The sequence below is a fragment of the Prunus mume genome, linkage group LG1 (assembly GCF_029339155.1).
Source record: "Prunus mume cultivar Tortuosa linkage group LG1, ASM2933915v1, whole genome shotgun sequence".
NCBI classification, from domain to species: Eukaryota; Viridiplantae; Streptophyta; class Magnoliopsida; order Rosales; family Rosaceae; genus Prunus; species Prunus mume.
Genome location: NC_142698.1, coordinates 11,894,017 through 12,123,906, shown reverse-complemented (window position 1 = coordinate 12,123,906; position 229,890 = coordinate 11,894,017). Strand labels below are relative to the sequence as shown.

The window sequence follows — 229,890 nt, the reverse complement described above, 5'->3', positions numbered from 1 at the left end:
AATTCATCCAAACCAACCCAGTCAATCCGTTGGTAACTTCATCGGATTTGACCGGATCTCCAAACATACCTAGATTTGTTGATAAATATTTCTGTAAAATCTAATTAAATCTAATTTCATGAAGTGAATATCGATCAGCGGTCGCGGTCTTGATTTAAAGTTTCAACCAATGGTCAAATACGTTGAGAATCAAATGAATGAACGATGGTGATTTAAAATAGCAGCAAAGAGCAAAGACCAGATGTCCTTTTTTCTTCAAAATTCCACCATACGAAAGTTTCCACGTTTTGAAACGTCCAAGTTCGGACTGAGGAGGGTACGTGTGTGTATATATATATAGATATATGTCTCATTCATTCTCATGCAATGCAAGATGGTCAACAAGACAGCACACGAATATGTTGGTGCCCACCACTTATTCAAATATGGGGGCTTTTTTTATTTTTTATTCAGAATTAACACTGACTAGTCTCGCACTTCAATGGTCAGAATTTCTCCCACTCTCTTTTACTTACATAATTTTTGCTTTAATTTCCAGATATCTTCCAAGTCTTCTCTGGAAGATACCTGGTCTTAGTTTCTGGCCCTTTTTTTTGGGTCTTGCTGTTAATATACTCGTAATTTCATTTCTAAACTGTTAATATTCGTGTGTTTGGATTGTTATTGACTTATTCTTTGTATGTTTGGATTGCTATTTTGGAAGTGAAATATTCTAGTCTTTGTTGTTAGTCCTTTTTTAAGGTCAAATGTGTCTTTTAGAAAGATTTGTAAGCTGATTTGTGGTGAAATAACCAAAAGGGGTTTATGATCAACCATGTTATAACTTCAAGCATTCGACTTGTAAATTTCTCAAGTGTTGGATATATAAGAAAGAAAAATAAAAGCAGAGCTAAACTTCAAACATTTGGCCCAAAACCCTAGCCCACAATAAGGGCTCACTTAAAAGCCCAATATATTTATGGGTATAAAAAGTGAACAATCTTCGTCTTGGCGGAATTTTGAAATATCGATATCCTTTCTGAATAACCCTTTTTAATTAAGTGTATCAAATAACACCTTTGATGAATATGAATAAAAGAATGTCATGGACTGAGAATTGTAACTATAACGGTCCAAATTCAAAAGAAAAAAAATTATCAGAGGTTCAAACCTGACTTTGAAGTTTGAAAGTAATTAAATTTATCAAGTCTCCTGATCCTGAATCCCAACAGGGTATATTAATTTATCAAGTCTATATATAATAACATTCAACAATGTACTTTTCTTGCGCTTCATACTTCTAAAGTCCTAGAAATTTAGCCAGCTGACTAGGTCGCTAGATAGTTCCAATCCAATATATAATATAACTAAGTTTGAACTCTCGTATTTCACACTTTAAATGTGGACAAACTGTGAGTTGTTGTGAGCTTGATATTAAAGCCTTGCAGGTATGAAGATGAAAATATGGAGTGAGGATGTGTCACAATGCTTAATTGTGTTCATTTGACATAAGACTTTTATGAGATAGTCATAGGCTCGGATAATTGGAAACTAAGTTAAGAGGCATAAAGTGACATGATCGGAATTCATGTTACATCTTAAGTGACAGAGACCGTCTCATCACGTGGCATGTCCGACCAACCTCACAAATAAGGGAGTTTAAAACCGTGTATTTTGGTCTCATCCAACTCCACGCTAATCCCACTTCATGTGTGAAATAGATGATTGATGCAGCAATTCTACCTAAGAATCCCTCTTAAGTGGATTACAAAAGCATCCCCACATTGACTGCGTGGGCTTAAACTGCAATCTTTCTAGAAAGCAGCTAAATTCTTGGATGATCAAAAACATTGATCGTGATTCGTGTGTGGAAGATGAATTGTGGGCTTTAATTCCCTTAGAGGCCTTGGGCAGGAAAGCCCAATTATTTAATGAAGATGAAGAAAGGAGAGAGATGGAGAGAGATTTTTCTGACTTTTAACTAAACTACTGGTGCAAGCAACAGCTGCTACACTGTAAACTTTTGGCTGTGGCGTCTGTTTATAACCAATTAATGAAGATCAGTAAAAGGGTATCTTCTTCCTAGTTACTATTTATTTTTCGGGCTAAATTGTAGTAATGATCCCTGAATTGTATCCCAAGTTACATTTTCGCCTCTAAACCCCAAAAATAGTTGATGTCGTCCTCGAATTAGGTTACACGTTGCACTCGTGGTCCTCGAATTACCCCTAGTTACATTGTCTTGGCTCTTTATTTACTATTTGACGCTCATATCTAATATATTATCAATCGAGCCACGCGAGACAAGAAGATGAGAAAAGCAGGCTGGATATTGTACAGCATGCGGAAAAATGCATCAACTTGATTCTATTCTCTTTTCTTTTTTCTCTCTTTTTTTGTTTTTCTTTTTGGGCAAACATATGCAAGTTTTATCACTTTGGTTGATAGCAACAGTACCTTTCTCGTGCAACACAAAGTAAGAGCCAGAGATTAAGCAGTATATAATATATATATATATATATATGGAATCTGATCTCTCTGATTTTTTTCTTTCACTGACGTTCATGAAGTTGAAAACTTAAAAGAAACCATTCATGGCCTGCTGCTGAGGCCCTGCGCAAAAAGAGAAGGAAAACAAAACCTTTCTAAAGCTGGGTACGTGGTTAAGCTGTTGTGCTGCTACAAAATCAAAACCTTTCACCGAAAAAAAAAGTGTGCAGAAGAAAATATTGAGGCTGGGAATTTGGGATTTGCTTTATTTCCAAAGCCATGTTTATTTGTGTTACGTCTGTAAATACCAGTGAGAAAGCAGTAACAAAGCTTAGCTGCATCAGTAAAAGCTGGTTTGTGTGTTATTAATTGTTGCAATAGTTTATAACTAAATAAAAGCCAATGTAAAATACATAGGGTGTACGGCGTGCGTTTCAGAGAGACAATACGGCAACAATTATTTATGATGTTGTTTCAGAGAGAGAGAGAGAGAGAGAGGAGAGAGATGAAACGAAAAAAGAAAAGCACATTGACAACTCTGCCGAGTCAAGGAAACTGTGTATCTGTCTCTCTCAACTCTCCATTGACAAGTTCCCTCTCTTATTTGGCATGAGCTTATTCAGCTGTTCCTTTCCTTCCTTTTCAACCAACACCCTATCAATGTTTAATAAAAGGAAAATGCTATGCATTCGCGGACCCATGATTGATTGATGCCGTATTCAACCCTAAATTTTTTAGCGAATGTACAATTTTGAAAAGCTAAAAAGTCTTTGTGAATTGAACATCTAAGGCTTTTCACATAGATTGATTGACGTTAGGTCCTTTTATGCATTCATATCATACATGAAAAATTGTTTTATGTAAAAATATTGACTAAATATGAAAAATAATTTTTTGAAATAATCATTTTCTCAAGATAATTTTTGGCGCCTTTTATTTCTTACACATCAAATAAGAAAACTTGATTTTATAGGATTTTAGTATGAAGTATATATTAACTTAATGAGCCATCATTTTTAGCATAAATCGTATTTTGCACTAAAATTTATTTTTCATAAAGTTAGACAACGGGTTTTTCAGCAAGCCTTACAAGGAGCTCTAGGAACTCTGAATAGTTATTTGAACAATGAGTTACATTGACGTACCATAAATACTAATATTGGTATGTTTGGAACGGTAAAAGAAATAACGGATTAGTCCTTCTAATGCAGGCTTTTAATTTGGTGGGAATTTGATTTTCTAGTATTTTTATTTGAATCCAAATGAGGGGTACTTAAGTTCAGGCTAGTACAAACAAAGATTGTTTATGTGTTAATTGTTCTTATTAATTCATATTTTTAGTTAACAATGGTTAATCAATGACTTTTACCTTTCATTGAATTTATGAGTACTAATAAGCATTAAAGTTTTTGTTTCAAGCTTGTAAGGTAGAAGGTAATTGAAAGGAAATTGCATTGATTCATTGATTTACTATATGAGATTATTCCCAAAACTATCAATGGGAAATTTGATACGATTTTGGTTATGCCATTCATTTTTTATCTACAAAATCAGTGGGAGCCAAGTTTATTCCACTTAATTTCATTATTTTCTTGGAGAAAATTTAGTTATTTTGTTTGCTACTGTTTGGTTCAGTTCTTTTAACAAATTATGTGACTTCAGTTTTATGTTTATTATTCTTGACAAATGAATCCAGTTGCATGTCATCATGCAGTATAGCTAGCTACAGTCACTGTATAAGACATGAATTCATGCCAGATTCATTAAGGAGAGACCTTAGTAATCTCTTGAGGGAGGGTGTATGAATGAAATTGACCTTTGTAAACATAAATTAAGTTTGGTTATGATCAATCTGCATTCTAGTCTTGACGGAAGTCTCATCTGATCTTGAGAGCTTGTATGCATAATTATAAAGACCTTGAAATATTGAAATGTTCAATAAATCTTGATAGTTCCATGCTTGTTCTTTTGATTTACAGTGACTTGATTAGGAATTATAGTAAAGTTGAATTCTATAGGCCTTACAGTAATTGATATCGAGTTCTTGATGATCATTAGACCAAGTGGGAGACTATTAGACATATAGATGTCTATCTCATTAAAGTGTGGTCTTATAATCATCAAAGGATTCTAAGACTTGATATCAATTAGAAGTTCAAATACAACTAAACCTACAGCTCTATTAAAGTTAGTGTACCTTATTTACATTGTAAATTTAAGTAAATGGACTAATATAAAAATAATTGAAAGTACATGCTTAAAATGGAAATAAGGTAATCTGTACACCTACAGTGCACCACCACCAACTGAGCAAATGAGAAATTTGAAGCACCTACAATGATTTTTCCGGCAAATGGAGGTGTAGTTGCACCTCCTTGCGCCTTAATAGGTCCGCTACTGCTATGCATATATACCACATTATGTACTACCTCGCTAATAGAGGTAAAGGTGATATATAAATGTGATAAGCCGAGCATTACCCTTAATTAAAACAATCCTATTTTCTCTACCAAATTAGGAGGTGACCATTTTAAACAGTACTTGTTGCATTAAATGTTAGGGTTAATCACTGAATTCATATGTCAACTACCTATATCACGTGGTTAACAACTCTACTCCACTCTACTCATCTCATTTTTCTTCATACTTTATGCGAAACACAACTTAATGTATGCACATGCGCGTCAAACTGTGAATATATAGTATGTAAGTAAAAATGACAACTTCCAAGAGAAAGAGCCAAACCGTCAGTTAATATGGTCTAAGCAGTATCGCTCTTTCCTCCCAACCCTCATAATAACAAAAATTAAGTTATTCAATTCAACCAAAAATAGACGGTGAATCAACATTTAGTATAGTAACATTCAATCTCCACTTGCTCGTATGACCAAAAGAAAAGAAGAAGAAAAAGGACAGTTTATATCTCATGTAGGGCTCTTGAATAATTGAAATTTTTGTGGGTTCCATTTTGTACCTAATCTAATGTTTCGTTTGTCCAATTTTTGATTTCCTTCTTGGGAGTGGAGCCTTCTTTTATTTGATGGATTATCAAATTCTTAATGAAGGCCAACAACTCTTTGCGCTCCTTCCAAAAGGACCAAAAGTGTTATTGGGCCTCACCCACTAATCTTTTCTGTAGGAAGATAGGAACCAGGAAATTTCTCTTCGGATGCACAGGCACCGGATCTTCTTAAATTCTTACTTTAATCCCTATCTACCATCGCTACATCGCTAAACAAACAAATTCCACTTTCCATGCGCTAGGAAATTTCTCCTTTCTTTTGCAATTTCCATACTAGGACTTATTAATTGCTTTAATTCAAAAATAATATCTTATCTACATTTTTTTAACTTTCCCTATTAAAAAAAATTAATGTTATTTGTATTACATTTATTTATAACATTACTGACCACCTTTCTAATTGCGATGAACCCGATAGTCGGCAATGTAATCAATAAATATGATACAAATAGCAACATCCATCAAAAAATAATTCGTTGAATCGACTTGAATTATATAGTGAAATGACTATTTGTTAAATTGGATTTTTATATTAACTGTTTAAATTTTTAATATTTTTATTAGAATAGTGACTTCTCTTGGAAAGCGTAAATAACCCAAAAAGCTGCTTAACTCGGTAGAAAAGTAAAGGGCGCTGTGAAAAGGTAAATAATAACATTCCTCTGTTTGAATTATGGGAGAGTAAAAGAAAGAAACCAAACGAGCAAAGCAAAATACCAGGTTGAGCATCTCTGTGAATCCAAAAACCGACTGTCGGTAATTCCAACAATCCCACTGTTTGTGTCATCGGGTTGACCAACTATGCCTTTGTATTGGTACACGTGTCACTCCGTCAGAAAACACAACAATCACAGCTGGGATAACTTTATCAACCACTTCATGTTCCTCGTGGTCAACGCTTTATCTTCAGTATTGAGTATTTTTCCCGCGTGATAGTCACGTTTCCATCTCAATCATCGAAGTCTCCAATCCTACGATCCCCAAATTCCCAACGTAGAGACTGTGTTTCACGCGCTCATAAGGAAAACCAGTCGCTTTCTTATAAACACTAAACTGAAATTATTAGCCCCCCAAAAAAATAATAATAATAATTTTACTCAAAAATCTCTACATAATAATTTATTTTGAGCATAATTCCACACAACAACTTAGAAGTGTAACGTGTTGAATTGTCTTATAGTCGAACATCATCCACTAACACATATACATTAATTTGTATTTTAAGATTAAGGAATTAGTGTTATTATTTTTAAATTCACACTTAGAATTTATCTTACACACCAATGAGAGTTGGTTGAGTTAGTAAGGATCGTCTTTTTCGCTATCAATGCCTAAGTTTGAGTTTTGCTGCCGACAATCCCTCTTAGGGCCAGTTTGGCATTGCTTGTCTGTGAAAATAATTGTTGTCAAATTTGTTGTGAGAGAAATCAGCTGTGAGATAAAGTTGTTTAGTGTTTAGTAAATTTTTTGTTAAAAGTGTTGTTGGTATTGATTTTACTCATAATCAGAAAATGATTGCCGATTAATCATTAAACCCAGCTCCTCTTCGAAACTGATTCCTGCATAATCATAAAATGAAAGCACCTTATTAGTTGTTTTCCCTTATAGCTTTCTCTCACAGTAATTTTTAACAATAAGTGATTTTCTCACAGTTTACCAAACGGGTTGGGCTTCCCAAATTTTTTTAAAAATCACTTATCACCCCAAATAAGCAATGTCAAACTAGCACTTAGTAGATAATATGTAAAAACCGAAAAAAGGACTAAGGCCCCTCTTTAAGTCCTCAAATAAATGCTGTCCCCCTAAACTTTTGAGAAACCCTAGAATTTATCTTACAAAAAAAAACAAAGTATACACATATAGTCCAAAGGAACCAATTGATAAAACTTCACTTTGCAAAACCAACTTAAAAGGAAGGTGAGATGACGCTATCAATTGTTACACATTAAGTTTTTATCTCTGTATATCTCGCTTGAAATCTATTTTTACATGAATTGTGAGTCGAGAGTGCTAAATCTTAGAGTCTTTTAGAGCTTAATACATATTGATATATTTCTATGAAAATCATTCCTTATTTTAGTGATTTGTGGTTGAGATTTCCAAATTTGAGAGTAAAAGTTCAAGTATGAAAATCATTCTCTCAAATAAATTAGTTGAGAGTTCTTTCGACCAAAAAACAAAAAAATAGTTGAGAGTTTAGTTCATTTAATATTTTAGTCTTTTTTTTGTTTTGTTTTTGGATCATTAATGTTTTAGTCAATTTTATTTTGTATTTAAATTGTTCTGATTCCATCTAATATATAAAAGGCTTAATTATGTACATGCCCCATGTGCTTTCCAACTTATCTCAGATTATCACCTGTGGTGAAAACGTCTCAAAGTACCCCAACGTGCAAAAAGCATCTCACGTTACCCTTTCCGTTTTTTGAAGTTCGATTCAATGTTCTTGTTCATCTCCCCAAAATTCGAGCAGTAGCCCCTCCCCTTTATTACTGTTCATCGCTTATTTACCCTCCAAAACTAAGAAATTTCTCCTAACCAACACAACTAGCAGCAAGAACAACTCGAGAGGTTGAAAAATCATACCTGGATCGAAGAAAATGGTGCTCGGAATCGCCCGAACGAGCAATGGAGATTTTGGGTAAAAACCGGCCAATTTCTTGCTTTTTTCGGTGATCAGACGCGGTTGGCAGCGGATGAGATGTGAGGTGGTAGAGGACAACGTCTTTGGTTCTTTTGATATCCATGTCGTCGCTTGGGGTGGCGGAGGAGGCGATGGCGGCCAAAAACTAGTGCGATGAGCGATAACAAATGGGAGGAGGCTGCATTGCGGAATTTTGGGGAGATGAGCGATGCGTTCAGAACGGAACTTCAAAAAACTGACGGAAAGGGTAACGTGAGACTTTTTGCACGTTGAACTTTGAGACGCTTTTCACCACAGTGAATCTGAGATAAGTGAAAGCAGCATGTATCATAATTAAGCCTATATAAAAATACGGGGCAAAAAGAAAAAGGAAAAATATAGGACAGGCGTGAAGGGCTTCTCAGATAAAACCCTTCGTCTGCTTACTGCAATTGGCGCTCTCTCTCTTAAAAGTCCAGAGAGAGAAACACATTCAGAGATGGATATGGGCATGAGCTTAAGTTTTTCTCTTTTCCTTGTGCTTATTGTATAATGAGCAAAGCTTTTATTTTCTTCTTCTCAGAAGAAGATGGCTCTGCAAGAAGAACCCCAAGAGCTACAGAACTCTCCAATGGCTTTTGACGCTTTGTTTTGTGAAGAAGGTCTTGAGGAAGATTTGGGAGACAATGGTATTGAGGAAGAGAGTGAGGGTTGTGTTGGGAATATGGAAAAGCAGTCAACTTTCCCTCTGGTTTTGCTAGAAAATGACTTTTTTTGGGAAGATGATGAACTTGCCTCTCTAATCTCCAAAGAGGAACAAACCCATGTGTGTTTCAGTGGTTCAATCTCAGATGGGCCTTTAATGGCGGCTAGGAAAGAGGCAGTGGAGTGGATTTTGAGTGTTAAGGCACACTATGGGTTCTCTTCTTTGACCACTGTTTTAGCTGTGAACTACTTTGATAGGTTCATTGCCAGCCTACGGTTTCAGAGGGACAAGCCTTGGATGAGTCAGCTCGCTGCCGTCGCTTGTGTGTCTTTGGCTGCCAAAGTGGAAGAGATCCATGTGCCCCTTCTCTTAGATTTGCAAGTATGTGTAATGCCCGTTGCAGTTTTGGTGTTTGTTAAATTGCTAGACTATTGTGTTTCTTGGTCCAGTTCTTCTGTAATCAATCAATGTGGTTTTTTCTTCTTCTTCCTATTGTGTTTAGGTGGAGTCGTCAAAGTATGTATTTGAAGCAAAGACCATTCAAAGAATGGAGCTTTTGGTGCTATCAACTCTTGGGTGGAGGATGAATCCAGTAACTCCAAATTCTTTCTTTGATCATATTATCAGGAGGTTTGGTTTGAAGATCCACTTACATTGGGAGTTTCTGTGGAGATGTGAGCGCCTCCTTCTATCTGTCATTGCTGGTGAGCAAACAACAGACCTCTCTATTTCATTTATACTCAATGGGTTTATTAGCATCAAACTTATATCAAATGGACCAAAATGTATGCACAATGACACCAGTTGGCACTAAATCTCATCTTCAATATCGAATTTTAATCGCAGATTCCAGATTTATGTGCTTCATGCCTTCCATATTAGCTACTGCAACAATGCTTCATGTTATTGATGAAATTGAGGCATTTAATCCTGTGGAATACCAGAGTCAGCTTATGAATGTACTTAAAGTCAGTAAGGTTTGTACTTAAAGACATGGATTTCTCAGTTGTGTAATTTATTCTCTCCTGCTTCTGAAAATATAATGTAATCTAAACTTGATGTCCTAAATGGTTGAGTATTATGATGTTTTTTTACAGGACAGAGTCAATGAGTGCTACAAGCTCATCCTGGAACTATCAGGCAGCTATGGCAACATCCACAACCAGAGCCACAAACGAAAGCATTTATCAGTACCCGGCAGCCCTAATGGAGTTATTGATGCATATTTCAGCTGTGATACATCAAATGATTCGTGGGCTGCAGCATCACCGGTCTCATCCTCACCAGATCCTCGATTTAAAAGGAGCAAACTGCAGGACCAGCAGATGCGGTTGCCTTCTCTAAATCGTGTGTCTGTGGATGTGCTTAGCAGTCCTCATTAATCTCTTCTTGTCTATTGTCTACTATTAAACATGGTAGAATATACAATCCCTCTTTTGCATATTATATTATTGGCGTTATCTATCTTAAGGTGCAATTAGTATGTTCTATGCTATATGATTCCTTTTGTGGCCAAACCTGTGAAAATGAATCGATATATATATATATATATCTCTTTCTCTCTCTCCCTCTCTCTCTGAAGAGATGGTTTGGACGGGGCAGGACAGGACAGGACAGGACAGGAGGGGGAGGTGTGTGTGTTTAAGGATGAATGGAAGAAATCGTGTCTGATCTGCCATATTAGGGGGTTGATATACCTATTTAATGTATATACACAGGAGTATATATTATCACTTATTCCTTTTGTTCTTATATGTAGTGGTTATCTAGAAAAATAACTGCAAGACATCCTCTTGATCTCAGCCTAATGCTGTTTTAGCAACCTATTAATCTTATGTTAGGTCAAGTGGTATGGGGTTGGAGATGGGTGACGCTAGTCATTTATTGTACCAAACAATAAAGGGGTAAATGATGGGCAGCAAAAGTCTTTGGTTCCTCTGTCTGATTGAACAAACCAATGACTTTGGAGTTTAGGGTTTAGGTGAATAATGAGCAGTGTGTTTGTTAGCAGGTTTATTAAACTAGATTAGAGAGGGAGAGAGAGAGAGAGAGAGAGAGAGAGAGAGAGCTGAAGTTCAAAATATCTAAAGCTCTAAGGTTAGGTAATTTGGGTGGGGTGCTCTTACCAACAGACCAAACTCACCATTAGACTCCCTTGTACACAACCAATATTTTCTTGCCAACAATTTGTTCCTGCTTTAGAGGCTTTTGCATTTTGTGTTTGTGCTATATGCATAAAACCAGTATTCATGAAGTATTCTCACATTTCTATTATGTTAAATGAAGTGATATACATTATCGTAAATGGAGAATACTCGCCGTAATGCGTTTGTCTACTCTGCTTCACTCTGAGTAACTAGACTCAATGATGAAGCTTGATAGTAGTACATATAAACTATGCATAGTCCTAAATAAGCTTCTAGTGTGTGAACAGTTCTTTTCTAATCAATTGGACTCTAAAGTCTAAGGTCTAAATAGTTTATTGTGACCTTATTTAGTCACACTGACTTCTTACTTTTTGGGTCTCTTTGAAGTGCCCTATCAACACCTCACTCTCTTCTTCTTTTTCTTCTTTTGATCCAACACCTAATTTTAAATATGCCTTGTGTGTAGTATAAAATCCTATATTTGCAAATAACCAGTTGTTTAGAGAATGAGCAATGCGACTCTGTTGCGATTACAAGTCAGATGATGTCAGTCAATTGCAAGAAGGCAATTAGCAATTAAAATATGTCAATCTTTTTATTAATGTTATCGTCTTCGTATGTTCGTGCAACAGTCTACGAGTTAAAGAACCTCGTTTGTAGTTTTTACATTTGTGTGTGTGGTTGTGTTCAGAAGTTAGATTTTGTCATTGCAAACCAAAAAAAGAAAAAGAAAAAGAAAGAAGCAATTATCCAAATGAAAAATGTTAATGTGGTTTGTAATGCCGTCTTATGGTTGAGTCTGCAAGTTATTAAGCACCTGATTTTGAACCTTTTTGCAGTTGTGTGCCTGTATGTTGTACTAAATGCAGTTTCCTTCCCAGTATGATATGCCATTTCCTGTCAACTGTTTCTCATGTCCAGGGGAACTCAGGCACTATCAAATCCCTTATTGTTTGAAATGAATATACCTCATAATACTATGTGAAAGTTGTCTGAATTCATTGGAACTTCCACTAAGGACTTAATAGCTGACAGTTTCTTCCTGCAACTTGTTCATGTGGACGAATGAAAATCCCAGTAAATGCATAAGATGAATTGTGGTTGGGGATGCACTTGTAGAAGATTAGCAAATCTCTAGATTCTGTAAAATAGCTTTGCATCGAATTTAAACAGAGAAGGATAATAGGCCATTGATGCATTTAGAAACCAGTCTGAAATAAGTAAAAGAGAAGCAGGATGGAGAAGACATTTAGCTTTGAAATTAGGTTTGCAGATATGGGAATTTGTGTGGATATCTTTGTTCTTGTTGTCGGTGGTCCTGCCCTGCCTTTTGCCTTTAAGTTGGTTAAAAGTTTGGCTACATCTCTTTCTTATCATAAGTCGCATGCAAAGAGATCATGAAAAATAAAGGTTCTTCAAAAGTTTTGAGCCAACGAATCAGAGCCTGTTTGCATATTTTCTTCAACCCCCTTTTGCCTTTTGTCTTTAACATTTACGCGTGCCAATTCATACTGAGAGAGAAGTGAGAAACTTGGAAGAGTCAAGGTCAAAAATTTTAACTTCAAATCATATGACCAAGAGCTACTTATGTTTGTTTCTCAAGCCACATGGCAATCACCGCATTGTCAAAATGACAACTCCATGTATGATCCATCTATCTCACCAAACATTATGATGTCTTTGATGCCAAAGAGCGCAGACCAGTCCAAAGCTCATAGCCAGGTACAGAATCTTGTTGGTTGTAATTGATGTGGGTTTTAAATGCCAAAATCAATGTTAACAATGCATGGTTGTAGTTTTAATGCATGAAAAGAATGTATTGTGAAAAATTTGAGTAATCGGCACAGCAAAGCCAGAGCCAGAGCCATGAAATTTTCAACATCTAAATGCCTCACTAGGACTAGGAACAGGAGAGTAGGGTCCTCTCCAATTGAGCAAAAAAAGTGGCTTCACATGTTTGCAATTATCATACATAAATGATTGTGTATCCACCAAAATTAATTCACAAATTGGATGAGGTTGGCTATTTGGTTATTTCCATTGATGAGCTTCTGATCAAAATAAATTCTAGACTAGCTTCATTTGTTGCAGCTCACCTCCACATATTCGTTGTGATTGGATAGACACCTTGGAAGAAGTAAGCATCCACTTGCATGAAACGGGGATAACGTTGTTTTGTTATCTCCGGCCAATAAAACTATCACATGTCTGATAACTTTTCCACATAACATAGGCCGGAAATAGCAACTAAGTTTTTCTCCTCTAATATTATCAATCAAGTTTTTCTCCTCTAATGGGCTAGAGAGACTCATCGTTTGCATCAGTTGATTAGCCAAATGATACAAGCAAAAGGGTAAATCAAAAGGTAAAATTCAAATTCAGGCATGGTAACTGTAAAACAGAACATAGGTGAGGTTGAGGTTGAGGTGATGATATATAGAGCAAATAGTAGACAAGACAACGCACGTGAGAGAACAGAAGTGGAGTTGTTGAGTTGAGAACAGCTAGAAAGCTTGTTTCCATATCTTTTTGGAGAAATTGTCAAAAGCCTAGTACTCTCTTGTTTGTTTCAAGGTGCTGAACCTGAAATGGGAAAAGCCCTGTGAGTTTAAATCAGTATTTGGCCATCAGACCAAGAAAGTTAAATCAGTAGGAAATTTCAGAGACCCTTTCTTCTTCCTTTTCCTTTTGTTATTTTCGTTATTTTTTTCCTTTTAAAAAAAAAACTATAATCTGTTAACCAGTTATTTTCTTTTCTTTTCGGTACGTCCAAGACGCAGTTGGAGTGCATGTTGGTTAGTGCTCTAAAGGCCCTTGTTTTGTTCTTGCTTTACCTTATTCTATTCTGTTTTGAAAGACTGGTCAAATTATCTTCTACAAAGATCAAAGACATTAAACTTCCCAAAGTTAATGAAACACTAGTATCATGTCCGTCGAGAGCAGTGGCAAAGTCAGGATTGTATGTGTGGAGGGGCCGAACCGTAATACAAGTATAGAAAAAACAATTCAATCTTACATCAATAATATATATATATATATAAGAAAAAATTACATTTTTTAGAACTTTGTACTTAATTTCATGTATCAAAACGGAAAAGTCTACTGATAAAATCTCATTTCCCTTTAAACTATTTATTTTCTATTCCCCCCCTTTTTTTGGTCACACTATTTTCTATTCCCTTGGCTCATCGGTTTGATTATTAGAGCATTAATACTTCCTTTTTTATGTCAGTTGTGTAATGGGCCTACAAACAATTTACATATAATTATAAATGAAGTTATTTATGGATTACAATTGGGGGGGCGATTAGAATTGTTATATGGTCTGCATTGTTAAATATATGAATTAAAACCCAAGGTTGACCGCGTTGAGAACAAATTGTGGAGGGGCCAGGGCCACCTCAGGCCCTAGTGTACCTCTGCCCCTGGTCGAGAGAGAAGAGCTTCTATGCAACGAGAATGTTACTGTAGCGGTATCTCAAGTCAATTGCATATTGCTATATTAAAAACATTAAAACACATGACATTATATGATTGGTTCCCAAAAAAAACGAAGGTAGAGTTGGGTGTATCTTTGCATGATGTTGAAAAGAAGCTTACATACCATTGGTCTCTTTTTTCGCTTATATATTCTTGATCTACCCAAAAAAAGAAAAAGAATAAAGAGAAGGTTAGTGCATCTGAACTACAGGGCCTTGAACTTGTCCACATCCTACCAAAAGTCCAGGATAAGAAATGAAATGACATTACATGCAACCAGGTAGCATAGTGAACTCCAATGCCTTATACATAAAATACACACACAAAGTTGAAGATGCCAGCATTTTACTTTCATCCATTTGGCAATGCTCACTGCTAGCCAAAAATGATAAACAAACAATATAGAGCAGGTAGAAAGAAACTGCATAATTGGAGATTTTACACCATTGTGTTTGACAACAGTTACCAAAACTGCAGCTGTATTTTGAGTTTGGCTTTCCCAAAGAGCTGAGTGGATGGGATGGTGCTTCCATGCATCATGCCTCTGCTTTTCTGATAAGTTTGTGCATTATTTTGGCCATGATCTATGCATTGATGTGGTCAACTTGCAATCTGGAAATCCATTTCCTGTGGTCAAAGTTCAATCAATACCATACTTATCAAGTCACTTGATAAAGCTTTTCTCTTTTCATTTCTACCACCTGCTAGAATCAATCCCAGTTTTCTCAAACCTACAAGCTTTTCCTCTTTAACGTTAAATGCTTGACATCTCTGCATGCTACAGGGCCTTGAATACAAATATAAAAATGAAGCCAGGGTTCCAAGGCACATGAGCTGCCAACTTTCAAAAGTTTGAAATACATCTAAAGCTTTAACTTGAAGTACATACTACCTACAATGTCTGCTTCTCTTCGCCAGAAAATTGATCATGAATGGCCAGCATTTTCTGCTACCACTCCACTGTTTCTCAAGATGATCCTAGACGACACTTCTAGAGACACAAACTTGTAAGTCCACCTCTTTCTTTTCAAGTATATACCTGTTTTCTGCATAATGAAAAATCTAGATTGCTTTATGGAAGTACCTACTTGACACAGTTTTTTTATATAAAAAAAAACTTGCGAAGAGAATACCGAAGAGTTTCGTGAAGGAGTATGAAAAACATCTATCAAATCCAGTACATTTGAAGCTTCCAAGTGGTTCAGAATGGGAAGTAGAAGTGACAACATGTGATGGTGAGGTTTTGCTTGACAAGGGTTGGCCAGAGTTCTCTTAAGTTTTACTCTCTAGAGTAGGATGGCTCCCTAGTTTTCAAATATGATGGGAACTCAAAATTCCAAGTTTGCATATTGGATGCAAGTGGCACAGAGATCGACTATCCCCTAGCGTTGCCCGTGATGGAAGAAACCAATGAGGATGATGAAAATAACTCTGTTGAAATCTTGGAGGATTATGATGATGAAAATGATAATTCTGCTGAAATTTTTGGGGATTATCAACCCTGCCCAAAAATAAGGCAGAAGTCTGGTCCATTGTCATGTCCTCTGACTCGCAAGAAAACCAGATTAAGTACTCATTCTTCACCCGAAATATCATCATCTTCATCTAAGAGGGTTGTTGAAGCTGCCAACAAGTTCATCTCAAACCATTCCTTCAGAGTCACCGTGGGCTCATCCCTTATGCCGGTAAGGCTCATTGACAACATTTACACAACTACATTTTTTTTCAAATGGTAAATTTATGAACAGTTCTTTCAATATCTTGCTCTAAATCATCTCCGTTATATTATTCATCCATGTATATTTTAAAGTGACTAATATTGCTACACATGTATTTTATGCAGCATGTACCAGTTAGTTTCTCCAAGGATTTCATTAAATTGGAGAAACAAACCGACAAGCTTCTGGTCAGAAAGAAACGTGGTGTGTGAGTTTGATTGCTCATTCTGTTAACACATTTCCATTTTCTGTTGGCTGGGCCGCTTTTGCAAGGGAAAATTGTTTGAGAGCAGGAGATGTTTGCATCTTTGAGCTTGTCGACAAAAACGACATTTCACTGAAAGTTCACATGTTCAGATGCTGATTATTGGGGTGTTGTTTGTTGTAGTGATGGGTTTGTTTTGTTGGGGTTAAATTTGCAGGTCTTTGTTAGAACTGTTTGTCTGATACTTCTTTGTAAGTCTTTCTAGGCCTGGTTAAGTGCATCTGACATACCAAAAGTCCAGAAACAAACCAATATTATAAACTGGCAATGCTTTCTGATGGCCAAATATTATACACAAACCAATATAGCAGGTAGCACAATTGCATCTTAGAAATTTTATTACAGCAGTAACCAAAAATCGCAAAGTAAATTAATCTTAGTTACAAGGTTTGTCCTTTAGGAGGACTAGAAAGTCTTCTTGGCAACCTGACTGGATTATGTCTGCATAGAAAGACAATCTATATAAGTACTTTCCAGTACTAGATATACAATCAAACATTTGCTAAAATAAGAAATAAGAGGCTGAAGGAGCCTGGCTTATCGTGCCTTGCTTGAGATGTTGCTGGATAGCCAATCAAGCCCCTCATAAAGTCCTTGGCCAGAGGTGGCACAAGCAGCCTGAATGTACCTGCACATATTAAAATCCAGAAGCCATAAGAACAATATTTTAACCCAGCAGGAATTATAAAATCGAGAACCGTTTAAGAGTAATTTGCTCTTTTTCAGACTGTAAATCAAGACCGTTGATTAGGTGGATCACATTTGAACGTTCAATCCTCAATCTTGTTCTAAGTCTAACCACATAACATGTCCCACTATCTAACAAGACAACATTCCTTATCATGTAGTTCTCATAAACAATTGATTGAGGATTATTAGAATAGTATGTATGTGGCATGGTTTGGTTTTTACCAGCGGCGTTGGCGGAGTGAATGCAGGCCAAGCTTATCAGTGATCTCAGAAACACTCATGGAATTTGGAAGATCTTGCTTGTTGGCAAACACAAGCAGTGTCGCTTCACGGAGTTCATCCTGTAGCAACAAAGAAGAACATTTGTATAATGCAAAATTGTTCTGATGATAATTTGTAGAAGAAACTGTACGGAACTGACCTCACTAAGCATTCGGTGGAGCTCATCTCTGGCTTCTGAAACCCTGTCTCTATCATTGCTATCCACCACAAAGATAAGACCCTGAGTGTTCTGAAAATAGTGTCTCCATAGTGGCCGAATCTACACATAGCACATGATAATCAAGATCAAGTTCCCATTAAGCTTAAGTAACCCCCACAAACTTTGTTAAGTTTTCAGTGTTTAATTAAAAAGAAACTAAGATAGAACTAGTTTAGAGAATCAAAGTTAGTACCTTGTCTTGTCCTCCTACATCCCAGACAGTGAAGCTTACATTTTTGTATTCAACAGTTTCCACATTGAACCCTGGTCACAGAAGAAAAATCAATCAAAAGTTCAAAGCAGAATTGCTTAATTCCAATTTGAATAGGTACATATCAAGTTCAAGAAAAAAGATGAAGCAAAAATTCGGGGTAATCGATTCGAAGTGGATACCAATTGTGGGAATGGTTGTGACAACCTCTCCAAGTTTGAGCTTGTAGAGGATGGTGGTTTTTCCAGCAGCATCAAGACCCACCATTAGTATTCTCATTTCTTTCCTTGCAAAGAGCATCTTCACCATCCTAGATATTGCCATACCCATTGCTGCTAACTGGTTCAATCAAAAGGGCAGTTGAACAATAGAGGATCAATAAAAGAAAAAGAAAAACCCTTTAATCAATACACGAGGAAGAAATTGGAGGGTTGAATTACCAGAGCAGAAAATCAGAGGAGAAAGAAAAGGTGTGGTGATTCAAGAGCTGATAAGCAGAGGGAAGCAAAAGGAAATATATTTTGCTTGTGTTATATAACAAATAATGAAATGTATGGCAAGTGGCAGAAAAGGAAAGAAAGGGGCAAGAGAATTGGATTCTGATGAAGATTAGAGAAGAATAAGGAACAATTGCTTTAACTTGTTTGACAAGAATTTCATGCCACAGCCCACAGCTGTGTTGGGATGGGAATGGCTGTGATATCTACAGGTTGCAAGTTGGCGGGAAAAAAAGGATGTTAATAGGATAGAACCTGCTCATCAAACATCCACCGTTTAGGATTATACCTAGAGGAATAATCCGAGGATGGAAGATTGCTTTGCCTCCTTATATAGCAGTAAAATAATATATATATATATATATATATATTTGCTGCAACAAGAGTAATTATATAGAGGTGAACAAGAAAGAACAACTTAAGTGGGGAACACATGGCGTGTTTTAACTGGAGGATACTTGTCATTCAACCTATCACCTGACTTGACCTGTGCACCGGGGGAGAAAAACTAGAGAAGACTTGATAGGTTCTAGGTTTTAATTGGATGATATATATCACTCAACCTGGCACGTGACTTGACTTATTTGTCGTGAAAGACAAACTTAAGTAGATAACACATGACATATTTTAATTGGACAATACATGTCACTCAACCTGTTACGTGACAAGAAAGTCCTCGCTAATGATTTTCTATGTCATTATTCACCTTGCATATGACACCCAAGAATCTCTCCATGGTGATAGGTAATGGGGTATTGGGATGGTGTGCTAGAGTTCATGTACTCCACAAATCTCAACGCATTTTCACGTTTTAAATAATTACCATAAACGCTAATGCATCAATATTGAACAATTACATAACAGTTATTGGAAGATTGTATTTGATCCAAAATTTATAACATAAAAGTATTAATACGTGTTTTCTATGCAATGCATAAGCTTCCAAGCAGAGTAGCAAGTTTCTACCAGCCTAAAACTAAGGCAATGTGGGAAAATGAAAACCATATAATCCAGCCACAGAAAAGCCTATCCAAACAAGAACATCATACATGCATGTATATCATAACATGCCTATCCAAATGAAATATTTTGCATTTCTTTCTGCAAATGGCAAATAAAAACTTAACAAAACAAACTACAGTTACATTTTTTTTCCAATAAATGCTCGTAGGCAATGCTCATGACAAGGTCCGAAAAGTAATGTTGCTATTCGTGTTTGGAGATAGCATCCTTGGCGGACTGAAGGGTAGTTGCCACAGCAGCGGCAGCACCGGTCAAGACACCGCCGCTGGTATTTGTTTTCGCAGAGGGATGTGGCTGGTGAACCACTTGCACATTTCTCTGTTCATGGCCTTGCTGCCCCGCCGATGACCGGACGTCTACTGTGTTCACCTTTGTCTCTTTGGGGCTTTCTGCATTTGTGTCCTTCATTTCCTGTATGAATTTCACAAAGTTTGATATACAAAACGAAGGAATACGATGAAGAAGAAAAAAAAACGTGAAACTAGAGATGGAGATTGGGGAAGATACCTTGATGGCTTGTGCATTCATTTTGGAGGTGATCAAATAACTCAAAAAACTTCTTTCGGGGAGATGAATTATTTAAAATTTATCTCTCGTAGTTTTTGGTGTTGTTTTACATAGTCTTTCAAAGGAGATTATTTAGCCGAAGGAGCAGGACCCTTGGCATCCACAAGTTAACCATTTTTAGATCTTAGAACCATTTTGTTCCTTCTTTTACTAGATAAATCGAAGGGCTCTTATGTACCCAAAAAAAAATGTTTTTCTTTCAGCACCAAAAAAACAACGGGTAAACATTGCATTAGAACGACGGCTAAAACAACTAGCACAAAATCCCTGCAGCTGAAATGAAAATATTTCATTCATATACCTTCTAGCTTACAACACAAAAAGCATGAGACTGCTTTCAGTCCAACAAGGCATGAATAATATCCCATGTCCCTACCATTAATTGTTGAACTACATTTTGACATATATATAAAAAAAAAATAGGATAAGAAATATATCGGTAAGAAGTTCAATGGTAGACTCTTTTAAGAAAGATGGAACTGAGAGAATGTATCAGTAAGTCATAAGGGGTGACCCACTACAATGGACATCAGAAGCATCAGAAATCCTTTGCTTGGGAGATAATGTTGTGATGGCAGCAGCATCAACATCAAGATTGAGATAAGTTTTCCTCTTTTGAGTCTCTGAGCTAACCTTCTCCTCGGAAAGCTCTGCAATCGGACTCAACAGGTCTGCTTCCTTTGAGGGGCGGGATAACATGGCTTGAGCATCTGCTACCACCGATGCATCATCTTCAGTAGCATAAAGAATCTTCTGTATAGCAGCAACAACCTGCATAAAGAATTGAAACGGTAAATTGTCATTTGTTCTTTTTGTAGTCGTCATTTTGAAAACAAAGAGTGAAAATACAGTACATTTAAGTGCTCAATCTCAGGATTCTGGCAAAGTATCTCAATATCCCGGAGCTTTGCAAAGTAGAAATCCCTCTCCTTTTCAAGGCTATCCACTGAAAGTTTCAACTCCGTGATCTGCATTGAAACAAGTATTAGACTACTCTAAATTCATTAACAGAATTCTCACTCCTGCACCACTGACTAAAAGTACCTGTTCGTCATATACAGGGGGAGCAGGGCCTCCACTAGAAGCAGGTCTCGAGGTCTTCCCGGATTGACTTGTAGAGTTCACAGAAGGTGGTACATCATTTCTTCGAGCAGTGTGGGAGGAGTGAGATCTTTGGGAAGCTGCTGCACCCTTGGCTGATGTTTGTGATTGGGCACCTCTTTTGTGTGCTTCTTTCCCACCTTTGCAAGCATCTCTCCTTTCTAGAGCATTGTAACTGACGATGATAATAAAGTATATATATCAGAGAATACAAATTAACATTTATTTTTCAGCTGAAAGGCCATACAACCTATCCAAAGAATGAATAATTTTTTGTTAAAGTAGGCAGCAAAAAAGGAACACTGCTTATAATTGACAAGTGCACACTTGAGCCTAATTATTTCACCCATTCTATTTTGAACATCATCTACATAGAAGCTCATATTGCACAAAACTCATAAGATTTATTACAAAAAGATCCGACTTTAACCCATCAATGGTGACCGGACAACATCATGTTGTGCACAATGGAGTAAATAAAACTCCATGGCACTACCAAACAACAGCAATGTGCTGGCAAACACAAGTCAAACGAGTGAGCATAACTATAAAAGACTTGTGAATTTTGATTCCAACAGAGGCAGCGAATTGGATCAAAAGGGAAGTTCGACAAGTATTTGCATTGTGCATCTCAGCATGGAAGAACCCAAATCGATTTAAAAATTATTCAGCAAGCCTAAAGATAACTACAAAGAGTTGGTAATTCAAATCATACCAAAATGTCATTTTAAGTCCACATATAATAGGAAAAGGAAAACATGAGAAATTCAGTTAGTAAATGAAGGATTTACAAAAACAGAATTAGGGGTAGAACTTACGTGTTCATGCTGCCTCCATTGACGGAATCACAGTATCGCTTCATCCATTGCATGAACTCCAAATTATCCAGCGGCCTTCCTTTCACAAGCTTGCTCACCTCAATGTGCTAAAAACCCCAAACACAAACACACAGAGCAAGACCCAAAAAAATGTAAAGAGACAGAAATTATTTAATTAAGTTTTATAACAGAAGTTAGAGAAAACTTGCAGATCCACATAACATCCGATTAAATTTAAAAAGGAAATGCAATTAATCACAGTTAGAGATAGACCTTGGTGATTTTGAGTTTGTTAAAGACGTCCTGAAGGACCTTGTAGTTCTGAATCATCTCATACTCGCTCTTGGCATCAAAGTTCACCTTGTGCATGGGCACCATACCGTTATGAACCGCATCCATGAGCTGGCATTGAACCGCACCGGAACACGCCTGAGAAGCACAGATCGGAAAAAATCGAATAAGAAAACAGTAATTCGAAAAGTAAAGGTTAGGGTTAGGGTTCGGAGGAAAAAACCTCTTCGACTTTGTTGAGATTGAGATGCAGAGTGGAGTTGATCCAGGCCAAGATCTCAGATCTGCCTACGAAGTAAGCCCCATCCATCATTCCGATATTCGTTGCCATTTTCGGATTATCTGCGTGCGTCTGAGATTTCGGCGATTTCTCTGTCTTAAGCCCTCTGCGTCTCTGAAGAGGAAGAGACGAAGACTTCAATGTCTGAATGTGAGGCAGAGAGAGAGAGAGAGAGGGTGGAATTTAAAAATGGGAGGGATTTTGAGGGGAGCGGGATATTTTTAAATTCAAAAGTTATTGTCGGACCAAACCGCTTTTTCTGGATACTGGATATTTGGGCTTTTCTACAATGGAAGTCCAGCCCAATATTCAGGATATCCTACCAATTAAGGCTCGTTTGATTCACGAAATGAAATTATCATGTTTAGTCCTATAAAATATAAATGAAATATTTTAATTCCCTTTTTTGGGAACGTTTGGAAAAATGCATAATGAGATACTATTTTTTCCCATTCATATTAAAAAAATTTACAATTCCCTTACATTTTTATTTTAAATTATTAAAATTAGAATGGCCAAAAGTGGTATTTGAAATTTAGAACATGGGTACCAAAAAAGTGCACTGAAATTCTCTCTCATACTTAGAGCATTTACAATAAGCTCTCTAAATCACCTCCTTAGACAAATTTTAGGGAGAAATTGTAAAAATGCAACTCCAACTATACTTTTTATACACCTCCTAAAATAGGGAGTCTTCTAGGAGCTCCTAAATATGAGGAGAGAGAAAGGATTCCTAGTGGCTCCCTATCATTTAATGAGTATTTCAAACCTTTATTTAATGCTGACTATTTTGTATTTTATTTTTTAATAGAGATTGACTAATAAAAAAAAAAAGTTATAGTATTTATGACTCCAAATTATGGAGTATGGTTGGAGTCGAAATTTTTTAGAGATCTCTTAAAATAGTTTTCTTATATTGTAAGCTAAATTTTAACTAAAAAATAGAGAGCACCATTGTGAATGCCCTTACCAAACATGAGAATATAATCTCATACTCACTCTCAAGTTTCTAAAAATAGAGAGCACACAAGTCCTAATCATTCTACGTCGTTATGAGATAAAATCAACCATCAATGAAAATGAAGCACGAAGACATACATCTGTGTAATATGGTTGTCGCTGATAGCTCATACGCAAGCCACCATCAATTAAGGAAGTATTTCATCAACATCAACACACCTAATCAATTGACCCAACAAACTTAATGTGCAGTCTCTGTTGACTATGGAACATTATTATTAGCCAATCAACATTTGAACCAGCTACAAGGACCAGTCTCCAAAGAAAAAAAAAACAGATGGATTCATGCTGAAAAAAGAAAAAAAAATTGGGAAGGATGAACCTACTATCAGTCAATCATACATAGATACAGCTCTCTCTACAAATTAAAAGGGTACAAAACATGTTATTAGTGGCCATAATAATATGATGATGATGATGATGATGATGAAGATGGGAATTTCTCAAGGACTTGCAGGGCTTCTTTCATTGCTGGTCTCTTTTGTGGGACAGGTGAGGCACAATTGTACCCTAACTTGAAGCAGGCCAACAAGGCCTCCTCTTTGCCCTCCAACTCAGCCCTAATTGCCATATCTGCCATTCTGAAAGCCCTGCTTGTGTCATCAACTGCAAGCCCAAGGCCCTGCCCTGTCTCATCCACAATCACAACTTTCCCTGTTAGTAGCTCAAGCAATATCACCCCAAATGAGTACGCATCCCACTTTGGGTTGGGCTTTAGGCTCCGAAGCGACTCCGGTGCATGGTAAGGCGATGTGCCCATGGAACTAGGGCTCGGACTTGGGCCCGGACTAGGCCCAAGCCCAAAATCTTGAAAGCTATCGCGCGAGGTGGTTGATCTCTTGCTTCCGAAATTTCGGATTGAGCTTCCAATTTTGTAGCTAGTGTCGCCCGACAAAAGTCTCTCGAGTCCAAAATCGCCAATTTTGGGCTCCATGTCATTGTCCAAGAGAATGTTGGTGGGCTTGAGGTTTCCGTGGACGTGCTTCTTCTCGTGGAGGTACGCAAGCCCACGGGCTACGCCTTTCGCTATCCTGAGCCTAGCTTCCCATGGTAGATGACAAGGCGACGAGCCGACTTTCCCTGAAAATTTCACATCCTAAAATGAGTCTCAAAATTCTAATTTTGGTAAAGGAATGACATCAGACTTTTCAATCATAGCTCAAGTTGAAAATCTAAGTCACACACACTCACTCACTCACTCACTGTCGCATATTGGACAAAGACAAAACCACAGAAAGTGACCCAAGCAACAAAAACATTTGGCACATTATGTGTCCTAAATCATTGATTTGGTCATCGCTATCAGAAGACCTATGGGGTAAGAAATGGCAAAACTCCACCGCTGATGGTTGACTTCTCTTGCATTAAAAAACAAAGCTTTAGGTGCACCCACTCCACCGTCAAGGTCTACCCTGGCGCACTTTAGTAAAGACCAATACTGTTCCACTAACATGCGCATACACACACAGACAGAGAGCAACATAGAGAGAGAAACAGGGAGAGAGACAGAGAACTCACTGTAACGGGCGTTTGCGAGACTGCCATTTGGAACGAAGTCATAGATGATGAGCTTCTCTTCCACCCCCCAATAGAACCCACGAATTCGAACCAGATTTGGGTGGACTAACTTGGCCACCAGCTTCACTTGGTTCTCAAAATCCTTGAACCGGTCCACACTGTGCTCACCGATTCTGCGAACCGCTAGGGAACTGCCATCTTCAAGAACCGCCTTGTACATTATGCTTGAACCAGTGGCTCCAAGGATGTAAGCTGAGGCTTTGAGCAGTGTCTCGAGCTCAAGCGCCTTTTCACCGTCAACAGTCACCAAGGTCCCGCCTTTGCTCTGTTCCTGCTCTTGTTGGCGTTTGATATCTGGACCCTTTTGAGCATTTTGGTCCGTTTGATGAACTTCAGTGTCAGAGGCGGTGGTATCTGAGCTCTCTTCTTCTTCGGTTCTCTTTCTCAAGCAAGACCATCTTGTGAACCCTTTTGATTCTGATGAGGAAGAAGACCAATCATTGACTGGTGGTGTAGAATTGGAATTAGCTTCTTTCTTGAGCGTTGTGGTAATCTCAGCCTTGTTGCTCTTCTTCTTTCTCTTCAATCTGTATATGTACAAGAAAATCAAAGCAAGAAGTGCAATCCCTGCTATATCACCAGCTATGATCCCAACAATGGCTGCTGGTCTAAGCCCGCTTTGGCTATCTCGTGAACGCCCCTTCTCTGATCTTGGTGAATTGGCTTCTGGGTTCGATGAATTCAAAGTCCTGGGAATTGCAGCAAATGCTGGAGGAGAATTTGGTGAAGAAACATTGGGTGAAGAAGAGGGTGAAGATGGAATAGGACATGGGTTCTTGGTTGGTTGGCCACACAGATCAGGGTTTCCAAGAAAAGACTCTGTTTCTTGGTTCAAGAAAACCTGAGATTCCGGAACTTCGCCACTGAGATTGTTGAATGAGAGGTCGGTTTTGGCATTACTTGGAATTATCTCGGAAAACAGCGGTGGGATTTTCCCGGAAAGTCCGTTGTGGGAGACGTTAAAGTAACTCAGACTGTTGCCGCCGAAATCAGAAGGCAGAGAGCCGTTGATCAGATTGGAAGACAGATCTAAAACCTGTACGGACTCGAACCCGCTTGGAAGACCACCAGAGAAGTAATTGTTCTTCAAAGAAACGACCGTTAGGCTGCGGAGAGAAGTGAGATTGGTGGGTAAGTTTCCCGCCAAGGCATTGTCGGAGAGGTTGAGGAGCCGGAGGTTGGTGAGCTGGGATATGGTGTCTGGCAGCTCACCGGAGATGAGATTGTACGACAAATCAAGAACTCGAAGCTCCGTGGCGTTGAATATGGAGATTGGCAGAGACCCATTGAGAGAATTGTTGGAAAGATTGAGACTTTGAAGGTGCTGGATCATGCCAAGATTGGATGGGATTGAACCCAGAAGCTGAGAGTTGGGCAGAGCCAAGCCTATGACTCTTCGGTACGTATCAGACGACACGCCACCGCAAACGACACCTCTCCATGAACATGGCGTGTCGTCGTGCGAATTCCAGGTCTCAAGAACACGTTGAGGGTCTTGAAGAATGGAAAATTTGAAGGAAAGTAGAAGAAGGCCATCTGTGTCAAGCCCAAAAGATTGCACTGAAAGAAGAAGAAGAAGAAGACATGTCCACAAATGGAGACTGGCGCAGTATCTTTGGGTGCTCATAATTTTTCTGCACAGTGATCCCACATCTCTGTTTCTCTCTCTCCTTCTCTCTATATTGAAAAACACAAACAGGTAGAGAGAGAAAGACAAGTGAGATTTATGATTATGATGGTTTGGGAGAAAAAACTGAGGCCATGTGATGCGGGATTTGTTAAAAGGAAAATATGATGGGAAAAGTTGTGTTGGGATAAACAGCTCACAGGACCAAACCTTGGCACCAATATGCTCACACAGCTGATCTGCAGCTGCAGCAGATATAAAAATTAAGGCTTTCTGAAATGATTAAATGCACTCACCGTCGTTCGCCTCTCTTTCTCTCTCTCTCTCTCTGCCTTTGCCCACATTTAAGAAACAAGAAGAAAAAAAAGTAGGACGCGAATAGCATCTTTGCTACATGACATGTAGGTGGGGTTAGGGAGTTTCAGAAACTCTTTCTGATTATTTAGATTGACTTCACAAAAACCATCTGCTTTATTTTATTTTAATCTGAGTTTCCCATTATTATATTACTGCCACTGCCAGTTTAACGCTCGAGTAAAATAGGCTAATGGCCTAAATCTCCTGCAAGCCAGATGGCATATGCTACATAAATGTGTAACATCTCAATCCCATTTCTATCTTCAACCTAGAGATTCTTGCGTTGGCCCGATACATTGAGCCGGACTCTGAAATATAACGTACGAGATTCACCATAGACAATTGTTCTCTATGAAAATTCGTCGGCATGTTACGTTTGCTCGTACTGATCAATAATTTTTTCAATATTCAGTGTAGTGATAATAATGTCGTCCCACCACAAGTCCAGAATATCATTATTGGATTTGAAAAGTTTTGGGGTCACCTGTAGTGCCCTACTGTTCAACTTTTAATGGCAGGATCCTCTGTGTTAACTTCAGTATTGGTCTCATCTAAGATGCCTACTGTTCAGTTTTGGATGCAGGCACCGACTATCAAGATGCAAGAAGAACATTATCGAAGGTAATAATAAACCAAACGACCCACATTTATTCACAAGCTACAATTAATTTTTAGGTTATCAAGGGATATTATTGATCAGAGCAAAATACCCATCAAGGCGTTTGGGGACCAAAGCTTTGAAATCAGCAATTGATCACAGTGGAAAAGATCAATCTGCTATCATTTCTGGTAGCTCCCCTTGGTCCAAATTTTTATGGCGGACAGGCTCTCTAGCCGGACCACCATATCTCTTTTTTGGAACTTTTAAGAAATGCCAAAGCAAGATGCACATTTTACATTAAATTTCTGTTGTCGCCAAGTCTTGCTTAGCTCTCTGGGTTTGGTCCTCCACTGCACCAGTGCATGCAGCTCCTTGAGTCAAGAATTGATCTAAAAGCTAAAAGCTAAAAGCTTTAAGACCATGGGGATGCATGCTTTATCTCATGATCATCCATCGCCATCTAATCTTTTTCTCCTTTCTTACTTTCTTTAATTATGCGAGGACAGCTTCATTTACTGACCACTTTGGCTCTTTATAGAAAAAATTAACCAATAACAAAAGAGTAGGTGATCCGTATCATATAAATTAATCCAAGGTTGAAAAGTCTAGTGCTTGTGTTCAGATTAGGGTATAATTTTCCTGTCTACTGTCAAGAAAAGCTGCTTTTACTCCTAAACTTTAAGACCCATGTTTTCTAAAGAATAAAATGGGCTTGAAAAGCTCCAGAGCATTTATCTTTTTTTTTTCTTTCTTTATGTTAAAAAGCAGGAAACAGATGACAGAGGGTGAGAGAGGAGAGATGTTTTTGACTGTTGAAGGTGGAGGTAGGGCCATGGTTGTTTTTGGAAGATGACCAAAGGAAATAACTTTTCAAAAGGTCAATCTGGATCAACCAAAGCTAATACAATGGCATAGACAACGAATGCTAAAACTCACCAGGGTTAAGAATCTTCTCGAGCCTTTTGGAAAAACATCTCTATTATATATGTCAAATATTGCTACTTCAATAACTAAGCAAAATAGATTTCAAAGACCTTCCAATGGTGATCGCATGTATGTCTAGTTGATTGAGTTCTAGTCATACGCATGGTTATGTTATAGTACAATACATACACATGGGCATGTTATAGTACAATACAATAATTTATTCCATCGAGTAAGTTTAGGAAATTTTTCTTTCTCTTATACATGATTTGCTCACTTTCTAAATAAAAAGTAATTGGAGCATAACAAACAGAAAAAAAAAAAAAAAGAGTAATTGGGACACTATCATGTGTCACATGTAGACGTTAGGTTTCAAGAGTAATATTGCCACGTGCACTGCATTTATTAACCATAGGGTTGATTATATCTCTCTTTCTCAAGCAAGATTCGTTCTTTCAAGTTTATTTTATGTAATCAGAATGAGACTCGCTTCTCATTGTTTTAAGTTGAACACTAGTATATAAGTTGTTGCTTTATGATATGTCATGACTCAAAAATATTAAATGTATTGATGGAACTCATGATGACCTCTTATAAAAACACAAATAAGAGCTTGTGACCACTGAAGTATGAATTTGTAAATGCAATAACAACCTAAAATTTGCAAAATATCTTTCAACTTAAGGGAAAAAAAAAAATAAAGAGATGTTAATTTGTCAGTAAATTCCTAATTATAACTAGCATCCTCCTCTTTATCTGACTCACAAGAGTAATCATCACATTGTTGTTGTTGAGCCAATTCAATCATTTCATGCTTTGGCATATGGAGGGGTCTATTTATACGAAAAGGGGTTAGAGAACAAGACTTCTTTCAAAGTATCAACATAATTTTTCATAGTTCTTGCCATCTTGAAGTCGGGTTGGGGCAAACATTACCCATCATGTATATATGAAAGCAATTAATTTCTCACCTCTAAGGTAGAAAGTAAGTGACACCTTGGACTGTCCATATAGGAAGATAAGACAGGACCATAGCTGAACTTACTTGAAGTGAACGAAGCAAGCACTCTACTTTGGTTTCTTCCCCCCAATGAACGGATCGTGTTCCTCACTTCTACTTCTCTGCATGTCACGCGATTGTGACATCTCTTAAGGTTTTCATTTTCTACTTTACCCAAAACAAACAAAAAAATATTTTGTGGATTAAGTTGGTTGGTGAGGGCAGTGCACCATGCACTCAAGTTCTGATTTTCCTCTCTGTAAATCAGACTAAGTTAAAGTAATTTATCGCTTATATTATATTTGAAAAAAACAAAAAAAGTCTGAACTATTTCTAGGTGGTTGAGTTCTTGATCATCGAGCACAACAACCAGGAGAGGAAAACCCATAAATTCCATCAGTACAGTAGAAGCTGAATTCAGACCCGAGTTACTGCTATGGATTTGAAGGTTGAATATATGTAATAAAGTAATAGAATATTTGTTCCAATAGTCTTAGAGGTTAAGAAAGAAGTATCCTATGAACAACATTTTCTTAATTATAGGTGATGATGAGGGTAATTTTATATATTTGCATGGGTTCTAAAATGTCAATTCCCCCATGTCAGCTATAAATTTGTTTAATTGGTCAAACTTTGGGGGAATAAAGAGGTTAATTATGTTTCAATTAGCCCCTTCCAATAGAGAAAGAATTATAGACCCCTCTCTACGTCACGTCACCAAAAAAAATGATATGCAAATCATCAAAAGAGTCAAAAATTTACTTTACCAAGTTTGGTGAAAAAGAAAAAAAACAGTTGATTTTTTTTAATGTACTGTGCAACTGATTGAGGGACAGATAAATAACAAACACAGTTCGTGAGAGAGAGGGGACAATTATAAAGTAGAAATATCCAAGACTTTCTAGTAAACATGGGCACATTTGGGCCATAACCATAAGTATGGCGCTGGGATTCTCAAGTGATTGGTAGGGCAGTCAGCAGTGGATTTTGGCTTTGTCCCTGTGGCTTCTTTGCTTAATGAGCATCTCTAAAGGAAGGGCCAAAAGGATAGGCAAACCCCATTTGCCTTGTCATATCAGTATTTACTCTTATCATTATTACTTCAAAGTGAATAGGCCAATAAGAGTTGGTTCAATTGGTAAAGATTGTTTTCTTCGTGCTGTACATGTCTAGGTTCGAGTCTCACTGCCGACAATCTCTCTTTATGAGTAATTTGTTAAAACTAAAAAATGGCTAAGACCCTTTGTGTAAGCCCTCAAAGAGGGATGGCTGTTACTCATTACTTAAGTAAATTTGACCAAACATCACTTTATCCTATTCAGAATGATGCTTAGCGCAGCATTAAACCCTAAAATAAAAATAAAAATAAAACTAAGCACATACATAGCTCCAAATATAATTAATAGCCCACTTGGGATCCCATTGAAAAGCTAATCTAAGCTGTAAGAGCACGTGCTATATCACTTGCTATTGACGCCATTTAATTTAATTTAAGTATATATAATTTGTAAATGAGATCAGAATCAGAAGAGAATGAACACATTGAATTGAATTAATATGAAATTAGTTGGTCAAGCTTCGGTAAATGAAGTCGACCCCGTGAGCATAAAGCCACAGAGTTAACAACTCAACCCATCAACTTAGATTACTACGCTAATCAAATACAAATTGGGTTTAAAATTTTCTAATGTAACTTGTGAGCAACAACATGGTTTTTGCTTGCTTTATCTCCTGTCATTTTTGTCTTAATTTATGTCCACACATTGGGGATCAGCAAACATTTGGCACAGATTTATTGGGAAAAATCTTCATCACAATTGATGCACCTAATAATAATAATAATATTTTATTTTATTATTGGGGAACAAAATTCCTATCCGTAAGGAATAAAGTCATGATGAGAATGATATGATGCGAGCTAGCATTAGTTTTTCAAATAACTAAAATTCTATTATTCTCATTAGTGTAACGGTTTATAGTAATTGCTTTTTTAGATAAGGTTTTAAGTTCAAGTCCTAACATACATATAATGTATGTGAATTTAATATATTATCGTCCGTCTCAATAGAATAGATTATAAAAACATATGTGTAGATATATTATTCATAAGCAATATAAATGTTTTGGAGTCAGAGAGATTGTACTATAAAGTATTAAATTGAGGCAGTGTTATTAAGCTAAGCTGTTAAACAACGGCTTCTTTCTTTACTGCTTTTTATTAATTCCCTTGGCATGTGGGTTCCCTCAAATTATTTACTCTCACAACACAAAGGACGCCCAGCTCATGTGTATCACTTACACATTTGCTCACCAAATTTGGTGTCTAGTGGTACGGAATGACACAACTTTAGCTGTTAGCGAGGAGGACTCTTTATAGTAGGAAGTTGGAACAATGAACAATCCCTCTCTTGGTCTTGTAAGTTTGATGTATATTGTTTGGTTTTTTTAAGATTGATGATTGTCTAACATGATACCAGACTCTTCTTTGCACGTGGCTGTATTGCATGGTACATAATAGGGTTGCAGCTGCATGTCTGTCTTTCTCCTCCTATCCGTCGACCTCTTCACATGCAAGATTAGCATGCATATGAAAGAGTGTAAACTTTTTTTGTTTTTTTGTTTTTGGAGCCAAACGAGAGAGAGTGCCAACTCGATATGCATAATGCATTCATTTCCAACAGTTATAGCATTCGTTTCTCATTTAAAAAAAAGTATAACTTCAAAATGGGACTAATAGAAACAAAGGTAATGCTAGACTTATCGTATTTATATACCAAACTGTGTATCACCTATTACAGAAATGATGCACAATGCAATACGAAAATATGATAAACTTAACATTTTCCGACAACATATTATCATTCAGTAGAGTGTGTCTGGCAACAATAAGCGACTCAATGGTTTGGGGTTTAAAGCTTTGCATACTTCCACGTGCGCAAGTACTAGCCTCTCAACGTGTATGCATGGATTCTTAACAATAAGAAAAATGGGCTTACAATTTTGACCCAAACACGAGGCCTTAAAGGCCGATGCTTGATTTTTGCATTCTCAGTAACAGGATAAGGCAGGGCTACAAGAACTTTCATGTAATAAAAATGCTATATAATAGGGGATGCTACATGGTATTTCAAGCCAATCATGTACTGTAATATATAAAAAATTAAAACACAACGATAATGTCTGATTATTTGCAATGACGGATCCAATATTTTAGAATGGATTAAGTTGGATTTACCTTACAAAGAAACTCAACGGCATGAGCAATTTTTATTGATAATAAAAAATAATACATCTAGGTAGGGAGGACATAATGAGTCATACCCCTCAAAAGACATCTAATACATAAGATAGAAGCTAATAAATAAATAAATAAATAAATAAAACATGCAATGTAAATACAAAATAAAACAATTTGAGTTATTTTTTTAATTATTATTTTGGTTGTGTGTAGTATTATGGGCGATAGCCCATATAGCTCCCAACATAGATTCACCGCCCCTGATTGTTCGGGATGCCGGCAGTGTAGCATATGAAAGTTAGAATACATACCGCCACAATGACATCTCCGGTGCATATGCGTTTTATTCTCAGAATAGCCCTGGTTCCATAACCGAAACTTACATTAGTGTGCAAATTTTCCAGAGCAACAAGTGTCCAGCTCCAGACCTATAAAACATAAAAAGACAAGGGTCCAGCTGGATGGCAAGAAGATTGATGCCTACTAATTTGTAATCTTCCATTTCATGAATATCAGTCATTTTTACTATGGCTTGTGTACTTATACAACCGCATTCCTTTGCGTTGCATCTCACACACGGCAGGGAACAAACAATTACAGCTAATTACACAAACTCCTGACAGTCTTAACTATCTTCCAACTACCATACTCAGCTGCTAGCTACATGCTTTCTTGCTTTGCTTGCTGGCAACTGCAACAGCTTATTTCTTTTGACCGCCGCTGCTTGATTCCTGACTGATAGCTACCTATGATCAAATACAGCCTGCCTAAATAAAAAGAATCAGCAACCCCAACGCCCATATGCAGATTCTTTCTTACCTTCAACTGAAAAAAGGAAAAAAAACACTACACGCAGTGGTTTAAAAAGATATCATCAGTTGACACTGATATAAGTAAAAGTTCTTTAACATTTTGCTTTTGTCGACAGATATACAGCATGTAAGTGTGGGGATGTTTTCAAAGTTTTCAGATAAAAAAGAAAATGAACCTGTATTTAATTTACCTCCAGATACAACATGACTTCACTCCACTTCCTCAATGCTCTAAATCTGTCTACACCAGATTCATGTCTTAACCCTTCTTAAGCCCAACAAATCTTGCCGGACTAAACCGACTGAGATCTACAATGCTAGCTTTCCCATCCAGCACAAGCTCAGACACAGCAGCTCCAGTGGCAGGACCATTCAGAATCCCCCAACAATTATGCCCAGTAGCCACATAACACCCCTTAACCCCTGGCACCTCCCCAATCAGAGGGACACCATCATCAGTACAGGGCAGGAAACATGCTTGCTCTGCTTTCACCTGTGCCTCTCCTTCTCTCAAATGGCTTGACACACTGCTTGCCACCCTTTTCAGCACCTCTATCGACTCCGGATTGCCCACTATTTGCTCCGGATCATCCGGTATCTCTGCCTCTGCGGACATCCCACACACATACACCTCACCTGCAATCCACAAATCCAATCAACCATTCAGTCACTAAACTTGAAAAAGGTTTTGCTAATAGATCATGCCAGATTAGCCCTTTTGAAGTTGAAGCATTGTTATGAAACGCCAGGCATTGTCTTGTTGGAAATTTTCAACCAGTTTTAGTTTGCAAGCATACTAGGTTTAAGATACCCAGATGTGAGTACTGAACAAAATGTATACTTCTTCAGATTACTTTAACATGTTAATCAAATGATTTGAAATATGGATACCCAGATAAGAAAAAATGATCAGAATGTGTTAATTTTTTCCGAATCAAATAAGTTGAAATAGTTTGATCATTGTAAAATGTCAATCGAAGGTTGGAACTTTGGTACCTGTGGGGCGAGGGTACACTTCTGGGTCCAAGGGCTTTCCTCCTTGAGACGGATAGTAACTCAGGAAAAGCGCATGAGGGGTTATAGCCTCAGGTTCTTTAGGCTCCAACACAATGCTATGAGCCTTTATACCGTACACTCTGAACAACGACGACAACAGCTCAAATTTCCCACACCATGGCCCCAGCGCCAAAACGACAGCGTCCGAGTCAATCACTCGTCCTCCCTCCAAAACCACCGAGTTCACTCGCCCATTGTCCACTCCCAAGTGCTCCAATTTCCCAATCACCACGTCGACGCCATAATCCTCCGCCGCCTTCGAAATCAAGGTCCGGGTAAAGAGCTGAGGATGGACCTGGGCCGTGGTCTCCGTGGTTCCGATGGTTCTCGGACTCCGACCCGGCCCATCAACCCAAGACGGCAAAGCGGACTTTCCGGATGGTTTCGAGCTCTGAGACTCAGTGACGGTGAGGCTGAGAGTGGTGAGGGATCGGTAGCCGTAAGAATTGGGGCCGTCGAGTTCTTGAGCAAGCGAACGGTGGAGGTTGAAGCTGGCGCGGGCGAGGGAACTGAGGGGCCCGCCGTCGCACCAATCGAGGGCGAGGAAGCCGCCGGCTTTTCCGGAGGCAGCGCAAGCCACTGAGGATTTCTCGACGAGGGTTACGGCGGCGCCGCTTTTGGCTAAGAAGTAGGCGGTGCATACGCCGATGACGCCGCCGCCGCATACGACGACTCGTTTCGGGTGGTGAAGGTCCATTGGCGATGATGCTGATGAGGACGACCGGATAAAGTTTCTTTTGTAGCTTCGGGTATGTCGGAGAAATGGAGATACTGTTGGTGGTGAGGTTAAAAGCGGTGATGCCACCGCCATATGGCGCATACTGTGTGTGTCAGTGGCTCACTGGTTTGTTTGTTATGAGCCGAAATGTGGGCTTAGTTGAGCCAAAGAGAGACACAAACAAAAAGAGGCCCAATTTTAATGGCTCAGTCTTAGCCCAATTGCATTTATTTTCTAGTGGCAAAGGAGGTCCAGTTTGAGTTTCTGAAAATACAAATTCTAAGGCGGTCTGGACAACACTAGATTGGGCTTTCTATGTTGGATAGAGCTTGTTGACGTAAAACTCGGATTTGAGTCATGTCCTATTGAGACCTACGTCCATTCCAAAATCTTTATTGGTTGCACCAAATATAGGCGACGATTCTAATCCAGTTTGATTGGAATAATTATGTCTAGATCGATCCACCAAACGAGGTCTTTAGGTCATGTTTGTTGATTAAGATTGGGTTGAATTAAGAGGTAGAATTGGATTGCATTCAACTATATCGGACACTAGTCCAATAATGTGTGTGGTACTACACATGATTATGGGGTTGGATTAATTGAAATGTGCTATGACCTGGCTTAGTAGGATTAGACATACTTAGTCTGACTTAATCCCAAAATTTTGGTAGGATTAATTGAAATGTGCTACTACATTTGGCTTTAATATGATTAGACATAGTCCAATTCATGGTATTTTTAGGCCACCAGACATTTGACTATGATTATGAATCCTATACAATTATATAATCCAACTCACTAAACAGTTTTTTAATGTTATAAATGGACTAGCTTTGAAGATAAATCAAGCATTAATACGAGACTAGAATAGTAAAATTCGTCGATTCACAAGTCGTAACTCACAAATGGCATGAGATAGTAGATTGAAGGTTTTGTGGTCTCATTGAATTTTAAATTCAAATGTGCTTTAGGATGCTCTGCGGGAGCGTCTTTTTTATCGCTTTAATAATAACTTCACACCTATTTGTCTGATTATGGGCATATTATAGCATATTATATAATGCAATTATTTTGCAGACAACAGTTATCTTGGAACAAGATTTATTGAACAAACATAATTAGTAGATACTGAGAAAATAATTGTTCTTAAAAAAAAAAATTAAAGAGAAATTATAGAATATTACAGTAGTATGGTCACGTGATAGTATTAATATCCACTAATATCATAACACGTGTAAAAGATGTACAACGTAACCGTACTACTGTAGTATTCTATAATCTCTCTTTTTAAGTGAGTATGTCAAGTCCAAAATTATTGTGCATTTTCTTTTCTGCCATTATTTTGCAGGTTGAATTCAAACAATTTAGAGTGAGTGAGCTCTAGTGGTCTACCAATAGATGAAGAGCTTTCGGCCAATGGGGTTGGCCGCGATCAAAATTTCTTACTCTTTACCTTTTGTTTGATTTTAATAAATAATCAAACATAATTACATGTACCTTCAGATCTATTATTATCTTTTTAAACCTACAGAAAAAAAGAAAAAAAAAAGAAAAAAAAGAAGCAAAGTCAAGCAGGAATAATGTAGGGTGGCCATGCCTCAACTACATACTTTCAAATCAATAGGAAAAAAATGGAAGTAAGCAGTTAGAAGTCGCAATCAAGAAACACAGAAACAGAGAGAGAAGGAAAAAAAAAAAGAAAGTCCAATAATTATAAAGCCCAGCAGCGGCCACAAACGAACAAGAAATTAAGAACCATCCTAACTGAAGAGATAGCAAGCACATCATAGACCCTACATTCCCAAACAACACAAAGAATCGCAGACGACCCTACAAGGACCAAACCCACCGTCCAATAACAGACCTCAAAAAAATCATCATTACCAAGTTTTGGTGATGTTAGGCGGCTTTCTTGACTTGTTAACAGTGTTTACCACTAATTGGTCTCCAACTAAGTTTTTTCCATTACCACTCGAAAGAAGAAAGCGAACGAGTTCAACAACTTTGCTATATGCGATTCAGATTAATAACGTAATAACATAATATGTCAGACGGAAATGATAACTTTTTTGACAATTTAACTATACGTGATTCGGATTGATAACATGATAACATAACATGTCAGACTAATAATAACTTCTTCGACATGATAACATGATATGGAAATTGCAATGTGAACGGTTTGGGCCGTGAAACATTTTGTTTGCCTATTTTGACTTAAAACTGAAAGCTTGGTTCTGAGTTGTGGATATGATCGTTTTCAAAAGAAAGGCCATATTTGTTATTAACTCTCATAATTACACTGGATATATGGACATTTTTGGATTTTTTTTATTATTTGGGCAACCGGCCATGAGCGTGCAGCTTATAAATACACTGACCTCCGACCTAACCCAAGGCCCCAACACAAGGGTTCAGAGGGCTCCATGCGTTTGACAAATACCCAAATCATCGGGGCGGTTAGGGCCCTCTAATATTCTGGTGCAGCTCCTTCTTTAACATATATTTTTTTAAAGGTATATTTGTCTTTTTCTATAATATTCTCAATTCCCTTTAAATTAATTAGGATATTCTACTGCTTTTTTAATTAGAGAAAAAAGAAAGCAAAGAATTGAGTTAATTAGTCATTCATACGTGATAGCATATTACACATATTTATATGCATTAACGGTTGACAATCACATGTGCAGGTATTCGTTTGTCCTCAGCATCCCTTCGGCCACTCATAATTTAAGGATGCGATAAAATGAAAATGGCATCCCCGCTGACCTCATGCTATGAAAAGGGCATCCCCTACAAGAGGAAAGTGCGAATACTGCAACCATTAAATGTATGATGTATCTAAAACATTATTTGGAGACAGCCTTATGGAAGGTACAGTACTTGATAAAAAAGGAAGGATAAATCCAATGCCATAAATTAAGGGGCATCAAATGTTGCTTAGATTCCATCAATGTGTGCTTGGTTGTAGTAGGAAGGGAAGGCCACCAAGTTTTAAGTTGGGAATAAAGGAGAAAAAGGAAGATGGATTATATTAGCAAAAGTAATCCGCATAAATGCTTAATCAATCATAAGCTTGAACTTAGCCTTGCAAGGTGTGCTTCAATAATCATATATTTATCCTTATAATTATTGTAATCTTCAGCTAGTAATTTAGTATGAGAAAGAGAGAGACTTAATGACAACCCCACTCACAAGACTTGTTAATCTCATATTAAATTATGGATTATATCATTATTCCCTCAATGTCATACATAATGCCATACAACTGTAAAATTTAACCTTAAAGTATGGGCGTGATGATCATAGGTAGGCTCAATCATGGTAGAATTAGCTTCTAAACAAGTCCAATCATAGTTTTAAGCTAGGGTCATTCTACAATGTTTAGAGCATCTTCAAATTGACGTTTGTTGACTTACGTGGCAATTTGAAAATCCGAAGTAACTTATCAATTCTAAAGAGAGAGAAAGATATTCCAGCTTTGATGATTGAGTTTGACAAGATTATTAGAGAGAGTTTTGATGATATGACTCACCTATTTTAGTATTCTAAAGCTGTTGAAGATGCTCTAAAAAAATAATTCCTCGAGATATTTGAAACTGTTAGGTAATTTTCAGAATATGGTTAGGCCAAGCTCAAAATATAATAAAATGGTTTGGGCAACGTTTGATTGAAAAAGGTTTATGACTACTTTATGAATGAGAAGATGAAGATGAAGATGAAGATGAAAGGGGAGTGGAGGTAATTTTCAACGGGGAACAGGATCCAATCAATTATATATTTTGCCATCTGTTTGCATGATCAGATGAATATATTATATATATTTAACTTTACACTTCAATGGGTTTGACCATCCCTATCATATCTACACGTCAATTAAGTATAGTTTTGATAAGCAGTCGTTACTCATTAGATGAAAAACAGTATGATTAATCTCCCAAATTGGATTACACCTGTTCTTTGAAAGCACGATGTGTAAAAATCTCAATTTTGTTAGAGTCTAATTAAAATTACTTTTGTAAGCAAGCATTTCTGCTCATAGGCTTTATGGTAGTTGCTTCTACAGAAAAATCTTTTATGACTCATAAATACTTTTAAGTTCATTTTTTCTTCTGCCAAATAGTATTAAAAAAACGCTTCAGTTGTCAAAAAACGCTTTTTAGCCGAACCAAAATCTGAGGCAAATAAACTCATATAATTCATGTATTGGCTTATTTTAGATGGGTTGGATCGTTGAAAAAAAATCAAGGGTGCTCCTCAAATAATTTTTATTGAAGGAATTCCTCAATAAAAAAGGACTATATAAAGATTTTTTAGCCCTTAATTTTATTTTTTTGCTAGTTAAATATAAAACCATTCAAATTTTTGATTGCCGTTGAGTTGAATGTAGAAAAACAACAAAAACAAATTCCACAATGAGAACAATGGGGTTTTTCCCCATGGCCTACCATGATAATTAATGAACCAGAATTATTAGAAGCAATTGTCAAGTATGTATATAAATACAGAAGAAAAGTATGAAAAAGTAGGACCTATAATACATGCACATTTCTATGTCAAACAAACCAAGCAAATGCAACCAAAAGCAACAAAAGTGATAAAGATAGAGTAATTGGGTGAGCCATCAATTATGTATCTCTCAGGGTCCCCTCCTCCCAGCAGCAACCAGTGCCATTAAAACAGTCTCAAGAGATGTCCTTTTTTTTCTTTCTTTTTTTGTGCTAGACTACTAGTCAATTGGTTTGGGAGATGGCAATTTCAAATTTTTGTCTTTATTTTAAAGAAATAAGAAAAAAAAAATATGGTTTTTATAATCGCACTACATCTTTGTAAAATGATAAACTATAAATTGAAAGTTCTCGGTTCTAGTCGTAGTATGTGATGAGTTTAGTATGTTATCTCTATTCTCAATTAAAAAAAATCCTTTAAAAAAAATTATAAACCAAAAGCAAATTGAACCACACAACTTTTTAGTTTATACAGTTATGCAGATAAAGTATAGAACCCATCACATCACATCCTACCTAACATATTCAACACACCTTTGCCCCAAAAAAATAAAAAAAATCAACACACCAATTATATATCAATTTTCAGCGTTAAAAAATCGAATAATAAAATTAATAATACTAAAAAACAACGAAGTCTTAAAATTCTAAATTTCAATTAATTACATGTGTTTCTATGGGAATTTACCTGGGAAATAAATTTTTATGAACTGCTTGCAAGCAATGGCTAAAACGGTGTCGTTGCGAGCGCAAGGACATGCATGTACGACATAACAAGAGATGTGGTACGATGGAGGATAGCGGGAATCATGGGCATGAAATCATCTCCACTTGACACAAATCCCGAAGCAACCAAAACCCAAAGACCCAAAACCCGAAACCAAAAAGAGATGCTGTCTTTTTCGAGAAACCCGCCAAAAGTTACTATAAACACCCAAAAAATTAAAATACAAAACCCCCCCAACAAATGCGTTTTAGCTGGCAACCCCCCTCTTGACGTGGCCTCCCTTCTATTCTTATCTCAACTGACGCTTCCAAAGCAGACGGCAACCTCAAAAAAAAGCAAGAAGAAGAATTTTCTTTAATTTACGAATTGGATAAAAATGTTTGGGTTATGTTGGTGCCACGTCACGGGACAAAGGACGGAGGAGTGGTGGGGCCGGGTTCAACAACCTGATGATGTGGTGGAAAGAAGTGGGGGGAACTTGGGCTCAGGGGCTACGATGCTTAGGACGGGGGACTTGTCTCTGTGTCGGAGCTTGACTCGAACAATCAATTCGGGTGCACACGTGGCACCGGTTAAAGATCAACGTGTGTGTCGTCTATGTTTTCGTAACAACTGTCATGTTTGTCCGTTTTTCATACGGTGCCTACTTTGCCTAGAACGCTCGTTTTCCACGTGATCCGAGTGCTGATCTGATTAATAATTCAGGAGAGAGAGGTTTTGTTATATGCGGCCGGCTACGGATTTCTTGCTTTTGAAATTTTATATTTTCGTTTGGTTACAACAAGTTATACGTTACGCCAGCGGATTTTAATTCGGTGGAAAAATGCTTTGATTTATCCTTTGTTTGAATGAGAGAAAATAATTTGGAATTTAGCTACAAGTTGGGGATTTAAGTTGAGAAATTGACAATTTTGTTTTAGAACTTAAGCGCGAATTTATTAAACGACGCATTAAAAATAGTAAAATTGAGATATCAAATTTCCGAGTTTAATTTCCACCAAAATAAGCGTCATTTCACAATTTCCATAATGTGGGAATTCATATTTTCCAGTGTGCTAAAACTTACATAACAAAAAGAAAAGGCCAAACTTTTCATTTAAAAAAAAAAAAAGCCCCAAACTTATTATTAAAAATAAAAGGCCAAAAGCCTATGATAAAACCCTGGAAAAACATAGATTGCGAGCCTTGTCGCTTAAAGCCATCATAAAAAAGTTGCGAGTCAGAGAAGTAAGAAGAAGGAGTTACACGTCTCTTTGGATCAAATCTGAAGGTTAGTCTTCAAGCCTCTCTCCTTCAATTTATGTTTTTTCTATTTTAGGGTTACCATATTTTTTGAATGCCTATCAAAATTCGGTGTTTCTGGCTAAATTTATGAATATGTTATCAATGGGTTTTGTGATCTTTGTGGCACTATGGCTGGATTTTGGAAAGTTTTAACAAAATACTCTATGCCCCTGAATATTGGTGTGTGATTTGTGTTTATGATGCAGCTATGTATTTGTTTTCTAGCCTTATCGCTTTGTGTGATGCTTTTGTCTTCTCCGCTTTCTATATGCATTGTTTTATAATTTTATTGGATTGTTACAACTGTTAGTCTGTTGTGTTTGGCTTTTCATGTCATGTAGTGAGTTATAACTAAATCAGAAAGTAAAATTAATTCACACATATAAATTGTGCATCAAATTCTTCTAATATTCTTCCGACGAAGAAAAGAGGTGTTGTCAAAGATGTTATTGCTTATTCGATTGCTAGAATGGCTTTATCATTTAAAGATTTTATCCATGCTGATACTAATAACCTTGATCCATCAGAGGTATATGCTGAAGTACAAGCAGTACAAGGTTTTAGTGAAAATGAACATCATCCTTAATGACAAACAATTTCAGATGCTAAAGACACTCCCAATTAAGAAAAAAGAAGAAGAGAGTATGTAGCTGATGTTTATTGCACGTGGGGAGTGATTTGGTTTGCTAATATGTCTGTTTGTTTAAGTTGAGTTATTTGGTTCATCAAACGATATGTTATTTTATACTTCGAGGAATACCTTCTATGTCGATTATCAGTTTTTTTTTCTTTTGAAATATTTAATTTTTGTCATTTACAATTTACATGAGCTATCAAAACATTGAAAATTTTAATTTCTGTCATTTAAAAAATGCGACATTTATAAATCCAAATACTGAAATATTCAATTGCCAGAAATTGAAATGACGGAAATCTAAATTATGTAATTTTAGAATTTTATGTGATTTGCAATTCCTTCATCCAAATGAATAGAGATCAGAGATTTCATCTTTGGTTCGAATTCTCATGACATCAATTGTGTGTATGAGAGAAATCTATTTCCCTCTAGTTTAGACTATCGTTTGTACTAAGGAAAAAGTAAATTACAAGGTACATGAAGTCATATATATTTTCTTTTTCAAAACTTTTTCCTCCATAAAAATTTATACGACTACTATACTAAATCTAGACTTAAACGTTCCATAGTTTTAACAAGGTTAATGTGGACACAATGGGTTTGAAGTTGTAACTCTAACTTCTTTTATGATATCAAAGTCCAGTTATCTTGTTTAAACTACAACACAAATTTGAGCTTAGTGAAGGAGATGTCCTTTACAAATAAGGGCATTACACTTATGAGATAAGTTCAGTAGGTATATCAAATTAGGCAAGTTGTACGAGAGATATTTCCTTACAAATAGAGGCAGAAAATTCCTTGGGGAGGTTGGAATATGCCCCTATATTGCTTACAAATAAGGACATTATTGTTTAATTTATCTTTGAAGGAGATGTCCTTACAAATAAGGACATTGTTGTTCAGTTTCTCTATGAAGGAGATGCCCTTACAAATAAGAACATTTTATTTTTGAAAAGTAATTCAATAATTGAAATTGTTCATTTTTTAGGATATCATCCAAGGATTATCAATACAAAAGATCATTTAAGTCGAAAATTATTTAACCATTTGATTATCGACATTTGGTTTCATTTGAACAATAAGCAAATATTATGTTTATTATCACAAGGTGTGGTGCGGTTGACAAACTGTCATATTTAGCTGGCGAGTTACATAGTACCTCAATGGTAAGGATTCAAAATCAATTGAAAGCACTTTGTGACCACAAATACTATTATTTTGACCCTTTAAGATCCCCATCTCGTTTATATAAACATACACCATTAAGGATAAACAACCAACTTCCCGATTCTCAATCCAGATGTACTTAGATTTGAGATGGGGAAAACACACTATTATTGCAAGATAATGGACCGACCATGTCAATTTTTAATTACAGTATAAGTTTATAACTTGCAAAAACAAATAAAAATAAAAATTAGTAAGAGTATTTATATATACGTAAAGCTGTGCCTAGGTAACGTGAGGATGATTGTACGATTTGTACCATTTATTTAGCGACACATTTAAACTTGGTATTTGTTTAAATCTGAGGATTATTTTTAGGCACCCTAGAAACATGTGTCTAATAATTATAAGCAGGGTGGCGGGGTTCTATTTCTTAATCCGGTAACGCAAGATTTCCTTGTTGCTTCTGAGGATGCAAGCCGCACGTGTGTTCCCTATACCCGATGCGCCAACACGTGATAAAGTCACAGTTGCACATGCCCTCCATGACGGTTTAAGATAAAACTAGGATTTTTCTTTTTTCCTTCTTGTTTTTCAGTTTTTTCTACACTAAATAAAAAAACAAAAAAACAAAAAATATACTAAAAATGAAGCGGGTGCCATTATGATTGGTGACCAAATCTAAGAGAGAGGGAAATATTTTATTGGACATGATTGAGCTTGACTCTTCCATGATCTAACTTGAAAACTAATTCACGATTTCGGAGACACAGGTTCTATCCGGCAAAGGTTTGATCGATAAAAATGACGGTATACGTTATTGAATTTCATTACTACATATCTATTTGTTATGACGTTTTTTTTAACCTACTTGGACCAAAAACAAGACTTATTTTTGCGACTAACACATGATAAATTTTTTAAATTTTTGACTTCACATACGTATGAAATGAAAAACTATCTTAACTTCACATTATAAAAAGTGGAATGCCAGCTATTTTGTGAATACTATTACTAATACATGTGAAATTATTTTGACTTTGCATACGTATAGAATGAAAAACTATCTTAGCTTCACATTACAGAAAGCTGAATGCCAACTATTTTTATTCTGAACGTAAGTTTAAAATTCTACAAAAAGAGAAATGTCAACTACTTCGCATACGTTATGTGTATTTCACTCGCACATAAATTTAAGCATTGTATGTAAGATATTAATATTTTACTTGTAAAGAGAATAATAATTTTTTTTTCTTCTCTAAACACGTTAAAAATTGGCTTCCATTTAAGAAAAATACTTACATAGAAACGAACTTCTACATTTCTACTAATAATAGTTTGACATATGTGTAACTTTTTACGCATTTGTCAAATCATGATTACAAAAAGAATAGTATTGAAAGAGGCAAGCACTCTCCTCTGGTTAAACTTGGATGGAGCTGAGTGGTGGAAATTTGTTTGAAAGCAATACCAGCTGCATGGCACTATATATGTAAGGTCATTCAAAGCTTTAATATTCAACTATAATTTTTATATAAAAAACATAATTGAACTGATAATTATTTATTAAAAAACCCATCCTGTCCTCGACAACCACCATACAGATAGAAACAGAGCATTAGGTAGTAGGTACTACGTACGAGTAACAGAAACAGATACGGGGGGAGATCTCTCTTCATCCCTTCCATTTCTTTCATTTCCTTAATTACTCATTAATTAATTTAATCCTCTTATCAGTCCACAATCAATGTTCAATCTGTGTGTGCATCCCCGTGTGATCGATGATTTGATTCAGCAGAAGCTTCAACTTTAAAATTAATGACACTCTAATTGAAGTTAGAGTAGTTAATTATGTTTAATTAGCTCTACTTAATTAATTAAAGCGGAGGAGAGAGGAGGAAGAGGAAGGTGAAAAGAAAGTGCGTGCTGCTTCTTAGGAGTTCGCTCGAAGCCTCATCATCATCGTGATTAGCGAGTGTTCCGTACATTTCTATGAGTAATATATACTTATAGAGAGAGAAAGAGAGAGGGGGGGCTTGGGTTGGGGGTTATGTCGGTGGGTGAGGGGGAGGCCGTTAAGGAGGAGAGAGAGAGAGATGAGATGAATCAGACGATGATGGTGGTGGCAGGTTCACAGCCTGGCCTGATGGGATGGCGCGTAATCATTGGCGCTCCCATTCGGCCTTTTCTTGTCGTCTTCTGCCACCTCAACCTCCCTTTCTTTTAAATTTTGTTTTAAAATTTTATGTTTGAAAAGGAAAAATAAAAATATCCCACACACGAAATGCTCTACAGCCTGGCTTTCCCCAGTCAAACTCACACCCAACCCAACCCAACCGTTATCAACTTATCATTCATCGTTATCCCTCAACAATTATTATTTTATTTATCCTTATTTTTTTTATTTATATAGTAAAGTTCAAAACCTGACGTAATTTATGGCTCGAAAGTGTTTGGCTTTTGCCACAAAAAACTTCCACAATAGTAAAAGCATGCGTGCAAAACCAGAACGCTCCCAATCCCATCGCAAAGAGTCGTAACCAACTTGATGCCTCAATTTAAATCCCAACAAAAAAGTTTGTAACCCAAGTCGTTAAAAGTAATTATTTTGCCCCCGATTTGAGTGCAGTGGTCAAATTATTCCTTTTTAAATCTTCCATATATAAAGCAAAAGATAGAAAATGGTGAAGCATTCAAAATATCAGAAAATATAATTGGTTAATTTAAATATTATTAATTAAAATTATTAATTAAATAATAATATGATAAATTCATATTTTTTATATTAAAAAAATAAAAATAAAAGAAAAAAATAGATTATAAATTATATTTTTATGAAATACAACTACCCATTATATTTTTTAATTCTAAAATAAATTTAATTTTTTTAAAAATAACCTCTCGTAGGCGCGAAAGTATGTGCAAAGATGTTAGTATGAATTAAAAAAAAAAAAAAATCCAAATGTGCGCTAATTAAATTAACTATTAGCCTGATTTTTATTTTTATTTTTAAAATTTTAAAAGAGAGAGACACTCAACTCAATTGTGAGTAAAGCAGACGCTCCATTCTGCATTGTCATTAAAGAAGTAAATAAAGCAAGAAAGAAAGAAAAAAGAAAAGCAAAGCCTAGGAAGAAGAGAGTGATGTTATGCAAATCAGTGCAGTTTGGATTTGACGCGTGTCCCTTCGCCAGCTGTATTCCAAACCCTCCCAACCTCCTCCATTTAACCGATTGCCTCCAACAAGCGGTGCCGCTTACTCCTACAAACCTCCAAACATCCAAACCACTAACAACCCCTTCACCTGCTCAACCGGTCACCCCCACCTCCCACTCTCTGTTATAAAATCCCCCTCACCCCTCTCTCCTTCCTGTTTTTTCCTCCTCCTTCAGCCCAAAACCAAAAGATCTCTCTATTTTCGTAACTTCAAATTCAAAATTGGAGAGAAATAAATTGAGAGAGGGAGAGAGAGAGAGAGATAAGAGATTGACTTGCACTTCTGATGGCAGTGAGCAGAAAAGATATGGATCGGATAAAGGGTCCATGGAGCCCCGAAGAGGACGACGCTCTGCAGAGGCTGGTACAGAAGCACGGTCCTCGTAACTGGTCCCTGATCAGCAAGTCGATACCCGGTCGGTCCGGCAAGTCGTGCCGGCTCCGGTGGTGCAACCAGCTCTCCCCTCAGGTGGAGCACCGTGCCTTCACGCCAGAGGAAGACGACACCATAATTCGGGCCCACGCCCGCTTTGGCAACAAGTGGGCCACCATCGCCCGCCTCCTCAACGGCCGAACCGACAACGCCATCAAGAACCACTGGAACTCCACGCTCAAGCGTAAGTGCTCCGATATCGGCGTCGTTTTTCCCGGAGGAGGTGTAGGCGGAAGCGGAGGCTACGATGGTCATTTCCTTCATGACCACGAGCAGCCGCCGCTTAAGCGATCGGTGAGTGCCGGGTCGGGCATGCCCGTTTCCACCGGGCTTTACATGAGCCCGGGTAGCCCGTCCGGTTCAGATATGAGCGACTCCAGCGTAGTACCGGTTATGTCTCTGTCCGAGTGCCACGTGTACAGACCCGTGGCGCGATCTGGAGGGGTTCTGCCGCTAGCGGAAACGACGTCGTCTTCTAACGACAACAATAGTAACAACGTAAAACAGAAGGAGAACGATCCTACGACTTCACTGTCTCTGTCGCTGCCCGGGGTTGACTCGGGCGAGGTGTCGAACCGGGTGGCGGCAATCGAGTTGACTCAGGCGCCGGTTCCGGTTCCGGTTCCGGTTCCGATTCCGATTCAGAATCCGGTTCCAGATCCGGCTCCGGCTCGGGCTCCGTTTCAGAATATACCGGTGGAGTTGTTGGCGGTGATGCAGGGGATGATAAGGAAGGAGGTGAGGAGCTACATGGCGGGGTTGGAGCAGAGTGGGATTTGTATGCAGCAGGCTGCTAGTAACGATGGGTTTAGGAATGTTGCTGTAAAGCGAATTGGGGTTAGCAGGATCGAGTGAGAAAATTGACGAGAAGTTGGGGAGTTTTTGGGAAATTCAAATTCAGTGAAGGAATGAATGAATGAAGCTCAATGCAAAAGCTAAGGGCTTTTTGGACGGAGTAGTTGACTAGTTAGTGAAAAAATGATGATGAAAAGATATGGTGGAAGTTGAAGCTGGGAAGTGAAAAATAACTGGGCTTGTGTTGTTTTTTTTTTCCTTTTGCTTTCTTTGGGTTTAATTATTAGGGGAAATAATAATTATGGTCAATGTACAGAGAGAGAGAGAGACGAGGGAGGGAGAGTAATGAGAGAGACTGAGATGCGGAAGAAGAGATGGTGTTGGAGAAGAGAGAGGTCTGAAAGTGGGCATCCAATCCAAGAGGGAAGGGAACTTTTGGGCCTTGTTCATCGAAAAACAACATGCAACTTAATTAAAAAAAAAAGAAAGAGAAAGAAAAATGAATCCTCCAAATTTCAATCTTTTTTCTCGTCGTCTTTAATATATTGGGTTTATTTTTTCCTGCTTATGTTATATAATCTGAAATAAGTAAAAAGGAAAAAAGGGTTCTGACTGAGTTCTGAGCCACCTGTTTAAAGATCCAAACTAAAAAGCAATAAGACCCAAAAACCACCAAACCGAAACAGTCTGCCACACAAAAGAAGTTCTATCCGGTAAGTCCGTACAAAATGTAGAGGCCATTTCAGTAATCCTGAACCACGATTCTTCAGACTGAAAAAATAGAGGGGGGTCTTTGTGTGACAGCTAATGGCCTAGTACCTACCCTATAATACAACAGAAGAGGTGCGCGACCAGTCTAAGCAAAACAAGAGAAAAAAAGTTTAGTCTTTTTATCGTTTTTCAGTTTTGGTGGGGAGAACGATTCACTACGCGTTTGCTTCTTGGGTAAGGAAAAATCTCTCTTTTCAAATTAATGTCTCGGGTGGTACAAAAATTTGTGGCTTGTATTTTTATTTTTCAATTCCCCCAGGGTCTCGGGTGTAGGATTAAATTCTCTTTTAACCACTTGAGATATATAATTCCCTTATAAAATTTGTGGTTTTGAAACGTTTATGTTTTGTTGGAAAGTTGGTAGGTAAAGAAGCACTTGCAGTTAAAAACGAGAAATTAACATGCAAGTTTCGTTATCCTGTTATGTTGTTGAACCATGTCAGCAAAAGGCGACAGCTCCATGCACTGAGTTGTAAGTTTGGATTAGGTAACCATAAACAAGGTTGTTTGGAGAGCAATACATGGGAACATGTCAAACATGACTATCTATCTCAGCCGTCGCCAAGTCTTCTACGCAACTTACTATAACCTGTAAAATTCTCTACAAACTTTAAGATGATCTATCTTCATATTTTGGTCAATGAATTTCTCTCCAAGTCTCTTCTTTTTTCCTTTTCTCTGAATGACTGTTTTATTGCTTTCTGGGGTTTAAATTAAACATACAAATTGAATGTCCGAAGCTTTACAGACGAAATTGTAATGATCTGTCGACAAATTAGGCAATTCGAAAGGAAACCAAGACTAATTACAGGTTAAATATCGGACTCTTGACAAGATAATATTTACTTACAAGAGATTATGATTGTTCTCCTGTTAATACATAAAATGTATTTGGATTAGCTTGCCCTTGCCCTTGTCCGTTGCTATATACCAACTTGCTAAAAGAATTATAAGGGGTGACAGTGGTGAAGTTGCTCAACTGCAGGTTGGACAGTGTTTGAGCTGGTATTGAGTTTCTTCGGTAATACGAGTCTAGATTTCAGTTCGCAAACCAAATGCCACAAATCCTGTCTCCAGGACCATGTTGGGTGGTTTAGAGCACGGATAGAATTGAGGCAAACAACAAGGGTACCGCCTTCATGTAACAGAACCTACATGTCACCAAAGAAGAGCAATCATGAAACTGGAAGCTAAAGTTAGAGAGCAGCCAAGAGTTCAGATAGGAAAAAGTCTACAACTTTCAATCACATGCTAATGCACAGACATGTCTTATAATATGCCACTGCTTGCAATGCTGTACATGGAAAAAAAAGTGGCAATAAGGTATCAGAGAATGAACTATTAAATCGATTTATACCGTTAACCAGAGGGGAAGAAATCCTAAAACAGATGGAAGAGAGGCCAAAACTATACAAGATAAAGCAAGCCCTACACTCTGCTTCACCTGCATGTACATAAAGGAAATAACGTCAGGAACAGAAAATAACCAACACATGATGGGATAAATGTTATAGCATGTACCAGGGAAGTTGTTTGGCGAGACTTGGCGATACAGAATGGTACAACCGATATATTGTCCCGCAGCAACAATACATCTGCAACAGCTGTGGCAGTTGCACTAGCACGTTGGGCAAGGACTATCCCCACAGTGGCTGCTGCAAGTGCTGGAGCATCATTAATACCTTCACCCACCATTATCAGACCTCCACCTGTAGTAAAACCCCTGAATCTTTTGAGCTACAAAACTTCCGATAAAGATGTGAAGAAAAGAACTTAGTTTCCATCTTCACCTTTTTTTTCCTTACCAAACATTCTTATGACTTTATTTTTGCATAGTTGAAATGAAAATGGGAAAAGGTTCATGGCTGGAGAAACAAGAAGAAAAGACATTCTCTGTGAAAATACATCATGCAAATGTGATTTTTCTTATTGATTCCGAGAGTAATAATAGTTAAAAAGCATGCAGGACATGCATATATTGATGACTGCATACAAATGTCAGAACTTGCATAATGGCTAGTGTATGCATGAAAAATGTCAAATCCTTGTTTTAACAAATGACGATCTGTTAGGAATTTATTAGAAACAAAGCAATAGAAATCATGGAAGATAATTTTTCAACTAGACTATGTACTAGGAATGAATTGAAACAAAGTGGAAGGGATAAACAAATTCCTCTGCATTTTCGTTCTGCTAACTCAAATGATAAAGATTGTAAAAATCTAGTCATTAACTACGCTATTGCTAAACCTCCGAGAGACTTAAAAGAATGGCAAGGATTGTGTAAATCATTTCAATTGGCATGTATAAGGATTGACAATTGCAAAACTCACCCATATCCCTTGAGACATCCTTAACATGACTCAGCTTATCCTCAGGCTTCAGGCTAGAATAAACTTCATTGATACCTACAGCATTTGCAACTCTCCATGCACTTGACTCATGGTCACCAGTCAACATCATTACACGGAGCTTGGCTTCATCTCGCAACTCTTTTATGACATCCAAGACCCCAGGTCGAGGCCTGTCCTCAAGGTGAATCAGCGTTACCTGCATAGACTCGTGATAATTTAGTGATCCATCAGCTTGCATCCCTAGAAAAGGCTAAAAAAAAACCCTAACATAGGAATATGGGTGCTCAATTGATAAACAAACAAAATTTCATAAAGTGTCTATCCTGTTTAGCTTGTCAACATATGCTCCTATTATGTATAGTTATCAATTTTGAACACCAGTGCACAAGTAAAACCTTTTTGATGAAACCTCACCTTTTCGTTGACTGAAAGAGCAGCACGAACAAATTCAGTTCCATAAGAAGACGCATTCACAGCTTCCTTGATCTTTTTTGATGCATCCTCTGATCTACAAAGTGAGGTGATGAAATCTACTGAACCAAGAGATGCTTTCAACAGTTTATCCCCTCCAGTTCCTAACTATAACAAGATACAAATCAATGTGCATCAAATTACCTGTTACTGACCAAAAGCACTCAAAAAAGGTAGGTTGGAAGACAACTAATGCCTGTAAGATCTTATTCATTACAATGGATGAACTTCCAAAAGAATTTAGCTAATGTAAGCATAAATTAGTGGTGATATGCAATCAGAGGAATAAATAACCATGCACTGTGTAGTATGTCTAACAGAGTACTGCTGGGACATGGTACGTGCCAGATAGAAATCTTTATAGATTAAAAAATGGCTAAGACATGACAAAATCGCAGCAAATATAGCCTACAGAACAGAAGGGGTCATATTGGAGCAGAAAAATAGTAAAGCATTGCATTATTAAAGCTGAAATGTATATAACAAAAGATATATGCTAGTTAGAACACAATTTACCTCTATGCCATTGAGAGTAGCAATTAGACCTCTGCCTGGAAAGTACTCGAAACTCTCAACAGAAACAGAAGGAAGGTCTTTCCCTTCACTATGGTCTACCACAGCTCTGACACAAGAAAAGAAAGATATATAAGTACTGATAACATCAAGTTGAACATGTTTCATACGTTAAATAGTGTATATGATTCAAATAAACCCCATTAATAGACTAGAGGAAATTAAAACAAATATTTTTCTGCAAGGGGTAGAATTGTACAATACTCTTTTTGAGCAGGAAACAAAGTAGATGAATCCATGTTGAATCAGAAAGGATATTTACAGTTTACAATCACAGGGTAGAGTAAGTTGAAGATTCAACAGACAAAATAACGGGGTTCTGTCAGAGAACACTACCTTCCAATAGGGTGAGTGGTGCCCTTCTCCATTGCAGCAGCAACAGCAAGGGCCTCCTTTTCACAGCTGGGGACACAACAGGAAGAAAAATCTGATATATTGGTTCTCATCCGGTGCCCGTAAATTGGTTCAATTGCTTTGAACGCTAGCCCCCCAGTTGTCAAGGTCCCAGTTTTATCAAATGCAATTGTGTGACAAGAAGCTAGAGCATCTAGCACATGGCCACCTTTCAGCAATATCCCCTGTATGGAAAATGGAAGGTAATGTGTCAATCCCCAATCGCATTAACAGAACTTTCTGCTAATACCCAATGGAATTTTACTGCAGAGTTTACCACTGCAAAACATAAATGCATGTAAAACAAGCAAATATCATGACGTCTACCTTCTTTGCGCAGGAGCTAATTGCAGTAGCATATGCCAACGGAGCTACAGCCAAAGCACATGGTGATGCTGCCACCATGAGGCCCAATGCTCTATAAACTGACCCTCTGCAGGCTAAAGTATTAAGCAGACATCAACCAAATGGATGACAAGCATGTCCCCAAAAAAACACAAAGGATAAATAATAGGGGAAAAAAGCTGTAGACCACCCAACACCTGGAGTTAGGTAAAGTTTTTAACACAATAGTTTTGAACAGTTCTTTCAACCTATTATGAATGCATCTAGTGCAAAGCAGCTCTTCAGCTAGTTCTTTTAGTGGCAGACAAAAAGTAGTTCTTTTAGATTTTGATATTCCAAACCGGTAGTGGAAAAAAGGAAAAATCGTTAGTGGCAAGAGTGCTTCAGAGTGAAAGTGCTTAGTGCAGATTACCTGATGTACCAATAAATGGCCACTTGAATAGGAATGGACCAAGAAGAGCAATAGCAGCTGACAAAACTACAACCACCTTGCTGTATTGCTCGCCAAACTGATCCAGCCACCTCTGAAGCTTTGGTTTCTTCAGTTGTGCTTCTTCAGTCAATTGCACAATCCTGCTCAGGGTTGACTCTTTCCAAGTTTTTGTTGCCTGCATTAACAATTGGATTTAGCACCCAATCACCATCATCATCAACAAGATTTACTAGCACGAGAACTCTAATAGCTAAGGCAACTGTCACCTTCACTATTATCCTGCCATCCAAGTTCCTTGCACCACCAGGTACCCTGTCTCCAACTGTTGTCTCCAATGGTTTAACTTCTCCTGTTAAGTGCTCAATGGTAATGGTGGCATTACCTTGGAAAACTTCACAATCTACAGGCACAGACTAATCACAATACAAGCCCCCATTACTATGCTTCCACATTCTAACGTGTCATTTAATGAGATATAAACGATATGTCATTAGAGTGAGGACAAAACCTACTCGATTCATAAAAGAACAATGAGAGAGCACTAAACTACATGATTAAGGAAATTCAATGGGCAGATTTGTTGCCGAAAACAGTTTCAAGATGCTGGAAAATCACTGCACTACTGATACTTGTAAACATCATCCACAAAGTGGGTGTTGATCAGTGACGACACGACACGTATCTCACAGGCAGGCATTTAGGGTCATAGCTTGACTATAAACTACTAACCATATCGAAAAAAAATAAAAAAAGATGGTAAATTTGTTCCCATACCTCGCCAGCTCCGACCAAGATAAACGAACCCACTTGTAGGTCGTGCACAGGAACTTGCTTGTACGCCAAATTAGATGTATTGGGAAGTTCTTCATCATTGATGTCAAGCACAAGGGCGAAATCCGGATAATTTTCTTTCAACTCTTTCACATCGATCATGGAACGACTGGTGAAATACTCCTCAGCTGAAATCAACGCACAACCATTGATCAATACACATTGCCACAAAATTGCCAAAAAAAAAGTATCGAACTTGAAATTGAAATGCTTACCGATATGAGCAAGATTGAACATTGCCAACAGTAACCCTCCTTCCAGTGCATTCCCCATGAACACGGAAGCAAAGGCCGCTAAAGCCATTAATACATGAATGTTCACCTTCCCGCCACTAATATCTGTCAGCGCGTCAAGTGCAGCAGAGACCTACGATTAAATTGAATTCAAACTCAATAAATAACTGCACAGTGCAGACCATATTCTAGGGTTTATTAGTCAACTGCACACAAAAAATGTCAGGTCTTGGTTCTCACCCCTACTAGAGGAAAAGCGATGAGTATGAAAGCGTTCTGCATAGGCTTCACGGCGAGCTTGGGGATCAAATAAGGGCAGGCACCGGCTGCGAGAAAGAGAGCGGTGGAGCAGATGCACAACTGCAAGTGCTCCCTGAGGAAATCGGCGAGGTCGGTCCAACGTACTGCCTTGGCGAATCGGACGAACTGTTTCCGAGGTCCCGTGAGCTCATCAGAGCCATCATGATGATGATGATGGTGGTGGTGGTGATGGTGGTGATGGTCGTGGTGGTGGTGATCGTGATCGCATGCGTCGGCGGTGCATCGGAGAGTGGTGGAATTGCGGAGAGGAGTAAGGGGTTTGAAGCGAAAAAGGGGAGCGCGGATGATGGGTATTGGGAAGGAGGGCGAGTTGAGTCGAGTGGTGGTGGGGTGATGACTCAGAAGAAGAGAGTGGTTGCTGGCTCTGATTGGAATTGGAAAATGTAGGAGGCTTTCCATTTGGGTTTTTGAGAAAGGAGGGAAAAGAGAGGAGAGAGGGTCTCTCTCTCAGAGCTTGGCGTGAGTTGAAGGTGAGAAGTTGGAAGCTGGAAGCATCGTCTCTTTCGTTTGCAGCGGTGGGTCAGTGGTTCTGAGACTCAGACTGGGGGTTAATTGTAGGAGTTGATGACATGGTCTCCACACCATGTGCTCATTTCGGAGGTGGAAGGAACAAATGGGATTTGGGCCGTTGAATTTGTTTGCAAAAAAGTCATAATCTTCAATGGCCTACGGTCCAGTCCTTTTCTCTTTCTTTTTTATTTTTCCTCTTGTTGGATGTAAATTTGCTAATTTGATTCGATTTGGATTTGATTACTAAATTATTTATTATGATTTGTTAAATTTGATTTTACGTTTTCTCGTTGATTGATTAATGGGCGTTTGATAATCTTATTCTTAAGTTCATTTGTGCTTATTCATGCTTTTAAAATTTATGGAAATTAGTGACAGAAAAAAAATAAAATTATGGAAATTAGTGCGATTGATTTGTTTTAAAATAAAAGAAAATGGTTGCAGTAAGTAACTGTTAAGTCCACAGCAATTTAAAACCAAAACTTTTACAGGGTCTTATTTATCATTCAATTCTGCACAAGGAAAGTTTGATGCTTTGAAGTGAGCTTGAATATATGGATGGATAGGGTTGAGCAGCTGATGAGAAGAATTTTGTATTATTCTTATCTTATATTAACTGTTTGTGTGTGTGTTTTTTTTTGTGATTTAAAGGTGATGGGAATGCAAATTGGTCTGGCAACAATCAAACCCAAGAATAAAATGGCTATAACATATAAAAAACATAAAACTTGTGTTGTCACATTCAAATGGTCATCCGATATGGGCAGCCAATTCTTTGGTCAAAAATTCCTAAAACTAATAACTGTTCTATTTGTCAGACATGGCTTCTCCTTCTGCTAAAAAAGTTGCAATACCCTTTGCATGCATGCATTCTGCAAGCAGAGGCCGGATGGAAAGTATATAGACTGCCAAAGTATGAGGGACTGAACAACTTTCTCTCAGTGAGTCCTTGTAAAGGTGTAGATACATGACGTGTGTGATGAGGCTGGGCAATCAACATGAGCACCCACAGAGAGATAATATAGTCAAAAGCATTGATTTTGGTCATTAATTCATTAAAAAACTAAGGCTGAGGGTCAGTTGGTCATGGAGCTTGAGATGAGTATAAAACCCCCAAAGAGCAATACACCAGCTTCACCATTCTATTATTTCTTAATTATTACTCTCTTGTTGCCTTGCTCATTTTGTTCATTGCTTACCAATTGATATCTGTAACAGATGGAGGGAAGAAAGGCATTTGGTTGGGCAGCCAGAGACACTTCTGGAATTCTTTCGCCCTATTCATTCAATCTAAGGTCTCTCTCTCTCTCTCTCTCTCTCTCTCTCTCTCTAGGTGGTGGTGGTAGGTAGGTAATGAACTAGTTTCTAAATGTCCCCATGAACATGCAGGAAAACAGGTTCAGAAGATGTAGTGTTGAAGGTTTTGTACTGTGGAGTGGACCACACAGATCTTCATCAGATGAGGAATGAGATTCACAATACCAATTACCCTTTGGTTCCTGGGTGAGCATATTTTGGCATCATATATAAAGCACACAAATCAGGCTGCTACAATTCATGCATGCAGCATATGACCAAAAGAAGCTTATGTTTAGGGTTTCCTTGTAGATCAATGGTGCTGTTAAACCTGCTATGGCTACTACTTTTACTATCTAACCCTTTGTAGTGCTTGAATTTGAAGGCATGAAGTGGTGGGAGAAGTGGTGGAGTTGGGTTCAGAGGTAAAGAAATTTAGAGTTGGGGACTTGGTGGGAGTTGGGTGTATAGTTGGGTCCTGTGGAGAATGCCTGTCTTGCCAATCCAACATGGAGCAATATTGCCACAACAAAATCTTCACTTTCAATGATACCAACAAAGATGGAAGCCCCACAAGGGGGGGCTTCTCCTCTGCCATGGTTGTTAATCAAAGGTAACCGAAAAAACAATTAAATAAATCTATCCATGTTGCCTTCGTTTTCAGTTACCCTGAAAAAATTAGAGTGAGTGTAGGTTTGTGGTTCGAATACCCAAAAAGCTAGCTCCGGATCAGGCAGCTCCATTGTTGTGCGCTGGGGTGACAGCTTACAGTCCTCTGAAGCAATTCATGGGTTCTAATAAGGTTCTCAACGCAGGGATATTGGGTTTAGGAGGAGTTGGTCATCTGGGTGTGTTAATTGCGAAGGCAATGGGTCACCATGTGACTGTGATAAGCTCTTCTGATAAGAAGAGGGAAGAGGCCTTGGAAATTTTAGGTGCAGATGCTTTTCTGGTGAGCTCCAATGCAGCTGAGATGGAGGGAGCTGCTAATAGCCTTGACTATATTCTTGACACCGTGCCAGCTTTGCACCCGCTGCGATCATACCTTTCGCTGCTCAAGGTTGATGGGAAACTCATAATAGTTGCTGCTGTACCTAAGCCTCTGCAGTTTGATGCAGTTGACATAATTCTAGGTACATCCTCTGCTACCATTTCTGTTACATTTTTCCATTGAACTGAGTGAGGTTAGAAAATAGAAATGAGAATTGAGGTTGATATAGTAATTTAAATTTTGTGTTGTTATACAGGGAAGAGGACCATTACCGGGAGCTTCATCGGCAGCATGGAAGAAACTCGGGAAATATTGGAGTTTTGGGCAGACAAGGGTTTGAAGTCTTTCATAGAGACTGTAACGATGGATTATGTTAACGAGGCATTTGAGAGAATGGAAAGGAATGATGTGAGGTTTAGGTTTGTCCTGGATGTAGCTGGCAGTAACCTGGAATGATCAAAGACAATTCTGTCTACGATAACTCTGTCAATTCAAGAATAAACTTGTGCTTTGATTCTTATTGCCATGGCTGATCGATTGGCCACGGGTAGTGCAATTTTTGCAGTTTGCAGTCGGCGTTGCAGCCGTCTGCCATTCTACAGTTCTATATGCGTTTGTATCTATCCTACCCTTGATTTTTATCAAGACTGGTTGAAGAAGATTAAGTTTTCATGATTGACCAAACAGAGGTTTTTCTATAGATATGATAAGGGTCATAATAAATGTCAATTTTGTGGATGCCTACATTAAATTTCCAACCACAATTTTTGTTTCTTTAACCAGAGTTTTTACAAATGCACATCATAAACACAACTATTGCTTGCCAAGGTTACAAGAATGACTTGTGGTATTCAAGCAAGAAATTCTCTTCACAGAGCAACAAGTCCCAAAAAAAAGAAAAAAGGACAAAAAAAGAATGAATTAATGCTAATGTTACAACAACAAACTGGATGTTCCATGTTTGTGGATTGTCTTGGTGGATGAATCCATAACACGCCAACTAGGTCATGAATCTCTGCACTGCCTTTGCCATCCATCCAAAGATGGCAAGTATGAGAGAGCAGAAGTTAGAGCAGTTTCTGTGGCAATTCAGTCATGTTTCCCCTTGCCTTTCCCTTCAACACTTTTTGAGCCATCATAAGCAGAAAGGAAGAATGTACTCTGATTTTTCTGCAGAAACCTGCATGACCATGAAATATTACTTCTTGTGAAAAAGTGCACCCAGCACAAGTTTACAGTATGCTGCATTGAATTGGAAGAACACAGAAATAAATAAATGACGAAGTGCAAATGTAAATTCTAGTACATCATAACTACTCAAAAGGTAAAACAAGTGTTCCCATCCCAAAAGTAGAGAGAGAGAGAGAGAGAGAGAGAGAGAGAGAGAGAGAGAGAGAGAGAGAGAGAGAGAGAGAGAGAGAGAGAGAGAGAGCAGGGTTGTGTTGTGTGTGTGTAGCAGATTGCCTTTTCAAGGCTAAAAATGTAGAAAACAAATTATTAATTTGGCATGCAAATCTCATCTAAATACTTAATTGATCCCCTTCAATGTTTCCCATAAAGCACACAGTAACTGCTTTTAAAAGATTTTGATCCTCTAGTAGAATTCACCGTATAAATATACAATCACATATAAAAAATGATTTGCAAATGCACAACTAATTTTTCAGTTCAAAGGAATAGTCAAGAAGAAGCTAAATGTGACGACGGCGATGATGCATAAGTTTTCATCTAACCTTACTGAAACCAAAATTGAGAAAACAGAAATATCTCCAAATAAAGTAAAAGGTTTGAATGCGTACTTGAGAAAATCAAGTAATTTCTGCTGTAAGCGGGTCTGTGTTTCCTCCTCAATGTTGACATAAGCCAATAGCTCTGGTAACTTTACTGCAAACACCAGAAAGTTATCATGATTGCATTCAAATTCTAAAATATGACAACTTTCATTACAAAACATATTTTACTTTGAAAGAAATGATTTGCACAAATCATCTCATGATACGGTAATCAAATCAGAAGAGACTTCATATTCAAACCACGAGATTCAGTGAGTTCTAAATGCAGAGGGGACACATTAAAATCAACAGCTTGGACTAAATTTCTCCCAAAAGTTGTCACCACCACAGAAAATGACTAAATTATGGATGAGAAATTTATTCATTCTACACAGATCGAATAAATACTAGGAGCAGCGTCCTTAAGCATTGCAAGAAGCGATTCCCTTGAAAAACAAAATTCACTTCATATGTAAAACAACTTTCAAGTTAAGGTCCTCTCTTGAGGATAATTGTGTTGGATTTTCAAAGAAAGCAATTATAGAAGTTGCAAGGACTATAAATGCCTAGCTATAGGTATCTTCCCCTTCTTCCTCAAACCTCAACCTTTGCAAGCCCAAGCTTGTCCTGTCCCACCAAAGCAAAGGGGCCTAGGAGACCTAACAGGATAGTAATGCTTCTGAGCCAGCAATGATTAAATTCAATGCAAGAGACATCAAAAGCACACATTTACAAGAATCAACTGGCCAGCCTCAGTTCTTATCAAACATAGCACGTCAAAAATATTACAATGACAACCAGACAAGACAAACAACCATGAGTCCATAACATTTCTAATAACTGACACTTATTGATGATCATACCAAAGAGTCGTAGTAAATGTTCGGCACCATATATTGTTGATGGAGAGACATCACCTACAACTGTTTCTTGATACTGTTTGCGTTCCTTTTTGTATAAGAGCATCACTGGCAATGCTTTGTCAAAGTAACATCGTATTCCTTTCAGGACTTCACCTACTGGATCAGTCACCCTGTATTCAAGAGAGCATAGTCCATGCCAATCATCACCATGTACATTAAAACTCCAAAATTACATCTTACATTATACACACAAGCTGCAAGATTACAGTACCTAAAAAAGAAAAAAATTGAATGGGGCCTACTTATATAGAGTTAATTAAATCATCGGACATCGTATGTCAAAATACATTAATGAATCCATAGGGCAGCATACTTATATATGTCAGAACTAAATAATAGAAACAGCAATTCAAATAACAAGCACAGGAAAGAAAAAGAACAAAAGCTAATACAAGGATAGAAAATCAACTTCTGTGCAATAGGCTTAGCTAAACTTACTTGCCATCCTTCTTTGTCCTGTAGTCAAGGTACTTCTGCAAAATGTCATCTACAGTTGGAGAACGAGGAAGTTTAACAAGCTGCAGAAACAGAATTCTTCAGCAATCAATATAATAATGAAACATTTAAAAGTATCATTGAAAGGCTGGAAGAACCAAATACATTTCTGAAAGTCATTTAACTACGAAACCATCATCCTACATAATTGCCAGACAAAGTTGCTTCTAACAGTTCATGTCTACCTTATCCTGCTGAAAAATGAATTCCCAATCATCAACAAGTTGCTTCCTTAGTGTTGGAGGAATTTGAATCTTGACAAGCTTTTCCAGGGACAGAGTGTCCTTCTAACAATTATAGAACCCACAATTACTCCACCATCAAAGAAAGGTTAATAAGAAAACTTCAAAAGATCTAAAGAGTTCTGGAAGGAAGCATCTATCATTTGTGAGTATTACACATGCAGCTTGGCATATCAAAATTTAGCAGTGATAGCTGCATTTCTGTGTTTCTTCTCTTCATTTTCTTTTTTATTAGAAAGGCTCAAAGGACCAGCACTATAAGCATCTTAAAGCTTCAGAAAAGAAACACTGAGTATCAATTTTATGCGCACAAGCCTATCACACACAGAAAAATGGAAGGAAGGAGTAAAGATGGCAAGTGAGAACAACACATCTGACAGCTATCTAGAAATGGGGAAAAAAAAAGCGAAGTAGTATATTTAATCCTAATAAATGCCACACCTCAGCGCCTAAGTCATTCTTCCGCTTCTTCCCCTTTGTCACTGCAATAAATATAATATTAACTCTTTAAAAGATGCAGGTAATTTCTTTTACAACATATGTTTTTGAAGAAAAAAATATTAAAGATAAAATATCAGAAAGTAAATTGTACCATTGTTCTTGTGGTCTTCTTTCTCTGCTTTTGCATCTACAAAAATTCAACACACAGTAATTAGTATCAACAGAAAACACAACAAAAACAAAAATCATTGATAACAAATAAGGATGTACAAAGGATGATAGGCAGTGAGAAAACTGCTATTGGAGCCTTTGCTGCACTAAAACTAAAGAAAAAAAATGAGCAACACTAACCAGAAGAACTTTTTGGCTTTGTTTGAGCTGAGCGTCCTGATTTTGTATTCTTGTCCACACCTTGTTTTTTGTCAAGAGCTTGCTGCTTCATGATATTATCTTCAGTATTTTTCAACAGGCGATCCCCACCTACCCATTCGTCCCAACTGTTGGCAAGATGTCCAAGCCATAGTAATGATTTCTGTATCCCTTTTTGAAAAGGGCATAATTATTAACGAAAGAAAACATTTCGAGTAAAGATTATACAACTCTAAGGCAGTCTTTTCAGCCAACACAAATGAGATGTGCATTATTTTGAGGGATTATTTTGTAAATTAAAACAGGGTGATGCATGCATGATCTTATGGCTTAGAAAGCTTTAATAAAACATCAGTTTTCAAAAGACACCAGAAAATCGGTTTCATATATCTATTTTCACCACTTATTATCAAATGATTAAAAAAGAAAAAGAAAAAAAAAAGATAACACCCTTCCTACTTTTATTATTATTCTCTTTATTCCGTTCATTGGAATCCCATGCTACACCATAAGAGTTAGTTTTCTTTTATCCATAAACACCCTCAACCTGGTAAAGGAATCCTAGAATTTACGTACAACAATAAAAAGACTTTACTAACTGAACCAGTTAGAACCTTCTATTTCTATTGTTATTTCCATGATCTATAATTGTAGCTCGCTTAGCTTTGGAAGTCACAACTTCATATTTGTGGAGATAAGGGAAGCATTGCGGAGGAATGTTTTAAATATAAGTTTTATTTTTCTTGAATGAAACTAGATCCAAAATACAGCACAGTACCACTAGAACTTGGGAAACATTGGAGGTAGCTCTGAGTTGCATTCTTTACCTGATTCGCTTCACATTCTATGGAAAATTTAATAATGTAGATAGAAATAGAATAGAAGTTATAGAAGGCATACTCACTTTTTATTCCAACCCTGCAAAACACCAAACCGTACAAAAGTTAATATCATAACCAGAAACTACTTTGCTTACCTACATGTTGTCACCTTAATATGCGTTATTATTCAAGAATGTGTATGGGGAGAGGTGTTATTCAACTTACGAGGTAGTGCACAAAGTATCTCCATTCATTTTTCCTCAGCTCTGCCTTTTGAACCTGAAATGTGAAAAGTTAAAGTTGTTTAGATTATAACTACAGAAACACAAAAAGAGTAAAGAATTCAAGGAATATAGCTGAATTTGGAGCAGGTTTAGTATTGGTAATTCACTTTTGCGAAAGGTTAAAGCTGGTTCCCTGTATATATACATACTACACAGATGGCCCACTGCATCTTTCAGAACGAAATCACCAACTATGCTGGTTATGCCATAGTGCTAGAGAGAGCTGGACTAATAAAAGGTTAAAATTATCTAAAAGGATATGTGAATTATGCCCTTCTGGTGAAAAGGTAAAATCATAATTACTACCTGAGCTAGATTGGAGTTATATATAGTTTTTTAATTTTATAGTTTTTGAGGAAGTAGACTGAAGCGTGCAATATGTGCAAGAGTAGTAAATTGGTCCAAATGAATAATTCAACATGAAGAGAACCTGCAATTGATGCAAATAAAGGAAAACTCCTGCATCAATTTCTTTAGAACAAGATTTAAACCATTTCTTTGTGAACTATTTCTTAATTGCAGGTTGGAATTCCAAATCCATATTGAACAAACTAATCAAAATCAACAACTGCCTTGGAAAATAAATAGCTATCTAGACCTTTATTTCTTTTCTTTTCTTTTCTTTTTCTTTCCTTTTTTGGGTAGAAAAGAAATACCTACAAGGAGCCAATTGCACACAAAGACTAAGGATTACAACCCCAAAACCCTAGACACAAATTCAAAACCATTCCATCGAAGCTTAACAAAATTCAAGAAGTAAAACAAAACAAGAAATAGAGAATTCGGAAAACTAGGGCATAGAGATTAAAGAAATGGAGGTCAGGGAAAGAGAAACGAAAGGAGGGTTCGTTGGACTTGCCTTGGCTTCGTAGATGCGAGGGCCATGGTAGGCAAGGATCTTCTCACCCTCCGAGTAGAGGCTGGAATTGGAGGGAGGAGCGTCGCCGCTAGAGGTGTCGCCGTCGGTGGGCGAGTCATCCCTGGACGAGTTCGCCATTTTCGCGGAGTAACAGCTCCAGCAGCTCCTTCAGTTTGAGAACTCGAGAGGAGAGCACAGAAAGCGCGGTCACTCTGTTGAGCTTGAGAGTGACCCGTCGCGCAGAGTGGGTGTTTAAATTAAAGTACAAGATGGGATGGGATCTGATTTGTCACTCTAATAAAAATCCCCCCTCCTCCATTTTTTTTGGTTTATTTTTTTAAATGTTATTATTGTTTTTTTTTTTGCGCCAAACAAGGTTATTATTGTTTCAGTACACTACAATAAATAAGTTTTTTTTTTTCAAAAAATATAAACCAGCTTTTTCATAATAAAAAAAATTAAAAAATTAAAAAATTAAAAAATTAAAAATTAAAAATTAAAAAATTAATAATGTCATTCTCAATACACTACACAAATGTTAAGACTCGAACCCATGACATTTTCTGGAAGAGCAATTGTTCCAAACCACTACAATAGTGGATCCTTTACAAGTTCTTTTTATATTTTTAATCAATAGATGAGAGGAAATTCAACTTAGGACCTCGTGGTTAGTGAGTTACAATTTGTTGCATGAGTGTACATCTCATGGAATGACAATTTGCCTATGAGGATCTAGTACAACATATTAAGACATAAAATCTTTAAAACGAGGAGGAAAACAAAACCAATTAAGAAAAATAAAAGAAAATTAATAGATCTTACAGATTTTTAACTACAAAGAGTCTGTTTTTGTGGAAAGATAATTGCGTGTTACTATCATACTATCACGTGGTGTTATTAATCCATGTGTTATATGGATAAACAACGTGAATGATATGCCATGAATACAAGGTATAACATTACTAAATAAATACACATGTTATAATATGAGTGTATTAGTAATACGAGGGTGTGACCATAAGAATAAGAAAATGAAAAACATGGCAGATGACTCGACCCTAGGATCCCCCAATACCGAGAAAACTGACTAACCTCGAACTTACGATGAAATTTGTTGACTTTAAAAGAAATTCACCAAACTTTTGCTAATGACGTAAACATTGTATTGCTGGTGCATATATCAGCAACATCCGTCAGAAAATACATCCATAATCAGTGCAAGATGAGTTAAAAATCACTCAGCAAATTTACTTGTTCAAATACAATTCCACAATATACAATTCATTTCTTAGATGATTCATCAATGAGTTGCTTAACAAATTCCAATTTCTCTTCATTATCTAAGGTAAGGAAGAGTTCAGCATAAAAAGGATTAGCCACAAGCAGTCTTAATGCTTTAACTCGATCCGTAACAGAAAGCCCCATAGGTTTAACCTCACGGTACAGCTGACCTGCTTCGTTACCTTTGGGTTGCAGTGATTCACGTAGGACTCGCGTTTGCTCATTTGAAGCTTTTATCATTTCCACGAATGATGCAGGAACTTCGTCTAACGCAACACTTAAACCTCCACGTTGTCTTCGATTTCGTGGCGAGGAATAAGACTGATCTGTTTGTTTGTTTGTTGAGATTTGGTCAACAGGCCTTGAATAAGCGTCTTCCTCTGTTCCAACGTCAGTTGATTCCTCATCACAGTTAATCTCCCCTTCACAGTTAATATCGTCATCACAGTTAATCTCCTCATCATAGTTCATCACCTCAACTCTTTCAACCGGAGTTTGGTATGGTTTTACAGTAGCATGGCCAACTCCAAATATATCAACAAGTCTATCATAAAGTGGAAAATATTTGTCCCTCCATCCATCTGCCTCTTTGTGATCCTGCAGGTTCAGTAAACAAACGTTAGTATAATTTATGCTACAAATATGAGATTACAAGTAACACATATGTATAAGTTGACACTTCATTGAACAACAAAAAATCAAAAGTAACATATATTAGGCTTATTAGCCTAGGATAGAGTTAATACTATCATACCTGCACATAAGATTTCCATGATTCTTCACTGTCAACCTCCAAACATTTCTTCAAATCATTCCACCCAAACCCACTTCTGTTGATCATGTCATATATTAGACGGTATTGCTTCTTCAATTTTTTCATTTTTGACTCAACGTGTGGGTTAGCTTTCAGTTCTGATGCTGGACATAAATTGCATAAAGCTTTTTCTATTAGAGTCAATGTACCAGATTTGAAAGTACCATTTTCACGATAACCCTTTGCAACTAGATCCTCTAGGATCCCTAAAAGTGCATCCTCCTCCTCTTTGGTCCATACACGTCTGCTGCCTTTTCTATTTGTCTCATGGATTTCACTACTACCTCCAGAATCATCTTGCCTTCTCCTCTTTCCTTGTGAGGAATGCAATTGATCCGTTTGCTTGGTGGTTGAGTTTTGGTCAACTGATCTTGGACAAGTGTCTTCCTCTATCCCAAATTCAGTTGCATTAACCTCATCAAAGTTGATCACTTCAATTTTCTCAGCTGGAGTTTGGGATGTTTTTACATTTGCGTGGTCCACCTTAAATATTATACCAAGTCTATCATAGAGTGGAAAATGTTTGCCCCTCCACCCATATGCTTCCTTGTGATGCTACAAGTTCAATCAACAAACGTTAGTGCTTATGGTACAAATATAATATCACAGGTAAAACATACGTTATAAACTGACACTTCATTTATCAACAATTCAAAAAGGATCATACTATGGAGTCAATATTATCATACCTGAAGATATGCTTTCCATGTCTCTTCACTGTCAACCTTCACACATTTCCTCACATCATTCCACCCAAACCCGGTTTTGTTGACCATGTCATATACTATACTGAATTGCTTCTTCAACTTTTTAATTTTTGACTCGATGTGTGGGTTAGCTTTCAGTCCTGATCCTGGACACAAAACTCGCAAGGAATTTTCTATTACAATCAATGTACCAGCTCTGAAAGTACGATTAGCACGATGGCCGCTTGCAACCAGCTCCTCTAGGATGTCTAAAAGTGCATCCTCCTCCTCTTTGGTCCATACACGTCTACTCCCTTTTCTATTACTCTCATTGACTTGACTACTACTTCCAGTATCCATTCCTAAAAGGTCCTGGTGAAAAATATCCAACCATTTAAACCAAAACGATCACTAATAATAATACAAAACTGTATCATTTCATATTCATTTAGAATTTGAATGCTGCATTCTTTAGTTTAAGCACAAGGCCTCAAACATTATTCTTATTTCTTGGTCTAACTGCTAAAGAATGCTAGCAAAATTTGAGAAAGGAATAGGCAGAGAAAGTGAAATAATTAGGTCCTTTTTAATTTTTTTTCCAATTTGATGACATAGAATCCTAATCCATTAGTTTCCTTTGTATTTTATTTTGTATATGTCCCAGGTAGAGGTTCCATATAAAGAAAAAGAAAAAGATTATTGACGTGCACCAAAGTCAACTGAGAAAACATACATAAATATGGTAAAATGCCAAAACACAATTAAATTTTCAAATACACATATTTTTATTTAACTACCCCTATTTGCCATCCAACTCAAAAAGCATTTGGGCTACTCCTCAAAGGAGTCAATTGATCAGAGGATTCAACAATCAGTATTGTATTGAAACACTACAATGTATCTCTGAAAGGTTGGAGGTACTTCGATCACGGGATACATGTGAAGAACCAAATAGATTCTTGAAAGACATATTTAAGTTAACCGTGAAACCATCATTCTTTATAATTGTTAAATGACAACCAAGAGAAGTTGCTTCTAACAGTTCATATGTACCTTATCCTGCTGACAAACAAATTGCGGATCATCAACAGCTTGCTTCCTTAGTATTGAGGGAATTTGACTCATGACAAGATTTTCCAAGGAGACAGTGTCCTAACAATTATAGAACCCAGAAAAAGCCCATCAAAGAAATGGCAGTAAGAGAAAACATAAATAAGACCTGAGGGGAATATTAAACAGTTCTCAAAGGAAGCATTTTTCATCTGTGAGTAGAAGAAACATATGCAGTTTTGCATAGACAGAGAATAATTGAATGTAGAAAATAACATGATCATGTGTATAAATCCAGATATTGGAAATAGAAAAAAAGAGTTGTGAAAGGTTATAGTTGTTTTACATGAAAATTATAGCAGAAAAAAGAGAGAGTATAGTCAGCTACTTGAGACGAAGCATAATTTAATCTCAACATACAGAAAAACAGGAATTGATGCAAAGAAAAAACATTCGTATCAAATTTCCAGCATAAGGTTTAAAGCATTTCTAGATGAACAAAATTTCATGATTGCAATAGGCATTGGACAAACTAATCGATCAATCTTGATAATACTACAGCTCTAGCAAACTTTAATAAAATTGCAGAGCTAAATAAATAAATAAGAATTCGGAAAAGTGGGGCAGTTAGATTAAAGAAGATGGAGGTTGGGGAAGAGAAAGGAAAGTGGCTTGCCTTGGCGTCGTACGCAAGGATCATCTCTCCCTCCGAGTAGACGCTGGAATTTAACGGCGGCACGTCGCCAGTGGTGGCGGAGTCGTCCGTCGACGAGTTCCCCATTTTTGCAGACGCAACAGTCAACCGCGGGAGAATAAAAATGCTGATCCGACTATATTTTTTTAACTTTTCCGGTTTTAGGAGACGATTTTCACGTCAATATTTTATCCATTTGTTATTTTTCCTCTTACCTCGTGCTTTTACAATTGAAATAACAAAAGAAAAATTAAATTATAAAACACAGAGAGTGCGCACGTGTGAGTTAGGTCAGCTGGAGATAGTGTGTATATCTCTTTCCACATCAGTTTGAATTTGATTCTCTTGTTACATAAAGTAGAATACTTTACATTATTTTTTGTATAAAAAATATAAAGAAGATTACTAAAAATTCAAATGAAAGTTTGTTTATCACTACCTCTTTTGGTTGGTCTCAATAGATGTCTTAATAATTCAATTTGCATGATTTTTTGTAAAGATGATTTCTGAATGAAGATGTAAAAAATAGATAGTTTGGATCGTGGAAAAAAGTTTCGTAGAGGATCCTAATGGGTGTCCCTCAAATAAAATTATTTAAAGAATCCATCAATAAAAGGAGATTATATATATACTAAAAAAATAATATTATATTTGAATAAAGGCTCTATTAAATACAATCCATTCATTAGGGTTGCCATTCATAACTTGGGTCTCTCCATTTAGTATAAAAAGTAGAAACGGGACGGGTACATGAGCTTCGTTGTATAAGAGTTGGAAACATGTATGGAACCTTACTTACATGATAAAGACAAATTTGGGAGAAAAATATAAAATGAAATGACATGAACATAAATTATATTATCTCGAAGATACATGGAGTATAAATATAAATCAAATCAACAAAAAATGTAAATGAGAAAATACATAACGAATATTTCTAGTTTCTATTGAGATGATCACAAATATCTATTGATGGGTGTTATCTGTAAATTTGTGTCCTGTACCAGGGCTTGGGCCTGAGTCTTTAATCCCTCCAAGAGTTTCAACATTTGTGAATTTGTTTCCTGTACCAGGGCTTGGACCCGAGTCCTTAATCCCTCCAAGAGTCTCAACATTTATGAATTTATTTCCTGTACCAGGGCTTGGACCCGAGTCCTTAATCCCTCCGAGGATCTCAACATTTGTTACTTTGTTTCCTGTATGAAGGCTTGGGCCCGAGTTTTTAATTCCTCCGAGAGTTTCGACATTTGTGAATTTGTTTCTGTACCAGAGCTTGGGCCGGAATCCTTAATTCCTCCGAGAGTCTCAACATTTGTGAATTTGTTTCCTGTACCAGGACTTGGGCCGGAATCCTTAATCCCTCCGAGAGTCTCAACATTTGTGAATTTGTTTCTGTACCAGGACTTGGGCCGGAATCCTTAATCCCTCCGAGAGTCTCAACATTTGTGAATTTGTGTCCAGTACCAGGACTTGGGCCGGAATCCTTAATCCCTCCGAGAGTCTCAACATTTGTGAATTTGTGTCCAGTACCAGGACTTGGACCAGAATCCTTAATGCCTCCAAGAATCTCAACATTTGTGAATTTATTTCCTGTGCCAGAACTTGAGCCTGAGCTTTTAATCCCTCCGAGGGTTTGTTGGTTGGTAAACTGGTGCCCCACACCTGGGCTAGGGCCCGATTCTTTGATGGCTTCAAGAGATAACCCATCAAAGAAACCTCCAATTGCACTACGACCAGAGTTTCTGTGCTTCATGATATTGAAAGGTCGAGCACTTACTGCAATGAATGTGGAGCTCAGCAAAAGAAGCAGCAAACTGAAAAACTTGGTTGTCATGTTGGTATTGGACAATTGAAAAACGAATAGAGAGAGAGAGAGAGAGAGAGAGAGAGAGAGAGAGAGAGAGTGTGTTGTTGGTTTGTGTTTTGTGTGATCTGCATGATGAAGTATTTGGTCTGGCCTATTTATAACCTCAGTATTTGGTAAGAAAGTTAGACTCTGAGACGAGGCTTGTTTGACTAAGATACTTCACATGCAGCATATATCATACGAATTTCAAACAAACATGACATTTCCAATCTTTCATGGCATGCCATTTGTTCATGTGCTGCAATTAGGAAGCAACATCGATGGTTCTCTCGCTAACATGTAGAAATAAGAATTGGAAAGATTGGTTGCGAGTCCAAGTTAGAAAATGAGGAAGAAAATAATATATATATGATGGAAACAGTATTGAATATTAAGCCCTCTACTAGCTAGCCGGCTGCTATAAAGCCATCAGAAAGTTCTCGCAGTTTTGGGGAATCAAAGAAAAAAAGAGGTCAAATTAGAATATGCATTGTTTGATTTGAATTCCATGGCTGCAGTGTAACGTGACTTGAACGATTTATTGGAATTTTCAGGACCAGTCAATTTTCCTAGTTGTAATATATCAATTGGGAAAAGGGGCCAATCGGGCTACCTACATTTTTATTTTTGTCAAAATAGCCACCATAGCAATTCCAAGATAAGAAACACCTTCATATTTAAAAACCTATACTTATACACGTACATTGATTTAGACATCATTTATTCATATTTTATAATTAAGAAAATTAAGAAAACTCTTTGTTTTTCAGTTGCCATGGATATAAGTAAACTAAATCTGTCTTTTAGTTTTAATACATTACATTTTTTTTAATCGATTGGCGTATCGTATGAGCATACTGAGGTATATACTATATAGTATAGTGTGTTAAAATTGTTTTTCTCCCTAATGGTATTGGAATTTATTTAGAGGAGATAAAGAACCGCACACATTTTTATAGCCCACCATTATTGACAAACCAAAAGAGGAAGGTCTGTTTGGGCTTTCCTTGTAACTCCTTTCAAGACCTGCTCATGTCTTGCATGGCAAGGTCGTGCACTAATTTAGCAAAAGACGGAATCAGAAATTTTTCAACGAGTTGACTAGCTAAAGTTATTAGTTTAAAATCTAATGAATATTTTTTTTTTGGTACTTATAATTTCTATAGTCTTTTATATATATATATATATATATATATATAAAGTAAACATTAAATCATATACGGACTACCTACTTTTTTATTTTTATTTTTATTTGTGACAAAATTGCCATCATAGCAGCTCCATGATAAGATACAAATTCATATTTAAATACCTATACTTATACACGTACATTGATTTAGACACCATTTATTCATATTTTATAATTAAGAAAAATAAGAAAACTTTGTTTGTCAGTTGCCATGCATGTAAGTAAACTAAATCTGTCTTTTAGTTTTTATACATGACATTTTTTTAATCGATTGACGTATCGTATGAGCATACTGAGGTATATACTATATAGTATACTGCGTTAAAAATGTTTATCTTCGTAATGGTATTGGTGGAATTTATTTAGAGGAGTTTAAGGACTTCACACATTTTTATAGCCTACCATTATTGACAAACCAAAAAAGGCAGGTCTGTTTGTGGTTCCTTGTAACTCCATCCAAGACTTGAAACACATTTCTTGCATGGCAAGATGCACTAGTTTAGTCTCATGTATTATCTCATTGTATACGTAAATCTTATGTGGAATGAACCACTCATTTCATAAACCCCCATGACTAAGTGCGCCCCTGATTCCATGATAATTTGATTTACGGATTTGTCGGAGGAAATTTTGAATTCAAATCTTATTTACGATAGTTGTTGAATGCAATATGACAAGCAAATGCAAGACTTTTTTGGCAAACCTCTATGGTGTTATTTTATTTTGTACTGCTTGATTGAATTTGAGTTGTCTTAATGCCCGTTTGACATTACTTACTTAGGGTCAAAATCACTTTCTTCAAAATCTTGGACTACACAACCCGTTTGATAAGGATAGAATTTGGTACAGAAATTCTATTTAACTCCTACATATATTTCCATTTGCAAAACAGACTGCCCACAACAAATTGAATATTATTCGAAGGATGAGAAAAGCAAATGGGTGTTTTGTTTTCTTTGTGAAAGAAAGAGATTCTTAAAAGTTATGACGATAGGTGGGACTCAACTAGTTTTGGCAAACTCAGACAAAGAAAAAAGTTATGTACAGGAGAGGAACGTGGAAGAGGAATGAACAAAGCAATCACGAAGCAAATAAATACAATAAGGCCCAAAGGCCGGGCAATACAAAGGTTAGCCCAAAATGGCATTACCCCTAGCCCTACCACTCCCAAAAATAAAGACAATCGGGCCCAACCACAAAAACAACCCGACCTCAAAAGGCTTTTAAATTTAAGGAGAGAAAAAGTAATTATTTATGTAATTTATTATAATTGAGGAAAACACTTCATTTATCGTTTTGTTGAGATTAAAAATATAAGAAAGGTCACGATTATTTTCCATAATGTGTATAGACGAAGTACTAATTAAAGTTACAAAATAAAGAAGATGATTAGAGATGTCCTAAAAAAATTAAATAAACATTCCATGCGTATAGCATGCAAGATTATTGTGCTAGGGAGGTAGAGGATCTGCATCAAAGTCTTTTTTTTTTTTTGGGACTCAATCAGTTATTGAGAGAGAGAGAGAGAGAGAGAGAGAGAGAGAGAGAGAGGTTCATGTGGCCAACGATGAAGGAAGGAAGCATCCAGATCCAAAATGAGAGCGCAGATAGCCAACAAATGAGTGATACTCTGCCCTTCAAAATAAAGGAGGATTTAATTAAGCAACTGGGTAATATAATATGATATGGCATCTAGTCATTGCCTGAGCAGTGTCCCTTCACTGCCTTTGACCTTATGTTGTTTTAGTTATATGATTATATCGATCTAGCCATGCGTTTTGCTACTGTCTTTTCTTTCCTCTCACTCTAGCTATGTCAGTACACAAAATCACTCTCACACACAGCTTAGCTTTGATGTTGAAATTCGTACAGTTTTCAATATTGAGAAGAAAATTATAATTAGATAATACATTAGTTGGTAACTTGGTATTACTTTATCATTAAGGGCAAGTTTTTTGGGGTTAAAAGTAAGGAGTGGGCACAGTTCGATCCAACTTAATTCACTTCTAAAACTAAAAATTGAACAAAATCGCATTTAATGCGGTTGTCTTACTCCCTTTATGTCTGATATGAAATGATGGAAATATAAATTATATCATTTTAGAATTCTATGTAATTTTTAATTATTTCATCCAAATAGAGGGTGAATTAAATCAACCTCCCAGTATTTTACCCACAGATATACAAGGCATCAAAATCTATATTCTTCTTTTGTCTTCAAAACATTTATTAAGAAATAAAGGGCAAAAAAAATAGGCTGACAACACGATGGAGGAGGCATCCGGATACAAAAAGGGAACAAATATAAACGATACTCTGCCCTACCAAACAAGAACAAGGTTTTAAGTTATTTAACTAGACACTTAGCATAAAAACAGACCACATGTTGATCTTGTCATTGCCTAAATCCCTCACTACCCCGTGTTTTCTTCAAGCTGAAGTAGCTAAGTAGCTAGCCATTATTTTGCTACTCTCTCTCTCTCTCTCTCTCTCTCTTTTTCTCTCTCTCACAAAAAAAAAACAAAGGCATGGCGGCTGATAAAGAAGAAATATGTGTTCTCTTGGTTGTGGCACTACAAGCTCATATGAATCCTATGCTCAAGTTCGCCAGATGTCTTGCATCCAAGGGTGTCTTTGTCACTCTTGCCATGACTGAAACTGCAAGAGACACCCTTTTAAACTCCAACACTTTCACAACCCAAAACCCCAAAATCAACCTTGAGTTCTTCTCAGATGGGCTCACGGCCGAATTCAACCGTGAGAAGGGTGGAGAGGCCTTGACCACCCTTCAAATCTCAGGTTCCAAAAACCTCTCAAACCTCATCAAAAACCTCACTTTCGTCAAGAAACTAACAATTTCCTGCATAATTTTCAACCCCTTTGTTCCATGGGTTGCTGATGTAGCAGCTGAACTTGGCATCCCTTGTGCCTTGCTTTGGAACCAATCTTGTGCAACCTTTTCAATTCTTTACAGATACTCTAAAAAAATCAACCCATTTGATCCAAACTTTGAAATGAACCCAAGTGAGATTTTGGGTTGTCCTGGAATTCCAAATTTAGAAGTCAAAGATCTTCCTAGCACTATCCTCCCTCCAACTCCTTTCCATTTTAAGAAGCTGATATCAGATTCAGTTCAGAGCTCAGAGAAGGCAAGTTGGGTTTTGGGCAATTCGTTTTATGAGCTCGAGAAGGACATCATAGACTCAATGGATTCACTCATTCCAATTCGCCCAATTGGCCCGTTGGTCTCATCATTTATACTGGGCAGAGCAGAAGAAGATGATAACAATACCCTTCACATTGACATGTGGGAGGCTGAAGAGTCCTGCATAGAATGGCTCAACACGCAGCCAATCTCCTCTGTTATTTATGCCTCATTTGGCAGAGTGACTGTTTTGTCACAAATTCAGATAGACAACATTGCCATGGCATTGAAAACCAGCAAAAGACCATTTCTTTGGGTGCTAAAGGCCCCAACGGAAGGCTCCAAGATGAAGTTAGGTGAATTGCCATCTGGGTTTTTAGAAGAGACCAGAGAGAGGGGCATGGTGGTCAATTGGTGCTCTCAGGAGAAGGTGCTTATGCACAAGGCAGTGGCTTGCTTCATGACCCATGGTGGGTGGAGCTCTACACTTGAGACTGTTGCCTCTGGTGTGCCTGTTGTAGTTTATCCAGAGTGGACTGATCAGCCCACAAATGCCAAGCTTTTGGCTGATGTGTTTAGGGTTGGTGTGAGAATTAGGGTTGGGGAAGATGGGATTGCTGGCTCAGAAGAAATGGGAAGATGCATTGAGGAGGTTGTGGATGGGCCAAGGGCTAAAGAAATGAAGAAGAGAGCTTTGGAGTTGAAGGAAGCAGCAAAGAAAGCAGTGGAAGATGGTGGTTCTTCTGACCTGAATATTAATCAATTTATCAGGGAAATTTCTGGGAAATCTTTCTAGGAACTGTTATAATTTGACTCATCATTCATCTAGGTTAGCTCTGTTTTTCTGTTTTTCTGTTTTTATTTTTTTTTTTATTTTTATTTTTTTATTTTGGTTTGTCTAGGAGGGGTTTCAATTTCAAATGTTTTGTTTTTTTCACGTAATAATTGTAAACACGACATTATCTACTATGAAAACAAAGTGGGATCAAACATTAAAGTACTTGGGGAAGTAGTGAAGTACTAAAAGCCAATAAGGTAATGAAGTGATAAGGTTGAGTTGAGGTGATAAAATTCAGAAAGTTCATGATTGTCTATTGTCGACTTGTACTTCATGCACCAATTATTGAGTATTTAATTTTTATTATATAATTTGAGTTTTACGAAGTTGGTTTTTAAATGTATTTTTTAATGTTTGAAAAGATAAGAAAGACTTTACAAAGTTGCATGTTCTTGAGTGTCGGCAACAGAAAAAGAAAAAGATTAAATAGAAGAAATTTTAAAAAAGAAAAGTTATATTCACCAATAATGTCACGTGTAAGTGTTATCACGTCTGTGATAACGTTATTGATAGGAAATAATAATAAATAGTGATATCTTTATTTCATAGAAGTCTTTCTCATTGGGCAGGTTGGGGACATAGCTGACCTTGATATTTTGGGATCCCAGATTCTTCAACTCTTGCACTTTTTTTTTTTTTTTGGTCAACAACTCTTGCACATTAATATAAATGAAATTCGCTAACTACTCGGCAAAATTTTGTTTCTATATCATGAGAGAGAAGAATAGTAGGGAAAATTAAGGTCACTCAGGGCTATGGTTGTTGAACCATTCTTGAGGGAGGAAAAGAAACAAAACTGAACTAGAAATATAACATGTCAAACATGCTAGACTTTTTGTAGGTTTATGAAGGACATTCTAGCAACTCATTACATTTTCCGTAGCTTATATAATATATACATATATACATATAGATTATATATTTTGGTATTTTTTAAAAATTCTTTATTGGAATTATCAAAATGTTAACATGCTAAGATGTAATTTCTCCCTAATTATTTCAATATGAGAAAAATACCTGATGACTTTTATCAACTCCCAAAAAAGAATATCAATTGTATTTTTAATGAAATGGGTTATGGGGTGGTGGTTATCGGGTTATAAATCTGAGTTGGGCATTCAAAACACTTTGAGTTAAATTTGAGTAGGAGGAGTTCATGAGATTTAGAAACTCATAGAGATCTTCCTATTTTATAAGGTGAATAGGGAGTATGATTGAAGTTTTGCGTGTGTGTGTGTGTGTGTGTTTTTTTTTTTTTTTTTTTTCAATTTCTGAATTCCTCCTTAAATTTTATTTAAGGAGGTGAGTGGTGGAGCCATGATTTCATGTGTGGAAGGGCCTCTCACAAAATATAAACAATAAATTTTTTTGAACACACAATACATACCAAAACATCATATGTATCACATATATAAAAAGTCATATTGCATATTCATTACAATTATAATTGAAGCAGTCATCTATACTATTTCTCAATATATGCAACCAAACAATCGTTCATCCACTAACTCAAGCTTTGATTTTCTTTTAAAAATCTTTTGATAACTGAAAAAAATATATGGACTGAATTTAAATTAAAACAATGAACATCTCCTTAACTTATAAATCGAAACAAAATGGGCAATCAATTCAAAGTAATCAGAGAATCATATATATGGAATAGACTAAAATTAAACTTTGACCAATACACGTTCACAATTGCAAAAAATGGATAGACAAATACATGCTAAGCAAAAAAAATTGCAAGGGATAGACAAATACATACTATATTGTTATAGAACCTAACAACATAATACTTGTTTTTTTTTAAAAAAATAAAATAAAATTGAGTGGCATATTGTACTAATCAATAATGAGTATTGGAATGATTCCAATTACTGCTTTTCTTGTGTTTACTAACACACGGGTATTGGAATAATTCCAATTCATCATTTCCCTTGTGTTTACTAACACATTAGGAATAAAAAATGGAAAATGCTAGGCTTACCACATTTTCATACCACATGGTGTACCACCTCTCTAATAGAGGTGAGCCCCATTGTTTTGGTGGGCTCCACCTTTATTAGAGAGGTGGTACACAATTTGGTATAAAAAATGTGGTAAGTCTGGCACTACCCATAAAAAATTATGTAGGTTTCACGTTAAAATCCTTAATTAAATACCTTCAAAATCATGAAAAATATCAACTAGGGATGAGTAGTTGATTCGATTCAATTTTGTTGTTGTTGAAAGAAAGGATAGAATTTTATTGATGAGAGGAAGGGAACAAGTACAAAAAACCAAGCTATGTCCTGGAGGATTCGATTGTCGGTCTAGCCAAGTAGCCTACCATCTCAACGGCAAGCATGAGAAGGGAACCTTGTCCCTGATAAAGCATTCCTATGTCCCCTAGGATCATACTCATAAAAGCCTACTTTTTTAATCTTTAAAAGTCTCAAAGAATTACTGGTTCCAATTCATTTATTACCCTATCTAAGTTGCCCAATCCATGAATTTCTTCATTCATAGTAAGTAAATATGTGTTCTGGTCCACAATAATATTTGTAAAATTAGTTGAGACATGTCCGTTTATAAAACTAGTTATCTTTGCAAAGTCAAAACTAAACAAACCACCTAAGAATTGATTCTACCCATCAAAACAAAAGGAAGAAAAAAAGGGATTGATTCTAATAATATCATCAATGCTTTATTATATTTTTCATCCACAAGGAGAATATAACTAGTTGGTCAAATTCTATGGTTACCATGTAAATTTCATATTATCAAACTTGGGCTTTTTTTGAATTTCGTTTAAAAGGCTGTGCAATTTATTTATAAATGAATCCCTTGGTCACAATTTATTGGATGTAGGCAATTAATTAATTATTTTTTCTTCTGCCTTTGTTCAACAGTTCATTATCTTCACTCCCCTGCCCTCAAAAATCTTTTTTTTCCTTTTTACTTCGACTCGAGCAACAATCATCCAATAAATTTATCTTTAATACCAAAAGCGTTGATACCAAGTGTAGGCTTTATATGGCTATGATACCAGATATAGGAATAACTACTTTGACTGCTAAGCCTACAAAATTAATATAATTATAAATTATTTAAAAAGTTAAAAGAAATTTAATTTAATTCCTCCACCACTCCCATCTAATTCCTTTTACTAATGACAACAGTACTAAAAACAAATACCCAACTGGTTCTTTTTCCTAAAAAAATATAAATTAATATCCACCAATTGAGATTCCCATGAAATTGACATATGTGGATCCAGTTTTCATGGTATCATTGCTTTGCTTTGCTTTGCTTTGTTGCTGGCTGGTTTTGAGAGAAGAAGGAATGTGAAAAATAAAAGGTGAACATTAATTTAGTGTAATTGAACCATTTAGACCATTGTTTGAAATGTGGGTCTTGTGACATTGACATTTGAGAACCCCAAACAACTTGGGGGCCTTTTTTCGCAGCACACATTTCAAATTTGATTTGGTATATCATGCACCTACTTATAACCCAAGAAGTGTGCAATGTGCACCAACCGACCCTGTGACATTACTCAAACGAGTAAACCCATGTTCTTTTTTGTTTGGTCGGAGGCCGGTAACCCATGTAACCATGTTGGCAAGTCACAAAATTGGGTCATAAATTAATCCAAATGTGAAGGAGAAGGACAGTTGTTCAAGTCAACAATTCTTCATCGGGCTCTCAATAATCGTCCATCTAAGCACATCTTAACAACTAAAAATCACCTACACAATGCATTAACAGCTGAGAGTCGCCTTCGTCTCGAGGAGAAGTCAAGCGTGGACTGTGCCAAGTAGAGCTCAATCTCAATGTGAAATTGAAGCTTACTCCCACCGTCTGCGCCTGAACTCATGAGTCATGACCAATAGGAAAATGAAAAGTTCGGGTCAAAGTCAAAAACACTTCTTTTAATGGATCCCACAACCAAAAAGCTCTACACCGTCCTTTGCCACCCAATCCCTCCCACCCCTTATAACAAAGGACGTTAAATAGCTTATGAAATGAAGATGCCAAAGAACCACAAAGCCAATCTTTTTCTGCTCCATTCTTTTTGCCTAGGAGGAGAATATAGTTGAAAGAATCATCCTATATAGTTGGGGGGAAGAAAGAGGTTCATTAAACAAGTTATAGTTCTTGAAGCATCAAGAATGAGACACTTTCGCTTATGTCTATTAGTTTTGATGGCGCTAGTGTTCTTCTCACAGTCCAACGTTGTTGTTGTTCAAGTTGAATGTAGAGCTCTTCGTTCCAAAGTTTCTGGTAATGGGCATAGATTGATCGGATCAAAACCTTCATTTTCAAGCTCTGCAACTGCAAGGAAGAAGAGGGACAAGGTTTTTGTAAGGTATCAAATGTCTACGTTGGCTTCTGGACCAAGTAGGAAGGGCTCTGGCCACTAGCTTAATTGCATACTTTTAAAACTTTTTTAATGGCTTCCTTCAATCATCATGTAATTCTTCTTTATGTATATCATCAGATGTGGATGTTTGTAGCCTAAACATATGTATATTTGCAACGGATTATTATGAAATTCAAGAAACGAAACACACTTCTTAGAAGTTATAGCTTATTGTTATTGGCTTAATTTTTTCAAATAGTTCGTATACCGACTTGTTGCTGCAAACTCTAGAGCAACTCTCTAGCTTTCTGCTAGCAAAATCAGAAGCCAATTAGCTAACTGTGACTCTGAATGATCTGCTCTGCTGCAATTTGTAGTTAAAAAAGAAAATAAAATCCCACGCCGGAAATTTGAAGCCTTACTTAACAGTATGTTTATGTTATATTTTGGTCCTCCTGATGATCTCATGCTCAAATTGTATCGTGATAGTAGAGCATGCACTTCATTCATTCGTTGGTTCAATTTGATCACATGCGCTCTAGAATTTAATTGATTCACATATTTACCACAATCTGGCTGCTTACAAGGGATCGTGTTAGAAACTATAAAAGTATTCCAGTAGAAATTTGAAGCTTTTCATTGCAGTGCATAATATATTGGGTCTTTCGATCGTTACCAATTAATTTTGAGTTGAATGCTTTTAAGTCAAAAAAAAAAACCACCTTTTTAAAGTAGCAGAGCCAAGAGTGTCAAAAAGCATACAAATTGTATGATACAAGTAAAAAATTCAAAAGACAGATTTATTTTCTTAGATTGAAACCTCAACCGTTGGAAGAATTCTTTTCCTGATAAATATGCTTTTGTTCCCTAACCCATTTGTGATCTGAGATTCTAAGAGATATTTTAGTTCCAGAGCATTTTAACATGTTCAGTATCAGTATCAATCACGAGTTTTGAGTCCCCTTCAATTTGAATGTTTTTCTGCATTTGATCCTACAGCCCAAGCTAGCCAATTTTGCAAGGCTTGGGTCAGAGGCCACGCCGCGACGCAAGCACAAGGAGAAAAATTTCCATGTCTCGGCGGCACTGCCCCTTGTCTCTATCTCTCCTCACGTAACAAGAGTCAAGTGGGTTCAATCAAAGATGAGAAACAACACTACTATGTTGAATCTTAAAGATGAGATATCAGAGCTAATAGTACAATAATCAAAGACAATACCAAAATCAACACAGCTACACCAAAGTTAGCTTTACTGGCAAGAAACTAAAAACGAGGGTAATATTAGTACTTCACAGAACACACAAGCTTATCCTTATCTGGCATCGCCAAACTTCAACTGGGAGAAAACTTGGCTTGGTGTTGTGTCCACCGATCCGTCCGCGGAGACAGCTGTATCGTCTGCGTTAACTGTGGAACTAAGTGAAGGAAGACGCTGAACATATATGAATGCTGATGAAGCAATGGCTGTGCTGTCCTCAGAACTAAGTTCTCTAAGATTTAGTGCTACATGGAGCTTTAATGCATACTCCAAGTCAGACAGCACATTAACCATTGTAGGCCGATCATTAGCGTCTTTTTGCAGACATTTCTCAGCCGTGTCACTAAATACTCGCAGTGAGTTAGCATCAATCTGACCCTCAAGTGAAGAGTCTACAACCTGTTCAAGCAACCCTTTCGTCTTGCAATGTAGCACCCACTCAGCTAAATTTATTTCATCTCTTGGGAGATCTCTATCAATAGGAGGTCTTCCACATAACACCTCAAGAAGAACTACCCCGAACGAGTACACATCAGATTTTTCAGACAACTGTTCGGACATCGCATAGTCCGGATCAAGGTAACCAAGGGTGCCTTTCACTTTGGTGACAACATGAGTTTCATCAACAGAACCATGTTTTGAAAGGCCAAAGTCAGCAACTTTAGCAACATTGTTTTCATCAAGCAATATGTTGTTGGACTTAACATCACGGTGGATGATGCCCCCAGCTGCAACTGTGTGGAGGTAATCCAGACCCCTTGCTGCACCAATGCAAATTTCAAGTCTCTGCTTCCAGGGCATACGAGGAAAGTCCGAAGCGTATAAATGATCACTCAAGGTCCCATTTTCCATGAACTCATAGACAATTATCATCTCTGACTTTTCATCACAGTATCCAATTAAGGAAACAAGATGGCGATGGTGAATCTTGGACAAAATCTTGATCTCTGTATGGAATTCTCCAAGGCCTTGGCGTGAACCTTTCTTAGCTCGCTTGACAGCTACTTTTCTTCCATCGAGGAGAGTTCCTCTGTAAACATTCCCAAAGCCACCTTCACCAAGCAGCTTTTCGTCGTCAAAGTTGTTCGTTGCACGCTGAACTTCAGCAAATGATATCTTCACCCCACGAATCGCAGTCAACCTTCTTATGTGTTTCAAACCAAACAAGATTCCAAAAGCCAAAATGCAGATGAAAGACAGGCTTCCAACAACCGAACCAACCACAAGACCCACATTTTTCTTCAGAGACTCTTTCACATCAGAAACTGAAACTGAGCTCTCCATTATCTCCAACATTTCCAGACCATTCAGAAAGGCAGTTTTGTTTGTAGAGTTTCTCCGAGCACCTACGCTGATGCTAATGAGTTGAGATTCATTAGAACTCACCACAAAATCATAGTAGAAAGGAGTAGCTGACTCTGTTGAGAAAAAGGACTGATATCCACCAACCTTCTTACTGAAGTTGCCATTCGAGTACAAATTAAATACAATATTACCAGGTTGACCAATAATGTCACAGAAGTGAACCCGCACAAGGTGCCTAGCGTTCCTTCTCGCATTAAAAGACCAGGTTATGTTGAAGGAATTGAATGGCCTGCTAGGAGTAATATTCATCTCTTTGGCAGTTCGGTAAACAGAATCCGGGGCAATAAAATCATTAGCAGCAATGAAATGAGTGGCTGGATCATTAAGCTCTCCATTGTAATAACTAGGCTTATTTGGGTAGCGGATTTCCTTGGCAGAGTTCGAATCAGACAGATAACTATCATCTTGTTCCCAGTTTCTCCATATTCTGTCAATATCTGGTGTGACTTCCTGGCCTCCAACATTCACCCTGTAAATTGTATGCAGAACTAAAGGAAGACTACTGTTGTCATTCTCAGGGCTGAAACTTGTAGGGGCAAGGAAGACTTCAATGGCATTTACAAATGCAAAAGATGATGCTTGAGGAATAAAATATATTTTAAATATGCCAGGATCAATCCCAAGGAAGAACTCCTTTATCAAAGGAGAGTTGCTACTATTCTTAGCAGTGAAATTGCTCAACAGTTTGAACCCAGAATTTGAAACATTAGGAGAAGCCAGAACATCAAAAAGAGCTGTGGAGAGATTAACTGAGGAGGAGAAAGCCAAGAAATGCAGGCGTACAAGATAAGTACCGTTTTCACTGACCTCGAACTTATAGTAGGATTGCTGGCTGAAAATTCTTGCTGTTTGGTAGAGAGTTGATATATTATCTGGAAGCTGGTTGCTGGCTTTGACAGCCTTGCTGTTCTGTGAGGAGAAGTAATCATCTGCAATGAACGTCCTGCCATCTAAGTTTATAGCAGCATCTGATCCACAATTGATGAAATTCTCATCTGGGAGCTCATAAGCTAGAGACAGAGAGTGAAAGGATGATAAGTGGAGGAGAAGAGCAAGCAGAGAAAACATGGGGACAAGGGTTCTACAGTTATGAAGATTTTCCATGGCAGACAATGGAGTCACTGGATTTTGCTAATTCTTAACCGAAGCAATGCTCATCAGGGAATGGAATTTGGAGCTGAATGATTGTGGAAATTATGCAAGACAAAGACTTGGAATAGGAAAAGTTGCGGACTTTCAAAGTTGATAAATGTTTGTTGAGAGAATCCCACGTCAGGAAATTAAAGGCAATTGATTTTAAGATGGATGCTTTAATTCTACTGATATCAACCATGCACATTGGAAAATAGAAAATTGCAAGCCAAATTAGGGTGGAATTTCTGTAAATATCCCTTATATTTGATGGACTAAGCAAATACAACAAAGGACATTTTAGGTATCTTAGTTTTCTCTAGTTAAAGTGAACCATATAATTGACTAAAGTTTCTTCCACTAAGAAAAAGTTTGATGGCGCTCGTCTTCATGTGTTTTGCATTGGATGAGACACTGGTCCACCTGACAATCATTTTTTCTTTTTGTGCTTTAATAAATGATAATTTGTGATAATTTAGAAGTGCCATTTGAATCACAAAATATAACCCATCAAAGAGCCTTCATCACACATTGCTTTACAGCCACTTTGATACTTTGAAGAGTTTCTTATAGACTTTCAACATGTTTTTCTTATAAAGAATTAATTTATATTGATTAAAAATATTTATATTGTAGAATATGTATAAAATCTTGAAAGAAGTTAAAGATTAGTCTTTTTTTAATAAAAAGCAAATGTGTATTAAAACAGAAATTAGGAATCCTAAAACTAGTTCTTAGTTTAGTAATATTTTTCTCCGTTTTCCTTGACACCTCCTCAAAATCTAATGGAACTTTTTTCCATTTTTTAAAGAAGAGATTATCTAGTTTTCAAATATCTAAAAGGAACAAAAGGATACAAAAGAGTCAAAAGGATAAAAGGATAACACCACAGCTCAACCAAGAAAAAGCAATGGTTGAAAAACTATGCAAGTGTATCATTTGGTCTACCTCAAGCCTCATACAAAATTTATCACTCCAAGGAATATTATTGTGGGATTGAATGATTCAACCTCACACATAAAAATGTTCATAAGCCTAAATACTAAAGGTTAACAATAAAAATGCGTCCATAATAATTAAAGGAAGTATACCTTTGAAGTGTAACTTTTCCAGGGAAAAGATGCAGGATTTGCCTACTAGTTTCCAATGGGAAAGTAAAGCATTACTGAAGCTATTCTAGCTCTAGGGACGATATGAGGTCAACAACATGGACAACTACATCAACATGATACGATGCTAAAGAAGATTGTTTGCAAGAAGAACTGTTCGTCTTGTGGCTGCTTGTCAAGTGTTGGCCAAAAAAAGCTACTTTTTACTAGCAAACCCAGAAGCTAACCTTAATTTTGGAAGATCTCCTGCGATTTGGAGTTAAACTTACGCATTCTTTGACATCTTAATTTTGCTACCTATTCCTACGTTCTATTTGCATTTACAGAACCTTTTTCACCTAAGTGTCCCTTGTCATTTTTTTGGGTCAAAAAGCTTGCTATTAACGACTTCAAAGCCAGACGACTGTACTGTGAACCATCAACCTGATGGCCTAAACTAGCTAAAGCATCTGTGCAAGAATTTTTCCCCGATAAATAAATGATTGAGTTCCAGAATTCATATGAGACATGAGGTTTTTGAGATATACCTATCCATAATATTTTCCAGGGCATTTAAACATATTTCATAACACTATCAATCACGAGTTTGTGTCTCCTTCAATTTGAATTGTTTTGTATCATGATCCTACTGCCCAGGGTTTAGGCTAAGAGCATGGCTGGATAGTCTCAGGGAAAAGTACAGAATAAAGCAGGGAGTAATGTATGAACCTAAGTAAGACACTCCTCTGGGGTAACGCGGTGAAACTCCAAATCAACAGAAGTTTAACGATCATAGAATTTGTTAGCTGCTTCTGTTTATTATCACATCTTAAAGATGGGAAAGCAGTTGTAGTACAATAATCAAAGATGGGACTAAAATTAACAAGGCATACCAAACTTAGCTTTTACAGCCTAAAGAAACTTAAACAAGGTTAACTAATATACCTTACAAACTGAACAAATCTATCTGGCATCACCAACTCTCAATAGGGAGAAAACTTCAACTTCTGTCGTATCTAATTCATCGTCTCCGGGAAGAGCCAGATCATCTATGTTAATCGTGGAGCTAACTGAAGGAAAACGCTGAACATTTGGCAATACAAACGCTGATGAAGCATTGGCTGTGCTGTCTTCATGGGGTTCTCTATGCTTTGCTGTTTGCTGGAGCTGGAATGCATACTCCAAGTCCCATAGCACATCACCCATTGTAGGCCTATCATTAGCATCTTCTTGCAAGCATTTCTCTGCTGTCTCACTAAAATTTCTGAATGAGCTAGGATCAATCTGATTCTTGATTGAAGAGTCAACAATTTGTTCAAGCAACCCTTTCTTCTTGCAAAGCATTCCCCATTCAGCTAAATTCATTTGGTCTCTTGGGAGCGTTGTATCAATAGCAGGTCTTGCACATAACACCTCAAGGAGAACCACGCCAAATGAGAAAACATCAGATTTTTCTGTCAACTGTTGGGACATTATGTATTCAGGATCAAGGTAACCAAAAGTGCCTTTAACATTTGTGCTGACATGTGTTTCATCAAGAGGACCAGATCTTGAAAGGCCAAAGTCAGCAACTTTGGCAACATGGTTTTCATCCAACAAGATGTTGGTGGACTTAACATCACGGTGAATGATTCCCCCAGCTGCACCTGTGTGGAGGTAATGAAGACCCCTTGCTGCACCAATGCAAATTTCAAGCCTTTGCTTCCATGACAAGCAAGGCAAGTTTGAATCATATAAATGATCTCTCAAGCTCCCTTTTTCCATGAACTCGTAGACCAGTATCATCTCAGACCTTTCATCACAGTACCCAATTAAGGAAACAAGATGACGGTGGCGAATCTTGGACAAAACCATGATCTCTGTTTGAAATTCTGGAAGGCCTTGGCCTGACCCTTGCTCATCTCGTTTACCTCGCTTGACAGCGACATTTCTGCCATTCAACAGAGTTCCTCTGTAGACATTCCCAAAGCCACCCTCACCTATCAACAATTTTGTGTCAAAGTTGTTTGTTGCTTGCTGAAGTTCAGCAAAAGATATCTTCAACCCAAGATTTAGATAATTCATAGGGGAACCAGTAATAGTTCCATCAGTCAACCTGCTGCGGGTACTCCCTCCTCCAAATGCAGGCATTGGTGACCATTCCGAAGTTTCAACACGCTTTGCCGTTCTGTATTTCAAACCGAACAAGATTCCGACAATCAGAATGCAGATAAGTGACAGGCCTCCAATAACTGAACCAACCACAAGACCCATCTTTATCTTCTTGCGCCCTTTCATATTACAAACAGAAGCTGGAGGGTTACTTAAAGCTGGTCCCTCTATTATCTCCAACATTTCCAGTCCATTTAGAAAGGAATTGTTTGTTGTTGTCGTGTGTATGCTAGGGCCTATGCTGATGTTAATGAATTCAGATCTATTAGAACTCAATACAAAATCATAGTAGAAAGGCGAGTACAGTCTACTAAAACTGAAATCGGGTCCACCAACCGTCTTAATAAAAATTCCATTTGAATACAAGTTAAATACAAAATTACCAGCCGGACCGATAATGCCACAGAAATGAACCCGGACGAGGTGTCTAGCATCCGCACTCACATTAAAAGACCAGGTTATGTTGAAGGGATTGGATCCCTCAGCTCTAGTGGTCATCAATTTGGCAGTCTGGTAAACTGAATATGGAGCAATACAATCACTAGCAGCACCAACGAAACCATCTGATTCAAATGACTGCCAATTAAGCGACTGTGAGGAGGGTTGGCTATCCACTGCAGCGTTTGAATTAGACAGATAAATAGAATCAGTATCCCACTTTCTCCATATTGCGTCATTATCTGGTTCGATTTTCTGGCCTCCAACATTCACCCTGTAAGTTGTACGCAGAACTAAAGGGAAACTACTGCTGTAATTCTCAGGCTTGAAACTTGCAGGGGCAAGGAAGACTTCAATGGCATTTACAAATGCAAAAGATGATGCTTGAGGAACAAAATATATTTTAAATGTGCCAGGATCAATCCCAAGGAAGAACTCCTCTATCAAAGGAGAGTTGCTACTATTCTTAGCAGTGAAATTGCTTAACAGTTTGAATCCAGAATTTGAAACATTAGGAAAAGCCAGAACATCAAAAAGAGCTGTGGAGAGATTAACTTCGGAGGAGAAAGCCAAGAAATGCAGGCGTACAAGATAAGTACCGGTTTCATTGATCCCGAACTGATAGTAGGATTGCTGGCTGAAAATTCTTGCTGTTTGGTACGGACTTGGCGACTGGTTGGTTCTTTCAATGGCCCTGCTTTTCTCTGTGCACAAAAAACCAGAACTCGAGTCTGCAGTGAACACCCGGCCACTGAGGTTTGCATCAGCTTTAGACCCACAATTAACGAAATACTTATGAGGTGGCTCACATGCTAAAGAGAGAAAGTGAAGGGATGAGAAGTGGAGGAGAAAAAAAAACAGAGAAAATAGAGGGATATGGATTTTATGGTTATGAAGGCTCTCCATGAGAATTAATGGAGTTGCTGGATTTTGCTAATTGGTAGCCGAAGGAAAGCTCATCTGAGCTGAGTGACAATGGAAATTATGGCAAACAAAGACTTGGAATAGGAAAGTCGTGGACTTCGAAGTTGAAACACCAACCATGCAAGTCTGCAGTTAGAAAATTCCAAGCAAAAGTATGGTAGATTTATTTAATTCTCCCTTATATTTCGTAAACTATGCAAATACAAAAGAGGACATTTTGGGTGTTTCAGTTATTTCTTGTCACAAGTTTGATGACTCGTCTTTACTGTCTTTCTGTGTTTGGACGAGAACAGCAGCAGAGGTGGCCCATGGGGTGTGTGAGGTGTGAGGTGTGCAACCGTATAGGGCCCCCAAAATTTTGGGGTCTCCAAATTTTTCTAAGTCAACCCATTAAATTAATTAAAACATGAAAATAAAAATGAAATATTAAATATCACCTCACAACACCACATGCAAGGCACCAAAACCAAAATCAAAATTGAATTGAATATTAATTATCAACAAATTCTACGACTTAGAGAGTAGAGGCCCTAATTTAATTCATTTTCCTCTTCCCAACTCTCACTGCAACTCTTCTTTTTATTTATTTATTATGATTTGAAACCTGTGTTTTCCTCTTCTCGACTCTCAAGCTGCAAAACCATTCTAATATTTTTTTCTCTTTCAACAAGTCTTTCTCACTCTCCTCCATCAAAATAAAGCCATTTCTCTTCATTATCATTATACCACCATCTTCTATCAAATTTTGGATTGTAAAAACCCAAGCTTTAGCCCTTTCCCCAAAATCACAGTTCTTTTCTCCCTCCTTTATTCACATGAGAATTCACCAAGCGTTTAAATTGGAAAATCAATTTATCAGCTCTGTGATTTGGAAGGGTGACTAAAGAAATTTTTCTGGGAAGCTCTTTCCGAATATGTTCTTCCCATGTCAAAATTTTTTGTTTCTATATGAATTTTTTTTTTCCCTACTTGTATATATAGGGTCTCGACATTCATATTTGCATAGGGCCTCCAAAATCAATGGACCGGCTCAGCAGAACCATCAATGGTCCACAATGATACAAAGAACACTGCGTATGTATTAAAACGACTGGTAAGCAGCGAGTCAAGAAACTGACCTGTTTTAGGCGGATGGCCTCTCCATTATCGTTGTAGCTTTTGTAGCCTATTAGTAGTCCACCTGAGTTTTCCAAATATACCGTGAGGAAAGAGGAGAGCTGTTTCCTTGTTCTTTTGATTTTTAATTTTTAATTTTAATATGATTAAAAATAAATAATTTTTATTACTTGTTTGTCCACGTGGAATAAGCCTTTTACGCCTTTTATTATTATTATTTTATCTTTTTAGAATTCTTCTGTCTCTCGTCTCACCCTCACACGGTCACACCTCACTGCACCATCTTTTCTACCTCCCACCATCTCCCTCTCCTTCTTTACCACCTCTCTTCATATTTCTTCATTCATTGATTTTTTTTTTCCTCGGTTTTTACTGGTTTGTAAAAGTAACTTGATTGCTCCCAAATTTCTTTTTTTTTCCTGGGTTTTTACGAGATTATAGATGATCTCTCAAAAGTCTAGTATGATCGCATTCTGTTAAGATTTTAGAGGGACGAACATTTGGCCCACCACTAGTAACATTGATATTGTCTTCAACTTAACCACCTGTTTAGCAGGTGTGAGGTTTTATACAAAAGATCTCGATGTTATTAGGAGTGGATCCATTCATTATATGAGACTTTCTATTTTGTTAAGTTTCTGATGTGAAATTGTGTGTATTCTTCAACACCTTCATCACAATGAGTGCTGCTATTTCCACCTACTGTCCTATTTCCCCACCCACTATTTTGAAAAAAATAAAATCTTATTTTTCCACCCACCATTATTCCTAAAACACCCTTAAATTATTAAAGTAAACTAATAATAAAATAACATTTTAAAAAAATAAAAGCCAAAAACAAAATGGAGTTTCACTAAAACACCCAAAATGGGGTCTGAAATTATAAAAAAACCCAACACCTAAAACACTTTATAAACACACCCAAAACCCATCATTACACACACTCAAAACCCATTTATAAACACACCCAAAAAATATACAATTGTTGATTTTGGGTGTGTTTCTATGTTTAAATAGTGTTTGAGTTTTTTTTATAAATACATGTCTAGAATTGGATTTATTTATAAATTTGTAAAAACAAAAACCATCTCTTCTCCCTTTACGACGCAGCCCCACCCCCTCATCAACACTACACTAGCCACCAGCCCCTCTGATAGGACCCGCCCGAATTCTTCAAAACCCGAGACGAATCTGTGAAATTCACGACATCACACTGATGTCGGGCCCACTCACTAAAACTATAACCTCTTTTTTAAAAAAGAAATAAAGGCACGAGACTTTCTGCGAAATTTAGTGAGTCTCCTTGTAATTTGAACATTTCCCAGAATTTCAACCTGCATAAAACATATTTAATATCCCTAACCAGCAACATGCACAAGATAATTTCATGCAATTCACAAAGTCGGCCTTCGACATTCAAATAATCTGTAACCAAACTACCAACAAGGTCCTTAAACCAAATAGTACCTTAAACAAGGCAAATATAAATTCAAACACACTTATGAATGCCAAATGCAATTTCCATAATCTAACTTCCCAAATATCCAACATACGAAGTTTTAACCTCCTAACACAATCACGAGTAGTTTAAGGCCTCAGCATAAATCGTATAACAATCCAAACGGGTCTTGCCCCTAATTCGACCACAACATACTAACACCACCCTCCCGTAGCCAAGCGGGAGTATGAACAATTATCTAATCACTCCTCCGTTTCAAACAAGTTTCAGGACCAACGCCAAGGTCAGAACCAAACTCGATAAAACAACATGAGTAAATTTTAGTCAGCGTCTGCACTGGTGGGACCCTAGGCTACCTACGTACCCTTATTGAGGGATCAAGCTACACATAGTTCTTCCTACAAACATCCTAGTCCCAATAACATACAATAAATTTCAGTAATATGAAATGATAGACTTTAGAAATTTTCCCTTTCCCTTTTCTTTAAATCCCAACTTGCCAAACACAATTTTTTTCAAACATCTTTCTTTCCCAACTTAGTATAACAATCCTTAATTCATCTCCCTAATAATCACATAATCTCCCCATACGCCAGAAAATCCAATGCCACGTATGGGGTCTGTCTCACACGCCGGAAGAATCCCACGCTACATGTGAGACATAATAATCACATAATCTCCCCGTACGCCAAAAAATCCAACGCCACGTACGAGGTCTGTCAACACGCCGGAAAATTCAACGCCACGTGTGACCTAACCATCACCTAATCTCCCCATACGCTGGAAAATCCCTGATCAATAAATGATTGAGTTCCAGGATTCATATGAGACATGAGGTTTTTGAGATATACCTATCCATAATATTTTCCAGGGCATTTAAACATATTTCATAACACTCTTAATCAGGGGCGGAGGCACGTAGGGACCAGTGCAGTCACTGGCCCCACTCAACTTTTTTTTTCTTCTTTTAAAATGTAATATGTATTGCTGTTAATGAATAATCTATATTAATTAATATGTTTATTTTATCACGTGGGCCAGCAGCCAAATCATGTTTTCCTTTCCACCAAGCGTAAGCCATTTTCCTTTCCTTTTTCCAAAGGTTTATGGCTCTTATTATTATATATTTACCCTTCTAAAAAAATTGATAAAATCGTAACCCATTTTTCTCCTTTCTTGGAGATACACAAGCAACAAAGTAGACTTTCTCAATGCACTACCTGTGAGTTTTTCTCTCAAACTCCATATTAAACTATCAAGTTTTAATTAGGTTAATTTATTCAATTAAAGTTTTTTTAGTAGTTCTCTTTTTTATTTTTTTCTTTCTTTATTTATTTTTAGTTCATAAAATTTTGATTTTTTTTCTTTTTATTGATTTTAATAGATCTTCAATTTATGTATAAATGATTGCTTCATTGCATATATTGAGAGAGACATTTTCAATAGTATAGATGACGAGGTTGTTATGCAACGATTTCAAAATATGAAAACTCGTCAAGAACAATGATGATTGTCATGAATACATAATATGATTTTTGATGTTTTGGTATGTCTTGTGAGTTCAAATTTTTTATTGTTTATATTTTGTGAGAGGCCCCCACACACATGAAATTCTGGCTTCGCCACTGCTCTTAATCACGAGTTTGTGTCTCTTTCAATTTGAATTGTTTTGTATCATGATCCTACTGCCCAGGGTTTAGGCTAAGAGCATGGTTGGATAGTGACGCAGCACAAGCAAATAAGGTTTCAAACGAAAACCTTGAGTAACAAGGAAACTGGAATCCACCAGAAATTAAGAGAAACTCTCTTTGATTAATTTGATTAAAATATGAACTTCCAAAAAACGTTAGACGAACCCGTCTAAATACACAACTCTCAACCCTTGTAACTGCTAGGGGAGTTATTACAAATAAAACTGAACAACAGAATTAATTCGGAGACTTAACTACGTAACTCAAACTGAAAAAAACAGAATTTATTTTGGGAATTAACTATGTAACTCGAAACGGAAAAAAGAACTTTTTGGAATTAACTTCGAACTTTGAATGCAGTTTTGAAAGGCCAAACGACTCCAGAATGCCAAAATCCATCGTACATCACAACAAAGTAGTGAGTTTGACTCGTGGCATCGTTCCCTTTTCGAAATGGTATTTTGCTCCCTAATCGGAGCTCGGACGACAATTCTGCAAATTCCCACCACGTCCCTTTTCTTGCTCAACCGTGATAAAATCGCCATCTGTTCTACATCAGTCCTTCCACCTCAAGAACTCGACCCCGAGTTATGATCTGGATAAAGAACCTCATCTTCACGGAACTCATATAAATCTGCAACATTAAAAATATTGGAAATTCCCATGGAATCCGGTAACTCAATAACATATGCATTATCATTGATCCGTTTGAGCACTTTGTAAGGACCATATTTCTTCGGTTTAAGCTTGCTGTAAGTGCCAACTGGAAACCTCTCCTTCCTCAGAAATATCATCACAAAATCGCCTTCTTGAAACACTTTAACACGTCGATGCCTATCCGCAGCAGCTTTGTACTTAGCATTTGTTTGCTCAAGTTTCTGCTTGACCTCATCTCGAACGGCTACCACTTCCTCAGCCAAATTTTTCGCTGCCATACTGGTTTGCTGGCCTCTAGGCAGTTTCACCAAATCTACAACATGGTTAGGTATAGCAGTATAAACAATGGAAAATGGAGACTTCCCAGTAGCGCTATGGACTGCACTGTTGTATGCAAACTCCACCTGCGGTAATGCATAATCCCATTGTTTCGGCTTTCTCCACAGACGCCGCACCATATTGCCCAATGTCCGGTTTGTAACCTCACCGCCATCAGTTTGGGGATGGGCAGTGCTGCTACGATTCAAAGTAGTCCCAAACAGTCTCCACAAAGTGATCCAAAAATGACTCAAGAACTTGGTGTCACGATCAGATGTAATGGATGTAGGAACCCCATGCAAGCGAACAACCTCCCTGAAAAACAGTTTGGCTATATTTGATGCATCGGCAGTCTTTTTGCAGGCTATGAAATGCGCCATTTTTGAGAACCGATCAACCACCACAAATACAGAGTCCACTCCCCTTTGTGTTCGGGGCAATCCGAGGACAAAATCCATAGCAAGATCCTGCCAAATATCGTTAGGAACTGGTAATGGCATATATAATCCAGTGTTTTGTACCTGCCCCTTCGAAGTTTGACAAATGTAGCACTTGCGCACAATAGTTCCAACATCACGTTTGAGCTGTGGCCAGTAAAATCTCTCCTCCAACAATGCAATTGTTTTGTCACGGCCTAGGTGGCCACTCAACCCTCCACCATGCAAGTCCCGAATGAGCTTCTCCCTCAAAGAAGAAACTGGAATACACAGCTGGTTGCCTTTGAACAAATAACCTTCATTGAGAAAGTAATCTGCCATTGGCTCTTGATTAGTGCACTTAATCCAAATTTCCCGGAAATCATCGTCACCTGCATATAATTCCTTCGGACATTCAAACCCCACAACTTCTTGAGTCAGCGTGACTAATAATGAAGCTCTCCTACTCAGCATCTGCACACGATTGGTCTTGCCGGAAGTATGCTTGATAACGAACGAAAATTTCTGCAAAAAAGTCATCCATCTAGCATGCATTTTATCAATATTTTTCTGGCTGTTAATATACTTCAACGCTTGATGATCTGTAAACAAAACAAATTCCTTCTGGATAAGATAGTGCTCCCATTGCTTCAAAGCTCGAACAACCGCATAGAACTCTTGGTCATAAGTACTCCACTTTTGACGTGCATCGCTCAACTTTTCAGAAAAGAACGCAATTGGCCGCTTGTCTTGTGAGAGCACAGCTCGACTCCCACACCGCTGGCATCACATTCAACTTCGAAAACTTTCTCAAAGTTTGGAAGAGCTAGAACCGTGCGGTGCAAAGCTTTTCTTTATTTCTGCAAAGCTTCTCTCTTGCTCCTCTCCCCATTGAACGGCCCTTCTTCAAACATTCTGTGATAGGTGCAGCAACGGTGCTAAAATGCTTCACAAATCTTGTAAAGGTGGCCAAGCCATGGAAGCTTCAATTTGAACTGTCTTTGGAGCTGGCTATCAAGGATTGCCTTGATCTTTTCGTCATCTACCTGGATACCATTCTCACCAACAACAAAACCCAAGAACAGTAGCTTATTTGTGCAGAAAGTACATTTTTTAAGGTTCACATACAACTTATTTTCTCTCAACACATCTAAAACTTGTCTCAAATGCACAAGATGTTCTTCTTTTGTGGTACTGTAAATTAAAATGTCATCAAAATAAACAACGACAAAAGAACCAATAAATGGTCGAAGAACCTGATTCATGAGTCGCATGAAAGTGCTAGGTGCATTTGACAATCCGAATGGCATCACCAACCATTCAAATAATCCGTCCTTGCTCTTGAACGCTGTTTTCCATTCGTCTCCAGGTTGTATGTGAATCTGGTGGTATCGCTTCGCAAATCTATCTTGAAAACACCCTTGAGCCGCCAAGAACATCCAGCATATCTTCTAACCGTGGAATGGGAAACTCAGTACTTGATGTTATCTTGTTGATTGCCCGTCTATCAACACACATTCGCCAAGTTTTGTCTTTTTGGAACCAGCAAAACAGGAACTGCGAGGACTCAAACTCTCCGGATAAATCCTTTCCAGATAATTCTTCAATCTGTTCTCTCAGGATGTCATTCTCCTTGGGGCTCATTCGATAATGGGGCAGATTCAAGGCTAGCTCTAGGCACCAAGTCAATTTGGTCTTTGATGTCCCGCATAGGAGGCTCGTTTGGCAGATTTTCAGAAAGTAGTTCCTGAAATTGATTCAAAATCTGCTGCACATCTTGTGGAATGTCACCTTCTCCTCCGCCAATTTTCAACAACCCCTTCAACACCAAGGGACAAAAACACTCCGCTTATTTGACAGCCTCGTTCAACTCCCCGCTGTGAATTAGGGTTAGAAAACTAGAACTCCTCGTCTTGGGCTCAACAGATTGCTTTGCGGGCTGTGTGGTTGCCATTGCAATTTTCCGGTTGTTCCAAGAGAACAGAATTACATTATCTCGTCCCTTGAAAGTTGCATCCACATCAAATTGCCAAGGTCGCCCTAACAAAATATGACATGCATCCATGTCAATAACATCACATAATATTTCATCTCTGTAATGCTTACCAATTGACAGTGGCACTCGGCAAGTCTCAGCTACACGAACCGAAGGGCCTTTTTTAACCCAACCTAGTGAGTAAGGGCTGACATGAGGCTCCGTAGATAACTGCAAATACTCCACCAATTTCTTTGACACGAAATTCTCGCAACTTCCATTGTCGACGATCACATCACATACCTTGTTTTTGATTGAGCAGAGGGAACGAAAAATACTATGACGCTGCCCTTCCTCCTTTGGTGCCAAAAGAACTCTCTGCAAAACCAAGGTAATCTTCTCCATTCCTTCCTCAACTGCAAATTCAGCCCCTACATAATCATCTTTTCCGACTTCATTGTTTTCCTCATCTTCATCGGCTTCTTCGATAAAGTTGGCCTGCTTCCGCTCTGGACAAACATTAGAACGATGCCTTGGTTTTTGGCAACGGTAACATATGTCCGTCATGGGCTTAGCATACGGATTCTGGGACTGGTTTCGGGTTGCCCTCGTTGTAATTCCGCCGCTACCTTCGTTGAAATTTTTGTTTTGGCCAATGTCTTTGGTTTTGTCGATCCTCCAAGATTCTCTGCTGTGCTTTCCCTTATCTCCGAGCCACTAGAAGCACCAGCAGATATTCAGAGGTTTCGTCGTGTTCCTGCGGAAGTTGGGTTGGCGTTTCTCCTTCTCCAACAATTCAGCTTTCAATGCCATGTTAATCGCCTCCTGCAAAGTCCATATATTCTGCATACCAATTTTGTCCTGGATGGAAATCTTCAGCCCATTGTTGTACCTCGCGACCTTTTGGTTGTCAGTCTCGGTCAAATGGTTTCGCTCGCCAAACGCATGAATTCTTGGTATATTCGTGAATCGAACGGTGCCTTGCGCAGCCTAGGTACATACGGTAGAGAATCTGCTCATAATCTGTGGGCAAGAATCGTTCCATCATGTTTACTTCATCTTCCGCCATGTTCGAACCCCTGCTTTCCTTGCCTCTGCCGTAAATTTTGCAATTGATCCCACCAAACAGCCGCTGTAGCTTTAAGACGGAAAGCTACCATCTTCACCATCTTATGCTCAGGAACCTCCGTAATATCGAAAAACCTGTCCACTTCTACAAGCCAATCCAAGAAGTCTTCAATCTTCAGATTTCCCCAAAAGTTAGGAATTTCTGCTTTAATCCGATAGTCGCCAAAATTCTCGTAATTACGATTACGATTACGAGGATTATTAGCCGGTGGTGGTGGTTCTTCAAGTTCTTCTTCTGACTCTGACTCACTATCCGGAATAAGTTGCCTCCTATTATCTCTTCTCTCGCCATCTCTACCTTCTCCTCGATTATTATCCCTACCTTCTCTTCTTTCGTCATCCCTGCCTCCTCGCCTATGGTTGCCACCAAGAGCTTGCAACAACAATTCTCGCATCTCCCCAAATTGGGTGGTTAGGTTGTCGATCCGTTGGTTTTGAGCGTCCAGATCCGCTCGAGTAATTGGGGCTGGGACATCAGCTTCACGATCACCCATGATAAGACAAGAATACCAAGACGGGAGAGACCCGCTCTGATACCACTTGACGCAGCACAAGCAAATAAGGTTTCAAACGAAAACCTTGAGTAACAAGGAAACTGGAATCCACCAGAAATTAAGAGAAACTCTCTTTGATTAATTTGATTAAAATCTGAACTTGCCAAAAAACGTTAGACGAACCCGTCTAAATACACAACTCTCAACCCTTGTAACTGCTAGGGGAGTTATTACAAATAAAACTGAACAACAGAATTTATTTGGAATTAACTTCGAACTTTGAATGCAGTTTTGAAAGGCCAAACGACTCCAGAATGCCAAAATCCATCGTACATCACAACAAAGTAGTGAGTTTGACTCGTGGCATCGTTCCCTTTCCGAAATGGTATTTTGCTCCCTAATCGGAGCTCGGACGACAATTCTGCAAATTCCCACCACGTCCCTTTTCTTGCTCAACCGTGATAAAATCTGCCATCTGTTCTACATCAGATAGTCTCAGGGAAAAGCATAGAATTTAGCAGGGAGTGTATGAACCTAAGTAAGACACTCCTCTGGGGTAACAAGGTGAGACTCCCAATCAACAGCAGTTTAACCGTCATAGAATTTGTTAGCTGCTTCTGTTTATGAACAGTTAATACTATTATCACATCTTAAATATGGGAAAGCAGTTGTAGTACAATAATCACCGATAGGACTAAAATTAACAAGACATACCTAACTTAGCTTTTACAGCCTAAAGAAACTTAAACAAGGTTAACTACTATACCTTACAAACTGAACAAATTTATCTGGCATCACCAACTCTCAATTGGGAGAAAACTTCAACTTCTGTTGTATCTAATTCATCGTCTCCCGGAAGAGCCAGATCATCTATGTTAATCGTGGAGCTAACTGAAGGAAAACGCTGAATATTTGGCAAAACAAATGCTGATGAAGCATTGGCTGTGCTGTCTTCATGAGGTTCTCTATGCTTTGCTGTTTGCTGGAGCTGGAATGCATACTCCAAGTCCCACAGCACATCACCCATTGTAGGCCTATCATTAGCATCTTCTTGCAAGCATTTCTCTGCTGTCTCACTAAATTTTCTTAATGAGCTAGGATCAATCTGATTCTTGATTGAAGAGTCAACAATCTGTTCAAGCAACCCTTTCTTCTTGCAAAGCATTCCCCATTCAGCTAAATTCATTTGGTCTCTTGGGAGCATTGTATCAATAGCAGGTCTTGCACATAACACCTCAAGGAGAACCACACCGAATGAGTAAACATCGGATTTTTCTGTCAACTGTTGGGACATTATGTATTCAGGATCAAGGTAACCAAAAGTGCCTTTAACATTTGTGCTGACATGTGTTTCATCAAGAGGACCAGATCTTGAGAGGCCAAAGTCAGCAACTTTGGCAACATGGTTTTCATCCAACAAGATGTTGGTGGACTTAACATCACGGTGAATGATTCCCCCAGCTGCACCTTTGTGGAGGTAATGAAGACCCCTTGCTGCACCAATGCAAATTTGAAGCCTTTGCTTCCATGACAAGCGAGGCAAGTTTGAATCATATAAATGATCTCTCAAGCTCCCTTTTTCCATGAACTCGTAGACCAGTATCATCTCAGACCTTTCATCACAGTACCCAATTAAGGAAACAAGATGGCGGTGGCGAATCTTGGACAAAACCATGATCTCTGTTTGAAATTCTGGAAAGCCTTGGCCTGACCCTTTCTCATCTCGTTTACCTCGCTTAACAGCTACATTTCTGCCATTCAACAGAGTTCCTCTGTAGACATTCCCAAAGCCACCCTCACCTATCAACAATTTTGTGTCAAAGTTATTTGTTGCTTGCTGAAGTTCAGCAAAAGATATCTTCAACCCAAGATTTAGATAATTCATAGGGGAACCAGTAATAGTTCCATCAGTCAACCTGCTGTGGGTACTCCCTCCTCCAACTGCAAGCATTGGTGACCATTCCGAAGTTTCAACATGCTTTGCCTTTCTGTATTTCAAACCGAACAAGATTCCGACAATCAGAATGCAGATAAGTGACAGGCCTCCAATAACTGAACCAACCACAAGACCCACCTTTATCTTCTTGCGCCCTTTCATATTACAAACTGAAGCTGGAGGGTTACTTAAAGCTTGTCCCTCTATTATCTCCAACATTTCCAGTCCATTTAGAAAGGAATTGTTATATGTTGTGTCTTTGCTAGGGCCTATGCTGATGTTAATGAATTCAGATCTATTAGAACTCAATACAAAATCATGGTAGAAAGGCCAGTACAGGCCGAAAGCGGGTCCACCAACCTTCTTAATGAAGTTTCCATTTGAATACAAGTTAAATACTATACTACCAGGCGAACCGAAAATGAAACAGAAATGAACCCGGACGAGGTGTCTAGCATCCGCCCTCACACTAAAAGACCAGGTTATGTTGAAGGGACTGGATAGCCCCTTAGGAATATCGGTCATCAATGTGGCAGTCTGGTAAACTAAATCTGGAGCAATAGAATCATTATCAGCACCAACGAATCCATAAGTGGCTAGGTTATTATGCTCTCCCCCCTCATAATCAGGCTCCTTCGAGGAGCGGAATTCCTTGGCAGGGTTTAGATCAGACAGGTAACTATCATCTTGTTCCCACTTTCTCCATATTTTGTCATCATCTGGTGTGATTTCCTGGTCTCCAACATTCACCCTGTAAGTTTTACGTAGAACTAAAGGGAAACTACTGCTGTAATTCTGAGGGCTGAATTCCAAAGGTGCAAGGAAGACTTCAATGGCATTTACAAATGCAAAAGATGATCCTTGAGGTGTAAAATATAATTTCAATGAGCCAGGACCAATGGCAAGAAAGAACTCCTCTATCAAAGCAGAGTTGCTACTGTTCTTGGCGGTGAAATTGTTCAACAGTTTGAACTCAAAATTTGAAACAGTATGAAAAGCCGAAACATCAAAAAGAGCTGATGAGAGATTAACTGAGAAGGAGGAGAAAGCCAAGAAATGCAGACGGACAATATAAGTACCGTTTTCAGCGATCGTGAACTCATAGTGGGATTGGTTGCAGAAAATTCTTGCTGTTTGGTACAGATTTCGCGCCTGGTTGGTGCTTTCAATGGCCCTGCTTTTCTCCGAGTCTGATCTGAGCACAAAAAACCAGAACTCGAGTCTGCAGTGAACACCCGGTCATTGAGGTTTACATCAGCTTTAGACCCACAATTGACGAAATACTTATCAGGTTGCGCATAGGCTAAAGAAAGAAAGTGAAGGGATGAGAAGTGGAGGAGCAAGAAAAACAGAGAAAATAGAGGGATATGGATTTTATGGTTATGAAGGCTTTCCATGAGAATTAATGGAGTTGCTGGATTTTGCTAATTGGTAGCCGAAGGAAAGCTCATCTGAGCTGAGTGACGATGGAAATTATGGAAAACAAAGACTTGGAATAGGAAAGTGGTGGACTTTGAAGTTTCAAGTTGAAACACCAACCGTGGTGCAAGTCTTCAGTTAGAAAATTCCGAGCAAAAGTATGGTAGATTTATTTAATTCTCCCTTATATTTTATAGACTATGCAAGCAAATACAATACAAAAGAGGACATTTTGGGTGTTTCAGTTCTTTCTTGTCAAAGAGAGCCGTATGATGGACTGAAATATCTTCCACCACCAGCAACAAGTTTGATGATTAGTCTTTACTGTCTTTTTGTGTTTGGATGACAGCAGAAACATCAATGTCCACAAAAACACTTGACTACATTATTAGGTGCCTACATGAATAAATTTAGAATTTTTCTATTTAAATCCTACATTTTTCTTTGTTCGTTCTAATACTTAAATCATTAAGCTTTTAAGTTTAATTATTGTTTTAAAAGACAAAAAAGGTCATCTAACTTAATACTTAACCCCTCGACCCCACCAATCTTCATATTAAGTTTTAGAAAAACACAAACTCCTTTACACCTTATTGTCAGATTACTCTTCTTTTTCAATCCAAAAAATCTACTACGCTCTCATCTTCTCTTCACAAATCCTAAATACGGTATGCAAATAGTGGCTTGTGAGTCATCAATTGAGGTATGTAACATGAGATTATTTCTTGATTTGAGACTCCTCTCAGAATTATTGAGGATGTTGTGATCAAAGACTTCTTATAATTCTGTTTGTTATCAATACAACTATTTTTAATTTAGTTCACAAGTTATTTGGTCATAAATGACCAAAACAAATGAAAAAAATATCATCAATATACAGTGAAATATTTTCTAGGTTGGGTTGGGAGTGTATTGACTTGCATATGTATTAAAACGACTGGTAAGCAGCGAGTCAAGAAACTGACCTGTTTTAGGTGGATGGCCTCTCCATTATCCTTGTAGCTTTTGTAACCTATTAGTAGTCCACCCGAGTTTTCCAAAGTGATCTGAGCAGACAAATATACCGAGCTGCTCTCTGCATCCCAAAGTTGGCCTTGTTTCACACCGCAACCAGAAAAATTTGCAATGCCTTAGCTATCTTTAAAACATAAATAGCTATTGTTTTTTATCAACTGATGATAAGCAAAGTAATAAACATCTGTAACCATTAAAAAAAAAAAGTATAGATGCACAATTTCATATCACACAGTTTAAATCAATCCATTATAGCAAAAAGAAAATAAATCCAATTAATATCACACTGTTTAAATCAAATAGGATCCCATTTGTTTGTACCCAATTTTGGTAAGCGGGCCAAAAATGGTGTCAAGGTTTTTAAAAAGAGTTTTTTAAGAAAAAAAATGTAAAACCAGGCCACCAGCATTTGTCCTTTCTTAAGATTGTCCATCTCTCAATTGGGCCTCTCATAATAAAAGGAGAGAAAGGCCCAAGTCAAGAGAATCAGACCTTTATCTCGCGCTACAAGTTCAAGAGATTGGCAGGCGTGTTTTCTAAACCCACGTGGGAGGTCGAAGGGGATTATCACATTTAATTCGACTTGACCTTCTTCACTTCCAGCAAGAACAAGCTGTACTGAAGCCTCCGAAATCAGAAGAGATCAAAGTTGCCGGCTAGGTTTTCAAGTACATAGGAGTCAAATCAAGAAACCTCCACAACGGAAACTGACGGTTCTTGCCAGAAATCCTCCATCATTCCCTCTACGAACTGGTTAAGAGCAACGAACTAGCAGCGGACCTTAAACCACAAGCCAAAGGTCTTGTCGCAGTTTCCATCATTACGAGTTCTTCCACCCCTATAAATAATAAGGGTCTATTTTAGAAGAAGGGGACTCTCTCTCCAAAACCAAACGCAACGTCTCAAAACACTCAAAACTCTCAAGACAACAAGCTGCCTACTTCTTCTTTAGATAACTAGTTGACAACTCCTGCCCTAATCTCCCGTAGCTCTGCCATCTCCGTGGTATGATTTTTCTTTTAAGACATCTTTCTATTTCAATATATGTAATCGTTTGAGCTGGATCGAGAAATCTCCAGTTTTATTTCCTTTACTTTGTAACCCGGATTCAAGGATAATTGATGGATTAGTTTAAGAATCTTTTGTCAAATTTAACGTAATTTGCAGAAGAATCTATATTGATAAAATTCACTTGGTTGTCTAAAGAACGAATCACAGACTGTTTTAATATATAAAATTGAATTCCCGCCCTTTTATCCCTCGAACAGTCTAGAAAAACTAGCATTCGGGCCCGAAAGGGGATAGGGACCCTAATGGAATAATAAAAGAAAAGAATAAGGAATTAAGTTGGGCCCGAAATTGCACTAATGGGCCCGAATTGACTATTGATATGGCTGAAAGAGAGCAAATATTGAAGCAGGTTAATAAAACCCGGACAAGGGTTTTTACTAACCACAAACTTGGTCCTGTTCTATTGCCTGTTCAGGTCTGCTCATACTTGTTAGGGCAACATTCACGAAGGAGAGAATATTGAAGTCCTCTTAACTGAAGCACATAAAAGAATCTATCTAGGCCAGTACCCCCCTAGAGCACAATGGCTTGGTAAGAGGTCCAAGTAGGAGGCGCGAACTCCATCAACATCAGTCATTCACATCCACACCAGATCTATTAGGCTGGTTATATACCAAATAGTAGCACGCCTGCGCAACGACAAGAGTCAGTATTAAAAGAAGTTGATTGACAAGGCCTTGATCGGGCCCGTCCACTTTGGCAACTGATTCAACTTTCAATTTTGTTTGAGTCAAGAGACACCATCCGATCGGGGCATTGGTGTTGATTCACCAACTTCCCCTTCGTTTCCTCAGAGTAGAGCGGACCCCCGTGGTCGACGAAAAGGAACGAAAGGCGGAAAAAAGGACCAACACCATTAACAAACTATATAAAAGCAAGAACCTTAAATCAAAGCAGGCCTAGAACTTGTTTTATTGATACTTTTTTTGGGTTTTATTGGTTAATTTGCGTTGGCTCTTTAAGTCAAAAACATGTATACATTTGAGTTGATTTTGTGCATCACGCAGTAGCTCAACCTTCTTCTCTGTTATTGCATACTGTGAACAACAATCAAGCCAATATAAATGTTCTACAGCTAACTAAACCCGAAAAAAAAAAAACAATAGGGAGCAAGTGCAGAGAATATATCGGAAATGCATAAAATTGCAAACTTGCAACAGATAAAAGGGCAATGAGAGGCATTCACATATATACTTATTACCTAATTAGAGTATTACACATGTAAAATATAATTAAAATAAATAAATATACATATAAACGATTCGATTTAGTTTAGACTGGTTTACAAAAGCTCAAAACCAAATCAAACCATATACGGTTCAGTTCGACTTTTAAACCATTTAACTTTTTCTTAATCAAAATCAAACCAAACCGATTTCATCGGTTCGACCAGATCAATGCCCACCCCTAATATAGGGTCAAAATCAAGAGACACACAAAAAACCACAAATTTATACACACATTTTAAACCCTTACATGATTCAGCATCCAATGTTTTTTTTTTCAAACAAAAATAAAAAATCTTTCATTATTAGTTTTCTTTAAAAAATAAATCAACCAAATAATTAATTGGATAAACTACAAAAGACCCCCCAAACTATAAGGTCATTGTCAAATTCATACTCACTTTTGGGAACATTTACAAGTACATACTCTAACTCGAGGAAAGCCTACAAATTACCCCTTCCATTACTAAACCGTTAATTAATTTGTTAAATGTTGGTGTGTCAAAAGTGAAACTCATTTTTAATGTCGTGTACAAAAAAGTAATAACAAATTCTTTCTTTTTTCAAATATTAAACCATAAACAATTAAAAAGAATTAAAATAAATAATTATTTAATCAAAAGTCAAATTAAAAAGAAAGAAGATGTTTAGTGTTTTTCTGGAATGAATTTTCCTCCATTAGAGGTTTTCAAGACAAGGTTTTAACGAGGTCATCCTAGCTGCATCTCTTCTCTCTAGTTTTTCTGATTTTGTTGAATACTCGCCTCCAAGAGAACCACCCAACCACCAATTGGAGGGGAAAATTTGCAGGCCCATTTCAACCGCCTCCTCCTCCCTCCCTTCACCATGAATACCCATAAACCAAAAACGCAAAATGGTGTAGGAGGAGTGCAGCAATTGAGGGAGCCAACTCTATAAACCGCTTATCCCATTTTGCCATCATTAATTCATAATGGTAATGTAAGAACTTGGGGCTTAATTTAGCTTATTTAGAGCATCCACAATGATGCTCTCTATTTCTTAGCTAAAATTTGGCTAAGAATATAAGAAAGCTATTTTAGGAGCTCTCTAAAAAATTTCAACTCCAACCACACTCCCTAATTTGGAGAGTCATAAATGTTATAACTCTTTTTTGATTGGTCCATCTCTATTAAAAAATAAAATAAAAAATAGTTAGCATTAAATAAAGGTTTGAAATACTCATTAAATAAAGCAGCATTAAATTATGGGAGTTTCACTAAAACACCCAAAATGGGGGTTGAAATTAAAAAAAAAACTCAAGCACTATTTAAACATATAAACACAGCTAAAACTCATCATTACACACACTCAAAACCCATTTATAAACACACCCAAAAAGTTGACTTTGGGGTTGATTTTGGGTGTGTTTTTATGTTTAAATAGTGCTTGGATTTTTTTTATAAATACATGTCTAGGATTGGGTTTATTTATAAATTTGTATTAAATTATAGGGAGCCACTAGGAGTTATTTCTCTTTCCTCAGATTTAGGAGCTCCTAGAGGACTCCCTATTTTAGGAGGTGGATAGAGAGCGTGGTTGGAGTTGTATTTTTATGATTCCTCCTTAAAATTTGTCTAAGGAGGTGGTTTATAGAGCTCATTGTGGATGCTCTTATAAAGGGCAATCATTAATTCATTCACAGAACCCACAAAAACATGAACCCTTAAAAACAAATTTGAGGTTGATAAAGAGAAGAGATGGGAATTGAAGCAAAGAAAATCTTAAGAGCTTGGTGGCATCAGAAGAAATGGTATAGTTGATGGTCCAGAGCCTCAAGGCCTCGATGCTTATTAGGGCATCTAGCGAAAAAAAAATTTATAGAGGGAGAGGAGAAAGGAGAGGAGATGTTGCAGAGTTCGGGGAGCCATAACACATGGAAGCTTTGTAATTGGGGGGGAGCTATTAAAAGATGGACTTCATGGACAGATTCGAATCCTGGGAGAAAATTGAGGCCTGTGAGAATAATCAGGTATGTCACTCTGTCTAGAATTTTGTATTTTTTGGTCCATGGATTTTAGATCTAACCCTGGATATGGAAAATTCTTCAGAAAAACAGAGGCAAAGCTCATCATTGGGAGTGAGTGGACAAAGAGATATGCCCATTAGGAAAGGAAGTTCTGCCTGGGTTGCTAAGAAGAATAAGAGGTATGGAGCAGAAACTGAATCAAATAGAAGAAGTTAATGAAGGACTGAAAGATAAGCTCAAAGAAATTGAGCAAGAAAACAAGGAATTGAAAGCAACAGTTGGAAGACTGGGAAGGCAGAAAATGAAGAGGGATGAGAAAATTATGGTGTATCGACATAGAGGGAAACTAATGTGGGTGGGTCTATTTGTGGCATGGGTTCTTGGTGTCATGGTTGCAATGATGATGATTAAGATCCTAAATTTGTCTGAAAAAATTCCAAAGAATTTGATGATCAAATAGTGAAATGTGTAATGAGTTTGGTACATTTGTGTCATTGCATAACTTGAATCCAAAGTTGGGTACATTTGTGCCATTTGCATAACTTGAATCCAAAGTTTGGTACATCTGTGCCATTGTAATGTGTAAGTGTATAATAACATCACTTAAGAGATAATTTGACAATTGCATAACTTGAATCCAAAGTTTACATGAGTTCCAATTGCATACTCCAAATAAATAACCAAATTTCAATAAGAGTTCATGCTCAAAATATGCCCTCAAAATACAAATTTCCAACCAATATCCAATGTCTAGCCTTGGATAGTAAAAGATGGTTCCAAAACCTAACCTAAACATCAAACCTAAACAGCAAAACACAAAATTGTTCAAAACATTACTTTCAAATTCTCACCTAACCAAAAACTCAAGCAATTACACATCAAAAACTCCAACCTAACCAAAAACTCGAGCAATTACGCATCATGATGTTTGGCTAAATTTTGTTTGCATTTAGGAACATAATCATGGTCTCCAAGGTCTAGCCCTCTTTGTAGGAGATTTAAATCTGATACAGTGGCTTGAAACTGGCTGAGGTGAAGATTGGCCAGTTTTTAGTGGTCTAATCCTTTTTGTAGGAGATTTAAATCTTCTACGTTGGATTGAAATTGGTTGAGACGATGATTGCACAATGTTTAGTGGTGTTGAAAAGGATGAATCTCCATTGTTTGGAGGCTGTGAAGCAACTGGTGTTTTCCCTTTGTCATTCTTATCTCCTACCTTCAACAACATATAGCAAAAGTTTAGGAACATAATTTGAAAACATGAACTTATAAAATAGTCAATAAGATGTCACACTTATTGATGAAGAGCTAGGTTGTTTGCTCTTTCCTCTACCATCACCCCTTATTGCACCTCTATGTACACCCCTTCCATAATGCATAGTAACCCTAATACATAAAGCTACCTCAACTACCTCAATTACCCCTTGGTTGCTAGAATTGGTAGCACCTCCTTGTTTAAAGTGTCTTTTTTTATTGTGTCATTCTTGGCCACAAATAGAACACCCGATCTTGATAAAAACCCTTCTCAATTTCGCAAGGGTGGAATGTAATTAGGTGTCTAGGATTTGGAAGGACTGGAGCATGTACTTCAACCTCAGAAGCCTCTTTATTTCTTGATTTCTTGGGTCTTCCAAGATGGGTATTGTAAGAAAGAGGTCTAATTAGAGACAAATTTGTCATCTTCCATTGATCCATGTATGGCATAAGGTGGACCATTGGATCATATAAGGAGAGGTAAGTAGTTTGGCTATAACACTCATGTGCATAGTCATACACATTTTCTTGTCTGCGAAAAATGCAAGAAATTTCATATGAGCATGGGATCACACACAAATCCAATCTTCTGCAAGAGCAAATATTTGGTCTTAGATCCACAACAAACTCACCCCCATACATATGAGACACTTGGTATTTCTTCTTAGCTGCTAGCCTGGGAATACATTGATATGCTCCCTTCTTGTTATTCCCAATGATCTTCACTATCCTAGGCCCAATAGGATGTATCCAAACCCTACCAACAGTTCTTCTTTAACACATCCTCAACATCACATAAGTTCTAATTCTTTCAAGGCATGTTAAGATGGCCTTATCTCTTGTGTCTAGTATGCAAAAGTTGAATGTCTCACGGAGATTGTTCAATAAGATGTCACACCTGCAGTGTTCATTGAAATGAGATATGCTCTAATTCTTTGGTGGCCATTTTAAGAGCCACTCGTAAGCTTCATTATCTTGCACCTTCATCTTCTCTATCTCTGCTTCATACCATGGAATCGTGGTGGCCGTTGATGTTGCCCACAATATATTCTTTAAAAGGAGCCCAGAATGTTGCCCTCTGAAGTTGCTATAAAGGTGTCTAACACACATTCTATGCTCAGCTGTAGGCACAATTGTTTCAATGGCTGAAAGTAGACCCTTTTTCTTGTCACTTATGACCACCCAAGCAGCCCCATTCTCTATTTTTAAATCTGATATCAACAACTCAAGAAATCACATTCAAGAACTCTTATTTTCAGCTTCAACTATAACATAGGCAATGAGGAGCATTCCATTGTTCCCATCAACCCCAACAACTGTTAATATTTGTCATGTGTATGGTCCTTTCAAATGGCACCCATCTGCCCCAATCACAGGCCTACATCCATCCAAAAACCATTTCTTACAACCTGGCAAGCACACATAAATTCTCTGAAAAACAGGTTCCTCCCCAACCATGTCATTCTTAATTACAACTGTGCTACCCTTGTTAGAAGCTTTCAACTGTTCTGCATAATCCCATAACCTTGCATATTGCTCTATGCTACCTTCAATGACCACTCTTGACAACCTCTTGGCTCTCCATATTTGATGTTTGCTTACATTCATAGCATATTGTTCTTGCACTTCTCCCCGCATTGCTGCTACATCCCAGTTGGGATTTTTCCTAATTTTGTATGCAAATATAATGGATAACCATCTTGCATTGCAATAACCCAACCTATCAACTCTAGTGCACTCATGTTCTAAAGAAAGAGTCTTAATTGCAAAAGTGGGTTGATTCCTAACTATCTTTGAAGCCAACACAACAAAGGGGCAATACTTGTGCCCAACACACTTGGCTCTGACCCTAAAATTATAATTCTTCACAAACTTTATAGGTTTGCCTTCGACAATTGCATACTCCTTAATAGTTTCCTTCACTTCTTCTCTGTTGGCAAACTGCATTCCTAACATAAACTGAGGATTTCTGAGGTCAGTCTCTCTTCTAAATTGTTTAAAGTTTGGTAATTTTCTCTTCTTTCTCTTCTTTGACTTTTTTCCACTTCCTTGTTCATCCTCAGAAGTTTCACCTTCAGAAAGGAGTGCAGTAGTGTCTTCACCATCATATGAGATAGCCCATGTACCTTTATTAGGAGGCCCCATTTCAGGATCAATGTTTGGTTCCTCTTCACCCACATTTGCTCCCATTTTTGCTATCATTCCAGGATCAATGTTTGGCATCTCATCATCAGTGTATTCATAATCACTATCCTTTAACTCTTCATCCTTCTATTTTTCTTCATTTTCAGCTTCACTACCATCAGATTCAACTTCCACATGTTCCTCTTCATTACCATTTATATGCCTTGCATATTCTTGAGCTACATTTGCATACTCCTTAGAATCCAACGATGGCCATACCTCTTCAGCTACATTTGCATACTCTTCAGCTACATTTGCATACCTCTTTTGGTCAGTTGGATCATGAAAATACAGCACAACAACTCTATTTGATGGAATGGTACCAACTAAATTTGCAATGCACATATCATCTAAGACCTCCTTAACAACATCTTCTGCATGCACCTTATAGATCAATTTTAGGCTCGTCACCTTCTGGGTTATATCTACTTTATACCCAAGCTTTGCCCAAATTTTCTTCAAATCCAATAGTGACAAATAGTCATCCACTCAATTGTCTATTAACAACAAGATTAAAGAGAATTTCCACACAACAGCAGACTAAGTTTTCCCACTATCTTGATTTTTTTGTTCTGTATTTGCTGGTTAGTTTTTTCATAATGTCAAAGAACTAAGATATTGGGAAAACTTCAATTTTTTTCACAAACATTTGGGCGTTTTAACTTTTTTTATTTCTACCATTGATTTTCCTTCTCTTTTATATACAAACGTTTTTTTTTTTGTTGGTGTGGTGATAAATTAATACTGGTTAGTTGATAACTCGATGGTGTGTTGAATCAAAGGTAGATAAGAATAGGAAAAGCTAGGATTTTAAATCTGGGTTCCTCAATCATTCAAATTTAGGATTTCAAATAAAAAAATTGAAGCAAAGATGGGGAAGAAGAACAAAAACACTCATAACACCCAAATTGGCTCTTCTTTCTTTGACAATTAATCCACAATGGCTGAAAAAACTAACCAACAAAAACATAGCAAAAGAATCAGAAGAATCTGCGACCCCAGTATCGGAAAAGCTAAACAGAAGGACCAGAAAGAGGCATCAAAGATGATATTAATACTTCACAGAACACACAAGCTTATCCTTATCAGGAATCGCCAAACTTCAATTGGGAGAAAACTTGACTTGGTGTTGTGCCCACCAATCCGTCCACAGAGACAACTGTATCGTCTGCATTAACCATGGAGCTAAGTGAAGGAAGACGCTCAACATATACAAATGCTGATGAAGCATTGGCTATGCTGTCCTCAGAACTAAGTTCTCTAAGATTTAGTGCTAGATGGAGCTTTAATGCACACTCCAAGTCGGACAACACATTTGCTAAAATATGAAAACAATGAGAGAATATTTGTTTGTGGGAATTTTCTGTGTATTCTTTTTCTTGTAGGAGGTCATATTTATAATATAACGAAACCTGAATGGGCAAGTAAATAATAAATTCCTAAATCTATTAGCAGTAGGAAATCATGAATTAAAGTAAATCAATTACAATTATAATAGGAATTCTTGGTGTGTAAGGAAAGTAAGTCAATATTCACAAGTCACGCCAACACTCCCCCTCACGTTGGTGCATAGATGTCGCTAATGCCCAACTGATCCGGTGAATTGTGGAATGTTTTACTGGAAATTGCCTTTATCAAAATATTCGCCAATTGATCCCCGGATTTCACAAAAGGAAATTGAAACACTTTAGCCTCAAGCTTCTGTTTGATGAAGTGTTGATCCACCTCAACATGTTTAGTATGATCATGCTGAATTGGATTCTGTGCAATGACTATAGCAGTCTTGTTGTCACAAAAGAGATTCATTGTGGATGTAGGTTTATACCCAAGTTCAGTAAGCAATTTTCTTAACCAAAGAAGTTCACAAATCCTTTTAGTCATGCCTCTGAACTCGACTTCTGCACTGGATAAAGCTACTACATTCTATTTCTTGCTCCTCCATGTCACCAAATGACCTCCCACGAATGTGAAGTAACCCGATGTGGATTTTCTATTTGTTACATTACCTGCCCAATCTGCATCTGAATAACCATCAATATTTAGATGACCATGTTTTGAGAACATAAGTCCTTTTTCAGGGGTAGACTTCAAATATCTAAGTATCCGAAAAATTGCATTCATGTGGTCTTCACTTGGAAAGTGCATAAATTGACTGACAACGCTCACAACATAAGCAATGTCTGGTCAAGTATGTGACAAAGAGATCAATCTTCCCACTAACCTTTGGTATCTTTCTTTATTAGTTGGAACTTGATCTGGATATTCTCCAAGATGATGATTTTGAATAATAGGAGTCTCTGCAGGTTTGCAATCTAGAATTCCTGTGTCTGTCAACAAGTCCAAGACATATTTCCTTTGAGAGAGAAATATGCTTTGTTGTGATTGAGTCACCTCAATTCCCAAGAAATACTTGAGTCCACCTGGATCCTTCATCTCAAACTCAGTAGCCAAATAGTCTTGTAGTTGTGATATTTCCTGTTTATCATTCTCAGTAATAATCATATCATCAACATAGATTATTAATGTTGTTACCTTCCTTTTCCGATGTTTCAAGAATAGAGTATGATCTGAGTTGCACTGTTTGAAACCATTGTTCTTCATTGCCATGGTGAACCGTCCAAACCATGCACGTGGTGACTGTTTCAATCCATACAATGCTTTTCGTAACTTGCAAACTGTTCTAGTCTGAGTAGTATTATATCCTGGAGGAATGTCCATGTACACCTCCTCCATGAGTTCGTCATTTAGAAAAGCATTCTTTACATCAAACTGGTGTAGTGACCAATCCAAATTAGCTGCAAGGGATAATAAGACTCTGACGGTGTTTAACTTTGCAACTGGAGCAAAGGTTTCTTCATAGTCTATACCATAGGTCTGTGTGTACCAAGTCTTGCCTTGTATCGCTCGATAGATTCATCTGCATTGTGTTTTATAGTAAACACCCATCTACATCCGATAGTCTTTTTTCTTTGTGGTATAGTCTCCAATGTCCAAGTCTGATTTTTCTCAAGAGCTTTCATCTCCTCTTTTATAGCTTGAACCCACTTAGGATCTTTCAATGCTTCAAAGACCTAGGTTGGAATATGGATAGCAGACAACTGATGCACAAAAGCCTTGAGTGGTTCAAATAGCTTCTCAGTGGATACATGATTTGCAATTGGATACTTGGATGTCTTGCCAATATCAGGTGAATAACGGTTTGGTGGCTTCCCACGATTTTGCCAAAAAGGTAATTGATATCCAATAGTTTTATCCTCTAAATGCACAAGTCTAGTAGGAGTAGTTACCTCAAGGATATTTTCAGGAGATTGGTCTATTGGTACTGTTGAGTTAGAGGGGGTCTTCATCTTGTTGTTCTGTATTGTCTTTAGGTGTGAAACTCGGATAAAAAATATCTTCGCATGGATCAGGTAGGTCAGTCAATTGATGACTATGAATGGGCGATTGATTGCTTGTCGATCATTTCTGTACAGAGGAGAATTTCTTCGTTTTCTAAGTTGCTCCAATTCTGCTCGTCACTCGTATCTCCCCTTGAAGCGTAGAATTAGATGATGGGTCATGGAAGAACAACTCAGATTCTAGAAAGGTCACATCCAAAGTGACATATGTACGTCGGGTAGGAGGGTGATAATAGCAGTAGCCTTTCGATGAGTGGCATAACCCACAAAAACACAACGAAGCGCACAGGGATCAAGTTTGCTACGTTGATTTTTGTGGAGATGAACGAAAGCCATACATCCAAAGATTCGGGGTGTGAGTACCAAAACAGAGGGCAGAGGTTTGTGTTGCGCAAGCACTTGTAAGGGAGTTTTAAAGGTCAATACATCAGAAGACATGCGGTTGATCAGGTGAACTGCGGTGACAATAGCATCATACTAGTGATGGCGAGGAACATGAGAGCCAATCAGAAGTGTTCGTGCGGTTTCAGGAAGATGTCGATTCTTTCGTTCAGCAACACCATTTTGTTGCGGTGTCTGAGGATAAGTCGTCTCATGGATAATTTCATATTGTTGAAAGTAAGTCTGAAAGTCATGATTGACAAATTCTCCACCATTGTCTGAGAGAAGAATCTGGATTTGAGCATTAAACTGAGTCTTCATCTGTTTGTGGAATGACTGAAAATGGGAAAACACTTCATTTTTATTCTTCAGCAAATAAAGCCATGTCATCCGTGTACAATCATCTATGAATGTGACAAACCATTGAACACTAGAAGGAGCAGTGATAGGTGAAGGTCCCCAGACATCAGAGTGAATTAACGTAAATGGAGAAGTACTCTTGTTCGTACTCAACGGGTGGGGCACACGGTGACTCTTGGCCAAAATACAAGTATCATATGTGAAGTCGGAGTCCTTGAAACCTGAGAATAAATCTGGTATAAGATGCTTCATATAACTAAAAGACGGATGTCCCAATCGACGGTGCCACAACCAGATTTGTTGTTGTTTGCTATCAAAAGGATGCGTCACATTGTTAGCTACATCGGGACTGAAGTCATCTACATAATATAGCCCCCCCTATCTTAATACCACGACCAAGAATCTCATTAGTGTGAATATCCTGAAGCAAACAAAAACTCGGGGTAAATGAGTACACAATAATTCAATTGTTCAGTAAGTTGACTAACTGACAACAATTTATTGGATAAAGATGGAACAAGTAAAGTATTAGACAGTGAGAGAGAGGATGAGAGTTCAACAGTGCCAGCCCCTGTCACAGGATAAGTAACTCCATTGGCATTGCAATACAAGTTCGTCGAGGTTGTGTAGTATTAAGAAAATCATAAGGATTGAACGTCATATGATCAGTTGCACCGGAATCAATTATCCAGCCCCTGGAATCAATCTTAGCGGAAGTATGGAATCCATAACCAATACCATTACTGGTCGTATTGCGTTGTCCTCGATCTTTAAGAGTAGTCCACCAATTGGGATAGCCATGCAATTTAAAACAAGTCTCATGAGTGTGTCTTGGATCACCACAATATTCTCAATCTGGTCCATGTGTCAGGGTCGTTAGTCAAGAAGTCATAATCTATGCAGTGGAAGATGTATAGGATACTGAGTTTAGTAGGAATTGATTGGGATCGAGCCCGAGTCGGGGCCTGGAGTAGGAGTCAAAGTCGGGATCGGGTCGAATCAAAGACAAATTTTGGGTCGGGGTCCGAGTCATCATCGAAGTAGGGGTTGAGGTCGTTGTTGGAGTCGGAGTTGGAGTCGGGGTTGTCGTCGTCGTCATAGTCGGGGTTGGGGTCGGGGTCGTCAAAGGGGATCCTAATTCAGGATCAAATTCGGGGCCAAAGTCTGCATCTGTAAGAGCTGAGCTATCTGGGCACTCAACTAGGCTATGGTTGGTTGAGAAGGAGAGAAGGAGTCGGTGGTACTACATCCATGAGGGATGAAAAAATCATCAACCCCCATAGCGATGGCGGGGGTGTGAAACTAGAGTCAGCAATTCCAAGATCGCCGCTCTGATACCATGCTAAAATATGAAAACTATGAGAGAATATTTGTTTGTGAAAATTTTCTGTGTATTCTTCTCCTTGTAGGAGGTCATATTTATAATACAACGAAACCTGAATGAGCAAGTAAATAATAAATTCTTAAATCTATTTACAGTAGGAAATCAGGAATTAAAGTAAATCAATTACAATTATAATAGGAATTCTTGGTGTGTAAAAAAAGTAAGTAAATATCCACAAGTCCCGCCAACAACATTACCCATTGTAGGCCGATCATTAGCGTCTTTTCGCAGACATTTCTCAGCCGTGTTCTGACCCTCAAGTGAAGAGTCTACGACCTGTTCAAGCAACCCTTTTGTCTTGCAATGTAGCACCCATTCAACTAAGTTCATTTCATCTCTTGGGAGATTTCCATCAATAGGAGGTCTTCCGCATAACACCTCAAGAAGAACTATCCCGAACGAGTACACATCAGATTTTGCAGACAACTGTTCGGACATCATGTAGTCCGGATCAAGGTAACCACGGGTGCCTTTCACTTTGGTGACGACATGAGTTTCATCAGCAGAACCGTGTTTTGAAAGGCCAAAATCGGCAACTTTAGCAACATTGTTTTCATCAAGCAATATGTTGTTGGACTTAACATCACGGTGAATGATGCCCCTAGCTGCAACTGTGTGGAGGTAATCCAGACCCCTTGCTGCACCAATGCAAATTTCAAGTCTCTGCTTCCAGGGCATACGAGGAAAGTCCGAAGCGTATAAATGATCACTCAAGGTCCCATTTTCCATGAACTCATAGACAATTATCATCTCAGACTTTTCATCACAGTACCCAATTAAAGAAACAAGATGTCGATGTTGAATCTTGGACAAAATCTTGATCTCTGTATGGAATTCTTGAAGGCCTTGGCCTGAACCTTGCTTAGCTCTCTTGACAGCCACTTTTCTTCCATCGAGGAGAGTTCCTCTGTAAACATTCCCAAAGCCACCTTCACCAAGCAGCTTCTCATCGTCAAAGTTGTTTGTTGCACGCTGAACTTCAGCAAATGATATCTTCACCCCACGAATTGCAGTCAACCTTCTTATGTGTTTCAAACCAAAAAAGATTCCGAAAGCCAAAATGCAGATGAAAGACAGGCTTCCAACAACCGAACCAACCACAAGACCCACATTTTTCTTCAGAGACTCTTTCACATCAGAAACTGAAACTGAGCCCTCCATTATCTCCAACATTTCCAGACCATTCAGAAAGGCAGTTTTGTTTGTAGAGTTTATCCAAGCACCTACGCTGCTGCTAATGAGTTGAGATTCATTAGAACTCACCACAAAATCATAGTAGAAGGGAGTAGCTGACTCTGTTGAGAAAAAGGACTGATATCCACCAACCTTCTTACTGAAGTTGCCATTCGAGTACAAATTATATATATACTAAAGTGCAATGCAACTAAACACTGTTTCTAAGAACAGTATAATGACGGAAATGCCCCTCATTTTACTGTTGTTTTTTGTTTTGTTTTCTCTTCGTAACAGTAAATTGAACGAAACTGCCCTCAACTAAACATCTTCTTCTCTTCCCTTTTTACCCCTTCCCCTCCGATGCGAACATTTCGTTCGCTCAGAGAAGCGTCCATTTTCAGTCCACTTCGAACCAGCTGGTTGGGGGGCAGCCATGGAAGATCTGCATTCATTGTTAGACATGCGTGGGGGGGCGTCGATTTTCGTTTGGGAGGTGCGCTGCAAATCCAGCCGAACTTTTAGTCTTCGTCTCACAGATTTGTGGTTGGGAGATTTCTCATCGTTTCTACAGCCTTCGACTCAGACGTCTTCCATCTTTCTTGCTTGCGAGTTTTTGCATCTTTGTCTTCTGGGAGATTTTTCGTCCTTTGTAGAGCGTGGGTGTGAGCCATGTTCTATCTTTAGGGTATTTTTGATTTATTTTTTACGAATTTGGGTTCATTTATTTGGTTAATTTGATTTCAGGTTCTTGGGTAATCCCTAATGCTATATAAGAGGAGCTGAGGTATTTATATTTCACAACATATTGGGTTCTATTAGGAAGGGGATTGAATCTCACAGATTAGCTCAGGTATTTCCATCGTTCTTATTATTAATTTTTTTAATCAATTGTCGATTCAATGACTTTGTGCTCTTGGAGAAATCTTAGAAATGGAAATCATTCACAATTTCTGTTTTGGTTGCCGATAAAACACTGGAAAGCAAAGACCAAGCGTGCTTTAAAACAAAAAAACAAAAAAAAATCATTTTTTTATCTGCTTTTGGTTGCTGTATCCTAAATATGGAGAAAAAAATTAATGATAAAACACAAGGAAAAAAGAAGTGAAGATTACAAATCTAACTACACAATTTATACTTCTCTATTATCAAATTCTCAGAACTTTAAATTAAATGCCATTTAACTCTTGGCTTTCGAATTCTACATGGATATTTGTAATCTTAAATGTACAATGATTCTTGACAATTGATGTCAATCTTAAACCTTCCACCAGTTGGAGACCCAATCCCTAACATAACAAACTGAAAAAACTAAGGCCATGGTAATGAATTTTAAGTACCTATGATGAAAAGAAGAAAGGTAATGCCTTATCACAACAAATCTGGAAACATCTAATTCCTCCATGTTCATTAAAATGTTACAAACCAGTAACTGAGGCTGCTAATTATATGTCGCACATCACGAAATTTACAATTCTATCTACCCTGTACCTACATGATTCTTGCTGCAAGAACTGCACTGCAGATGTAAAGCATCCAAGAGAATAACAGAAGGCAAATATTTCCCTCGTAAGAACAAGGGTGACAAAAATGTAACTAATTACATATCATAGGGAAAAAGAAACATTTAAGATAAAAATCCTATCTTCAAACACGCAGACATTAAAGCAAAGAAAGGTTATCAGTCACATCCATCTTAATTTTGCTACCTAATCCTACGTTCTATTTGCATTTACAGAGCCTTTTTCACCTTTGTAAGAAAAAACAAAGAGAACAATTTCACATAAGTGTCCCTTGTCATTTCTTTTGGTCAAAAAGCTTGCTATTAACAACTTCAAAGCCAGACGACTAGACTGTGCACCTGATGGCCTAAACTAGCTAAAGCATCTGTGCAAGAATTTTTTCCCTGATAAATAAATGATTGAGTTCCAAGATTCACATGAGACATGAGGTTTTTGAGACACACCTATCCATAATATTTTCCAGGGCATTTAAACATATTTCATAACACTATCAATCACGAGTTTGGGCCTCCTTCAATTCGAATTGTTTTGTATCATGATCCTACTGCCCAGGGTTTAGGCTAAGAGCATGGCTGGATAGTCTCAGGAAAAGTATAGAATATAGCAGGGAGTAATGCATGAACCTAAGTAAGACACTCCTCTGGGGTAACACGGTGAAACTCCAAATCAACAGCAGTTTAACTATCCTAGAATTTGTTAGCTGCTTCTGTTTATTATCACATCTTAAAGATGGGAAAGCAGTTGTAGTACAATAATCAAAGATAGGACTAAAATTAACAAGGCATACCTAACTTAGCTTTTACAGCCTAAAGAAACTTAAACAAGGTTAACTAATATACCTTACAAACTGAACAAATTTATCTGGCATCACCAACTCTCAACTGGGAGAAAACTTCAACTTCTGTTGTATCTAATTCATCGTATCCGGGAAGAGCCTGATCATCTATGTTAATCGTGGAGCTAACTGAAGGAAAACGCTGAACATCTGGCAATACAAATGCTGATGAAGCATTGGCTGTGCTGTCTTCATGGGGTTCTCTATGCTTTGCTGTTTGCTGGAGCTGGAATGCATACTCCAAGTCCCACAGCACATCACCCATTGTAGGCCTATCATTAGCATCTTCTTGCAAGCATTTCTCTGCTGTCTCACTAAATTTTCTTAATGAGCTAGGATCAATCTGATTCTTGATTGAAGAGTCAACAATCTGTTCAAGCAACCCTTTCTTCTTGCAAAGCATTCCCCATTCAGCTAAATTCATTTCGTCTCTTGGGAGCATTGTATCAATAGCAGGTCTTGCACATAACACCTCAAGGAGAACCACGCCAAATGAGTAAACATCAGATTTTTCTGTCAACTGTTGGGACATTATGTATTCAGGATCAAGGTAACCAAAAGTGCCTTTAACATTTGTGCTGACATGTGTTTCATCAAGAGGACCAGATCTTGAAAGGCCAAAGTCAGCAACTTTGGCAACATGGTTTTCATCCAACAAGATGTTGGTGGACTTAACATCACGGTGAATGATTCCCCCAGCTGCACCTGTGTGGAGGTAATGAAGACCCCTTGCTGCACCAATGCAAATTTCAAGCCTTTGCTTCCATGACAAACGAGGCAAGTTTGAATCATATAAATGATCTCTCAAGCTCCCTTTTTCCATAAATTCGTAGACCAGTATCATCTCAGACCTTTCATCACAGTACCCAATTAAGGAAACAAGATGGCGGTGGCGAATCTTGGACAAAACCATGATCTCTGTTTGAAATTCTGGAAGGCCTTGGCCTGACCTTTTCTCATCTCGTTTTCCTCGCTTAACAGCTACATTTCTGCCATTCAACAGAGTTCCTCTGTAGACATTCCCAAAGCCACCCTCACCTATCAACAATTTTGTGTCAAAGTTGTTTGTTGCTTGCTGAAGTTCAGCAAAAGATATCTTCAACCCAAGATTTAGATAATTCATAGGGGAACCAGTAATGGTTCCATCAGTCAACCTGCTGTGGTTACTCCCTCCTCCAACTGCAGGCATTGGTGACCATTCCGAAGTTTCAACACGCTTTGCGTTTCTGTATTTCAAACCGAACAAGATTCCAACAATCAGAATGCAGATAAGTGACAGGCCTCCAATAACTGAACCAACCACAAGACCCACCTTTATCTTCTTGCTTCCTTTCTTATTACAAACTGAAGCTGGAGGGTTCCTTAAAGCTGGTCCCTCTATTATCTCCAACATTTCCAGTCCATTTAGAAAGGCATTGTTAATTGTTGTTGTGTCTATGCTAGGGCCTATGCTGATGTTAATGAATTCAGATCCATTAGAACTCAATACAAAATCATAGTAGAAAGGCGAGTACAGGCTATTAAAACGGAAATCGGGTCCACCAACCTTCGTAATGAAGTTTCCATTTGAATACAAGTTAAATACTACATTACCAGGCGGACCGATAATGTCACAGAAGTGAACCCGGACGAGGTGTCTAGCATCCGCACTCACATTAAAAGACCAGGTTATGTTGAAGGGATTGGGTAGCCCCTTAGTACTATCGGTCATCACTTTGGCAGTCAGGTAAACTAAATCTGGAGCAATAAAATCATTATCAGCACCAACGAAACCATCAGATTCTACCGACTGTCTAATAAGCGTCTGTGAGGAGGGTCGGCTATCCTTTGCAGAGTTTGAATTAGACAGAAATCTATCATCTTGTTCCCAGTTTCTCCATATTGTGTCATTATCTGGTGTGAATTTCTGGCCTCCAACATTCACCCTGTAAATTGAATGCAGAACTAAAGGAAGACTACTGTTGTAATTCTCAGGGCTGAAACTTGCAGGAGCAAGGAAGACTTCAATGGCATTCACAAATGCAAAAGATGATGCTTGAGGAACAAAATATATTTTAAATGTGCCAGGATCAATCCCAAGGAAGAACTCCTTTATCAAAGGAGAGTTGCTACTGTTCTTAGCAGTGAAATTGCTTAACAGTTTGAACCCAGAATTTGAAACATTAGGAAAAGCCAGAACATCAAAAAGGGCTGTGGAGAGATTAACTGCGGAGGAGAAAGCCAAGAAATGCAGACGGACAATAAAAGTACCGTTTTCAGCGATGGTGAACTCATAGTAGGATTGGTTGTAGAAAATTCTTGCTGTTTGGTACGGACTTGGCGACTGGTTGGTACTTTCAATAGCCCTGCTTTTCTCTGAGCACAAAAAACCAGAACTCGAGTCTGCAGTGAACACCCGGCCATTGAGGTTTGCATCAGCTTTAGACCCACAATTAACGAAATACTTATGAGGTTGCTCATAGGCTAAGGAGAGAAAGTGAAGGGATGAGAAGTGGAAGAGAAAAAAAAGCAGAGAAAATAGAGGGATATGGATTTTATGGTTATGAAAGCTTTCCATGAGAATTAATGGAGTTGCTGGATTTTGCTAATTGGTAGCAGAAGGAAAGCTCATCTGAGCCGAGTGACAACGGAAATTATGGCAAACGAAGACTTGGAATAGGAAAGTCGTGGACTTTGAAGTAGAAACACCAACCGTGCAAGTCTGCAGTAAGAAAAAGTACGGTAGATTTATTTAATTCTCCCTTATATTTCATAGACTATGCAAATACAACAGAGGACATTTTGGGTGTTTCAGTTCTTTCTTGTCAAAGAGAGCCATATAATTGACTGAAATATCATCCACCACCAATAACAAGTTTGATGTCTCGTCTTTACTGTCTTCTTGTGTTTGGACGAGAACAGCAGAAACATCAATGGTCCACAATGATACAAAGAACACAGCATATGAATTAAAACGATTGGTAAGCAGCAAAACCCGTATCTAGTTTTGAAAGTTCCTGATAATTTTGATAAACAATTATACAAAAAAAAAAATTAAAAAAAAAAAAACTATTGTGTTCAGAAGAATATCCATGTCATGTTTATGCAATCATAGTTGAATCATTGATTTTAAATTTGATTATGAACACTCATAATTTGCCAAATACTATTTAAGAGCCCAATTTTTTTAAAAAGTCAACTTATTTGTGTTTGAGAGATCCAATTTTTTCTAAGAGAGCAGATTCTAATTCTTTTAAGACTATCATATAACATAATTTGAAAAGAGAATCTGAAAAAAGACACATTTTGACCAAAGTTGTAACATATCTTCATTAGTAAAATTTCTTGGGGTGATCACCAAAGAGGACGTAGGCATTGCTGAATCTCTATAAATTCTCTCGTTCTTTGTGTTTGGTTATTTTCGAGTCTGTGAATGTTTGATACATCCACAGTGTGTTTGTCTAAAGTCTATCAACAACAAGATCAAAGGGAAATTCCGCACAACATCAGACTCTTTAAGTTTTCCCACTATCTTGATTTTTTCGTTCTATTTTTGCCAGTTAGTTTTTTCATAATGTCAAAGAACTAAGATATTGGGAAAACTTCAATTTTTTTACAAACATTTGGGCTTTTTAACTTCTTCTTTTTTTATAAAAAAATTTCTACCATTAATTTTCCTTCTCTTTTCTGGTTAATAAGAGAGAATCTTTACATACAAACTTTTTTTTTCTTTTTTTTTTCGGTGGTGAGAAGTTAATACTGGTTGGTTGATAACTCGATGATGTGTTGAATCAAAGGTGGATAAGAATAAGAAAAGCTAGGATTTTAAATATGGGTTCCTCAATCATTCAAATTTAGGATTTCAAATAAAAAAAAATTGAAGCAAAGATGGTGAAGAAGAACAAAAACATTCATAACACCCAAATTGGCTCTTCTTTCTTTGACAATTAATCCACAAAGGCTGAAAAAACTAACCAACAAAAACATAGCAAAAGAATCAGAAGAATCTCCGACCCTACCCCAGAATCGGAAAAGCTAAAGAGAAGGACCAGAAAGAGGCATCAAAGGTGATCATTAATACTTCACAGAACACACAAGCTTATCCTTATCTGGCATCGCCAAACTTCAATTGGGAGAAAACTTGGCTTGGTGTTGTGTCCACTGATCCGTTCACAGAGACAGCTGTATCGTCTACATTAACTGTGGAACTAAGTGAAGGAAGACGCTCAACATATATGAATGCTGATGAAGCATTGGATGTGCTGTACTTAGGTGGGTGTATTCAATTTAGGTTTTAAATGATTTTAAAAGAGTTACAAAGTTGATGGAGTTTAATTGAGTTTGACTGAATTCTAAAAACTCCACATAGAATTTGATTGAATTCATGTATAGATTTTAACTGAGTTTGTTAGAGTTTTATTATTGATTTTAATGGAGTTTATATCACTCAAAAAACAAAGGGTTTAGGGGTGATGACTGTGGTGGTGATGGCGATCGTGGTTTGTGGGTGATGGTGGGGGATGTTGGGGTGATAGTGGTGGTGGCGGTGTGAGTGAGGTGATGGAGGTGGTAGAGGAGGTGGTGGTGATGGCAGTGGGGGTGGCTGTGGCGTTGATGACAGTGATGGTGATGATGATGATGCTGGTGATGGTTGTGGTGATGGTGATAGTGGGGGTGATGGTGCAGGTGATAATGGTGGTGGCGGTGGAGATAATGGTGGTGGCAGTGGTGGAGGTAGTGGTGGTGGCAATGATAGTGATGGTGGTGATGGTGGGCCGGTAGTGGGGGTGGTGGTGGTGCTGGGGGTGGCGGTGACGATGATGACTATGGTGGTGGTGGTGGTGATGATAGCCATGATACGATGGTGGTACGTAGTAGTAATGGTGAAATCATATATTGAGAATAAAAATAATATATCTATCAAAATCTCTAAGAGAAACAAAGATTTGTCATGGCCTAAAATTAGTCTATAATCAAACGAAATCCACCACTTTTTGTATTTCCTTTAAAATCAATGAGTTTTTTTAATACACTCAAACTTTTATTTAGTCTTTTAAAGTCATGATTGAATACATCCAAATTTGAATGGAGTTTAAAGAATTTGAATTGAATACACCCAGAATTGTATATACTTCTATGAAATAGTGATTGAATACACTTGAAATTCTAAACTTCTTTAAAATATTTTAGGGTAAATAACTCAAATGGTCTTCAAATTTGTACCCGATTTACATTTTGGTCCCTAAACTAAATTATTCGTTCAAATGGTCCACCAACTCTTTATTAATACTTTGGTCCTACCGTTACATTTTCTGTTAAATTTAGTCATGTGAGCAACACATACTACATTTGTGGGGGTAAATAAGACTTTTGACCTATGTATCACCCCTTTATCACCACTTTATCACCTATGCATCACAACTTTATCACATATTTGGGGAACATAGGACGGTTATTGACGATTTTACCCTTACATTTGACGGCAACATTAACATAATGTAACGTTAGGATCAATAGAGCGATTAATATAGAGTTGATGGATCATTTGAACGAATAATTCAATTGAGGGACCAAAATGTAAATCGGGTATAAGTTTGAGGACCATTTGAGTAATTTACCCAATCTTTTAAAATTTAAAATAAATACACCCCCCTAAGTTCTATAAGATTTAGTCCTCGGAACTTTCTAGCTTCTTACTAGCAAACCCAGAAGCTAACCCTAATTTTGTACGATCTCTTGCAATTTGGGGTTAAAAGTACACATTCTTTGACATCTTGCACTAGCTACCTAATCTTACGTTCTATTTGCATTTACAGAACCTTTTTCACCTTTATACAAAAAAACAAAGAGAAGAATTTCCCCTAAATGTCCCTTGTCATTTCTTTTGGGTAAAGATGAAAACAAAATTAAACAAAACCACTCCAAAATTAGCCGAACCAACAATGTCAAAAAGCTTGCTATTAGACTGTGAAACCTCAACCTGATGACCTAAACTAACTAAAGCATCTGTGCAAGAATTATTTTCCTGATAAATATATGATTGAGTTCCACGATTCATATGAGACATGAGGTTTTTGAGATATGTCTATCCATAATATTTTCCAGGGCATTTAAACATATTTCATAACACTATCAATCACGAGTTTGTGTCTCCTTCAATTTGAATTGTTTTGTATTATCCTACTGCCCAGGGTTTAGGCTAAGAGCATGGCTAGATAGTCTCAGGGAAAAGTATAGAATTTAGCAGGGAGTAATGTATGAACCTAACTAAGACACTCCTCTGGGGTAACAAGGTGAAACTCCCAATCAACAGCAGTTTAACTATCATATAATTTGCTAGCTGCTTCTGTTTATGAACACTTAATACTATTATCACATCTTAAAGATGGGAAAGCAGTTGTAGTACAATAATCAAAGATAGGACTAAAATTAACAAGGCATACCAAACTTAGCTTTTACAGCCTAAAGAAACCTACACAAGGTTAACTAATGTACCTTACAAACTGAACAAATTTATCTGGCATCACCAACTCTCAATAGGGAGAAAACTTCAACTTCTGTTGTATCTAATTCGTCGCCTCCAGGAAGAGCCAGATCATCTATGTTAATCGTGGAGCTAACTGAAGGAAAACGCTGAACATTTGGCAATACAAATGCTGATGAAGCATTGGCTGTGCTGTCTTCATGGGGTTCTCTATGCTTTGCTGTTTGCTGGAGCTGGAATGCATACTCCAAGTCCCACAGCACATCACCCATTGTAGGCCTATCATTAGCATCTTCTTGCAAGCATTTCTCTGCTGTCTCACTAAAATTTCTGAATGAGCTAGGATCAATCTGATTCTTGATTGAAGAGTCAACAATCTGTTCAAGAAACCCTTTCTTCTTGCAAAGCATTCCCCATTCAGCTAAATTCATTTCGTCTCTTGGGAGCATTGTATCAATAGCAGGTCTTGCACATAACACCTCAAGGAGAACCACGCCAAATGCGTAAACATCAGATTTTTCTGTCAACTGTTGGGACATTATGTATTCAGGATCAAGGTAACCAAAAGTGCCTTTAACATTTGTGCTGACATGCGTTTCATCAAGAGGACCAGATCTTGAAAGGCCAAAGTCAGCAACTTTGGCAACATGGTTTTCATCCAACAAGATGTTGGTGGACTTAACATCTCGGTGAATGATTCCCCCAGCTGCACCTCTGTGGAGGTAATGAAGACCCCTTGCTGCACCAATGCAAATTTCAAGCCTTTGCTTCCATGACAAGGGAGGCAAGTTTGAATTATATAAATGATCTCTCAAGCTCCCTTTTTCCATGAACTCGTAGACCAGTATCATCTCAGACCTTTCATCACAGTATCCAATTAAGGAAACAAGATGGCGGTGGCGAATCTGGGACAAAACCATGATCTCTGTTTGAAATTCTGGAAGGCCTTGGCCTGACCCTTGCTCATCTCGTTTACCTCGCTTGACAGCTACATTTCTGCCATTCAACAGAGTTCCCCTGTAGACATTCCCAAAGCCACCCTCACCTATCAACAATTTTGTGTCAAAGTTGTTTGTTGCTTGCTGAAGTTCAGCAAAAGATATCTTCAACCCAAGATTTAGATAATTCATAGGGGAACCAATAATAGTTCCATCAGTCCACCTGCTGTGGGTACTCCCTCCTCCAAATGCAGGCATTGGTGACCATTCCGAAGTTTCAACACGCTTTGCCTTTCTGTATTTCAAACTGAACAAGATTCCGACAATCAGAATGCAGATAAGTGACAGGCCTCCAATAACTGAACCAACCACAAGACCCACCTTTATTTTATTGGGCCCTTTCACATTACAAACTGAAGCTGGAGGGTTACTTAAAGCTGGTCCCTCTATTATCTCCAACATTTCCAGTCCATTTAGAAAGGAATTGTTAGTTGTTGTGTCTATGCTAGGGCCTATGCTGATGTTAATGAATTCAGATCCATTAGAACGTAAAAAATCATAGTAGAAAGGCGAGTACAGGCTACTAAAATCGAAATCGGGTCCACCAACCTTCTTAATGAAGTTTCCATTTGAATACAAGTTGAAGACTAAATTACCAGGCGGACCAATAATGTCACAGAAGTGAACCCGGACAAGGTGTCTAGCATCCGCACTCACATTAAAAGACCAGGTTATGTTGAAGGGTTTGGATAGCCCGTTAGTTCTATCGGTCATCACTTTGGCAGTCAGGTAAACTAAATCTGGAGCAATAAAATCATTATCAGCACCAACGAAACCATCAGATTCTACCGACTGTCTAATAAGCGTCTGTGAGGAGGGTCGGCTATCCTCTGAAGAGTTTGAATTAGACAAATATATATCATCTTGTTCCCATTTTCTCCATAATCTGTCATTATCTGGTGTGATGTTCTGGCCTCCAACATTCACCCTGTAAGTTGTACGTAGAACTAAAGGAAAACTACTGCTGTAATTCTGAGGGCTGAATTTCAAAGGTGCACGGAAGACTTCAATGGCATTTACAAATGCAAAAGATGATCCTTTAGGTGTAAAATATAATTTCAATGAGCCAGGACCAATAGCAAGAAAGAACTCCTCTATCAAAGCAGAGTTGCTACTGTTCTTGGCAGTGAAATTGTTCAACAGTTTGAACCCAAAATTTGAAACAGTAGGAAAAGCCAAAACGTCAAAAAGAGCTGATGAAAGATTAACTGAGGAGGAGAAAGTCAAGAAATGCAGACGGACAATATAAGTACCGTTTTCAGCGATCGTGAACTCATAGTGGGATTGGTTGTAGAAAATTCTTGCTGTTTGGTACAGATTTCGCGATTGGTTGGTGCTTTCAATGGCCCTGCTTTTCTCCGAGTCTGAGCACAAAAAACCAGAACTCGAGTCTGCAGTGAACACCCGGTCATTGAGGTTTACATCAGCTTTAGACCCACAATTGACGAAGTACTTATCAGGTTGCGCATAGGCTAAAGAAAGAAAGTGAAGGGATGAGAAGTGGAGGAGCAAGAAAAACAGAGAAAATAGAGGGATATGGATTTTATGGTTATGAAGGCTTTCCATGAGAATTAATGGAGTTGCTGGATTTTGCTAATTGGTAGCCGAAGGAAAGCTCATCTGAACTGAGTGACAATGGAAATTATGGCAAACAAAGACTTGGTGGAATAGAAAAGTCGCGGACTTTGAAGTTGAAACACCAACCATGCAAATCTGCAGTTAGAAAATTCCAAGCAAAAGTATGGTGGATTTATTTAATTCTCCCTTGTATTTCGTAAACTATGCAAATACAACAGAGGACATTTTGGGTGTTTCAGTTCTTTCTTGTCAAAGAGAGCCACATAATTGACTGAAATATCTTCCACCACCAATAACAAGTTTGATGACTGTCTTTACTGTCTTTTGTGTTTGGATGAGAACAGCAGAAACATCAACGGTCCACAAAAACACTTGACTACATTATTAGGTGTGAAAATACATGTAGGATGACTAAAAATGCCTAGAGGAGGGTGAATAGGTCAATTTAAGATTTTTTATACCATATCTGACCAAATAACTAGAAGCAAATCTAAGCAATGCAAAGAGTCCCACATTGGAATATTACAAGATGTGTAGACTCCCTCTCATCTATAAAAGGAGACCATTCTCAACTTAGGAAGGGATCACTGGGCTGGGCTTCTCACATTACCTTTATATTTGGGTTCAACCTCATGTACAAATGTAAATACACGTTAGTATAATAATGAGAATATCTTCTAAGTAGACGTAGCACGTGGCCCATTCATTAAGAGTTAACCACGTATATCTTGTCTTTTATATATTTATCGCTTGCCCAAATTCTCACACACTTGATGAATATCATGAATGCTAAGGCAATAACATGCAGAAGATGAAGCCTTGCAATGTGGCAGAGGAAAAATATGAAGGACCCAGCTCTTCTACAAACCCTTACCTTTCGGCACCTGGCAACCCAAGGCTGCCAAACAGCAACATATTGCCCAACAATAAGATAAGCATAGTCTTTCTCCTTATTAATATAATGGCAAATAGGCTATCCAATTAAAATAAGCAAAAGCCGTTTTTGTTGCCTACATGCTTTTCAGCAAGTATTACATTTTTATTAAAATTCAACACTTGCCGTTCGGCAATTCAATAAAATATCTATGCAAAGAGGTCTCATGCTTTTCAGTGTACGATAAAAGTTTGCTATCTCAAGATATCTCATATTTGAAGACTCCAGAAGGCATCTGTACCCACAACCAATGACAAGTCTAGGACTTTCCAGCTTGCTAAATTCTCCGTCCCACCATGAATGACACTACTGATTCAGAAGGATTCCAATGTACTGAACGATACACTCATCCAAAGATTGCTCAAGGCACCCAAGAGCCTTGAGAGACCACCACCTCCATGTTGTTCGGTAGCCTTTCCCCCACCGACCCACTGGGGGGACTTGGCCTTTTTATTTGTCGTTTGGAAGCTTCTGACTACTACCATATCTTTTTCATCCTACACTTGTTGCTTGAGAATGCTACTGTCATACATCTCAAAATTTGGGAAATCTTTCAAAGGGAACCAAAACGGCACCCAAGGACCCAAGTCAAGGACGAAATCATCATTAGCAAATCCAACTGCCGTTCGGCACCGCCCGTGCTCAAACAACCACGAAGCTCCGCTGCACTACCATGTTGGTCAGAAGCCCTTTAGGGAACGGTCCATCCAAATGGCAAAACATGGAGATTAGATGAAGAGCATGTTACCGACTCCTCCATGCTGTACGGCACCCCAAATGGTTGAAGCTCCAATATGTCTCACAGAACCATGTTCACTTCAAATGGATAAGCATGTACCATTTTGCACTTCTTTGAAGGAGAAAAAATATGGACAACATGGGTAGCAACAACTACATCCCAATGGCACCTATGTGCTAAAGCCAATTGCCAAACGGCAATTAAACAAAAAAGAAAGATACAAGGTGCCCTAGACTTTCTGCGAATTATCGTTCGGCACCTTCCTTGGAAAGCATTACTGGAGGGATTCCATGTTGCATACTTTACTAAAAAGATAAGTGATATCTTCCACATCCCTTTATATCATATGTTATACTATATAAAGCTTCAGACTTTTATCAATATAACTGTCTAATCATATCAAAATGATAACCACCAAAAGGCACTCAGCCATGCAGCTACATAAAAAGCTAAGAGATTCCTACTGTATGGCACCATGCCAAACGATTGATCAAGACATCTAAGCCGAGCTAGTCTCCTCATCGGCAACGCTCGAATCTGATGTCGGCTCGAAAGGTGTTAACGGCAACTTGCCGTCGGCAAAACATCCATGTCCACCTTCTTAGGGAAGGGTCAAAGTAGCCCCGCCGAACGGTACTACAAGCCAAAAAGTCTAGGATAATGGGATCCAATCAGAAAACTGGGTGCGTAATCGGCAACCCAAGATGTGAAAGCATGGCACAATAAGACATGCTGTCCGGTATCTATTCTATGCCATAAGCTCCATCATGCCATCATAATGGCTATCTACCAATCGACAACACAGCACCCCCATGGAGTTTTCTCATCCAAGCCACCACAGAATGCCTCGACGTCAAAATGCTCGGCAATATAGTGCTTGCAGCTTTGGACTTCCGCGATTTCCCATCAATGCCCAAGAGAGGATGAGAACTCATTATTCACGGCTGGAAAATCAATATTGCCAAACGGCACTCGGCAGTCCTTGTGTGACCTCTTCTCCATCTCTCCATTACTGTTCGGTAGGTTCAGACAATTGGGCCAAGAGGCACGGACAGACCACTACCACACGATAACCCTTCTTACAAAAGTATCACCCTGTTGGAATTATAAGAAGAGCCTATTACATGGATGACTCTATAAATATCTGCAAGTCTCATTATGCCGAACGACACCCCAACATTCTCAAAAATTGAAGGGCCCTATCGGTAGTCAAAATCATCTACCCACGACCGAATTATATGGGCTTCATTGCTCAGAGCCATATTGAGTTAATAGTGGCCCCAGCCACCTCTCAAAATCAAAAAAGGGCACATGCATGGGTTCATCCAAAATAAGCACTAAATGCCTTATTAAAGTCTTCGGTAGTAACCACTAATCTAGTGGAGGCCCACCTGTGGCACTTGGCGTTCATGCCAACACAACAAAAAAAACCCAAGATTATTAGCCATCGGCAATAGTCATTGGTAAAGATTATCGGCATATACGCTAAAAGCAAAAAACTCAAGACTATTAGCCATCGGCAATGGCCTTCAGCACCCGCCATTATTCGACAAGAGTGATGTCTTCGCACCCCGTCATTATTAGGCGCGAGTGATGCCTTCGGCACCCCGCCATCATTCGGCTCGAGTGGTGCCTACGGCACTATCATCATTCGGCGCCTACGGCACCCTGTCATCATTCGGCACGAGGATGCCTTTGGCACCTTGTCATTATTAGGCGCGAGCGATGCCTTTGGCACCCCGTCATTATTCGACGCAAGCGATACCTTCGGCACCCGCCATCATTCAGCGCAAGTGATGCCCACGGCACCCGCCATCATTCGACGAGAGCGATGCCTTCAGCACCCGCCATTATTCGACGAGAGCGATGTCTTTGTGCCCGTCATTATTAGGTGCGAGCGATGCCTTCGGCACCCGCCATAATTCAGCGCAAGTGGTGCCTACGGCACCCCATCATCATTCGACGAGAGCGATGCCTTCAATACCCTATCATTATTCGATGCGAGCGATGCCTTAGGCACCCCGTCATTATTAGGCTCGAGCAATACCTTCGGCACCCCGTCATCCAACAGGCTATCATGTCATCCTGCATCCAACTTTGCATGACTTCCAAATATTCGTAAAGGCATGTGTCACCTTGCATGGTGTTATTGCATATCACATGCATATGTAATGTCGGAAGAAAGAAGCAAATGAAGGCCACTTTGCATGAGGATTATTGCATATGCAGGTAACCCATAAGCCACTGGGTTACCAAACGGCAATTTCAAGAAATTCAGAAATCTAGGATGGAAAAGTCAAAGTGTCGTTCGGCACCCCATCCACCAAGCACCACTTGTTCAAACCAAAAGACAACTACGCTTGCTTCCAATTCTAAACTCAGAAATCAAAGAACCATGCTTGCATGCTGCTTATTCATGGGATATCGAACGGTAATTTAAGTGCGGCCCTTTAATGGCCACATAAAATTACCAAACGGCAACATCAGAAAAGTCTACTCACAGCTCCAAGAGCTATAACAAACGGCAACATCCACACCACACTACTTGGAAGAAGACTAAGACATTGCTTAGTCAATGCATTGAAAATTACAAGTCCTCAACCAAGAAATACCTCCTTACTTGAGAACTTAGAGGACTTCTGTTTATACCATATTTGACTAAGCAACTAGAAGCAAATCTAAACAAGGCAAAGAGTCCCACATTAGAATATTACAAGATGTGTAGACTCCCTCTCATCTATAAAAGGAGACCACTCTCCACTTAGGAAGGGATCACTGGGCTGGGCTTCTTACTTGTTACCTTTATATTTGGGTCCAACCCCACGTACAAATGTAAATACACATTAGTATAATAATGAGAATATACTTCTTTGTGGATGTAGCCCATTCATTAAGGGTGAACCACGTATATCTTGTCTTCTGTATATTTATCGCTTGTCCAAATCCTCACACACTTGGTGAAGGTCCTCACCTTCCCCCATCATCCATCATACTTTATCACTAAGTTGGGCTCAAAAGTGCCGAACCATTTTTGAGCGTCAACAAAGATTATAATCAAATAAATAAAATAAACTTTGGTAGCAGGATTGATATGGCTTATCAATCCTGAGAGGTGCTGAACATAAAATAAAGAAACACGCAGAGAATTATTTTACGTGGTGAAACCCCACCTCTGGGGAAAATCCACGGGACTCCTCAGTCTAACACAAATCCATTATAGAACAATGATTACAAGAAGTACTCACAGGCTTATCCTAGACACATTCTAGATAATGTTTACCGACTTCTTCGTAACTCAACTTCTGTCACGGGATGATCTTCGACACTCCTTATGTTGAATGCAATACTGGTCGCTTGCTGGAGGAAAACCGCCACCATGGTCTTGGTGCCCTCAACCGTATGAGTCACCAATCAATGCAAATGAATGCAATACGAATGATTAAAGTGTTTGATACATCACCAAGTAAATATGGAACACTTGATGATTTATCTCAAATATATGCACATCAGCTTTCTTAGGAATTTTAGATGCTCAAACAAACTATAGGAAAACTGTGCCACACAAAGAAGCACAACATCTTCTTATACAAACCACAATCTCCTTTTTGCAAGAGAATAGCACCAAGCCACGTGCTCAATCACTTGCCATTAATCATATTTGATTCACTTAAAATCCTACATCAATTCGTCAGCCCATGCAAAACTTCCTATCATGAATATAAGATTTAGATGCCTTGTGAATCACAGACCCAAACTTCCTATATGGTTCTAAGTAATGACGCCAAACAGGAGACCACAAATTCTATTCAATCATGAATATCATATTTGATCCAATATGGACTCTAAGTGATTGACACCAAAATAGCCACTCTTTTATGGAGAACCAATATCTCATCAAACAAATTAATTAGACCAAACAAAGATAATATTTTAACTTAAATCAAAATAGAGTTCAAATAGGAAAGTAATCTCAAGAGATAAAATCTAATCCTATTAAAAATAAGATTAACATAAAAATACTTGAGTGAAAAAACTCCAACTAGGAATCCTATAATGAATGCATGATTATGTCATTATTTATCTGAAATCAAGTTTCTCATATCGGTCAAATTATGTCTCGAATGTATGGGGTTGAATGAGTTGTGCCAACACGTCCAGTAACAGTTCTTCACACACTAATTTTCAACCTATGCTAGAGTCTAAGAAATGACAACACTATTTTCATACTAACAAGGTGCCTACATGAATAAAAGTCAATGAATCTATACTAACGTCAAACCAACATAACACAACAGAACAGAACAGTAAGCCTTTTAACTTAAGCCAGTTTTACATTATCCGGAATGGAAATTATTAGGAAAGTCTCCTTTCCTAGAAGTAGGAACTTCGAATTTCCTGTCAGTCAAAGTTTGCTATGTGTATAGAGATTTTACTTCTTGTGTTTTTGATGGTTTATGCGTCAAGCTGTGATTGCAGTAGCAGTGTCCATCTAGAATTAATTAGTACCAAAGCTTGATTTTGAGAATACTTATCTGGAAAATGTGATTGAATCACCATCAGCCCTTAGGGGCACATCATCTTCCGCAGGAGAGAAGCTACTACAATAAGAGGCAAACGCTGAGAACTGGGTAATTCCAACTCCAGCAAAGCAATTGTTGCACTTTTTCCTCGTATGGCTCTCTGTTTAGTCAATTTGCTGAAGGCTCAAATGCATATTCTAGGTCCCAAAACACTATCTCACATAGTAGGCCTCTGAGGAGCATTTGTCTCATTGCCTGTAAACATATCTGGGCTGCTTCACCCAATATTCTCAATGAACTTTGGTTAATTGTTAATCTTACCAACAAGCATAGGATGATGACGTTTTCAAGCTACCCTTTTCTTTGCCAGAGCCTTTTCCATTCAGCCAAGTTTACCCTCCTTCCTCTGACTCTGAGATGAGTTAATAAAGGCTGGCCAAGCCCAAAGACAGCACCTTTAGCCAGATAATGATCATCAAGTAAGATGTTTCTTAACTTTACATGAAAGAATCAGCGAAGGTGCTGTCTCTGGGCTGAACCAGTATACAAATCAAGTCTTTTTGCTCCCTAAAATATCTGGAAGGTGTTTCAGAATTGAATCATAGAGATGACCTCTCAAAATCCCATACATTCTTAAAAATTTCAAACCTTTTATCACAAACAATCCATACCCCACTTAAAGAAACAACAAGAAGAAGAAGATTACAGATTTCAGAGATGGAAGAAACCGAAATGAAAAAACAGAGATAGAGCAGAAACGACATATTGACATGTCGTTTATGTTGGCAAACCAAGAAGACTCGGGCCTCAGATTTCAGAGAAGACAGAAAGTGGGCCCATATGAGATAAAGATACCAGGTGAGAATTTCAGGCCCACTCAGATTCAGAGCACACGCCATTCATCCATCCACAGAAACTGGTCGATCTCTCTCAGCAAAGCGGTTTCAGACTCAGTTATTGGCCCATAGTTTCAGCTTCTTCCGACTTCACCTGCCATTCTTCACTTCATTGCTTTTGTACTATATAAACACACGAGAGAGCAGAGCACCATCATCAAACAATTTCAAACAAACTAAAAGAAGAAAAAGATAAAAACTTTAATCATGGTGGGGCACAGGACGGCAACAAAGCCAAGCCGGAGCGACGAGGTGTTGGAAGCTGATGAGCAGCTCAAGATCGCCAACCAGATCAGAGCTCAGTTCGACTCTGCAGCCCCAAAGCGACCCATCAAGCCAAATAGAAGCGAGCCCGATTCTTCATCATCATCATCAACACCAAACCCAGTTGACTATTCCATCGTTGACCAACCCAACATTCCAGAGCTCGACAAGTTCCGTTCTCTCCAATCTCGATCCCCTGTTATACTCTCATCAGCAGAGGGAGCTACCACAGTACAAGATGAGTTTGTGGACACAGAGTACTACAAGGAACTCAATTCCATTGACAAGCAACATCACATGGTTCTAAATTCTCTGATCTCTCTCTTTTCTTTTCTTTTTCAAAGTTTTGAGTTATAAAAAAAAAAAAATTAATGTGTGCTCTGTTTTTGAACGATTTAATTGGGTCTGGTTTTGATTTAAATTGAACTGAAATGGACAGACTGGAAGTGGGTTTATAAAGGTCGTAAGAGAAGGGGGAAGCGACTTTGATGGGTTGGATCTTCAGCTGGCTCAGAGCCATGATGATGTCATAGTGGGATTGATGAAGATCAGAAGCAACCCTGCAACAAATGACTGGGTTCCCCGGACTGATGAAGATGAGGCATGGATTTAGATCGTTAATTACTTAATTACCATTGTTATTGTGTCATTAATTAAAGAGAAGATCACCATATTAATTTACGTGTAATCAAGAAGTACCCTGTTTTCTGCTCTGTGATCAGGTCCTTGTTAACTCCTCAAAGCCAAATCGGAGTGAGAGCTCTTATTAGATCTCTGCATTGATAAGGAGAAGGCTTGGAACTCTCACATTCATGAATAAATTTCCTTTGAAATTCAATTCAAGCACCGACTTTGGGACTGGTTTTTCTTGTTCTTCTTTGTTTAAAGGAGTTGTAGGTTGTTCTTATCCATTTCCATAGTTAATGTTATTATATTCAGTTGATGTGTCATTATGAGAACGATGGATAAGTTGAAAACTTGTAGACGACAGGAAAAAGAACAGAAAGAGTATTATATTTAGGCCACCTAACCTGTAATCAATTATTTTTTAGGCGCGAGATGAGATTGCTTTCTTCTTTTTCTTAATGCGCAACGCAACCAACGTAAAAGGTGGCAAAGAAAATTTATTCTTTTCGGAAAAATAATTGGTGAGTTTGAGTGGTACTAAATCAATATAATACTTGAATATATATTTTAGAGAGAGAGCATGATTGTAAATGTAGATTAAAAAAAAAAAAAAAAAAAACATAGAGAGCATGATTGTAGATGTTCTCATAAATTAAACTTTAACGAATTGAGTTATCAATCTTAATTAAAGTTTGACCAAAAACACAACCTTAAATAAGGTGGTTTTCTTTTATTAAATCCCGGAATTAGATTAAATTTTAATTATGGTCCTCACAACATGTGCTCATCAATTAGCCTTTGGCCCAACTTCACCACCCTGTTCTCATAAGCATCACTTCACTCCCAATCCCAACTCAATAAATGGAGAAGAAGTCAGCTGCGTTCGCCCCCACAATATGAGCAAAAGGTGTCCTTCAATTCATACATCTAGTATCAACCATGTCAACCACTACTTCGTGACTCTCTCCCAGTCAAAGCATTGGATCAACGGCCCCAAAGTCAAGCTCACCACACGTTGCGCCATGCCCGTTCCAGGGCAAGCCCTCCTTCCAAATCCAAACGGAATGAATTTGTGCGACAAATCCTCACCGTTTTCAAATCTCTCCGGATTGAAGCTTTCCGGATTATCCCACAACTTATGGTCTCTTTGCATGGCCCATGCATTTACCAACACCGTCGTGCCAAGTGACACTTCGAATCCTCCAATTGTGCAATCGCCGGATGAAAAATGTGGTACTAATAGTGGGACCGGTGGATACAACCGGAGAGTCTCGTTGATGATACTTTATAAGTAAGGTAGTTTGGAGATGTCTTGTTCATTCACTAAGCATTCTTGGCCAACTTGGGCATCTAATTCAACTCTGGCCTTTTTTGTTGAGGAGCGTAAAATCCCAACTAAATCAACGTGATTGATTCTGAATATTAATCATTGATCTGTACAGATATTTAGTTTATTTTCTTCTTTTTATGTAGACGTGTATATTAAGGAATGATTCATTTATGCTAGTTTTCAGCACCCTAATTGGCTATTGTATTTGTATAAAGATTCTGTACCTCATTCTATTTTTATCATCAATACATACGAATTATCAATTCTTTCATGGTATCAGCAGTCTAAGGTTACCTACACAAACCCAAACCCTAGCCTGTCCTCTCGCTAACCTCCATAGCGATCAACGACAGCAAATCATCTCAAGCCTCAGCCAAGCCTGAGCAACCCAAAATTGATTCTCAAGCCTCAGCCAAGCCTGAGCAACCCAAATATGATGATCCTAATGATTCTCTCTACCTCCATCACTCTGATCAACCAGGGGTTGTTCTTGTCACACAACTCCTGAATGACGAAAATTATCCAACCTGGAGTCGCTCCATGCTCATGGCGCTCAACACCAAAAACAAAGAAGGTTTCGTCGATGACACCCTCAAGAAGCCTCTACATGGTTCTTCCACAACTCTCCAACAGTGGACACTTTGTAACAATCTCGTCAAGAGCTGGCTCCTCAATTCCATCTCCCCGGATATTGGTGCTAGCATCATTTATAACGATGTTGCGTCCGACATATGGAATGATATGAAGGAATGATTCTCTCACGCTAATAGTGTGCACCTTTTTCATATTGAGCAAGAAATTCATGACTGCGTTCAAGGAAGCATGACCATCGGTGCCTATTACACCAAGTTGAAGGGCTTATGGGATGCGAGAGATGCACTTTGCTCTCTTCCATCTTGCAACTGCGGAGCAGCCAAAAAGATGTTCCAATTCCACCAACACCAAAAGACCATGAAATTCCTTATAGGATTAAATGACGTATACACTGGAGTTCGAGGACAAATCCTATTGATGGACCCATTTCCTGTAGTCAACAAAGCTTTTTCCCTTATTACTCAGGATGAAAAGCAACGAGCAGTTTCTACTTGTTAAATAACTCGCCTTCTAGATCTTGTTCTTTGATGTAACCAACGGCAATAGACTAAACTAGCAAATATTAAAACACTTAGAAACATGCAAGAATTATACTGGTTCGGCAGAACTTTTGCCTATGTCCAGTTGTGATTTCTCTAGGTAGAGAAATCACCGCTCCTTTGATTAATAATAGAGATTACAAAACTTTTGCAACCCTAGAACTAATCTCAAAACTCTTGGCTGTCTCTGGCTGTTTTTCCTCTTTTTAAAATAAGCCTTGCCACACCCTATTTATAGATATAGAGTTGGCTTACATGTCCCAAGGCTGATTGGATTCCTATTCCTAAGTAGATTAGGAAATTACACTTATCCAAATCCTAATAGACTTCTAGAAATCCAAACCTGAATTGAATAAGGAAAACTGAAATTCTTCCTAATCCCTCTAGGACAAGAATTGGTATACCTCTAATTTTCCTAAAACAATCCTAAACCAACTAGGACATATTTGACGAGCCAAAATCCTAACAATTTCCACCTTGGTGAGTCAAACCAAGTCTTGATCGTTGCACCCCAGAGTATCTTTGAACCTCTTTGAAGCAGCTCTGGAAATCTTCAAGAGTCTTCACCTTGGCAATCTTCTTCTTGCCTCATTGCACCTCAAGTGAGGAGGTGCTCCACTTTAATCAATCAACGAGATTGATCAAGTTCAAGCAATGCTTGAACTTCTTGGCCGGCACTATCTTTGTAAGGAAATCTGCAGCATTGTCATCTGTATGAATCTTTTCAATCCAAATCTCCTTAGACTTCACCCAATTTCTAATTCTGTGATATCTTGCTTCAATGTGCTTTGATCTTCCATAAAAAACTTGATTCTCTGCCAAGTGAATGACACTTTGACTATCACACTTCAGCTTCACACAATCTTGGGTGATTCCCATTTGACTTACCAAGCCATTAAGCCAAATTGCTTCCTTTCCAGCTTCGGCCAATGCAATATACTCTGCCTCTGTGGTCGATAATGCTGTAATTGGTTGCGTAGTGCTCTCCAACTGATCGGTCCTCCTGCGCATGTAAACACATAACCAGAAGTTGACATTCTCTTGTCCAAGTCCCCTGCATAATCAGCATCCACATATCCCAACACCCTTGCATTTTCTTTTTGCTTCTCAAACATAATCCTTTGTCGCCAAGAACCCTTCAAATAACGCAAAATCCACTTGACTGCATCCCAATGTTGCTTTCCTGGATTTCCCATGTATCTGGAAACGACACTGATTGCTTGAGCTATGTCTGGACGTGTGCATACCATTGCATACATAAGGCAGCCCACGACATTAGCATAAGGAACCTTCTCCATTACTTGCTGCTCTTCCTCGGACTTAGGACACTGTTGCCCACTTAACTTAAAGTGAGCTGCCAAAGGAGTCGAAACTACCTTTGCTTCTTGCATGTTGAACTTTTCAAGAACCTTCTGAATACACTTGACTTGTGATATCCAAATCCTTCTAGCGGTCCTATCTCTCTGAATTTCCATGCCAAGGATCTTCTGTGATGCACCTAGATCCTTCATGTCAAACTCCTTGCTCAACATCTTTTTCAAGTCTTGAATTCTAGATTTGTCTTGACAAGCGATTAGCATGTCATTCACATATAGCAATAGCAATATGATCATCCCATCTTGGAACACATGATAGTACACATCCAGTTGTGATTTCTCTAGGTAGAGAAATCACCGCTCTTTTGATTAATAATAGAGATTACAGAACTTTTGCAACCTTAGAACTAATCTCAAAACTCTTGGCTGTCTCTGGCTGTTTTTCCTCTCTTTAAAATAAGCCTTGCCACACCCTATTTATAGATATAGAGTTGGCTTACATGTCCCAAGGCTGATTGGATTCCTATTCCTAAGTAGATTAGGAAATTACACTTATCCAAATCCTAATAGACTTCTAGAAATCCAAACCTGAATTGAATAAGGAAAACTGAAATTATTTCCTAATCCCTCTAGGACAAGAATTGGTATATCTCTAATTTTCCTAAAACAATCCTAAACCAACTAGGACATATTTGACGAGCCAAAATCCTAACACTACTCATGCCCTCGGAAAAACACCAGCCACTGACGTCGCAGCCTTCATGGTCCTCAAAATTCTGGTAGAAATTTCTCACCTAAAAACCCTCATCTTAAGTGTGAACGTTGTGATGCCACAGGACACAACTATGATACATGTCGAGAACATCTTAAATGTGATTATTGTGGCTGGCGTCGGCACACCATTGACCAATGCCGCAAATTGAAGAAGGCTCAATCCACTGGCGGCAACAGTAATTCTCAAGGTCGTCGGGGGTCATTTTCTTCTTTGGTCCATCATGTTGATGCCACTCCTGTGGCCACTGCAGCTCCTCCATCATACAACTTTACCGCAGCACAATACCAGAGTTTCCTTGCTCTCCTCAATCAAAACAAACCCACAATTTTGGCTAATCATGTTAACACTGCTTCTAGCACCAGTGATCTCTCAGGTAACACCTTATGTGCCTCTGCTTTCGTTAGTGGACTCAACTGGATTTTTGATACTGGTGCCACCGATCACATGGTTTGTTCGCCTAAGTTGTTGACTACATACACTCCAGTCTCTAATCGTCAAGTGTACCTTCCTGATCATGCCCTTGTCAATGTCACCCACATCGGCACTATCCGTTTCTCGGATGATTTTATTCTTCATAATGTGCTTTGTGTTCCCTCATTTAGATTAAATTTAATCTCTGTGAGCAAGCTCACCAAAAGCTCCTATTGTCTTGCAATGTTCACTAATGAATCTTATATTGTTCAGGATCGACGTTCGGGGAAGATGATTGGGACGGGAACTGAGAGGGAAGGTCTCTACTTTCTTGATACTGCGAAGACAGCTGGGTGCAATTTCGTTTTAGCCCTTGTTCCTTCTTCTTCTCAACTTTGGCATCAACGCCTTGGTCATCTTTCAAATAAAAGCCTACGTGCTCTTTCCCTTTCTGTTAAAAACATGAAATTTTGTGACATTGATGATTGTTTGGTTTGTCCTTTAGCTAAACAAACTTGCCGTCCTTTTCCTTTGAGTTATATTAATTCATTTGCACCATTTGAATTAATTCATGTTGATATTTGGGGTGGTTATCATGTCCCTTCCATCACTAAGGCACAATACTTCTTAACCATTGTAGATGATTACTCCAGATGTACATGAGTTTATTTAATGCACCACAAATCAGATGCACGCCAAAAGCTCACTACCTTTGTCAATCTTGTTGAAACACAATTCTCTTCCCATGTTAAAATTGTTCGCAGTGATAATGGACTTGAGTTTCTAATGACACAATTTTTTTATGATAAAGGAATTTTACGTCACACTAGTTGTGTCTCCACTCCACAGCAAAATGGAGTAGCTGAAAGAAAACACCGACATCTTCTCAATGTTGCCCGAGCTTTACTCTTCCAAGCCAAACTTCCTAAGAAATTTTGGGGGGATGCCATACTCACTGCCACATATCTTATCAACCGCACTCCTATACAAGTTCTTAAAGGAAAAACTCCCTACGAAATCCTTTTTCGAAAACCCCCAGTCTATGACCACTTAAGGGTTTTTGGTTGTTTGTGCTTTGCCTCTACTCATCATCTACGTCCAACCAAATTTGATGCTAGGGCCACACGTTGCATTTTTCTTGGTTACCCATATGGCACAAAGGGCTATCGGGTTTATGATCTCAATACGGGTAAAATTTTTCTTTCTTGGGATGTCATCTTTCATAAAACTACTTTCCATTTTCCATCTTCCGCTACCGACTCTTCTCTCGTCTTCCCAACTTCTCATCCCACCCATTTTGATGATGCCCCAACTCCTGGACTTAATTCTCCTAGTTCCACTTCAGCGCTGACCTTGTCTTGGAAGTGTCCAAGCGCTGACCTTGCGCTGAAACACTTCACCGCCCCTAAGCTTCCAATACGACCTTGCGCTTCCGACAAAGATCGACTTTACCATTCCAAAGCACCTAATCTTGCACTTCCAAAGACTGATCTCGTGCTTCCAAAGCACCTCCATCTCCTTTTGCACGGTGTCTCTACCACGGCGTACCACGAGCCCGATTATCTTGGCAGTATCATGTCAACATAAAATTACTTGCCTGGTCTCTCCCATCATCTAACTCGGCGTCAATTAAACCCCAAGGCACCAAACATCCTCTCTCTCATGTCCTTACATATGATTGCTTGTCCCCACACCATCGTGTTTTTAGTGCTTCTCTTTCAGCGGTCAAAAAACCCACCTCTTATGTTCAAGCAGCTCATGACCCTCAATGGCGTCATGCCATGACCCAAGAATTGGTTGCCCTCGAAGCTAATGGTCAATCTTTGCCCCCCGGCAAGAAACCATTGGTTGTAAATGGGTTTACAAGGTCAAACTCCATCCTGATGGTTCTCTTGATCGGTATAAAGCACATTTGGTGGCAAAAGGCTATAGTCAGGTTGAGGGTTTGGACTACCGGGAAACTTTTGCCCCTGTTGCAAAGCTTGTCACCTTCCACCTCCTTCTCGTCGTTGTTTCCACGCGTCGTTGGCATCTTCATCAGCTTGATTTCAATAATGCTTTCCTCAATGGTGATCTTGATGAAGATGTTTATATGCATCTCCCTCTTGGATTCGGACAAAAAGGGGAGACTCGTGTATGCAAGCTTCATAAATCCTTGTATGGACTCAAGCAAGCTTCACGTCAATGGTTTATTAAACTTTCCACATCCCTTAAGCAAGCGGTCTATCATCAATCGAAGGCAGATTATTCATTATTCGTCTGAACCCGAGGTAACACATTCACTGCCTTACTCATCTATGTGGATGATATCATTTTAACAGGGAATAGTTTACAAGACATTGAAGCAACCAAGTCATATACAAGACATTGAAGCAACCAAGTCATACTTGCTGCAACAATTCAAATTGAAAGACCTTGGTCAACTGAAATATTTTCTTGGCATCGAGATTGCTCATTCTAGCAAAGGCATAGCCCTTTCACAACGCAAGTATGCCCTTGAAATACTAGAGGATGCAGGACAGCTTGGTGCAAAACCAGCCGATTCACCCATGGAGCAGAACTTGTCCCTTAGCAAACATAATGGCGACTACATTGATGATCCATCTTCGTATCGAAGGCTTGTGGGGAGGCTGATCTATTTTACAATTACCCGGCCTGACTTGGTGTATGCTGTTCACACTCTAAGCCAGTTCATGGATAAACCACGAACACCACACCTAGAGGCAGCTTATCGGGTTTTGCGCTATGTCAAACGTGCACCAGGGCAAGGTATTTTTCTTTCTGTCAACAGTCCAATTCAATTAAATGCTTTTTGTGATGCGGATTGGGCTCGATGTCGTGATACTCGACGTTCTACTACCGGGTATTGTGTATTTCTTGGCAAGTCTTTGGTTTCTTGGAAGACCAAGAAGCAAACCACAATATCCCGATCTAGTGCGGAAGCTGAATATCGTTCCATGGCTGCCGCTTGTTGTGAAATTACTTGGTTACGATATATTTTGCATGATTTAGGCATTAAGCATTCACATGCAGTCAAGTTATATTGTGACAACCAAGCAGCGCTCCACATTGCTTCTAATCCAGTATTCATGAACGGACTAAACACATTGAAATTGATTGTCATCTGGTGAGAGAAAAGGTTCAAAGTGGAATGATCAAAACGGCTCATATTTCCACCTTACAACAACCAGCAGACATATTCACAAAGGCCGTAAGTCTTCCACAATTTGCGATTTTACTTAGCAAGTTAGGAATCATCAACATGCATTCCAACTTGAAGGGGAGTGTCGAGGAGCGTAAAATCCCAACTAAATCAACGTGATTGATTCTGAATATTGATCATTGATCTGTACAGATATTTAGTTTATTTCCTTCCTTTTATGTAGACGTGTATATTAAGGAATGATTCATTTAGGCTAGTTTTCAGCACCCTAATTGGCTATTGTATTTGTATAAAGGTTCTGTGCCTCATTCTATTTTTATCATCAATACATACGAATTATCAATTCTTTCATTTTTTTTAACACATGCGGATGGTTAAGGAGATTGGACATAGCCCATTCCAATGTGACCGCCGCTAATAACAATATCAATAACACATATGTCTTCTCCGCCGACTTCACCACCTTCTACTCATACCCTCCGCAGAAAATATTAATCCAATGAAAAACATCTCCTTGCTTCGGTAACGTAGTATACGCAACGGCCTATTCCATGATCTCTATGAACCAGTGGCGGATCTGTGTGAAGGGCAGGGTGGGTGCCCGCCCATCCAAAGATTTTTTTATTATTTAAAAACCTATATATGTTATATGGGTAGCCCAAGTTTAAAAGCGTAAAAGCTAACCCAATATACACACACGCCCATCCAACTTCAAAGTGGTCCCAGCTTTTGTCTATTTTCCTTTGGTACACCAACTTTTCTCCTTTTTCTCTCTTCTATTCTACAGACCCACCGAGGATAACAACATCATCCTTTTTCCTTCTTTATTTTCTGCATCTTTCTATTATACTGGCTGGGCAGTGGGCAATTTACTGGCTTGTCCTCTCCTTTCTATAACAACAAGAAGTAATTTCTAATTCTCTCATTTTCTATATATCTTTAATTATAGTTTTAATTTAAAACTTAATATTTTAAAGTTTTATTAATGTATAGATGTATTTGAGGGTAAGGCTTATTACGTTCCCCTAACTAGGTGTATCTTTTTCTGATTATTAATGAAATTCACTCATACCGTCAAGTTTAATATGTAAATTCGGCCCAATTGGCTTTCTTCGCCACTGCTATGAACCGCCTGGCCTCCTCTTTGTCTGCCACGTCATCGTCCCCGTAGTACATCTTCCTTGCCACCATTGTCATTGTGATATTATACGCAGGCCGGACATAAGAGACTTAAGCCCCACGCGTTTTGTGAGAGCTGCACGTAAACCTGGCCCTTGGTCATTTCAGTCTTTGGCGAATGCGTTGAAGCGGGCGGAGGAGAAGATCTCGATGGCGCGATGCTGGCAGAGGTTGCGATGGTCTCCATATGGGGCAGTGATAACGGTGGTGTGGTTGTAGTTTAAAGGGCTTGTCCAATATAGGCCCTTATATTTTCTATTTCCTAGACATATACCCATCATTCTATAAATCTATATTTAAAACCCAATTTCAAATTTAAATGACCAGTAGGATATAAGAGGTCATAGTATTCCTACGTTTTTACATCATTGCCACTAAACTTCATATTTTATTTATAATTTATTTCAAGCATTTTATTAACTACCATAATTGTAATTAATACTCCCTATTAATAGCATATCAATCACCCCATTTCTTTTGGTTACTATTCTCTCTAACATATCGCCCATTGCAAACCAAATATATATATATATGTAAATTACATATCCAATAATGTACCTATGAAAAATATAAATATAAATATATACGTATAAAAATATAGGTATATTATTTACCAAAAAAAATTTACAGAAAAATAAGTACATGAAAATTTATAGAAAATATAGATACACAATAATTTATTGAAAATAATAGGTAGATTATTACAGAAAAATAGGTACATAATAATTTATAGAAAACATAGATACACAATAATTTGTAATAAAAAAATAATAAGTAGATTATTATCCATGAAAAAACTAAATTATAGAAAAATAGGTGCACAATAATTTATATATAAAAAAATAGGTAGATTATTACAGAAAAATAGGTACACAATAATTTATAATAAAAAAATAGGTAGATTATTATCCATGAAAAAAGTAGGTACAATAAATGAAATCCAAGTTCAAAAATAGGTAATTATTATTCGGGAAAGATGAAACAAAATTTCAAAAAGGCAATAAGGAAAACAGACTTTTTTGGCGAACAAATTGTTGACTATATCAATGAATTTTAATAATAAAACGGATAATTAATTGCAAACAAAAATTTTAGAGGGAATCACCACAATAAATTGGGGAACCAAAAATTAAAACATCACCCCATTACACATTGAAAAATAAATAGGGGTATTTTGGTAATCAAAAAATTATAATAAATCAGATATTGAGTTTAATAAGATAACTTAATGAGTTGGATCCTAGTCATGAGTTTTTACTTATAAAAATTGGGTATTATTTATAGGAACAAAAAGTGAAGGGTTACAGGTAAGGTAAGTTAAATTTAAAGGGTGTAAGCCACATTTACTATAGTTTAAATGCTCGCCGATGATCGTGTGGTTGGCCAAGACAGGAGGACGCCGTTTTTAATGAAGCATTCTTGTACAGCGGAGGGTGAGGAGACAATAGTGCCATGTTTTCGGGAGAGACGGTGAAAGGTTTGGTGGAGTGGGGTTTTTAGGAGATGGGAGGTGGCAGAGGATTGGAGACAAGATGGGCTTGGTGGGAGGTTTTTCACATTTAGACGTTGTCGTTTAATTTGGAGGAAGAAGTTGAAAATAAGGGACATGTCGCATGTGTCGAACATAAACAACATGTTTTCGATTTTTGGTTGACTGGGCAATTCGTGTGGGCAGATATTTATAATGGTTGTTCCCGTACGTTTTGGCCAAATCACGTGTCAATGAAGTGATCAAGACTCATGACAGATCATCTTTACATGTGAGATATTCGTTTGCAAGGTTTTCTCCAATTTTGGACAATCACTCATCTTCGCATACGTTTTGGCCAAATCACGTGTCCTAATAAAAGCAATGCAGTGATCTAGAATGAATAAAAGGGAATATATATTTTTTTTTATAGGTTTGTGACATGTCGCTCTAGAATTTCAGCCTTTACAAAGAACAATAATATTATTTGCACCAATCACTTGCCACTCCTCCTAACTGCTCAAGCGTCCATTGAGTAATTTTTTCCACAGGGTGTATTGGTTGCTGCTTATATATATGCCCAATTTTTTTAGCCCGTATGGTCTGGGGTACCAAATTCCCACGAGAGAGAACATAATCGACAAATGCCAAAGCTGCTGACATCGTGTCAACATATGTGTCCCTCGATCCTATATATATATATAAGATTGAATTTTGAGTTATATATAAGGTATATATTAAGGAGGTCGGTTACCCTTTTTTGACGCTCAAGTGTTCTAGAAGTTCAGATTGGGCGAAGTTGCGAGTATATTAAGACAAGAAAAGAGAGAAATGGTTGAACCCAAAACGGATCATTATTTCAAGAATACCAAATACATGCCACCTTGGAAGACATAAAATATCTGTTCCAATTATTTTGATAACACAACAATTATAACTATTATTATATTCATACATTAAGATAGAACCTTCCTCGCAATCAAGCGCGATTTACACATGGCCTCTAATGGAACAGCTTTAGGCATGGTGAGTCCTTTATCTTCAGTCATGTCAATTTCCTTCTCACTCACCCTCTCCCACTCGAAGCACTGAATCAATGACCCCAAAGTCAAGCCCACTACACGTTGCGCTAAGCCTACCCCAGGGCAAGACCTTCTTCCAAGTCCAAACGGCAGGAGTTTGTGGGAAAAATTATCACCACTTTCAAACCTCTCAGGCATGAAGCTTTCTGGATCATCCCACAGTCCAGGATCTCTATGCAGAGCCCATGCATTGATCAATACCATTGTGTCACGTGGCACATCGAATCCTCCAATAATACAATCCTCGGACGAAAGATGTGGGACAAGCAACGGAGCTGCCGGACATAAACGGAGGGTCTCTGAGATGATACTTTGTAGGTAGGGTAGTTTGGAGAGATCTGGTTCATCCACTAGGTTTTCTTGGCCAAGTTGAACATCGAGCTCAGCTTTAGCCTTTTTTAACACGTGCGGATTGTTAAGTAGATTAGACAATGCCCATTCCAGTGTCATTGCTGATGTATCAGTGCCCGCCAATAGCAACACCTGATTTATTAAGGAAAAAAAAAACTATCAAATCCACAATGAAATACTTTTATTATAAACCATGAAAATGCATATTGTAGAATATGCAGGATAAAAAATTACAGTGTAGTGAAAAAACTAGATCAAGATCCGTAAAATTTATCGAGCTTTATATTAAGATAAAGGACCAATTCCGGTGCAAAATGATTTCGATTTGTTTTGGTTGCAACCTACAAATCTTATCCTCATGAATCATGATAGAAAATTTCTCTGGTGCCTATAGATATGACAAATTAATGCCCTAAACCACAGCTGTAATTGGAAATCAATCTGATCGTCCAGAGCTACATCCAGAGCCAGATATGTGGACACAAAAGAGTGAATATGTAAACATGTGGGACACTAGCTATATGCCATGACTTTTGCAATTATATTGTCTTTCCTTTTGGTTTTTACCTTTTTATCTTGTTCCCAATTATGGAAATTTTACTCTTGTGATTTTTATGAGTTACTTTTATAAATTATAATGGGTTAAAGGCTTAATTGTAGTAATGGTCTCTGAACTAGTTACATTTTGGTTACTTAACTTCAAAAATAGTTTCATAGGTCCCCTAATTATGTATCATGTTGCACTACTAGTCCCTTTCGTTAAGTCTGTCTATTTTCCTTTAAATTTATAAGTAAACTTGAAAATTCATTCCAAATATTTATAAAAACGAAATAATAAAAAATAATTAATTTAAACTAAAATAAAATAAAGAAAAAGGAAAGCAAAATTAAGGGAAAGACCAGTCAAATGCTTCTCCTTCCCTGTAACCATAAAAATCCATAAATGTAAAATCATAGTAATTACCCATATAAAAGAAAGAAAAGAGAGAAAGAGGATATGGATGTTTTTGTCTCTATTTTGAGGAAATTGGACCCCTATTGTTTCATTTAGCAACCTCCACTTGAAGGTGTGGGGAACTGAATATGGAAGTGGAAAGAGGAGGAAGGTGTATGGGTTGTGGCAGAATCCCATATCCCTTGTTTTACTATGCCCTTTGTCTTGATTTTGTTTTGTTCAAGTTCAAGGACATTGATGGTTGAAACTTAGAGGAGGAGGAACGTGTGGCTTGTGGCCAAGGAGGAAGGGGAGGGTTGTGGAGGAGAAGGAGGGTTGTGGATGAATTGCTGAATTTATCCTTATTTTTTACAATAAAAGTCACAAACTTGAAGATAAAGATTAACGGTGCAACACGATACATAATTGGGAGACATTTGCAATTATTTTTTAAGTTGAGTGACCAAAATGTAACTACATATATAATTTAGAGACCATTACTACAAGTAAGCCGTATGTGAAACAATAACAATTGTTTTAAGGGAAGCAAGCAATGTCCCACTATAATAAACGCACCGATTTTGGACATGAAACATGAGCATAAAAAATAAAAAAAATTAAATGCATGAGAAGAGAGAGAATAACTTTTGACTAACCAGAATAAGGCCCTTGATGATTTGGTCGTTGTAATATTCAGGCTGCGACTCTTGCAGGGAAAGAAGATGGTCAATCATTGTAGTACCATTTTTACCCTTCCTTCTGTGCTCATCAATCAGACCCTGCAAGAATGCATCTGTCCTCTTACCCAACGTCTTCACCTTCTTCTCATAACCACCTCTCCCAACCCAATTCAAAATAGGCAAAAAATCAGCTGGGTTCGCTGCGCTCCCATAAAGGAACGCATCGCTCATAATCTGCCTGAACTGCTTGGCCTCTTCTTTGTCGACCGACACGTCGTCGCCGTAGTACCTCTTCCCCGCCACCATCGTCATTATGATGTTAAAGGTGAGCTCATTGAACATGGACTTGAGCTCCACCTTCGCAAAACCGTCACGTGCGTTTTGTGAGAGTTTAAGTAGTAAGTGTTTGACTTCGTCCTTTCTGATCCCGGAGAATGTCTGGAGTCGGGCGGTGGAGAATATCTCGGTGACGCCGATGCGGCGGAGGTTACGCCAGTGGTCACCATATGGAGACCCTGCCATGGTGGTGTTGTTGTAGAGTACGTGCTTGCCCATGAGCAAGCGAGGACGGTTGGCTAAAACGATGTCCTTTTTGGTGAAGCATTCTTCGACTGCGGACGGGGAGGAGACTATGACCACGCGGCGTGAGCCGAACCAGAGTGAGAAAACGGGGCCGTATTTTTGGGAGAGGCGGTGGAAGGTTCGGTGGACTGGGGGTCTTAGGAGGTGGAGATGGCCAAGGATTGGAAGTGAAGGTGGGCTTGGTGGAAGCTTTTTGTAACGACGTCGATTTGGTTGGACCAAGAACTTGAAGGTAAATAGGATGAAGATAAGGGTGAGGGATGTGCAGAACAAGATGTCTTCCATAGTTGGTTTTCCTTGATTGGTTGATATTTTGTGTTTTCATTTGGACTTGAAGATGCAGTTATATATAAGAGCACATCCACCAAAGGGCCGGGGGGGGGGGAAGCCCAAAACAGGTTTCCAGCAACAACAAGCTGCCAGGGCAAACAGTGGGGCCCATAAACCTGGGCAAGCCCGAGGAGGCTGGCCGAGCTCCAGCGTGGTGGGATAGCGTCGTATTCTTTGTTTAAATTTTTTAAAGTGGCGTATGCAATACACGCGGTTTAAAAAAATTTGACGCCTTCTGATACCCTCCCAACGGCAATATTACACGTGTCACATCTTTGGGCCATCCGATCGCTTTTAAACTTATCCAACGGCAACCATTTTTTCGCGAATAAAAAATTGAAAAAGTAACCTCCAACGGCTCTATGCCACGTGGAAGCTCCTGGGCTCTCCGATTGGTTTTTTCCAGCAATCCAACGGTAGGTAATTTTGCCCAAAAAAATAGAAAAAATCGGAAAAATTTAAAAAATACGAAAAAATTACTGAATTTTTTTTTCTATAAATACCAACCAATACTCTTCACTTTTAACACCAACTCTTCATACATTTTCTTCTCATTCTACTATTTTTCACTTTCTAGTCAAATTTTTTTCACTTTCAAGTTGTTTTTTTCTCTCTTTCAAGTTGTTTTTTTCTCTATCATATTATGGGTTCTTCTAGTGAAACCGGTGGAGGAGCATGGAGCATGACGGAAGATATTAGCTTGTGTGAGGCTTGGCTCCAAGTTAGTCATTGTCCCGTAACTGCAATGAGATCAAATTCTGTCATATGTGGAAAAAAATTCATCAGGAATTTTGTGAAAGGGTAATTGGTTCGACCCGTACGGATCAAGCATTATCTAGTAGGTGGAAAATTCTTAATAAAGAGTTGGGAAAGTGGAGAGATGCCTTGACAAAAGCGATGAACAACCATAGAAGCGGGCAAAACCTTAGCAGTGAGGTAAATTATTTGTAATTTTTTCTTTATTAATTTCTATGTCATATTAATTTTTATTTAAATGTTTCTTGCAATTTATATATTATGTTAATATTTCTTGTATTTCCAATATTAATATGAATGTTTCTTGCAATATTTATATTTTGTTTTGCATTTCTAATAAATGGTTAAAGTTTCTTGCGTTTCCATTAATTTTTTTAATACTTGTTGCATTGCTAATATTTTTTTTAGTTTCTTGTATTTCCTTTTTTTATTTTTATTTTTATACTTGTTGCATTGCCAATATTTTTTAAAGTTTCTTGTGTTTCCATTATTTTTTTGTTATACTTGTTGCATTGCCAATATTTTTTAAAGTTTCTTGCCTTACATTTTTTTTTATTATATAGATTATGCAAGTACAAATGTTTTTTGGTGCTACTGGGCAAGGAAAAAAAAGTTTCAACCATACCCTATGTTGGGATGTGGTGAAGAATTGTAAGAGATTCCAAATTATTCTAACGGGTCCAACGATAGTGTTGAACGAGATGCCACTCCATGAGACACCGACATCGGATTCACCTATGGATTCCCCGATGAGTCAAGACTCACCTATCGAAAAAGAGTCGAGGCCTATTGGGAGGAAGGCGGTGAAGGCAAAGAGAGGGAGTAATTCTACCAAGAATACATCTAAATATTTGGAGGAGCTTTCAAAGATGCAAGCCATGAGAATTGAAATGGATATGAAACAATAAGAGCACGATAGGGCAATGGAAGTAGAATATGCAAAAGAAAGGGAGTATGTACGCCAAGGAAAGATTGAAAAAAATGATCGGAAAACCATGGCTATGGATACAACCCATATGTCCCCCGAAACAAAACAATATTGGAAGTTAGAACGAAGGGATGTTATGAGACGAAAACTTTTTCGTGACGATGGACCTAGCAACACGGATTGGTTAAATGATCAAAACCATTAAGTTAGTTTGTTTGCCTTTCATTTCATTGTACCATTAAGTTAGTTTGCTTGCCTTTCATTTCATTGTATTTTTTGTTTTGTTTAAAAAAGTAGTTGTAATTCATGTATTTTATTTTATGAGTTGTATTCATTTTCTTTTAGTGAATGAAGAAAATATTCAACAACATTCCTCTTTATTCAAAACATTCCATACATAAAAAGCAACCCACAACCAAAGCATAAAAAATAAACAAACCACAATCAAAGCATAAAAAATAAACAAACCACAACTAAAGCATAAAAAAACAACAAAGCATAACTAAAAATACAACATAAACAGAATACATTAAAAACACGTCTTCACTTTACTTTATTGTCCTTCATTGCCTTTCACCGCCCACAAATGCTCCATCAAGTCCATTTGACGGTGTTCATGAATATATGACGATTGCATCTCCGTGTAGCGCTCAATCATCCGATGCATGAAACTATCGTCTCTAACTAACGGATCATGCTGCACTGGTTCTCCATTTGGCTTCATAGGTTTTTCATAAATTCGTGTTAAGGCGGTGTTCATTGGATCTGGTTCATACTCATCTTCAGCAGCATCGTAAACATACTCATCTTCCACAATCATATTGTGGAGGATGATACAAGTCATCATTATACTCCTAAGCACCTCCTCATCAAATAGACGTGTCGCTCCCCTGATAATTGCCCACCGGGCTTGAAGGATACCAAAGCACCTCTCCACATCTTTTCTGTAACCCTCTTGATAGGCAACAAAAAAAATTTCTTGTGGGATTGGGGATGTGGAATTGATTTCACAAATGTTGTCCACCTCGGGTAGATACCATCAGCTAGATAATACCCGTTCTGGTAGACGGTATTATTAATTTGATATGTGATAGTTGGGCCTTTACCTCTCAAAACATCATTGAACACTAGGGATTGACCCAGGACGTTCAAATCATTTTGAGAGCCGACAACTCCAAAGAAGGCGTGCCAAACCCATGTATCAAAACCAGAATCTGCCGAGGATGATGCTTTTCTGCCCTTTCCGATTCCCATAATCCCCTTGCCAAGCAGATGGACAATTTTTCCATTGCCAATGCATGCAGTCAATGCTACCAATCATTCCAGGAAATCCACGAGACACAGCTTTTTGTAGAAGTCATTGCAGTCCACAGGCGTAGGTCTGCGGAGGTAGTCCTTGGTGTACTGATTTTCCACTGCATCACAAAATCGCACCAAGCTCTCCAAAATAGTGGACTTCCCCATCCGGGCAATCTCATCCACCTGATCAGCAGATGACCCATACGCCAACATTCGTATCACATTTGTGAACTTTTGCTCGGGAAGCAGCCCCAAATCTCCAGCACAATTTTTCTTTTGAACAAAGTAGTCATCATAATTGCAAATATCATGCATGACTTTATTGAACAGATGGGGTTGCATTCTATATCTTGCTCGAAAATGAACATCAGAGTACAGAGATTGTGGGATAAAATAATCTTCCATAAGATTCTTACCCCGAGAATGTCTATGTCTGTCTACATTCGGTGCCCGGCCTTCTCGTGAACCACGGCGGCTCTGGTTTTCTTCCTCCAGCAAAGCAACGGCCACACCAAGTTGCTCATCTAGTTCTCTCTGCGCCCTTTTGCTTGCAGCTCTTCTACGCATTCTTACTCTCCTTTCTCGCTCTTGCCTCTCCAAAACCTCTTCCATGTCGTCTGACATTGAGAATAGAGAATGAAATCTAAAATCTGAGAAATGAAATCTAAAATATGAGAAATGAAGATGTAGAGAAGATATGGTGTGGGAGGTATGAGCTAAGCCTCTGCATTTATAGAAAAATTTAGGCAGATATAGATGACACGTGGTGCAATTTTAGAGGGTGAAAATCTTATCTGAAATTTGAAATTCACATGAAATTTAAAATTTGAAATTTATCTGGAATTTGAATTTTGAAATCTATCTGAAATTTGACATTTTGAATTTATCTGAAATTTGAATTTTGAAATGTATCTGAAATTTGAAATTTATCTGAAATTTGAAACCGAAAATCTGATCCGATATGAATAGTATTGACACATAGGAACCCAAAAATATTATCCGAAAATATTATCCAAATTAATTGTTTAAGTAAACAAAGTTGTGAAAAAAACAAAAAAATGAATAGTATTTGTCATGGCAAGCCTTGCATTGCTGGAAACACAATTTTTTTTTGCCCTGCACTATTCACGGGAATAGTATCCGCCTAGGGCTCCCTACATGTGAGGGCTAATGGAAGTGCTCTAAGAGCACTTCCACTGCTTTCGGGCTTGGGGAGAGCCCAAATGCCATTCCAACAAGTCTTGCGGGTAGTGTGGGGTCCACTTGCCTGGCCCGGCGGTGCCGACCCAAAGCGTGCTTACGTCGTGGCGTCGTGAGCGCAATTTTGTTTTTCTTTCCGCTGCTAGCGCGATCTAGTCCTTTCGATTTTCGAATTTTCATCCAATCCAACGGCCAAGAATTTTTCAAGGCAAAAAATTATGAAAAAAAATCGTAAAATTTTTTTAAAAACCCCAAAAAATACTAATTTTTTTTCTATAAATACCAATCCATACTCTTCACTTTTAACAACAAATTCACTTTCTACTCAATAATTTTTTCACTTTCAACTCTAAATTTTTTTCACTTTCAAGTTTAATTATTCACTTTCTACTCAATAATTTTTTCACTTTCAACTCTAAATTTTTTTCACTTTCAAGTTTAATTTTTCTCTATCAAAGAAACTATTAAATAAAATTCCTTTTTATTCAAAACATTCCATACATAAAAAAACTAACCACAACCAAAGCATTAAATATATAAAAACAAACAAACCACAACCAAAGCATAAAAAAACCAAACATAACTAAACATAAAACATAAACATTAAAATCTTAAAAATGTTCTTCATTTCACTTCATTCACCGTCATTGCCTTTCACCGCCCATAAATGCTCCATTAAGTCAACTTGACGGCGTTCATGAATATATGAAGATTGCAACTCCGTATATCGATCAATCTCGGATGAAATTTATCTGAAATTGAAATTCAGATGAAATTTATCTGAAATTGAAATTCAAATGAAAAGTTGAAATTCAAATGAAATTTATCTGAAATTTGAAATTCAGATGAAATTTATATGAAATTTGAAAAAAAAAAATTATCTGAAATTTGAAACCGGAAATCTTATCTGAAAATCTTATCCAAAAATATTGTCCAAATTAATTGTTTAGGTAAACAAATTTGTGAAAAAAACAAAAAAATTGAATAGTATCCCCCCTTGCCATGGCAACTGCTGGAAGTACAATTTACTTTTTGCAGGGCGACACTATTCTCGTGAATAGTGTCTGCCCTAGTCCCCCTTGCCATGGCAAGAATCCAACTGCTGGAAGTGCTCTAAGGGAGTTATGTGGGAGTAGTAATATAAAGAAAAATATTATGAAGAAATTGACTTACAGCATCGGGGTTGTATAATGAAGTGTATGTTAAATATACATTATTTGTGATTGCGATTACTTGTAATTGGGAAGTATAAACGATTGTAAATTTGCATCACAACTGTGAGATACAAATTTAGATGCACATGTGCATCCTTTTTTACATCCATTGCAGGTGGGGCCTATATGAGAAAATGTGAGAAAAGGTGGACAAAAGTGAGAAAAATCAATTATACATAGATTTACATCTTCCTCATTAGAGCAAAAACCACATTTACAACTCCGGATGTGTAAAGGGGATGTAAAAATGAGTTTACACCCCCGAAAATATACCCTCAAACTGTGGATGCTCTTATTGTTAGAAAAGGGAAATGATAAGTTATTGGTGTTCTTTTTAAATGGGTTGTGTGTAAATGGCAGCGTGAAGACAATCAAATGACAACCCAATTTCAAAAACTGCTGCTGCAAAACTTAAATGTAGTTTTGACTAGCAAACAACGTTATTTAGCCAAAAAAAAAACAAAAACTCAAACATCATGGGAGAGCGGTGAGTTTGAATTGTCTCACCGTTATCTTCGAACCGGCATGTGCCCAAATCGGAACTCAAAACCCAAACCTGCAACAACAACCAGGTTTTACAGTCTTTTCGATCTCCTCCACAAGTCGTTCTACATCAAAAGCATAGGTGGCCCTGGCCCCTCCAATATTTTCTAAGTTTTCACCTATCAAGGCAATGTATTGTGAAATATTAAAAGGATTTTGCATGTCTGAAGTTAATGGCCACCCTAATAAATTCATTTTGAGTAATAATGTGAAGTCATATTCGTGGGCGGTTCCAGCATGTGGCAGGCTGGGCTCATGCCCGGCCCAAATTTATGTTAAATAAATATTACCCACACTTTTCTCTCTTCTCTCTTTTCTTTTGCTCGACCCTAATTTTTGTTAAAAAAATATTACATACACTCTCATCTCTCTCCTCTCCTTTTTTTTAGTGATTTCCCACTCTAATTTTATCCACTTACACTCCTTTTTTAGTTATAAAATTGAGTGTAGATAAAATTGGAATCACCATTCTTTTTTTATTCTTTTCCTCACACTCTCCTCTCTCCTCTCTCCTTTTTTTATTCTTTTCCTTACACGCTCCTCTCTCCTCTCAATCTCTCTTTTTTTCCGTTGTTTTCCTTCTCTTTTCTCTCCCTCCTTTTTTTTTTTTCTTTCTTCTCCTTCTCTCATCCCTCCTCTCTTTTTTTTTTCTGTTCTTTTTCTTCTATCTTATCTCCTCTCTCTCTCTCTTCCTCCCTCCCTTTCTTATTTCTTCCTTTTCCTTCTCTCTTTTTGTTAGAAAAATATTACCTACATTACTTATGATTATTAAAAAAAAATTTGTCTTGCACAAAGATAACTATTTCAGAAATTGCGAAACATGATTGATAGGGCTATGGAGCTTGAGGTGGAAACCTAAAAACGGATGTCATAATAAACGTTTATAAAAGGAAACAAGGAGAGAAATGAGGTCACAAATCGTTTATTAAAAAAAAAAAAAAAAACATAGCTCCGCCAATTTTCTTCATTCCCATTTGTCTCGAAATAAATCTTGTTTTTTTTAAATTAATGTAGTCCTCTATATTATCTTTCTTTTGAATGTGAAATAATTTTTTTTTTCTATTTTTTTCTTTTGGTTTTTATTTTAGTTTGTAGATATAAATGCATTTGAGGATAGGACTTATTACGTCTCCTCTCACTATGTAATTTTTTTTATGTTTATTAATGAAATTCACTCTTTTCGTCAAGTTTGTTATATAAGTTTTTCGAACTTTGAATCCTGGAACCGCCACTGGTTATATTGGCTTTTCTTTACTGATTTTTATATCTTTCTCTTTTGGGTTTTAGTAGATACTGATTTCTTTAGTATAAAAATTAAAAATAAATAGCTATACTTGGATAGATTTAGTTGGAAAATCTTAATTCTTGTCATAACTAACCAAGTAGGTTAAAAAAATTGATTAAAAAAAAATAATCAAAATGGCTACAGAGCTTAACGTATTTCAAAATAAGTTTAATACATGTGAATTTTCCTTCTGCAATCTATATTTTTTTTCTTCTTGCTCTACATGTTTGGTACATGTTAATTTTTTGGGCCCCCGAAACTTTGAATCTGGCTCCGTCCCTGATCATCAGGACCACAACTTTAACCTTTTCATAGGAAGAGAGCAAAGCTTGGCTCCAATTTTGCGTTTACAATGCTTCCCATGTGCTCAAGAGTAAAAGTACGGTAAATGAGATTTTTTGTCTTTTCTTTTTCGGACGGTGGAAAATGAGAGTTTAATGCATGTGCTTTCGGTTTGGTTTGTACGAAATTGACCGAAATTGTATAAGCATGGGTTTCACGGAAGCTTCGCGGTTTTGCATGTAACTGAATGGCTTTGAAATTTAAGCAGGGACTTCTAGATTTTTATTTTTTAAATTTGGCTGAGAGACTATGTATTCTTCTGTTCATGCATTGCATTATTGCTGCTATGATTATGACAGAGGGGAGACTAATAAATACCTATATTTGAAGACTCATAATTTGAGTCCACAACTTTATTAAATTGTTTAAAAATAATTAACTCATAATTTTTTTTGTCATTAATTTTTCTTGACATTATTTTTGTTTCAACATTCATGATTTAATTTTATAAACATTTTAACCTAAAAAATTAAAATTTCAAAGCATAATAGAATTTCACTTAAAAATAAAAACAAGTACAACCCAACTCTTGCAAAAAAGGAAAAAGAAAAAGAACCACCCAACTTTTTTCAGCCGTTGGATTCCAACATCTTTCTCTCCTGAAGCTGCCATGTGTTGCTCAAAAGGGCTGCTAGCCAGACAGCTTTGCTGTCACGCTGGCCCACCTCTTTTTCTTCTTCACATGGGCTGCAAAACAGAGCTTTGAGCTCTACACAAATTACCAGTCCATGCAAAACTTAGACTAGAATTCCATCCCAAATTTTCACCCCCCAAAATATGAGTTGGAGAAGAATTTTGGGCTCAAAACTAAAAATTTGGGTTTCCACCCCAATGGTTGGAGATGGTCTTATTATTGGGTTGGAGGAGAACCATATTTTGTAACCCCAAAAGGCCTTTTTGGTGAGTAAAGCATTTAGTCACCCCAGCAAATGTCACCAAATAATAGTGACTGTTGCCATTTTTTTTTTTTTTTTTGTAGTGTTTACAAAATTCTAAACAAACTACGATAGACGATGTAAATAAACCTTGCATACATTCGAGGAGAGAAATGATTGAAGCCCCAAAAGGAATCAATCCTTTCAACAATACCTTATCCATGCTACCTAGCAAAATGATTTTATTGGAGGAGGTAAAATATTTGTTCTAAATTACAATGCTCGACTATGCATGTCTTGCATCTAATTATGTATTTCGTTCAAACATTTACTATAGGGATTTCCACAAATAAGCCCATTCTAACATATTATATCCATAGATCAAGATAGAAACTTGTTCATAATAGGGCACGCTTTACACATAGCTTCCAAGGGAATAACTTTAGGCATGTTTGATTCCTTTACCTTCAGCCATGTCAATCGTCTTCTCACTCACTCTTTCCCACTCAAAGCATTGAATTAATGACCCCAAAGTCAAGCCCACCACACGTTGTGCCATGCTTGCTGACGTGCGAGCCCTTTTTCCAAGCCCAAACGGCATGAGTTTGTGGGACAAAGCTTCTTTTGATTACACAAAATATTTGATTGCCAATGAATGCTTTGGGAGTGTATGGGCTTTTTTCGTTCCAGCATCTATTGATGGGCCTGGGCTGCTTTAAAGAGTCAAATGTATAAAAATTGCCCCTGAGTCTGAGTTCAAGGATCATACCTCAAAAGTGCTTCGAAAGAGTAACTGAACCTTAGGAAACACCTTGGTCTCCTTCACCAATGAAACCAACAATTGCTTATAGATAAATTCTTAGCTTGGCATGAGAACCTTGTGACATGGAAGCAAAGCAGTCATGAGTTTAGCATTAAAGAGAGAGAGGGTTGTGAGTTCCTATGAGAAACAGGGGTTTTAAATTAGATAGGAAGGAAATATTAAGAGAGTTCATTGAAGAGAGAGAGGTGGGGGAAGAACAATAGGTGTGTTGAGTAGTTTCGACAGACCCGTAAATTCCTCGAAACACGGGACGGACCAGCCTAATTACCGACATCATCCGATCTGGGCCCACTTACTAAAGATGAGACTTTCTACCAAAAATTTGTGAGTCTCCTTGTAAATTGAACATTTCCCAATTTCAACTGTTCAAAATTTCTGATTAAATACAATCAATGGCGGCATGCTTTACAAGCAATGAAATAATTTACAAACAAGGCCTACAGGCCTCACAAAATTTAAACCCTCAGTGGGTGATACAGAGCATATCTACGGAATTCAAAATACAACCAAGTATCGTTTAAGCTGAAAGGAAAAGGTACCAAGAGTCTCTACGAAGACTCGAATTCCAAGATGCACCCGTCCGGCTCAACTGCAAAGCTCGTCGCTCTTGGCCGAGGGCGCAAAAAGAAAGTTGTGAGTGGACAAAAATCAAGTTCAGTTCAAGTGAAAACAAAATAGTGTAACCCCCACCTTTATTAAAACATGCAAGGAAACCATAAGCATAACAAAACATCATAAACAGTATATGAACACATACTAACACATTTATACCGGATCTCAAATCTATAATCCGTGAATAATACTTCACGAAGCCCACCACTCAACTTAAGAGTTCCGAGAGGTTAGACTCTCATAAACGTTCTCAAAGGTACGATGGCGAGGAAGTATCCTTACCGGTAAATAAAACAAAAGAACATTCATATATATATAATTATATACATACTAATCATATGATGTAACAGAATAATAATAATAATACTCATAATAATAGTATATAGATATAACCAATATTTGATTGTACCGGGAAAACAACCCAACCGGGGGACTGTTTGACTAGTCCACATGGCGAGCCATTCCTCAATTCACCATGTGTCTAGGGAACGAGCCGTCCAACTGGGACTAACTCTCGGCCGGCACGTACAGCCGACACGATCAAAGCTTGCGCTGAAATACGGTCCTACGCGCGCAGACTACCCCAAATCCAGGGTCCACAGCAACATCCCCTCAAGGATGTTCTGAGTTCTCATAATTTCAAAAGTATTCAATATCCGTAACCAAAATCAGATCAGGGGAGGTATATGAATTAGTGCTTAACGCACTCCAACTAACATATCAAATATTACCTTTCCATAGCTCATATCAACCATCACGTACCCCATGCATAGACGCATGTAAATATAGCTTCTCAAAAGTCAAATATCATAATAAGTTTTATAAAAACCTCGAACTTTCATTCGAGCATATATAAATTCTTGATAAACATAATAAAACTATATGCCACATTTCCATGAATGAAATCATACTGAGTTTCAAAAGAAAAGTCCACTCACAAGTAGTCCCACACAGCTTGACCCTTAGAGGGTCCCTGCTGCATATCTTTGGGTTGGAGCACGATTGAAATCGAAAATCGATGAGCGTCAAGCGCTTCAAAACAGAACTTTAAAATAAAACCCTAGCTTCCCGGGAGTTCCTATAGGTTTTTCGAGGTCTAGGATACACGTCCTGTACGTTTGGTCCGAAACGGACGGTTAGATCGCTCACGATCGCACCATTGGACTATTACTGAAACCCTCACCCTAGGGTTGGCATTTTCGGAGTATCCGGGACTTCGTTTTACGATCCGTCGAATCCTACACGATCCTAAAGGTATCTAAAGGAACATACTTCAGTTTGAAAATGATCCAACGGTCGGAACATATCGAACCCGAATAACGCACAATATGCGATAATTCGTTCGATTGTCAAACGACCTCGGAATCGAGATCCGCGAAATCCTACGCGCTCGTGACAACCTAAGGATCACACTGGAATGATTTATAGCTCCACCACATTTGCCCACGCGCCGCCACACGCGCCGGCAGCAAGCGGGTGTGCAGAGAAATTCTAGCGACGGAAAATCTCCAAATCACAAGTCACCCTCCCGGCTACAGGTCCTACTCAACTAAAGGAGCACTTCATTCAACTACGGCCAAACCCAAAACCATCGGGAACTGGCCGGAATTTCGAATTGAAAATCGGCCAAAAACCCAATTCTAAAATAACTTCCAAAACCTCAAAATCGTTTCAATCCTACACAACAGGCAGCTAGAACAAATAAAAAGAAGGAGAAACCCCACCAATTTTACGAAATGGACGGCGGAGGCGGCGCAACGACCGGAAAAGTCCGCTCGAACCAGCTTGAAAGCGGCTATTTTCAAGTTTTCCGGCATTTAAAGCTATTGGGTCTTGACGAGCGTTAAGGCGTTAAGACGGCCAACGGAAGGGTGGGGTGGCGGATGTGGTGGTGGCGTGGATGTTTCGCTCGGGTGAAGCAGTGATGAGAGAGAGAGAGAGTTCGCATGGAGAGAGAGAACGCACGGGAGAGAGAGAAAGAAGGAATAAACTGAAAATGGAAAATCTAATTTTTTTTCAAATACCATTTCTGAATTATTTACAATTTTGCCACCGAAAGAAATTTCATCGCCAAAACCTCGTTATAACTCCGATTCAAGCCTACCGCCCGTCCACGAATTCATCTCAGAACCACCTACGCAACTAAACCACTTGTGGTCCCAAAATCCTTCCGGACAAGAAAATGACCGAAATACCCTACCCCAAGGGTATTTTCGTAATTTCACATTTAATTTAGTTTTACCCTTTGCATTGGAAATTAAATAGAGTCGGGGTGTTACACCAACAGCCTGACGAAAGCTCTGTCAAGCTCTGGAATGACTTCTCATTAGAGAAAATGGGAGAAGATTGAGGAATATGGCTCGAAATTGCAGGGTTTCAAGGATGATAGATGATGCTTGCTCTCAGGATCTGGTTGTCGTTGAGATAATGGGTAGAGGATACCTCCTTTTATAGCCACTGAAAGCTCCTCCTTCCCAAGAAACCTTAATGGGTTCTCTCCAATTTTACAAAGTCTCATCTTTCATTTCTCTTCTCTCCATTCGATCCATCCTTGTTTTGTGAAATCCTCCTCTACCCAATACACAGAGACCATATTTTGGGGGTTCAGAAGTCTTCCCACAGCGGCTCCAGTGATAATCTCCTATTTTTGGTTATCACCTCTTTTTCTTTCTTCCCTTATTTCATGGCAAAATCTGGTGAAGGAAGGAGATAGGTAACAACATTGGTCTGAAAGATACCTTTTCTCCTCCCAAGAAACCCTAATGTGTTCTCTCCAATTTTACAAAGTCTCATTTTTCATTTCTCTTCTCTCTATTTGATCCATCCTTGTTTTGTGAAATCCTCCTCTGCCCAATACACAGAGACCATATTTTGGGGGTTCAGAAGTCTTCTCTCAGCCGCTCCAGTGATAATCTCCTATCTTTGGTTATCACCTCTTTTTCTTTCTTCCCTTATTTCATGGCAAAATCTAGTGAATGAAGGAGATAGGTAACAGCATTGGTCGAAGGATACCTTTTCTCTTGCGTACGCTAATATCCTCTGGTTTTTTGAATGTTCTGCCTTGATGTTTACTTTACCCACGTGCTGAAGTCTCCCAGCAGCTCACATATATGGGCAACTTTGGCTTTTGTCTTAGTCTTTGTCTCCAGCATGTGCTGGAGACCTGCATATATTTTTCTTGGTTGTTTGGGCCTTCCTAAGGTGATGGGTTAGCCTACTAAGGGAATGGGCTAACTCCCTGAAGTGATGGACTATTTTTATTAAGGTGATGGACTAATTTTCTAAAGTATTGAGCTACCTATTTCTCTCTTTATGCTTACCCACATATTTGGACTCAAGAAATGGGCTAGAGTTTTAGGGCTCTCAAGCAGTCCAAAACTTTCATTTCTTGGCTCATCAATGGATCTCCTGAATGCTCGTTGCCATCCATACCATAACCAACTCAGTAAGCCCCGAGCATTTACGTGGCTTGGGCTCACTTAAGCTTGTAGCGTGGCTATGTGTAATAATAATGATTTCTCGCTTGGCGTGCTTGAATTTTGTCGTCTTTGAAAATGGATATGATGTTTGACGGGATAATTAGCATGGGCTTGTAAAGCCGGTGCCTTTTATAGGCCCATTTCAATTCTTAGTGTGCCGGATGGCATATTTATTTGGGCATGGCATGTGGTCGTGGCCCGTGCAAGCGTGCATGACGAATTTCGAGTGCTCGAACCGGGTATCTTCTTAATAAGGTGTCACACTGGGCTGGAAATTCATTTAAGCTGAACCGTGGATTTTTTGGGTCTCAATAGGGAGCTAAGTGGCACGAACCCCAAAATTAATAGACTCCCAAATATATTGAAGTGACTGAATATACTGGGAGACTAAATTTGTAAATGAAACGACATCATTTTATTTATTTTTATGTCCTGCAAAATAAGGAGCTTCTAAAAGCATCTACAATCATGCTCCTTATTCTTTTTAGTTAACATTTAGCTAAAAACACACAAAAATAATTTTAGGAACTCTCTATAAAATTTGAACTTCAATCATACTCTCTAGTTTATGAAGTTTTTTCTCTCTCCTCTGATTTGAGAGTTCCTAGAGGTCTCCCTATTTTAGGTGGTGGATAGGGAGCATGGTTGAAGTTGTATTTTTCTAATTCCTCCCTAAAATTTGTCTAAAGAGGTGATTTAAGGAGCTCATTGTGGATGCTTTAATACCCAAGCCATTATGAATTTATTTATGTTGCCTTCCCACCAAGTACAAGAGCCTTTTCAGTCTCAATTTACTTTCTTTTTTTCCCAGTTGTTCACAGACTTTACCATGTATGTTTTCTTGTTAGTGTCATGTAGGATTATGCTTAGGGTTTTCGAACTCACAGCTTTTTCTGGGTTTAGTTTGGTTTGTGAGAATAAGGTAAATTTATTATTATTATATTTTACTTGGCTTTTGGATTTGGTGTGTTTTTTGTGTTTGCCAAAGTTAGGAGAAATTTTTGCATGTTCCGAGTAAACCATGTATAGGGTATCATCCAATATACATAGGACATGTGGAAATATTTTATTTTTATTTTCTATGCATATTGGACAAAATACCCACATGTTTCAAGCGTATTTGATGGTACACCACCCACAAAGTATACCCGGAATATGCAAAAATAACTCCAAAAGTTAGGAAAAGAGAGAGGGTTTCTCACACAAACACTGTCAAGGTGTCATAGAGGTTCGAACATGAGACCACTAGTATGCAAATTAATGTTATTTTCCATTAGTCTAGACCTGTTGACTTTGAATTTGATAATTTAGTTTCTTAAAAATGTGATACTTTGGTCCCAAAAAATTTGGATGCCAAATATAGTCAGCCGCAAATTAACTTTGCCGTTTTTTGTTTCGTTCCTTTGTTTTTTTAACATAGTCCTTTTTCAAAGATTAACATTTTCTGAATACATCCACCTGCATACATTGAAAGAGATAAATGAATGAAGCCCCAAAAGGACTAGTCAAATGAATATTTATTGGAAGACATAAAATATTTGTTCAAAATTACAATGCTCGAGTATACATGTCTTGTAGCTAATTACCTATTTTGTTACGACATTAATTATAAGTTATATATATATATATATATATATATCCATAGATCAAGATAGCACCTTGGTCATAACTGAGCGTGCTCTGCACATAGCCTCCAATGGAACAACTTTAGGCATGGTGAGTCCTTTACCTTCAGCCATGTCAATCTCCTCCTTACCGATTCTCTCCCACTCAAAGCATTGAATTAGTGACCCTAACGTCAAGCCCACCACACGTTGGGCCAGACCTATTCCAGGGCAAGCCCTTCTTCCAAGCCCAAACGGAATGAGTTTGTGGGACAAATCGCCACCACTTTCAAACCTCTCAGGCATGAAACTTTCAGGATCATCCCACAGTTGAGGATCTCTATGCAGAGCCCATGCATTGATCAATATCATTGTGTCACGTGGCACATCGAATCCTCCAATAGTACAGTCATCGGACGACAAATGAGGTACTAGCAATGGAGCTGCTGGGCATAAACGGAGGGTCTCTGAGATGATACTTTGGAGGTAGGGTAGTTTAGAGAGGTCTGGTTCATCCACTAAGTTTTCTTGGCCTAGTTGAGCATCTAGCTCAACTCTAGCCTTTTCTAACACGTGCGGATTGTTAAGTAGATTGGACATGGCCCATTCCAGTGTCACTGCCGATGTATCAGTACCCGCTAATAACATTACCTGAAGATGCATATTGTAAATTAATCTCAAAAGAAACAAAAATGAAAAGATTAGATTTTCAGGGGTAAATTAACAATTTATCTTTATCCTCATGTAGCTTATATTAATGATTTTGATTTGTTTTGGTATAATGATTATGAAAAATACTTCCCTCTTTATTATGTAAGTAAGAGCTCCTAACCTGCTGCCAATAACAATATGACATGTGTGCAAACGTTTTTCTTTTTTTATTTTTAATAAATTCTTTTTGCATATATATTAAATTGTGATTCACAAAAAAAGGCCAGCAATATCCATTAACGTGGTTACTGCAAAGTTGCGTAAGTGCCTATAGGAATGTGATAACATATTCAGGGTAAACAATAAGTGCCCAAAACACAGCCGGACTTTGAAACCAATATATGCCCAAAATTAGTTCACAGCCTCCAGAGCTAGATCTCGTCGTGACAATTCTGATATCTGTGTATACAGCATAGCCACGCCACGTGGCACATTAATGATGCGATGAATTGTGCAATTATATTGTCTTTTTCTTTTTCTCCTTACCTTGTTCCTACTATTATTGACTAGTACTTAGTTTTGTACTATAAGGAAAACATTATCATAAAAATCTAATGCGTTCTCGCGTGTGTGTGTGTGTGAGAGAGAGAGAGAGAGGGGAATTATTGACTAACCAGAATAAGGCCCTTGATGATTTGGTTGGTGTAATATTCAGGCTGCGACTCTTGCAGGGAAAGAAGATGGTCAATCATTGTAGTACCATTTTTACCCTTACTCTTGTGCTCATCAATCAGAGCCTGCAAGAACTCATCTGTCCTCTTAGCCAAGGTCTTCACCTTCTTCTCATATCCACCGCTCCCAACCCAATTCAAAATCGGCAAAAAGTCAGCTGGGTTCGCTGCGCCGCCATAAGAGAACGCATCGCTCATAATCTGCCTGAACTGCTTGGCCTCTTCTTTGTCGACCGACACGTCTTCGCCGTAGTACCTCTTACCCGCCACCATTGTCATTATGATGTTAAACGTGAGCTCATTGAACATGGACTTGAGCTCCACCTTTGCAAAACCGTCACTTGCGTTTTGTGAGAGTTTAAGTAATAAGTGTTTGACTTCATTCTTTCTGATTTCGGAGAACGTCTGGAGTCGGGCGGTGGAGAAGATCTCTGTGGCGCCAATGCGGCGGAGGTTGCGCCAGTGGTCTCCGTAAGGGGCGGCGGCGACTGTGGTGTGGTTGTAGGCTAAGTGCTTGCCCAAGAGCAAGCGAGGGCGGTTGGCTAAAACGATGTCGTTTTTGGTGAAGCATTCTTCGACCGCGGACGGGGAGGAGACTATGACCACGCGGCATGAGCCGAACCAGAGCGAGAAAACGGGACCGTATTTTTGGGAGAGGCGGTGGAAGGTTCGGTGGACTGGGGGTTTTAGGAGGTGGAGATGGCCAAGGATTGGAAGTGAAGGTGGGGTTGGTGGAAGGTTTTTGTAACGACGTCGGTTTGGTTGGACCAAGAACTTGAAGGTAAATAGGATGAAGATAAGAGTGAGGGATGTGTAAAACAAGATGTCTTCCATAGTTGGTTTTGCTTTATATAATTGGTTGAAGAACTCTGGTATTTATATATCAAGGGAGAGGCTTCTCGAAGAAATAGTTTCTCAATGTGATGAGTGATATTTGGGATGCCACAATTGTTGTATTGACAAATAAAAGTAGTCACTTATTTGGTCGAAAGTGATTTGATTTGGGTATTAGAAGATGTGGATTCAATTTCTCACAAAGTGATAAGGTGTTTGAACTTCGAATCAACAACATTTATTGTATTTCTACTATTCAAGCGTCCCTCTCTATTTGGGTAACACACGCGTAAGGTAGTGCGTAGAATATAAAATGCATGCGTCAACCAATACGTGATCCACACAAGACTTTTGCAGTTTGCTTGCATTTCATGGCATGCGGCATTGACTGGCCGATGTCGGAACCAAACTATTGAGTCAAGTAAACCACGTTTGCTTGAAATTTACGCAAGGACTTCTAGATTTTTTTTAATTTTTTTTAAATATTCTAATTTTATTTTAAAGAAGTTTGGCTATAATAGTTATTTTGTTCTTGTCTATTTTCATTTGAAGATTTAAGGAAGTTTCACTATTATACCAAATAAAAGGGCCCAAATTATTTTAAAACAAACCCTACATAAAATGAACTTTAAAACATACCCAAAGCTCATTTACAACATAACAATGAAACTTCAAACTTCCTATAAATTACAAAACTCCTATCGATTTCTTAAAACAAATCCAACCTCAAAACCTCATTAAAAAAAACCCAAAACATTCAACCGGACATCAAAGTAATTTAATAATCAAAATTAAATAGAGCCAACTGTCTTGTTTTGGGTTTTTCTTGGGTTTGTTTATAGAAATTAAATAGTTTAGGATTTATCTATATCATTAATGCTAAGAATTGATATATAACTAAATATCTCAAAATTTAACATGTAAAAAATGAGGTTTGAAATTCAAACAAGGACATGTTTGTTTTTTATTTAAAAAAAATTAAAATTTTGCTGAAGGTCCATTTTCATCGTTGGAAGTTGGTCAGTTTAAGTAGATATATTCAATAATAACTGAGAGGCAATGGATAAGTTTATTGAAAACATATATATATATATATATATATATATTTCTCCTCATGACACCCAGCCTACCAGAAGAGGATATATATCATGATCGTGGCGTGTCATGCACTATCCTTCTATATTTGTGAAAATGTTGGATAGAAGGTAAAGCCAAATGCTCCAGTGTCATATCGAGGATCATATTTGATCTTCAATTAATGTGACAGGATGTGAAAGAGTATAGTGACAAATATGTGGATGACGATGTATATGAGAGAGAAGTAGTGGAGATTCAACCCAACAAGCCAATAATTCATTTTGAGTATTGCTAGTTTCACACATCTCTATTTTTCCACCTGTTCGATTTTTAAAATTTAAAATGAATTTATTTTATTTACATTCAGCTGATTTTTACAATTTTAAAGATAAATTTACCTTTTTATAAAATGACTTCTAAAAACTTAAAGAAAAAAAGAAATTACCCTGCTAATGGTAAATGTACATATTTGTTTTTAAAGGGGTAAAAAAAAAAGAGGCTAAAAACATTAACAATAGCCAACGTGAGCCCCCCACCCTGCCGACAGCAACATCAACCCCCTATCCCCCTCACTACCATCCAAGCCTTCTCTATCTCTCATTCTCTCTTGTGGTAATATATGGTGGTTGTTACAATTATAATTTAAAATATCGATAATAACGATGAAATATGGAGGATATTATCTTTTTTTTGGATCACAGATATTTCGGAACGTATCCATACACATATCGTATAAATATCGATAATATCGATGATAATATTGGAAAATATCAATGTCGATAATTTCGCTCACACTTCTGCAATATTTTGTCAAAAAATCACTATAATATCGAAAATATAGAAAATATCGATGTAATGGAAAAGAAAAAAAAAACACAAACCACACACGCAAAGGGAATTCAAATCCCTGTCATTTCACTTCTCCAACACCTTAACCACCATGTTGCTTATATTTTTGTGATAGTACGCATAGGGGAACTCTATGTAGGGATGATAACGGGTCGGGAAGGAGCCGGGTATGACAATACCATTCCCGCCCCCGTCCCTGAATCCATCCTCATTTAATAGGTTTCGGGAATTCTGTCCCGTTCCGTCGGGGACTATTCTTCATACCTGCCCCTAATCCCCGATTTATTTTACATAAAAAATATTTATCATACATATTAACATTAAGTTTCATCTTAAATTATCATTCAACATATCCAAATTAACTATAAAGTTCAACTCACCTATTCAAAAACACGTCAATATGAAATTCCAGAGAGGATTAGAAAGAATTAGAAGAGGGAGATTAACTTAGGGTTAAACATAAATATTATAATTATATATTTATTTATTTAAATATAAACATATTGTAGGAGTCTTTTTATTCCAGCAGCCTGACAAATGGGCTTGGGCTGCCGAAAAAGAGAAACATGTGAAGCTGTCTCTCTGTATGAGTTCAAGGATCAGGCCCCAATAGTGTTTTGAAAGGGTAGTTGAGCCTTAGGAAACACTTTGGTCTTCTTCACCAATGAAACCAACAGTCGCTTACAGATAAATTTTTGGTTTGACATGAGAAACTTGTGGCATGGAAGCTGAACATTCATGAGTTTAGCATGAGAGAGAGAAAAAGCTATAATTTCCAAAAGAGAAGATGAGAGGAGATGAAGGAATATGACTCAAAATTGTAGGAGTTTCAGGGATGAAAGATGATGATTGCTCTCTGGATGTGTGTTTATAGAAAGAGAGGAAGAAGATGGAAGCCTGGGTGGCTTTAGCATATTTCCAGCATCTTGATTTAAAGCTTCGTCAAGCTCTTAGGCGATTTGACAGAAGAGAAAATGGGAAGCAATGGAAGAACAAGGCTTGAAATCGAAGGGTTCCAGAGATAAAAGATGATACTTGCTCTCTCTGGACGTAGGTTTTGAGAGAGAGAAATAAGGAAGATGGAAGAACAAAGAATGAAATTGAAGGGTTCCAGAGGGGATGCTTGCCTTCGATGAATTCTCATGGTTGCTGGGAGGCTTGCAGCAACTAAGGTGAGTTGTCTTTGCTGGGTAGAAAGTGGCTCCTTTTATAGGCACTGAAAACCTTAATTTTATCAAACCACCCTATCCCCTTTTCCTTCACTTTCTTCTATTCCATCTTATTTGGTGAAACTTCCCTAGCCTGAGCATGTAGGCATGAAGCTTTTTGGAGTTCCAAGGTCCTTAGGTAGCTGGACTTCTCCATATAGGTGAGGAGCCACCCACTTTTGCTTCTTGTTTTCTCACCAAAGCTTGAAGAGGAAAGAATGGGTATGGGTGCTAGTCAAAAGGTGATCAGCACATGGGTTTGCTTAGCTTTTATGGTTTTGATAGATATGCTGGATATTTTCCACGATGTTGGACTGGGCTATTGGTATCTTGTTTCCAATGGCTGTTGAGTTTGTTCAAGCTGTCGGAAACAGCCTATTTGATCAAGGTGCTGGATATTTTGGTTGATGTGGGATTTTTTCAAGTGTTTGCAAGCTATTGGATATTTTCCTAAGCTATTGGGTCACTCATTCTCTCTCATGCTTACCCATATGTTTGGGCTCAAGAAATGGGCTCGAGTTTTGGTGCTTCCAAGCAGCCCAAAACTTTCACTTCTTGGCCCATTAATGGGCCTCGTGAATGCTCGTAACCATTCATACTACAACCTGCTCAGTAAGCCTCAGACATTCGAGTGACTTGAGCCCACTTAAGCTTGTAGCATAGCATGTTGCTTAAATAAAGATTTTCCGCTTGGTGTTGTACTGGGCCGAAAATATATTTGGGTCCAGCCTTAGATTTTTTGGGCCTCAACATATATATATATATATATATATATATATTTGAGTCAGGTTCGAGGATGGGGACGCCAATACCATTCCATCTCCATATCCGTCGGGGATTTTTCAAGTTCGAATATCTCCATACCCAATACCCATTTGGCCCCCGTAGGGATTTTTGTCATCCTTAACTCTATGTGGTACTAAGTCACTTATGTATCTTACCGTACAATGTATAAAGTGTAAAATATTGTAGTAAATTGTTATATATAAATGATTATGGTGTGTTTAATCTTCTTTCATTAATTACTATATATTTTCTACACTCATAATGTTTGTCAGTTCACTATATAATCAACTTAAATTTGTTAAACCCATCATGCAATGCATTTCCTTCCAACTTTTGTGATAAACTAATAGATAATTGACTAAATAAACATCCTTCAAAGTTTCAACAACAAAAAAAATAATCAAGTTTTTCTTACAATTTCTATGGTTTTTATTCAATTTTTATCGATATCAATAATATTCCGATATTTCTATCAAAATTTCAGTATTTTTGGACTACCGATATTTCCGATATCATCAATATTTTAGACCTTGGTTACAATTTAGTCTTGGAGAGCTAATTTTGGGGCAATTTTATGAAAACAACAACCCTATGATTTATTTTTATTTTTTTTGGGTTGGATTCGAGTGTTTTGAGCACTCCCGCATCTGGGTATAAACCAAAACTCATAATTTCATTTTAAGCAACTCTGAATTGATAGGAAGACTGTCCAATAGAATTATGATTTGTGAATCTGATTCGTTTTCCAAAAAGGACCTACGTTTCCTCTTCCTTTGGAAGTTGTGTCAAATGAGGCCTTACTCCATATATGATCAATATATATATATATATATATACACAGTCCCTTTCAGTTGAGGGATCCCTCAAATAGTGTTATTTGAGGGATGGGGCGCTCAGCCATTAGATCCCTTTTAATGAGCTTGTGTGGCTGTGATTCTTTTAAATGTTTTAACCCGTTTTAACACTCCAGACCCGAAAAAATAAAACACCCGATCGAAACAATAAAACACGCGATGGCTGAAGAATAAGGCACGCACGAAGAAGACGAAGAGCCCACCCTTCCAAGACGAAGGAAGAGCTGCCATCTCAAGTTGAGCGTGCCAGAATTCTATGTCAATCAGGTAGGTGTATCCATAGCAGTGTTTATGTTTCGTTCTAAATCTGGGTTGTGAATTTCGAATTGGGGTTCTGCGATGGGCTTTTGATTTTGACAATTTATGGGCAAGGTTGAGAGACCAATTTCTGCAATGGGTTTTACACCTGATTTCTTGTGGGTTTGTTGATTTCGAGTGAATGACAATGGGTTATTCCTAGGTGGGGTTGTTTCAAAATTTGAGCCATGGGTTATTGATTTGGGAGTTCTGTGATAAGTTTTGATTTGAGTTCTAATGGGTAATTCTTTATTTCGGTTTTAATGATGAAGTCTGGATATAGGTTCTAATGGTAGTTCTTGATTTGGGTTCCATTGATGAATTCTTGATATAAGTTCCAATGGGCAATTTTTAATTTGTGTTGTAATGGTAAATTCTTGATTTGGGTTCTAATTATGAATTCTTGATATAAGTTCTAATGGGCAATTCTTGATTTGATCAAAATCTGATCCTACACTTTTCTGCACTCCACAGAGTTTGTTTATTCAATTTCTCTAACAAGCTGTGCACATATAAAGATACTATACACTCATTTAATCAATAGAAGCATATAAAATAATCCTATAATTATAATGTTCTTAGAAGCATAGACGAATCAAATTCTGGTTTTTTTCCTTCTTGAAATCAATTAGGAGCAAGGATTTTGAACACATACATCAACAACAAAAAAGAAAAGCAATTGCTGTTATTGGTAGAAAAAGAAAAATCTAGCTAATGAGCTATTCATTTGGTTTCTCAATTGTTCTTGTGGTTGTAGTGAAACCATACTAGAATTGTACTCTCATTTTTTCTGTTTCGTTTTTTTTTCCTTGAATTGCAGGTTTTTAATGGAGTAATCTTGTTCGTTTATGTCAGTCTCGAAGTTGGACCATCTGCTGTACTTTGGATTTAACATCTTTGGTGGTGTTTGTTTTGCTGTCATGGAACTTCTCATTCAAGTGATCATGTTTGTATTACTTTTTGGGTTGGATATAAACTTTTATGTTTAGATGATAGTTCTTGGGGCCAACTTGTGCAATTTATTGAAGTTAATAATCAATTTATGGAACACCTGCTCTCAAGCAATTCTATGTGAAAAGGCTATTTGAATACAAGGCCAACCTCTTTATCTCAAAGCTTCTTCCATTTGATATATGATGGTTTATACCGTTCAGTTTTATTTTTCATTAATGTTCTCCAAAATGATAATACCATTCACATTGCAGAATTTCTCATTGATAAAGAGTTATAGGTACTGCTTTCCATTCTATATGTTTTTTTCTCTATTGAATTGAATATTCCTTTTGGCCGTTGTGCTTTGCTTGTGGCAAGGAGGTGTGGCCGTGAAAGGAAGTTAACAATCTTATAATATACACATTGTGAAACTTAACTTGCTTCCAATTTTAGTGAGCAGGTTGCAGCAACCTGTAATGCCTCCAATTTTTTATTTTTTCAAGTTTGTGCTAAGTCTAATATTCTTCTGCGGGTTCTCATGAAACTAACCCATTGACAATTGGAAAAACTCAACCTCACATTTGAATACATAATTACGAACAATTTACTGACACTTGAAAATTGAGTTTCGTTTTACATGTACATGATATTACAGGAAATACCGATTCGATTTATTCATGACCCAAAGTCTTCCATGATTGTATATACTAACAATGATACAACTGGGACACAATTCATGCATTTACTTGCCAAATAAAATACTCGCTGTGACCTAAAACATACAACTGAAATAATTCCCAAAATGATAATGCTTCGCAATGCTGGATATTATTATTAGTTCTACATCAAACTATCAGAACCTTGTTGATAATCGGGCGTGCTTTACACATGACCTCTAATGGCATAACTTTAGGCATTGTGAAGCCTTTACCTTCTGTCATATCAATTTCCTTCTCACTAATTCTCGCCCAGTCAAAGCATTGTATCAATGATCCCAACGTCAAGCCCACCGTACGTTGGGCAAGGCCCGATCCTGGACAAGACCTTCTTCCCAATCCAAATGGCATGGGTTGGCTTGACAAATCATCACCACTCCCAAACCTCTCGGGTATGAAGCTTTCAGGATTATCCCACAACCTTGGATCTCTATGTATAGCCCATGCATTGACCAATACCATGGTACCGCGTGGTACGTTGTATCCCCCAATAGTGCAATCATCTGATGAGAAATGTGGTAGTAGTATCGGTGCCGCTGGGTACAATCGAAGAGTCTCTGATATGATACTTTGAAGATAGGGCAGTTTAGAGATATCATGTTCGTCCACCAAGTGTTCTTGGCCTAATTGAACCTCGAGTTCAGCTCTTGCTCTTTTTAGCACATCCGGATGGTTAAACAAATTGGACATGGCCCATTCTAGTGTCACTGATGATGTGTCAGTACCCGCCAGCACCATGTCCTGAAAATATTTATTCTTTGAGTGTTATAAATAAAACTTCATGTGGCTAGAGAAAGTCATTTTTGAACATCACTATGTCAAAATATGGGTCTTTAAAATTGAGGAGCTTCTCAAAATAAATGAGATTTTGACAGTTATCAAATTTCTTTAACTTTTTTTTTTACTTTTGAATTCCTTTAATTTTTCCTTTTTTGGAATTTGACAAATGTCTAGATTTCATTTGTTCTAAGGAGAGCTCCTCATTAACTTTAAGGAACCAAACCATGCTCTAAAATAAATTCTTGAAATATAAAGACTTTTGGACTAACCAGAATAAGCCCCTTGATAATTCGGTCACTGTAATACTCAGGTTGTGAGTCCTGCAGAGAAAGCAAATGGTCAATCATTGTGCTACCATTTTTATCCTTGCTCCTGTGTTCATCAATGAGACCTTGCATGAACGCATCCGTCTTCCTAGCCAGCTTCATCACCTTCTTCTCATACCCACGTTCACTCCCAACCCAATTCAAAACGGGCAAGAAGTCAACCGGGTTCGCTACCCCAGTATAAGCAAAAACCTCCTTCATGATCTCTCTGAACTGCCTGGCCTCCTCTTTGTCCACCGATGCATCCTCGCCGTAGTACCTCTTCCCGGCCACCATTCTCATTATGATGTTGAATGTCAGCTCATAAAACATAGACTTGAGCTCCACCTTCTCAAAATCATCACGTACATTTTCTGAAAGTTTAAGCAGCAAGTGTTTGACTTCGTCCTTTCTGACATTCAAGAATGCGTTTAACCGAGAGGTTGAGAAGATCTCGGTGGACCCAATGCGGCGGAGGTTGCGCCAGTGGTCACCGTATTGGGACGTGGCGGTGGTGGTGTTGTTGTAGGCTAGGTGCTTGCCTATAAGCATGCTAGGACGGTTGGCTAAGACGATGTCATTTTTGGTGAAGCATTCTTGGGCTGCGGACGAGGATGATACTATGACCACACGCTGTGAGCCAAACCAGAGAGAGATTACGGGGCCGTGATTTTGTGAGAGGCGTTGGAGGGTTCGATGGATGGGGATCTTTAGGAGATGGAGATGGCCGAGGATTGGGAGAGAGAGTGGGCTTGGTGGGAGGTTTTTGCAACGTTGTCGTTTTCCTTGGAGCAAGAACTTGAAAGTGAAGAGGATTGAGATAAGGGAGAGAAATGTGTAGAACAACATCTGTTGTTGTTCCATGGCTGCTAGCTATTATTAAGTATAATGAGTTTGAGTGAGGAAGATGTGGTATTTATAAAGAGTAGGCCAAGTAATGACAAGAATCGTACTTTCTTTATTCTTCAAATGGTGGGTAGCTACTTCTTGTGAGTTTTGAACTATAAAGTTATGGAAAATGCACTATATACATCTTATTATCGTTCCATTTGTATAGCAAACGAGGAAAAAAGAAACTAATCAATTATTACATGCGAAAGTTTGGATTTGATTGTTTAATTACACTAAATCCTATTCAAGAGAATTTTATTTCTTCGATATAAATGATATTGGAGGAGGGAAATCAAATTGAGACTTTGATTGAGTGAGCCAAATCTGGCCCCCTTCAATTCAAAACCAAATACCCAACTTATCTTGTGGTTGTCATGTATTGTCTTTCTTTTTCAACAATTACTTCATGGTGGGGTTTAGGCAGAAATATATGACTCATTTATATGGTGGAAATTGTGTTGACCAATGGCACTCTTAATTCTAGTCTTAGACCACTAATCTCAAGGTCTCTTCTTCCATATAGAAATCTAATACAATTATACAAGGGAGATCAGTACTCTTCGATTCTAGCTAGTCAGAGAAGATGCAGATTCAATTATTGTGAAAATTGCAACAATTTTTTATTTCCTTTCGTTAGGTCAGTTGATAGTTTTCATCACGTATTATTCTATAATTTCTTCACGAATAGCTAGCTACATCAGCGAATGCGTGTTGGATTTGCGCACGGCAGTGAGTTGTCCATCTGGTGGATATATATATTGAACAAAAGTCAAGACAATGAGAGGTACTTCCCTTAAAAGCCCGAAAATGTAAATGATGTACGTCCCTCCAATTCAGTCCACCCTCACATAGCAGCATTGGAGGACATTCACATTATCATTTATATACAAGTTAGATTAACGTGAAGGGGTGACAGAAGCCGAAAGATTCCTTGTAGTTCATATTTAAGCCAAAAAATTTAGACCTCAAATATGAAAAAAACTTCTTGAATGTAATCGTAGAATGTTACTAATTTATCCACAACGTAGATGGATAGAATATTTATGTTTTTTAGGGTATTGTTAATTAACATGAATTCATATTTCAATGAATTTTTCTGTCTCTCCCAGCTGAATTTCGTGAAAATGGATAGAGTGGAATCGCTTGGGCCACTACAGTATTATCGAAAGTGTCAACATATGGAGGAAGTTTATGAGGATTGGATCAAAGATCTCAAAATTCTTTGGCTTCATTGTGCCATTGTATAATCCATCAACGACAAGATCTTGGAGTGTTTCCGCACAACATGTGGCATGTCAAATCCCCCGGTAGTGCATTCATCATGTGAAAAATGTGGTTCAAGCATCGGGGCCACTAGGCACATGCAAAATGTGGTTGTTTAGAGATATTTAGTTCATCCAATAAGTGTTCTTAGTCAAGTTCAGCATCCAATTCAGTTATGGCCTTCCTTTTGTACGTGCGGATGGTCAAGTAGATGACACATGGCCCATTCCAATGTCACTGACAATGTATTAGTCCCCGCCAATAACATAACATGACCTAAAAACTACTTTTTTTTATTAGTAAGTTAGAAAGAAAAAGACAATGAAATACGTACGTACTTTTTCTTGGAACAATATAAAATAAAGAAAATTAGTATCCCCTAAATACACATATATCACTGCCACTGGTGAAAAAAAACACTAAAAATTTATTCATGACCCAAATTATTCCATGAATATACTGGCAATGATACAACAGACACACAATTGATTCATTTATTACTTGCCAAAGAAAATACTCGCTATATGACATACAACGTACAAATTGAAATAACTTCCCGCAATGATAATGCTTCGCAATTCTGGATATTAGTTCTATCAAACCTTGTTGATAATCCGGCGTGCTTTACACATGACCTCTAATGGTACAAGTTTAGGCATTGTTAGGCCTTTACCTTCTGCCATATCAATTTCCTTCTCACTAACTCTCACCCAATCAAAGCATTGTATCAATGATCCCAAAGTCAAGCCCACCGTACGTTGGGCAAGGCCTGATCCTGGACAAGACCTTCTTCCCAGTCCAAATGGCATCAGTTGGTGTGACAAATCCTCACCACTCCGAAACCTCTCAGGTATGAAGCTTTCAGGATCATCCCACAACTTTGGATCTCTATGTATGGCCCATGCATTGATCAATACCATTGTACCACGTGGCACGTCGAATCCCCCAATAGTGCAATCATCTGATGAAAAATGTGGTAGTAGCATTGGGGCAGCTGGGTACAATCGAAAAGTCTCGGAGATGATACTTTGAAGATAGGGCAGTTTAGAGATATCATGTTCCTCCACCAAGCGTTCTTGGCCTACTTGAGCATCGAGTTCAGCTCTTGCCCTTTGTAGCACATCCGGACGGTTAAGCAAATTGGACATGGCCCATTCTAGTGTCACTGCTGATGTGTCAGTACCCGCCAACAACATGATCTGTAAATATTTACTCTTTGAGTGTTAATAAATAAAGAAGAGGAGACCATGAAAAACATGAACCAAATTTAAATGTGCGACCATATGAGATATGGTTCTGGACTTACCAGAATAAGCCCCTTGATAATTTGGTCACTGTAATTCTCAGGTTGTGACTCCTGCAGAGAAAGCAAATGGTCAATCATTGTACATCCATTTCTACCCTTGCTCCTGTGCTCATCAATGAGACCTTGCAAGAACGCATCCATCTTCCTAGCCAGCTTCATCACCTTCTTTTCAAACCCATGTACACTCCCGACCCAATTCAAAATGGGCAAGAAGTCCGCCGGGTTCCCTGCCCCAGCATTAGCAAAAATCTCCTCCATGATCTCTCTGAACTGCCTGGCCTCCTCTTTGTCCACCGATCCGTCCTCGCCGTAGTACCTCTTCCCGGCCACCATTCTCATTATGACGTTAAAAGTGAGATCCAGAAACATGGACTTGAGCTCCACCTTCGCAAAATCGTCAAGTGCGTTTTGTGAAAGTTTGAGTTGCAAGTGTTTGACTTCGTCCTTTCTGATGTTCAAGAATGCGTTGAGTCGAGAGGTTGAGAAGATCTCGATGGCCCCAATGCGGCGGAGGTTGCGCCAGTGGTCGCCGTATTGGGCCGTGCCAATGGTGGTGTAGTTGTAGCCTAAGTGCTTGCTTACAAGCAAGCGAGGACGATTGGCCAAAACGATGTCATTTTTGGTGAAGCATTCTTGTGCGGCTGACGAGGATGAGACGATGACCACACGCTGTGAGCCGAACCAGAGAGAGAAAATATGGCCGTGTTTTTGTGAGAGGCGTTGGAGGGTTCGATGGATGGGGATTTTGAGGAGATGGAGATGGCCAAGGATTGGGAGGGAAAGTGGGCTTGGTGGGAGGTTTTTGTAACGCCGACGTTTTGTTTGGAGCAAGAAAAGGATGGAGATAAAGGAGAGGAACGTGTAGAACAGGATGTCTTGTTGTTCCATGATTGCTTTGCTTGGCTGTTGGTAAGATTTTGAGTGGTGAAGATGTGGTATTTATAAAGAGCAGGGAGATGTGGTATTTATGGAGAGAGTGATCGAACTTGAGCCTAAAGGACGGACTCAAACAAAAAGAAATACAATTTGATATTCTCTAGAATTTTGAATGAGATTGTTTAATTACATTAAATTCTCAATATAAATATATTTGTTTCAATTTGAGTGGTAGAACAAAAATTCATTGACACTTGGATCAAAAACTTTTTATTTCCTCCTTTTCATTAGGTCTTTTGAGCTAGGTCAGGATTGCGTGTTGGATTTGCTTACTTCAGTGAATATGTAAAGCACACTGTACACCTGGTGGAAACAAAAGCAAGCCACAAGGCAAACGCAGTGGGGCCTACTTCCCTTAAAAGTCCTGAGAATTTTCCAAAAACGCAAAGGTGTACGTCCTTCCAAATTCCAATTCATTCAGTCCATCTCTCACGTAGTGGCATACGTATTCTTTCTCACGTAGTGGCATACGTATTATTGTCTACCAATTTATTTTAAGCAAAAAAAAAAAAAAAAAAAGAAGAGACATTGCTAATTCATCTATATCATAATAAGTGAACAGTACTTTTGTTTTTAAGAGTATATGACTGCTACATCGCTTCATATTTTCAATGATTTCTTCCATTCTAATCGCAGGCATAAGAGCTTTGCTAAGATTCCCAAAATCCTTTGCCATGACCTGATCAGAGCTTGTTTGACAAAGTCAAGCCCTTCTTCCCTTCTTCACAAGAAAACAAGTGGAAGAAAAGCCTTATTTCTCTTCTAAACCTTAAGCAAAGATACAATGATTGGCAACGCAAAAGCTTACATGAACACTGGCAATAATACAACACATACTAGTTAAGATGAATTTATTGGAAGACTAATTCTTGCATAGGATCAAGGTAGAAGCTTGTTCACAACAGAGCGGGTTTTACACATGGCCTCCAAAGGTACAAATTTTGGCATGGTGAGTCCTCTACCTTCAGTCATGTCAATCTCCTCCTCACCAACTCTCTTCCACTCAAAGCATTGGATCAATGTCCCCAAGGTCAAGCCCACCACGCGTTGCGCCAAGCCTGCTCCAGGGCAAGCTCTCCTCCCCATTCCAAATGGCATGAGCTTGTGTGACAGATCCTCACCACTTTTGAACCTCTCAGGCTTGAACATTTCAGGATCATCCCACAGCTGTAGATCTCTATGTATGGCCCATGCATTCACCAATACCATTGTGCCACGTGGAAGGTCAAATCCCCCAATAGTGCAGTCATCGGCTGCAAAATGTGGTAATAGCATCGGGGTGGCTGGGGACAACCGCAACGTCTCTGATATAATGCTTTGAAGGTAGGGTAGTTTAGAGATATTTTGTTCATCAACTAAGTGTTCTTGGTCAAGTTGAGCATCCAATTCAGCTCTAGCCTTTCTTAGCACATGTGGATTGTTAAGCAGATGAGACAGGGCCCATTCCAGTGTTACTGATGTTGTATCAGTGCCAGCCAATAATATCACCTAAAAATTACTCTTTTATTACCAGTAAGTTCAGAAGAAAAAGAGCATGAAATGCATACTTTTTCTCTGAAGAATATGAAATAAAGCCCTAAATACACATCTTTTCTTATGGCATAAGTGATACACAAGAGAAAGTTAGCCAATGAAATGCAGAACAAATTTTTTATTTATTAAGAGAACAAATTTTTCTTATCACTGTTGTTGTTCTTACATATATAATTAACTAAGTGCCTAGGTGCAAGAAAACTATCCCAGTGAAGTCCAAGATGATCCAGTCTAAAAAGCTACATAAGTCAATAAAAGTCTCCATCAGACTCTGTATGTACTCAGACTCTATATTGACCGAAATCACCAGCTTTAGTTGATTAAAAAAACAACATAAGTGTCAACTTTAAATAAATAAATAAACACTTTATTAATTATAATATAATGCATGAGATAGAATTCTCAACTAACCAGTATAAAGCCCTTGATGAGTTGGTCAGTATAATAGTCGGGCTGTGAGTCCTGCAGAGAAAGCAAATGGTCGATCATAGTTCCATTTTTACCCTTACTAGTCCTTTGCTCAACAATCAGACCTTGCATAAACGAATCAGTCTTCTTAGCCAACTTCATCACCCTCTTCTCATAAGCATTGCTCCCAATCCAATTCAAAATGGGCAAGAAATCTGCTGGGTTCACTGCCCCACTATGAGCAAAAACCTCCTTCATAATCTGCCTGAACTGCTTGGCCTCTTCCTTGTCCACCGACACGTCATCCCCATAGTACCTCTTCCCCGCCACCATTGTCATTATGATGTTAAAGGTTAGCTCAGTGAACATAGACTTCAACTCCACCTTCGCAAACTCATGCACAGAGTTTTGTGCAAGTTTGCATATGAGGCGCTTGACTTCGTCTTTTCGTGTGTTTGCGAATGTGTTGAGTCGAGCGGAGGAGAAGATCTCGATGGCACCTATGCGCCGGAGGTTGCGCCAGTGGTCGCCGTATGGAGAGGTTGAGATTGTCGTGCTGTTGTAGCCTATGTGCTTGAATAGGAGCAGTGAAGGACGGTTTGCCAAAGCTATGTCGTTTCTTGTGAAACACTCTTGGACAGCGGACGGGGATGAGACTATGACCACGCGCTGCGAACCGAACCAGAGAGAGAAAATAGGGCCGTGTTTTTGGGAGAGGAGGTGGAAGGTTCGGTGGACCGGGGCTTTGAGGAGATGGAGATGGCCTAGGATGGGGAGAGAAAAAGGGTTTGGTGGGAGGTTTGTGTAATGTCGTCGTTTTGTTTTAAGAAAGAACTGGAAAGTGAAGATTATGAGGAAGGTAAGAGAGAGGGACGTTGTGTAGAAGAAGATGCCTTGTTCCATGGTTTGTTTTGGCCTAAGTTTGATTTTGAATGGTGGATGTGGTATTTATTTATAAAGAAGAGGGTGTGAAGGATATGCATGCCTACATCTTGTGTATGAGCGAGAGAGTCGAGAACCCATCCTACTGCTCTTCAATTCAAGCCAAATGCAATTGACTGCGATTGTCGTGTTTTCTTCATGGTAGGTATGCATAGTGTAGCACTCTTAATTCTACTCTTTATCATGTTCACGGAGTCTAGTTATGTGAAAAAGAATATTGATTTATAAATTAAAATTTTATATTTAAATTTTCATGATACATTGATAATATGTGTGAAAAACTTTATCCTCTTATAATTTAAACTAATATTTGTTTGCAATATATTTTTACAATTAATGGAAATGGGAGTGGACGCCACTTCGGCAGTCCCGATCTCTTGGACTATAAGGGTTCAAGAGATTTGTGGTCACCTACCGTTGGATGTAAATTCAACGGTTCACTCACTTTTACACTATTTTTAAGAAACTTTTTTAAACCGTTGAATGTTAATACAACGGTAAATAATCACAAATCTCTTGAATCCCTGTAGTTCAAGAGATCGGGACTGCCCCACTTCGGTTTGCCTTAATGCCATCCATCGTAGCTAGTGTTGACGGCGTTCATCACAGGGAGCTAATGCGTACGTCGGCCAATATGTAAGCACACTCGGCTTCGCACAATTGAATATTGAATTCCACGGATCTAAGCATGCGTCAGCCAATATGTAAGCATACGCAGGCATGCCCATGTTATTCTTCATCATAAATTTTTTTAAGGATTAGATATTGACAAAAACTTTTGAAAAAGGACTCACATATAGGATAGGAATACATAATCAATTGTAATACTTAATCAATCAAGTTGTATTAAACAATATTTTCTTATTTGATTTTGCTAAATATACTACCATATTGAAAATCATTCATTGTTTATGCTAGTTTTACATATAGTACCGAATGCCTTTTCAATCTTCATGTTTTCTGAAATTGTTTTTCAATTAAACTACCATATACATTTTTAGGTCTTGAAAATAAAAAATTATTTTCTCGTTTTCATTTTTTTAATAACATTGTACATAAAATTTTTAGAAAACGTTACTAAACAATCCTTCAAAAAAAAGGGTGGGGGTGAAATGACGGGTTCAACAACCTGAACAAAAAATAAAAAATTACAGGCAAATTTTGGTTTAAAATCCCTAAATTTTTACTGAAACCTTTTGAGTTAGAAAAATTATTTTGATTGGAGGACATGCATGTTATAATTTATATACAAATTAGATTATCATGAAGGTGGGAGACTAGTGGGTTTAGATTACCGTTATCATTTAGCCGAAATATTCTTTATAGTTTAGATTTACCACCGGGTTTAAGCCAAAAAAATTTAGATCCCGAATCTGAAAAAATTCTTGGATGTCACTAGTTCATCTGTAATGTAGTAGATGGATAGCATATTTATGTTTTTTAGGATAAAGTATTGTTAATTAACATGGATTCTTATTTTAACGAATTTTTCTGTCTCCTCCAGCATAATTTTAATGTAGGGTAGTTTAGAGATATTTAGTTCATCCACTAAGTCTAAGGTCCCATTTGGTTTACGGACCGGATTTGAGGGGAAATCACTTCTCATGTCATTTCCTAAGGGATAGGAAATAGAAGATTCATTTGCCACGTTTGGTAATGCAGGGAAAGTAACTGGGAAATTTCACTTTCTTTCATTTTCCATGTTTGTTTTGAGTAGGAATGGAAAACAAAGTTTGCATAATTTTTCAATTATACCCATATTAAATCAAATAAAAAAAGAGTGCATTTAATTATATATATTGTAATTCCAAATTGTTAACAGGGAAAAAATGGTCATGAAAAATATGCATTGAATGTTGACTCATTTTCCTCAACTTTCCCATGAGGAGGGAAAACAAAACCCAAGTTGAGAGGAGGGCTACACTTTCCCACCTATTTTTTCATGTGTCATGCAACCATTTCTCATGCTGGACTTACCAAATATGGGAAAACAATTGATTTTCCATCCCCAGCCTCCTTTCCCATGAACAAAACGGGACCTAAGTGTTGTTGGACTAGTAGATGAGCATCCAATTCAACTCTAGCCTTTCTCAGCACTTATGGATTATTGAGTGGATGCACATGGCCCATTCCAATGTCACTGATGATGTATCGATACCAGCCAATAAAATGACCTGATAATTGCTTTTGTATTAGCAAAAAAAAAAGTCATCAACTTTATAAAATTGTAATGTAATGCAGTAGATATAATCTTAAACTAACCAGTATAAGGCCCTTGATGAGTTGGTCAGTATAATAATCAGGTTGTGTCTCCTGCAGGGGAAAGCAAATGATCGATCATGTTAGTTCCATTTTTACCCTTTGTCATTTGCTCATCAATCAGACCTTATAAAGCCTTCTTCGTAATCTGCTGGGTTCGCTGCTCGACTATGAGCAAAAACCTCCTTCATAATCTGGCTGAACTGCCCGGCCTCTTCCTTGTTTACCGACAGCCATTACCGTAGTATCTCTTCCTCACAACCATTGTCATTATGATGTTAAAGGTCAGCTTAGAGAACATAAACTTTAACTCCACCTTTGCAAAACCATGAATCGAGTTTTGTGAAAGTTTGAGTATTAAGTGTTTGACTTGGTCTTTTCGCATGTTCGCGAATGCGTTGAGTCGAGCTGAGAGGAAGATCTTGATGGCGCCGATGCGCTGAAGGTTGCGCCAGTGATCGCCGTGTGGGCAAGTTGTGACGGTGGTGTTGTTGTAGCCTAAGTGCTTGCCTAGGAGCAGTGGAGGACGGTTTGCCGAAACAATGTCATTTTTGGTGAAACACTCTTGGATAGCACAGCAGACGAGGATGAAAACTATGACCACGCATTGGGAGCAGAACTAGAGAGAGAAAATCGGGCCGTGTTTTTGGGAGAAGCGTTGGAAGGTTTGGTAGACTGGGTTTTACCTGATGGAGATAGCCGAGGACTGTAAGAGAAAGCGGGCTTGGCGGGAGGTTGGTGTAACATAGTCGTTTTGTTTGAAGGAAAAACTTGAAAGTAAAGATGACGACGAAGATAAGAAAGAGGGACGTTGTGTAGAAGAAAATGCCTCTTGTTCCATGGTTTGTTTTGGTTATTGGTTGCTATTTGTTGATATTTAAGTTTGATTTTGAGTGGTGGATTTTTGGTATTTATAAAGGAGAGGGACATGAGGGAGAGTTGCCTAGCTACACTTGTTTTAAGTACTAGATCAAATTTGTATGGCTACGAGGGAGATGTGAATAATGGTATCGGAAGGATGTTTTTGTATTCACTCCATGAATAATACAATGTGCAGTACACCACATATATATAGAGTTGATGATGCTAACTAAAGTAAGTAGATATGTGGTTAAATACAAAATCAATTAGAGTTAATATACAAAGTCAACATAAAGATAAATGAGGAAGGGAAGTCTTTGATTGATTCTGAAGAGTTGACGATGGAGCTACTGGAATAGCCTTATTTGGCAGCAGTAAGATTGCTGGAGATAAGGCATTGATTTGCATTAACTGCAGTGGTTCCCTTATACACCCCTGTAAGATGGTGGAGCCATCAACAACACCAATCTTGGACCGGAGAAGTTGAAAACGGTGGCGAGATAGAGGCTTTGTGAGGGCATCAATGAGTTGATCAGTAGTGGAAACATGAGATACCTGAAGCAGCCCAAGAGTTACCAAATCACGAACAAATTGAAAGTCAATGTCAATGTATTTCATGCGAGAGTGGAGAACAGGATTGACATAGTAGAAGGTGGCACCAATATTATCACAAGAAATGGCAGGCATGGAGGAGGGCATAACACTAAGTTCGCAAAGCAGGGATTTGATCCAAGCAAGTTTAACGGCGATGCAAGCAACGACACAGTACTCAACTTTGGTGGATGAGAGAGCAATGGCTTGTTGTTTGCAGGAGCTCCAGGAAATGAGATTACCGCCAAGATAGACAACATAGGCTATGGTGGATGTTCGATCATCACAGTTGTCGACCCAATCTGCGTCAGAAAAATCAGACAAGGTAGTGGTACGAGAGCGTTTGAGAAGAAGACCATGGTAAATTGTGCCTTTAAGGTAGCGAAGAAGACACTTCAAAGCTAGCCAATGAATGTCAGATGGTTGATGCATGAATTGAGATAACTTGTTGACAGCAAATGAGATGTCAGGGCGAGTGAGACTGAGATATTGAAGACCACAACGACGAAACATGGCTTTGGCTTACCTAGGCTACATCCCAGGTAGCTTTTAAAATCCTAACCCAAAAAAATAAAAATAAAATTATAGCCCAGCCATCGAATTGAATATTTTACCCTCCCAAGGAATCCTTTGCTTGCACTGCATTGCAAGTGGAGAATAAAAGGGAGAATAGGAAAGTTGCAGCCTACAGCCCAAGGAATCCTTTACTTGAGCGCTTAGTGGAAACAAGATTAACACAAAAATACTACTTGATTGATAGATTGATTCGTTTGGTGCTAACTCTTCCTGTTTCTACAGCAACAACAAAACGAACATTTTCTCATATGAGACTTATAAAAAATCGGCTTCGAAACAAGATAGGTGATGAATTTCTTGCTGATTGTATGTTACTTCACATTGAAAGAGAATTTGCTAATAATATAGATAATTAATCAATAATTAATGATTTTAATTCTATGAAGACTCGAAGGATGCAACTTATATAATGTTATTTGAGAGGTAAGGCTCATTATGTCCCCCCCCCCTTGAGTAGTTGTATTATTAATTTTTGTTATCAATGAAATTACAATGTACTATCGAGTTTTCTATCTACTTAGTATGTTTATATGTAAGGAAAATTTAGCCCCATTCAAGTTTGAAATCATGGGTTCTTCCTTGGAAGACCACCAACTAGTTGGCGATACTTAGTGGCGTTAGTGGGAGGAGAACCGTCATGAAGCACGAGCGAATCGGATGTGGTCATGGGTGTACTGACTTCCTTTGCATCATCCATGTGGGCCTTGCTAAAAAGATCACAGATATACTTGTGTTAAGACAAAAAGAGACCAGTGGTAGTAGGCACAACTTCAACACCGAGAAAATAATTAAGGGATCCTGGATCCTTGACAGAGAACCTCCTAGCAAGAGCATGAACAAACTGAGAAACAAGTGAGGCATTATTTCCTGTGACAACAAGGTCGTCAACATACACAAGAAAGTAAATAACGCCGCCTTCACGTCGGTAAATGAAAAGGGAAGAATAAGAGAGAGCATTGAGGATTTCCAAAATCGCTTCATATTTCAATGATTTTAGGGTATATGATTGCTACATCGCTTCATATTTCAATGATTTTTTCCATTCTCATCGCAGGCACCAGAACTTTGCTAAGATTCCCAAAATCCTTTGCCATGACCTGATCAGAGTTTGTTTGACAAAGTCTTCTTCCCTTCTTCACAAGAAAACACAGTGGAAGAAAAGCCTTATTTCTCTTCCAAACCTTACGTACAAAGATACAAATGATTGGCAACGCAAAAGCTCATGACCACTCATTTGAAAAGAAAAGGTAACATGAACACTTGCAATAATACAACACATACTAGTTAAGATGAATTTATTGGAAGACTAGCTAATTCATGCATAGGATCAAGGTAGAAGCTTGTTCACAATAGAGCGGGTTTTACACAGAGCCTCCAAAGGTACAGCTTTTGGCATGGTGAGTCCTTTACCTTCAGTCATGTCAATCTCCTCCTCGTCAACTCTCTTCCACTCAAAGCATTGGATCAATGTCCCCAAGGTCAAGCCCACCACACGTTGCGCCAAGCCTGATCCAGGGCAAGCTCGCCTCCCCATTCCAAATGGCATGAGCTTGTGTGACAGATCCTCACCACTTTTGAACCTCTCAGGCGTGAACATTTCAGGATCATCCCACAACTGTGGATCTCTATGTATGGCCCATGCATTCACCAATACCATTGTGCCACCTGGAACGTCGAATCCCCCAATAGTGCAGTGATCAGATGCAAAATGTGGTACTAGCATCGGGGCGGCTGGGCACAACCGCAGCGTCTCTGATATAATGCTTTGAAGGTAGGGTAGCTTAGAGATATTTTGTTCATCAACTAAGTGTTCTTGGTCAAGTTGAGCATCCAATTCAGCTCTAGCCTTTCTTAGCACATGTGGATTGTTAAGTAGATGAGACAGGGCCCATTCCAGTGTGACTGATGATGTATCAGTGCCAGCCAATAACAGCACCTAAAAATTACTTTTTTATTATTAGTAAGTTCAGAAGAAAAGAGCATGAAATACGTACTTTTATTATCTTCCTAAAAATGCTCTGCCAGCTTTTTTTGTTGTTGCTTTAGAAATGTTTATTTTGTAATTCTTGTGAAAATTACAGAGAAAGTTAGCCAAGATGATCCAGTCTAAAAAGCTATATAAGTCAATAAAAGTCACCATCCTGCGACTTGGTCCAGTTTTGACTCTCAGACTCTGTACGTCCTTCAACGGATATACATGAACACTATAAATACATATAGTGGATAGGCATATGCTCACGTGGCATATCTTAATTGGGTGCTGTTATTTCTACTACATTTACATTGGATGCTGCTATTTGTACCCTACCCACTAGACCTCCTCTCTATATTATAAGTGAATCCCACATTATATATACTTGCGGGTCTCATCTCTATTAGAGATATAATCAGCAGAATAGTCAATAAATATGATACAAATAACGTTATTGATATTAATTTAGTATCGATTAATCAATTCAATGAATCCAACCACCAACTCCCTATCTACTCTATATTAATTATAAATAAATGAAAACTTTATTAATGATAATGTAATGCATGAGATAGAATTCTCAACTAACCAGTATGAAGCCCTTGATGAGTTGGTCAGTATAATAGTCAGGCTGTGAGTCCTGCAGAGAAAGCAAATGGTCGATCATATTTCCATTTTTACCCTTACTCCTTTGCTCATCAATCAGACCTTGCAAAAACGAATCAGTCCTCTTAGCCAACTTCATCACCCTCTTCTCATAAGCATTGCTACCAATCCAATTCAAAATGGGCAAGAAATCTGCTGGGTTCGCTGCCCCACTATGAGCAAAAATCTCCTTCATAATCTGCCTGAACTGCTTGGCCTCTTCCTTGTCCACCGACACGTCATCCCCATAGTACCTCTTCCCCGCCACCATTGTCATTATGATGTTAAAGGTTAGCTCAGTGAACATAGACTTCAACTCCACCTTCGCAAACTCATGCACCGAGTTTTGTGCAAGTTTGCATATGAGGTGTTTGACTTCGTCTTTTCGTGTGTTTGCGAATGTGTTGAGTCGAACGGAGGAGAAAATCTCGATGGCGCCAATGCGCCGGAGGTTGCGCCAGTGGTCGCCGTATGGAGAGGTTGAGATGGTCGTGCTGTTGTAGCCTATGTGCTTGAATAGGAGCAGTGAAGGACGGTTTGCCAAAACGATGTCGTTTCTTGTGAAACACTCTTGGACAGCGGACGGGGATGAGACTATGACCACGCGCTGCGAACCGAACCAGAGAGAGAAAATAGGGCCGTGTTTCTGGGAGAGGCGGTGGAAGGTTCGGTGGACCGGGGCTTTGAGGAGATGGAGATGGCCTAGGATGGGGAGAGAAAAAGGGTTTGGTGGGAGGTTTGTGTAACGTCGTCGTTTTGTTTTAAGAAAGAACTGGAAAATGAAGATTATGGTGAAGATAAGAGAGAGGAGCGTTGTGAAGAAGAAGATGCCTTGTTCCATGGTTTGTTTTGGCTTTTGTTGGTTTATAAGTTTGATTTTGAATGGTGGATGTGGTATATATTTATAAAGAAGAGGGCGTGAAGGAAATATTTATATATAGATTTTTGTATGGGGAAAGATGTATGTAGATATTTTCAGCATGCATCAACCCTATGGTGAATATCTTCAAATTAACATCCTTAATATGGAGAGTCATCGCTGCAAGGAACTTATGTGGCTTTATTATCACTAGCCCCTTGGCACATGCTCATGCATGTGCTAATTGGTTTTTTTATTTTTTTTTATTTTTTATAATAGAATTAAGAAAAGATAACATGAGTAGTTATGTTCCATAAAAGTATGAACTATTATCTGATTTTGTTTTTAATTTTAATTTTTTAATATAAAAAATATAAATTTACCATATTATCCTCATTTAATTAATAATTTCAATTCTTAATATTTGTATTAACCAAGGTCATTTTCTGGTATTTTGAATGTTTCACAATTCTCAACCTTTTGCTTTATATATATAGATATATTTTTTTTCAGCAAGTACCTGTAAGGTGCATGAAAAAGCTATTCTCATCTGACCATCAACTCCTTAATTAAAAAATACCCCAAAAAAAAAAACTCAGATATAAATGCAAACATATTAAAGAAACCCATCAAAAAATTAAACAAAATCATACTCATCCAGAAAATTAAAAAAAGTAAAACTCATTCTTCCATGCCTTTTAAATTCCAATCTTGATTTTCTTCAGATAGATTGCTTTGTGCGATTTGGCTGGTAAGAAGAATGAGTTTGATTAAGAAGGGAGAAGGGTAAAAAATATGATGTACAAATATATAGGGCTGGGCACGGGATGTATGTCATTTCAGTGTTAACCCCGGATAGGGGAATCAGGATGGCATGACACGGGATGGGAGTTTTTGAAAACACGTTCAAATCATACCGGACCGGTATGATTCGGTATGAATGTTGATACCATAAAAATAGAACCCTGTTATTATTTATTTATTTAGCTATTTACTTTTGGTAAATGAAAATGAAAGTAATTGAAGAAAATAGAAAGAAAAAGCAAAGTTTGGGTCATCAGTTTCTTTCAAATATACCGTTAGCAAATATGTAAGCCTGAGAGAGAGAGAGAGAGAGAGAGAGAGAGAGAGAGAGAGAGAGAGAGATGAGGAGGAGGAGGAGAAGATGAGATTGATCGATGGTGAAGGATTTGGGAATTATGGCTTCATATCATGATTGAGAAAGGAGAAGAGAATAGAAGAATGGAGGGAAGGAAAGGAAAGGATGGAGGAGAAACAAAGCTTAGTTCAAAATGTATGTGGGAGAGAGAGGAGGAATTGAAATTAAATTAGGATTATTATTTACCTGTACTATTCGGTACGGTATGGCACCAAACGGGATCACAAATTTGAAACCGTTGTCATGCTAAACATTAACGGGATGACACATACAGTATTATCCAGTTTACACGTCAACACCAAACGGGACGACACAAGATTGGTACGGTTTGGGGATGGTTTTGGTATTCCGGTTTTGATGCCCACCCCTACAAATATAGGTGTACTAAACCAAACACCAAGAGGAAGGAGTAGAGCACCAGTAAAGCAGCGGGGGAAGGGTTGAAGAGGTCTGACAAAGCGCCGATGATTAGAAACAAATCCTAATTGGAAGAAGAGCATGTTTAACTAGTAAAAAAAAAAAAAAAAACTTAATTTGAATACTAATTGGAAATAAATAAATAAACGATTCAGCAATCGAGTATGAGAAGAGAGCATTCATCCACCCCAAAAAAAAAACAAGATTAGCTAAACAAAAAAAGAATGTTATAACGAAGTGTACTAACTTAAAACTATAGAGGAAGGAGTAGAGTGGCGGAACGGTGTCAGTCTGGAGGAGCGGTGTGAAATCTAGCGAAGCGCCAATGATGGGGAGGAGAGGAAGGAGGGAGAGAGGGAATTGGGGGAGGCAGAGAGATGTACGTGAAAAGTGGTCTCTAATTCAACGGGGTTTAGTTTTTTTAAAAAAAAATATTTAACTAATGAAAAATATAGAAAATATTAGGGAGTTTCACTAAAACACCAAAAATGGGGGCTGAAATTATAAAAAAACATAACACCCAAAACACTTTATAAACACACCCAAAACTCATCATTACACACACTCAAAACTCATTTATAAACACACCCAAAAAATATACAATTGTTGATTTTGGGGTTGATTTTGGGTGTGTTTCTATGTTTAAATAGTGTTTTGATTTTTTTATAAATACATGTCTAGGATTGGGTTTATTTATAAATTTGTAAAAATATTATCTCCTAAGAAAAGAGCTAATATAATTTTATTGAGGTAGTTGTCCACATTAGCTGCCATGTAAGATGGTATTAAAATGTGGTAGATTTATGTAGTAAGTATAGTATTGCCCTTTATTGTATATTCTACTCATACATATATACATCTTGTGTACGACCGTGAGACTCAAGCCCATCCTACTGCTCTTCAATTCAAACCAAATGCAATTGATTGCGATTGTCGTGTTGTCTTCATGGTAGAGTATGCACGTATGACAATATGCAGTGTAGCACTCTTAATTTTACTCTTTACCATACTAACGAGATCTAATTCAGTAAAAACAAATATTAACTTATAGATCAAGAATCTCATATTCGAATTTTCATAAAATCTTGGCAATATACATGTGAAAAACTTCATTCCCCTCTAATTTAAACTATTACCGGGGCAACGTGTTTTTACCACTGATGGAAATGGGAGTGGACCCCACTCCGGTTTGCCCTATTGCATCCATCGTAGCTAGTGCTGACGGCGTTCATCACAGCATACGTCAGCCAATATGTAAGCGCACTTGGCTTCGCACAATTGAATTGCACGGATCTTTGTCCACCTGGTAGATTATAAATGGAACCAAAAGCAAAGCAAGGCAAAGATGGGTGAGATACTGACAAAAACCATGTCGTTATTTTTCATCATAATTTTTTATTTTCATGGATTAGATATTGACAAAAACTTTTGGAAAAGGATTCACATGATAGGATAGTAATACATAATCAATTGTGATATTTAATCAAGTTGTATTAAACAATATTTTTTTAATTTTTTTAATTTTTGGGTATAGAGGAGGGCTAAAGCCCCAAACCAAATAGAAACTAAACGAGGTCTAACAGCACCTCGAACATCAACAACTAACAGATCACTAAGAAAAGCTGGAGCCTCCAGAAACACATGAAGACCAAGAGCAAAATCATAACTCTTCGCAGCGATAGCATCCGCAACACAATTTTGTTCAGGGAAAATATGCTTCACAAAGCAGCAACAATCCTCATGAACCTTCATTTTGCAGCAATTGATAATACTAAAGAGAGGTTGTGTTGACACCATAGGACTTTTTACCAAAGCCACAGCAGAAGTAGCATCACACTCAATCTCCACTGTGTGAAATCTAGCATCCCAAGTCATATTAAGCCCCCAAAAAATCCCCTATAACTCAGCCTCAATGATGGAACAATAGCCCAGATTCACAGAGAAACCCTTGATCCAACTCCCACAAGAGTCTCTTAACAAACCCCCAGCCCCAATAAGACCAGAGGAATTAATTTTGCTACCATCAATGTTGACTTTACAAACACCAGGAAGAGGGGCCATCCAATAGAGATGAACAACACTACGCTCAGGAGAAAAGCCATTGCATTACAAGCTGAAAACCACTCCAAAGCACACTGATAAATCATCAAATGAGGTTCAACAGGCAAGAGAAAATTCTGATCAAAAACCACTTTACATCTCCATTTCCAAATAAACCAGAGAAAGATAGCAAAAACCAAATACCAGGGCAGGCCATGGACAACAAACCTCTTACAATATTTTCTTATTTAATTTTGCTAAATATACTACTATATTGAAAAACATTCATTGTTTATGCTTTTTTTACATTCTAGTACTTTTCAATCTTCATGTTCTAAAATTGCTTTCCATTAAATTACCATATATATTTTTAGATCTTTAAAATATAAATTTATTTTCTCATTTTTATTTTCTAATAGCACTGTACATAAAATTTTCAAAAACGTTAGCTTTACTTTTTTTGGGTGAAATGACGTGTTCAACACCCAGAACAAAAAACCACAAATTAATGGCAAATTTTGGTTTACAATCCCTATATTTTTACCGAAACTTTTGAAAATTATTTTAGTTCATCCACCAAGTCTAGGTGTTGTTGGACTAGTAGATGAGCATCCAATTCAGCTCTAACCTTTCTTAGCACGTATGGAGTAGATGACACATGGCCCATTCTAATGTCATGTATGGAGTAAATGCCAATAAAATGACCTGATAATTGCTTTGGTATTAGCCAAAAAATAAAGTCACCAATTTTATAAAAATGTAATGTAATGCAGTAGGTATAGTAATCTTCAACTAACCAGTATAAGGCCCTTGATAAGTTGGTCAATATAATAATCAGGCTGTGTCTCCTGCAGGGGAAAGCAAATGATCGATCATGTTAGTTCCATTTTTACCCTTTGTCCTTTTCTCACCAATCAGACCTTGTAAAGCCTCCTCCGTAATCTGCTGGATTCGCTGCTCTGCTATGAGCAAAAACCTCCTTCATAATCTGCCTGAACTGCCTGCCTCTTCCTTGTCCACCGACACGACATCGCTGTTACCGTAGCATCTCTTCCCCCAAACCATTGTCATTATGATGTTAAAGGTCAGCTCAGAGAACATAGACTTCAACTCCACCTCCGCAAAACCATGAATCGAGTTTTGTGAAAGTTTGTGTATTAAGTGTTTGACTCGGTCTTTTCGCGCGTCCGCAAATGTGTTGAGTTGAGTAGTGGAGAAGATCTCGATGGCTCCAATGCCACGGAGGTTGCGCCAGTGATTGCCTTATGGGTAGGTTGCGATGGTGGTGTTGTTATAGCCTAAGGTCTCGTTTAGTTCATGTGAAAGGAGGTTTGGGGATGAAAAATCAATTGTTTTTCCATGTTTGGTAATAGTTGCCTTACGCATGGGAAAATATGGGGGAAAGTTAATCCACCCTCTCTTATTAAGTTTTGTTTTCCTTTTCATGAGAAAGTTTAGAAAAATGAGCCAACATTAAATATACATTTTTCATGACCATATTATCCTCATTAACAATATAATATTAAATGCATTTTTTTTTATTTGATTTCATATGGGTATAATTGGTAAATTAAAAAACTTTGTTTTACATTCATACACAAACCAAACATGTGAAAGGAAAGAAAGTGGTATTTCTTGATTACTTTCTCATGATTACGAAACATGGAAAATGAATCTTCATTTCTCATCCCTTAGGAAATGACATGGGAAGTGATTTCCCCTCAAATCCTTTCCGTGAACCAAATGGGACCTAAGTGCTTGCCTAGGGTTAGTGGAGGAGAGTTTGCCAAAACGATGTCATTTTTGGTGAAACAGTCTTGGACAGCACAGCGGACGAGGATGAAACTATGACCACATGCTGGGAGCAGAACCAGAGAGAGAAAATAGGGTCGTGTTTTGGGGAGAGGCAATGGAAGGTTTGGTGGACTGGGGGTTTTACAAGATGGAGATGGGCGAGGACCAGGGCTGTTTCAGAGATTTTGAGAGCCTTGTGCAAAACTTAAATTTGGGCCTCATATAATCTAATACGAAAATATTATAAATAAAAATTTGCCATAACTTAATGTCATAAACAATTTTTTTATAACTAAAAGTCACCATCAATAAACATGTAATGACAATCCGAAATTAAATTCATAAAAATTTAAATGTTTCCATTTGATAAAGTTAAATATTAGTATGTTTGGTACAAAAATAATAAGCTCATTATGCCCATATAAAGTCTCTTGCTGCCTCGAATAAGCAATCTGTGTTTAATAGGGAAAAAAAAATGGCAATCACAGATTAATGAGTAGTTGCACACAAATGTCATTAACAAAGAGAAATTCCAAAACCCTATAACCTAAAAGAAATCCCCAACAAGAAATAGATAAATATTTCTAAAAACTATATTCCCATATAACTAATCATCAACATGATAATAATTTAATAAAATAAGTCATGTAATATATAGAATAGATTGAAATTTAGATACATACTTGAATTTGAATTGAGATTTGAAACTGACAATTTGATTTTGAGTGATCTTTATGAATTTAGGAATTAGGGTTTTCTTTTGTTGGTGTTGAAATTCCTAAAATTGAAAAAATAATAAAAATTGTCAAAGAATTGAAAAAATAACCAAAGAGAGATTGATGAATGATGATGATTACTTACTAGATAATCAGAAGAAACTATGAATTTTTTTTGTTTTGTTTAAAATGAAGAGAGTACTTTTCTTGGTGGAGAAAGCTTTTTTTTATTTTAAAGAAAAAAAAAAGGAGGAGTAGAAAGTGTTTAGGGGATGCATATACTGCTTCTGTGGTTAGCTAAGCTTCGATGTTTCCTTTTTTAAAAGGCTTTTTGTTTTTATTTATTTATAATTATGTAAAATTTGTTGTTACAATGCAAAATTAGTATATAAAAAAAAGGAAAATAGATGGACTTCGATTAGAATCAAACTCAAGCAGTTTTGTTAAGTGAATACACATTAGAGCCAACTCCACTAGACACTCTTGTGTAAATGTCTAGCACGATATAATATATATACAATTCCTATAATATTAATATATATATAATATAAATGTTTTTTTTTTCGGGGGCCCTCAAGACTTCGGGCGCCACTTGCACCACCCCAGGGCCGCCCCTGCAGAGGACTGGAAGAGAAAGCAGGCTTGGTGGGAGGTTGGTGTAACGTAGTCGTTTTGTTTGAAAAAAAAACTTGAAAGTGAAGATGACGATGAAGGTAAGAGAGAGGGACGTTGTGTAGAAGAAGATGCCTTGTTCCATGGTTTGTTTTGGTTATTGGTTGCTGTTTGTTGATATATAAGTTTGATTTTGGGTGGTGGATTTTTGGTATTTATAAAGGAGAGGGACGCGAGGGAGAGTTGCCTGGCTATAAAACAAGTAACTGGATCATATTTGTATGGCAGAGATACATAGAAATTGATTGTTTTATGAGAAGGATATGCATCTCACGCCTGTATGATTGAGACTTGAGAGAGCTCATCCTACCCCTTTTTCAATTCAAACCAAATGCAATTGATTGTAGTTGTCGTGTTGTGTTCTTGGTGGGGTATCCATATATCACAAGATGTAGAGTGCAAATTGATATAGTTTCAGGGTTCGAACATCTTTTGATTTATTTATCGTTAATGGTGGCTTAATTAAGTATAGTATGCCCGGCCTTAATTAACATATTTTTTTGTTTTACGCCATGTAATTCTTCCTCAGCCAGGCTAGGGCAGAATAAGCGTGTATGTGAGAAACCTTCTCCCCTTTATACTTTAGACTAATTAAATAAGATTCCAATTTTGACCACTAATTATGTTGTCATATAAGAGTATACAATAAATTAATAGAAGAGATCAATCACTTGATTCGAGTCATAAAAAACATAGATTAGGCAATTCATGATCGTTCTGTTGAGTAAACAGGAACCCACTCGAGTATTCAGGATTTTGATAACTTTATTTACATTAATTTTAGGGAAATTTGCATAAATACTACCTGAACTTTCAAGCACGTGCGTTATTATCATCTGAACTTTTAATTTTTATTTATAACCATCTGAACATTGTAAAGTGTTGCAATCTACCATTTACGTTTAACTTTGTTAAAATTTCCATTAAGTTTACAGGTATTTTTGACAATTAACTATAACTAGGAATAATTATTTAAATTAAGTAGCAAACTGAGGATTGAAGTTAGGGCCAAGGATTAAAATATCGGCCGTGCAGATAATATCGGGCCTCCAATTTGAGGATATTTCTAGGGATATATCGTTATCGTTTTGAGTATCGGGAAAAAATCAACAAAAATGACAAATATAGGCATTGAAACACATAATTTTAGTGTAAAACTTTCATAAATGTTATGTACATTGTCAATGAATGTATTGAACAAATAAAACTTAAAATTTACTAATAATAAGATATATATATATATATATATGATGAAATATAAGTAGTATGTAATACGCGTTAATGAAAAGTTTGAAAATAAAAAGTTGATTAGAATGAATAAACCATGCATAAATCCATAGTTTATTTGAACATTGTATTACAATTTAGATGAGTGTTCAACTACATAAATGAAGAGCTCATATGAGGTTCAAACAATGTGGAACAACCATCTAGATTCATACAATAATCATACCAAGTCATGTAACCCGAGTAGTTTGTAAGCCATGTTTGAACATGGTGCACATATGTCTCTCTTGAGCTCCTTACTGTCCTCCCATATATGGGATAGTTATGATTAACCCAACTAGTAGGTCCATAATCTGTTTCATCATCTTGAGCTCCATATCTAGTTCCACTATAATCAGACATGACATAACCATAGCCATCATAAGATTCATTTGAGTTAGTACTAGTTCTAGATTCTTTTGATGCATACTCTAAAACATGCATACTCCAAAACATCTTTTGAATTGAATATTGCCAAAAGCCTTCACACATCTATCTAATCACTGCACATATACCTCCAAAAAATCTTTTCAGTTTCAATTTGCTTCAAAACTTTTGAATTTTTTTGGGTTTTGTTATGGGCATCGGGAAATATCGGGAATATCGGCAAAATATCGGGGATATCGCACTTATCGGGGATATATCGTTGATATCGGGGAAGATATGGCCTTACCCCCCAATATCAGTGTCGACAGTTCAAAATATCGATATATCCGATATATCGGTGTATCGGCCGATATTTCAATCCTTGGTTAGGGTAAGAGAGAAATGATGATAAACCAACAGCACCTACTGGATTTAAGCCATCAAGATTCTTCCATGTCAAAATAAAATACTCTATTTGTGGGGAGCAATGCCACAACAAGAGAAAGTGTGAGAAAAGAGGTGGTGCCAACAATATCAGTAAGGTATTTAGGTTTATTGGTTTTCAAAAGGCCAACCAAGCGCTGTCAGTGTGCAAACAATTCAACCAATTTTTGCAAGTACATCAACATACCAACCAAGCCCTAGTTTGCCAATGGAATCACAACCCGTTTCTTCAGTGACAACCAACACAATCAGGAAATTTAGGTTCAAGTCTCATGCTAAGAAGATAAAGATTTGGAGATCATAGAGGACTTAATTACTTGGATATATTTATGTTTTATAATTAACTTGGAGTTTATTATAGGCATGTCTTGTATAAGGACTGCACGGTGTTTTGGTACTTCAATTTAGGCATTCGTTGAACTTGTTTGTCAATTGCGGACCTTTTTGGTATATTTATATGTACTAGGAATGCAGTTGACTCATTCCCAAAACCTGTGATGAAGTTACAAATTTTGAATTCCAGTTTTTGATGTTAATTTTTTTGAATTTGTTCAATGGAGGGGGAGAGAGAGAGTAATTGTAGTCTGAATTTTTTTTTTTCTATTGCAAACTTTCATTGAAATGAAGTACAAGCCTTTGAATAAATAGAGCAAGCCATGAAATGAAAGCAAAAAGGCTTTAATGGGAAAAAAAAAATGAAATACAGGATGGCAACAAAATCAATGGACCATTGCAATTTGATATGATATTTGGTGGAATAAAGACGGAGTAGAGAGAAAAATGAGAGATATGTAGGTTAGCTTTATTTTTTTTGGTTTTTTTTATTATGATTTTTTATAATTATTCTTAGTTATAATTAATTGACCAAAATACCTTTAAATTTAATGGAAAATTTAACGGAGTTAGATATAGGTGGTGGATTGCAACACTTTACAATGTTCAGGTGGTTAAAAATAAAAATTAAAAGTTCATGTGGTAATGGCGCATATGCCTAAATGTTCAGGTGGTATTTATGCAAATTTTCCTTAATTTTAATACTATAATATAGTGCATGGAAAATACTATAACACGTACTATTTAATGTAATACAACAAGTAAATCATATATACAATCACACAAGTATAATTAAAATATATATTCCCGTCCTGTGACTTGTTTAGGCCATCTTAATTTGGCATTATGGCTTCATGCCTTTGATTATAAGAATTTTATCTTTGAAAAAAAATAATAATAAAGGAACCAAAAGATACCAAAATTCTCATTGAACCAATGGTGGACCTATTAAGGCGTAAGGAAGTGCAACTGCACTTCCCTTCACAGAAAAAACCATTATAAGTGCTTCAAATTGCCCTTTTGCTCAGCTGGTGGTGGTGTAGAGATTACCTTATTTCCATTTTCAACGTATAAGTAAATGGAATAATAAAAGTAAATAAGGAAGTACTCCCCATTTGGATTCAAATAAAAATACTAGAAAATCAAATTCCAACCAAATGAAAATATGAAAAATCGGTTTTAGTGCAAAATACGATTTAGGCTAAAAATGATGGCTCATTAAGTCAATATATACTTCATAATAAAATCCCATAAAATCAAGTTTTCTTATTTGATGTGTAAGGAAAAAAAGCTTCCAAAATTTATCTTGAGAAAATTATTATTCCGAAAAACCATTTTTCATACTTAGTCAATATTTTTACATAAAACAATTTTTCATGTATGATATGAAAGCTGAAGGGACCTAAATCTAAGTAAAAAGCATTAGATGTTCAATCCACAAAGAGTTTTTAGCATTTCAAAATTACAACTCCGCTAAAAAAATTCCAAAGTCTACCAATGCCATAAAGGAACCAAAATTATAAGAACTATATCTTTGATCAGTGGTTGTGATCTTCAATATGTCTATTGAGAGCGAAATTGCTTGGCAGATTATCTTGCTAATGAAAGCTATAATCTGAACATAGGCGTGTGTTAGTCTGACTCAGTGCCTCTTTGGGCTGGAGCGGCTTTGGTTGATGTTATGCTTGAGGTCTCTAGGCCCCATTTAGTTCGTGTTGCGTAGGTTTTGTTTGGGGTTTTTCCCCCTATGTCATAAAATAAAATATAAAAAAATTCTCATTGAAGCCATCACCGTAGACAACCAGGTTCCATGGAAACTCTTCACTATTGTTCACAATGTGAGATCTCTTATTCCTTAGTTTTAGACTATCTCCTATCTCGTGGGTTTGTTCTGTAATCTCTACTTTTCCTTATTGAAAAAAAGAAGAAGAAAGAACCCAAAAGACAAGGGGCAAAGTTAATTTGTGGCTTGTTTAAAACGCAGTCTCTCTTTGAAAGGTTCTTGGGTTGATCTTGTAGATCCGAAACAAAACAAAAATGTTGCAAGAGTTGTGGGCCGGGTCCTATAACTGGTACCAAGAAATTAGGCCGGTGATCAAGCCCAATGGCCTGGTGCAACGAGGACCGAAGGAGGGAGATTTATTTTCAGAGCCCACAAAAACAAAATAAAAAAACTGCTATAACCTTGCCAGATGGCATAATCTCGGTGGCTGGTCGACAGACCCAACAGACCCAAGAGTTGAAGAGTATGTAAGGTTTTACATTATCCACGCTTTAAAACAAAAATAAAATGAAATTGGAAATTGGGTTTGAGTTCAAAAAGAAAAAATTGATGCTCCCCTGCTGCCCTTCCATCTGTGTGAGACTTCGGTTTCCAGACCAGAGGCCCTCAAAACTCTCTGCAAAACCAAAAATTCCCCCACTTTACCCGTTTCCCATTTCAACTCCTCGCTCTCTCTCTCTCTCTCTCTCTCTCTCTCTGATTGAAGCTGGGCCATATCATAACCATTGAAGCCGGCGACTTTTTGGGACGATGACCTCCATCACCTCCGTCGAGTTGAATTTCCTCGTTTTTCGTTACCTTCAGGAATCAGGTAGGAAATACTTTGCAACCTCAATTTTTCATAAATTTCGCTTTATGTATTCTATTCCCTTTTAAACTTAGATTGTCATTCTAGGTTTTTTTGGGTACATTTTTTCAGGGTTTATTAATCAATTTCTGTTACATAGTTTCTTTTGTAACTTAATTATGGTTTTTTTTTTAAACTATAATTTTGGGAATAACTTTTCGAATTGGCTTCTCGGTTTTGGGAGCTGAGGGGGCATGATCTTACAGATCCGAAAACGATAGTGGGTTTGATTTCATTGTGTAGTTCTCCTCTGGAATGGTCGAAAGATCATTTATTTTTAATTTTTTTTCATGAAACTTTGTTGCTCTATGGTTTACTACTAGAATATGTGGTTGAATAATTTCTCTTGTTTACAAAGTTTCTTCTTTCATCACTTTTTCAGGCTTCACACACTCAGCTTTTGCTTTAGGATATGAGGCCGGTATCAACAAAAGCACTATAGATGGCAATTTGGTTCCACCTGGTGCCCTCATTACATTTGTACAAAAAGGACTTCAGTACTTGGAGATGGAAGCTAACTTGAGTAATGTTAGTATTCTTAGTTCTTTTGCTATAAATTATTAAATAACTGGTCATTTCTATTCAGTAACTTGTGTACGATGCACAGCTTAGAATATATGTTAACCAACTTTTGCTTTAAGCTTGCCAGAGTGATGCAGATTTGGATGAGGATTTCTCATTGATAAACCCTTTAGATCTTATCACAAAGGATTTATATCAACTTAGGCAAATGATTAAAGAGAAAAGGAAGAATTTACAGAAGGATAGAGACAAAGATAAAGAGCGTGAGTCTTATAAGAAAGATAAGGAGCTTGAAAAAGAACATGAAGGAGAGCGGGCACGAGTAAAAGAGAAGGAAAGGCAAGAAAGGGAGAAGGAATTTGAAAAGGACAGAGAGAGGATAGAAAAGAATAAGGAGCAAGAAAAGCAGCATGAGGACCACAATGACAGAGATATGGTTACTGATCAAGAAGAGAAGATTAATGTCAAACATGAAGAAAATGGAGCTTCTGGAGGTAAATTCAATTTTTACCGAAAACAATTTCCCCTTTTCGATTTAGTTTTTAATTCTTTTATTTATTAGCGTGAATACAACTATTAAGGCAACAAATGCCCATAGTTTGTTAGCAGCCATGAATCTGTTCAACTTTATGTCCTTTCTTTTGTGATTGGCAGAAATTAAGAGCTAAGATGTAGTTCTATACTTCTTGAGCAAGCCATGGTGCTGGGAAATTTTTATGTTGAAAGATCCTGGGATAAATCATAACTTAGCTGATGAACTACCCTTTTTTTGTTGAATTCTTTTTTAATGTCTCCTGAACAGGAAAATAAAATAAAAGAAGAACACTCTGCATTAACTTCCTGTTTAAACTTTTGAGAATGGAGGAATTTGAATAGGAAATTTACTGATGCATAGTACATGTTGTAGGAAGTAAGAAATGCACTTAGAAGCTTAAGTAACGATCTGCCCGCTTAAGAGTTGCTTATGCAATGTGGTGCCTTGCACATTTCTTGGTATTTGAGTAACTAGCAATGCAAGGAATTTAAACTAGCTTCATTGCATAATAAGTTAGGTATGATGAATTAGAGTTCTTTGCATACGTGCAAAAAGACAGAGCATGCTATCAAACTCCTCATGTAGTACAGTTCAAAAATTGTGGTTCTACCCAAGTTATTGTTATGTCTCGCACCCTCTGCCTTTTTTCTCCCTGTCTATTTCCTAGAGGCACATTATGGTAATAATCATTTTGTTTGTTGGAGCAGAACCAATGGATATTCCTACAACAGATGTTGAAATCCCTAGTTCTGATGTGACAATTCTAGAAGGCCATACTTCTGAGGTTTGAGCATGTCTCCCTATTTTCTTGCAGTACCCACATTATTCCTGGCCTTTTCCCCTTTCTGTTTGTTATGTTTCATCATACGTGTCTCTCTGTGACACTGGTTTGCTTTTCCTTTCTTCATTAGGTATGTGCTTGCGCTTGGAGTCCAGCAGGGTCCCTTCTTGCATCAGGGTGGGTATCTCATTGTTAGATTGTTCATATTTAGTGTATGTGTATATTATCTATTCTCTTTTCTAGATTTAAGACACAAGGACTCATGAAAAAAAGAATGTTGATAATCAATGTATTTATCTCTTTACTGATTGTTTCACATGTTGATCTCTATTGGTGAAGTTCTAACGTTAAATCAGACATGTTTTTGCCTTTTATCTGCTCAATATATCTTTACTTATTGTTTTAGAGTCTGCAAAATTTGATAATATATGTGCTTGTTGTTTAATCCTTTTTGTTAGCTTTAATTTCAGTAAAATCAACATCTCTTAAGACTTTCTGGATCTGTTGATATTGTGTTATCATGTTAATCATGGGCCTGTAATGTCTGCCTGAATACGGGCTGTTTCTGAATCCATGTTGTTGCTACTCCGTGTAAGGATTACCATGGTATTGGTAAAAATTTTAAAGTCTTTTACCTTTTTTCCATCCTCTTATTCTTTGCACATTTGATTAATCACTTTCTAGGTCTGGAGATTCGACAGCGCGTATTTGGACCATTGCTGAAGGAAGCTCCAGATTGTCACAAAACGGCTCCTCAAATGTGTTGGTTCTGAAGCATGTTAAGGGTAGAACAAATGAGAAGAGTAAAGATGTCACGACACTGGATTGGAATGTGAGCTCCGTTATTATGGATTTATTTTGTGATATCTGCCATATCAAATTTCTTGTAATAGATTTGCATGCCATGTGGATGCTCATTTGTTATGGGTTCTCGCGAGTTTCACCCAGAAAGAAAAGAAACTTGCTTTCTTTCTTTCCAAAAGCATCTAATACTGCAGGAGCTTCTTGCCTAGTTTTTTTGTTATTCTTTTTTCTAGAAATTACTATTTTTGTGGATATGCAAATAAACCTTTCCCTTGTTCAGGGAGAGGGAACACTGCTTGCAACGGGCTCATATGATGGGCAAGCAAGAATTTGGACTACAAATGGTAAGCAGACAATTGTTTTTCCTGTTTCATTTGATTTATGATATATATGTTTTTTTTTAATAACCATTTTGGAAGTTTTTAACAACGTAATCTTTGCCCAGGTGAATTAAGAAGTACTTTGAGCAAACATAAAGGACCTATATTCTCTCTAAAGTGGAACAGAAAGGGGGATTATCTTCTTACGGGAAGCTGCGATAAAACTGCAATTGTGTGGGATGTGAAGGCAGAAGAATCGAAACAACAGTTCGAATTCCATTCAGGTGTGTATTATTTTAATGTATTGTAACAGACCTTGTTTACCTCCTGGTGTTGGGATTTTGATGGCTATTTTTTTTGTCATTTAGGTCCAACACTTGATGTTGACTGGCGCAACAATAATTCATTTGCAATGAGCTCAACAGACAATATGATATATGTTTGCAAGATTGGGGAAACCCGCCCTATTAAAACTTTTACAGGCCATCAGGTATGTTCAAGCATTTAGCTGCTGTAGATCAATCCTGAGTGTAATTATCGTTTTAACATTTTGTTCTTCTTATTATAAAATTCTGCATATATATATAGTCCCCTTCTATTGAGGGATCCCGCAAATAATTTTATTTGAGGGACACCCCTTAGGGCACCCTACGAAATTTTTTTCAACGATCCAAACCATCTATTTTTCACATCTTCATTCAGAGATCATCCTTGCAAAAAAATCATGCAAATTAAAAATCATTAAGGCATCTAATTGAGACCAACAAAATCAATGAACATGGTGCTTCAAGAAAGTACTAAAATTTCAATAATTCAATTAAGTAGTCAAATGATATCGGATTCAAGTGATTTTTTTAGAGATGATCTTTGAATGAATATCTACAAAATAGACGGAATGAGTTCACTCGATTGTTTTCTGTGAAGGTACTTGATACTGTCATTTTTCATAGCTAATCAATGAATTTTGGTTGTTTCAGGGTGAAGTTAATTGTGTTAAATGGGATCCAACCGGTTCATTGTTGGCTTCATGTTCTGATGATATCAGTGCAAAGGTAATTTGTGTTACATTTTACATTTGTAGTCAAATATTTACATGTCTATAAGATGGTTGTTTGCATATAATTTTTTTAGTCTATACTTTATAAGTAAAGATGGCTACCTAAATTAGAAACAGACCACGATGGTACACAAGATGGGTATGGCAACAGTAACGTTGTATGCCACTTACTCCAGAACATGGGAACAATGGGATTTGCCCAAATCAACTTTCATTATAGTGCTTGATTAGAAGTTTGAGTCTGATAATTCAAATATATATGTGTGTGTGTGTGCACAAAGCCCGTTTGAGGAGTGATGTCTGCACTTGTTCTTTTCTGTATTTACCTGGGCCTCTTTTTTCCTTAAAAATCATATTTTTTTTCTTTTAATACAAGTGATACTCTAAACAACAAGGGGAAGGGGGTTTCGCCCACACACACACACTACTAGTTGCCATGGGGGTTCGAACCTGAGACCATTGGTCTATAAGTCAAGGCCCCTTTCCACTGGGCTAGACCCCGTTGCCTAAAAATCCTAATATATAAACCTGTAATTTTTTTTTATTCCACAAGCATCATGGTGGATGATATGGAAGGTCGTATATAAATTGTAAAAACTAGTGTTATGAAAGTCTACCACCTTTTGCACCGCTGGCAGTTCAGTAGGGTGGTAATTATTCTGGTAACTATGATAGTCATGAACATGATGCTGTTTAGTCATTTTCACCTTTGTATCTGTTTTTGTTAGGTTCATTATTCTTTGTCATTAAGAAGACTATTGTTTTTGCAACTTATATAAAATCATGGTGTAGATATGGAGCATGAAGCAGGAAAAATATGTCCATGATTTAAGAGAGCATTCTAAGGTACTCCTCAGCTTTGTGTCTTTTCGAGTTTGATTTGCGTATCATGTCTCTGGAATTTTACTTTCTGGGAATCTTAAAAGCACTGGAAAAATGTATTGCAGGAGATATACACTATCAGATGGAGTCCCACTGGGCCAGGAACAAACAACGCTAACCAGCAGTTAGTTCTTGCAAGGTAAATTAGTGCTCTGTAGATGAAGTGAGATGCCGTTGGCTTTTCTATACTTGTTTGCATTGCATTCGTGATGTCTTCATTTGTTATTTCAGTTAACATTTGCAAAAATTTTCAATAAATTGCTTTTACATGGTTTCATATTTGTTCAATCAAAGCTTAATGATGTCAATTGAAAATTTGTATAAAAACACCAAGTGATGTACCACCCCTATCATAAGACCTGGTTGATTGTTATTACTTCTGATTCATTTTGTACTTTTAATTGCCATTAATCCTATTGTGCCGTGTGAATTCATTTTAAGCTACTGATCTTTTGTAGTAATCTTGCTGTCATTGCATCTCTGTTCTTGCACCCGTCTTTATTTAGAAATAGTTTTGTTTGATAGGTATCTTTATGTAGAAATATTGCAATATACAAACTTGGACTTTCATGCTATAAGTATACTCTGCTTCAGAAACGACACCAAAAAATGTATGTGTCATGGTTCTAAGTGGTCTGTGGTTGTGCTTTCTTGTACAGTGCATCGTTTGACTCCACTGTGAAGCTATGGGATGTGGAACTAGGAAAACTTCTCTACAGCTTGAATGGACACAGGTACTGGACTTAATAGAACTATGTGGTGTCTGAAGCTAAAAAAATTGCTGTAGTTCAATTTGTATTACTGTTAATCTGTCATTACATTTATATTTGTATTAATGCTTTCAGTTGAATCAACAGGGATCCTGTTTATTCTGTTGCCTTCAGCCCAAATGGTGAGTATTTGGCCAGTGGATCTCTTGATAAATCCATGCATATCTGGTCACTGAAGGAAGGCAAGATCGTGAAAACATACACGGGAAATGGCGGTATATTTGAAGTCTGCTGGAACAAGGAAGGTGACAAAATTGCTGCATGTTTTGCCAACAATACTGTCTGCGTTTTAGATTTTAGAATGTGACTCTGGAAATCCTAAATTACCTTGTATTGGAATTAGTTGGTCGTCAAAGCCCAGCCATAGATTAGTTCTTTGTGTTTGATTGGGATGGGTGCCAATTAGGTGGATATAACCGTAGATCAAGGCTCTACTCTCTAATGTTCATTTAGTTTGTAAGCTTGTCCTGATTCAATTGTCAATCAGGCTTTCAAGCTTTTTCTAGGAGAGTATGTACAGGATTATTTATAACATTTTCAGTTAGGCTTGTTAATGGAGCTTGCTTTTCTCTCGAAAAGTATCCAAAGCTGTTTTTTCCACCCTTTTTCTGGTTTTGTTTTTGTGTTGAAATTGGAATTGAATCTTATGGTGGGTTTCCAATTTTCTGATCATGCAACCAACGTAACGGAATTACCTGAATACCTTAAATTTTTTTGGAGTAACTCAGATTAACTCAGAGCGCTTGAAGCATTTGGAAACATACAAAACTTTTTGTTTTTAGTTCACCGAAGAAATGGAGTCGTTACTTCGATATACATGTCCAATAAGTATCCTGGTGTTGCGGGAAGCTATGGTCAAATTCAGGCATATTTTGGTTTGTTCGAAACTACGGTTAATTAGGTGTTAAGAACTGAATTTAGACTGAAGGTGAAAATTTGTTTCCTGAAGCATCTCAGAGGAACCAATATTGGTAATTTACTATTCACCAGTAATCGCCACAAGAGCATGAACCATTTGCAAAGTGGTGAAACCTGTTTCTGTCCCTCATTACAATCTTTCGCCCGGTAATTTTTGAAATTAGCTTGGTCACAGCATGACAATCCGAACACACACGGAGGTTCTTTACAATTTTGATCGTAGTTCCGGGTTGAGTGCTTATTAGCCCAAAAGCAATAGCAAGCTTCTCACTATGAACTTCGAGGGATTGCTCCTTTTCTCTCTCCCCCAAATCATGTAGCACAGTATCAATTTGTGGGGTGTAACCGTGAGCCTTAAGCCACTGGTTCATCTCCTTGATCATCATGTATATTTCTTTGCTCCTCGGGCTTCTCCTATCCCCTGCAAGGAATTCATGCACCTTGTTATCCACTTCAATTGAGCTGCAACCAGGCTCCTTCTGAATCCCACTGTGTTTCATCAAGGTCCTCACCCTAGCCACCCCATCCCAGTTCCCAGCTGCGGCGTAGATGTTAGAAAGAAGAATAAATGTTCCTGAATTTGCGAGGTTTTGGCCAAGGAGAAACTCTGCTATCTCCTCTCCCAATGTAATGTTACCATGGAGTCTACAAGCCCCAAGTAAAGTTCCCCATAGGACAGGATCAGGATCTATCTTCATGTTCTTGACAAACTCATATGCTTCTTCAAGCTGTCCAGCACGGCTGAGGAGATTTACCACGCACCCGTAATGCTCAATCTTCGGTTCAATTCCATATTCATCCTTCATTGAACTGAAAAAAGCTCGTCCCTCGCTGACCAAACCAGCATAGGCACAAGCACTCAAAACACCAATGAAGGTTATATCAGTAGGTTGGCAACTAAGTCTACACATTTCATGGAACAACTGCAATGCATCTCGGCTAAATCCATGCATTGCATAACCTACAATCATCGAATTCCAAGCAACAACGTCCTTCTCATCGATCATATCAAAAACCAGACGAGCATCCTCCAAACTACCACATTTACTATACATATCAATCAAAGCAGTTCCCGCATGAGCATTGACTTGAATCCCATTATTTTCAATGTAAGAATGAAGCCATCGACCTGACTCAAGAGCCCCAAGCTGCCCACAAGCAGAGAGCAAAGACAGTACAGTCAGTTCGTTTGGCTTAATTTTTGCCACCAGCATTTTCCTAAACAGCAACAAAGCCTCATTTGGCATCCCATGCTGAGCATACCCATCAATCATCACATTCCAACATACCACATCTCTCTCCTCCATCCCATCAAACAGCACACGGGCCTCCTCAACCTCCCCTCTTTTTGCATAACAAGTTATCATCGCCGTCAAAGAAACCAAACTCTTCTCAGGCATTGTATCAAACAGTTGTCTTGCAGACACGACATCACCAGCTCTCGCATAAACATCAACAAGACCCGTCCTGACATACAAATCCGAATCAAACCCGAGTTTAATCGTCTGAGAATGGAGGGCTTTTCCGGGTCTAAGTGGGCAAGTTTTCATGACAGCGGATAAGGTGAAGCAATTGGGTTCTACGCCATTGGTCAGCATTTGGGTGTAGTACATGAGGCCAAGGTCATGAAGACCGCATTGGGCATGGCTGTGGATGATGGAGGTCCAGAAGAAGACGCTGGGGTTGTGGGTTCGTTGGAAAAGGGCAACTGTGTAGTCGAGACGGCCGAGAGAGGCGTAGGAGCGTTGGAGCTTGAAGTTGAGGATTGGGTGGTGGTGGAGACCGTGGCGGAGGAGAAGGGCGTGGGTTTGCAGAAGGTGGTTGATGGATTTTGACTTGTCGACGAGGAATGTGAGTCTGTCAATTGATGGCGGGTGTTGGCGGTGAGTGGGTGTGGTGGTGACCAGAGGAGTGGTTGAGGAGGTCATCGTTTTTGCTACCGGTTTCTCAGATATTTGGGGCCATCAATTATTTATCGTTTTTTTTTATTTCTATTTTCTCTGTCATTTCTCAAATATTTGGTGCCATCAAAGAATTTTATATTGACAGTGGAAAGGTTGAGCGAAGGTTGGTGAAACTTGATGGATTGGATTGGATAAAAAAAAATTAATATCTAATTTAATTGGATTGATTAAACTATCGCTTGTACTAAAAAAAATTAATTGAATTAGTTTTAAGTTTTGGGTATTAAAAATCAAATTAGTCTAACTATTTGGGAGGTACTTCTTCCCATAAAGTGATTCTAGCCGCCTTCTCAGGATCACTTTCAAAAATGCCCTTAATAGCATATGTGATATGTCGATTAGACCAGTTGGTCATGGCTGTAACCCGCTCCCTTGCACCCAAATTTGAATCTCCCTCCCAGTAAATTAGATTAATTTCAGAGTAATTTAAATGATCACTTGTATTAAAATATATATATATATATAATAATCAAATTGTGTGTACAATTATTGAATTAAATATTATGCTATTACTCAAATTTGCATTTTTTTGGTTCATGTGAGCATGACTCAAATATTTAAAATAAAAAAATAAAAAAAACAAATACACATAATAAGTGTAACTTTTTATAAGCGAGACAAGAAATATGACTAAAGTCTACTAAAAACAGGCCTAATGGTAAAAACATTCAAGTTAACAGAAGCTCAATCTTGTTGAACGGGAAGTTTAGAATTAGATGAAGATTCCAGTATTTCAACTTGATTTTGGCCCCTTTGATTACACACTAGCTTCTTATTCTCAATATATACCAAATACGAAGAAATGTTGTCAAAGCTGAGAAAGTTTAGTGCTTTAGTTCAACTTTTTCTTGTAGATCTAGAGGATTATGTGATAATAAACAAGATTATCATACTAATCAAATGAGAAATTGAGATGGGGGGAAGAAATCAAATAAGTTGAATAATTAATACTAAAGTTGGGACTTAACTATCTCACAATGTAGTTGATATGATGTAGAGAATATTAGACTATGTCTAGTAAAGTTTTTTTATAATGCAATCTGAAATTTGTGAAGTTCAAATGAGCTTTATATCATCAGAAGTTGGGAGTTCCAAATTTAGTACAGTAACCTTCAAAGCTATGGCATTTGTGCATCTGCATAATCCTACAACTGATTATTAGTGATTGTGGATGTACAATCAGAAAGACTTTCTTCTTTGATTTGAGTTTTACCCTTATGCTATTTTTTTGTTAGTTCATATTCTGTGTGTTGTATATATGATCATATTTAAACAATGGCTTATGGACTCTAAAAAAATGTATCTATAAATTGAAGACTATTTTTTAAACAAAAATTAAGAAAAAAAAGTCTAGCCGAGCGGCTATACTATTTATAAAAAAATAAATTTTAAAAACCGGGTATCGCCACTCGGCTATACTATATATATATATATATATATATATACACTCGACAAGAGCCTAGGCGCCAAATAGTATCGCCGAGTATTGCCGCACAGCTGTACTATTTTTTTGAAAGAAAAATTATTAAAACCAAGTATAGCCGTCTAGCGATACTATTTATAGATATTAATTTGCTAGTTTCAAAATCACCATCTTGCATTTTTGTTACAACAAGTAAGAAATAATCTTAGCCTCTCACATTCATTCATAGTCAGTAAAATATAGAACATAATAAAATAGGAATAAAATATGCATGTGTTTTATTCGGAAAATTTTTGGTACATTACCACTTAAAAGTTCAGCCACTATATTATATTTTCATATAAATTATTTACAATTTTTCAATATGTATTATTTTTATTCAATAATATGTGAGAATTATGTGTATAATACATGAATTTTGAGTGTCTTATCGAAATTTTTGTAAAAAATACTTGTATCAAACATGAAAAATATGTATGTACCTATATAATATGACTATTGTACGTTTTCTTTTTAAAAAACGTGAACTTTTTCGAATCCTTAAGACGTTCGTAGAACATGTATGTATTTTTGAAAAATACGTACATACGTGTATAATATATATTTTAAATGAATGAATTTTTTAATAATTTGTTAAGCAAATTGCCCCTCCACAACTAATAGAAGTTTTAAAAAAATTGATAGAAATTGAAGATTGTTCTTGAATTGCTTCAAATTGATACGACATGGACAAAATTGATGAAATTGAGACGATATGGACCAAAGTGGTAAAAGTGACAAAATGGGGACCAAAAGTGACTTTTTGCCATAAAAATATGGATTTCTCTATTTTTAGGACATTGCCAATACGCAAGCTTCTATATGAAAATAAAGTTAGTGTTCTTTATCTTTCTGTGTTATTCTATTGTGCAGTTTGTATAATTTGTTCTTGTATAGACACATTGCTCATTGTATTAATATAATGATTCTATACTCTTTAAATATATTATGTTTCAATTAGTATTTAATATAAAAAATAAAAATAAAAAGTCTAAAAAATAATTTTTAATTATTAATTATTAATTATTAAGTAATTATGAAATCAGTCAAAAAATTTAAAAATTCACTAAAAAATAGTAATTAATACGTAATTACTAATTAAAGTAATTCAAAAAGACTAAGATATTATTTAATCACATATATTAAATTAAAGTAGTTGGCCAAAAAATTAAAATAAAGAAATAATTTTTGTTGTAAATCTATTGAACATGGATGACCACCATAATATCACTCATAATACTTATCATAAAACACATCATAATATTGTTGTAACCTATGCACTAAGGATTGTATGTAGAACATTTATGAGTTGTAATAGGTGGTGAATGTTTGTCTATCCCCGAAGCCTACAAATAGTAGGTATCAAAGATGAATGATATACAGGTTCATAGAACAAATTCTCTGTGTTTCTCTTTCTCTTATTGCTTTCTACAATTTTCCATAGTTTTACAAAAATTTATATTTTTAATATAAAAACAAAACAAAAACACATCTCCCGACGAAATATCGTTAGCAACATGTATATGTCGGAAAAATTTGCCGGATTAGACCTCTCCTGATGAAAGTTACCCATGCCGACGAATTTTCGTATAGAGAGGTCTAATACGGAAAAATTTTCCCGAATAGATATGTGCCGATGACATTTCATCGGGAGAGATTTTAAAAAATATATATATATAAATAAACTTAGTATTTTTAGGTTAATAAATTATTTTTAATTTTAGTTTTATTAATTAAATAATATCTTTTGCCTTATTTAATTAGTTAAATTAGTAATTATATTTTAATTATTATTTTTAGTGAATAATTAGTATTAAATATTTTAATTAGCTTCATGAATTATATTACTTAATAAATAGTTTTTATATTTTTTATATTATTTTTCTTTAATAAAATATTTAAATACTAATTATTAACTAATTAAATAATAACTAAAACATAATTACTAATTAAAGTAATTAAAAAAAATCCATATTATGCTAAAGGGTATAGCCGCTCGGCTATAATAATGGTAAGATATTATTTTTTTAGAGTATAGCCGACCGGCTACACATTTAAGCTATTCTATTTTTGGCGTATAGCCGACCGGCTATACCTGTAAAATATTCTATTTTGGCGTATAGACGCGCGGCTATACTATTAGAATATTCTAATTATATATAGAGTCTGTGAATGTTTGTACCATGCTGATACTGTTAGTCTCCCAACGATCATGGGTTTCTTCGTTGAGATCAGGCTCAATCTCCGCGAACCCATCTGCATTCAACCTAGTGAGCCTTTCCTTCCCCAAGATTGTGACAGTTTGGAGGTTGTGAAACTCTGATCACCTAAGGAAATCCTAACCCTAGTTTTCGATGGCTTGGAGCCGAGTTTGGGCACAGCGCAGGGGCAGACGACTGCCAGGGAGGAGCAAACCGCCATTTCTGGTTTATTATCTTCGTTTTCGTGGCCGTTGTGTGAGCCTCAAATGCGCGCTTCTTCTCTGAAATGGTAAGGTATGTTAAACTCGTTCGCAGTGATCTTGAACCTTGAGAATAACTAATTATATTTGCCACGTATTGAGGTTATATTGACATCTGCGTGCACGGTGGCTCTCTCTGTTGGTCTTTGCAGAGTTTGCGTCACAGGAGGTAGTCTGATCATGATTTATGCTTATGTGCTTGTTGGGCTGCATATAAAATGGGTTTGCTTTGCTTTGCTTTGCGGGCCGCATTGGGTGACTATTTGGGTAGTGTCTACTAGCTTAGTCCAACAATGTTTCTTTTATTCATTATTTTTAAATGACAAACTCATATAAAAAAAGAGTTTTTTTATTTAAACGCGGCACTTTTTTTTGTTCATCCCAACTTCTAATTCATATTTTTAAAATTTTTAAGAAAACTTCACTACCTTCCCAAACTACCCCTAAATACACACCCATCAGAAAAAATAATAATTAAAAAACTCATTGTTTGTACCATATCTGACCACCTACTCACGTCGTGACACGTGGAACACCCTCAAGCCAGAGACCAGCTCAACTGGGTCATGCCAAATGTTCTCTCGGCACTCAGATTTATCGATTCGGGGTAGATAATGCAGCATCACTACCTACGCCCACCTTCAGCTCTGTCTGTCGCTCCTTCCAATCTTCAAACCAACCCCTTGGCTTGAGGATTTGGGGACTACATGATCACCACCGGCTTACAAACGACAGACGCTCGTTCCCGGGCCAGAATGCCAGAGCTCAAGGACACAAGCAAGTCCCCAACCAAGAAGTCTCTCCTCGATCAGAAACTTGGGGGACTACTGTTTGTACCATATCTGACCACCCACTCATGTCGTGACACGTGAAACGCCCTCAAGCCAGAGACCAGCTCAACTGGGACATACCAAATGTTCTCTCGGCACTCAATACCGATTCAGGGGGTAGATAACGCAGCATCACTACCTACGCCAACCTTCAGTATTGTCTACCGAGTGACCAACCATGACATCAATTCGATTCTGACATATTGCCTCAGAATTCCTGCCAGAGCCTGTCAGAATCACGTGTCAACCTCTGAAGACACTCCCACGAGTCCCATATCGAAACTAAGTGCTAAGAGCATCACAAATGCTCTCTATAAATAGAGCCCCTTGGCCCAGCCAAGTGGTAAGATTTTCTGACTTGATTAGTGCTTCCACTATCAATAGAATCGCTCTTTGTCACTAACTTTAGCATCGGAGTACCTTCGGCAGGTACCACACCGGTATCCCCTCCTAAATTCGGATCCGGCCCCCGCTCTAACCTTCGGACATCACGGAAGAAGGTCGCTCCGGTCCTCAACCATCAGCATACTTGTAAGTTAGCCTAAACTCTTATCTGTTCAGATTTAGCACAAACACGCATCAACCTCACACTCCACACCCTGCTATCTTACCCCTCACCATTTTAAGTTTACCTCAGTCTCACATTACTTAAAAGATATATAAACATTTTTGTCAAATGTGTAGCATCATTATTTTATTATTAATTCTTTTAAAATATTTTATTGTCTTGTTCAGTAAAGCAAACCCATGTTGTAATTTACATATTATATATCAATCAAAGGCTTAGGCAATCATTGTTTCTTAACTTCACAATCAAGGTCTGCTTTTTCCCCCCTCCAATTTTTTTTCTTTGATTATGATTATGATTATGATTATGATTATTATTATTTATGATTTGTTTGTTTGATTATGATTTGCCGTATTTAGGGTTTGCAAAGAGAATATGAGAGTGTAGTAGGTTTCTTGGATTGAAAGAGAAGAGTAATATGGCAATAGGGTGTAGAGAAGTTTGTGTTTTTTCTAAAACTTAATGTGAAGAATAACGGTGTGTATGAGGTGTGTGTATAGATGTACTAGGAAAGTATTAAGTTGGATGACATTTTTTTATCTTTGTACACAATAATAAAACTTAAGAGCTTAATGATTTAAGTATTGAGGTGAACAAAGAAAAGTGTGGGGTTTAAATATAATAACTCTATAAAAAATTGTACTGCAATTAACTTATAAGTTATTATAAATTATGGAATACTATGTTTTTTTTTTTTATTTATGAAAAGGAATTTCATTCAATAACTAGATAGCATAATACACGAAGAAGAAAACAAAAGGATGTGCAAGTTTGGGCCTCTATAAAAAAACCTTTAGCATAAAAAACCCCCAAAAAAGGAGGAAAATCCGCCAAAGGAAAAAGAGCACCTCCCACTTGCCATCAAACATAAAGATCAGCCATTAGCTTCTAGATCTGCAGAAAGAAAAGGAGTTAGCCATATGGCTCCTTCTCAATCCATGTGAAAAACCAGCGTTCTGAGTGCCATATTGAGCTAGCTCATAGGCAACCTTGTTACCTTCTCGTCATTGCCAATTACAGGGGAAAGATCTAAACCACCCCTGCATCTCCTTGATATCTTCCACTAGATTCCCTTCAGCTTCAGAACACTCTTCATTAGAGTTGATTCTATCTACCACCCCATGCGCATCCATTTCTAGCACTATGTCACGAAAGCCAAGATCATATGCGAACTGAAAACCTTCCTTTGCAGCAATTAGTTCCATAGCTTGTGCACTAAAATGTCCTACCACTTATCGAGAACAAGCAGCCATAAACTCTTTATTTCCATTGCGAATCACTGCTCCAACTCCTTGAACTAACCCAGCAAGTTTGGCTGCCCCCATCAACATTAATTTTGTACTGACCATCCAATGGGGCATGCCAATTAACAGAACTTTGACTAGGCCCTCACCTATTATGGGAGCATATAGGGGCAAGATTTACAGATTAAAACTCCATCTGATAAGCCAAAGCTTTGTTAAACACTGATACACTCTCAAGACTTCGTCCTTGAAATAATAGATTGTTTCTGTCATTCCAAATATCCCAGCATAGAAAAGCAAAAAGATCCACCTCCTTTTTACTTGAGACCACAATCACAGCTTGCCAAAGTTCCTTGAAAGATGTAATTCTCCACTCATGTCAATTTGCCTCCAAGGTGATAAAGACCATATTGCTTTCACTTCATTACAAGCCCATATTGTATGAATAACCGACTCCACTTTCTTCCCACACCGTGGACATATTGGAGAATTCCAGATCTTCTTATGGTACGAATTTTGTCTGCTAGGCAAAAACCCCCATACACATCTCCATAGAAAGAATTTCATTTTATTAGGCACCTACAAACTCCACAGTTTTTTCCATAACAATGTACCATCTTGTGTCGAGGACCCTTCCATGCCATTTTCCCTCTGCTTCTTCATGCATGAAACCATATAAGCATTCTGACTAAGTATTTGCCGCTTTGATCATAATGCCAAATTAATTTATCCTCTCTACGATTTGAAGCCCGTGGAATTTGGAGGATAGCCTTCACTTCATGTTCCCAAAAATTAGCTTTCAATAGCTCTTCATCCTATTGGCCAGCTGCATTAAACAACTCACATACTTTCATAGAAACATCAAATTGTGGCGTTGAGATAATCTTGAAATTCATTGGTAAAGGCACCCACTGATCCTGATAAACATGTATATCTTCACCATTTCCAACTCTCCACCGCAAACTCACCTTTAACAAATCCTTCCCCCATATCAACGAACTCCAAATATGTGAAGGTCGATACCCCAATCTAGCTTCTAAGGAATTGCAAATTCTCGCTGCCAAGGAATTGCAATTAAAGAATAATCTCCAACTTTGTTTTGCCAGAAGAGCTTGATTAAAAGCCTCAAGGTCTCTAAATCCCAATCCTCCAATCTGCTTGCTCACATATAATCTCTCCCATTTAGTCCAATGAATACCCCGCATATTCTTACTTTTAGACCACCAGAATTTAGCCATCAAGCCATGAAGTTCTTTACACATCCCCTTAGGCATCCGAAAGCAGCTCATCGAGTAGATGGGCATAGCTCTGAATACGCCTTTAATCAGACCTCTTTACCAGTCCCGAAAATCTGCTTTCTTCCCCTACCTGTCACCATAGGCAAACCTAAATATTTTTCATGGCAAGACACCAACGGAATTTCCAATAAATCCAAAACTATTTGTTTTTCAACAGCAGTAGCATTTGGGCTCAAACTTAAAGCCGACTTTGTGAGATTGATCTTTTGCCCAGAAGTCTCCTCATACACTTGAAATATATTCTTCACTGCTTCACATGACTCTTTAGTTGCATCAAGAAAGAGAATACTATCGTCAGTAAAGAATAAATGATTGACTGATGGAGCTCCATGAGCAATTTGAATCCCACGCAAACTCCCTATCCTTTTCGCATTCTGCAACAGCCTTGAAAAGCCTTCAGCACACATTAAAAATAAGTATGGTGAAAGGGGACACCCTTGTCTTAACCCTCTCTGAGGAACAACATGCCCGAATGGATTAACTTTCCAAAGCACCAAAAAGGTAACTATTGTTAAGCAATCCATTATCTGTTTGACCCACTCCGAAGCAAATCTCAATCTCAACATTATTTCTTGCAAAAAGGACCACTCTACTTGATCATAGGCCTTAGCCATATCAAGTTTAATGGTCATCTTCATTTGTTGCCCCATCTTCAAGCCTTTCATAAAATGCATTGTCTCAAAAGTTGCCATCACATTATCAAGAATTTGGCGTTGTGGTACAAAAGCACTTTGCGACTCGGAGATAACGGAAGGCAATAAGCACTTGAGTCTATTTGCAAAAGCCTTTGCAATAATTTTGTAAATCACTGTACACAGACTTATTGGTCTAAATTCAGTCACTCTGGAAGGTGTCTGCACCTTAGGAATTAAGGAGATTAGAGTATGATTAAATTCTTGGACACTACTTTCTCCATTCAATATCTGCAAGCACTTTTGCGATACCTCGTCCCCTACAATGTGCCAGTAGCGTTGATAAAAAAGAGCCAGCATTCCATCATACCCTAGTGCCTTCGTAGGGTACATGTGGAATAAAGCAGTCTCTACATCTGCTCTTGTAAAAGGTTGGAGTAATTGGTAATTCATTTGATGTGTCACCTTTGGCTCAATCACTTCTAAGGCTCTCTATATCCCTGCCACCTGAAGTAGAAAATAAATCATTGAAAAAATTGCAGAACATCGAACCAATAACTTGCTTATCGGTTTGCCAAAAATGATCGTCGTCGTACAACCCTTTTATTGTATTTTTCTGTTCCCTTGTGTTGGCTCTTTCATGAAAAAACTTGGTGTTTTTGTCCCCTTCCTTTAACCAAGCAACCCTGGAACGCTGCCGCCACATTACCTCTTCTTTCTCGAGTAAGACAACAATGGTCCTTTCTACTTTTTCCTTTAGTAACACTTGATCTTGTCCCATTCGCCCCTGTAAAACCTCCAGCTCCTTATGGGCAGCAACAAGCTGCTTTTGCACATGCCCAAAATTTAATTTATTCCATTCTGCTAGTTTCCCTACACAATTATTAATTCCCTCATTCACGCCTCCCATAATGCCAGTTGAATCCCAAGCCTCTCGAATAATATCTTCACAACCTTTCTCAAGTGTCCACATTTGTTCAAAATGAAATCTTCTTTTTTTCTTTGCCTCCACAATGGGGGCTTCATTCAATAATTCGCCAAGTATAGGATAGTGATCTGACCCCGATGCTACTTAATGATATGTCAGAATGTGACCATAATCTGCACTAATTCTCCCATTAACCACATACATGTCCAACCTTTCCTCCACCATATCCCCACTCGGGTATGTTCTAACCCAATTGAAAGGATATCCTTGGTATGGGACACTACACAAGTCACAATCCACCAAGGCTTGGCGAAAAGAGGTCATTTGATATGTAGGGCGATCTCGCAATCCTTTTTTCTTTGAAGCCATCAAGATTTCATTAAAATCTCCGATGACTAGCCAAGGTCCATAGACTAACTGTGAGAGACGTCGAAGTAATTCCCAAGAAAATCTTCGGTTTTGGGTTTCTAGATTCCCATAAAAGCCCGTCAAACAGAAACAATAATTATATGAGGTTTTAACTGATACATGTATATGACCTGTCGAGTATGATAACAAATTCACCTCCCAACCAGTTGTCCACATCAACAATAAGCCTCCCCCTAACCCCACTCTTCCCGTAGAAATTCCCCATGTCATACCACATTGAAATCTTCTTTTCTCCATTTGAGCTTTCGTCATCCGCGTTTCCATAAGGAACACTAGCTCGGGTTTTTTCTCCCTCAAAATATGCTTGAGAGAATGGAACGTCCTAGGGGTCCCGAAACCCTGGACATTCCAACTTAAAATTCTTATTGTTCGTGATGGGCTAGTCCCACTGGTCCTACCACGTGTTGTATCTTAGCAATTTTAACCTCTTTCTCTATCTTCACTTTTTTGGTTACAAATGTATCTATAACAATCTCTTCCTCACATTTTCTTTTTCCCCCCTCTCTTCCCACATTGTTATCCAACCCACTACCTGTATTTTCTCCAATCGGTTTCACCAGTCGTGCTTTGCGCTTCCATCTTCCTCCACATGTTTTAACCAATTCCTCTCCTCTTGTTTCAGAACCATTGACATTGTCAATTTGCATAAGTGCAAAGTGTTCAATTTTATTTGCCATATATGCTGATTCCACTTTCTCAGGTTCCCTTTTCAATTCATTCTCCACATCAGCTTGTGCTCCTTCTTGTACCATAGCATCCTCATTATTTTTTGATGTGCCCAATATCTTATGAAAACAATCTACCACTGTCTTAACATTGTCATTTGAAAGGGACCCAACATCACCTTGTTGAGTGTCTATTTGATTTATCAGCACAGCTCCATTTCCCTTGCTTTTCATATCACCTTCCCTTCTATTTTTCTGATCACTCAGAATTTTAGGCGTAGTAGATGACATATCCACAGCTACTGCTTGTGCTGTCTCCCAAGCTGCCTCGCGCAACCCTCGTTGAATTTCGTTTTCTTCCACCTTTAGTCGGCGAGCAACCTCAGCCAATGAATTCCCCTTCACTGATTGTGAATTATTCCTCCCTTCACCACCCCCTCTTTGGACTTCAATCTGTTTGCCAAAGATGCATTGTTAACTAAATCATCCTCAATTGTAACTGAACCACCCGTACCATGTTCCTTATGTTTAAAATAATGACCATGTGGCCCACCTCTAGGCCCCTTATCTCCACATACTCCTGGACAATCTCCTTTTTTATTCCCAAAAGATCGTCGACTATTCCTCTCTTCCTCCTGCTTCCTTGGACTGATAGTTCTCCCCCTCGCCACCTCAAACTTCAAATGTAACCAGGAACCATAAGGCTTTTCTTTTGCTTCATTCTCTATGGCACCCACAAATTTGCACTCCTTGACTACATGGCCAATCCTCCCACAAGCATAACAAAAATCAGGTAGTCGTTCATATTTGAACTCAATCATTGCCTCTAAAGAGTGATCAAATTATAGCTTCATCACTCTGCGAAGAGGTTTGGTCACATCCAACTGAACCCTAATACGCAAATACCTACACAAACATTCACCATCTGCTCCTTCCATCACATCAATGCATTGGCTCAACCTATTTCCAATCTGGTGCCCTGTCGTAACAATCATTCTATTTAACGGCAGATTGTGCGCTTGAACCCAAAAATCAGCATTCTTAAGAACCATTTGGTTCAGTGCTCTATTACCATCTAGTGTTTCTAGTAAGACCAAGTGTTTATCAAAATTCCAAGGTCCCCCTCGTATCACCATCTACTTGTCCCACATAGTTGTGAACGTGAATAAGAAAAGATTATCTCGCATGTCCTTCACACCCACCTGTCGCATCGTACCCCAGGCCCTCAACATAGTTTGTTTGAAAGCCTCACGGTTGAAACCTTGATCAGTGAGTACTGTCCCTACCAAACAGAGATGGAGCCGCTCGTTCATCGTTGTCGCATCATCTGATATGTGAAGGTCGTCTTGTTCTTCATTAGTTAACGACAACACCTTATCAAAAGAACCCACCACTTCCTCCACATCTTCCTTCTCAACCATAAAATCCATGTTATCCAACATAGATAACCAATTTCGAAAACCCCCCAATAGGCAAACAAGTAGCCGCCAAGAAACCTAGAAGAAAACTAGGAGAAAACCCTAACCCTAGGCAGTGAGTAGACTCTCACCGAAAATTCAGAAGAGAGAGTGTATAGTTAATGTATTAAATTGTTTTTATCATAAAAGATCCGGTATGGAATACTATGTTAGTATAGTCACGTAGTACATCTTGTACACGTATTATAATACGGGTGAACAACATGATTTATTTTCCCCCAATTTAGGAAATAGTATCAATAAATATCTACTTATTTTATAATAGCATTGGGGCTTTTGAGGATGAGTTCTACTTAGAATTTTCCTCTTCCTAAAATAGCCTCGCTAATTTTGAAGGCATTGTTGTGCTGTGAAAATAATCGTTGTCAGATTTGCTGTGAGAGAAATCAGCTGTGAGAGAAAGTAGTTTGGCGTTTGGTAAAATTTTTGTTAAAAGTGTTGTTGATGTTGATTTTACGCATAATCAGAAAATGATTGTTGCATAATCATTAAACCCAACACCTCTTCAAAACTGATTCTTGCCTAATCAGAAAATGAAAGCACATAATTATCTGCTTTCCCTTATAACTTTCTCTCACAGCAATTTTTAACAATAAGTGATTTTTTCGCAGTTTACCAAACGGATTGGGCTTCTCAAAATTTTAAAAAAAATCACTTATCACCCCAAATAAGCAATGTCAAACTGACACTTCATCTTCATGCTAGAATCTATTTGATCTGCTTGGCTCGGTTGTAATTTTGTTTCTTTATAGGGACGTTTCGGGAATTGTATGGGTCTGACAATCCCACCTCTCATGGGCCAATCCCAAAACAGGCCTTGCGACTGGACCGATCTTCTTCAATTCTAGGGTTTAAATCCAAAATGCCCTAAAAACCCTGCTTCCTATTCCAAATTCCCAAATTCTCAGAGAGCAAGCTAAAATGGCGTGGCGATCTGGGTCATCGCTATCAAGGTCTCTAATCTCAACAGCAAGAGCTTCAACAATCCGGTCATCTCCATCAATCTCGTCCCTTCCTCGCTCTCCGCTTCATAATCTCCGGACCAGCTCGCGCCGTTCCCTCTTCTCCCTCCCACTGAATGTGAGCCAATTAGCCTGCGCGCAATCGCTGATGCCATTGCACAGCGCACTAGCCTCGGCCCGGCTCACAAGCCACATTTCCGTCGAAGCGCGCCATTGTTGCGAGCTGTCTCAGGGTACCTCCATTGATCCCTCGTAGTTTTTCTCTTTCTGCGGTGCGTCTTGTACGGGGAATTTTCAATTTCATCTTTTTTTTTGTCATTTGTGTGTTAGATTTATTGAACTGCAAGTGTAATGAGAAGGAATTTCAATAGAAAAGAGAAAAAGATGGAAACTTTGAATATTTATGTATGTGCCACACTGTTTGCTCAGCTGTCTGCTAGTGTGGTTTCTAATACTTAGCACTATAAGCTTGTTTGATAGGGAGGACTAGACATGCCTATATGATGTGCATTCAATGCGTAATATGGATATTGTTGTCTAACTTGTAGGAGGATAGGGGACTATCTATAAGAGGTTGATGAGTAAGTTTTAGTCATCAACCTCTTATGGTTAGTCCTCCTTAATCCTTCAAGTTAGCCAACAATATCCATGTTATGCCTTGAATGCACTTGAAATGTAAGCATTTTGCTAGTCTAGTCTAGTCCTCCCTAACAAACAAGGAGCCTATATGTTATGTCAGGCATATTGTTATTTTGGAACCCAATAACCATTTGATTGATCAGGGAGTTTCTATATTTTGAAATTAAAGTTCTCTCAGTTGGATTTAGCATTTGCATCTGCATGTCCTTATGGAATGTGGTGGTGGTTAATGAAAATATTCTCATATGTGTAACCCTTCCTCCAATTAACAGAACTGGGACTGCTCTCTTTTCAACTGTCCCAAATGAATGCTTCTTGGGTTATTGTCTATTTAGTTTAGTAGTGTCTGCTTAGTTCTACATATCGACTTATCGGTCTTCTGGGTGTGTTGTAGGTACTTGAACACGCTTCTGTTGGATCAACACAGCAGCAGTTGTTGCTACATTAGGTGGGGTTCCGAGGGTGAAAGAATTTCCATACTCCTTATCTTTGATAAGGTGGGTGTAGGAAGTAATTTCAGATTGTAGGGGATAAGTTTACTTTCACAGCTACTGTGTTCTTTCTCTTGTAAGCCATTTTACTTGTGTAGGCTTTTATGTTCAGAATTACAAGATCATACAACTATTTATAAATCTGTCTGATCATGTTGTTTTACTGTTATTTGTTGCTATCTGACTCTGGATCCAAATCGAAATTTAATGCATGACATAAAGGGGTTCAATTTGTGTTCCCTCTAAGCTGCATCTGTTTTGCCTTATTCTTATTACTTTCACCGGCTTAGTGAATGAGAGAGTAAACCATCCCTAGAAGGGCGTCATGATTGCTCAAGTTATTTTTGGTACATCTTCTTAACCAAATGTCGAACCCTATTTACCAATCTGGTTTGAAATTTGCTCAGAAATTTCTCACTTCTCAATGTTTTCTTTTCTTCTTTACGGAGCTGAAGGTTTCTCGGTCTCTTGGGATTATGAACTAGTGTAGTCAAGATTGCATTTTTAGTATGTGGTCTTGTATATAGAAGAAGATCAATCTGGTTGCTCTTATGTATGCAAGGAAAAGACCACAGTAGTGTGTGGCATAGAGGGGATGATACGGGTATGAGTATATGCGTTAAGGAACAAAATCAGTGATTTATGCTACTGTCCTTCACATGTAGTGTTTGAAACGCGCCAAGCACTCTGCCCCTCCAACACTGAAACCACTACGTGACCTGTCTCTTGTTTCACATGTTGCAACCGACATGAGTTTGCAATTTGGACGAATGAATTGGAGGGCCAACTTTAGCTTAATATGAATTCAATCTAAGCTTGGAAGTATCCTTTTTAGCTGTCCCTCCAAGTTTCCAATGCAGTATATACAGAATGAAAATCCTATAATCTCCAAATCACTTACCATTCCTAACACTCAGATTATAAATATTCCAACTTCGTCTTCCACATTTGTGTATTCCGTCAAGATTGAATCTTACATTTTACAACTTATGTTTTCTGAAATAGAACATGACCAATATAACTTGAGATCGTGACAGATTGTTCAAGGTCCAACATAATGAAGACAGGAATCGTCAAGACATTTAAGTATTGGGTTAGGTCTTGGGTTCGATCTCAGACAATGCGTACTGCTTGGAAGAAAAAAGTATGAGAAGGGACATCATGTTTCTATCCTAGATAGGAATTAGAACCACAAGAACAAAGATTCATAGAGCATGTGGTCTTTTTCTTGGAGCAAAAAAGGGTCTTCATATTCTCACATCATAGAAATCAAGTTATTCAACCAAATAATAGAGATTTCCCAATCAATTATCAAAGCAAGCCAAATAGAATATTAGCGCAGAGAATCTTGGGTTTAGTTTAAGAAGTCATATGTTGAGAATTACTACTTTGAAAGAGCCCGTCTTGCCACCAGGTTGGAGTTAACTTCAGCATCTCTTCTGTTTGCGTCTCTGAATAAGCTGAGTGGCATATTTTGCTCCTTTCTCTGTCGAATCAGCACTTGCTTGCTCAGCATCCATAAATCCATGTATAATTGATCTTGTTTGGATCTTTATCAACAAGTGCTTTACTTGATGCCGGGATAAGATGGTGCCTCTTTGCATAATTTGCATCATAATGCTCAATATGATACGATATTAGCCCTTATCACAGAGAAAGATGAGTAACACTTTCCCTAAATATGCTTTGCATATTCCTTCTGTGATTCTTGGGGAAGAGATCAAGATGGAGAGATATTTTGTATGGAGGCCTTAGTTGTATATGTGGATGTGGTGAGTTCAAAAGAAAGATTTGAAACGAAAATACCCCAATTCTGTTATTTTGACCTTTTGGTCTAGTTGCACTCAGTCTCTGCTTTGTTGGAGAAGATCGTGAGTTCAAATCTCACAGTTGTTGAATAGAGAAGGAAAAAAAACCTAATAAGCATTTCGTATTAACTAATAAAAAATTATTATTCTTTGGCTTGATGATTAAAAGGGACAAGCCAAGGCAGGAATTAAGTAGTACTATGGACAAAACAAATCCAATCTCCAAGCACACACACCTGACTCATCAATCCAATTCCACCACACACAAAAAATATTTTGTATCAATGAAGCTTTAGAATCACACCCTTGAGAAAACTGAGGCTTCTGTTTTCTTCTTATATTGTATTAAATGAAACTTCTTTTTATCAGAGCAGCAAGATTCTGATGTCTGAGAATAAAGCATATGTGGTTCTGGTTGCTCTTCTCCTATTGTACATACACATAGCCCACTACATCAAAAACAACCCACAATGATCCTCTTGTTTGAAAGAAACCCAATTGGGAAATAGACATCCCACCAATCTCACTTACTTTTTATCACCATTATTATTAAATGTCAGTTTGCTGGGTCCTCCAAACTCTTTATAAAGTAAGTTAGCATGGCATCATAATGTAGAAATTATTAATAATAGCATCTTCAACGACTCCACTGTCCTCATTGGTGCATATCATGTATGAACTCATTGTGGGGGCTAGCCTGTGTCTGTCTGTGTGTTCTCTTATGGTAACTATTACTGTATTGACTCTTTCTACTTCTTTGTGATCATAGAAGGGAGAAGAACTTCCAAACAGCGGAATATCATTGTGTTCGTATTTCAAGCCACTGTGGTCTGATAACACTCATGCATATGTGTCAAACTATAATTTGTCCGGAAGAAGGAATGGCCTTTTTTTTGTACAAAGAATCATTTGCCCATAGCTAACAACATAACACCCTGAAATTGGCCCACCTGTTCTCCCTCCTCTGTGGACAGAGGCCACATGTTAATCAATATTGGCCCAGTAACACTTATAACTTTCTTGCAGTAGACGGAACAATCAATAATCTCTTTCTGTGTGTAAGCTCCGAGTGTTACTGACCAAAAAAAATGCTCCGAGTGTTAAAATTAATATACATCTAACCTCTGGCAAGACCAGCATGACAAATCAAAGAAGTGGTCCAGCATATAAGTACATATATATTGGAGGTTTTAAATCTGCAGTATGGGGTAAAAAAAGACATAGGGTTCTTGTTTGGGTTGAGAGTTGGGGACCATACATTATACATATATCAATCTAACTAGGAAGGTTCATTTACTAGGGCACTTTTTAGACTTGTAGATAAGAATTTCAACTTGTCCATCTTCTCTTTCTAAGCAACGTTTATAAGGAGATGTGCTTTGGAAATGAGAAAGTTTAACTATGTTTTTAATGGCATTTTCTCTAGAAAAATCTGTATGAAATGGAAATAACACTATTTTACTATCTCCGATCAATCATATCATGTGGAAAAATTATCACATATGACATATTGTGATTCGCCGTTTCATGTAAGTGCTTCTCACCACTTTCTCAGCAGCTGCATTTTTTTCAGTAATTACAAGTGTTATGTGATTAATTCATCCATATGGAATCATTGCCTACTTGATTGAAGAGGTGTGAAAGGAAAGATGAAAGGAACTAAGGAATCCTAAGCTTGAATGGCCACTACCGTTAGATGACATAAGCACTGGTCCCCTTAAAAGTTTCAAGCATCACAAGGTGGGGCACCAGATAAATTGCGATAAAATATTTTAATAAGGACTGCCACTTTCCTCCCCCATTATCATTTCATATATGCCTTCTCTTCTTGGACTGTTGAAACATTAGCTTCCTTCTTTTATCCCCATCCCTTATTTAAGTACAACCTCCTCCATTTCTTCAACCCCCTCTCGCTCCCTCTCTCTCTTTCTCTCTCAAACTCTCCATTATTTCTACCTTTTCCCAAATTGAGTGTGTGTGTTTATTTTTGTTGCAATGATTTCCAAAAGGGAACAAGAAGAAGCAAATGAGATGGTGGAAAACAACCAAGATAGTGATAATGAGGAAGATGATAAGTTGGGAGATTGGTTGAGTTTAAGCCTCAACTCAAATGAGCCATCTGCAGCTGGGGACTGTGATCCTCTGTCACCAAAACCATCAACTAGCAGCAACAAGGTTTTCTCATGCAACTTTTGCCTGAGGAAATTCTATAGCTCACAGGCCTTGGGAGGTCATCAAAATGCACACAAAAGAGAAAGAGGAGCTGCCAAAAGGTACCAGTCTCACAGAATGATGATGTCATCAATGGGGTTTCCATTCAACCCTGTGGCTGCAGCAAGGTCACTAGGTGTCCAGCCTCACTCACTTGTGCAGAAGCCAAGCAGATCAGATGGGTCTTCAATGGTGGCAAGATTTAGTGACCCCAGCACAGGTTTTGGGATGGCATGGACACCGTTCATGCTTGAAGAAACCATGGATTTGATTTGGCCAGGAAGTTTTCGTGTGGACAAATTTCCAACACAAGAATCAGATATACATAATAAGCAGCTGGACTTAAATCTTCGGCTGTGATTCTAAAATCTGATCCTAGTGTTTGTATTTCAATCTAAATTCTTCTTCTTTTTTTCCTTTTTTTCTTTTTAAATCTCATCTAAATAATACAAACAATAACACTTTGGTGCATGAACTTTAATCATTAACTTTAGTTGATGGGACTTGCTGTCGTTCATACTTTATACTATGGTGTGCGTAGTGCTATAACGCCAAACTTTCAACTGTACTTTGAAAAATAATTCAGTTTCTGCTTTTTGTGAAAAGAAAGGTTGCCAATTTGTGCAATTTAGCTCTGTAGGTACAAATTATATTTGAAGTGGCAACAAAAATTTGAGTTGTCCTTTTCACCAATGTAATCTCATGACCATAATAATTGGTTTTTTCAGGTATCCTTACGACTGATAAATGTCTAAAAGTGCTTTTTGATAATCGGAATCGCTTCTGAAAGTATTTGAAAGAAAAATGCTTCCAGACCATAACCACGCTTTATTAAAAAGCACCTTGTATGAGTTCTGGCTTGTTGAGGAAGCACTTTCAAATACTTTTTCAAGAAGTCCTTGAATTTTTAATAAAAGTTTCAACATAGAAACGTCTTTAACAAAAACAAAATGGTAAATAAACAAGCCAAACGGCCCGTCGAACATTCCTAAGCAGAACAACCATAATCATGCCTGGGTCTATCTGTGGCCTATCGTCTCAAAGCCCAGTCAAAAATTCCTAAGCCTCAACAAAATTTTGAATTGTCCACTCTGAGCATTTACTGAATTGGGCCTTCATTGGGTTTGTCAGGTCAGCTTTCTTGAACAAACCTACGA

General features: G+C 37.8%; 25 protein-coding genes, 1 long non-coding RNA gene and 8 pseudogenes across 42 annotated transcripts; 10 read left to right on the top strand and 24 right to left on the bottom strand.

The window, feature by feature from the left end:
• The first annotated feature begins 8,510 nt into the window (after positions 1-8,510).
• CYCD3;2 (CYCLIN D3;2) lies at positions 8,511-10,284 on the top strand. Its single transcript, XM_008240617.2, has 4 exons — positions 8,511-9,201; positions 9,323-9,524; positions 9,667-9,797; positions 9,918-10,284. The coding sequence occupies exons 1-4, from the start codon at positions 8,704-8,706 to the stop codon at positions 10,200-10,202; spliced, it is 1,116 nt and encodes a 371-aa protein (XP_008238839.1). The 5' UTR covers positions 8,511-8,703; the 3' UTR covers positions 10,203-10,284.
• A 6,400-nt stretch (positions 10,285-16,684) lies between these two features.
• LOC103337448 (ADP-ribosylation factor 1-like) lies at positions 16,685-18,547 on the bottom strand. Its single transcript, XM_008240605.3, has 6 exons — positions 18,253-18,547; positions 17,995-18,151; positions 17,795-17,865; positions 17,542-17,661; positions 17,343-17,461; positions 16,685-17,058 (listed from the first exon to the last, which is right to left on the bottom strand). Exons 2-6 carry the CDS (start codon positions 18,140-18,142, stop codon positions 16,968-16,970), a joined length of 549 nt encoding a protein of 182 aa, XP_008238827.1. The 5' UTR covers positions 18,143-18,151; positions 18,253-18,547; the 3' UTR covers positions 16,685-16,967.
• Positions 18,548-19,340: 793 nt separating this feature from the next.
• Positions 19,341-20,041, bottom strand: LOC103337434 (uncharacterized). Its single transcript, XM_008240594.3, has 2 exons — positions 19,840-20,041; positions 19,341-19,743 (listed from the first exon to the last, which is right to left on the bottom strand). The coding sequence occupies exons 1-2, from the start codon at positions 19,858-19,860 to the stop codon at positions 19,516-19,518; spliced, it is 249 nt and encodes an 82-aa protein (XP_008238816.1). The 5' UTR covers positions 19,861-20,041; the 3' UTR covers positions 19,341-19,515.
• A 126-nt stretch (positions 20,042-20,167) lies between these two features.
• On the bottom strand, positions 20,168-22,574 carry EB1C (end binding protein 1C). The gene is made up of 6 exons (XM_008240582.2): positions 22,333-22,574; positions 22,092-22,247; positions 21,819-21,925; positions 20,944-21,175; positions 20,754-20,867; positions 20,168-20,670 (listed from the first exon to the last, which is right to left on the bottom strand). Exons 1-6 carry the CDS (start codon positions 22,438-22,440, stop codon positions 20,392-20,394), a joined length of 996 nt encoding a protein of 331 aa, XP_008238804.1. The 5' UTR covers positions 22,441-22,574; the 3' UTR covers positions 20,168-20,391.
• Positions 22,575-23,590: 1,016 nt separating this feature from the next.
• LOC103337416 (putative LRR receptor-like serine/threonine-protein kinase At4g37250) lies at positions 23,591-26,988 on the bottom strand. The gene is made up of 2 exons (XM_008240576.3): positions 24,928-26,988; positions 23,591-24,489 (listed from the first exon to the last, which is right to left on the bottom strand). The coding sequence occupies exons 1-2, from the start codon at positions 26,612-26,614 to the stop codon at positions 23,798-23,800; spliced, it is 2,379 nt and encodes a 792-aa protein (XP_008238798.2). The 5' UTR covers positions 26,615-26,988; the 3' UTR covers positions 23,591-23,797.
• Positions 26,989-32,732: 5,744 nt separating this feature from the next.
• Positions 32,733-35,452, bottom strand: LOC103337391 (FAD-dependent oxidoreductase family protein). 5 transcript variants are annotated; one of them, XR_016122428.1, is made up of 3 exons: positions 34,543-35,452; positions 33,215-34,182; positions 32,733-33,094 (listed from the first exon to the last, which is right to left on the bottom strand). XR_016122428.1 is itself a non-coding variant. In XM_008240564.2 (2 exons), the coding sequence occupies exons 1-2, from the start codon at positions 35,420-35,422 to the stop codon at positions 33,806-33,808; spliced, it is 1,257 nt and encodes a 418-aa protein (XP_008238786.2). In that variant the 5' UTR covers positions 35,423-35,452; the 3' UTR covers positions 33,208-33,805. The 5 variants fall into 5 exon arrangements, 1 of the variants encoding a protein (XP_008238786.2); XR_514502.2 differs by lacking the exon at positions 32,733-33,094 and having other exon boundaries at positions 33,208-33,559; positions 33,738-34,182; XR_514504.2 differs by lacking the exon at positions 32,733-33,094 and having other exon boundaries at positions 33,208-33,497; positions 33,738-34,182.
• Positions 35,453-46,912: 11,460 nt separating this feature from the next.
• Positions 46,913-48,611, top strand: LOC103337666 (transcription factor MYB73). Its single transcript, XM_008240838.2, has one exon. The coding sequence runs from the start codon at positions 47,149-47,151 to the stop codon at positions 48,148-48,150; it is 1,002 nt and encodes a 333-aa protein (XP_008239060.2). The 5' UTR covers positions 46,913-47,148; the 3' UTR covers positions 48,151-48,611.
• Positions 48,612-49,525: 914 nt separating this feature from the next.
• On the bottom strand, positions 49,526-55,467 carry HMA1 (heavy metal atpase 1). 3 transcript variants are annotated; one of them, XM_008240540.2, is made up of 13 exons: positions 54,735-55,467; positions 54,477-54,627; positions 54,205-54,389; positions 53,697-53,843; positions 53,410-53,605; positions 52,980-53,092; positions 52,596-52,837; positions 52,203-52,308; positions 51,630-51,794; positions 51,195-51,411; positions 50,383-50,570; positions 50,219-50,305; positions 49,526-50,012 (listed from the first exon to the last, which is right to left on the bottom strand). In XM_008240540.2, exons 1-13 carry the CDS (start codon positions 55,212-55,214, stop codon positions 49,809-49,811), a joined length of 2,481 nt encoding a protein of 826 aa, XP_008238762.2. In that variant the 5' UTR covers positions 55,215-55,467; the 3' UTR covers positions 49,526-49,808. The 3 variants fall into 3 exon arrangements, with proteins under 3 accessions (XP_008238762.2, XP_088900112.1, XP_088900111.1); XM_089043986.1 differs by lacking the exons at positions 49,526-50,012; positions 50,219-50,305 and having other exon boundaries at positions 50,466-50,606; positions 54,735-55,463; XM_089043985.1 differs by lacking the exons at positions 49,526-50,012; positions 50,219-50,305; positions 50,383-50,570 and adding an exon at positions 50,592-50,726 and having other exon boundaries at positions 54,735-55,463.
• An 821-nt stretch (positions 55,468-56,288) lies between these two features.
• Positions 56,289-58,795, top strand: LOC103337371 (cinnamyl alcohol dehydrogenase 1-like). Its single transcript, XM_008240527.2, has 5 exons — positions 56,289-56,620; positions 56,715-56,828; positions 57,007-57,234; positions 57,315-57,754; positions 57,869-58,795. Exons 1-5 carry the CDS (start codon positions 56,544-56,546, stop codon positions 58,066-58,068), a joined length of 1,059 nt encoding a protein of 352 aa, XP_008238749.1. The 5' UTR covers positions 56,289-56,543; the 3' UTR covers positions 58,069-58,795.
• LOC103337353 (MRG family protein) lies at positions 58,332-64,149 on the bottom strand. 2 transcript variants are annotated; one of them, XM_089043988.1, is made up of 11 exons: positions 63,819-64,149; positions 62,901-62,954; positions 62,759-62,772; positions 61,837-62,025; positions 61,637-61,672; positions 61,486-61,526; positions 60,988-61,089; positions 60,746-60,825; positions 60,248-60,417; positions 59,412-59,496; positions 58,332-58,792 (listed from the first exon to the last, which is right to left on the bottom strand). In XM_089043988.1, the coding sequence occupies exons 2-11, from the start codon at positions 62,927-62,929 to the stop codon at positions 58,702-58,704; spliced, it is 837 nt and encodes a 278-aa protein (XP_088900114.1). In that variant the 5' UTR covers positions 62,930-62,954; positions 63,819-64,149; the 3' UTR covers positions 58,332-58,701. The 2 variants fall into 2 exon arrangements, with proteins under 2 accessions (XP_088900114.1, XP_088900113.1); XM_089043987.1 differs by having other exon boundaries at positions 61,837-61,982; positions 63,819-64,148.
• Positions 64,150-65,030: 881 nt separating this feature from the next.
• Positions 65,031-68,523, bottom strand: LOC103337364 (uncharacterized). Its single transcript, XM_008240521.3, has 5 exons — positions 68,326-68,523; positions 67,653-67,751; positions 66,603-66,971; positions 65,854-66,468; positions 65,031-65,696 (listed from the first exon to the last, which is right to left on the bottom strand). The coding sequence occupies exons 1-5, from the start codon at positions 68,428-68,430 to the stop codon at positions 65,100-65,102; spliced, it is 1,785 nt and encodes a 594-aa protein (XP_008238743.2). The 5' UTR covers positions 68,431-68,523; the 3' UTR covers positions 65,031-65,099.
• Positions 68,524-69,171: 648 nt separating this feature from the next.
• On the bottom strand, positions 69,172-70,282 carry LOC148921036 (uncharacterized; annotated as a pseudogene).
• Positions 70,283-73,734: 3,452 nt separating this feature from the next.
• On the top strand, positions 73,735-75,687 carry LOC103337342 (UDP-glycosyltransferase 84B2-like). Its single transcript, XM_008240504.2, has one exon. It carries the CDS (start codon positions 73,907-73,909, stop codon positions 75,317-75,319), a length of 1,413 nt encoding a protein of 470 aa, XP_008238726.2. The 5' UTR covers positions 73,735-73,906; the 3' UTR covers positions 75,320-75,687.
• A 5,151-nt stretch (positions 75,688-80,838) lies between these two features.
• On the bottom strand, positions 80,839-83,612 carry LOC103337333 (putative receptor-like protein kinase At2g23200 pseudogene; annotated as a pseudogene). The gene has a single exon (XR_016123206.1). The product of XR_016123206.1 is annotated as a putative receptor-like protein kinase At2g23200 pseudogene (transcript).
• A 1,719-nt stretch (positions 83,613-85,331) lies between these two features.
• On the bottom strand, positions 85,332-88,198 carry LOC103337655 (putative receptor-like protein kinase At5g24010 pseudogene; annotated as a pseudogene). The gene has a single exon (XR_016123205.1). The product of XR_016123205.1 is annotated as a putative receptor-like protein kinase At5g24010 pseudogene (transcript).
• Positions 88,199-97,434: 9,236 nt separating this feature from the next.
• LOC103337636 (putative receptor-like protein kinase At2g23200 pseudogene) lies at positions 97,435-100,842 on the bottom strand (annotated as a pseudogene). Of its 3 annotated transcripts, none has more exons than XR_016123204.1 (2): positions 98,083-100,842; positions 97,435-97,933 (listed from the first exon to the last, which is right to left on the bottom strand). The product of XR_016123204.1 is annotated as a putative receptor-like protein kinase At2g23200 pseudogene, transcript variant X3 (transcript). The 3 variants fall into 3 exon arrangements; XR_016123202.1 differs by having other exon boundaries at positions 97,435-97,791; positions 98,083-100,464; XR_016123203.1 differs by having other exon boundaries at positions 97,435-97,784; positions 98,083-100,464.
• A 7,308-nt stretch (positions 100,843-108,150) lies between these two features.
• LOC107880464 (uncharacterized) lies at positions 108,151-109,413 on the bottom strand. Its single transcript, XM_016791989.2, has 3 exons — positions 109,259-109,413; positions 108,606-109,153; positions 108,151-108,434 (listed from the first exon to the last, which is right to left on the bottom strand). Exons 1-3 carry the CDS (start codon positions 109,411-109,413, stop codon positions 108,151-108,153), a joined length of 987 nt encoding a protein of 328 aa, XP_016647475.2.
• Positions 109,414-115,014: 5,601 nt separating this feature from the next.
• Positions 115,015-117,011, bottom strand: LOC107880461 (putative receptor-like protein kinase At2g23200). Its single transcript, XM_089043913.1, has one exon. The coding sequence runs from the start codon at positions 116,101-116,103 to the stop codon at positions 115,060-115,062; it is 1,044 nt and encodes a 347-aa protein (XP_088900039.1). The 5' UTR covers positions 116,104-117,011; the 3' UTR covers positions 115,015-115,059.
• Positions 117,012-118,280: 1,269 nt separating this feature from the next.
• Positions 118,281-121,152, bottom strand: LOC103337324 (putative receptor-like protein kinase At2g23200 pseudogene; annotated as a pseudogene). Its single transcript, XR_016123200.1, has one exon. The product of XR_016123200.1 is annotated as a putative receptor-like protein kinase At2g23200 pseudogene (transcript).
• A 3,635-nt stretch (positions 121,153-124,787) lies between these two features.
• On the bottom strand, positions 124,788-127,659 carry LOC103337314 (putative receptor-like protein kinase At5g24010 pseudogene; annotated as a pseudogene). Its single transcript, XR_016123201.1, has one exon. The product of XR_016123201.1 is annotated as a putative receptor-like protein kinase At5g24010 pseudogene (transcript).
• A 6,939-nt stretch (positions 127,660-134,598) lies between these two features.
• On the top strand, positions 134,599-135,803 carry MEE59 (maternal effect embryo arrest 59). The gene is made up of 3 exons (XM_008240472.2): positions 134,599-135,153; positions 135,293-135,454; positions 135,576-135,803. Exons 1-3 carry the CDS (start codon positions 134,797-134,799, stop codon positions 135,621-135,623), a joined length of 567 nt encoding a protein of 188 aa, XP_008238694.2. The 5' UTR covers positions 134,599-134,796; the 3' UTR covers positions 135,624-135,803.
• A 626-nt stretch (positions 135,804-136,429) lies between these two features.
• On the bottom strand, positions 136,430-144,799 carry LOC148921034 (cytochrome P450 81D11-like; annotated as a pseudogene).
• On the top strand, positions 136,981-140,756 carry LOC148921035 (uncharacterized; annotated as a pseudogene).
• A 2,288-nt stretch (positions 144,800-147,087) lies between the features above and the next one.
• LOC103337298 (cytochrome P450 81Q32-like) lies at positions 147,088-150,228 on the bottom strand. Its single transcript, XM_008240464.2, has 2 exons — positions 149,279-150,228; positions 147,088-147,820 (listed from the first exon to the last, which is right to left on the bottom strand). The coding sequence occupies exons 1-2, from the start codon at positions 150,167-150,169 to the stop codon at positions 147,212-147,214; spliced, it is 1,500 nt and encodes a 499-aa protein (XP_008238686.2). The 5' UTR covers positions 150,170-150,228; the 3' UTR covers positions 147,088-147,211.
• A 14,823-nt stretch (positions 150,229-165,051) lies between these two features.
• LOC103337275 (cytochrome P450 81Q32-like) lies at positions 165,052-167,501 on the bottom strand. Its single transcript, XM_089043817.1, has 2 exons — positions 166,500-167,501; positions 165,052-165,825 (listed from the first exon to the last, which is right to left on the bottom strand). Exons 1-2 carry the CDS (start codon positions 167,388-167,390, stop codon positions 165,217-165,219), a joined length of 1,500 nt encoding a protein of 499 aa, XP_088899943.1. The 5' UTR covers positions 167,391-167,501; the 3' UTR covers positions 165,052-165,216.
• Positions 167,502-172,151: 4,650 nt separating this feature from the next.
• LOC107881389 (uncharacterized) lies at positions 172,152-173,555 on the top strand. Its single transcript, XR_001677994.2, has 2 exons — positions 172,152-172,431; positions 173,282-173,555. It is a non-coding gene; the product is annotated as an uncharacterized LOC107881389 (long non-coding RNA).
• A 491-nt stretch (positions 173,556-174,046) lies between these two features.
• On the bottom strand, positions 174,047-176,091 carry LOC103337257 (cytochrome P450 81Q32-like). The gene is made up of 2 exons (XM_008240420.3): positions 175,160-176,091; positions 174,047-174,851 (listed from the first exon to the last, which is right to left on the bottom strand). Exons 1-2 carry the CDS (start codon positions 176,057-176,059, stop codon positions 174,240-174,242), a joined length of 1,512 nt encoding a protein of 503 aa, XP_008238642.2. The 5' UTR covers positions 176,060-176,091; the 3' UTR covers positions 174,047-174,239.
• A 1,665-nt stretch (positions 176,092-177,756) lies between these two features.
• LOC103337245 (cytochrome P450 81Q32-like) lies at positions 177,757-179,627 on the bottom strand. The gene is made up of 2 exons (XM_008240412.3): positions 178,656-179,627; positions 177,757-178,548 (listed from the first exon to the last, which is right to left on the bottom strand). Exons 1-2 carry the CDS (start codon positions 179,541-179,543, stop codon positions 177,946-177,948), a joined length of 1,491 nt encoding a protein of 496 aa, XP_008238634.1. The 5' UTR covers positions 179,544-179,627; the 3' UTR covers positions 177,757-177,945.
• Positions 179,628-180,132: 505 nt separating this feature from the next.
• On the bottom strand, positions 180,133-182,609 carry LOC103337235 (cytochrome P450 81Q32-like). The gene is made up of 2 exons (XM_008240402.3): positions 181,536-182,609; positions 180,133-181,079 (listed from the first exon to the last, which is right to left on the bottom strand). The coding sequence occupies exons 1-2, from the start codon at positions 182,433-182,435 to the stop codon at positions 180,471-180,473; spliced, it is 1,509 nt and encodes a 502-aa protein (XP_008238624.2). The 5' UTR covers positions 182,436-182,609; the 3' UTR covers positions 180,133-180,470.
• Positions 182,610-187,724: 5,115 nt separating this feature from the next.
• Positions 187,725-190,296, bottom strand: LOC103337225 (cytochrome P450 81Q32). The gene is made up of 2 exons (XM_008240390.3): positions 189,323-190,296; positions 187,725-188,697 (listed from the first exon to the last, which is right to left on the bottom strand). Exons 1-2 carry the CDS (start codon positions 190,217-190,219, stop codon positions 188,089-188,091), a joined length of 1,506 nt encoding a protein of 501 aa, XP_008238612.2. The 5' UTR covers positions 190,220-190,296; the 3' UTR covers positions 187,725-188,088.
• Positions 190,297-201,713: 11,417 nt separating this feature from the next.
• On the top strand, positions 201,714-208,345 carry HOS15 (WD-40 repeat family protein). Of its 2 annotated transcripts, XM_008240371.3 has the most exons (14): positions 201,714-202,038; positions 202,457-202,602; positions 202,724-203,090; positions 203,839-203,915; positions 204,043-204,089; positions 204,597-204,744; positions 204,997-205,060; positions 205,162-205,320; positions 205,405-205,526; positions 206,014-206,088; positions 206,886-206,939; positions 207,041-207,114; positions 207,635-207,709; positions 207,833-208,345. In XM_008240371.3, the coding sequence occupies exons 1-14, from the start codon at positions 201,978-201,980 to the stop codon at positions 208,050-208,052; spliced, it is 1,689 nt and encodes a 562-aa protein (XP_008238593.2). In that variant the 5' UTR covers positions 201,714-201,977; the 3' UTR covers positions 208,053-208,345. The 2 variants fall into 2 exon arrangements, with proteins under 2 accessions (XP_008238593.2, XP_088901789.1); XM_089045663.1 differs by lacking the exon at positions 201,714-202,038 and having other exon boundaries at positions 202,460-202,602; positions 202,716-203,090.
• Positions 208,346-208,698: 353 nt separating this feature from the next.
• Positions 208,699-210,670, bottom strand: LOC103337197 (Tetratricopeptide repeat (TPR)-like superfamily protein). The gene has a single exon (XM_008240353.2). The coding sequence runs from the start codon at positions 210,589-210,591 to the stop codon at positions 208,729-208,731; it is 1,863 nt and encodes a 620-aa protein (XP_008238575.1). The 5' UTR covers positions 210,592-210,670; the 3' UTR covers positions 208,699-208,728.
• Positions 210,671-223,543: 12,873 nt separating this feature from the next.
• Positions 223,544-224,966, top strand: LOC103337189 (uncharacterized). 2 transcript variants are annotated; one of them, XM_089044177.1, is made up of 2 exons: positions 223,544-223,821; positions 224,622-224,966. In XM_089044177.1, the coding sequence occupies exons 1-2, from the start codon at positions 223,544-223,546 to the stop codon at positions 224,623-224,625; spliced, it is 282 nt and encodes a 93-aa protein (XP_088900303.1). In that variant the 3' UTR covers positions 224,626-224,966. The 2 variants fall into 2 exon arrangements, with proteins under 2 accessions (XP_088900303.1, XP_088900302.1); XM_089044176.1 differs by having other exon boundaries at positions 223,544-223,856; positions 224,618-224,966.
• A 3,368-nt stretch (positions 224,967-228,334) lies between these two features.
• Positions 228,335-229,208, top strand: LOC103337178 (zinc finger protein 7-like). Its single transcript, XM_008240333.3, has one exon. The coding sequence runs from the start codon at positions 228,518-228,520 to the stop codon at positions 229,091-229,093; it is 576 nt and encodes a 191-aa protein (XP_008238555.1). The 5' UTR covers positions 228,335-228,517; the 3' UTR covers positions 229,094-229,208.
• Positions 229,209-229,890: the final 682 nt, after the last annotated feature.

What these genes read in the sequence shown, in the direction of transcription:
- LOC103337245 (XM_008240412.3), bottom strand. Translation starts at nt 179,543, where the DNA reads ATGGAACAACAAGACATCCTGTTCTACACGTTCCTCTCCTTTATCTCC. An exon ending in TTATCAAGGGGCTTATTCTG is followed by an intron (nt 178,549 to 178,655) that starts GTAAGTCCAGAA and finishes AAATATTTACAG; the next exon opens with ATCATGTTGTTGGCGGGTAC.
- LOC103337364 (XM_008240521.3), bottom strand. Translation starts at nt 68,430, where the DNA reads ATGGGGAACTCGTCGACGGACGACTCCGCCACCACTGGCGACGTGCCG. An exon ending in TCCTTGCGTACGACGCCAAG is followed by an intron (nt 67,752 to 68,325) that starts GCAAGCCACTTT and finishes TATAATTGTTAG; the next exon opens with GACACTGTCTCCTTGGAAAA. An exon ending in TTGTTTGTCAGCAGGATAAG is followed by an intron (nt 66,972 to 67,652) that starts GTACATATGAAC and finishes ATTTTTCACCAG; the next exon opens with GACCTTTTAGGAATGGATAC.
- HMA1 (XM_008240540.2), bottom strand. Translation starts at nt 55,214, where the DNA reads ATGGAAAGCCTCCTACATTTTCCAATTCCAATCAGAGCCAGCAACCAC. An exon ending in GTTCAATCTTGCTCATATCG is followed by an intron (nt 54,390 to 54,476) that starts GTAAGCATTTCA and finishes CGTTGATTTCAG; the next exon opens with CTGAGGAGTATTTCACCAGT. An exon ending in CTCTTTCAGTCAACGAAAAG is followed by an intron (nt 51,412 to 51,629) that starts GTGAGGTTTCAT and finishes GAGTCTATGCAG; the next exon opens with GTAACGCTGATTCACCTTGA.
- LOC103337257 (XM_008240420.3), bottom strand. Translation starts at nt 176,059, where the DNA reads ATGGAACAACAACAGATGTTGTTCTACACATTTCTCTCCCTTATCTCA. An exon ending in TTATCAAGGGGCTTATTCTG is followed by an intron (nt 174,852 to 175,159) that starts GTTAGTCCAAAA and finishes AAATATTTTCAG; the next exon opens with GACATGGTGCTGGCGGGTAC.
- LOC103337235 (XM_008240402.3), bottom strand. Translation starts at nt 182,435, where the DNA reads ATGGAACAAGGCATCTTCTTCTACACAACGTCCCTCTCTCTTACCTTC. An exon ending in TCATCAAGGGCTTTATACTG is followed by an intron (nt 181,080 to 181,535) that starts GTTAGTTGAGAA and finishes AGTAATTTTTAG; the next exon opens with GTGATATTATTGGCTGGCAC.
- LOC103337371 (XM_008240527.2), top strand. Translation starts at nt 56,544, where the DNA reads ATGGAGGGAAGAAAGGCATTTGGTTGGGCAGCCAGAGACACTTCTGGA. An exon ending in GCCATGGTTGTTAATCAAAG is followed by an intron (nt 57,235 to 57,314) that starts GTAACCGAAAAA and finishes GAGTGAGTGTAG; the next exon opens with GTTTGTGGTTCGAATACCCA. An exon ending in TGCAGTTGACATAATTCTAG is followed by an intron (nt 57,755 to 57,868) that starts GTACATCCTCTG and finishes GTTGTTATACAG; the next exon opens with GGAAGAGGACCATTACCGGG.
- LOC103337178 (XM_008240333.3), top strand. Translation starts at nt 228,518, where the DNA reads ATGATTTCCAAAAGGGAACAAGAAGAAGCAAATGAGATGGTGGAAAAC.
- LOC107880461 (XM_089043913.1), bottom strand. Translation starts at nt 116,103, where the DNA reads ATGTTGGAGATAATGGAGGGCTCAGTTTCAGTTTCTGATGTGAAAGAG.
- MEE59 (XM_008240472.2), top strand. Translation starts at nt 134,797, where the DNA reads ATGGTGGGGCACAGGACGGCAACAAAGCCAAGCCGGAGCGACGAGGTG. An exon ending in TTGACAAGCAACATCACATG is followed by an intron (nt 135,154 to 135,292) that starts GTTCTAAATTCT and finishes TGAAATGGACAG; the next exon opens with ACTGGAAGTGGGTTTATAAA. An exon ending in CCCGGACTGATGAAGATGAG is followed by an intron (nt 135,455 to 135,575) that starts GCATGGATTTAG and finishes CTCTGTGATCAG; the next exon opens with GTCCTTGTTAACTCCTCAAA.
- LOC103337189 (XM_089044176.1), top strand. Translation starts at nt 223,544, where the DNA reads ATGGCGTGGCGATCTGGGTCATCGCTATCAAGGTCTCTAATCTCAACA.
- LOC107880464 (XM_016791989.2), bottom strand. Translation starts at nt 109,413, where the DNA reads ATGGGAGCAAATGTGGGTGAAGAGGAACCAAACATTGATCCTGAAATG. An exon ending in GAACAAGGAAGTGGAAAAAA is followed by an intron (nt 109,154 to 109,258) that starts GTCAAAGAAGAG and finishes GTTTGCCAACAG; the next exon opens with AGAAGAAGTGAAGGAAACTA. An exon ending in GAAATGGTTTTTGGATGGAT is followed by an intron (nt 108,435 to 108,605) that starts GTAGGCCTGTGA and finishes TGTTGATATCAG; the next exon opens with ATTTAAAAATAGAGAATGGG.
- LOC103337298 (XM_008240464.2), bottom strand. Translation starts at nt 150,169, where the DNA reads ATGGAAGACATCTTGTTCTGCACATCCCTCACCCTTATCTTCATCCTA. An exon ending in TCATCAAGGGCCTTATTCTG is followed by an intron (nt 147,821 to 149,278) that starts GTTAGTCAAAAG and finishes TTAATAAATCAG; the next exon opens with GTGTTGCTATTGGCGGGCAC.
- LOC103337391 (XM_008240564.2), bottom strand. Translation starts at nt 35,422, where the DNA reads ATGCGCCATATGGCGGTGGCATCACCGCTTTTAACCTCACCACCAACA. An exon ending in AGTGTACCCTCGCCCCACAG is followed by an intron (nt 34,183 to 34,542) that starts GTACCAAAGTTC and finishes TGTGGATTGCAG; the next exon opens with GTGAGGTGTATGTGTGTGGG.
- LOC103337275 (XM_089043817.1), bottom strand. Translation starts at nt 167,390, where the DNA reads ATGGAAGACATCTTGTTTTACACATCCCTCACTCTTATCTTCATCCTA. An exon ending in TCATCAAGGGCCTTATTCTG is followed by an intron (nt 165,826 to 166,499) that starts GTTAGTCAATAA and finishes ATGCATCTTCAG; the next exon opens with GTAATGTTATTAGCGGGTAC.
- LOC103337342 (XM_008240504.2), top strand. Translation starts at nt 73,907, where the DNA reads ATGGCGGCTGATAAAGAAGAAATATGTGTTCTCTTGGTTGTGGCACTA.
- LOC103337197 (XM_008240353.2), bottom strand. Translation starts at nt 210,591, where the DNA reads ATGACCTCCTCAACCACTCCTCTGGTCACCACCACACCCACTCACCGC.
- LOC103337448 (XM_008240605.3), bottom strand. Translation starts at nt 18,142, where the DNA reads ATGGGTATGGCAATATCTAGGATGGTGAAGATGCTCTTTGCAAGGAAA. An exon ending in CACAACCATTCCCACAATTG is followed by an intron (nt 17,866 to 17,994) that starts GTATCCACTTCG and finishes TTCTGTGACCAG; the next exon opens with GGTTCAATGTGGAAACTGTT. An exon ending in TCACTCCGCCAACGCCGCTG is followed by an intron (nt 17,059 to 17,342) that starts GTAAAAACCAAA and finishes TAATATGTGCAG; the next exon opens with GTACATTCAGGCTGCTTGTG.
- LOC103337416 (XM_008240576.3), bottom strand. Translation starts at nt 26,614, where the DNA reads ATGAGCACCCAAAGATACTGCGCCAGTCTCCATTTGTGGACATGTCTT. An exon ending in TCTCGCAAACGCCCGTTACA is followed by an intron (nt 24,490 to 24,927) that starts GTGAGTTCTCTG and finishes TGAAATTTTCAG; the next exon opens with GGAAAGTCGGCTCGTCGCCT.
- EB1C (XM_008240582.2), bottom strand. Translation starts at nt 22,440, where the DNA reads ATGGCAACGAATATCGGAATGATGGATGGGGCTTACTTCGTAGGCAGA. An exon ending in CCCCTGTATATGACGAACAG is followed by an intron (nt 20,868 to 20,943) that starts GTACTTTTAGTC and finishes GTTTCAATGCAG; the next exon opens with ATCACGGAGTTGAAACTTTC. An exon ending in CTGAGATTGAGCACTTAAAT is followed by an intron (nt 20,671 to 20,753) that starts GTACTGTATTTT and finishes TTCTTTATGCAG; the next exon opens with GTTGTTGCTGCTATACAGAA.
- HOS15 (XM_008240371.3), top strand. Translation starts at nt 201,978, where the DNA reads ATGACCTCCATCACCTCCGTCGAGTTGAATTTCCTCGTTTTTCGTTAC. An exon ending in TCGTTACCTTCAGGAATCAG is followed by an intron (nt 202,039 to 202,456) that starts GTAGGAAATACT and finishes TCACTTTTTCAG; the next exon opens with GCTTCACACACTCAGCTTTT. An exon ending in TGGAAGCTAACTTGAGTAAT is followed by an intron (nt 202,603 to 202,723) that starts GTTAGTATTCTT and finishes TAAGCTTGCCAG; the next exon opens with AGTGATGCAGATTTGGATGA.
- LOC103337225 (XM_008240390.3), bottom strand. Translation starts at nt 190,219, where the DNA reads ATGGAACAAGGCATCTTCTTCTTCACAACGCTCCTCTCTCTTATCTTC. An exon ending in TCATCAAGGGCTTCATACTG is followed by an intron (nt 188,698 to 189,322) that starts GTTAGTTGAGAA and finishes AGTAATTTTTAG; the next exon opens with GTGCTGTTATTGGCTGGCAC.
- LOC103337353 (XM_089043987.1), bottom strand. Translation starts at nt 63,956, where the DNA reads ATGGCGAACTCGTCCAGGGATGACTCGCCCACCGACGGCGACACCTCT. An exon ending in AAAGCCAAAAAGTTCTTCTG is followed by an intron (nt 61,673 to 61,836) that starts GTTAGTGTTGCT and finishes GAATTTTTGTAG; the next exon opens with ATGCAAAAGCAGAGAAAGAA. An exon ending in AGAATGACTTAGGCGCTGAG is followed by an intron (nt 61,090 to 61,485) that starts GTGTGGCATTTA and finishes TATAATTGTTAG; the next exon opens with AAGGACACTCTGTCCCTGGA.
- LOC103337434 (XM_008240594.3), bottom strand. Translation starts at nt 19,860, where the DNA reads ATGAATGCACAAGCCATCAAG. An exon ending in TGAATGCACAAGCCATCAAG is followed by an intron (nt 19,744 to 19,839) that starts GTATCTTCCCCA and finishes AAATTCATACAG; the next exon opens with GAAATGAAGGACACAAATGC.
- LOC103337666 (XM_008240838.2), top strand. Translation starts at nt 47,149, where the DNA reads ATGGCAGTGAGCAGAAAAGATATGGATCGGATAAAGGGTCCATGGAGC.